General features: G+C 37.1%; 2 protein-coding genes across 9 annotated transcripts; one reads left to right on the top strand and one right to left on the bottom strand.

Moving 5' to 3' along the window:
* Positions 1-123,221: 123,221 nt before the first annotated feature.
* Positions 123,222-169,685, bottom strand: YTHDF3 (YTH N6-methyladenosine RNA binding protein F3). 4 transcript variants are annotated; one of them, XM_072604677.1, is made up of 6 exons: positions 169,351-169,685; positions 168,843-168,867; positions 166,795-166,882; positions 162,719-162,804; positions 156,519-158,120; positions 126,443-132,459 (listed from the first exon to the last, which is right to left on the bottom strand). In XM_072604677.1, the coding sequence occupies exons 5-6, from the start codon at positions 158,100-158,102 to the stop codon at positions 132,406-132,408; spliced, it is 1,638 nt and encodes a 545-aa protein (XP_072460778.1). In that variant the 5' UTR covers positions 158,103-158,120; positions 162,719-162,804; positions 166,795-166,882; positions 168,843-168,867; positions 169,351-169,685; the 3' UTR covers positions 126,443-132,405. The 4 variants fall into 4 exon arrangements, with proteins under 4 accessions (XP_072460777.1, XP_072460778.1, XP_072460779.1 ...); XM_072604676.1 differs by lacking the exons at positions 126,443-132,459; positions 166,795-166,882 and adding an exon at positions 123,222-126,428 and having other exon boundaries at positions 169,351-169,682; XM_072604675.1 differs by lacking the exon at positions 166,795-166,882 and having other exon boundaries at positions 126,444-132,459.
* Positions 169,686-169,837: 152 nt separating this feature from the next.
* On the top strand, positions 169,838-288,122 carry TTPA (alpha tocopherol transfer protein). 5 transcript variants are annotated; one of them, XM_072604680.1, is made up of 7 exons: positions 170,056-170,182; positions 201,812-202,053; positions 248,568-249,167; positions 269,226-269,379; positions 278,382-278,575; positions 279,964-280,074; positions 282,332-288,122. In XM_072604680.1, exons 3-7 carry the CDS (start codon positions 248,970-248,972, stop codon positions 282,503-282,505), a joined length of 831 nt encoding a protein of 276 aa, XP_072460781.1. In that variant the 5' UTR covers positions 170,056-170,182; positions 201,812-202,053; positions 248,568-248,969; the 3' UTR covers positions 282,506-288,122. The 5 variants fall into 5 exon arrangements, with proteins under 5 accessions (XP_072460783.1, XP_072460781.1, XP_072460782.1 ...); XM_072604681.1 differs by lacking the exon at positions 201,812-202,053 and having other exon boundaries at positions 170,110-170,182; XM_072604679.1 differs by lacking the exon at positions 170,056-170,182 and having other exon boundaries at positions 191,286-202,053.
* Positions 288,123-288,358: the final 236 nt, after the last annotated feature.

The following is a 288,358-nucleotide window of genomic DNA, read 5'->3' as shown; positions in this document are numbered from 1 at the left end:
AAACACATCCTAGGAAATGTAAATGGAATGAATTATAATTGGTAAGAGGTGTCTAAGGTCCTATTGCATGGATGTATATTTGGAAATATTTGGATTCTTGAAAAAGTACAGAAGCCATCTGGATGAAGGACTGGATTTTTCCACTTAGAGGTTCTGGCATCCTATAGAATAGACACAGATGAAGAGAGGAAGAGTTCCAGAAAATAAGGAAGGAGAAAGCGAAGGAAAGAGGAAGAAGGTACTTCCGTTGTTTCAGTGTGATATTCTAAAATATATTATTGTTTTAGGACAGTGCTAGACAAAATTTTTCATCTAAAAATTACTCAGAAGAGTCCAGGATGGGACAGCAGGGGAAAAGATTGTAATGAGTCAATGATAAACAAACTCTTCCTACAACAGTAGATCCAAAAATGGGATCTACCCACAACAAAGGGCTACTTTTGACATGAAGTTGACTGCTGTAGGATAAGGTTACTGGGGAGAAAATTTTTACCTCCATCAACTATATTCAATGGCAAAAAAATAATAGCTGTTTTGAACTTTTTGAAAGTGCTTTATGATTCCCCACCCCTTATCACTTAACCGCTGATAAATGGTTGCCCCAGAAAAATAACATGTAACAAAAGCAAATATATTAAGATGGTGATAGCAATGGAACTCTTTTGGCAAAATGACTATTTTCTCTCTAGGCCAGTCCCTCCCCTTTGTTTTGCTGAACAGACCTAAAGAGCTCAGGGGAGGAACTGTTCTCACTATGAGTAGTCAATGCTGATTTTCTTATTTTTAGAAAAGAAAAAAGCAGACAATGTAAGAGTGTCCTTCACTTCTCTGCCTAACTGAACTACATTAAGGAAGTAAGAAAAACTTGATATGTACCAAGGCTGACACTTGTCAACAATTTAGTCGTTGTTTTAAAAAAAAATAATCACTCCCAATCCCTGTGATATATTAAATACTCATTAAAATTAATGAAAATGGATTGATTCTCACCTGTGAAAATTCAAAAAAAAAAGTAAGAAGGCATTGTTTAGTAAGGGAAATTTTTAGTCTTGCAAGTGATCTGTAAGTGTTAAGAAGTCTGAGGGGACCAGATGAAAAAGTGAGAGTGTGTAGAGCTGTGAGAAAAGAATCACATTTCTGGGAGTATGGGAGGAAAGAGAAAATATCACGTCTCCTAGTCCTTCTATTTCACCCTCCATCTATTACTAGTGCTCACAGATGAAAACCTGTTCCTATAATCCAAATAAAATCAGTAACATTTCCTTCATGTCAAACGTATGAAAACAAATTTCCATTTTTAAAGTAGAGTTTCATGGCATTTTTTTTTTTACATGGGAGAAATACTTTTCAATACTTGAATTGGTTCACAACAGTACCCTTTGCCAAGTTCACAAGTAATGAGATTTCTTCTTTAAAATTATTGTTTCCCATAAAAATTCTCAACCTTTTCATCTTCTGTCCACAACTGTGATTTTTTTAAATGAAAAAATTTTTACCACTGAATTAACTGAGTCACTGCCAACAAAATAATAAAAATGTTTCAGGGCAAAGGGAAATTGGAAAGGGATGAATTCATTGCTAACCTCTGAAAGGGTTTCCATCTTCAGAAAGCAGATCTCCCAATCTATGACACTGCAACCTGATAGTGAATTCTTTTACTCTAAATGCCTCAAATATAGTTGAAGCCCTCTTGAAATCCTCTTCAAAGGTGCTTCACTACCATACCTGAACCTGGCAACATCTAATAAGATAGAAATTTCAAGGGTCACTCGAATAGCTTTCCCTTTGAAAGTAACAGCTCCTATATTTCCTTATATAGCTCTTTCAGAAAAAGAATACATCACCAGAGATAGATACCAATGTTCCAAAAGCCATGGTCAAAAGATACAAAATTCTGTATGGCTAGATGAGGAAAGAAGCTAGTCATGAGTATTTATTAAGAAATTATAGGAAAGATAGTAGTAATAAGAATAGCTAGTATGCAAATAGTACTTTAAGGTTTGCAAAGAGTTTTACAAATATTGTCTCATTTTATCCTCTAAATAACCCTAGGAGGTAGGTGCTATTATTATCTCCATTTTACTGATGATGAAGCACAGATTAAGTGACTTACCCAAATTACTAACTCACAGCTTAGAGTCTGAGGCTAGATTTGAACTGAGCTCTTCCTGACTCCAGGTCCAGCACTCCCTCCATTTTACTATCTATCTGCCTCAAATAGACTTAAAGGTCATAAAAGAATAAGGCAGGTCCACATTTTAAAAAGAGGAGTTGAGGAACACCATCAAAGAGGAGGTCCATTAGAAATGGACTTAAAACAAATTTTTTAATATTCCAATATGAATTTATTCATATAACAAATTTTTATCATGGAATAAAATGAAGTACGAGACGTGGTCCTCATCAGGTTTATTAACTAGTTGGAGAGACAAAACAGCATACCACTAATACTAGATTGCCTTAATTTCACCATTATAAAAACCCTTTCACACATATAAGGAAGGGGCTACACTGAGCATCTCAGTAAAATTACTCCCACTTCATTTAAAGTAATTCCTTTATAAGATGAATTATTGTTGCCATTCAGTAATTTTCTTTGTGACCCCATTTGGGGTTTTCTTGGCAAAGATATGGAATGGTTTGCCATTTCCTTTTCCAGGTCATTTTAGAAATGAGAAAACTAAGGCAAACAGGAATAAGTGACTTACCCAGGGTTACACAGCTAGTAAGTGTCTGAGGTCAGATTTGAACTGAGGAAAATAAGTCATCCTGACTCCAGGCCTAGCACTCTATCCACTGTACCACCTAGCTGCCCTACGTGACTGTCTCAATCCATCAGTTAAAGACTTTAGACTAAGTTTGAAAAGTCCTTTGATCAATGGGAGTGACTTTGCAAGAAGCATGTTTAGATTAATGGAAGAAATTTGGCCATGTCTTCAACGTCATCAATAAAATGCTAAGCAAGTTCAGGCCCAAGAATGGGAATGAGAATGGGCCATGATTGTTGTTTTTCATATTATGTTCTGGAAGAGGACCAATGACATCACAAGGCTGATGTCTTTCCTTGCTCATGAATGGATTTAAGTAAGACAGAGCTATGAAAAGTCATTAGCTAGACGATCAGCTAGTCTCTCTCCTCCAGAGTCATTGGAGTCTAGGGAGAAGAGATAAGACAAACAGTGATGATTCCAGAGGCTATGAGGCAGCAAGGTGCACTGAGTAGAGCATGGGGTGTGGAGTCTGGAAGACCTGAGTTCAAATATAGCCTCAAATAATAGCTGAGTGGCCCTGGGCAAGTCACTTAACCCTGTTTGTCTTAGTTTCCTTATCTTTAAATGAGTTGGAAAAGGAACTGGCAAACCATTCCAGTATCTTTGTCAAGAAAATCCAAAATGACAATAGGACTGAAATGACTGAACATGAACCAAGAGTATTCCAATAAAACCCCAGAGGAATTACTATGTGGTAGAGGAAGTTAAATGCCTCAGTTTGGGACTAGGCCTCCTCATCATCCTCATCTTGGTTGGAAAAAGATCTTTGAAAGCTCTTAAGAGCCCAGAGGATTTTAGACTTCTTGTCTTTCCATCAGCGTTCTGGCATGGTCCCTCAGGACAGCACTGGGTAATTGTAAGTATCTGCATCTAGAATTAGGAGCTGACTACTCCTTGTGGGTAGGCAAGTTCCCAGCTTCACAAGGGGTCCAGCAAAGAAGCTTTATTATGTCTAAGGGAATTTATTGAGTACCCTATGAGGCAAAGGAAGGGAATAACGATTTATAGTACCTACTTTGTGCCAAATATGTTTCACAAATATCATTTTACCTGATCCTCAGAAGAACCCTGAGAGGTAAAGTCCCATTTTATTGTTGAGGAAATTGAAGCAAACAGAGGTTAAATAGCTTGCTCAAGGTCACATAATGAGTAACTGTCTAAGGTCAAATTTGAACTCGTCTTCCTGGCTCCAGCCCCAGTGGTCTACCCACTGTGCACCAGCTATTTTCACTTTGTTAGAGGAAGAAAAAAAGAGGGCTCCCAGCACCAAAGGCTATGTTATTCCCTTGCTACTTATGCTCTCCAAGCTTGAACTTACCTTCTTTGTATAGGAAAGAGTATCAGAGACTTTTTTGGGAAGGAGAAATGTTTTTTATTGAGTGTTCTTTCTATGCCATCAAGTAAATAGCCTTGCCTAAAAGTTAATTAAGTCTGAATGCTTAATTGATAATCAACTGTCAAAAATGGCGGGAACTACACCAGTGGGGACTTAGGAGCTTTATTGTATTAAACCAGAGGTATCAAATATGAGGTACCCAGGCAATGAGGTAGGCAACTCTCCTGAATGCAGTGAATATAATATTATCCTCTTGTAAATAGTTCTTAATACTGTGTCTTATAAATACTTAGGGGCCAAAAAAAGCATTATAGGATTGGATTGTATTTGAAGTTAATCTCTTGAATCTCAATTTGATTGTCTATATAATGGGTAAAATTCAACGTGTACTATTTAAATTGCAGGGTTGTTGTGAGGGTTAAATGAGATAATGTGTGCGTAGCTCATGTTCTGGAGCTACCTTCCAACTCCATCCAAATCCATCTTATACTGATAAGTTGAGTCCTTGGAGTATGATTGATATGCTTTCTGGAGGCTGGGGGTTTATTTGTCTAGTGCAGTGGTATCAAGGGGACATTGAACTGCTTAAGGATTCCTGAAGCTGTATATTGTCTTAGAAAATCACATATTGACATTATCTACATTCTATTGTATTTTTGCTTATTTTCTTAATACTATCAAATAACATTTTAAAGGACATGTAATACTACAGCGTGTACCATAAGTCTTAGTGCCTTTTTTAAAAGCTAAGCATTAAAAAAAAATCACTAAGACTTTTGGGTTACTTGGCATAATACAAATATAGAATGTCCCCAAAAGCCTTGTTTCAATAAGTTTTAAAAGGCATTAAGACTTTTTGGGACACCCTGTATAACAGGGTATTTCATACTGCCAGTAGTGAGGACCATTGAGCTTGGGGCTAGGTGAGTGGGGAATAAGAAACTGTCCTCACCTAGAACTCAGTCTTTTTATATCTGGCTTTCTTCTAGTGTTCGTCAATGGTAAAATGCCACCCAATGGCTCAGCCTCTATTTGCCAGTCCCTCTCATTCCCTAAGTTTCTGATTAAATAGCAGTTCAATTACATTAGTAAAGACGTGGTAGAATCAAGGTCATATTAACCACTTGTATTATAAAGTGCAACATTCTGAATACTAGCTCCAAATACAAGGCAAATGTCATTCACTGGGTTGGAGTCTGTTGGCATTCTTTTCGGTCGTCCAAGCTGCGAAAGGCAGAGGTATCCAGGAAATTAACTTGTTTAATTAAACTCCCTTTTCACACACTGAAAGAGCAGGTGAGCATAACAAGTATGAGGCCATTTAACTCATGAATAAGTGCTATACCTTAGAATCTCCCTTTGCATTTACTGAACACAGTAGAATGTACTAGCCATCACAAACCATCCTTCTGAGTTCCTTTCCTCTCCTTTCACTCCTTCTAGACATGGTCTTTCCAGGACATCCACCTCTGTTGTTTGTTCTGATATCCAGCTCATGAGAGCACATCTCTGCAGGTCAGTGGAATGGAAAGCTCACAACCTGATGCCACAGGGTAAATGACCATGAAAACACACTGCACTCTCTCTTTATCTTTATTCTTCACTTTCAAGCTCTATGCACCTTGTGATGTATATATGACATTGCATCCACAAGCTAAGCCATTCAAGTCATGTTAGCAACAAAGCAAAATGAACATTGTCCCAGTCTCAGCAACCCTGTGGAAAAAGTAGTGCTTAGCACAGTGCTTAACAAGTAGTAGTTGCTTAGTAAAGGTTTGTTAATTGACTGACTAACTAATCCCCAATATTTCGCATATTTCCTATACAAAATAGAATATTATTACATGCATACAAAAGATCAGAGAGCAGAGTCAGAGATTTGAGGAGGGAAGGATTGTTCCACAACAGCTTATAAATATCAGAACTAAAATTTGAACTCCAGTCTTCTGATTCCAAGTCCAGGGCTCTTTTCCACATTCCCTCCTAGGCTTAAAATGTTAAATAGCAAACATTTCATTATAAAATAAGATGATAATTTAGGAGATAATATACTACATAATACAATTAAGTGTCATAAGACTTATAAATACGTACTTTCTGATGGGGGGAGGAGGGTGAAGAACACAATATGGTGGCAACATACCATCACACCTTGTTTCATTTTTTGGGGAAAATTGGGAATGTCATGAAAATGAAAATAACTTAAAATTGATAAATACCTTCTAGTTGGCAAATGAAAAGAAAGGGATATAAAATGGCAAGAAGATCTTAAAATCATAGATTTAAAGGTAGAAAGGAATTCAGATGCCATCTGGTCCAACATCCTCATTATATAGATTAGAAAACTGAAGTACAGAAAGGTTAACTGACTGGCAATATGTTATACAGGTAGTATGTGGCAGAGAGCCAAGAAAGATGTAGTGGCTAGGACATCAGGCTAAGGTCTGAGTTGAGTCATGGCTCTATGCTTTACTTTGTGACTGACCTAGTTACAATCTTTCCGAGCCTTGGTTTTCCCATGTCTAAAATGAAGAAGATAATACTTGAAACTACCTATCCCTCAAGATTATTTTGAGGATGGTAAATTCTAAAATTGTACATGAACACAAGCTACTATTATGTGTGTATAAACACACACACGCGCACACACACACACACACACACACATACACACATATTCATAGTGCTTTATAGAGAAGTTTAAAAAACAACCACTTTTTGCCCCACAAAACTGTCACTGGCTCTTCCCATGCTTTCCAGTACCACAGTGATGAGGCATCTGATGACAATGAACATCAAATAACTGCAGAAATGTAGCATTCATGTGAACAAATTACAGTTTCAGGTTTAATTAAATTTCTTCTTTTTCAAAAGTGTGAGGTTTTGTGTTGTATATACATATTCACATGCACTCGTGCACAGACACACACATACACACACACACCCTTCATTTTGTCACTATTTGTAAGATCCATGCTGTGAGACCACCTTATAGGTAAGACAAACTGATAATGAGGTCCTTTTGGTATTTTAATAACTAAATCTTCTTGGATGGAGTCCAAGATGAACCTATCTCATAAGGAATTCGGCTCCACTGTGAAATGTACCAGGTTAGCAGCAAGGTTCCAGTATATGCACACACACAAAAACACACACACGTAAGCATGTATTTCAAACAAAAATGATCTGAAGTAACAAATATTTTTCAATTTTGAAAGCCTAAGGAAATAACAGGCAAGCTACCCTAAACCAGATGGTTAACTAATGGATTCAGCAGTTGTCCTGTAAGGATATTAAATTCAAATATCAAAAGCTGTAATATCCTGAGCTCTGTGACTTGAATATAAATTTTTATCAAAAGAAAGAAAAAGAACCAAAGCTACTATAAATTCCAAACTAGATTGGAGTTTCACACAGGGAGAATGAAATAACCAAGTGGTACTCAGAAAATGACACAACCTCAAAGTTCTAGACATTTGAATTTTCCCCATCTATAGTAAATCAGGACCTCTACTCTGGACAGCTGCCTTCTATTACTGAAGATATGTACAAACACACTCTATCCCTAATGCTTTTTAAGGCAAAGAGCACCAAAACATTACTATCATTCACATCCACATTCTCTCCTACTTTTGAATTCTGACTAGGTTTGATATGAAAGATTATAGAGCTGGACAGGACCTCAAAGGACATGTAATCTAACCCTGTTGCTTTGCAGATGAGGAAACTGAAGCCCAGGGAGAATAAAAAATTGCTGAAGATCATGGGCAGTTGATGAGCATCAGAGGTACAATTTGAATTCAGGTCCTTGACTTCAGAGACACTGTTCCTGTCAGGGTACCAGGCTACCTCTCATTTGCAACTCCAGAGTGAAACTGTTAGAGCAGCAGGGAATTTCTTTTTCTCCACTACACTATTGAGTCTTTGAAGGATTTTCCTTCCTGTCAAAGACACCAATTATTAAGATCAGTTTGGTTTATTAATGTAAAAAAGACTAATGCTTGTTTTTTTACCACAAACTCCAGTTTATCGAGAATCTAAAGAAGTGGAAAACTAATGAAATTAGTATTTTTTGCCTTGTGCTCAATTACTATTTATGAGACAAATGGCAAACAAATAACTCCACATCAGAAATTTATTTTTTTAGCAGCAACTTCTAACCTATGTTATAGAATCCTAAAATTATAAGTTCCTTAGAGTCAAGGTCTATTTCATTTTAGGTTTTTGTGTTCCTAGTGCCATGGAAAACAATTAATACATAATAGATGCTTGATGACTTTACTTAAATAAGATAGTCCCTAACATTCTTTTCATCCATGGTACAACAAGATGAAAATTAAACCAAAATTACTAAGTGATCCTAAAGTTCCTTTTGAGTGACTAAAAAATTAAAGATTTAATTGTGTGCCATGCAGTTTTAGGCATGTATTTTATTATAATACAATTATTTGGATAACATGATTTTTGGGGAGAGGGAAGGGAATGGCAATGTCCTTTCCCACTAAAATCCAGGTCTGATATTTCATCATGATGTGAATGGAGGCATCTATATGAAGGGAGCTTCAAGCTCTAACAGATTCTACCAAGCTGGAAGAGCTTCACAGATAAGTCTAGTGATATGTCTTCTGATTGAGGACCACCCTGATTAAATTCAGAAAAGCTCACCTCCTACGTTGACAGCAGAAGGATAAATGTTTTTGTCCACAGCAACTTTCAAAGACCATCTAAGGTGGTTAAAGTTTTCAGTCTGCATTTATGAAGGAAGTACCCACCATGATGATGCACACTGAAGTATAGGAACTCCTACTTAACAAGGCTGTCCAGAACATCCCCCCCTCCACAACTCATTCAAAGAGCATGCAGCATTCAGGGAAGGTGGTGTGGGAAAGTGGTTAGACAGCTGGACTTGTAGTAATTTCAGATCCTATCTTTGATACTCACTACCTGTGTGATAATAGGCAAGTCATTTAACCATTCTATACCTCATCTGTAAAAGGAGCTTTGAAGTTTTCTTCCAGCTCAAAATTTATAATCCTAGGAAGTACTTTATACTGGTTTCTATCAGGTAGTATTTCTTCTTTTTCTTCTTCTTCTTCTCCTTCTTCTTCCCTGTGATTTCACTGGTGTAGAGAATTTCCAGTAAAGAAATGCTCCCTACCATTGCAGGAAAGCAATTGCTCTGCAACTTAGACTGAGAAATTTGCCAGAGGTAAATACATACATACATACATGCATGCATGCATGCATGTGTATATATCTATATATATGTGTATGTATACACATGTGTATGCATATGCATATGAAGAAATATGCTTGGGGCAAATACATTTAATATATAAATTATGTATATACATATATTTTTCAGAGGTAAGATATTTATTTGTTTGTCTATTTGTTTGTTTGTTTTGAAGGTAGGTCTTAAACCCAGGTCTTCTTGACCCCAAAGTCAATGACTCTCAATCAATTAACAAAACACTTGTGTGAGTGCCACTATGTTCCAGTCACCAAATTCAGTTCAGGGAATACAAAAACCAAATAGTCCCCGTCCTCAAGGGACTAACATGGGGGGCAGGTGGAGGGGAGAGCAGGATAAGAAAGGAGGGAAGAAAGAGTCAGAGCACATACGTACATGAATATGTAAGTAAATACAAAATAAATATACAAAGTAATTTGGGGGAATCCAAGGAGACTAGGAAAAGTCTCATATAGGAGGTAATACTGGAGTTGAGCTTTGAAGGAAACAAGGGATTTGAAGAGGTACGTAAGGGTGATGAAGAAGTGTATTCAAGGCACAAATCTATTTAAAAGCACAGAGAGGAGAAATAGAATCATTTGCACAGAAAACAGCAAGTAGGTCCTTGTGGCTGAATTGTAGAATACATAAGGGGAAGTAACATGCAGGAAGCCTGTATAGGTAAACCATAGCCAGGTTATGAAGGGTTTTAAATGTCGAATAAGGGACTATATCTTTTATCTAAAAAGCAATAGGGAGTTTTTTGAGTAAGGGAATGACACGCTCAAAACTGGGCTTTATTAATATGACTTCAGCAGCTGTGGTGGTTCTGGAGGAGAAAGTGAAACTGTTGACCTGCACAGTCCTCCCTCACTCAAATCAAAGTCAACTATAAGTCATGTCATCATCTTGATGTCATGGTCCTCTTTGAGAATGAAGGATAAACACAACCTATGAGTGAGTAGCCTCTCCTCTCCTGAGGTTCTCTACATGACCAAAAGCTGTCTTTTCTCCTTTGGGTTTACTGGCTACATTTCTTGCTCAAAGAAAAAGCCTTAGGCTCAACTGACTCTTGAGATAAATAGGAGAGGTGTGGAGATAGAAGCAATAAGACTCAGTGATTGGTTAGATACATAGGTGGAGAAAGAATTAGGAACCAAGGATGATTCCAATGTCGTAAATTTCTATGGATGATCTATTCTCAGCTTCCTTTTATATAGAAATAGAGGTAGTTTAGAACTAAGTATTTGAGCACTCCTAGCACAGTTAAATAGTGGAGGCTTAATATAAACCAACATTTACAGAGTTATATACATTAACCCAACAATTATATATTATATACAATTGCAATAATAATAATAATAATAATACAGCATTTTAGCATTTACACAATCAGTCATGCAACATTTGTGAATATTATTATTTACTGTCCAAGGCACTGGGGATGCAAAACCAAAAAAGAAATAGACCCTGACTCCAAGGAGTTTACATTCTAAGAATTCTATAGTATAATCTAGAAGCTGCAATTAAAAATAAATTTCTGTTATCCAGCTATGAACAAATACATCATGAAATTTTGAATATCTTGGTTATTTTGATTTCCTGTTTTCAGATGATCTATGCTAGGCATTGAAGTATTAACTGTAGTGAAGACTAATTAATTAGTCCAGTGATTTGGGACTATCGAGAAGTCCAGGTTAGATCATTCAGACCCCACAGTATACTTCCTCTTCTCTCCATTAATTAGCTAGGTCATCCTGACAATATTAAATTTCATGACTTATCTGAATGTGACTTCGGAGACAGGCTTGGCCAAAGATTGCAGCATCTTTAGATATTTTGCACACTGTTGATGAGCTCTGGGTACCTGGAGATGGGGGTGAAGAGTGAGGTGGAGAGAGCCCTTTCTCCAAGCTCAGCTGGCAGCTCAAACAACTCAGCTGCTGAGAGGCATTTCTACTTCTATTTCCATGGAAACAGCTGGAAAGATGGCTTAGTGAACTCAGGATCAGGTGTGAAGCATCTCAGTTTTCTATACAGCAAGTTCAATCTCTGATGGACAAAATGAGGGTCATGCAGTTACTTAAAAATGAATATCCTACATTCTGCTCAAGCTCCAATAGCAGGTTTTATAAGACTAAGTTATTGTGTAGGTGGCCTAAATCCTCTGGCTCCCTATGGGATCACAGTTGTCCAGATGGCTATTACTATCCACCCCAGAAGCAGCTGCTCCAGAATGAATAAACTGTACCCTGTGACTAAGAAACAAATGACAATTTTTGTTACTATGATTATAATATCTTAACTTAAATAATACCAGTCTTCCAAGGAAATCAATACCACTCCATTCCTGTTATTCAAGAATTTGCTGTCTGTAGCTGATAAAATTATTTACACTGGCATTCATTATTTTCCCTCCCCAACAGTCAATTTACATTAATATTTTTCACTTTAAAGTTCTTGGTGAATGATAATAAAAAAATTTCCCCAGTGTTCAAGCAAGTCCCAGGGATCAAGTGGAGAAACTATAGGGACTCCTTCAGGATGCAAGAGATTTAGTAACTGGTGTCTTCCACCGTCAACTAACTCACTTCTTCAAAGTCAGCTACATGTTAGGCGATGTGCTAGGGCTCATGGAGAAACACAAAGCAAACTGCACAATCCAGTGGAAGAAGTGAACTTAATACCACACATTGTCAGTAGGTGACACCAACCAATAGTCAAATCAGCAAACATTCATTAAGCACCTACTATGTGTCAAGCACTGAGAACACAAAGAAAAAAATTCTGCTCTCAAAGTGTTCATAGTTTAATGGGGTAGAAAACATGCGAACAACTAGGTACAAATCAGATCTCTATAGGATAAATTGCAGATAATCGTGGAGGGAAGGCACTAATATCAAGGGGGATTGCTGAAGGTGAGAGTTTAGCTAAGCTAATCATACCATGAGTTTCTGAGGCAACTTTTCTCCCCCTGGTTGGAGGACAGAGGGGTGAAATCTTCTTTGCCTACTCTTGACGGCAAGGTACGAGGGGAACGCCAAAGAGCAAGTCCCCAATAACCGACAGCCTCAGAGCACATGCAGCTTTCTCTTATAGACCACTTTTCTAATCTACCTGGCAATGTAAGTGTATTTCAATCCAGTAAGCACGTATTAAATACCTATTATAACCAGCATTTATATAATGCCGTAAGCTTTGCAAAGCACTTTACAAATATTCTCTTATTCTGTCTTCATAACAACCCTGGACTGCATGATACAATATGATAAACATCTATTAAGCATTTACTATGTTCTAGGCACTGTGCCAAGTGCTGGGGATACAAATAAGAAAAAGAAAAACAGTTCCTACCCTGCCTCGGAGAGCTTACAATCTAGTGCAAAAAGAAAATACAGAGAAAGAAGTGAAAAAGAGTGGGGGGGAGGGGAATAATGAAGATGATGTTAGAGCTGAAGCCAAGAAGAGCAGCTGATGGCAAAAGAAGAGATAGCTGGCATTTTGAACCTTTAATAAAGGGGAGCTGTGGGAGGAGTTTTTTGTTCTGCTCTCCAGTCAGAAAGACAGAAACAACCAAGGCTACTGACGAGGTATGAGTGGCAAAACTGAAGCAATCTCCATGACGATGAGTTTATTCTAGGTAGAGCATGATGAAGATGATCATGAAGTTGGAACTGTCCCTCTTTTACAGATGAGGAAACTGAGTCAGTTAAGAGAAATGATCAAGGTCACACAGTTATTATGCATGAGAAGCCAGATTTTAGGTTTTGTTGATTCAAAGTCCAGTGCTCCATTCATTGCCCCCACCTGGCTGCCTAATATGTGCATGGTACTTTCTAGGCACTGAGAATACAAAAACAAACAATACAGTCTCTGCCCTCAAGGAGGTTACATTTTATAGGTTGGATACAACATGTATACAGAACAGAATATACAAAGTATATACTGAATGAGTACAAAGGGAGAGGGAGGGAGATCACTAACCTATGGGAGGCCAAGAAAGGCTTTGGAAAGGAGGAGGAACATGACTTAGGCATTAAAAAGAGCTAAGGATTCTACAAGGTAGATGAAAGAAGGGAGAATATTCTAGGAATGACAGAAAACCTGTGTAAAGACACAAGGACATGGAAGGTAATATCATGAAAAGGGAATTTCAAGTACAATAGGCCACTTTATAAGGAATGTAGGATATAGGGGCAGAGAATTGGCACAACTGATAGAGCACTGGCCCTGGAATCAGGGACCTGAGTTCAAATCTAGCTTCAGACATGTTGTAGCTGTGTGACCCTGGGCAAGTCACTTAACCTTTATTGCCTCCAAAAAGAAAAGAAGAAGAATGTAGAGTATACAAGCGGAAGTAGTATAAAAGATGTCAGGAAATACAGTTTGGAACTAGATTACAAAACAAGTTTATTCAAATGCCAGAGGAGTCTGTATTCTATCCTAGTGGCAAATGTGAGTCAGTTAAGTTTATTTAATCAGGGTCAGATCTGTTTAGGAGTTTTACTTTCTCAGCTCTATGAAGGATGAATTGCAGAAGGGAGAGATATGAGTCAGGAAGTCGAATCAGGAGAATATTACAGTAGGTGACATGAACTTGAAGTTTGAGCAGAAAGAAGAGGACATATGGGAGAAGTAGAGTGGAGGTGGTATCAGAAAGATTTCACAATTCATTAGATGTGGGCAGCCAGAGAAAAAGAATCAAAGATGACTAAAAATTTGAACATAGGTGACTAAAAGGATAGTGATGCTCTTGGCAAGAATAGGAAAGTTCAAAGATGGGAAGGTTTTGGGGGAAAAATAATGAGTTCCATTTTGGCCATGTTGAATTTGAGGTGCCCATGAGGTACCAGACAGAGATGAAGAGGAAGTGGTTCTTTATGCAAGGAAGAGGGCTCAGGAGACACTTGGGCTGAATAATTAGATTTAGAAGTCATCTACAAGGAAGACAGCTAAACCCAAAGGATCACTGAAAGAGGATGCATACATACAAAAAGGCCAAGGAAAGAGACTTGGAGTACTTGTTCAGATAGTAAGACATAAAGAATGATCTGGTTGGTTGGTTGGTTGGTTGTTGTCCTTCCTTCTCGAAGAGGAATAAAACGGCACCACCATGATAAAGTGAAATTTCAGTGTTCTGACTGTGGCTGATCAAACCAATACAAGCTTGGAATGCTCTACCACAGGTTGGGGACAGATAGTCCATGTGAGGACAATATTTGGGGTGGAAACCACAAATTTGTGCATCCTGTGTTTACTTTGTGCTGTCTCAATTCTGCTTTGCTCATAGAGCACAGTACCCTTTCTGATGTGGGCATACCATGCTGAGTGATGCTGTGCCAGAGTCTCCCATGTTGCACAGTCAGATCCAAAGTTCTCAAGAGAGACCTTGAGAGTGTCCTTGTATTTCTTCTGACCACCATGTGATCGCCTGCTTCCTGTGAGTTCTCCATAAAATAGTCTTTTTGGCAAGCATACATTTTGCATTTAAACAACATAGCCAGCCCATCAGAGCTGCACTCTCTGAAGTATAGTTTGAATGCTTGGCAGTTCAGCTCGAGCAAGGACTTCAGTGTCTGGTACCTTATCCTGACAGGTGATCCTCAGAATCTTCCTAAAACAGTTCAAATGGAAGAGATTCTGTTTCCTGGCATGGCACTGGTAGACTGTCCATGTTTCACAGGCATACAACAATGAGGTCAGCAGAATGGCTCTATGGACCTTCAGTCTGGTAGTCAGTCTGATACCTCTTCTCTCTCAAATTTTTCTTCAGAGCCTCCCAAACACTGAGCTAGCTCTGGCAATACATGCATCAACAATGTCAGTGTGTACCTCCCTGGAAAGCACACTATCAAGGTAAGTGAACATATCCACAGCATTCAAAACTTCTCCATTTGTTGTAACTGATGGTTCCACATATGGATGGTGTGGTGGTGACTGATGGAGCACCTGTGTTTTCTTGGTGTTAATTATTAGGCTAAAATTAGCACAGGCAGCAGAGAATTGATCCATACTTTGTTGCATCTCTACTTCAGAGGCTGCATTGAGTGCACTATCATCTGCAAACAGAAAATCATGCACCAACACTCCCTCCACTTTGGTCTTGACTTGTAGCCTTTTCAAATTGAAGAATTTACCATCAGTATGGTAGCTGACCTTGATGCCATGTTCATCCTCATTGAAAGCATTTGACAACATGGCTGAAAACATCATGCTGAAAAGCATGGGAGCAAACACATAACCTTGTTTTACTCCACTGGTGACTGGGAAGCCATGAGAGCATTGTCCACTATTCAGAACCTGGGCAAATATACTATCATGAAATTGATGTACAATATTGATGAACTTCTCCAGACAACCAAATTTTGACACAATTTTCCATAAGCCCTCATGACTAACGGTGTCAAAGGTCTTGGTCAGATCTACAAACGTTGTATATAGACCTCTCTTCTGCTCCTGGCATTTCTCCTGGAGTTGTCAGGCAGTAAACACCATATTGACTGTTCCTTGGCCCTTTCTGAAACCACACTGGCTCTCAGGTATATGACCATCTTCCAGGTAAAGGATCAGCCAATTAAGGAGGACTCTAGCAAGAATTTTGCCAGCAATGACTAAGAGAGAGACCCCCCTGTAATTTTCGTGGACAATCTATTCCCTTTACCTTTATGATCTAGGAAATGATCTAGGATGATAAAGGAAAAAACTGAAAGAGCAGGCAGAGAGGTAGAACAATGATCAAAAGAGAACAGTGTCATGAAAACCCAGGATAAGAGAGTATCTAGTCCACAGTGAACAAAGCTGAAGAGAAGTCAAGAAGGATGAGGACTGCCTGGGAAAGGATCATTGTACTCATCAATGAAGGGATGACTGGTAATCTTGGAGAGAACTATTTCAGTTGATTGGTGTAGTCAGAAGATATAAGGAAGGGGTAGTGAAATGAGTGGGAGGTGAGTAAATGAATGTAATTGATGTAGATCTCTTCATTCTTTGAGTTTCATTACACAAGAAGAAAAGAGATGTAGAATAATAGTTTGATAGTATGGCAAGAATCATGAATGTAGAACTGAGACTTTAGAGATCTGGTATCCATATGACCATACTACTACTTTCTTTTCTGTTTATCTTTGTCTTAGATAAACTTGTTATTATTTTTAAATGTCACTTCTTAGATGCAGAAAATTCATCTCAGGAAATACCCCAAATCCAACTGTTTTGTGAGTCTTCTGGCATAATGGAGTCCCTCCTGGCAGGATGTAGGGCTCATTGATCCTTACTTTCTACAATTGGGCTCACAGTGCCATACTCCCCCATTTTTGGTGTGGCTGTCAATAGGTTAAAAGCCCTAGTCTGAGTATGCATTTTATTTCTAAGAAGAAAAACAAAAGGCCTAGGAGCTATCTGGGGACATCAAGGAAAACAATCCCTTAATGAGTTCTGGTACTGAGAATAACATATAAAACAAAGGGAATCAGTTCAATATAAAGCTTTATTGCAAGTAATGAGGAAGAGAGGAAAAGGGAGAGAGCAGAAAGGCTTACACTCAGGCTTACACACTAAAAGAGTATAATTCATGTAAGAGTGGTGCTGCACTGGGAAGCACAGAGACATGGTTCATTCAGCAGGAAAGGAGTGCTTCAGCAGGAAAGTGTGCTCCTGCTGAAGGGGAGGGTATGCTCCAAAGTGTCCTGATAGTAGAGATCTTATACTTTGATTTTGGGTGGCCCCCAAGGAGCTGAACAATTTGCATATCAGGACCCATGGCAAAATATTATTTTAGCAGGTTTTTTTTATCAGAAAGAAAAATAAGCTAGTGACAGCAAAATGTCATTTGGGAGATACAGTTATATTAACCTTAAAAAAAATCATTGTCAGTATTTTCCCATGAGAATGGCTATACGCTTACCACCTCCTTTAAGCCCAGACCATCTTATAGCAATGAGAGAGTGTATAAACTACAGCCCCTTTGAAGTGAAGACTGCCATATTGGTCTCAAGACCAACCAGCTCAATCTTATAACACCAATTTATATCCACCTCTGCTTAGCAATCCTACCATGAATAACTCATCAATATGTACCAAATTCTTTGTGACATTTACACAACAAGTCTACTCTTGCCTGACTCACCCAACTGAACCACTACTTACCCTACCCCTCAGTCTCAGCAGATAACCTACTTTAATGCCCCCTACTTTAAAGAGAACATAAATAGCATCTATCAGGAGTTCCTTCAACTCATATACTCATTTTCACTATGTTTAGTCTTATTTTTTTTAAAACCACAGTTTAAAAAAAAGAAAAATTAGAGGGAGGGAGAGGACAAAATTCCAGCCTCCATGTTATAGCCTCAATTTCTTTTCTGAAGCAACATGTGGATATTTCAGACTATACTGCTTTTTTCCATAGATCAGTTGTCATTCAGAATCCTCTATCACTATTTTTAAACTGTAGTATAATTCATGATACACTGCTATTTTATGTGACATCTCCCAGATAAACGTGATGAAAAAATAAGACATTTTCCACCAATTTTTGGAATTATTATTATTATTGTTATTAGAGAAGCATGAAGAGGAAATGTCACTTTTTCCACTTCATTTTCGTTCTCTATTGTGATTCTCTTAACGTGGCCATAGCCGCATTCAGAAAACTAGTTCAATTACCTAAGTACTTACCATTAAATTGGAAATGATGGCCTTTCCAAAGAAATCAGCTGTTTTGTGAGACTGAAGAGCATAGGCAAGTATAGAACAAACCTCTATGTTGATTCCTAAATTTCCTACTTTTTCAAAGCTATTGTAAACAATAGAGCCAAATGAATATATTTGATAACTAATAAATTTTAAAGGCAGCCAAAGCTATAGTAATAAATAACTAAATTTCTTCAGTCACAGAATCAAAGTGCTTCTGTGGAAGCAATTAAGTTTCATAAGTATGAATGTACATGTCCCAGTTGTAAAAACAAAAGACAACTCTAAGACTCACTGCAAGTGATGATAGAGACTCCCATCAATAATCTACCTAATTAGGATTTGTAGCCAAGGTCCTTGGAGGATGGGTAAGGATGAATGAAGGTGGAAATGGAAGCTGGTGTCCGTCAAGTGCCAGAAAAATCCTATGGGAACTATTCTTTGCTTGCAAGGGGGAACTCAGGAGAAACTGGGACATCTGAAATGTTTGAGAAAATTAGGAGATGACAGGTGGAGACCAATATAGAGAAAGGAGGAATCAGGGCAAAGTAGATAGTAAGCCAGAGTTCTATTAGGATTAGAGTCTAGATATCACAGCAAAAATCTAGAAATGAAATAGATGCCCATCATTTGAAGAAATGCTGAGCAAATTGTTGTATTTGAATGTGAAGGAATATTATTGTATCATGAGAAATGAAGATTTTGAGAAATTCAGAGAAACTTGAGAAAATTCATATCAACTGAGGAAGACAAGTTCCAAGAAAACAGAACCAGGAGAACGGTATATATAATTATTTATCAGCAATGTGCTGTAGTCTATATGTGACCATCATGTACCTAGTGATTGCCCCTTGACTGACCTAGAATTTTAATTTTTCAGAGACTATGATTTTCCATGACTCAAAACTGGAGAGCTTCACCAAAAAAAAAATATATATCAGCTTTAAAAAGATCAGCTTTTGTTTCAAGAGGAAGCTTGGGGGTCATTAAGAGCACCACAAGAGAAAATCCATTCAATCTGTTGGTTTCTCTGCCTCACTCTCTCTCCCTTCCAGTGCATCCTCCACACAGTTTCCAAATTTAATCACCTCTCTCTCTCTCTCTCTCTCTCTCTCTCTCTCTCTCTCTCTCTCTCTCTCTCTCTCTCTCTCTCTCTCTCTCTTCTCTCTCTCTCTCTCCCTCTCCCTCTCATTCTCTCAAAAGAAAAACCCTCTAATGGCTTTCATTTAACCCTATGAACAAATATTACACTCCTCTGTCATTTCAAGCCCTTCATAACCTGGCTCAAAATTACATTTCCAGCATTATTACACAGAACTCTCTTTTATGTGCATTATGGTTCAGCCAAACTAACCTTACTATTCCTGTTTCCTATGCACTGGTGCCTGGAATGCACTTTCTATTCACATCTAACTCTGTATTCCTCCAAATCTTCATTTCTTATGATGCAATAATATTCTTGCTCATTCAGATACAACAATTTTTTCAACCTTTATCCAAATTATATGCATCCATTTCATTTCTAGGTTTTTGCTACAATACTAAACTCTAATCCCAATAGGGTTCCAATATACTATTTACTTTCCCCAGTCCTTCCTCCACCTTTATTAGCCTCCACCTGTCATCTCCTAATTTGCCCAAACATTTTGGATGCCTCAGTTTCTTCTGAGTGCTTAGTTTTCTTAAAATGTCAGTTTAAGTCCTATCTTTTATATAAAGGGTTTCTTGTTTTCCCACCTGCTACTGCTTTCCTTCTAAATTATTTCATTTCTATTTTGTATACATTTATTACGTACACGGGCAGCTAGGTGGTATGGCCCATACAGTACTGGATCCAGAGTCAGGAAATCTCATCTTCCTAAGTTCAAATCTGACATTAGACACAAGTTCTGTGACCCTAGACAAGTCACTTAGCCCTGTTTGCTCAGTTTCCTCACCAGTAAAATGAGCTAGAAAAGGAAATAGCAAACTACTCCAGCGTCTTTGCCAAGAAAACCTTCAATGGAGTCATGAAGAGTCCAACACAATTGAAAGAAGACAGAACAGTAAATAATGTACACATTGTCTGCTCCTTTAGAACGTAAGGTCCTTGAGGACAGGAAATGCTTCAATTTTGTCTTTGTATGTGTTTAGCACAATGCCTAGCATATTGAACGTACTTGGCAAATGAGTGTTGGCTAACTAAAAAGTTAGAGCTGCCCAAAAAATGAAATAGAAGGAATCATGAGAGAACATATACCCAGCTACTAGAGAAATTCAAATGATGGCTAAACGTCCACTCACTAAGGATTTGTAAACAAAGATTCATTCAACTAACAGGTAGTTGAGCTAGATGAATTGACTGCTTGATCTCCCAACTCCCATCACCACTTTCCTATCCAGCTTCCACACATCTAACAAAATAATCTGCCTAAAGCTCCAATTGGGCTATGTCACTACCCTGCCCACAAACTTTCAGCAACTCACTATTACTCTATTACTGTTACTCCCCATTAGTGTTCAAATAAGTCTTCAGCCTGGCATTTAAAGCTTTGTGGCTGCCACCTATTTCATATCTGTGTGTGCATGCATATATACATATATATATGTACACACACATGCAGATATACAGACACATAGGTATATATGTGTTTTATATACACACACACACACACGCACTCACATACACATATCAATATTATTTGTCTCCCCTTCAGCAAATCTACATTCCAAGCAGAATGGATTACTAATTATTCCCTAAACTCAACATTACATCTCTCATGGCCATGCCTTCATACAAACTGTTCCTCTTTCCTGGAATGCACTCCCTTCTCACTTCCAACTCTTAGAAGCCTTCTCTTCTTTCAGGGTCATCGCTTCATGAAGCTTTCCTTGTTCAACTACATTCATTTATTGGCATATTAGTGTTTTCTACCTCTTCCAATTATCTTGCATGCTTTTTCTATGTTCATGTCTCTTACTCCTAGTAGAATGTAAGCTCTTTAAAGGCAGGGATTGTTGGTTTTGTTTTTTTTTTTTAATGTCCTTAGCAACTAGCACAATGATTCACACATAATAAATCTCTTAGCAAAGATTTATCTAATTTTAGGGCAACTCAAAGGCTGGGATAACGCATTTTTATGTAAAAGAAAGGAATTTAAAATAAAAGTTTTTTGACATGAAGACAATAGTTTTATTATGGTTCAACCAAATCATTATATTCTTGACTTCAGCCATTTTTTCATTTGCATAGCAGATCCAGAAAGGATCTTGGAGTAGAGGTCGGGATGAGGGAAATGATTTAGGAAAATGCCAGGTGATAATCAGGAATTGATTAGAATTGAAACAGACTTTCTAACCCTAAGTCAGATAGGCAGGGGTTGGTGAACTATGGCCCACTGCTTTTGTAAGCAGGAAAGATAATGATGTGGGGGGGAGGGGAGGTGTTACATTTTCTTAAATACAATAAACCTTCCTTTTAAAATGTAAAAAAAAAAACATTTTTGGCTTGCTGTCCATACAAAAACAGGGAATGGCCTTGGGCAGGCATTTGCTGACCCCTGAGATAGAGGACTGAAACAGAGACATCAGACAGCAAAAGGAAGAGTGTTCACAAAAAGACTAAATGTTTATAGATCTCCAAATTAGCTGACTGACGTATATATTCCAGAAGATTTTCATCAATGGAATCAAGATGCTGGGAAATGATAGATCTCTCTTTTCCCTTTTTAAGGAGAGATAGCAGCCCAATAACTATATATATGAGACACTGCCATTCTCATAAAAAATGCTGAAACTTAACTTCTGAGCTATAAGACAAAGAGACAGAAAGACAAACAGAACAAAAACAGTTCCTCCTCTTATGTATGGGGATAAAGCAGCATCTCATCACAAATCACATCTGAGTCCAAGTATGTAGAAAGCCCCATTGTAGAAAGAAGTGAGAGCAACAGAGACATGATGCCTAGCAAGAAGATGGTCCATTGAACCAACATGATGACATCACCAGAAGGCCTCAGGTGGCACTGTGGCATCACAGTATGTGTTGATCTTCATGGGCACATGTTTCCTACGTGTGTACCGGGAGCACCAGATTTGCAGACAGATGAGCTAGCATAGCGCCAATGTGATATTCACAGCACCTATGGTGGCCATGAATATCCTAGCACAACAGACTCTCCACGTGGAAGACAGAACCAAAACAATGATTCAGACACCAGAAAGCTGAATCCATAATAGTAACAAAAATCTACACACAATAACAATGCAGAGAACAACACCATCCCTAAGCCTTCCCCCTGCTAGGCTTCCCACAAACCAGCTCCGTTAAACAAATCACAAGCAGGATCCCTTAAAGAAAATCACAAACAAGCTCTTTCATTCACACTAGCCAGTTGCCTGCATCCTTCCTAGCTCTGACTAGACTCTGACCAATGTCCTCTCAGCTCTGCTCTAGCCCCACCCCTTCCTATTGCATTCATTCAGCAAACTCCTCCCACTCCAGACTCCCTGTGACTCAGACTTCCATGTGACCCAGGCAGGTCACATGGGTCTATTAATGAACAGGAAAGATCTTCCCATTTAAATTACCATTATACCCAAGCTCAACTTTTCTCTGCCACCTGCTACCAGTATGAACTTGAGGAAGTCTTTGGACCTTAATTCCCACATCTCAAAATAAAAGGGGGGAGAATTAATGTAAATGACAGCTGACATTCTTCCCAGGTCCATAGCTATCATCCTCAGATCCTATGCTGTCTGCCCCCTCACTTGTTATCTCGTGAGAACTGATTCTTCTCTTTCATGGTAAAACTGTGTGTTCGAGAGGATGCTCTAGGCTTAAGTGAGGAAAGTTCTATTGTTACTTTTCTTATTTTGCTATTACAGTAAATACCTTTGATTTAAACTTATTGTATCCTCTGGGGTCAACCAGAAAAATTAGATTAATCATTTGCAATTTACAAACCATGATTTTTAGTACCCACAGGGCACTCTAACCTGGAGATGGTAATGGGGTGGCTTTTCCAGGGGCTCACATTTAAGACAAAATGACCCAAGTGCTATGTAATTGCTGAATTATATCCTTTTCTAAGAGACATAATTCCTCCTCAAGGATTTTGTTTTATGACTCAGATTAAGTAGAGAAATGAAACTAGTGAAAACTAGTCAAATAAAATGGTATTTAAAATTGAGTGGCATAATACAATGCAGGCTGAGATACTGAGGAACCTAGACTATATTTAAATATAATTCAAAACCCTATAAAAAGAAATCTAGCAAATGACATGCAGAGTAAACCATCATTTGAATGCTGTTTTCTCCCAAAACAGGATCAGGGATTTTTATCACACATTGAGGTCAGTTTTTATGGCCTGAAAAAGAGAATTTTGCAGCCAATTTAAGTCAATTCTTCAGCTGTAATAATGTGACACTATCTGCAACCCATGGAATCTCCTGTTGGTTCCTGAAAACTAGGAGCCATGGCTTCTAAGGACATCTTGGCCATTCGCACAATTTGTGCAAAAATTGTCTGATTTATTTAACTCTGTTCACCATAGCTACTGAAAGAAGCATGTAGTGCATGTAAGTTCTACATATAAGAACAGTAAGGGATGGCAGAGAGTGAGAGTAGGGAGGAGGAAAAAAATACTTCCTAGTTAATTATGTGCAATATTCAGTCCAAAGAAGTAATGTCCATAAGATTCCTACTCTAACCACATTTCTTGACCTTGCATCTCCCACTTCCTCACTCTCAAGTGAACCTGCTCTTTATCCTCACCATATACTCCACTATCTTAACCTTCAATGTCCACTTCTGACTTGTCTTGCCTCCCTACCCAGCCTGGCCACCAAGACCAGTCATTGAGTGATTGTTCTTAACGGAGATTTTCTATGGGAAGTTACAAAACCATGTTGAATGGGTCCTCCACACATCTTAATAACTAAATTTAATGACTCATCACTGCTATTCTACAATCTTTTCATTCTCTTGTTGGCTTCCTGTTACATTCCCCACAAGGGTTCTTTCAAATCTTTTCCATTCTCTTCAAGCAAACTCAATCCCATCTCCTGCATACTTAGCATGTTTAATGCACTTGATATTATCAGTGTCATGGAAATTCAGCTCCTTCAACTATTCTTGTCTTCATATCAAAATTTCTCTGTAAATTTATCAGTCCTTTTCTCCTTTATCTTAAATGAAATGTTTCTGATTAAGCACTCTTGATCCTGTGAATTCTCAATTCCTTTGAGGCCTCAGACAATTACTATTTGTTATATCTGCAATTTTTCTGTTTCCACCAAATGATTCCTGTTTGCCTACAAAACCAGCATTTATTAAGCACTTACTATATGCCCAGCACTGTCCTTTTAGCTTGGGGATACAAAAACAAAGAATAAAACTATCCTTACCTTCAAAGAATTTGCACTCTGTCAATTCACATAGCCTTAATCTCTCTGGGTCTCAGTTTCCTCATCTGTAAAATAAGGATTTGGTGACCACTCAGACCCTTCCATAATCTATGATCCTGTGTGTAAGACAGATAAACACAACACACTTGAGGGCTGCTAGCACAGGTTCACTCTTGATTCGTCAGACAGGAAAGACACTAAGAAGGGGTTAATAATCTTACTTTATTCTGGTCTAGTTTTCTCAGAAGAGGATGATGATAATGGGAGTACAAACTCCTACAGCATTCCCTAATCACCCTTGTCACAGGGGCCGGTGAGAAGGTGGGGCAACTATCCCTACATCTCGATGGGGTGAATAGAGATAGGCAAAATCTGTGCTTCCCCGAAATCCCCTCAAACCTCAGTGGGGACCTGTTGAGGCAAACAGAGACTCCCCTAAGCCTTGATGAGGACCACTCAAAGCATACAAAGCCTTCCAGCTTGTGCATTCCACCCTAGGTTTCCCCGTTCACTGTCGAGTGACCACGTCTTTTACAGGTCAGCAGACACAAAAAGCATATTGCCAGCAATGGCCTCACAAGTTTATATCACCCCATCTCTGTATCTCACTGCGCAGCTGCAGTGGATGCTTATGTTATTTGCCATTTCATAACTATGTGCAAGCATGGTAGAGATGTTTTAAACCATAACTGTAGGAACTCATATCTAGTACTTAGGAACCAGAGATTGTTATGGCTATATGGATCCTGGGAAACTGAACTCTGAGTAATAATGACAAAAATTCACTTTACACACACTAAAATCTACCTTACTTACACAAAAATTCGCCTTACATACACTATGTATTAATAAAGGCTGAAAGTCTTCAATGTAAATTTGAAAGTTAAAAGACATGGGATCAAATCTACTTATGTAATCTCAAACAAATTACTTATCCTTTCTGGACCTCAGTTTTCTCATATGTTCAGCATAATGAGGCAGTTGAACTAAAAGAGTTCTATGGTTCCTTTCTGATCCTATTACAAAGATTTTCTTATGTTTACTTCTGTTTCTCCCCACCCCTACTCCCAGTGCTTTGGACATAGGTAGTGTATCAGCAGAGTACCTGGGCTTGAGACACACCCTTGAACTTACTAGCTTTGTGACCCTGGAAAAATCTCTTGACCTTTTTTCAAACTGTTTCCTTGTCTTGTGGGTAATGTTTAATAATCTTATCCCTGGAAAAGATAATTATACACATGACAGACCTTTAAATTGAATCTCCTTGTTAACTTTTTCTCCATCACTTCCTTAAGTCTAGACAATCAACAAAACAATAAATCCAAGTCCTGATTTATTAGCATTTGCCATGCTGAAAATTTAACATTGGCTCTCACAAATCAAATCCAGAGGACTCCACTGCATTCCAGGGGCAACAATAGCTGTGCTGCATACTCTACCAGATACTCTCAAAAAAAAAAATTTTTTTAATTACATTTAACTTAAGCATCATTATTAGTCACTAATCACTTCCTCCTTTCCTTCCTTCCTTTCTTCCTTTCTTTATTCCATCCTTTCTTTTCTTTTTTATTCCTTCTTTCCTTTCTTTCTTTTTCTTTTTTCTTTCTTTCTTTCTTTTTTCTTCCTTCCTTTCCTTTCTTTCTTCAGTAGGTATCACTGTGATAGGCAGTTATCTAGGTGCTTCTCATTTCCATTCCCAACAGGACTGGAATATGAACAGAATCTTCTTAAGCGGCGCCTATTTTCTTCCACTAGAGTCGGCTCAAAGCAAAGTTTTCATCTCTAGTTTTCGTCCTTACCTCTCCTTTCCCTCTCCTTTCTCCTGACTCAGTACTAGGGGCTGGGAGTGGGGCAAAGGGAGGTTCTACAAGCACTTTACTTAGTCACCTACAACTACAATCACAATGAAAGACCTGTTCACCTATTCAAACAGCAGGGAAAGAAGCCCAGCCTCCATTTTTATAGGTTTTGGTTCTGGGAGAATTTATCAGATCATTAATAAAAATATTTTAAAAATCAAGAGTTTGTTGCCCCTAAGCTGTACCTAGCCCCAAACTTGGAGGAAAAAAAGTACTTTCCAGTCAGTTACATGCTATGATTCAGACAGAAGCAATCTGGGCATCTTTCCTCTGAGACACTTTTACCATAATTGAAAACATACTCAGCACAATAAAAATCAGTCCTCTTCTTTTATCCAGAGAAACTAGGTTGAACAAAATTACCAGTTAATAGTAAAAATCAGAGTAAAGGGAACAAGAAACTTTGGGTTTAAATCTCTGTCTGAAAGAGCAGAGAAAAGGAAATAGGGGAGATAAAGGGAAGGAGAAAAAAGACTCTCCTACCTGTTTGGATTCATAAAGGAAAGAAGGGGAACAAGAGGAGGAGTCCACTACTAATTGGGTTTATCTTCCTCTCTGCCCTTGTTGGGCCACAACGGTGACCACTCTGAGGGAGCCCAGATGCTCTTGATCCAATCAGCACTCTTTCCCTTTTATTGCTTCCAACTACTGCTGTTGCCACTGATAAACTGAAATGTAGCAGCCTCTCTGATGCTTCCATTCTCTCTCCAGTTTTTCATCACCTAGCATTCTCCTCATTTCTTTGCTTATTGGGGAAGGATAGAAGGGTAGCAAATGAACTCCTATACATAAACTCCCAAAATAACATGATGCTCTTTCATTCTTTTTTCTGAGCCAGAAAAGGAACAATACTACAAGTCCCAGAATACCACTCTTAGACCAGAGCAGGGAAAATACATCTATTTGCCTACATAGTTACAGTTAAATGCACATACATATGTACATAATTGTATGTGTATTATATGTGTATATATGCATGCATATGTACATATATGCATATGTATACATATATACATACACATAAACATATGCACACATATACAGGTACATTTTATATATACTTAAAATAATTCAATGATAAATTGGTTAATGGATATATTCTCAACAGAATCCCCAATCTACAGTTAATATGGTTAACCCTCACCAAAAGAAGAGGCATTGACATGGATAAGAAAAAAAAAAAAAACATTAAAAATCTGCTTAGCAGGATCATAAATCTAGCCTGTTCTGGGCAGCAGAATTCCCTGCTGCCCGATAGCTTGTCCAAATTCTGGAGAGTAGCTTCTCCCTGACTGGACAGAAAATCCATAATAAGGATCATCAGGAATTCACAAAAAGCCTATATTCCTATGAGTCATGAAGATGTCATGAATGGATGCTAGTGTTGTGTTGTCAGAATAATTCCCTATGCTTGTCCTTTCTCAAAAAAAAAAAAAAGTCTTTCAATCACTAGTCCTATGAGACAGAATTTCCTTCTACCAAAGCAGCTGAAGAACAGACATCACTGATTTTTGGTACCAGATCAGACTCACCAGAAGAAATTGCAGGTTAGGATACACAGTTATTATATAAAATATACTTTAGGAACTCGGAACAGTGAAAAGAATGTCAGCTATGAAGTGAGTGGACCTGGTTCCAAATTTCAGCTTTGCCATCTGAGGGGCCTTGGGTGGAGACACTGACGGACTGGTGAAGTGTGTTGTTCCTCAGGACTGAGTCCTCACTGGTCTTGGTTGCTGAGGCTACTGCTATACTGAAGTTCACAGAGCCATGACCTAATCTGCTCTATCTTCAATATTCACTCAATTAAGATCAGGAATAATAATAACAAATAATAACTAGCATGTACATGGCACTTTAAAGTTTGTGAAGTATTTTATAAATATTACCTCATTTTATTCTTTATACAACTCTGAAAGATAAGTTGCTACTATTATCCCCCTTGTGAAGGTGAGGAAAATTAGGTAAGCAGAGATTAACTGTTTTCCCTAAGATCACACAACTTGTAAGTGTCTAAGGATGGATTTGAACTCAGGGCTTCCGGACTCCAAACCCAAAGCCAACATCATGTATTCACTGCCACTTGGCAACAAGATCTAGAAGCAGCTTGGCCGCCCAGAAGCTCATAGCAATTCTTGCCTTAGGGAAGAGAGATAATTTCATCCTTTCCAGTCTTTTGTATACACACTAAGTTCTGGCTCAGCAGCCAATTAAAAGACTTTTTATAACCACACAGTAGGCTAACAAGAAACAGAGAATACCAGTTCATGCTTTGAATCTGGAAGGAAGATTTCTAGAAACAAGCTCATGGAGCTTGTGAATTTGGCAGCAGGATATTTTATGAAAACTTCCAGCATTGGGCAGTCTCTTCATTATCTATGTATACAGTTATTTGCATTTTCTTTCCCGCATGACAACACGACTCATTGAGTGGAAGGGATCACATTTTTTGCCTTTCTTTGTCACCCCTTTTACTTAGATCAGGGTCTCGCACAAAGTAAGTATTTAATAAATATTTGTTGATTGACTGATATACAGGCTGTAGGAATGGAAAGATGTTTTAAATGGCACAATGAATGGAAATAAAGAGTTTAGACAAGGGGTCTAAATTAAGAGTTTAGAGCTCTAAGGTCCCTCCTACCTCTAAATTTAGTATGCCTGCGAAGAATCTTTTATTCTTCTTATGGGGGGAGGAAGGAGGAGAGACAGATGAACATGTACCCAAGATAGATTAAAAAGAAAAAACACATAATAAAGATCAGCCCATAATTCTTATTAGCAGGAGACCACTTCTAGATATCTGCCTCAAGGACTGTCAGACTTGTAAAACCTGTATCTCTACACCATCCTCTTCTGATTCATGAATTCTTCCCCTCCACTGGAGGAAATATCCCTGCCAGCCATGTTCACTCCATGCAGAAGGCCTTCCCTGTCCCCCCAGGGCAATCCCCCTGAGATTATCTTTCATTTACACCTCTTATAATTCTATCTTGTGTGTGAAGTTCAGTGTCTGGGTTCACTCTCCCAACTCACACTCACACTGGTGCGTTAGGTCCCCAGAACATACAATAAGCAGCCAAACCCAGCTCAGTTCTAGATTCACCAGACAACTTCTTAACCTTGCCCGCAAGCCAGCAACTCAACCTTCCCCTGCAACCCAGCTCTTTTCAACTCCCTATTATGTATTATCTTTTCCTACAAGAGTGTGGGGTCTGTCTTTCTTTTGGATTTTATTTGTACTCTCATTGCTTAGCACTATGCCTGCCAAGAAGTAAAAACATAAATTCTTTATGTAATCTAAAAAGTCAAAGGAGAGATCTGTATGAAAGTACTGGAGGAACATCTGCCTGCAAATTTAAATGTATCATTGAAGTAGAGCTGGAAGAAACCAGAGGGCACCATATCATTTTACAGATGAGGAAAGTGAGGCCCAGGGAGGTTAAATGACTACCTAAGGCCACAAGGAGAGTAAATATAAAAGGCAAAAATTGAATTTGGTTCTACAGGATAATGCTTTTTCCCACTGTAATGGAGTCTTGCGCAAATGACTAGCATAGAAACAATGGCTAAGGGTAAGCTTGACCATATGCTTCAGAATTTTCAGAATCCACCTGTTCTAAAGTCGTGCAATGAAAAGAGTACAGGGCCTGGAGTCAAGATGACCTGAGTTCAAATCCAGCCTCAGACACTTACTAGCTGAGTGACCCTGGGCATGTCACTTACCTCTGTTTTCCTCAGTTTCCTCATCTCAAAATTGGAATAATAATAGTACTCATCTCATAGGGTTATTGTGAGGACCAAATGAGATAATATTTGTAAAGTGCTTAGCATGGGACCTAATACATAGTGAGTTCTATATGAATGTGACTAGTTATTATTATAATTAGGATCTCCAGTCTGTCTGCCCGCTTTCATTGAGAAAAACATCGTTTTAACCAACAAATCAAAGCAGTGACAGGCTTGACATCAAGAAAACTCATCTTCCTGATTTTAAATCTGGCCTTAGACACTTCGTAGCTGTGTGATTCTGGGTGAGTCATTTCACCTTGTTTACCTCAATTCCTTGTCTGTAAAATGAGCTGGAAAAGGAAATGGCAAACAACTCTAGTACCTCTGCTAAGAAAATCCTAAATGAGATATTGAAGAATCAGACAGAACTGAAAAGACTGAACAACAACAATAATATATAGCCACCTGCCACGATCAGGGGAGTATGCAAAAACTCAATACCTGTATCCAACTTCAGAAAAAGAACTGAGAAATAGAAGTATAATAGTAATAATATATAAGCATATTACATGTTACACACACATGTATATACATACACACATATATATACACATACATACACATGTAAATAAATATACGTGTGTGTGTGTCTGAAATGGTGGCCTCTATTATGGCATGGAAAGGGAGGGCAGGAGACAGTTTAGAAATTAAAATATAACAAAAAATGAAATTAAATTGTAAAAATACCTATTCTACTTCTGACACTAAGTAAAGTAGATCAGCCCAGGTCCGATCAACCAAACTGTGAACATATGGAATTCCCAACTCCTTCACCCAACATCCAATAATTATAGGGAGTGATATTTCTTATCACAGCAGGAAGGGGAAAAAAATCTGATCTGAGATTCTTTCTGATTCTGCCCAGTCTGAAACAGCCTTTTAAAAACATTTCAATTTGGATAAGAATACCAAAGTCTGAGAGTTCCTCATAACCTCTGTAGTGATCACATTGTACCTGAGTGGTTTTTTTGCTTCAATTCACAGATGAAAGAAATTCTAGCAGTAGTAGTTCTTCATAATTGGGCCTGAGATTAGAACTAAGGGGGAAAAAATTCTTTTTAATAGGCTTCCAATAGTTTCTTGGTACAGTAGAAAGAGCCCTGGATTTGGAATAAGAGGACGGGAGTGTGAATCTGACTTCTGTCACTATATCATGAGATTTGAGGCATTTAATATTCCCAGGCCTCTGGTTCCTCATCTGTAAAATGAGAAGAATGGATTTGATCACTCTGTGATTATTTCTAGCTCTAAATCTATGACTAGATGATCCAAGTTGTTGAATTTAGAAGAAAAGTTGTAGATTTTTCATTATCTTTAAATTCCACTTCCCTGTCTTTAAGGTCTGCTCTGAGCCAATATCATTAGCCTAACCTGCCTATTCAAAGAGCTGAATTATCAGAATTCTGTACAAATGTAAGAAACAGCTATGAGGAATATGAGAAGCTTAGTAACCGAAGGAGAGGTGCTGGGGAAGAGGAAGAAAGGGGACTTCTGGTTGGAGCTGAGTCCCAGCAGTGGACCAGTTAATTATGGGCCTCTCTGTGGGAAATAACTGTTTTACATGGCTCTGAACCATCACTCTCAAACCTCAACTATTTTCAGATCAGTTATTTGGTGTATGAGTAGTCACTCACTTTTAGACTAATTCTTGCCAGTGAGCAGCTATTTCTCTAAGAAAATGACATGAGGTGGGGTTGGGGGGTCAACCCACAGCATTTGAGAGGTCCTGAATGTTCTATACTCTCTCAAATCTGTTTTAATCCAGGCCACTTGTGTAACTGATGAAATTTATGAAATCTTAGTCTCAGAGCTGGAACGGACCTTAGGTCCAAACATCACTTCAATCTACTAGTCAAATGAATTCTTTTTAAAAAGGAAATCATAAGATTACCATAATTACTGGAAAAACTCCCTCCCAAAGTGAATTACTGGCCTTACAGAGCCAACAGTATGTGGCAGAGAAGCTGGTACTTTGTGGCAAAACAGGAAGATCTAATAATGAAGATGATGCATGAGTAGGGACCCCTCTCAGAGACCAGACAGAGAGAATCAGAGCCAGGAAATGGATAAACTCTGGATCTCCAGAGTCTGTCTACTGAATAGATGCCCACTTTTATTGAGGAGAACACTGTTTTAACCAACAAATTAAGGCAGTGACAAACCTGAAGTCAAGAAGACTTATCTTCATGAGCTCAAATGTGGTCTTAGACATTTCCTAGCTGTTTGATCCTGGGCAAGTCACTTAACCCTGTTTACCTCAATTCCTCATCTGTAAAATGAGTTGGAGAAGGAAATGGCAAACCACTCCAGTGCCTCTGCTAAGCAAATCTTAAACAAGATACTGAAGAGTCCAACATGATTGAAATGATTAAACAACAATAGCATATAGTCATCTGCCACTATAGCAGTTGCTCGATTAACATTGCTTGAAGAAAGGTGACAAAACCCTATCCCTGGAAAGGAGAAGAAGATTAGAGTCTTTGGCTTTAATGGTAGAGAATGAAAGATATTGGAGCCCCAGTCGTGTCCCAACAGAATTTCTCATGCTGAGCTTTTCCATCGTGGGCTAATACTGCTCACTAGACCCCAATAAGAAGGGGTTGAGAAAGGAGTTCTAGGAACTCATTCCAAGTCTACCAGGACCTGAATGGAATCAGGAGTGAGTATATTTGTAAGACAAACTTGGAGATTCCCCATGGTTCTAAACCAGGCTTAGTACAGTTCAGTCCAGAGATGAAAGCTCAAGATTGAAACATAAGAAAACACTTGTGTACCATGTAAAACAGAAATTAATTAGCAATAAAAGATTTTAAAAATATGACTAATGTCAATATATGTCTCTTTCATTTGCCCCCATATTTACTACAATATCATCACTGAGTCAGAAAGATGATACAGACAACAAGAAAAATTCCACCAAACCAACTCCTCATTGACAGGGGTTTTTTGCCTCAAGCCACAAGGAAGACACACCAATAGTTCAAGTTTCAGTTGCTTGAAACAATCAAATTCTAAGAACAGCAGCCTTGCCTCCTTAAAATGAAAGCAGTTCAGCCTACATAAAAGAAGTGCAACTGCTACTTCACCCTTCCTGTGCTCTTGTACAGCTCAGGGTTTAATTCCCCATTTATTCACTTCCTTTAACCTCTGTCTTTATCCGGCCTTCCCCCAGAGGTCAGAGAGAAAGAGAAGTCACCCCTACATTTCTTCTCTCTCCCTCCACCTCTTGCTGAGAAACGTAATTAGCCCTTTCAGAAATGCTATCACTTCAAAAGGTACTATTTTAAGGGCGTAATTTTTGTTGGTTGATTGGTATTTCTGTGATACTATATTAGAAGCTAGATATCATTCAAATCCATCAGTTCTGCTTACTGGAATAAGACTTGTGAGACTATAAGGAAGGTGAACAAACTTGGTAGAAAAGGATATTTAAACAATCGAGATTTTATAAACCCAGTTTTGGATCTTTGAGTACAAACTGGCTAGAGGGTCAAACCACATATTTCACTAAAATTAGAGTATATTAGAGGGAGAAAGTGAATAATATTCCATGTCAGGTTCAGCTAAGATACAAGCCAGTAAAAAGATCAAGTTAAAGCAAAAGAGGTGAAGTAAGACAGGTAGTGGCTATTTTTGCCCCCTGGAAGACAGAAACAGGGTCCTACTGGGATTGAAAAGGAAACCACACTTACCCAGAAGAAGAAGGAGAACTGCTTGGAAATTGGAAGCCATTTCCTGAGAGGAATAAATTGGAAGAAAAGCCCAGCCCTGACTATGCATATTTGCTACAAGAATTTTGGTTTCTTGCGAGGTTTTTTGGAGGGGTGGGATGGGGTAGAGGACAAGAAGGTAAGGGAGAGAAAAAAATCAGTTGATCATTTTTAATGTAACTTTTTAAATGGAAGTTCCAGTCCCATTAAACGAAGAGGGGAAGGGCCTCTCCAGTCTAAACTCTGGGGTAACTGGCAACTTGGGCTGCTTTGCTCCCCAGCATCTCTTTCCTGGTTATGCAAATATAATTCCCCTTAGAAGGGGACTTGTCCCACACTTCTCACATGGATGTGTGTATACTCATTGTCTATCTGGGATGGCTTGCTCATTCCAGTCTATGCCCACATAGGCAGTCCTAGGCTCCCATAGAAACAACAGGCCTGCTAATTGGTTACACGCAGATTCTCTCAGGGCCACAGGAGTAATCCTGTTGAGGAACAGATTTCTCTTATTCCCATTTTTCCTCTTAAATCTCCATTTAAGCCCCTGCTTCCATTTATAAAATTCAGCCACTTGTAATAATAACACATGAATTTTTAACATAACCATTTTCTTAGTAATAAGACAAAAGAAATAACATCATAGGTATTCTTATATTAAAACAAATGCATAAATTATAAAATGCATCACAATCCACTTATAGCTCTGAGTCAATACTATCCCACTATTGCATTCAGTTTCTATGAAATAGTGTGGGTACACACTTGCAGAAACTTGCAAGGAAGAATCCAGTTGCTTAGGGTAACTCACAGCTATGGGCTGTAGGCTCTGCAGATATTATTCCATTCAGAAACATAAGCACCACACAAAACCTTTTTTCTTGTACATGCTTTTTCCCTCATTTTTACTACTCTTTCATTGATCAAATCCTTTTCTATTTTTAAATACAGTATGCATGAGTTCTTTCAATTGACAATTACCCTTAAAAAGATATTGGAAAAGTATAAAAGATTACGCTGGCTAACAGTTCCCTTCAATTCAAAATAATGGAACATTCATCAGACTAGGTCTCTCTGGGCCCTATAAATAATCCTAGAAATATGCTTACTCTCTAGGATGTCACAATGTACAGCAAGAACAAAACTCAGAGCAAACAGCATAATTTGACCCATTGGGGAAGACAAATCAGCCTAGACAGTTCTTCATGTACAGCAAAGCACCAATAAAACTTGTTCTTCCCCTTTTCTTCTTTTCTCTCCCAAAGAAAGTAACAAACAATAGGTACTTCTGAGAAGTTTCACCTTTCTCAATATATACATATTTTATATATATAGTCTGTATGCATACTTATGTGTACATTTATGTATGTAGATATAGAAGACAGAGCAACTGAATTATTCCATCCTTCAAGAACTAACAACAGAAGCTTTATTGTCAGTTGGCTGTTCCAACATCACATACATAGGTATATATGTGTATATGTACGTGTGTATATATAGATATGTATATACATATATGTATTTCTTTAAGATTTATAAAGCCTGAGTCACACGAATTTGAGTCACATGAAGCCTGTGGCAGGAGAAGCTTGCTGAATGGATGGAGCAGGAAGGGAGGAGCAGGAAGGGTAGAACAGGAAGCGGCAGAGCTGGAGCAGAGCTGAGAGGAAATTGGTCAGACTAGTCAGAGCTGGGAAAGACAGAGGAAGCAGGCAGCTGGCTGTGAGTGAGAGAAGGGCATTTTGCTTAGGGGAGCCTGATAATGTATGTAGACTTCTTGGTTACTAGGATGGATTTCTTTGTTGCTAGGATGGATTAGGCTTTCTGGTGTTGGGATTCAGTTTTCTGGTGTTTGAATAAATGTTTTGGTTCTGTTTTCCATATGGAAAGTCTTTTTTGCAATTTAGAACTGTGCTCACATATTCCTAGCTGCTGTAGATGCTGTGAATATTGCGTTGGCACTAAACTCACCTTTCACTTATGACATAACAACTTACCATATTTCCATATAAAATCAAAATCATTTAATCATACTTCAGTTTCCAAATAGTTATTAAAGACTATTGGATTTTTTTCTTTTTCTCCTAACCCTCTTAAGCCTTAAAACAGTTACATCTAAATGGGCAGAGGGATCATCATGCCCCACAATTCTCAGTTCTCAGAATGCTTCTCAACAATATTCTATGACCTTAAAATTGTGTTTCATGAAACTCATATATTATCAGCTTTTAATAAATACAGTTCATTTTTCTGGCCATTAAGCCACTGAACACACATACAAATGAGGCACTACCTTACAACCTTTATAAGGTGATTTAAGGCTTTATATTTATGCCAAAATCCATTTCTTTTGCCAAAAAATTCAAATCTTATCTAAAAATTATTTCTTTACACACTTATTTTAACAGTTTTTATTAGATCAAAGTTCATTTCCTATCTTTTCCAGACTCTGTGAAAAAGACAATACTTTCCATCTTTTCCCATTTGATTTATTTCTTTTTATTTATGAAAAACACTATTTCTGATTTTTTTCAGCACTAAACTATTTTATCTGAAATGACAGTACCTTAAAAAAATTATCTCACACAGTTAGGGTGTAGATTTAGAAGATGAAAGTTATGTCTTCTCTGTACAGAAAACGGAAGCCCATAAAGTGTATTATGGTACATTAGGCAGTATAGTAAACTCAAGATGCATGAAAAAGTATTAAGTGACTACTGTGTCCAGTACTGTACTAGTCTATCTTATAAGATCCATATCTAAAAGGACAAAATTAATACTGCTTCAAGTCAAGATGTTCACATAGAGGATCAAAGAAGGGGAAAAGGCTTTATATCCTATACATTTCATATATATTTCAATGGATCAGTGATCTTGCTGATATGGTCACCCCCTGGCAACCCAGTTATACCTTCTCATCTCCTAGGATTCTCCTCACATCCTACATAAATCATGTAAAGTAGATCTACTCAATATGCTAGAGGCCTTTGTCTAAGTCTTTCAACATTTTGTGTGCATCAGTGCAGCAGTTTAACTGGCTCTCTGGTATCTCTTGTTCCTTCTACTGATGATGTATTTCCCAAATGTTATCCTTTCACTTGAGAATTATTGTGGTTGAATGGATAGAAGGCCATCAGGAAAACCCAGGTTTAAGTCCTGTATCAGGCACATTTATTGTGTGAGTACGGGCAAGTCATTAATCCTCCAACGGATCAAGCAAGTCTTCAAAATTATAAAGTTACAGGTTAGTTGATTGACCCTCCAGTGGAGGGAGTTTCTATGTGGAGATTTCCTTATACCAGAGGTGTCAAACTGACCTGATGGTCAAGAGTGCAAGTCAAACTAGATTGAAATGTAACTGGGAAATATTTAACAAAATAAAAATACAATAAAACATAGATAAGGTTAATTTGTAGTTTTCTGAGTCAATATGCAGCTATAGTAAATACACACCACTTCTATATGAGTTTTGGCAGTTGAAATCATAGACCTAGACTAAAAATTTCATTAAATGTATACATATATATGTATGTATGTATCATATTTTTGGTCTAGACCTTTTAGAGATACATATATGCCATATCTTTTATACATACACACATATGATGTGTAATATAAATATGTCATGTACCATATGTATGACATGATATATATGTATGTATATTATGCCATTTCTCACACACAAGTTATCGTTGGCAATATACTACACTCTATTTAGGGTAGCTAGGTGGTGCAGTGGACAGAATGCCAGACCTGAAGTCAGGAAGACCTCAGTTCAAATCCAACTTCAGACACTAGCTGTGTGACCCTGGGCAAGTCACTTAGCCCTGTTTTCCTTAGTTCCTCATCTACAAAATGAGCTGAAGAAGGAAATGGCAAACCACTTCAGTAACTTTGCCAAGAAAACATCAAATGAAATCACAAAGAATTGGACATAACTGAAAAATAGTACATTTGTATGTACATATGATTTGTAGCTCCAGGGGCTCCCAGTTGCTTCTAGGACATACTATAAATGCCTCTATTTAGAATTCAAGGTTTTCCCTCTCTGACTCCAAGAAATGTGTCCAGACTTATTGCATTCTGTTCCCCACCATACTCTTCTTCCAGCCAAACTGGGCCTACTTGCCATTCGCCACACAAGTCACTCCATCTCAAGTCTCTGTGCCCTTGTCCAGACTGTTCATCATGACCATCTTCACTGCTACACTCTTAAAATCCTTAGCTTTCATCAAGACAGCTCAGACAGCACCTCCTACATGAGGCTTTTCTTGATTTTCCAACTGCTAAGCCTGTTGCTCCTCCCCTTGGAGCATCCTACCACTTTTGTGGCCAGCTGACCTTGGAATATTTCTCTACAAGAATCCACCCCAGAATTCCTCCTGGAGCTGTCCCTCATTAAAATGGAACCTCTTTGGGGTCAGGGACTACGTTTCTTTGTGCTTGTATTTTTGTCTCACTTAGGACATCACTAGGCACACAATAAGTGCTTAATAAATGCTTGTTTCTTTCCTTGGTCCCTCTCTCACTGTATCACATTACACTGACTTTATATGTATTTTGTTCTTGTCTACATGTATATCACTTCCCTTGAGTAAAATGTAAACTCCTGGTTTGAGGAAAGCGGGGTGGGGCAGACAGTGTAAAGGAATGGAGTAGGATTTAAATGCTAAGCATTTACAAACCACTTACTGTGAACCAGGCATTGTGCTAAGTGCTTTTCAAATATTATCTCATTTGATGTAGTATATGACCTAATATATGCTATTGAAAGAGGAGGAATTGTAAATTTTGGTTTTTGTCTTTATATCTCCAAAATTTGGCACAGTGATTGGCACATAATATGTGATTAATAAATGCTGTTGAAACAATAAATTGAAACATATATACACAGCAGAAGAATATTAGTGTTTAAAAAAGACAAGATTTCATGTCAAGAAACTGCTTCAGATCATTGAAAATACTGCTCAGTTTCTCAAATTCAATAGAGCTCACTGTTGAGCTCTTCAATGCTCCACTCAGTTCATTGTCCTTTTTATAGTTGTGCTCTAAGATATTTGGAGAAAAATCAACGTATTAAATAATGCCTATTGCAAATATTTGACTTTTTTCTTTAAGAATTAAGTTCATTTCTTTTGAGTAATCATGAATTTCATTGAGGAGCTTCTATAAGGGTTAAGTGTGATAATCATAAAATCCCCAAATGGGAACACCTGGAGGGATATCACTATATAAAACACCTCCTTACTAGCTGGACTGTTTAAAAAAAATTCTTCGTCACAGAGGCAAATACTTTTGGTGCCCACACATTATCTTTTCTTGTACTTTGGTACTGATACTGAAAAGAGTATTTGAACAGTTACCTCTGTGTTTGCATGTATCAAGCAGTTTTGTCTATGAGCTTCATAGATGTATCTGAGACTACATTTAATCCTTAAGATGAGTACAAGTTTTAATTTTGCATATAAACCTGAAAGAAATATCTAATTTTTTCAATTAACAAAAAATCTCTTTTATCTCCCATCCCCTTGTTCCATTTGAGGGGTGGAGTGGATCAAAACAAAACAAAATCCTGTGAGAGACATGCATAGTCAAGCAAAAAATATAATAAATAAATAATTATAATAAATATAATAAATTCCACATTTGCCAGTTGTGGAGGAAAAGAAAATCTCAATATGTACCCTAAGTCCATTACCTTTTAATGAGGAGGTGAACAGCATTATTAAGTCTTTCATAGTCAGTTGTTTTTACAGTGCTATTGTTATAGCATGTTGTTCTCCTGGTTCTACTCATTTCATTCTGCATCAGTTCATCCAAATTATCTAAGGTTTCCCTGAAACTATCTCCTACCTCATTTCTTATAGCATAATATTATTTAATTACATGCATAACCTAACTATTGTCCAGTCATTCCCCAGTTCATGAGTACTGGCCTTAGTTTTCAGTTCTTTGCCATCACAAAAAGGGTGACCCTAATACAGGGTTGATTTTTGTAAAAGTGTCATGCACAGCTGAGAAATAAGTATATTCTTTTCTATTTCCTTTGGCAGAAGTTTATCATATCTAACAAAACAGTCTGGGATTCAGGACAAAGTCTAATCCTTATCTTCCTGATTTGAGCTTTGCATGCTCCTGACCTGGGTTTGAGTCTGAGCAACATTAATTGTGGGCTTGGAGTTGCTTTAGGTTGGAGTCCAGTATGTGGCTGCTGGATCCAACAACAGTTAGCTAGTTGGAAGGCTCTGCAGCATCAGAGGGACAGAACTGTAGCTTGTCTTCTGTTCTTAAGTGTGTAACCCAGCTCTGGAGTTTGAGGAACAAAGCTGCCCATTGGCATCATCAGGTCCCTCCATGGTGGATCTGGGATATCTTTTTTGCCTTAGTGCACAACTCAATGGACCCCTCTTTTTCCAAGTGGCTCGCCTCTGACTAGACACTTTCTCTAATGTCCAAATATTTCTGTCTATTGCCATGTGCTGACCTGACCTAAACAAAAAAACAAAACAGATTTTTCTTTGTACTTCCAGTTTAGCATTCTAGGTCTTTGTGAAGTATTTGTGAAGGGGACCTGAGTTCTACTTCTTTGTCCTATTCTGACATCTTGACTGGTCTCCAGAAATGTTTGCTTTTAATTGCATGCATATTTCTATCTAAAACATTTCTATCTAAAAAAAAGGCTAACAAGACTTGGAGTATGGAAGACCTGGGTTCAGATCCTACCTCTCAAGGCTGTATGACCATGGGCAAGTCATTTAACCTCTCTAACATCAGATATATTTCTCAGATTAAATATAATCATAGATTGTTGATGTGTTAAGGTATTTTATGTCTAAAAAATAAAAACAGTTTCTCCCTACAATGTTAAAGGAAAGAAGTTAAAAAGCTTAAATCTCTATTAGATTATACCCTCCCCATCTATGACTGAGACCAGAAATGTTACATTGTTATCCCAAACCAATAATTAAGTATTTATTGACTGCACATTATGGTGTTAAATGTTATTTGTGGGTGGAGGACAAAATTAATTTTTTTTAAGATCTGATACCAGGAATAACATCTCTTTTATCTTAACAAAAGCTATTTTGCTCATTCTTTCCACAGTAAAGAAATTTTGTTATTTCTATTTTGCAGATAGACTGAGGCAAAGAAAAGAAAATTATGTGTTTACATTCATTAGAACCAGCTTCTGATGTCTAATCTAAGACTCCATCGATGCCAAGATCATGTGCTACTGTTTCAGAAACAATAAATTCTAACTCTAACACATTTGTGAACATGGGCAAGTGACATCATCCTTGTGTGACTTGGTTTCCTCATCTATAAGATGAGAATAGTAATGTGCAAGCTGTTTTACAGAGTTATTGTAAATGTAGCTACATGAATGTGTAGTATTAATAATTGCTATAAAAGTCACAATGAATTGCAGGCATTAATTATGCTAATGGGAAACAGCTCACTTATCATTGCTTGAGGGAAAGGACAGTCCCATTGTTTGAAATCCCCAGTACCTACTACTTAGTAAGTATCCAACAAATGCTTATTGACTGATTCTTTGGTCTGTGATATACTCATCTCACTTGTGAAAGGCCACCTTCAGTTAGCATACTCTCTGAAATACAAGCAGATGTGCAAAGAGATTACATTCTAATATGAGCTACTAACCAATCATCTCCATAAAAAACAATAACATGTTGTATTTAGGTAGGGAGCATGGTCCAGTAGAAAGGGAGTTGGATTTACAATCAGAGCACCTGAATTAGAATTCTGGATCTTCCACTTACTACTTATGCCACCTTTGGCTAATTTCTTGACCACTCAATCTCATTTTCCTCATCTATAAATTAAAAAAGAACATTGAACTACATGACCTCTCTGGTTTGTTCAAGTTTTAAATCTATGAACCTATAATACAGCTCTATGACAAACCAAGAAAATAATGTAAAAGAGGAAAAACTAAAATGAAATTTTATGTCTTGCTATGAAAACAGAAAAAAACCATTACCTGGATGGCAGTCAGAAGACATGACCTCCTTCTATCATTAGTTGTGACTTTAGTTACATAGTCACAACAGTAACATAGTTGATGTTTATATTATTAGGGGTAATATTATATCCATTTTATCTATGAGGAAATTGAGGTTCAGAGATAATTTGCCTATGATCACATAGCTAGTACATGTCAGAGGTAGGGTTTGAACCCCAAAATCTCCTGATTCTAAAACTGTTCTTTCCTCATCAGTAAAATGAGGGAATTGAACTCCATGGTCTCTAAAGTTCCTTCTAGTTCTAAATTCTACAAGAAGCAAATGAAATAATATAGATGAGTAAAAAATTGTAACATCCATAATTTGGGTATTGTAGAATGAAAGAATTGAGGTTGGGAAAGACTAACTCTTCCCATTATTTTGAGTCACTTTTACAATCACAAAGAGAGCAAGCAGTTCCTTGTAAGATGATGTGGCCAACATAATGAAGGCATGAGAACCAAATTTTAGGAAACATATATTTGAGATTAACATAAAACTAAAATGAGTGAGTCACACCTGATTCTCAGTTGCCTGCGTATTGTTTTGTGCCTGGACTCTAATAAAATTCTTTTGATAGACTCTGCTTCTTTAAATTTAAGAAAGAACATAAAAAACCCATCTAAAACTATCCTAAACCTTTAGCCCTCAAAGAGCTGAGAAGTTCAAACTCTCAGTTGATCTATTTATATTTTTGAGCTGTTATGTTCCCATAGGAGAGCGTGTTGTTTTTTTACAATTGTTAGATGGCTCGCAGACAACATGTCATACTGAAACCCAGGAACTGTTTTCTATCTTCTCTTAGCCCCTCGTTTCTTCCACCAGCTCTTATCAGTGGGAAGAGAATATAACTTGGGATGGAGATTCTGAATCTCCCAGGCTTTGCCAAATGACATTGTGGCTCATTATGTAATTTCTTTGGTTCTTACACAGCTCTAAAAATAAAAAGTACAAAAAATGTCCAGTTCAAGCTTCAGAAAACCCTCAGAACAGCAGAAACATTTGAATTTACTGGTTGAAACACAAGAGAAAGCAAGGAAGGAAAAAGAGATGGATAAAGATTTAAATTCAATTCTTTTCTTCCATTGTGCCGGAATGCAGCATCAACAACCAGCAATTGAGAGAAGAGATACATCATTATACTTATTTATAGCATTAACTACTTTACATTCATCTACACAAGTGAAACTGTAAAAAAAAAAAATTATAAAGGGAGTGTGTGGTTCTTTCATTAGCTTGTCTGTAATGCTAGATTGGTCCATAAATTAATGTGTATAAGAGGACAGGGGAAAAAAAGGATTCAAAGCTCTGCCATTGTAATTACAGCTCTTTAAATATCAAAAGACACAAAGAAGATTCCTTTTGAAAAGCCTACCAACTCTCTTGGCAAGACACTATTAATTACTTGCATAAATCTGCAGTTTGTACACCCAAAGTGTGGGTGACATTACTACAGTATCCAAGCCTTTCACAGTCTTTATCGGATTCTGTGTTTCCTTCCAGTTTTGTTCATCAGATCAGCCCTTTGAAAATTGTTGTGCCCTATTAGGAGGGCCAGAAGAGAACAATTAGGACAACAGGTAGCTACGAGTCCCTGCTCACCAGGGACGACCCTCCCAATTCAATTAAAGGAGCTGGATAAAGAAAATTATTAGATTAGGCTAGAGATTGCCATGAGGAGTAATAACATTGCCAGATGCAACCCAATTTAAAAACAAAAGCAACAGCTTCAATAAACATATTTCTCAGAAACAACTATTATTAAAGAATGGAAAACAAAGAGGATATCTCTGATCTGATTTCAGAGCTGAAACTCCAGAGGAAGGCCATCTACCAGTCATACTAGTATCTCAACAGTGAAAGATTATTGAAAACTCTCGGTTACCATCTCGCCCAAACTTTCCCTTATGAACTTACACTACCTAGGAAAGTTAATAGAATTAAAATCTGGCCAATAGTCTGATATTTTTGTGATAAATGCAGGCTCCAGGGCACATCCTCCAACTGTTTCAGAGGAGGGAGAAGAGAGAGAGAGAGAGAGAGAGAGAGAGAGAGAGAGAGAGAGAGAGAGAGAGAGAGAGAGAGAGAGAGAGAGAGAGAGAGAGAATGTTCTTCAGTAAAATGAAAGCCCAAATTCAAAGCAGTGAATGTGTCTCTCCTGCCAGGCCCAAGTGCTAATTGACAGCTCTAGCCATGTACAAGAACATTTCAAAAAAAAGTAAAAACAGATCAGGGACAAAGCTGCATTAATTCACATCATCTGTAGGGCGCCAACAGTAGGAGGAAAACATTCCATGGGTCAGCTTTGAAACTTGCCTAGAAAACCTGACCAGCAGGAGAGAGTAGTAGCTGTTATTTTTCCTGGCCTAGTCATTATAAAGTCAAAGTAATAGAACGCTAGGAGTCCCAGTGTCAGGACATATATAATGACTGTAAATAGTGATGATACAAGGACTGATCCGGTATGTAACCCCACACTCTCAGCCATTAAATCTGACTTGACACCACACAACTTGTGTGCATTCCTTCTAATTAACTAACAAGCCAATTAATTATAAGCTGCAATTGGTCTTGGTCCAAAGCCAAACTATTGGTGTCATTAAATTTGATTATGTAACACAATGCAGTGGTGCCCTGTTAGCCTTCCCAAAGTATTACATTTTCTGATCTCTTTGGATCAACTAATAAATAATTTGAAGTCTAAAGCTATGGGAGAAGCTAGTGGTATATATATCACTATTATGCCCATGTAGGTACACAGTGTGAAAATAAATGTTAAGTATAAGAAGTATGTGTAAGAAACCCATTTTATATGTTTTGAATAAAACAACTTAAACTGTAAAGCTAGAAGGTAACCTAGAAATCATTCCATCCAGTATCATTATTCTACAGATAAGAAAATTAAGACTTAGAGAGACTGAATGACTTGTCCAATGTAAAACAAACAAAACAAAACCAAAATGGTCAAGGCAGAACTGGGACAAGAGTTCAGGTCTTCAGTAACTTAGTCCACTATTCTTTCTCCACGTACCACATCCAATAATTAGATGTGACTGAAACCAAAGTCTTTCTATAATTATTGAATTGATTAAGTTTTTAAGGCTCTTAAATCTAGCACTGTCTTCTCCTAGGGTATCTATGATCTAATTAAAAGCAGAAAGGCAGAAATAAATGTGTGTGTGTGTGTGTGTGTGTGTGTGTACACACATATATAACTAATCTGAAAAAAAAATATGCTTATTCTAGGAAGGTATATGTACTTTGTATACATGTATATGTGTATGTATTTTTACACACACACAGGGCATCCTGGGCCATTATCAGTCACGTTGATCTTGGTCTTGCCAATGGACTCAGATTACTCTAGAGGAGAGAGTGAGGCTGATGATTTTTCTCAACTCTGCCTCACTTAATCCAGTTCATGCATAAGTCAAGACGTCATTTTCAGGATGTCATTGGTCTCTTTAAGAATGAAAGAACAACAACAACACACTTAAAAATTCTAGGGAGTACATAACTTTTCTATATAATATAAACATATATATAATATGCTATTTAATATATATATCATGGAAGAGCTAAGTACTCACTGGAATTTTTAAATCAAATAATGTTGTAGATGCAGTAGGGAAGCTCTTTGCTTCAAGACATCCTGTAGTGAATGCTTCTTAAAAAAGAAAAATATTCAGTTAAACAAATCTAACTTACCATTGGTATAAAAACAAATGATATCATTTGCTTCAAGCGCATTTGCTTTACCTCTGCTTGCCCTTGATGTCATGGCTACTCTTTGTGTTACTTTGAGATGAAGAATAAAAACTTTATATACACATATATGTGCATGTGTGTGTATTGTTGTTGTGCTTGTCCTTCATTCTCGAAGAGTTCCGTGATATCAAGATGATGACATGACTTGAAGTTGACTTTGATCTGAGTGAGTGAGGGTTGGGCAAGGTCACTAACCTCACTTTCTTCCCCTGAGCCATCTGGTTCCAGTGGCCAGATGTTCATCAGGACAGTTGGAGATGGCCCAAGAAACAATGGGAGACCCTAGTCCTTTCAGGTTAAGCTCTTATCACATTCTCACTTTGAGTGAGATAAGTATGACTATGCATAAGAAAGCAGCATTGGGCAGAAAGATGACAAGCCAGATCCATTGCTATTTAGGATTTTTTTCCTCTTTACAACTTGACCTTTACTTTACAAGTACATAAAAGCTCTTATGATACAGCATCTTTCTACAGGTGTACCAGTTTTTCATATCCTAAAAACAAATGACCTACTCTCTTCCCTTTGGTGCATAAAAGAGAGAAGAATTAAGGTAACATAAAACTCCACTGAAGTTCTAATCTAATACCTCATTGTGTTATCCAGGTAACCCTAGGTCCCCACAGAGATCAGAAAGGTCATCTTATAAGTGAATAGGAGTATTCACTACTATATCACCCCAAAGTGGTCACCTAGTCTCCACTTAAAGACCTTTATTAACTCCAGAAGTGGCCATTTCACTTTAGGACAGCTCTACTGTTACCTTACATCAAGTCAAAATTTTCCTCTCTACAAATTCCACCCATTTCACCTCCACCTCACCTGCTCTTGAGGGTTAAGCAGATCAAGTCAATTCCCTCTTCTATGTGATGGTACTTCAAACATCTATCAGGAATCTTGTTTCCAAAGCCATCTCTTCATCCCCTTTTCTTTCAAACAAACTTCATATCTCTTACCATTCTGGTCACCTTCTTCTGGATGGATGGATGTATATGCTCACATTTATGTAAATATGTATATTTATATATGTACATATATGTACATATGCTCATATATGTATACATACATAACATATACATGGGTGTTGAGGGAGGACTAGCACCTCTGGCTTAAAGGCTTTTTGACACCTTTTCAGAGCTGACCATTCACCTTTGTTATCTACCTAGTACTTAACTCTCACTTGCAACTCCAAGAAGCTATGCAGCAGGCATAGCTGCCACACCCTGGTAAACACATTTGGCAGATGGTCTGGATCAGTTGTGGGCAACTGATGGATTTGAAACCTTGGGTGTCTACCCCAAAGATGTGAAAACTTTCCCTGGTAGAATAGGCCAATGAGAACAATTTGTTCCAATGGTTGTGAAGGTGGCTGAAGCAGGGGCTGTGGAGCACTTAGAGCATGGTCAGACATCAAAGATACCAAGGTCATCTTGGAGCATCACCAGTGGCCTTGACTTTTGTCCTGCCACCGGACTTTGATGATTCAGAAAAATAGAGTGAGGCAGATGACTTGGTGAAACTGCCTCACTTAAATCCAACTTACCCACAAGTCAAGATATCATTCTCATGATGTTATTTGAAAACAAAAGGACAAAACAACAATAACATATACATAACAAACATGTGTGTGTATATATATATATGTACATATACATGCATATATATACATATATAAAGTGTGTGTATGTCCATCTTATTCACAAGAACTTTGAAAAATACTTATGCAGCTTGCTTTCATCTAAAACTTGAGTCATTTAGAATGCTTTGGATTAGCATCCACTCAAAGCTACAGCTGACAAGTCTTACTGTGGCTGAGGCTTTTTCCCACCAAATCAATCAGAGGATAACTCACTCAAATCAAAAGAAATATAATTAAACCATATAGCAAAATTAATTTCAAGGAAAATTCCCTTCATATAAAAAGGGTATACATTTTCTGACAGCTCTCCAAACCAAAAGTGAAAAAGGAAACACACACTCATGGAACAATTTTGAAAAAGAGGAAATGTGCAGATTAGCCAAAGAATTTCACACTCCTGGGCCTGTATCCCAAGTGGAACCTCTCAGTCTTCAAAGCTAATTTGCTACTCTTCAACAGAACTGTTGATGGCATTGCCTGGTTGGGTGATACCATTGAACTGCATACTAGTGTGCTACACTGATAGACTTCTCTTGCTCCCATCTTCAATGCTTACAAAGGCCAAAGAAGCAATCTGACACTCCTGTCTATAGAGGCAGCTAAGAGAAGCAATAGATAGACTGTTAGATTTAAAGTTAGGAAAACCTGAGCTTGAATACTGCTTCAAACTCTCACTACTTCTGTGTGTTCCTGGAGAAATCATTGAACCAAAATTAATCAGTTTCCTTATCTGTAAAATGGGCTAATAATAGCACCTGCTTCATTGAGTTGTTGTGATGATCCAGTGAGATAACGTATATAAATTGCTTTGTAAACCTTGAAAAGTTATATAAATTCTAGGTATAATTTTTAAGCTGCATTCCTCAACATCAATGTAAAGGGGTTGGGGGAGGGGGGGGTGTAAAAAGGGTTGACATGAGTTACAGCGACACCCATAGGAGAAAAAGTGACACGGAGGGAAATAAGTTTTTGTTAAACGAAAGTTCACAAGGAAGTAGAAAATATAAATGAGGTTTTCACCAAGGAGTATACAATCAACAATTGAGAACTTTATTGCACTGAACCAGTCTTTTGCCTCAATAGCCCATGAATAATTAGTGATGGAGAAAATGCATTATCAAGGGCTATGAGAAATGGTACAAGACAAAGAGAAAGGTGGTGACCACTGGGGACTCAAGCTTCATTCCACAGAAGACACATTAGTATTGAAACAATGGTAGAGGTATATAAAATAGTGATACACTGAACTGCAACTGATTCCACAAATGGTAAAATGAAGCAATTGATGTTGCCCATGCTATTTTATCCTGGGCTATGATGGCTTTGGACAATTGGATAAAGAGAGGACTCTTGAACTAGTAAGAAATAGATTACATTGGCCCACAATGGCAGCAGATGTCTATGAGAAGTGTGAAATGTATATGTATTCAAAGGAAAGTGCTAACAGCTCACGCTGTGTTCTTGAAGAGTATAAGTACCAGAAAACTGTTGGAACTTATGTGTGCAGATTTTATCTCAGAAAATAGAAGGAAAAATAAAAGCAACAGCATAGTGGTTACTGACCATTTCACCCAGTAAGGACAGTCATATCTAATCAGGAAATTGAAAGTTTCCACAATTGCAAAGGTCATTGGAACAGAATTTATCAATATACTTCTCCTGTAGAACCAATCCTGACCACTGCAGTGACTTTGAAAGTTCCATATAGTAGTTTGGAATATATGGAGTATCAGCAGAGATGGAGCAGCATGTGGACCACCACAGAGGATTTAGGAGGATTTTGTTCAGTCAAAGTGGGACTGATTTTCCAAGGGGATAAAACATAGAAGGGAATCTGTATTGGGGGGGTGGGGATGAAGGGGAGCAACAATATATATTGAATCCTAAGTCTGATAGGGAAAATCCAAAGTGCGTGAGTTTTAGAAATCAAATTCAGGGCAAGGGGGGAGAAGGTAATTGAAGCAAGTATCCAGAAGCCAAATATATATTCATTCTAAGCTGCCAGAAAACTAGCAAATAAGTTTATAAATTAGACATAGGGGTGTCACAGCAGGGTTTAGGATGAGGGTTCAGGCCAAGCTTTGTGGGTAATCTTCTTTTTGAGTAAGGGTTTCATCATCTTTAGCTGGGTTTTTTTTGCACAATTTAACCCTTCCATTCTTTCTCCCATCCCATTGACCACCTTCATAAGCCACAGAACCTGTTTGGGAAAAATATAGAATTGATTTTATACAACTTAATAAAAAAAAATCTCTGCAAATTCAATAAAATTGTTTCAGTTATAATTTCTCCAATACAGAAGATTTAAGAACAATGTTGTTTGTTTACTGTGCAGTTATTTGAAACTATATCATCCTGTGACAGAAAAGTTACTATTCAGAGGATAAGATAACAACCAGTTTTTAAAATTAGGTCCAACTATGGGAGAACAGGCTGAAACAATTCCATATGGGATTTAGCTCAGAAATAAGAAAAAACTTTTGAATAGCAAGAGTTAACAAATTCAAGAGTGGGTCATTGAGGTTGGGGAATCTTTTTTAGGCTACTGAGAAAATACTTGACCTACCTAGGCTTGATGCTTTCTTAGAAAGCTTTGTGAGGACTTTCTGTTCATCAGAAGTAGTACAGTACTCTCTTCACATAGCAGGTAATTAATAAATATTTTTAATTGAAATCTCTCAAGGCTCCTTCAAGTCTTAGTTCTATGTATACTTATAATTAGAATTCAAACCTGACATTTGCTCATTGCTAGTATTGGGGAGTGGGGCGGGGGTTGAGCCTAGCTAGGATAGTTATGTCCCCAGAGTTTCAAGATGCTCTGACATCTGTTGGGGTGAGATTAGAGAGTATGCATGAAGACTGGAGATGTCATGGTTCAGAAAGGCTTTCAGCTGGAGGGCTCCTCATAAGGAGCAATGCTTTCCTTGTTCCTAATTGAAATTTTATCATAGGAAGAGTTTGAATTCAAAGGATGATGACCTCTTTCTTCCTTCCTTTCTTTCTTCCTTTCTTTCTTTTTGTTCTTTCTTTCTTCTTTTTTCTTTCTTCCTTTCTTCCTTTCTTTTTGTTCTTTCTTTCTTCCTTTTTTTCTTATTTCTTTTTTCTTCCTTCTTGTTCTTTCTTTCTTCCTTCCTTCCTTCTTTTGGTTCTTTCCTTCTTTCTTCTTTTTTGTTTGCCAGTGCTGAGAGGGCTTTTTTAAATCTCTTTTTCCTTATTAGAACAGGAGGAGAGAATTAATGTAAATAATATCATGTGGGATTTGGTTTATACATAAGGAAGAACTTCTAGAAAGCAAAAAATAACAAATACAGTAGTGGATTATTGGAAGTTGACTACTACTAGTGGTAAAATATATTTATATAGCACTTTAAGGTCTGCAAAGTACTTGCCTCACAGCATCCTTAGCTGTTGGGTGTTGCAAGCAGTCTTATTTCCATTTTATAGATGAAGAAACTCTCAGAGAGATCAAGTGACTTGCCCAAGGTCACAAACTAGCAAGAGTCAAATCTGGGCTTTGATCTCAGGGCTCTGGCAATTCCTGATCTAGCTCTTTATACACAAATATGATATTCACAGAACCTATAGAGGTCGTAAATATCATGGCACAATTCTAAATTGCAAAATACAACAGAATCGCTACATGAAAGACAGAACCAAAACATTTATTCAGACACCAGAAAGTCAAATCCATCATAGTAACAAAAATCTATACACAATAATAATGCAGAGAACACCATCCCTAAGCCTTCCCCCTGCTAGGCTTTCCACAAACCAGCTCAATTAAACAAATCACAAGCAGGCTCCCTTAAACAAAATCACAAACAAGCTCTCTCAGTCATGCTAGCCAGCTGCCTGCTTGCCTGCATCTTTCCTAGTTTTGACTGCTCTCTGACCAAATTTCCTCTCAACTCTACTCTAGCTCTGCCTCTTCCTGTTCCACCTTACCTGCTCTACCCCTTCCTGTTGCAGCCATTCAGCAAACTCCTCCCACCACAGGCTCCATGTGACTCAGATTTCCATGTGACCCAGGCAGGTCACATGAGCCTATTAATGAATGGGAAAGATCTTCCCATTTAAATTACCATTACAGTCTCTTTACTCCTCAAAGTTCCCTCTGAACCAATTTACTCCTATTTTCAAATGATTCTAACACAGAAAAACTTCACTTAGAGAAACCCAAATATATTTGGATTAATTATTCAGGGCCTATTTATTATGAAAACATTTGTTCTTTACACATAGACTAATCCTTTCCCCTGGACCACACCAATTGCCTATTGAACATCTCAATTCAGTTGCCCCAGAGACATCACAAACTCAACATGTCCAAATCTGAACTCATGATCCTCCACTCCCTTCAAAAAAAAAAAAAAACCTTGCCTTCTCCCAAACTTCCCTATCTCTTCACAAAGTTTGGATTCAGTCAAAGGGCCACACTTGAAGACCTAGAGGGCCACATGTGGTCTCAAGGCTGCAAGTTCCCTACCCCTGGTTAAGATCATATTTATTGCTAAACCTTACTGTTTCTACTTTCACAACATTTCTAGCATCTGACATGCACATAGCTACCACCTTCCTCCTCATTAGCTCTCATTTAGAGTATCATAGAAAGCTCCTAATTAGTCTCCCCAGCTCAAGTCTCTTCTCTCTCCAATCCATCATACACAATGTTACCAAAGTGATTTTCCTTAAGTTGAGATCTATGTCACTCACCCTACATAACCAATTTCAGTGGTTCACTATTACCTCTGGGACCCAACTGAAAACTCTCAATTTAGGATCTATAGCCCTTCATAGCCTGGCTTCAGCCTTTTTTCCAGTCTTATTGAATTTGACTCCCCTTCCCACACTCTGCCATCCATCCAAACTGGACTTCTCTCTATTCACACGTTCCACACCATCTCCCACCTTCATTACCTTCCACTGCCTATCTCTCATACCTGGAATGAACTCCCTCACCTCCCTCTCCTAGAACCTTTCCCTTCCTTTAAGAAGCAACTCAAATACCATCTTACACATGAAGCCTTTCTATATTCCTGCTTACATTTGGCACTCTTCATATCAAACTATGACTTATTTAATCACTTTGTATTTATTTGTATTCTATTTATATTTGTGCTGCACATATTTACAGATATTAGAATGAATTACTACTATTAGAATGAATACATGTTAAGAGTAAGGATTCTTTCATTATCTATGTTTATAGCTCTGATGTCATGCCTGGGACCTTATAGGTGCTTAATGAATGTTTGTTGATCAATCAATTTGCATAATTTGAAAAATGTGCTGCCCTAGAGTTCTTTTTCTTGAATGAAGTGTTACTTATCTTTATAAAGTGATTTCAGCTTTTGAAAAATCATGTCAATCTGGGACAAAAACATTCCATCCACTTCTGGTTTGAGAAACTGGTCAAAGTGCAAGAGAAGAACGAATGTTTGGTAATTTCCTTTTGAATTATATGAAATGATGCTTGAATTATACATTTCATGAACATCCTTCCTTGATACTATAATGCAAATGGTAATAATATCTTTTGCATTTCTTAGACAGTTGCATCAAAATCTACACACAAAATATGCTGCTGTTGCTCAGTCTTTTCAGTCATAGCCAACTCTTTGTGACCCCATTTGAGATTTTCTTGGCAAAGACTGGAGTGGTTTGCCATTTCCTTTTGCAGCTCAGTTTACAGATGAGGAGACTAAAGCACACAGGATTAAGTGACTTTCCTAGAGTCACACAGCTAGTGTCTGAGGTCATATTTGAACTCCTGATTCCAGGTCCAGCCCTTTATCATGCTGTGTCACCTAGCTGCCCACACATAAAATGTATCTGCATGTTTTAACAGTCAAGTTAAAAGCAAAAAAAAAGTTAGGTACTAGGGAAAATAAGGCCAGGATAGAATATTCAACAGTAAAGTGAATAAGAGGAAGAGCAAACTTTTGTTGATATTTTAGGAAAGTTTAGATTTACAGGCTTTCATGGTACCAAAGATATAGCCAATGAAGAACTTGTTTCTTCCATCTGACTAATTTAGGAGCAGCTGAGAGATTCGTTCATTTTAACCATCTTAAAAAAATGATCCTATAATATTGCCATCTGTCGGCATATGACAGCTACAGCATTGCAACGTTCCAGATAACAGAGTAAAAAATACAGAAAATTAAAGGGACAGATGTGAAAAAATGCACACACTCATTTGGCTTAGCACTTCACATCTGTTCTCCCCAAAGCTTTCCTAGTAACACGAATCTAATTCCTGGCCCCAATACCTTGGAATGTTATGGCATACAGGAACCAACACTCCTGTCATGTACTGAAAGTTTCATTAATTCTAACACATCCTGTGTTTTCTCATCAATATTGGTGGTCTCCTATCCAAAAATCAGTTTCTGCTCCTGTGGGAGAATGCATGTAGGTATACATACATGCATTTTATACTACATTAATTTCTTCATGAATCTTTCAACTTGCTTCACTGGGATTTCATATAATCACAGACACACAGCATATTAGAGACAGAAAGAGCTTTAAAGATCACCTAGTTCAACAGTCTCTTTATGGAGATGAGGTAACTAAGGCTTACTGCTAACAAAAAGCCCAGTGGAAAGTATTAAAGTCCTAGCTACATAAATGGATTGGTTCTCTGTGACCACCTAAGAGTCAAAAATTTTGTTTTTGTTATTGTTGTTGAGGGATAAAAAGGAAAGAAATGTCTGAAATGATAAGTATTGCCAGGAAAAACAGACCCTGGCTGTGTCCAGCTTTGTGGACTCTGGTCCATTGGAGGACCACATGAGAATACTGGGATTGAAAGAGGGACAAAAGATAATAATGATAGTAGCCATCATAATAATAATAGCATCTTATAGCTTTAGGGTTTGAAAAGCACTTCACATATGTTATATTTGGTCCTTCCAACAATCCTGTAAAGTAGCTGCTGTTATTCTCTCCATTTTATAGATGAAGAAACCGAGGTTAAGAAAAGTTGAATGATTTGTTCAAGGCCAGACAGTGCGAAAGTATCTAAGGCAAGATCTGAAGGAAGGTCAGCCTGACTCCAAGTTCAGCTCAAAACTCACTTCAGATTTTGTCTAGCATCAGCCCTACTAAACAATTAATCTCTTCCCTCGGTCTCTTACCAAGTATTTTAGTTTGGGGGAGTTTTTTGTTTGTTTTTATTGGGAGGGGTTATGTGTGGGGGTTTTGGCTTGAACCTGTGGTTTCTTTAATATGCCTTTCCTAGGTATTCTTACCAGAATTGTTGGTAAGAAAACTCCCTCTACTAATGCAAAATGGTACATGTTCCACAATTTATATTCTTACGTTGGTGCCTGAGGCACTGATAAATTATGAGACTTCCAGGGTAACTAAACAAAATGTGTTAGAAACGAAATTTGAATCTATATAATCTTGACTCCAAGACCAGTGACGTTCCCCTCCTGGCTCTGTTCTTAACTTCTGGACTTTCAAACCATCTTGTCTCATCCTGGAACTTCTCTCAATAAAACATCCAGCCATCCCATAGCCTTCATAACATGAAATATGCCTATGTAAGATTATTTCTTGTCTACCGTGGGTGAGTTTTTCCTGAAGTTTCCATTTTGTGAAGGGGCCTAGGCTGGCTTTCATTCCCCTCCCACCCCATTCTGACCATCCTGAATCTATCTCCTTTCTCCTTATTCCCTACTGTCCCCTAGCTTTCAGTTCCCTTTTATATGTTGTCATACATTATTAGAATGTAAGCTTCTTGAGCAGAGGTTGTATGTGTATCACTAATGCTTAGTTTACAAGCTTGTTTCCTCATTCCTAGCCATTATGTCATGTTGCCTCTAGCCTGAAAACAATCAAATAATGATTTTGGCTTTATTAAATAATGACAACATGAAAAACCCAAGGACCAAGGTTAAATTTTTCAGGAAAGTCTTCACTGGATCAGTCGAGGCATATTGCTTTTATTCATAGGGTCCCCTAACAAGGCCATCAAAAGACTCTGGAAATTTTATTTCTTTCAAGTAAGGGACTAGAGAAAGCTAACTAAGGTTGGCACTGGAATGCAGGTCTCTTCCCTCCTATGACGAGAATTTTGAGTGTCTCTGCAGGGGAAAGAGAAAGATCCTGAGAAGGACTAGGTGGAGTCAGCCACCACATCTGCAGTTCCCTTCCTCAAATTCAGGCCTTCAAGGGAGACTCAGAGAAGTGAAAGCTAAAGGGACAGGTGGCAAGACCATATGCTTGAGCTCCAACCTCTGTTCCATGCTTTAAGGATAAACATTGCCATTTTCTTCTTCTCACTATGTCCTCTGTCTCCCTGTCCAGAGATCTTCAAAACCCTGTCTATAAGAGGGAGGGGAATAGGGATGTGGTAATAAATGAGGGGAAGGAGATGTATCCACAACAAGTTTTGAAGTTTAAACTGAATTATTAACACTTTCTCTATCACTTTTTTAAATTGAGACGATCAACACAAGTCAAGCTCTTATTTGTAGCATTTAGCTACTTCTGAGGTATAAATGGTCCCACTGAAAATTTAACAATCAACTCTCAAGAGCCAGTACAAACTGACTCTAGCACATGACCATCTGGGAACTGTATCTCCTCTCTCCCATTCCTGTTAGTTTACTCTCTCCCACTGTGGGAAGAAATACAGATTCTAGAGTCTTTAAAGATTCAGACCTCCTTGTAAGGTAGATTAGTCAATGTTTACCTGAAGGACAGTAACAGGTAGATCTCTTTATTACTGCGACAGTTAATTATCTTGCTACTTTATTATTTGAAGATGGATGATATTTGCCTGTGAGGGAACATGCTATATTTAAATCTGGTTTTTCTTTGGCTTAGTTAGGACCATCAGCACATCCTCTGCCCGTTCTTGTTCATCTGATGATGAGTATCTTCCCTGTTTGAAAGTCCAAAGTCTGTGATTTGCATGAGGTTTGAATCAGAACATCTTCTCACTCAGGCTTTATGCTACTGCATTCTACTCCTGTCATTTGGAAGCTCCACATCATAACTAGCTCCCACTTGGCACTCGTGGGTGAGGAAGCACATGATCCAGCAAGTAGGTGCCCCATTGCTCCAGGTTCAGCAGCCACTGTCACTACCTATCTGCCAAGTACTAATCAAACAAGCAAGTTTAGGAGAACTCAGTGACTCACATTTCTGAACTCACTTCTCACAGAATTGAGTGCTAGGATTCCGTATTCACCACACAAAAGGGAGAAGTAATTCTCTAGAAGACCAAATGTGATGATTCAGAGTCTGAGCCAATTTTTTCTCATCCCTTGTGAGTAAATGTGTTGCTCTTTATCAGAATATATAATAATTGTTCATGATATATGCCTTCAGATCACCTTATTGACACATACATGATAACATCAAGAAAAAAACTGTCTACTCTTGAGTAATGAAGAGGAAATAATGCCTTGAAATGGAATGATGATGGAACATCATTTGTTTAATGCCCTTCCTTTGGGATAGCTTACTGCAGACTAAATAGCACAGTGGATAGAGCACTGAGCTGGCAATCAGGAAGACTCATTGTCCTGAGTTCAAATCTATTCTTGGATACTTACTTTCTGGGTGATCCTGACCAAGACATTTTACCCTGTTTGCTTCAGTTTCCTCATCTGTAAAATGAACTGGAGAAGAAAATAGCAAACCACTCCAGTATTTTTAACAAGAAAACCCCAAACAGGGTCAGAAAGAGTTGGACATGACTGAAAACTACAGGATAGATAAAAAACACTGAGCATAACCATTCCTACAGAAAGCAAGGACTTAGGAAACTATTTGCTTTACTTTGAAAACTTGTAGCATAATACATAATCCTCAGATCTCTCAAGGAATACTTTTTGGGTCCTATGTTCACTTAATATTAAGAGGAGTAAAAAATGACCCTGATACAGCACAACGTAGTGAATCAGAGCCAGACTATGAACAGATGGACACACTGAGGTACAAGGTAGCATCCCTCATGCCTGCAATTCTCTCTCTCTCTTAATCTCTGTCTCCTGGCTTCTTGGCTTTCTTCAAGTTCCACCTAAATGCTACCTTCTACAGAAAGCCTTTCCTAGTCCCCTTTACTTCTAGTGCCTTCTCTTCATTGATTATCTCCAATTTGCCCTGCATCATTGTTGTTTGTCCTTCATTTTCAAAGAGGACCAATGGCATCTTGGGGTGGTACCTTGACTTGTGCATGAATTGGATTTAATGAGGCAGAGCTGCATAAATTCATTAGCCTCAATCTCTCTTCCAGAGTCTTTGAAATCCAGGAGCAAGACAAAAGTCAAGATGACTGTCAATGGCCCAAGATGCAGTGGATGACCTTGGCATCTTCAGTATCTGCTCAACCTACTTCAGCCACCTTCATGAGAACAAATTGTTCTCAGCCATCCATTCAGCTGGGGGTGGTCTTCACATGCTTGATGTAGACACCCACCGACTCTCCAAAGGATTAGAAGCCTGTTTGGTTACTCTCAACCTGGTTTAGGTCATCTGCTGAGATGTTTTTACCAAGTTGTGGCTGCTGCACATGATACATGCAGCTTCTTGGAGCCACCGGGGAGAGTTGAGTACCAGGTGATCTCCAAAGGTTGATAAGCATCCCTGAAAAGGGCTCAATAAATCCTCACACCAGCTCTCCCTAAACACCTTATACAGCCCAATTTGTCCTATACATAACTTATTTATACTTAGGTGATTTCATGCTATCTTCCCATTAGATTGTAATCTCCTTGAGAATGGAGACTTTTTTGTCTTTCATTGTATTTTCAGCACTTTATCACAGTACTTGGCACAAAGTAGACACATAACAAATGCTTATTGACAGACTGATTTTTTTTTCTTTTCAAGTATCTCTACAACTCTGATACAGATGGTTATAGATGAAGGCCATCCTGTTTATTTTGAGTGTTTTTCAATATTTCCTAGAGGCTATAGTGCATATTTAAAGGACCATCTACTCAAATGGAATGACAGAGAGAGAGAGAGAGAGAGAGAGAGAGAGAGAGAGAGAGAGAGAGAGAGAGAGAGAGAGATGGAAAACAAAGTTAAAAGTTAATTTCTTTGAAATAAAAAGGGGGTCATTTTAAGCTTTCCCAAAAGATTTAGTTTGATTATTGTTTAATTGGAGGTAGTTCTTTATCCTTTATGAGCAACATCTATACTTTTCACTACCAACATTGTCCTCTATGAACAGTCTTGTGCACATCCTTATAAAACTTCAAGAGATAGAGGTGATCTGACTCACTTAGCAGAATAGGATTTCAATTCCCACGGCCAACCCCTCACCCCACACATACCCTTCCAAAAAATATAAGGAAGATCAGAGTAAGAAAAAAAGAATAAATCTACATTATCCATCAGATGTTGGCATAGAAGGATGTGGGCAATTAACATTTAGTAATGATTTCCAAACTCCAGTGGCTTTAATACTGATGAAATGTTTTCCAAAACTGTTAATAATAATTTACATGTAAAATCAAAACCTGGAGAAGGCAGAGAAGTTAGATGGGGTAACTATTTGGTTTAAAGATGAAAATGGGTCAAAAATCAGAAAGAGGTTTAACAAAAATTCCTCTGAGACTGCTTGTCAGTACAATGGAGGGACTGCCCCAGCACTTTGATTGGAAAGTAAAATCAATTGTTAACAATAAAAATATATTTGTTTTGGGGATGATTTCAGCTGCCATCCCAAAGTTCTAAGAAATATTGCAGCAGCTACAGAGATATATAGACTGACCACTCTAAAGATGAATCTTAACAAAACAAAATGGGTATACATACATTGAGTACTGACAAGTGTGGTGATTATAGATGACTTGGAGATCATAAGGAACTTTTGGAGCTCTCTCTCCCCTAGTGCAAACTATGAAGGTATGCTCTAATTCAAGGTACTTTATGAGTCAGCATCTATTCAAATCCATAGTTCATGAGCCCCAACTGATGTTTCCTTTTTTCAAATCGAACCAGGTTATACATTAATTCAAAGCAAAAGGCATTTAATTGAAATAGAATAACAAGATAAAAAGCAAGGAAAATCCACCATTCATAAAGGGGAACATGCTGTGGTAGGTTCCTACATCACTAGTAGAACAGGTAACACACAATCTCAGGCAGCTCATTGTCCTAGCGATGCATACTGCTTGCTGATCTCCTGTAAAATGACTAATGTCATCTCCTGGTCTGTGGCTGTCATTGTCTGGGCTTCTTTAGCCATTGAGCCACGAAATTGAGTCTGCTGCTCTGCCATTGTCATCTTGTCTTTTTTATCCACTTCACTGCCATCTGCTGTTTCTCTTCTGAGGTACTAGTGCCATCTACTGCTGCTCTATCGAATTTCATTGACTAGTCAGCCCTTTCCTCACAGGGAAAGGGTGACAACTTCTTTGTGGAATAGTCCATAACCTCAGTGTACTATCAGCTCTCTTATGAGTCAAAATATTGGATACTGCCATATGCAACAAACAAAGCAGATATCCCTCAAGAGAAATGTGTCTTTTTGAATGACTTTGATTTGCCCTCAATGACCACTCTCCCACTCTGAGATCAGGGTAAAATAAAAATATTTTCGAGTTCTATTATTCCCCTGGCAGCTAGTGCTGGGCCATGCAGATTTCCATAAGAATTCACTTAGCAGCCTGAAGGTGATGAGTTAGAGTTGTCTTCACCTTTGTCCTTTAATTGCTGCTGTCCACGTAGTTGTAATATGTTTACCTCAGCCTCCAACTTCAACAGGATCACAGCAGGGATAGAGAAGAGAGCAAAAGAAGAAAAACAACCTGGATTCATTTCAACTCTATCTGTACAAGGCTGAATGGTGATGAGGTACTCAAGAACATCCAGGTACAGCAATGCCTTTCAGAACGTTGGGCTAGAACAAAGAGGAGGAAAGCAATACGTTGTAGTCAGCCAGCATCTAGTGGAAAGAACACACAAATTCTTCCTATGACCCCAGAGAAAAATAAAAGTACCATATAATGTTGAAAGATGTGGAAGTAGATTGTCATTCAAAAGGATATTGGGTGGGTCATACAGCAATGATAATAGCTATTAAGTCGAGTTAGAGTGGATTCCACAGGATTATAACTAAAAACTTGATGGTATGAGGTGTTGGTCTGACCAAACAAAAATGAAAGAATAATCTTGAGATCAACAATCTTGGTTGGATCTGGGTTCTTACTTGGATCTTACTTACTTATTTACTTGGATCTGTGTTCATGTCATGATAAATCAGTGAACTGGCATGAATTTCATTTCTTATCATATCCTATGCTTCTTCTTTGGAATGATTATTAGCAAACAAGGCTAGCACCCAATTAGACAGCTTTAGGAAGACAGAAGAAGAACAAAGGGAGAGAATAAGAAGAAGCATAGAAGAAGAGCCATAGAAGCAGCATAGACCTACATATATTAAAGGATTTCCTGCTGTTGAAAGAAAAAAAAGATAGAGGAGCATCTTAGGGAGAAAAAACTATAATTATACTCATCAACCACATTCTGTAGCTGCCATGTTCAAAGAACAATAGCGTTGACATCCTAGTTATAGTATCAAATAGTCATATCTGTAGTCTTTTCTCAGTCTTTGTCCTTCTTGAACTATCTATAGAGGGATGGGGAATCTGCAGCCTCAAGGCCAGATGGCCCTCTAGGTCCTCAAATATGGCCCTTTGACCAAATCCAAACTTGACAGAACAACTCCCCTTAATAAAAGGATTTGCCCTGCAAAACTTGGACTCAGTCAAAAGGCCATATATCCAAGGACCTAGAAGTCCACATGTGGCCTCAAAGCTGCAGGTTCCTCACCCCTGAACTACATCTGACATTGTGTGCCCCATCCTCCAACCCAACAGATACTCTTTTTTCCCTGGGTTTTTCTGACACCACTCTCTCCTTGCTGTCCTCCTACCTCTCTAAGTCATACTTTCTCAGTATCCTTTGCTGGTTCCACACCCTACCTGTGGGTATACAAAGTTCAGTCTGAGGTCCTCTTAACTTCTCTCCTTATACTCTCTTGGAAATTTTATCATTTACCATAGGTCTGACTATCATCTCCACGCTAATGACTTCCCAATCAATGCATTCAATCTCAGTCATATCTTTGAGCTTTAGTCCCAAATTAACTATTGACTATTGAACAATCCATATTCAATATGTTCAAAGTTGAACTCACTATCTTCCCCCCAAGAAAAGCTTCTCTTCCTCTAGACTTCCCTATTTTTGTTGAAGAAACCACCATTCTTCTAGTCTCCTAGGTCTGTCACCTCAGCATTATCTTTGATTTAGCATTCTTCATCAACCCACATAGCCAATCAACTGCCAAATCTTACCATTTCCACCTTAAGTATATCAGTTGTATCTGTCTACTTGTCATCACTCACACAGCTACCACCTTAGTTCAGGCCCTTATCATCTTTCATCTGTATTATTGCATCAGCTTCTTAATTGGTCTCTTTGACTCAGTTCTTTCCCCACTCTAGTCTACTCTATACTGCTGCCAAAAATGGATTTTCCTTAGATCTGACTATGTCATTTCAATAGTTCAAAGACAATAGCCTCTAGGGAGAAGAAAGGAAGGAAGGAAGGAAGGAAGGAAGGAAGGAAGGAAGGAAGGAAGGAAGGAAGGAAGGAACGAAGGAAGGAAGGAAGGATGGGAGGAAGGAAGGATGTATTGTGCCAAGTACTTTACAAAAGATATATCATTTAATATTCACAACCACCCTGGGAGTTAGGTACTGTTATTATCCTCATTTTACAGTTGCAGAAACTGAGGCAAACAAAATTTCAATGACTTGTCCAGGGTCATACAGCTAGTAAGTGTTAGAGACTAGACTCAAAATCAGATTTTCCTGACTCCAAGCACAGTGTTCTATCCATTACTCCACTTACCTGCCTGTATTAAACATAAACTTCTTTTGCATGGCTTTTGAAGTTCTTCATTATCTAGTCCTAAACTACATTTATAGCTTCGTTACATATCTCTACTCCTTTCCCTGCAACCTGAAATCCAGCCAAACTGACCTTCTCTCTGTTCCTGAAACATAACAGTCCATCTCCCAACTTCACACCTTTGGACTGACTGTGCCCCAGCCCTGGAAGGCGCTCCCTCCCCTCCTTTGCCACACAGAATCTCTTGCTTTAAGAAGCACCTTCTGCACGAAGCCTTTCTTAATTCCCATCCCCCCCCTAACTTCTAATGCCCCTCCTCCCAAATTACCTTATAGTTCATCACTTTGTATTTATTATCTTTATATTTACTCAAATTCAAAATTCTCTCTTTGGTGTTCAAAGTCCCTTATAACCTAACCCACCTCCCTATACACCCTTACCTTTCTAACCTTCTTACACCTTACTCCCCTCTATATAATCTTTGATGCATACTTCATGGCTCGGCTCTGGGCATTTTCTTTGTTCCCATGCCTGGTGTGCTCTCTCCCCTTGTCTCTACCTCCTGGCTTCCCTGGCTCCTTTCAAGTCCCAACTAAAACTCTGTCTTCTACAGGAAACCTTCCCCAACACCTCAATTCTAGTGACTTCCCTCTCTTAAATATTTCCATTTATGCTTCATATAGATTATTTGTACATATTTGGTTTTTGTCTCTCCCTTTAGACTATGAGCTCCTTGAGGGTATAGACTGTCTTTTGCCTCTTTTTTTCCATCTGAGGCTTAGTACAATATCTGACACATAGTAAGAGCTTATTGACCAACTGATGGACACTCTGTATAGACTAATGTATGGACTTGTCTTCCATGTTAGAATGTACACATCTTGAATGTAGGCATTGTTCAAATCATTACGTGTATGTCTCCAACACCTACCATAGTACCTGACATACAGTGCTATTCTTAGTTGTTTTCAGTCATGTCCCACTCTTTTTGACACCTTTTGGGGTTTTCTTGGCAAAGATACTGGAATGATTTGCCATTTCCTTCTCCAACTCATTTTGCAGATGAGGAACTGAGGCAAACACAGTTAAGTGATTTGCCCAAGGTCACACAGCTAGTAAGTATCTGGGGCCAGATTTGAACTCAGATCTTCCTGACTCCAGGCCAGCCAGTCTATCTACTCTGTCACCTAATACACAGTAAGTGTTTTTTTTAAAAATGCTTGCTGATTGATTATTTCTGGAATTCAGGTCTATTCTTTTCCTGACTATGAGATTTCCACCATTAATTAATATAATATTTTGCCCTTTTAATCTTAGGAGAACAATTGCCATATTCTCAATGTCTTCAGTAGCCACAGTCTTTTTTTTGGAAATGTTCCTATAAACATGGGACAAGACAATGACATCTGTCGTACCTTGCACTATCATAGCTCGGAGAGGCTTGGATTAGATTCATAGAAAGAAACTGAAAGAAAGAGACTCTTACTTCCTTCATATCCATGGTACCTTTTCTACCACAAAAGAGGACAAATAAAGGCTGCAGCGAGGTACAGTACTGACAATCACAAAAGTATTATTTTCTTTGTGTTTAGAATTTAGGTGCTAGTTATTCCAGAAGGAAACAGTCTCTTGGCAGTTGTTAAAAAGGCATCAGTCAGCCTTAGGAGATAGGCACTATGTAAATACAAACTTACTTTTATGAAATTCATTAACTTACCTTTTTTTTTTTTTTTTACCAAGTGCCATGCAAGTTAATCTCCCTGCCCATTAGGTATTTCTGCATCACTCTCAATTTAAGATCTCTTTCTTCTTTCTCTCCTTTTTTCCTTCCTTCCTTTTTTCCATTTCTTCCTTTTCTTTTTCTTTCTTTCCCTTCCTTTCTCTCTCTCTCCTCCCCCCCCTCTCTCTTTTCCTCTCTCTCTTGCATTCTTTCTTCCTTACCTTTCAAAGCTTTGGTAACTGCCACTGAGAACTGACATTAACATTAGCCCAGGGAGAAAAATTATGCTGCATCAAAAAATAAGCATTGTATATGTGTAACTCCTAGCTCTTCTTGCATGGTTGAAGAATCAGTGTAAGGGGTTTAGAGTCAACAAAAGTCAAAGAGAACAAAAGAACAGGAATTTTAATGAATTCTCAGATGTGTTGGAAACCTGTTAAGTCTTTAGGTTTGACACTGAAAGTGAAGTTAAGTGATTTTTAATTTTTTAAAGAAAGATTGTAATTTCTAAATTGAACATCATCGAGGAATATTCCTTGTCATTTTACAAAAACCTCATTAATGATTACACACTAGGGACAAGTTAACTCCTACTAGAGGGACTCCCCAAGGAATTAGTCTAGAAATCATGGGTTTTATACATCAAAGTGATTTTCCATGAACCCTTGCTTTTCTTTTTCATATATATGCTCAGAATCATATTGACCCTTAATTGTGTATGTTCCAGACAGGTTTCTTAGAAGAACTAAAGAATCTTAGAGCTGGAAGGGACCTTAGAGATCATTTAGTCTAACCCCATTATTTTTAAAAAGTAGGAAGTGAGGTTGAGTGATTTTCCCAAGGTTGCATGAATGGTAGCAGAACCATGACAACAACTCAGACCCCTTCATTTTCAGTCCAGGTTCTTTCTACCAAACTAGAACTTTTTGGACAAGGCAACAGAAAAAGTCATTTGAGGTACAGGGAAAATATTTACTTATTCATCACCCTGGGTTTTTTTCCAGACTTATAGAGTCTTATGAGTGTTTTATATAGAGAATATTTATTTGTCCTGAAAGTATATCCATAAAACCTCTTTAGTTCAGAGTGACTGAGGAAAGCTAAGCCTATATTGATGAAGAGGTATTACATAATAGGATATTATAGAATTTGGGAGCTTGTACTTCATTGGCCTTCAACAATCAGGATCCCACTTCGATGGCAAAATGAAGCATCAGAATAGAACTTTAGAAGAATTCTCATTAGCCTATAAACAAATAATATGCTAAATTTAAAATAGTTTCTTTCCTTAAGTAAACACATTCTCCCACAATCTTTTTCACACTGGTAAAGTTACTTACAAAACCTTTTCTTCATAAATATTTTCAAGCTAAGTTTCAACCTAGCACTGGCTGAATTATTTTAAACTCTGAATTAGTGGAGCATGAATTAATAAGGTTTCCATTGTACTTGTAAAGACATTTTCTTGTTCAAAAAGATGCCCAAAATCCTACATTGCTGCCATCTACTGGCTGAATATAGACACACAATAAAATGTTAGAGAACTGCTCTGTCTAGCTATTTTTTAAATGAACCTCAAATGTTATTATAAAATTATCCGAGATATGAGGAATTAATCCCAACGCATTCAGATTCTGCCACAGATTGAAGACATTGTCCTTAAACTAATTCATGAAACTTTTGAGACAACTGCCTACAAACAACTGCGACAACAAAAACTACATTTAGGACACAAATGAGCACAAATTTGGATGTGGTCAATAATTTATTTAAGTAAAATTAAGAAAGCGGTTTCTGCCATGTTATTAAAACCTCTGAAAAAATGCACCCCAGAGGATACATTTTCTGTCAAAGGAACTCTGGTCTAATAAAGTAGCATTAGAACAGGCAAGTGACCCGGGTTCTAAACCTGCCTGTGCCCCACACATCTGCTGCTTTAGAATTTCCCATCCTCTATCTCTTGTTCTGCCTTGCAGTGATAATCAGACCAAGTCTAATCCCTTAGAACTTTCAAATACCTACAGCTCCTACCCTTACCCCCAAGTCTTCTCTTCCCCAAGCTGACTATCCCCAATGAGTGACAGGACAAACATGCTTTTAAGTTGCCATGTGAATTATCCAGCAAGCATTTATCAAGCACTTACTGTGTGCCAGATACTGTGCTAGACACTGGGGATACAGAAAAACAAAAATACAACCTTACACTCCACTGGGCAGGGAAAGAGCAGGAAAACAAAAATGTATGCAATCACTTGAAAAAGCACAGTACAGAAAAAGTAAATACCAGCAGATGGAGAGATCAAGAAATATTTCATCTAGAAGGTGACACCTCAGCTAAATTCTAAAAAAAGCTAGAAATCTAATAGGCAGAAGTGAGCAGGGAGTTCCCTCCAGACATGGGAAACAACCTGTGTACATTAGATGAGATGTTTTGTATGAGGAACAAGTAGGCCAGTTTGACGAAAACATATCATAAGGTGTGTGAAAGAGAGTTATGTATAATCAATCTGGAAAGGTTGACTGGAGTCAAATTGTAGATGGATTTAAATATTGAAGAAAATGAGTTTAGAGTTTATCCTAAAGGCACTGGAGAGAAACACTAGAGTTTCTTGGGCATAAGAATCACGTGGTGAGATGAGTGCTTTAGGGTCATATCTGGGGCACGTTTGTGGAGATAAGTTAGAAAGGGGAGAGACTAGAGTTGAGACCAACCAGGAAATTGTGGTAATGATCTAGATAAGACATGTTGAAGACTAGAGCTAGGGCAGTGGTTCTGTGAGCAAAGAGAAAGGAATGAAAGTGAAATATACTGTGTAAGTAGAAGATTGGAGAATGAGTGAATACATGAAATGAATAAAATTGAGTAGTTGCACTTTAGAGATGGAAAATCTGAGGGACTAAAAGGGTTTTGGTACTTTTGATAGAAATAAGAAAGTGAGAAAGAAAGGTGTGTTTGAGGGGAAAGTTTATTTTTGGAACACGTTGAAATTGAGATGCCTATGGGAAGTGCAGTTGGAAATATCCAATTGGCAGGTAATCTTAAACTCAACATGTTTGAAATATAACTCATCATCTTTCTCCGCATCTCTCTCTACCTTCTTCCAATCTGTCTCTGTCAAAGACACTACCATACTTCCAGACTTCCAGGTGTACAGCAGCAGCATTATTCTGGACTCCTCACCCTCCCCCACTCCACATATCCAATGAGTTGTAAATCTTGAAGTTCATACCTCCACAAAATTGTTCAAGGTTGACCCTTTGTCTCTGCTTGCACAGCAACCATCTTAGCTCAGGCCCTCATCACCTCTCATAAATTATTGCTACAGCCTCCTAATTGGTCTCCTTGCCTCAAGTCATTCTCAATTGTAGTTCATCCAACCACTCCTGCCAAAGTGTTTTACTTAAGTGCAGGTATGACCATGTGACTTCTCTGTTCATCCACTCCCATAGCTTCCTATTGCCTCTAGGATATAATATAAACTCTCCCATTGAGCCTTTAATGCCCTAACCACCTGGATCCAACCTACCTTTCCACTCTCATTGGACATTGTTCTCCATCTCTGTAGTTTAGTTTAGTTTAGTTTAACTGACCTTCTCTCTGTTCTTCCAAAATCATATTCCATCTTCTGTCTCTGTGTCATTCCTCATGATTGGAATGCGCTCCCTCTCTATCTCCACTTTAGAGAATCCCTCTCATCCTTTAAGGTTTAGATCAAGTACCATCTGCATGAAACTTTTACTGATATTCCCAACCATTAGTGTCTTCCTTACCAAATTACCTTGTATTTAACTACTTTGAATGTATTTTCATTTACTAACTTTATATTTATGGTGGATGTATTTATATATACCCAGCAATTAGGTGATAACAGTAGAAAGAATACTAGACCTTGAATTCTCTGTCTGAAATTTTTTGAAATTCATAACATTTTCCCTTCTCCAGTTCTATATCTTTCCCACTCTATGATCTTTCAAAGATCCCTGACAGTAGATTTTAAAATCACATCCATCCATTTTTTATAGAATATTTAAAAGCCAGAAGAGAGAACATTCAGGAGTAGAAGAAGATAGTCAGTGTCAAATGCTATATGATGGTCAAGAAGGATGAATAAGGAGAAAAGACTTGAACTTGTAGCTTGAACTTGTCAAGAGCAGCAGGATGCTCTCTTATCATCTCCCAGCTTATCTTAGATATCGATTCCTTATTGGCTATTTTTGTTCTTTCTTTTGTAGGGCAAAGGTGATTTTTCTTGGCAAATAAAATAGAAAATGAATCGCCTTTCCTTCTCCTTCAGTTATCATCATTCCACCCACCACAAACAAGAATTTTACTTCTTCTTGAATCTACTTTTCTACAAAATAGCTTATTTTTTTACTTCTATTTAGATTTCTTACTAACCTCAGCTCATTCTGAATTTTAACACTCCTGCTATTCATAAAGGACCAAGCCATGTTTTTGTATTGATATTGGCACTCACCCCTGTCTCTCCTTTCCTCAGATGTCTTTTTAAAGTCTGATTTGATGAATTCCTGTGTATCCACATTGATTCTTTAAAAATTTTTCCTCTTCTTCAACAGGATTGCTTTTCTTCATGTCTTCATAAATTCATTCTTAAGAACTCCCTATTCTACCTTGGATAACTTTCCTTGTAGAATTTTAGGTCATAGGAGCCCATCTATTCCTTAAATGCACAAGGAAGGAAACAGTACATTATCTTTACGGCCTAGCTTTAGTGACACCTTCCTAATTCACCCAGTCTTTCACGCTTCACACACATATAATTACTTTGAATATATTTGATGATATATAAAACTTATAATGTAAATAAAGTAGTTACTTTATAATATATTGTTTCCATTATGTATTATTAATTGAAATACATTACTTTATAATTTATATCATGGTATATATTATATTGAATTGATTTTATTTACTTCTCTTTGTAGATGTCTCTTTCCACACAAAGAACATTTTTATTTTTTGTCTTTATATGAGTAGCACCTAGAACAGTGCTGGGGCACATTAAAAGGAACATAATAAATCCTTATTGAATTGAGTTTTTCCCAAAAGTTAAAATACATGTCAGACCACATCCAATTTTCATCATTTTTTCTCTATCACAAATTCTAAAATAAGGTGGTTTCTTCAGAACAATGTTCCCATCATCATTTCCATCGACTTTCTGGTGAAATGTGGCTTAGAAATTTCCCTCAAGAGTTTCTCTACTTTTAGATGGATGAAATTAACATTAAGACAAAGCAAGAAATTATAAGCTGCTTGTGGTTTGAAAAGAGAAAGCTCCATCTGGTGTCCACATAAGTGAAGACTCCAGAGAATACTGAATCATGCCTATGTCATGTATGCCTCTGACGTTCACTAGCTGTGTGATCTGGGATATGTCACTTAATTTGTCAGTGACTCAAGCTATTCCAAAGGTCTTATCTATTAAATCAAAAGAGAGATAGAGTTGTAATTTATATTTGTTGAGGAAGTTCCCATACCAGGATCTCCTTACACTGAGGAAATCACAGTTTTTTGAATATTCCTTTATTAATAATTCTCATTTGTTGTATATCAGTTCTGTCCTAGGGAACATGCAAATATAATTAGAAGTAGAGAGGAATCATTGTTACTGTTTGGAAATGTCAAAACCATTCTCTCAACAGGCAATAATAATGACTAGTGTTTTATAATCCAGTAGTAATGCTTAGAAGCTTCTGTGTTAAAGATCTTTATGAGGTAACTAACCACCAAAAAAGATATTTTTGGCTTATAGTAATGATCAAAGGAGTTTCCTTAAGACTGAAAGAACATTATGTGACAGATCATGGGAAAGGAAATTGATCACTACATGGTCATTGACCTACCTTGTATGTCAGGTATTTTTTTAAATCCTGAAATTCAATTTATGGACAACTAAGAAAGAGTAATGCATTGCCTTCTAGTCAACATGTGTGGATACAAAGCTCAAACCACATCATAATCCCTGCATCACCTAACTTCATAGAAGAATCAGAACCATAAGGGCAACCAGGTAATGATAATTTACCTAGATTTCAGCAAGACATTAAGCAAAGCATTGTGGGAAAAGCCATAAAGCACCTACAGATGCACTGCTAATATAGTTCAGTACAAGATGGTGGATAACTAATTGCCTCTAGGAAGCCTGAGACAACTAGCATTATCTTTTATTATTGTTGCTCTCCAAATAGCATCAGAGATATTTGTGCAATTAAATGAAAAATAAAGTTTGAAACTGAACAAAACCCCTGCAAACTCTGGAGTCAGGAGGAATACAAAGGATAATGGGAGGCAGGGGAGGAAGACAGAAGGGGAGTCCATGAAGACAATACGGAGAAGAGTAAAGAAGCTTCTGTTGGAAGAAAGGAAAGTCAAGGAAAAGATCAAAACCATTTTGAATTATCACTTTATTTCATTTGTCCTTCTCCATAGTGACATTAACTATTGAAAAATACTCTAAATTTGACCCTCCAAGCAATTGTTTAACCAGTAGATTTAAATTTTCCAATTGGTTGATTGAAATGGGAGCAAAATACGCAGTTGTATCATTCTTACAAGCCTTTTTTTAATCTAATCTATCATGGTTATTAGAAGAGGAGAGAAATTTGGAGATAAATTCTTCCAATTCTCTTTGTTTGTAAATGAGATTTAGGCTTAAAGAATCAAAGTGACCTGCCCAAGCTCACACAGAAGAGAAGATTCAGGGGAAATTTAAAGTTTTGTTTGTTTGTTTTTTATTTTAAATTCAGTGATTGCTCCTATTTCACCACAGTGTCTTTAGATTAGTCTGATAGTAGTTGTCTTTCAAAGAAATGTTTGTACCCTGGGCTCATCCAAGTGTGTCCATATTGATTATTGATCATTGATACCAGCTCTTTTCTAGACATAAAAGAAAAGCCAGTGGATCTATATTTTCAGAGCTTTTCTCCTCCCCACCCCTTTTTCTTTGCTAAAGGATCAGGATGACTTCATTCCTCCTTTCAAGCTTTTAAACAAATGCATGCACTAAGAATTCACTAGAGAAATACAGGATAAAATCTCTAACTTTGGGGTCCTGGAATGCATTTTTATTCAGATTGGAAACTGTGATCATGGAGAAATCAGTTTGGCTACTAGAGATCACAAAGAAAAGAGGTCTAGTCAAACCTCTAACTGCATAAAAAAGGCACAGTGGACAGGAAAGAGAAGTGAACTTGGAATCAAAGAGCCTGAGCTCAAGGTCAAGCTTTGTGAGCAAGCCTGTTAACTTCTCTGGATTTCCCTTTCCTCATCAGTAAAATGAGAGTAAGACATTTGTGCTATTCATATCACAGGGTGGTTGTGAGTTGTTTTGGTTTGGTTTGGTTTGGCTTTTGTTGTTTATGTTTTATGGACTATATAATCAATTTGAGAGACAATGTGGAATAGTAGGAAATGTGTTGGTTTTGAACTCAAAGGTCCTGATTTCAGTGTCATTAGCACATTTTATTATCAGAAAATAACTAATTGACCAGCCTAAACAGTGATGAGGGAACTGTAACGGATAAAAATATTTTACACTGGTGGTGTTTAAGTCAAATAGAAATGGGGCCACTGGATTATATATTAGGATCTCTGCAGACTGCATATTGACTTAGAAAACCATCTAATAGCATTATCTATGTTCCCCTGTATCTTTATTTATTTTGTTACATATTTCCCAATTAGATTTTAATCTAGTTAGGCCATACTCTAGAGCATGGACAGGGACCTCAGACACTTGCTACTGCTATGTCCTGAATAATTCTCTTCCATAGACTTAAATGTAGCTGTGTTACCGGGAATAGAACACTTAAACTGTCTGCCTCAATTTCCCCATAGATAAAATGGGCATAATAGTACCTACCTCTCAGGGTTGTTGCAAGGATCAATTGAAATAATGTTTGTAAAGCTTAAAGTACTATATTAATGCTAAACTAATTTTCCAAACCTCACATTGTTATATAATACTATTTTTATTAATATTGATCTGGGTTCAAGTATCCCCTGTGAGGAATACTGGCTGTGACAGGGCAAATCCCTGATCCTCACAGTGCTCTAAGCAACTCTCTAAGACTGTGACTTCCAGAGAAAACAGGGATCTGCACTATAAAGGGAGATTCTCACCCAAAACATTCTACCCTCAGAAAATCAAATGCTTGGGTTTGTCATTGTTGTTAAGTAGTTGGGGCAGCTAGGTGGCACAAAGGGTAAAGGCCTGACTTTGGAGACAGGAAGCCCTGTGTTCATATCCAGGCTCAGACGTAGCTGTGTGACCCTGGGCAAATCACTTAAGCCTGATTACCTCCACCATAAATAAATAATGGAAGTACATTCTTGCCATTTTGTTCCATATCAGGAACTTGCCCAACTTCAAACAAAGATGAGCCTTTGTTCAAGAAGCACAAAGCATTTCAGTTCCCAGCACTTAATGAGCACATGCTCTGTCTTACAGGAGGCAAACATGAAGAGTTGGGAGTTGTGCTAGACTTTCAGGAATGATGAAGCCCTCTATGATCAAAAGGGGGAATATATCTAAAATCATTTTCAGGCAAATACACAGGGCCTTCACTTTTCCTTTTTCATCACTTTAAAAAAAATTCTCATGATACAAAGAATTAGGCAAGAAAAATTTCTCAGGTAACAAAGAGTCAAACAAAAGACATTACTAGGTTCTTAAAAATCTCATCACTACAAGATCTCCCCAGTATAGAAGCAAACAATCTCATAGAGAGTTACTTGTTGCATTAAGAGATTAAATAATTTCCTTGTGGACACACAGTGAGTATATGTCTAAAACAAGATTTTAATCTAGTTCTTCTTGACTTTAAAGCCCAACACCATGCTGCCTCATATTAGATCACACCAACCACCCAAATAAGAATTTAACCCTACTATACCATCCCAAACCCTGCAAAGTTCAATGCATCACAGCAAGGGAGCTCTGCAAAAACAATAATAGACAACCTAAAACATACAGAAAAAGGAACTTGAGAGTGATCCTTCAGTGAGTAACCAATTTTGTTGGGGACCAATATCCCTATGAATGGGAACAGGATGAAAAAGCTACCTTGATGCCATACATGACAGCCAGAGAGTCCTAAAGTCACCAACAGATTGTCATCTCTTCTCTGGCCAGAAGGAAGGCATTCTGCATAAATCACCCCTCACTTTTTTGTTTGGTTGTCATACCAACAGCTGGGTAAGGACCTGGATTCATAATGGGGAATTGGTGGAGGAAAATGCTTTATAACCGAGATGCTGAATGCCCCCATCAATATGTGTCAATAGTCATCCATATTAATGAATAAATTATAGTTTGTAGAATTTGGATCTAGAGCTGGAAGGGACCTCAGAGGGCATGAAATCTAAATCCCTCTTTTTATAGATGAGAGAAGTGGTAGGTCGCTAAAAATTGTAAATATCAAAGGCAAAATCTGAACCCAGGACTTCTGATGCTGGCACCAAAGCTCCTCTCACCGTATAGGCTCTGCATGTACATGGAATCCACCTGAAACTTGGCTATAGGGGAATTCTTTTCGAATGTGGTGGTTTTCTTAGCATTTTTATAGAAACTGGCTAGTGAGAATTTGTATATAATGATTCATGTGGTAAATGACATTTTTTAGCTGCTCAATTCCAAGGAAAACTTGTTACAAAACAAAAACGAGTACATACTCAGGACCTCATAAGTCACATCAGGTTAAAGTCTGCCTTTTTAATAAGCAACAAATAATTTCTGCTTCAGCTTAATAATCTGAATAATTGTTACAAAACAATCCTTTCTAGCCAAATTGAAAGCAAAAAAGGATAGTAATTGGTCCAAAGATCAAGGTCAGTAGAGGCAGGTCCAGCTGTCATACAACACTATGTAATAAGATCAACCTCTTCACTATATATCTTCAGATAGGGAATTAGAAAGACTTTTGGTGAGTGCATCAGCATATTAACTCCTTCCTTGCTCTGATCCAATGGGTCTAGAAAACCTGACAACAGTACATTTTGTTTGTTTATAGCACCAATTAACATACATGCTGCTAGTTATTGTAAGCATAAACAAAAATTTTTGGTAGAATAATTGGAACTAGAATTCATGGAATCAATTATCAGCACATATAAATTTGAAAGAGGATTTGAGGCTCTGGGTGTGCATCTTTCTTATTATGTTAACCAAGGACCCATTAGCTAATACGAGTTTCAAAAGCGTGTACATTTATTACCATCTCTTCCACACCTACATACACTCTCTGATTAACCCCCTAATGTCCCTCTATTATTCCTACACACACACACACACACACACACACACACACACACACACACACACACACACACACACATCTGAGTTCCCTGGTCTCATTTTCACTGGCTAAGTTTGTAAAACAGTGACACTAGGTCAATGCCAGGCACATGCTAGCCACATCATAACTGCTTTTCCATTCATTCATTCATTCTCAATTTTCATGATAAGGATGCTGGTCATGCAATTTTAATAAATGCTTTTAAAATTCTTCAGATTTCTTTCTTGGTCAAGTTGAAGCTCATTTCATGTAGACTTAGATTATATCTTTAGGGCCTTTGGGTTGGAAGATTGCATACTTGCACATAATATAAACTATTCAATGGCTTCAATTCAGTTTACCTGTCTTTGCCCCAAATTATTTCTCTTCTTTGTAAACCCTGCCTTGAATTTCTTTTTCATTCCAGCTAAATTCAACTTGCTTTTTTAGACTTGAGGGCAAGGGGGCAGATGTTATCATCGTTATTCAGAATTTATATACCACTTCACATTTGCAAAGTGCTTTACAAATGTAAGATAGCAGATCTTTTCACTTAGGAGTCTGAGAAGGGCTGTCACAATGGAAAAATCAGTTATTTCACTGGCAACGATCTCCCCTTAGAGAAACTTGCTAATGACATTTCTAATGAGAGCAATCAAGAAAACCTTCCTTTATGTGTCTATGAGAAGTCATTCCAAACTTCCAAGTCAGAAAAAAAAACTTTGTCTGCTGAAAAAGCTAAATTTGTTTCTAATTTATGCCTCTCCCTAAAATGTGTGTTCCAAAGGCCATTCCAATAACACATTAATGATGTGTTTCCTGCTCTTCAGTTTTAGTGATAGCTAACCTGAAATCAAGCATCCACTTATTTTCCAGGTGCCTGAAATGATGGGAAAATCAGTTGGATGGACTGCAGTTTTAAACCTTAAATGGAGTGGACAATTTCTGTTTCTGCTACATTGTCTTTCATTAGCATCACTTCTAAGGTCAGAGCCTCAGTTTTTTTCCCATGCATCTAGTTTTGGAGAGTAGAAAAAATTTTAGCAGTGATTTTGTATCCTAAAAGTTTAACAGTCTGCTTAGGGTATAGAAATATCATTATTAACACAATTTTGTAATGATTTAGATTTAAAGAAATATCAACTATTTTGAAAGATGCTTATTATACGGAGCTTCTACTCTCCTGGTAGTTCCTCCCGCATTCTCAGCAGGAGTCTTTACCTCCTTCTTTATTGAGAAGGACCGTGCCAATTTTATCTCCACATCTCTCATCTTACCGATGTTCAACATCAGTAGAAGTAAGATGTTAAAAGAGTTATTATCATCTCCTTGTCACTGCACCATAGTGACCATGATACCTCTTCATTTGAGTTACAGCCTTCCTTATGAGTTATCTCCTCCATCAGAATATGAGTTCCTTAAGGGAAAAAAAGCAATTTTACTTTTCCACTTATTTCCCCAGTACTTAACAAAGCCCTTTGCACATAGTAAGTACTTAAGAAATGCTTTCATTCATTCATTCGTACATACATGCATTCTCTTTTCTCCAGTCACATAAGCTATCACCCAAGTTCAAAATCTCATCTCCTGTTACCTATTTATAGCTTCCTAATTTGTTTCCCTCTTTTAGGCCACTCCTCATTCAAATCTATCCTTGGTACCACTATTAAGTTGATTTTCCAAAAGTTCATGCCATATTTCTGCTAAATAAATAAATTTCAATGGCTCCCCATTACCTCTAGGATCAAATATAAATTTGTCTGTGTGGTCATAACCCACCTTTCCAATCTTATTACATATTACTCCCATTCATTAATTCTAGAAAACATTTGTTAAGCACCAACAATGAGCTCTATGTTAGGTGCTGGGGGAAGATACAAAACCAAATAAAATATAATCCCCCATCAAGTTTCCAATTTCATCTGGGGATAAGACTAAACAGAGATGAATGAACTTTGCTGGATTCTATGACAAATGCATTAAAGTGGTACAAAACTAAGGACTATATTGAGTCTAAAAGGAATAGTCTTTAGCATTGAAGGGGTCTAGGGAAGATTTCACAAGAAAGAGGTAACTTTTGAGTAGACTGGTAGGAATTCAACAGGATAAAAGATGAGGAGGCCTCTTACTAACCTAAGCAAATGCCTAGAGGCAAGAAACTAAATAATACATTCAGCCTGGAACATAAGTTGCATGGAGAAGGGCAATATGAAGAAGCTGGAAAGGTACATTTTGGAGGTCCCTGAATGCCAGTCAAAGGAGTTTTTAACTTTACTAAGGAGGCAATAGGAAAGAGTGATAGGACCAGACATATCCATGAGGAAGACTTCTTCAGCTGTGGTATGAAGAATAAATTGACTGAAGGGGGGAAAGGACAGAGGTAGGCTACCTGACAGGACTCTACTGTCATAGAAACTAGGATCTATAGTAGAGTGGTGGTAGTGAGAATAGAAAGGAAGGGACATATGTAAGAACTGTCAGAGATCAATAATAAATTACCTGTGAAAGAGAAGAGTCAAAGACAACAGACAAATCGTTCACTGACTCCTTCCCATCTCCCTACAAATAAATTCACAATCCCCATGACAAAAAATAAAAATAGCTTCCCCTGACTTTCTGTTGACTCCCTTTGAGTTTCTGTTTACTCTATCTTTCCTCCATTTCAAAGTCAACCTTGTCAAAAAGTTTCAGACTGCTTCTACTATCACATGATCCACTTCCTCTTCAATCTCTTGCAGTCAACTAAGGCCACTCCCTCCAAAGTCATCCATAACTTCCTCATGCAATTCAGCAGACTTTTCACAGTCCTGCTCCTTGACCATTTGGTAACTTCTAAAAGTGGGGACCCAGCATCTCTTTCTTGATATCTTTGACACCCAGTTAATAGACAAAATTACCTCCAAAATATTTCATGGCTTCTATCCCACAGAATCACTGACTTTTAGAGTTAGAAAGAACTTCAGAAGCTAACTGATCCAGTCTACTCCCCTCAAAGGATCCCCTCTACAACATACTTGACACGTAGTCCAACAGACTTGGCTTAAACACCTCAAATGAGGGGAAAACCCACTGCCTCCTGAAGCAGCCCATTCCCTTTGGGATAGCTCTAATTGTTAGGAAGCTTTTTCATTACAAGACAAAATGTGCCCCTTGGTAACTTATATGAGTGCAAAATGTACACTTGCCAAAAAGACTATTTTATGAAGAGCTCACACTGGGCAAGCACTAACATAGTGGTCAGAAGAAGCAATATAGGGACATTCTCAAGGTCTCTCTTAAGAACTTTAGATTTGATGGTGTGATATGGGAGACATTGGCACAGGATCACTCAGCACGCCCACATCAGAGAAGGTACCATGCTCTATGAGCAAAGCAGAATTGAAGCAGCTCAAAGGAAATGCAGGATGCACAGATTTAGAGAATCTACCCCAAATGTTCACATGGACTATTTGTACCTGACCTGTGGTAGGACATTCTGAGCTCATATTGGTCTGATCAGCCACAGTTGGACGAATTGAAACTTGACTCTAGCATAGTGATGTCATTTTGGTCCTCTGGGAATGAAGGACAAAACCAATCAACTCATTCATCCTAGACATTCTGCCCTCTGGGGTTCAGAGGAAAAAAGTATCATTGTTTTTCCAAGAGGCAACCTTTCCAGTGCTTAAAGACAGTCATCACATTCTTCCCTAAATCTTCTCCAGGCTCAAAAATACCATTTCCTTCAACCATGAACTTGAGACCTTTCACCATCCTGGATGCCCTCCTCAGAACATTCCAGAGCTTATCAATTACTTGCCCAGAGCTGAACAGAATATTCCTTCTGTGGTCTTACCAGGGCAGAATAAAGAGGGATCCTGCAGAACTGATCCTTATTCCTGGACCATGTGCCACTTGTAATGCAGCCTAAGATTGAATTAGATTGTTACTGGATAGACACAGGAAGGGGATGTTGGGAAAAGAGCAGAATTATTTTTTTTTTTCAAATTTCTCTCTGTCCTTAAAGAAGAAAGTTTAATTGTTGATTTCAACGAAGTCTTCTGTTCTGAGAAGCATGGAGAAGCCCATTGGCCTCCCTCAGTCTCTCTCTTCTCTCCCACAGTGCAGGAGTCAGGAGAATCTGAGTTCAAATTTCACCTCAGACACTAGACACTCACTAGCTGTGTGACCTTGGGCAAGTCACTTAACCCCATTTGCCTCATCCTGGGTCCTCTCCAGTCATCTTGTTGAATATCTGGTCATTGGATTCAGATGGCTCAGGAGGACAAGTGAGGCTGGTGACCTGCACAGCCCTCCTCACTCAAAACAAAGTCAAGGGCAAGTCATGTCATTGTTTCTCTGATGCCTTGGTCTCCTTTGGCAACAAAAGACAAACACACACATTCTCTCCCATGGCTCTGGCTTTCTTTCAGTTCTCTGCGGTTCTTCTTTTCAGTATTTTTTTTTCAGTTTCTGCCCTTGCTTTGCTAATTTAGCTTCTTAAATGCAGGCTGTGCCAAGGACGTTGCTCTATGCTCATTTTGGTTGTCAGATCACATCATTAGTTCACAAAGTTCCATCAACAGCACTTTTGCTGTCATTGCTCTCATTAGTATTAGGGTTACTTACGTATGTCTCATATGACTTAGAAGAGTATAGACCCCAAGAGTGGGAACTATAGCTTACCTTTTATCTCCCTCAAGGCCTCAAATAATACCTTGTGCATTGTAATTATTTATAATAATTTATTTGCATTAGTAATTCATTTAAATAATTTTAAAATATAAATTGAATAATTTATTTGTACTAATAATTTGTTTGCTCAGTAATTATTTAATTGAGGTATTGAAATGGCTGAATTATTGAAATATGACTTATTTTGAAATCATGGAGGCAATCAATCAGGAAGCAATCAAGAACCTACAGTTGTTTGTACTTTGCTTTTGAAAAGGACCATGACATCAGTGAGGTGATACTATGACATGCAAGTGAATTGGATTTAAGTGAGGGAGGGCTGTGCAAAGTCACCAGCCTCACTTTCTCCTCTGGAACCATCTGGGTCCAGTGGCAAGATACAGATCAGGACAACTGATATACTATATGCGAAGAACTGAGTTAAATGACAAATAAACAAAGACAAAAATAAATAATCCCTGCCCTCAAGGAGATGACATTCTATTGGGAAAAAATGAAAGGCACACTTATAATTATACTTCCTATATATCTCTATTATGGAGTTATTCAGTGGGTTCTATAAAACATAAAATAAAATAAAACAAAATAAAGCAACAACAACAAAAACCTCTTACTAACATAAGACACAATATGCATACTCTGTAATAACAATTAGGCTTTTTTTTGTTTTGTTTTAACCTAGGGAAAATACTATAGCCCTCAGTTCCACGTGATCAGCTCCTCTGATATTTAAAAAAGTTTAGAGAAGATGAAACACCAGTAATATAATCATAATAGCTCAGAGCCCCCAGTTAGGAAAATCCCCAATATTTAGATAGAAGTTTTGGCTCTGTGTCCTAATTTTTTTAGCTTTAGCTAATTCTTAGTCTCTCTATATTTGAAGCAAGGTTATGTACAGGATATATTTTAGCAGAAGAAGCAGGTAGAGTATATTGTATGGCCAGTTACTGGATAGGCACAGAGAGGGGAAATTGGGAAAGAATAGATTTTTTTCCCACATTTCCCTGAGTGCTTGAAGAAGAGAGTTGTTGACTTCAGTCAAGCCTTCTGTTGTGAGGTGGCCAGGTAAACAAAAGCCCTTTGACCTGCCTCAGTCTCTCTCTTCTCTCCCACAGCCCTGATGAAGTTTCAGTTTCTTCTGTAAATTGCTGTCACTGTACTGACATTACTTTATAGTTTAGCCTGCTATGTGTTTACTGGGCTGACGATACAGCACTCCTTCCTTTCAGGCAGTTCTTTCGAAGGCTGTGTGTTTGTTTCTTTTTAAAACTGTGAGGTACAACTCAAGCTCCCCTTCAAGCTCAAAGTTCACAATACTCCCAATGCCAAAAGGAAATGTCACTCTAAGTTACAAATCCCAGTTCTCAAACTCTTACTATACCTGATTGGAACAAGTTCACAACCATGTCTACATACCTGCTTACTCCTTTAGCTACCAGAACACTTCCATGTCTTCTGTATTTTAATAGGTTATGATATCAGTGAATCCACTGTCATTTACAATTGTTTTACAAGGTGGCCTCTTAAACAATTGCCAAATCACCCATGGAACCCATATCCCCAAAAGCAAATAAGAAAGAATATGCAACCAAGTCCCTGTCAAAATACATGTCTACTCCTAAAGTTCATTTGAGAAATTTTGCCGTAGAGAAAAATGCCTATTTTAAGTAATAAGTAACCTCTAGACATCCTTGCAGCTATTTGCTGTGGGGATTTCTGGGTTATCACAGCATCTAGAAATATAATGGGTCCTCATCTTGGTAACAGAAGCCAATGCAAGTACTGTCCAGACACAAGAAAACAAGTAGGGAAGCACAGTACAGTGGGAAACAAATTCTTAATTTAGAGTCACAGGACCTAGATTTGAAACCTGGCTCATCAGTTTTATTTTTTTTTAAGATTCAAATTTATTTATTTTTAGTTTTCAACATTCATTTCCACAAGTTTTTGAGTTCCAAATTTTATCCCAATCGTCCCCCTGTCCCATCACCCTGATATGGCATGAAATCTGATCCCTTTCCCCCAGTTTGTCCTCCCTTATATCCTGCCCTTTCTTATCCCCTTCCCTTTTACTTTCTTGAAGGACAAGATAGGTTTACCTCATATACAGACAATACCTCATTGTGTATATATCTTATTTCCAAGTTGCATGTAAAAACAATTTTTTAACATTTGTTTTTAAAACTTTGAGTTCCAAATTCTCTCCCTTCTTCCCTCCCTACCCACCTCCATTGAAAAGGCAAACAGTTCAATAAAGAAGGTTATACATGTGTAGTTATGCAAAACACTTTCATAATAGTGAAGTTGTGAAAGACTATATTTCCCTCCAATCTATCCCACCACTCAATTATTCTATTTTCTAGTTTGACGCTGTCCCTTTACTAAAATATTTCCTTCTGACTAACCCCTCCCTATCTGCCCTCCTTTCTCTCATTCCCCTCCCTTATCTCCTTCCCCTCCTACTTTCCTGTAGGGTAAGATACCCAATTGGGTATGTATGTTATTCCCTCCTTAAGTCAAATTCAATAAGAGTAAGGTTCACTCATTGCTTCCCCCTCTGTCCCTCCATTGTGAAATCTTATGTCAGATGATTTACCCCATTCTATCTCTCCCTTTCTTCTTTTCCCAATATATTCCTCTCTCACCCCTTAATTTTATTTTTTAGATATCATCCCTTCATATTCAACTTACCCTGTGCCTTCTTTCTATCTATCTATCTATCTATCTATCTATCTATCTATCTATCTATCTATCTATCTATCTATCTATCTCCTCCAACTCTTCTAATACTAAGAAAGGTCTCATGGGTTACAAATACCATTTTTCCATGTAGGAATGTAAACAGTTCAACTTTAATAAGTTCCTTATGATTTCTCTTTCCTGTTTACCTTTTCATGCTATTCTTGATTCTTGTGCTTGAAAAGCAAATTTTCTATTCAGATCTGGTCTTTGCATGAAGGATGATTACAATATTTTCTCCTTGACCTGAGATCTCTAGAATTTGGGTACAATATTCCTAGGAATTTTCCTTTTAGAATTTCTTTCCAGAGGCAATTGGTGGATTCCTTCAATTTCTATTTTACCCTCTGGTTCTAGAACATTAGGTCAGTTTTTCTTGATAATTTCTTAAAAGATGATGCCTAGGCTCTTTTTTTGATCATGGTTTTCAGGTAGTCCAATAATATTTAAATTATCTCTCCTACATCTATTTTCCAAGTCAGTGGTTTTTCCAATGAGATATTTCCCATTGTCTTTTTTTCTTAATTCTTTTTGTTCTGTTTTATAATTTCTTGATTTCTCATAAAGTCATTAGGCTCCATTTGCTCCATTCTAATTTTGAAGGAATTATTTCTTCAGTGAACTTTTGGACCTCCTTTTTCATTTGGCCAATTCTGCTCTTTAAGACATTCTTCTCCTCATTGCCTTTTTGAACCTCTTTTGCTATGTTGGTTAGTCTGTTTTTAAGATGCTATTTTCTTCATCATTTTGGGGATCTCCTTTAGCAACCTGTTGACTTGATTTTCACAATTTTTTTGATTTACTCTCATTTATCTTCACAATTTTTCCTCTACTTCTTTTACTTGATTTTCAAAATCCTTTTTGAACTCCTCTATGGCCTATGACCAATTCATGTTCCCCTTGAAGGCTTTTGATATAGGAACTTTGAATCTGCTGTCCTCCTCTGGTTGTATGCCTTGATCTTCCTTGTCACCAAAGTTAGATTCTATAGTCGAGTTCTTTTATGATGTTTACACATCTTCCCAGCCAAATATTTGACTTTCTAACTCTTTGTCAAGGTAGGACACTGTTTTCAGTGGCCATGGGAGTGGGGCTGGTGGTGGGGGGTAGTGTACTTTTCTAAGATTCAGGAATTTTGTATCAGTTGCTTGATCCCCCACCATTTCTAGGCTGAGAGCTCTGACAGGAGCCTCTGCTGCTGCTGTTGCTGCCTCCACTGCAGGATGGTGCCACCACCACTGGCTGCTACCACCCCCACTGCCTTGAGCCTGGGACAGGACCTGTCCAGACTGTGAGCTCCTACCTGGACAGACTGCATGCTTCCTCTTTCATCCAGGTCCCATAGAGCTTTCCCACTGACCTTTTTGGAGTTTATGGGTCGAGAAGTCTGAAAACTGCCGTAGCTACCAACGATTCAGTCCCCTGAGGCCTGCTCTGGCTGACTGAGCTCTGCTCCCTGCCCAGGTGCAAATGACCCTTCCTTTTGACTTTCCAGGTTGTCTTGGACTGAGGATTTGTTCACTCTGTCATTTTGTGGGTTCTGTAGCTCTAGAATTTGTTTAGAGTCATTTTTACAGGTATTTGGAGGACTTTGGGGGAGAGCTCAGGAAAGTCTCTGCTTTTACTCTGCCATCTTGTTTCTGCCCCCCAGCTCTTCTGCCCCACCTGTGCAATCTTAGACAAGTTGTAGTGTCTCTGGATCTTATCTGTAAAATGAGGGGTTTGAACTTGATGGCCTGCTTCCATGGTCCCTACTAGCTTTGAATTCATGATCTGTTGTCATTAGGACACAGCCTCCAACCAGAGCGTCCCCAAACAGTAAAATATCACAATGGCACAGGGTTCGCTTCCCTAAACAATTCTTGCTCACAATCTGTCTATGTATATCCTAGCAGCTGAATTATAGCATCTAAGGTTAAAAATAAAGTCAATCATATTATTTTCTCAGAGAGTTTTGATGTCCTATTTTCATCTCTGACAGATACAAATCAAACTATTCTATCATGTTCTCACAAACTCTAAAACTCTGACCCTTGTTGACCAAAATTCGGCAGGGACTCTCACTTACCTAGGCAAGAGGAAATGATTAGGTCTTTTTTAAAATGCTTGAATGACATTCCTGGAAAATCCATAATAAATGGGCATGAACCTTGTATTGTTTGAACCCACCTCTCCTTTCACTAGTTCTGTTCAGTTCCCAAATACACTCTCCTCAACATCTGTTCTTATTTAAACATGATTTGCCATCCTATATCGTCCTTGTCTCAGTGTCCCTGGGAACCCAAGACTCTTACCCTGAAATTTCCCACATATATCATTTTCTAGGGAAAAAGACCTGTGATCTCTTTCAATGACTTGAAACTCCCTTAGATATAGAGATTATTTTTTTCTGATGATCTTATCTGAAGGTGGTATTCCAATGGGAATAGGTGGCATAAAAACCCAGACTATGTCAAGGTGGCCAGGGAAGGTGGTTATTTCCATTAAATCCACACAATTAGTTTGTGAGAACTGATTATCTGGTCCATGGATTATCTCAGCATTTCTCCAGCTCCCAATCCTTTGGCAGTTCATCTTGCACAACCACAACTAAACTGATTGCAAGAATTTAGTTAGAATGTTTGTAAGGAATGATATTAATCATTATTCTTTCAAATGAGTTTCACATCTACTCTAAAAAACTTTCAAAAGTCTTACCTTTATAATTCTTCCCCACAGCTTTTCCTTTTCTCACATATACTTGCTAAGGGTGGAAACAATGAAATAGTCCCAATTATAATTGCATCAAAACCCCACTTGCATCCAATTGTAATTTACACTTAAATTCACCAAGACTATGCATAATCAAATTGTGCATGTAAAGAATTCCATTAAGTCAAACTAAAATGTAAAATATTCAAAAGTTTAGAAAGTATTTTGATTTTTGCCTTGCACATCATTTCCAATCATTAATCAGTATTTAGAAATACCTCATTCCCTTATATAAAGAGAAATCTTTCACCGAGACAGACTCATATCCTGATGCACAAATTTATCATGATTAATTTAAGAACTGAAACTTATCTTCTTTTGTTAGATAGGCAAAAGAAGATAATTCCAAGGAAACTTTATAATTTAGAAGCAAATTCTTTAATTACCAAATTTGGAGAACCAATAAATTTCCCATTCAAATGCATAATTACTATTTTTTCTACTATAACTCTCATGGAATTTCATGAAATCTTAAAAAAAATCTGATCATTGAAAGTCATCATTTTCTCACTCCCTCAAACACACATAAGTAATAGTATGATATGATTTCTAAATCACTTACTGCCTTCAAACATGCCCCAATCTTCCCCATTCTTAAAAAAATTTTTACTTGACCTTATTACTATAATTCTCCTTCCTTTCATAGACAGACTCTGAATAAACCCTGTCAAACTCCTAACAAAATGTGATTTTTCTCAACTTCCCAGTAAGATCAGAAGTGAAACAAGGATGCCTATTGTCACCAGTAGTATTCAATATACTAGTAGGAATGCTAGCAATAGCAATAAGAGAAGAAAAATAAATTAAAGGAATCAGAATTGGCAATAAGATAACAAAACTAGCTCTTTTTGCAGACGATATGATGATATACTTGGAAAATCCTAGAGATTCAGCAAACAATTGATATCTTAACAAAGTAGCAGAATGTAAAATAAACCCACACAAATCATCAACATTTCTATAAATCACCAACAAACCCTGCAAGAAGATATAGTAGGAAATACCCCATTTAAAATAACTCTAGATTGTATAAGATACCTGGAGTATACCTGCCAAGATAAACCCAAGAACTACATAAATATAAATATAAAACACTACTTATACAAATAAAGTCAGATTTAAGTAATTGGAGAAATATTAATTATTCATGGGTGGGCAGAGCCAATATAATAAAAATAACAATTCTACCTAATCTACTTATTCAATTCCATCAACATAATGATTCAAGCTTTTGGAATAAGAATTTACTACTTTGTTGGGAAAACTGGAAAGCAGTATGGGAGAAATTGGGCAAAGATCAATGTCTTTACAAGACAAAGTCAAAAAGGATACATGACCTAGGTATAAAAGGAAATATAAGAAAATTAGCAGAACATGGAACATATTGCCTGTCAGACTTCAGAATAGGAGAAGAATTATTGAATAAAAAAGAAATAACATTGTAAGACGGACAATTTAATTACATTAAATTAAAAGGTTTTATACAAATAAAACCATTATAGCCAAGATTAGAAGGAAGGCAGAAAAGGAGGGGAAATTTTTCTGACAGTTTCTCAGGTAAAGGTCTGATATCTCGAATATATAGAGTACGTTGTCAAATTTATAAAAATATGAGTCATTCCCCAATTGATAAATGGTCAAAGAACAGGAATAGGCAGTTTAGGATGATAAAATCAAAGCTATATAGTCATATAAATTGCTCTAAATAATTATTGATTAGAGAAATGCAAATTAAAACAACTTTAAGATGTCATCTCACAACTATCAGATTGATTAAAATGATAAAAGGGGAAAATGAGAAATGCTGGAGGGGATGTGGAAAAATTGGAACACTAATACACTGTTAGTAGAACTATTAACTAATCTAACCATTTTGGAGAGCAATCTGGAATTGTGCCCAAAGAGTTACAAAACAGTATATACATTTTGACCCAACAATATCACTTTTAGGTCAATTCCTCAATGTGATCAGGAAAAAGAAAATATATGTTCTAAAATATTTATGGCAGTATTCTTTGTGGTGGCAAAGAACCGGAAATTCAGGCAATGTCCATCAATTGGGGAATGGCTAAACACGTTGTAGTATATAATTGTGATGAAATACTACTGCACTATAAGAAATGGTGGTGTTCAAAAAAAAAAGAAGAGATGGAGTTGGTTGCTTTTAGAAAAACATGAAAAGGTTTCCATGAAATAAATGAAGAGGGAAATGAGCAGAAACAAGAGAACATTGTATAGAATAATACCAATATTGTTCAAAGAACAATTGTGAAGCAGCAAGTTATTCTGAGCATTATAAAAACTCAAATCAACCATAAAGGATCTGTGAAGGAAGATATTATCTGCCTCCAGAGAATGAACTGATACTAATATATATATATATATATATATATATATAGCATATATATATATTTATATATATAAAGCATAGTATACTTTGACATATAAAAAGATATCTATGTAAATTTAGATGTATCTATGCCTATATCTGTGTCAAATGATGGCCTTCTCCAGTGTGGGTTGGGGAGAGAAGCAGACAGTTTGGAACCTAAAATGGAACAAAAAAATTAAATTAATTTTTTTAAAAAGAAAAAGAAAGAAAAAAAGAAACTGCTCTCTGCAAGATCATTGATGTTGTCTTTAATACTAAAAGTATTTCTCAGTCTTCATCCTTAGTCTCCTTTGCAGATTCATTATCTCAGTTCTATCCTCTATATATAGGTATATTCTAGGGCTCTATTCTAGGTTCTTTCTTCTCTATTTTTCCTCAGCTCCTTATTCCACGACTTCTCTCTCCACCCCATCCCCAATATTATTTATTTATTATTCATGCCAGTCTGATGAAGGAATGGCCCTTCTCACCAAGGTTCTCTTCATGAATATTTGATCTCATCCTCAGAATATTAGACACTTCAGACTGGATGTCCCATAGGCATCTCAAACTCAGTGTCCTAAACAGAATTCATTATCCCCCTTTTCTTCTTCCTTATTTCTCTGTTACTATTGCGAGTACTATTATCTCTCTAGTTCACAACTTCCTTGCTATCTTCAGTTCCTCACTCTCACTTCTAATAATCAGTCAGTTGCCAAACCTTGCTGTTTCTTCCTCCAGAAAATCTCTCACCTGATCTCTTCCCTCCATTCATAGAACCGTTACCCTACTTCAAGCCCTCATCACCTCTCATCTGGACTATTTCAATAGGCTCCCATTTGAAATCCCAACTTCATATTCTCCTCTCTAATCTCTTCTCTATATAGTAGCTGCCAAAGAGTTTTTTGCAAAATTTAGACCTGTCCATGTTACTCCCCTATTCAATAAATTCCAGGTGCTCCTTCTTACCTCTGGGATCAAAGATAAAGTCCTCAATTTGTCATTTAAAGCCCTTCCCAAACTGGCTCCTTCCTACCCTTCCAGACAGTGCACTTTACTTCCTTGCCTATAATCAGTGGTCCAGCCAAACTGGCCTAATTTTTGATGCTCACACATGACACTCCATATCAAGTTCCTTTACCTTTGTACTGGTCTCCCTTTGGCTGGAATGCTCTCCTTTCACTTCTCCCACTCCTGGAATCCCTGGTTTCCTTCAGGGCTTATCTCAAATGTAACCTACTAGGGGCACCTTTCTTTATTCCCAAAAGTACAATGCTTTCCCCTTCCAAGGCTACATTGTATTTGATTTGTATATGTCTAGTTTGTACTTATGAATTTTGTTCAAAACAAGTTTCTGGCATTTTTAAAATTCCTCTTTTTTTGTTACAAAAATCAGCTCTGTAAATCACTCCATGTCCCTGACCTCTGAGTTTGCTAGCTTTGCAATTAAATCATAGATGGCTTGGTAACTTTATCCTCAGTTTCCTTTTTCTTACAGATAATTAATTTTAACATTTGCCTCTCCACAGTGTTCCCATTGTGTCTCCACTCATCCCACTAATACTATATTTGTATGAAGTGTATCCCAGACATACAGAAAAAAATGTTTTATTGCATTTTATTATGCTATTTCATTAATGGCTTTGATATGAATTAGTTATGTCCTGTAGCTGACTACTAAAGGTAAATACATCAAATGGGGCTCATACGCTAGGATTTTAATTAAATGAAGACTCAAAGTATACCTAGAAAATGAGATGGCTTTGTTGGGGTTGAGTTGAGAAGTAGCCTCATGTGCCAAAAATTTGAGATCTTGTAGTCCAGTTCCTAACTGAGGTCCTTGCTTCATGTGTTATTGGTAGAGTATGGTAGTATTGTATTCATACAGGTCTCTAGAATGTCTTTGGAGGGAAGGAGCTCCTACATACAAACAGTAGTCAATTAATACTGCACTCTACAGAGACATTGTATAATATTCTTAATTCTTCACATCAGCCATTGTTTCAGCATCCTCTTATTGCCTGTATGGTCACAGAACACAAAGACAAAGATGTATCTATCTATATTGGTAGGGATGCAAAGCTGAGGCTTACTACCCATTTGAAGAGCATTTAGAAGGGAAGTATGTGCAGAAATAATCCATTTTATTTCTTCAACAGGTCATTTCTTCCATTTCTCCAACATCCCTGGGGCTTCTCCAGAAGATTGCCACTGTTTCTATCTGCCAGCACCATGACTTTTATCTATCTATTTTCTTCACTGGCATTTCAATTTTATAAGCTCAGCAGGGGCAGTGGTTGTGAAAGCAGGAATTGGTTTTTGGTTGTTTTTTTTCTTCTTTTTCCCATTTGCCGGCTATATCTTTCCACCCCCTCCATTCCAATGAGTTGTCTTTTTTTAGGGTACTTGCACAAGGGGAGGTTAAGCCTCTTACAAGACCCCTCTCTAAAAAGACTGTGAATACTTACTTTGCCATTGTATTAAACTTGTCTGAAATCCATTGTAGGAAATATTTGCAACTGGGCATATAATTGGTTAGTATTGATTAGAAATATAAAGCCTTTCCATTTTCTCCACATATCCACTTTTCCATATCAAAAAAAGGGAAGACTAATGAAGTAGAGAAAAAGAATAAAGGAATTAGAAGCCAGAGACTAAGTAACCACAAAATGAACAAAAAATAGGAAAAACAGGATGAATAAAAAATGAGAGAATTCAGCCCTATGACAGCCTTCAATGACCATCATTCTCAGACTAGTTGTATTCTCCTGCCTTAATCACGAAAGACAAAATGTCCTTCCATGACTATGACTGTTCCTCCAATAAGAAGGGCTTCAGTGTTTCAGGTTTGCCAATCTTTTTTTCAGTTCTCATTCTTCCCATTCAATCCATTTCTTCCCAATCTCCTTTGTTGGTTCAACATCCAGATCATTCTTTCTAACTGTGGGTGTTCAACCAGGCCATGTTCTAGGTCCTCTTCTCTCTATACACTTCTGTCTCTGTGTCTATCTCTGTCTGTCTGTCTGTCTCCCTCTGTTTTTTTCTCTTTCTGTCTCTCTCTGTCTTTGTCTCTGTCTCTCTGTCTCTCTCTCTCCCCTCATCAACTCCCATGGGATTAATTATCTTCTCTACCTATCTCACTCATCTCTCCCTTGAGCTTCCAACTCACATGACCAACTACCAACTGGACATTTCAAACTGAATATTCCAGAGATATTTCAAATTCAACATGTCCAAAAGTGAACTCATTATCTCTTTCTCCAAACTCGCTCTACCAAACTTTTCTGTTTCTGTCAAGGGCACCATCATTTTTCCAGTTTACTAGATTCATAAACTTGGTATACCCTAAGTCCCCACTCTCCCTCACCCTACATTTCTAATGAAAAACCCCATCTTATCATTTCTGCCTCCACAATATCTCTCACATCTGATTCCTTATCTCTTTCCAAAAATGTCACAAGTCTTATAATTTGTCTCCCTGCTTCAAATCTTTTCCCACTTCAGTACCCTTTATACACTGCTGCCAAATAAATTTTCCCTAAGTTCAGATTTGACCATGCCATTACCCTATATTGACAAACTCCAATGGCTTTCCATATCCTCTAGAATCAAACAAAAACTCCTCTGTTTAGCTTTTAAAGCTATTCACCAGGCCCCAATCTATCTCTCCTACCTCCTTAGATTTTACTCCCTGTTCTCTACTCTGAAATCTAACAAAACTGGTTTTTCCTCTGTTCCTCAGATATAAAAATCCATTTCCCATCTCAATGCCTCTGCACCTGGTGTCCCATGCCTAAATAGTCATTATAAGCCCCAAGGATCTTTATTCCAATTCCTAACTCTTACATCAGGTCTATTAGGTTGCATCTCTTTTCTAATACTGTTGGCTTGAACTCCCATTCTCATGCGTTCTGCTTAATTGCCAGTAATTAGCACCCAAGTTTAATTTAACCTATTATCTTCAATTAACTTTTACAAGGAAATATTTATTGAGAAGATATAAGAAGAACAAAAGTTACAAAGCATTTCCCCTCTAATAGCAAAGGCATATCCTCCCTTATACCACTTTGATTCCTGGGGAGAATGGGCTCAAACTTAAAGTAATTTTTATAGAACATTTGCTCTTATAAGTTCACATCCAAATGCAACATAGCTCCCTTTTGTCTGCCTTTGATCTATGCTGGATCAAAAAGACTGCTTGTAACTTCTCTCCACCATCAGGCTTCTGGCATGGATTCTAATTCCTGGACTTCTGGCATACAATATTCAGATCATTTGAAACTTAGAAGGTGATAACAATTGTTAATACTTCTTCATCTAAAGGAAGAAAGAATAAAATAAAGAGGAAAACAATAGTCTTACACTAACTGGACACATCAGCCCCAGATAGTGATGAAGCAAGGTCTTTCCTATTCAGAACTTAACAGCACATATCTTTTCCTATACCATACAACCAGATAGAAAAGAGGATAGAGTCTTGCTTAGGCTGGTGAGCTGCTTTTGAATGAAATCTGGTTCTTCCTCAGCAGTCAATCAACAATCTGTGTTTTCACCACTTGGAGAGCAGATAGGAACTAGTTACAGAATGTCTACACTTGCTTCAAATAGCAGACCAATGCCCTGCCATTACAGATCATCATACCTTTCCAGAAGCAGACACTCCAAGCTTTTCTACATGGGCTGGCAGAAGAAAGAAAATATGCATACTTTGAGGATTGGCCTAGACCTTGTTGCACTCAGAAGGTACTCCCATCTCACCTCCAACTCATAGAAACTTAGTCTTCTTTTAAGTTTAGGTTCAGGTACCACTTTCTAGAGATAAAGTCTTTTTTGACACCTTTTGCTCTTTTTTTAAAATGTGTTTTATTTTATGGAATAAAACAAGCATTTCCATAGCTTAGTATAATAAAGAATATTGCACATGAAACTGCAAATCTACTATGCACAAGTTGCTATTCCTTTCAAATTTACAATGAAATGATTGTGTCAATTTCTTTATTTTTCCTTTCTTTCCCCTCACCCTAAACCTAGTACACTCCCTCTCAAAACATTTAACTATTATGTATTAATTCTATATAATACACCTAGATACATATATAAATATATATGTGTACATATATGCATGTATCCATATATATATATATATAAGCATACATATATATATGTATATGTATCAGGTGAAAGATGAAATGACTAAAGAAACGAAGATTCAAGCTTCTGAGAATACTGATTTATTAAGCAATGCATGCCAATTGCCCAACAAATCAGGACTAGTTACATTCCTTGGCTTCAGCGCTAGACCTCAAATAAAGTGAGAGGCAGATTTTTATAATTAAAAATGATTAATTAAATAAGACTAATTAACTAACAGGAAACAAGCAGGATACAAAATTAGGTAATCTGCTTTCTAACTGGAGGAAGGATTAGTGACTTCCAAGTTAGGAGGAGAGCAAACAGGTGCAATTCCCTGAAATCAGAAAAAGCAATGCCCCACTTCCCCATGCCCCCCCAACCAAAGCCTTTAAACAATCAAAGGAACATGGGAACAATAACTGATTGATAAGTATCGGGCTAGTTTTCAGATAAGACATATAGGTTTGGGGGATGTATAATTATGGGAAAACCCCTTGCATCAAGCTTCAGATCTGTCTCTAGGCTAAGAATTTCTGAAGCTGCTGCTGCTACTACTGCGGCCTCTATAGAAACCCCTCCAAGGCCCTTTGCTGGTGCTGATTCTCTCTGTGCTTCAGGTCAAGCCCCCACCCTGGAAAGGTCAAGGACCTCTCTTGCCAACCTCCTACAGGGTCTTGGGCTGGAAAAATGTCTCATTCTGACCTTTTGGTGACTCTGCGGCTCCAAAACTTGATTTGAGATGTTATTTTAAAGTTGTTTGGAGGGAAATGTTGATAGAGTTCAGCTGGGTCCTGGTCCATACTCTTGTCATGTTGCCTCTGTCCCCAGAATAATCAATCATCAATCGCCTATTTTATGCCTAGTACTGTGGTCAGTACTTTACAATTATTATCTCATTTGATTCTCACAACAACTCTGTGAAGCAAGATCTATAGTTATCCCCATTTTATAGTTGATGAAACAGAGGCAGGCAGGGATTAAATGACTTGCTCTTAGTCATACATCTTCTAAGTAAGAGCCTGGATTTGAATTCAATTCTTCCTGACTCCAGACCCACTGCTTAGAGAGCTGGCCTGGGAGCCAGAAAGACCTGGTTTTAAGTCCTGCCTCTAACATTTATTGGCTGCGTGACTCTGGTCAAGTCATCTGACTTGTCAATACTCTAAGCTACAATCTGAATTACAGAGGAGGTGCCATTCTGCAAGGAGAGAAATGGTTCCTTCTTGGAAGCTCTTTAAACTGATGAAATCACAAACTCAGTCCCTATTAGCCCCATCCTTTCATTTCCAAATCCCTCACCACTCCTATCCACATCAAGTGGAAATAACAAATACATAATTATATATATATATATATATATATATATATATATATATATATATATATATGTATATATGTGTGTATATGTAGACATATATTTACATGCAATATATATAATATATGTATAAATATATACAATATTTATAATAAATATTACCCCCGTTTTTAAGATAAAGAAACTAAGGCCAGGAGAAATTGAGTCATTTGCACAGGGTTAAGGTTAGTGCCTAAGATTAGTCCCTTGAAAGGATTCAAATGCAGCAGGTCAGGGCCTAGACTCAATCCACCCAATACTATCCATCTAAAACAATTAATCCAGGTGAAGAAATACGAAAAGGTTTATATGATGTGATGCAATATGGAGAAAGAAGACAATGCCTCAGTGTACACACCCAGATTGTTGGTTGTTTCAGTCATGTCTGACTCTTAGTGATGCCATTTGGGGTTTTCTTCAAAAAGATACTGGAATGGCTTGCCATTTCCTCCTCAAACTCATCAGGACGATCAGGGTTAAGTGACTTGCTCAGGGTCACACAGCTAGTAAATGTCTGAAGCTGGACTAAATTCAGGTCTTCCTGATTCCAGGCTTGAAGCTAGGCATCACCTAGATGCCCCATACCCTGATTTTAATTATTTCAATAATAATAATAACAATAACAAAATTCAGTGAGGTAGAAAGCACACAAAAGAAGAAATCAGAAGAGGACATGGTACGAAACAAGTTGCTTTGGTTACTATTTTTAATATCTTATTTTGTCCAGATCTATGATTTCATTGTTCTGTGGTACTCATGGTGTATAAACTCTCCATCAATACAGATCAACAACTTACCCTGAGTCACACAGCTAGTTTGTGTCAGACTTGCCCCAGATCTTCTGAATCTAAGTTGAACTCTTTTTCCACTTTGCCAAATTGTCTCACTTTTGTAAATAATCGCTTTTTAAAAATTATTTTGATCATTAAAAAATAAACTTATTTGTTAGCATTGGAGGGATTGCCTATGATAAAAATTAAAAGAAAGGAAAACTCCTTTTTTTATTTGAAAGGTAGAGGTCATTTTGCTACAGTGATAGGGGAGAATTATTCATAAATCCATGTAGCTATTGCTATTGTTAGCCATTTCACTCTTCCCAGGGAGATATAATTCCATCTTACTCACTGACTGTGAACAGTCCTAATCAGAAGATAAGAAAAATAATTCTATAGTTGGCTTTTCTCAGAAAAATGGGTTGTTTGAAGCAGAAATTAAGAACAGGAGACAAAACAACATTTTTACAGTTGTTGCTCAGAAGGAAGTGTCAGAAGGAACAGAAAAGCTAGAATTAAGTGCACTTTATGCTTTTTGCTAAAGGAACTAAGTAATAGTGGTGGCAGTGCATTTTTGTAGGCTTTATTTGTGACAGACGTGTTCCACTCACCTGGATGCATCCATCATATCATATGTTGCAATACTAAGCTTTTGGAACATCTTATAGACAGAAACTCAGAAGACATCAGGAGCTATTCTGTGTTTATAGAGGATTTACTTTTACTGGGTGATGCTCGCTTGCCATTTAAATATTCTTTTAAGCAGAAAAAGCAGCATTGCTTTATATCTCAGTTAAAATTACAACCAGACTAGCTTCAAAATATTTTCAAATGCAGAACAAGATTCATCCAAAAAATATTTTTAAGCATCCATGTTGCAATATGCTCAAGAGGAAAGAATAGAAAGTTGACCAAGACATGGGCCCTACCCTAATGATGCTTTTAAGCTGGCAGAGAAGATAAGAAAAATATGTCTTATTTTGATAGGAAAGATAAGACATGTACATGCAACTATGAGTGAAGCTATGTTCTAAGTGTCATAAGAGGTACAAGATGGTAAGAAGCAGTGTGTGGTAGACAGTGGGAAAATCACTTAATTTGGAGCCTGGCTCCTGAGTGATTCTGTACAAATCCTTTGTGCTCTTTGGGCCATGTTTTCCTGACCTATAAAATAAGGAATTATGACTAATTGATCTCCAAGATCCTTTCCAGCTCTATATCTGAGAACTAAAGCTCCATAAAAGTGCTACACAAAATCAAAGGAGGGAGAGATGACGTCAGGTTGGAGTGAATAAGGAAAGTTCCATGAGAAAATGACACCAAAATACATGACAATTAGTAGTCGTCCAGGATGGGAATTATACTAATTTTAGCTCAGAGTTAGTTGGATGAAGTCCCTCTAAAATCTTTAGATCTGAATCTACAACTCCAGCAGGATTTATTCTAACATATAGACAAAATGGTAAGTTACTTACTTGGTTTGATTCAATGAGTACCAAAGAACATTACCCCACCACCCACCACCAGATCACATAGTCTGCTCCTCACTGATAGTACCTTAAATTTTCAAAACATTCTTTTGAGTTAAGTCACTGAGAGATCTAGCCAAAATGCAAGCTGGTTATTGCATGAGAACGTCATCGTTTCCAGGCCAGCTCTAAACCATGTCACCTGTGCTCAGTCCCTACTTCCTATGGGTAAGAATAGACTCCTCTCCTGGATTCTGCTCTCTGATATATACAAGATTTCAACATCACTTGCTTGGAACTAGGCAACTGGAACCCATCACTTCCTGTCTAGTTCCAAACTATGCCTCTTTGACTTTCCCTGCCTCTTCCAACTCTTCTGTTCAGTTGTTTCTCAGTCATGTCCAACTCATCATGACCCTATTGGGGGTTTTCTTGGCAAATATATGGAGTCCTTTGCCATTCCCTCACAGGCCTCTTCTCAGCCAGCTCATTTAATGAACATATTCATAGTATAACATAATATTTTTAGCATTGTTCCAGATTTGGTCTAAGGTAAGACTAACTTGACTCCTTGTTTCTGGAAGCTTCAGCTTCCAGATATAACACAAGATTGTATTAGACTTTCTCTCCATCCATAACATTCTGTCAAAGTAGATTGAACTTTAAGTCCACTAAAACCTCCACATATTTTTCAGAAAACAAACTTTTGTTTAATTAATTCTTGGCTTCTTTATTTACTTGTGAAGTTGATTTCTTGAATCCAAGCATAAGACTTTACATAAAGCCTTACTAAATTTAATCTTAATATACTCAACATAAAGTTTAGTATGTTGAGATTTTTTAGATTTTATCATCCCTGCCATGTTACTTATCACTGCCAGTTCTGTGTCATTTTCCAATTGATAAATATGTCATTTACATTCATATTATATAGATATATTATCTATTTGTACCATCAACACTTACCACAACACAGTAAGTGCTTAATAACTACTTCAATCATTTATTATTCAAATCACTGAGAACATAAAAAACAGATCCAAACAGAGAATACTGAGAAGCTCCACTCTGGACTTCTTTCCAAGTTAATATCAAACTATTTGGTCATGTCATTCAACCAGTTCTGAGCCCATCTGTTCTACTATTATCTATCCCACATCTCTCCATCTTTTCCATAAGATTAGAGTGAGAGACTTTACCAAATATTTGTTAAGATCTAGGTCAACTATATCTATAACACTACCCTGAGCTACCGGTTTAGTAACTCTTATCAAAAAAGAAAATGAGGTTAGTCTGCAATGACCTGTTCTTAATAAAGTATTCTGGCTCTTTGTGAACATTACTTTCTTTTCTAGATGTTTGCTATTCATCTAAACATCTCATTTAATAAGACAATTGGTTTTTCATAAGTTTAGTACTGAAAAGGACTTGAGTCCAACAGCTCCATTTTACAGATGAGGAAAATGAAGCTAAGAAAAGCTAAGTGATTTGTATGTAATCGACCTAGTAATGAGTGGCCCAGTAAGAATCTGAGCCCAAGCTTTTTAACTTAAAAGCCATCACCTTTTTCATTGTATTATATGCTGCTTCCCCTTAATACTGTCTGACTTCAATGCAAATGTGAACATCAGAGAACAACACAAAAATTGAGGTGAAAAATATAGTTCAGGATCAAGAAATGAACAAGGTCAAAAGGTTGCAGATTACCCATATATGTCATTATTTTTGAGAAAAGTATATTGTTAAATTTAATAGTACTTATTAGAAACAAGCTATAAAAGAGATTTGCTGTTTCGTATACAATTCTTTTTTTCTTCTTTGCATGAGGAAATATTCATGCTTGTAAAGTTTTCTTTCAGGGGCAGCTAGGTGACAGAGTGAATAGAGTGGAGTCAGGAAGACCTGAGTTCAAATCTGGTCTCAGACATTTATTATTTAACTGCTTGGGCAAGTCACTTAACCCCAATCCCCCCTCCAAAAAGAAAGTTTTCTTTCAAAAAGATATACTAGAAGCACTAGAAAAGAACCAAATAAGATTACATAAAATGAAACTGTTGATGTCTTAACAGACAGGAAATCCAGTATGAGAATTATTTCTGAATCAACTTTCTGTGAATTGACCATCAACTCATTAAAGCAATAATATCAATAATAAATTATAAAATTAAAAAAGAGTTCACAATTAAAACCACACAATCTAGACTTTTCAACTAACTATTGGTGACAAAAAATGGGAAATGTATAGAACAGACATTGACAACCACAATCACAATTTCATTGAGATCAGGTAAATAGACCTGTGATTTTATTAGTAAAGGGAACTCGGGTGAAGAAACTTCCTCTGCCCATGAAGTTTAGTACCTTTTCTGGAGTCTGGTCTTAGAGATTAACTAATTTGTCCAGGGTCACATAACCAATATGTGTCAAAGGTGAGATTTGAACCCAGGTCTTCCAGACTTTGAGGCCAATTCTGTATGCATTACATTATAATGCTTCAGCACCATTTTATAAGGATCTTTCTGTGACAAATAAATCATCATGATGATTTAGGATCCTGGGTCATAATTTAGCTGAAGGAAGAGTTATGGTAGCCAAAGTCAACACCTTTTTTAAATATAAACTCATTTGTAAAATATGACAGAGGGGTATAGTATATGATTATGAGTAGTATGACTTAATAAAGCAACATAAAACCACAGATAAAAAATAATCAAGTTTGGCTAGAGACCCAATTAAAATAGATTATTCTTTTTTTAAAAATTTTTATTTAAGTACTTAATTTATTTATTTTCAGTTTTCAACATTCACTTCTATAAGTTTTAAATTTTCTCCCCCTTCTTCCCCAAGATGGCATGCAATCCCATATAGGTTCTATACATACATTACTAATAAGCACATTTTCACATTAGTCATGTTGCTTAGAAGAATTAAATGAATGGGAGAAACCATGAGAAAGAAGGAAGGAAGGAAGGAAGGAAGGAAGGAAGGAAGGAAGGAAGGAAGGAAGGAAGGAAGGAAGGAAGGAAGAAAGAAAGAAAGAAAGGAAGGAAGGAAGGAAGGAAGGAAGGAAGGAAGGAAGGAAGGAAGGAAGGAAGGAAGGAAGAAAGAAAGAAAGAAAGAAAAAGAAAGACAAAAGAGTCTGCTTCACTCTGCAATCCAAAGAGTTTCTTTCTCTGGAAAGGCATCTTGCCTTAAAAGACCACTGGGAATTATTTAGGTCCTTGAATTGCAACGAAGTTCAGAAAAAATCCTCACACACTGTGGTTGTTGCTATGTGCAAAGTTCTCCTGGTTCTGCCCCTTTCACTCAGCATCAGTTCATATAAATGCTTCCAGGCCTCTCTGAAGTCTTCCTGTTCATCATTTCTTATAGAACAATAGTATTCCATTACATTCATATGTCATAATTTATTTAGCCATTCCCCAATTGATGGGCATCCTTTTGATTTTCAGTTTTTGACCACCACAAAGTGCTGCTATAAATATTTTTGTACATGTGGAACCCTTTCCCATTTTTATGATGTCTTGGGGATACAGTCCTAGAAGCGGTATTGCTGGGTCAAAGGGTATGCACATTTTTGTAGCCCTTTGGGCATAGTTCCAAATTGCTCTCCAGAATGGTTGGATCAGCTCACAGCTCCACCAACAATGAATTAATGTTCCAACTATCCCACATCTTCTCCAACATTTATCATCTTCCTGTTCTGTCATATTAGCCAATCTGATAGGTGTGATTTGGTACCTCAGAGTTGTTTTGATTTGCATCTCTCTAATCAATAGTGATTTAGAGTATTTATTCATATGACACATGATAGGAGCTCAATAAAACCTTTAATGTCTTCCTCTGAAAATTGCCACTTCGTATCCTTTGACCATTTATCAATTGGGAATGACTTGTATTCTTGTACATTTGACTCAGTTCTCTATATATTTTAGAAATGAGGCTTTTATCACAGACACTAGCTGCAAAAATGCTTTCTCAGTTTTCTGCTTCCTTCCTAATCTTGGTTTCATTGGCTTTGTTTGTGCAAAAACTTTTCAATTTAATGTAATCAAAATTATCCGTTTGCATTTCATAATGTTCTCTGTCTCTTGTTTGGTCATAAATTCTTCCATTCTCCATAAATATGACAGATAATACAGACTATTCTGAGAGCATTTCAGGATGAAACTGGAAGGGAAATGATCAGACAAAAAAAAAATGAAAAAGATAGCTAATGATTTTTTGAACAAAATGTTTTCTTCCATAATGACAGTTGAGGCTCCAAATGTGGACTGCATTATTAAGGTCTGGTGAGCTACAAGAGGAAGTAACGATGGCACTAAAGAAAATAAAGATGAAAATGGCAGCCAGTTATAGTAGCTAAGATTTATATAACTCTTTAAAGGTATGCAAAGGGCTATCTCTACCTATATATGTGTGGGCGTGTGCATATATTCATATATATAATGTGTATGTGTGTTTATATGTACAGACATATACACACAATTCAATTTGAGCTTCATAACAACCCTGCTATTATCCCCATTTTACAGATGAGAAAACTTAGGCTGAGAGAGATGTTAAATGACATCCAGAGTCACATGACTAGTAATTTCAGAGGTATGATTCGAACCCTGATTAGCACCTTGATGGAGGTAACTTTTAAGGATGGTTAAAGATTAATTCCTAAAACATCTGAAAGAGGAGAGGCTACCAAATGTTTGGGGGGGGGGGGAATCACATATATCATTTTAATCTGAAAGCTGATACAAAAGAAATATTTCTATCTATTGACATATTGCTTAATTTCTCATCTCTGGGAAATCTTCCCAAGAATTCATGTACACATCAAAAAGTTGCACACATACAAAGGTATAAAAATAAAGAAAAGAGTTTAACCTTCACAAATAAACACATATCTACCATCACATGATTGTCTAAAAGGTGCAGAAAATACAAAGTTCTACTCTGCTTATTATTTCTTAGCTATAAAAAGGTATTTTATTCAGTATAACAAAATGACACCTCTTAAAGGTTCTCCTCCAATAAATTTGTTCCATGAATATGTTTAAAAATATGTAAAATTCCTTGAAAGATGAAACAATTTTTTCAATAAAATTTTGATGAAAAGTATGAAATGATGCATAAAACAGAAATGTATGCTTGCCAAAGGTGTTTGCCACAACCTGGAGATGTCCAGCAAAGAGGTGAAATAGAAGACATAATTCCCTAAATATTCTGGAATCATATACATGCACTTTACTTGCAAATTACATTAGATCTATAGCACCAAACTTCAACGCTGAAGTTCTCAACTTCATTATAGTTTTCATTCCCAAATAAGAACTATAATCACTCAAAAGAGTTTGACCTAATTATCCATACAGGAAAAATTAGAGTAATAGATGATAGCTATTGTCCAGACTATGGTATACAGTTGCATAAACAATGCCTGAAGTTAACCCACTAGTACAGACACTGCAGATGTTGAACTATGTCCAGAATTGAAAAGGAGGAACAGAGCAGCTTAGATTGCATGAGATATTGTAAAGTACTTTTTAATGACCCTAAGGTTCTCTCTCAAATAAAGACCAATCTTTTTAACAATAATATTCTGTTAGACACATGACAGGAGCTCAATAAAACCTTTAATAACCAAAATGACTTGAAATCAGGAAGAGTTAAGTTCAGATCCCACTTCCAACATATACTACCTGTGCAATGCTGGTGAAATTGCCTAAAATTCTAATGCCTTCAGGCTACTTTTTAAGACTATAAGTTGCAAAGAGAGTGCTGATCTTGGTAGAGGGAGGATATTCATCCAGGCACTCCCAATATCAAGAAAATTAAAGGACCACTCCCTCTGTACCTATTCCTCATTGATAAGGATAAAGGTAACAGCCACATGGAAGATCCACTGAAGTGTTAAATGATGCAGAGCACTGTGAGAAAAATAAAATTTACTTAAAATGGGATCTAAAAAATCCAGTAGTGAGATAAAAGCATCCCCAGAATGACTATTATAAACCAATTCTTCTTTCAGAACTCCTGCATTGTGCCTTCCCTATTCCATCTCCATAGAGGACCTCACTTCTTACTGTATCAAGAAAAGAGAAGCCATCAGCCATGGGCTTCTTCTTCTCTCCAAATCTACACCTTCTCATCCATCCTTTCCTTTGTTCTAGTGTGTGAAGAAAACAGAGATAACCGAATTTTTCATCATAAATTGCCCATCTAACGAAGACCAACCTTTCAGTCTGTACTCTTAATCCCATATCCTGTGGGAGCTTGACCCCAAAATTACCTCCTCCTTCCCTCTTATGTTAAATTTCTCCTCACTCCTCGGCTCCTTCTCTGCTGCCTAAAAATATGTCCAGTTCTCTTCGTCCTTTAAAAGTCTTCACATAGCACTACCATCAGCTTATATATCTTCCCCATTTCGCACCTAAGCTTCTGAAGAAAAGGCTGTCTATAGTATACATCACTTCCTGGTCTCTTATTCACTTCTCAACCCCTTGCCATCTGGCTTCAGATTCTACCATCTGACAAACTGATCCCTACAAGGTTAGTAATGATTTCTGAATTGCAAAATCCAATGGCCTTTTCCCAACCTCTATCTTTCCTTATCTCTCTACAGCTTTTAACATTGTCAGACTTATTCTTGATTACTCTCTCTTCCCTCAGCTTTCGTAACATTTTCCTCTTGGTTCTCCTCCTAGCAACCTGATCATTCTCCTGCAGTCACCATTTCTGGATTATAATATACCAGTCACTTAATAGTATGTGCTCTCTACACCTCTGTCTTCAGCCCTCTTCTTTTTTCTCCCTATATTTTGTTCCTTGGTAATCTGATCAGTTCCCTTGGATTCAAACATTTTTGTACAAATGACTACAGTATGTACACATATGCATACATGTGTCCAGCTCTAATCTCTCTCCAGATCTACAATTTCACATCACATCCTGACTGCTTGATATGTCCGTCTGGCTGTCCCATGAGTATCATAAATGCGACATTCACAAAACAGTACTCATATGCGCTCCCTTCTCTGCCCCCACCCCCAACCACCATTTCCAACTTCCCTACCTCTGTTGAGGGCTTTGCCATCCTTCCCATCTCTCAGCTTTGTATTCGATCATATTTGATAAACTGCAGTGATTCCTCATTGCATCCAGGATCAATTAGAAAATTCTCTGTTTCACTTTTAAAGTCCTTTGCAACCTGAACCCTTTCTACCTTTCTATTTTTTTACTTCACTCCTGACCATAAATTCAACAAATCAGTAGCACTGTCCTTGTTATTCATCATACACTACTCTCCATCTCCCCAAATCAGATGTCTTCATTTTGTCCCTTATGCCTGAAATTTTCTCTCTCTCCTCATTTCTATCTCCTGGGTTACCTGGCTTCCTGAAGATTTCAGTTAAATCCTCCCTTCTGCAAGTAGCCTTTCCTGACTTCTCTTAATTCTACCGCTTTCTCTCTGGAATGACCCCCAATTTATCCTATCTGTATTTTATTTGTATATAATTATCTGCATGTTGTCTTCCCCATTAGACTATGAGCTCCTTGAGAGCTGGGACTTCTCTCTTACTTTTGACAATGATGAGTGTCTGGAACACAGGCACTTTGTGAATATTGATTGATTGATGATGATAAAAATAAACATTTGCGCATCACTTTCTATGCACCAAGCACTGTGTTAAATGCCAAGCAAATATTACTTCATTTGTTCCTTACAACAGCCCTAGGAGTTAGGTGTTATTATTCCTATTTTAGAGTTGGAGAAATTGAGGCAAATAGAGGCTAATGATAGAGTCCAAGATCACCCAGTTAATATCAGAGGCTGGATTTGAATTCAGGTCTTCCCCTTTCCAGACCCAGAGCTATTCAGTGCAGGATTCCTAAGTCCTTTTAAAGTTCAGATGTGCTGTCATCAACTCTGTGACCCCTTTCTTGATCTCCACAATTGTTAATGTTCCCCCACCCCTCAAATTATTTTTCCCTGACCATGTATACTTTGTACTCACACATATGTGTATGTATTTTTGGCATGCCTCCCCACCCCCTACCCCCAAAAGAACAAACTTCTTGAGGTATAGGACTGCTCTTTTGTCATCACTACTTCCCCATGATCTACAAGTACTTTGCACATTGTAGGTACTTAATACTTCCTGAATCTAATGCCCAAGTACTACATACATTCATTTGAGAGTTATAAAATAAGATTCTATATGAAGTCTAAAAGAGATGATTGTTATTAATGGAAAAGGTGTGGGAGTTGGAGAGAGGAAGACTTCTTAGAGGAGATGTCATTTGAAGTAGGCTTTAAAAATGAGTGGGGATTCAAAAGGAGGCTGTAATGAAAGGGGGTATATCAGGTGTGGTGGGGAAACAAACCTTTACTATTACAGTTGGCAAAGGTATAATTAACATTTTCTTTTAGCCCTAGGACAGGTTGGGACCATACATCCCTGGGATACAGCTATTGGGGAGTAGAAAATAGGGAGGAGAGTTGCTGCTCCACTCTTACTCTCAGACCAACTTTCCCCTTTCCAATAGCGGTGGCCCAAGACTCTCTAGTCCCACCCTCCTCACTCCTTCAACTCTTGCTTGGAAGATAACAGTTCACTCTGACTGGGTGAGCAAGGAATCTTCAACTACAATCCTGGTTGGATGGAAGACCACTGGGCTTTACATCTGCCCTGCATGCATCAGAACTACTGACATTGCTTTTAGACTGGCCATTGAACCTAAGCATCCATGGGCCTTGCTGTCTGCCCTTTAACTGAGGTGCGCAATAGGGGCTGTCTCCCCCAATTGGAATATGAGCTCATAAAAAGCAGGAACTGTCCTATTTATATTCCCAGCACTTAGCAATGCCTAGCATTTACTAAGTGCTTAATAAATGCTTTTTTAAAACATCATTCAGACTTCAAGTTGTTACTCTAACCTTGCAAATTTTATTTTGGGAGGTTAAATATAATTTTATAATGCTGGCCACATGAAACAAATCCCTAAAAGCTGAAAATAAATCACATTTACATAGCGCTTTAAGGCTACAAAGTGCTTTCTTTGTGAAGTGGGTAGAAAAAACACTATCTTTTTTTATTAATTTCTTCATCTGTAAAATGAGAGAGATTAACAATATGAACTCCAAGATCCCTTCAGCTTTAAAACTGTTTCCTGAATATTGGGGGGTAGGGAAGATGGTGAACAGTACTAGGCTTGGAAACTTTCTGTCTCTTTTACTGGTGATTTAAAAACAAACAAACAAATTAGATAAATCTTCTACTGCACAACAGTAACCAAAATGAGCAAACCCCTGAGAATATTACAGTGTTCTTCTTAAAGCGCCAGCAGGTGAAATGCAATGGGGAATTTAATCAAATCAAATCTCAATAGCTCCCTCTGCTGTTATTTTGGCTACTTTTTAGTTTCTTTTATTTTATAATAAAAATGCACACTGAGCAAGAAAGTACAATATCATTGTTGAAAATCTTTAAATGCTATTGATAAATTGCAAAATTTCCCCTAGAACTAAACATTTTTCCTCCTGAACAGCAGAGACAATAGGGAAACAGGAGTAGGGTTAGTAAGGTTTGTAAGATTGAAGAGAAGGTATAGGTGTTGTTCAGTCATTTCAATTGTGTCTGACTCTGTGACCCCATTTGGGTTTTTCTTTGAGAAGATACTGGAGTGGTTTGCCATTTCCTTCTCCAGCGCATTTTATGGATAAGGAACTGAGGCAAGTAGGGCTAAATAACTTTCCCAGGATCACATAGATAGTAAGTGAAGCCACATTTGAACTCAGTAAGATTAGTCTTTCTGATTACAGGTCCAGGGCTCTATCCACTGCACCTAGCTGCCTAAAGAGACCATAAGATTATGTCATACTTTGACACTGAAGGAAAACCATTCTCTGAAAACAGAAATGTCCAACAGAAGCAAATGGAAAGATAAAACCTAGGAAAGCATTCAAGTGCATTCAGATTGTTTCAGTTTTGTTACAGAAGTCTCAAATTCCTATGAAATCCTTTATCGCAATAACATTATAAAGAAACGCTTTGAGTTATATATTTTTCAAAGTGGCTCTCATTGTACTGCCAAATTATACTATGAATTATCATTGTTGATATGCAGGCTATATCCCCTACTAAGCACTATGAGGGACAGAACTTTACCTTTACCTCCCTACAGTGTTTTGTACATAGTAGGCATATATATATATATATATATATATATATATATATATATATATATATATATATATATATATATATATATATATATATATATATATATATATATATATATATATATGTATGTGTGTGTATACATATATATATATATATACGCATGTGTGTGTAGGTATTTGTATATATTTTATTTGAAATCAAACATCTGCAGGTGGTTCACAGAAACAATGCTTTTATAATCTCTACCAAAGTGCAAATATTAAGAGTCATCTGCAAGGATGTTGCCCCTTTACAAAATATTGCTCAAATGCAGAAAAGGCTTTTTTTTTAAGATAGTTAATCGTTAAAACACATATTGATTTGAAAAATCTTAGTTTACAAACTAATTCATTATTATTTGAAAAGTGATTTTTAATTTATTTCATTCATTAAATTATATATCCAATGTTTTGTTTTGATTATTAATTTCATTGTTCTCAGAGGCCCCGTGAACAGGAGCATTTGGCTATGTTCCTAGTCACTCTCTTGTGTTCCAGTCATGCATTTTCAACTGCCTATTGAATTTTTTAAATTGAATGTCCTATAGGTATCTCAAATTCAATATGTCCAAAATAGACCTCAGTATATTTGCTCAAACACACCAAAAAGACAGGTTTTGTCATTTTTATTTATTTATTTTTTTACAAAAACAGCAAGAGAATCTAGTAGTCCAGTGAGCAGGACTTTGATTCTTTGGAAAATTCTAGAACAGATCATTAAAGAGATTGTTGGCAAATATCTCTATAAAGGACCAACCAGTGGCTTCCTCAAGAGCAGGTCATGCCAGACTTACCTTATTTTCTTTTTTGACTAGATTACTAAATTAGTTGGTAAAGGGAATGCTGTAGATATAGTTTGCCTAGATTTTAGCAAAGCTTTTGATGAATTACCTCATATTAGTCTTGTGGAAAAGATGGAGAGATACAGATTAGGTGACAATGCATTCAGATAGATTTAGAATTGGTTTGATGACTAGATTCAGAGAGAATTTATTAATGGTTCAATGTCAACTGTGGCGGGAAGTCTTTAGTGGAGTACCCCTAGGCATCTATGCCTACTGTTTAACATTTTTATCAGTGATTTTGATAAAGGTAGACATGGCAAGCTCATCAAATTTTCATATGACACCAAGCTGAAAGAGATAGCTAATGTACTGGATGACAGTCAACATCCCAAAGGATTTTGAAAGGGTCCTTTCAAGGACTGGGATGAATCAAATAAGATGAAATTTGATAGGGATAAATATGGAGTCTTGTGCTTGCACAAACACCAACTTCACAAGTATAGGGCAGGAAAGCATGATTACACAACAGTTGTTCTAAAAGAAAAGATTTAGGTATTTTAGTGAACTGAAAATTCAGTGAGTCAGTGATATGATGGGGGATCCAAAAAAGCTAGTGCAATCTTTAGTTAAATTATTAGGGGTATAACATCCAGGACTACAGAGGTATTAATTCCACTGCACTTTACCTTCCCCAGACATCAGGTGGAATACTGTATTTAGTCCTGAGTGCCAGTGCAAAAAGAACATCCATAAACTGGAGAATATCCAGAGGAAGGCAACCAAGAGGGCCAAGGGCTTTGAGCCTATGTCATATAAGGATTGGTTGAAGGGACTGGGGATATTTAACCTAAAGAAGTCTCAAGAGGAACACGATAGTTCTCTTTGAGCATATGAAAGGATGCCAGATGAGAAAGAGATGAGATTTGTTTGGCTAACCCTAGAGGATGGGAGGAACAATGTGTAAAATTTGCAAAGAGGCCAACTTGAAAAGCTTCCTAACAGAGCAGTTCAAGAGTGAAATGGACTGCCTTGAGAAACAATGGATCCCCTTCCCTGGCAGTCTTCAAGGACAGGCTACATAACTACCTGTCCTTTCAGGGATGGTTTGAACAAGATGGTGGCTAAGGTCCCTTCCAGGCTTCAGATTTTAAATTTCCCCACTTATTTTCAGGACCACCATCCCTCTAGTCTCCAACCAAGGTTCACAACTATGGTGTCCACCTTAATCCCTCACTCATTTACTCCACAGATCAATCAGTTGCCAAATTTTGCTTTTGCCTTCAAAACATCTCTCACAATCATTTCCTTCTCCTGACTCACACAATCACCACTATAATTCAAGATACTGTTACCCCTTGCTTAGATTACTCCAACACACTCCAAATTTGTTTCCTTGTATTGAGTTTCTCCCCACTCTGATCTGACCTTCATACAGTTGCCAAAGTGATCTTCCTAAAGCACATATCTGTCCATGTCACCAATCCCTACCCCCAAGTCAATCAATTCTAGTGACTCTCTCTTAGATCGGATATAAAACTCGTTTGGCCCTTCAAAACTTAGCCTATCCTACCTTTGCAATTTTATTATCCTTTATGTGATATGTGGTGACTGGGGCAGGGAAGGAAAGAGAGAAGCATTTATTAAGTTCCTACTATGTACCAGGCACTGTGCTAAACATTTTACAAATATTATCTCATTTAGTACTTAATGTTCCTCACACATGAAACCATATCTTTTCTCTTTGCCTTTACACTGTTTGGTTTCCCTGCCTGGAAGTGCCTTCCTGCCTCTACCTCTTAGAATATCTGACTGTACATATTTGTTGCAAGGATTCTTTTTTTCCTTTCAAACTGGGGTAGGGTGGATATAGAAAGAAAACATTTAATTTAAAAGTAAAGTAAAATAATAAAAAAAATCTACATCAGCTTAAGCCCTTCTCTTTGTGTGCAGTTTTTCCTGGTACCTCCGCCTACCAGTACTTTTCCCACAAACATAACCTTGTACCTGTTTTCTGTGTATATACATATATACATATACATACATACATACATACATCTATATACACACACAACATGCATATGTGCGTGTTGTCTGCCTGCAGGAGTATAAGCACCTGAGAGGAACTTTGAATGCTTTTTTTATACTCCCTGCCACTATGACTAGCTCATTGTAGATCATCAGCATTCCTGTATATCACAAAAAAAAATCTTCAAGAAAAGATAGCAAAAAATACTCCATTTAAATAACTCTAAACAGTATGAAACACCTGGGAGTACACCTGCCAAAGCAAAGCCAGGTACTATATAAAAAAATTTTAAAAACTTTTTATACAAATAAAATCAGAAATATTAATTGCTCATGGGTAATCATGTCCAAAAAAATAATAATGACCATTTTACCTAAACTTATTAATATATTCAATGCCATCCAAATTAAATTACCAAAAATATTTTACTGAATTAGAAAAAATAAAAACAAAATTCATTAGGAAGAACAAAAAGTCAAGAATGTTAAAAATGTAAAGGAGGTTTCACAGTACCAGACCTTAACCTATATTATAAGTAATTATTGAAATTATTTGGTACTGGCTAAGAAACAAAAAGAGAGATCAATGGAATAAAATAGATATACAATTTAAAGCAGCAAATAAACATAATAACCTATTTCACAAGAGTAAGATTTTGAGTTAAACATTCATTATTTGGTAAAAATTGTTGAGAAACCTGGAAAGCAGTATGCAAAAACTGGACATAGACCAATATCATACACCATTTTACCAAGATAAGGTCAAAAAGGATACATGATCTAGATATAAAGAGAGATATTACAGGAAAATTAGAAGAACATGGAACATATTAACTATTAGACTTACAGATAGGTGAATAATTTAGGAATAAACAAGAGATAAAGAGCAAAGTTAGAGGTAAAATGGATAGTTTACATTAAGTTAAAAAGTTTTTATACAAATAAAACCAATATAGCCAAGATCAAAAGGAAAGCAGAAAATTGGGGGGAAATTTTATAGATAATTTATCACATAAAGATCTCATATACAAAGAACTTTGTCTAATCTATAAGAATATGAGTTGATAAATGGTCAAAGGATATAAACAGGCAGTTTTCCAATGAAGAAATCAAAATAGTCAAATGAAAAAATGCTTTAAACCATTATTGATTAGAGAAATGCAAATTCATACAACCTTGAGCTATTATTTTACACTTACCAGAGTGGCTAAAATGATTGAAGGGGAAAGTGAAAAATGTTGAGGGGGATGTGAAAAATTTCATTGTTGATAGAACTGATCCAACCTTTTTAGAGAACAATCTGGAATTATGCCAAAAGAGCTGTTGAATTACCTATATCCTTTGACCCAATAATAACACTATTAGATCTATTTCCAAAGATAATTAGGGAAAAAGGAAAAGAACCTATATGTTCATATAAATAGACAGATATAAATAGATAAATGCACACACACATTATATATATGTTAGTAGTAGTAGTAGTAGTAGCAGTAGCAGTAGCAGTAGTAGTGGTAGTAGTAGTAGTAGTGGTAGTAGTGGTAGTAGTGGTAGTAGTAGTAGTAGTAGTAGCAGTAGTAGTACTAGTAGTGGTAGTAGTAGCAGTAGCAGCAGTAGCAGTAGCAGTAGTAGTAGTACTAGTAGTAGTAGCAGTAGCAGTAGTAGTAGTAGTAGTAGTAGCAGTACTAGTAGTGGTAGTAGTGGTAGTAGCGGTAGCAGTAGCAGTAGCAGTAGCAGTAGCAGTAGCAGTAGCAGTAGTAGCAGTAGCAGTAGCAGTGGTAGTTAGCTCTCTTTGTGGTGGCAAAGAACTGGAAATTGCAGGGATGTCCACCCATTGACTGGACAAGTTGTGGTGTATGATTGCTATGGAATACTACTGCACTATAAGAAAGGATGAGCTGAACGAACTTAGAAAAACATGGAAAGGTTTGTATAAAAATGAACAGCGAAATGAGCACAGTCACAAGAACACTGTATACAGTAACAGCCACATTGTTTTAAGAACGTCCCTCAGACGCTTGACACTAACTGTGTGACTCTGGGCAAGTCACTCGATCCCATTTGTCTCACAAAACACAACAAATGAACCAAAAACAGCTTTAAGTGATGAAGTCATTTTGAGTATTATAAACTCCCCAAATAACTATACAGGACAAATGGAGAAAGACACTATTTGCATCCAGAGAAAGAACTGATAAAATAGATGTGTAGAATAATTTTACATATGTATACTAATTTGCATCTAATGACAGCCACCTCTAGAGTAGGGAGAGAGGAAAGAAAAAAGGACAAAAAATGAAATTTACATGGTAACTTTGTTGTATATTTAAAAGGCATAGCAAGTTGTCACATAGATTTGCAGTTTTATGTGTAATCATTATTTTTATTATACTATGTTATTTGAGGCTAGGTAGCACAGCAGATGGAGCCCTGGACCTGGAGTCAGGAAGACCTGAGTTCAAATTCAGATTCAGACACTTACTAGTTATGAGACCCTGGGTAAATCACTTGACTCTATTTGTCTATGTCCTCGATTGTAAAACAGGAATAATAACAGCACCTACTTCACAGGGTTGTTCTGTGGATCAAACAAGTTAATGTTAGAAAAGTGAACACAGCACCTGTTATGCAGTCTGCATTATATGAATGTTTATACCTTCCCTCCCCCCAATCTGGAGGGGGTTGGGCACTGTTCAGGAAAGGCCAGGAATCTCAGGGCAACTAATTTTTTAAAATTAGGGAAGAAGAGGGCCTAGCAGTAACAGATCTCAAACTACATTATGAAGCAGTAATCATCAAAACTGCTAAAAAATGAGAAATTGATCAGCGAAATTGATTAAATAAGCAGAATCTGGAAACAATTGAATATACTAATTGTTGTATTGTGTTCGTCCTTCATTGCCGAAGAAGTCCATGCCATCAGAGAAATGATGACATGACTTGCACTTGACTTTGTTTTGAGTGAGGGAGGGCTGTGCAGGTCACCAGCCTCACTTCTCCTCCAGAGCCATCTGAATCCAGTGACCAGATAGATATTCATCAGGATGACTGGAGACGACCCAGGATGCACTGGGAGACCTTGGGCCCTTTAGGCCAAGGTCTTTGGAGGTACTCAGTTGGGGTGAGGTAACACCCATTCAGTGAATACTCTTTAAGGAGTAGTCAGGGGATGGCCCCTTTAATGAGTCAAAGAAAAATAGGTAAATCAGGCTGGGAGGGAAACAGCAAGAGTTACTACTGATAATCACTCTTAAGCAAGGAGGGTCCAGAAAACAGGTCCTACGTGGAGCTTGGGCAGAGGTCTAGTGTGATACAATCTATGGGCTTCAGAGAGGGGAGGGGAGGGGAAGGCAGGGGAGGGGAGGGGAGGGGAAGAGGAGCAGACATGGCTCTGGAATGCCTGGGATATCAGGTAATCAGGAGGTGTCTTTGTCACACAGAGAAGCAAAGAGATTAGGAAAGGTGGAAAGAGAGGACTGCTCCAGGATGTCATGTAGTCCATACAGATAAAAAAAGGAAACAGAAAAGGGGGAGGGAGAGAGTTGCTCTGGGTGTTAGGTAAAAGGTGCTATTGAAAGCACACAGGTAAGGGGGTGTGGGGCTTCAGTGAAGTCTTCTTTGATCATTTTTCTGACTGGTCACATTCAGCATCCTGCTTGCTCTATCTGCCTCCAGCACTCCTTTGTACCTCATCAGTTTTGACCCAACTGAGCTACAGAAGCCGCACACCAATTCACTACTGATGGAGCTGGGAATTGAAGTATTTTAAGATCTACCTTACAACTGTACCCCCAAAGTCACTAAACTGTGCAAAACCTTTGGTCAGGTATGTGTATACTCTAAAGAAATCAAAGACAGACCGAGAGGCACAAAAATATTTAGAGCAGAGCTTTTTGTTGTAGAAAAGAACTGGATACAAAGTGGGTATCTATCAATTTGTGAATGGCTGAAAAAACTAGGGTTAATGAATGCAATGATATATTATTGCACCATAAATGATGAATATGAAGGAATCATAGAAACCTGGAAAAACTTGTAGAAATAAAGTGCAAAATGAAGGAAAACGAGAAAACTTACATATTGACCACAATAATATATGGGGAAACACCTTTTAACATACCTCTGTGACCTTTTGATATTTTTGTTTTAGTATAATCAAGTGTCTGATTGAATCTTGCCTTTATCAATCAAGAGTTTTTACTAGGAATAAAGTACAGAAAATAGTTTCTTTAACTGGAAACAGTATATGTATTTGTATTGTTAATGTGATTAAAGATCTTCCCAACACATTAATGGGCCTGCCCATTAAGGGGAATTTGATTGGGGAAGATTTGTAAGAATACCCACAGTTTTTGTTAATGAGGCACTGGCTCTCAAGTGTTGGGATACCCTCTGGCTCTAAAAAAGGTATAAATACTCTGAAGGTGAGGTTTTACTTTAGGGGTTAGTTTTTGTAAGGTCTGAGAGCCAAATGAGGACTCTGGGAAACCTCTAAGGAGTCTCCCGGCTTTGAGAACCCAGATGTCATGTTTCCTTCTCTGGTACGGTCAGACAGTTGTATCTGTCAAATTATGGTCAGACAGAGGAGGCCATGTCTGTTGATTACTTTGGGGCTTACTAATTGGAAGTGTTTCTTTGGCCAGGTGAGGAGTCTGGGAAGCTACTAAGGAATCCCCCGGCTTTGAGAACCCAGATGTTGTGCTTCTCTCTCTGGTAACTATAGTCAGGAGGTTGGACCCCAAATGTCTATTGAATTCAGGCAGAGAAAGTCATGTCTCTTGACATTTAATTTCTCAGTATTTTCTTTGAAATTCAGGGTGCTGACTCCCTGAACTAACTGAATGATGTATGTACTTGGTTAAAGGAATGATACATGTGCTTGATTAAAGTGATTGATAACCCCTTGAAAGTTGCTTTTCATTTATGAATGCTGATCTAAGAACCTGTGGCAGCAAGCCCCCCTGTGTATGCTAGGGTGCTTACTGATACAACCTCAGAACTCAGATCAATGCAATGATCACTTTCCACTCATTTAACTCCTTGAGACCAGACTGTATCATGCCCTCCAGAAACCTCATCAAAAGGAAACTCAACATCCTTTGAGACTGCATCAGCCTTGGCACTCAGTCTCATCAACATTCTCTGCCCCTCTGACTGGTCATCTGAAGGTGGAGCAAAGAACTCCTCCAAAAGCCTGTACTTAAAGAGGGCTCCCAGGTCAGCCCTCTCTTCATTCCTACTCAGCAGCACTCCTTTGAACTGGGGGAAAGGAAGGAAATAATCATTTATGTAGCACCTCCTCTGTGCCAGGCACTGTGCCAAACACTCTTTACAAACATTTTCTCCTTTAATTCCCACAATAGTATGGTAAGGTAGGTGCAATTATTATGATCCTCATTTTATCATTAAGGCAATGAGGCAAACTGAAGTTGTTACATGCTCAAGATCACACAGCTAGTATCTGAGGCCAGATTTAATCTTCCTGACTCCAGGCCCAAAAGAAAACAAAGTAATGTTTGGCCTGGAAAAGAAAACATTTAGTGGAAACACAATGCTGTCAAATATTTAAATAGCTATCCAGTGGAAGAGGGGTTAGAAAACCTTTGTGAGATGAAAAGGAGGCAAAAAAAAAAAAAATCAGAGGATCTCAAACTAAGCTGCTTGCTTAGAATCTGCTTCTATACACCTGGGATCATGAGATTAGAGCTCATGGATGGATGGATGGATGGATGGATGTCAGAGTTCATTCAGTCCAGTGATTCCCATCATTTTTGAATATGTGGACCTATTTTAAATGTTAAAAATTCATAGACTCCCTTATGATTATTGTTGCATTATTAATGTCAATTGATCTATAAAATAAGAATGAAAACATCTACTATGAATAAGTAATTTATGTAATCCTTCAAGATTTGCAAGGCACTTTGCATATATCTTCTCATTTGATCCTCAGATCAACTCAGTGAAATGTGTGCTACTGTTATCCTTCTTTTATAGAAGCAGAAATAGAGACTGGGAAAGGTTTAGTGACCTGCCCAGCATTACACTGCTGGTAAGTTTCTGGGGCAGGATTTGAATGCTGAACTTCCTAATTCTCTTTCTACCACTCTATTATACTCTATTCTCTATATACTCTATAATCTACCACTCTAGTATATTATATTCAGTAATAGTTTCAAAAAAAAGTATATGCTGTTAAAGAAACAAAAGAAAACGTGTTAGGTCCCAGGGACAGAATCAAGAGCAATAGGTAGAAATTGAAAAGAGGCTTGCTTAGACTGGTGCCATAACAAACCTCTATTAATCAAAGGTTTATTTAGCACCTACTATTTGTTGGGCATTGTGCTAAGGGAATACAAATACAAGGAGCTTACAATGCAATTGAGGCAGACAATAACACAAAAGTTGAAAAGGAGAGGAGGCTTGTAGGGAGAGGTCAGAGAACGTATCTATTCCAGAACATGTGGGAAAATCAGAGAAGTCCCCGCATAGTGCAGCCAAGTAAGAAAGCAAGAGGTTTTCTCAACTGAGATCTCTTCTTAAATGACAAGTTTTGGGCTCACCAATCAGAGGGATGAGGTGGAGGAGCAAGACTGATGGGATTTTGCAAGATGTCAAGGTTTTCTCAATAATGACCTCTGAACAATCAGTGCTATCTAAAAGTATCATGGTATTTTTGAGAGGTGGTGGATTCCTGCTCCTTACAGTTTTTCAGGTAGAGGGTAGATCACCCATTGTCAGGTACGCAGGATTTCTTTCAGGTGCGGGTTGGATTAAGTGGCTACATAAATCTTTTACTGAAAAATTCCATGATTCAGAGAATAGGTGGATAAGACAGAACCTCACCAGTAACATTGGATGATCAGTTTTTCACCATGGGATTGGGAAGCTAGAAGCCTCCATTCTACCCAAGTTAACTTTATACTACACAGCCCTTATTATTTTCAATGTAAGAAATATTTCTTTTGGGGCCAACTTGTCTCATTTCAGTGTAGTTATCAGAAACCTAAATAAAAGTCACCTACTCACCTTTGAATTCTAAAACATATTAAATTGGGCTTCATGTAAAACAACAAATATTTGACCCATTTGGTGTTACATATGATACTACAAATTATTAGTACTACCAAGATGTACTATAATAGGATAAGAATGGAACAAATTGCTTTGAAAGCACAGGACTCTTTTATTGTAAGGTCAGTGCTGTCACATCTGGGCTGATGGTTTTGGGTCTTGGTCAGTCCTCATATCAAGAACTAAATAGTTATCTGAGACTTGAGTTAGGTTAATTTTTGGTTTTATCAGGATTCAAATGTAGATGTCACAAAAACCAGTGAATGGCATTGCAGGGATGCTTTGGACCTGAATTTTAAAAATTGTCCTTGAGATCAGGGTGATATCCAATTGGATCTTTTGAACATTCAAATATTTAATTTCACACATTTGTTGAAACAATTCACCCTGAACTTGTAGAAATTCCAGTTAGGGCAATCATAGTCAGTCAGTTGGGGGGCAGCTAGATGGCTCAGTGGATGGAGTGCTGGGATTGGACTGGAGTCAGGAAGATGAGATAAAATTCAGACACTTAATAGTTGTGTGACTCTGTTCTAGTCACTTAACCCTGTTTGCTTCAATTTCCTGTTCTGTAAAAATGAGCTGGAGAAGGAAACGGAAAATTATCTTTGCCAAGAAAACCTCAAATGGAGTCATGGAGAGGTGGACATGATAAAAAAAAATGATTTAACAAAATTCAGTCAATTCAGAAAACTGGTGGGTATTGGCAAATCAAGTGGTGGAGGTGGGGTGATGGAAGGAAAAAATACCAGGATGCAATTCCTCTCTCTGGACAAATTGAATATTCAAATGCTACAGCAACAGAGCAACATACATATGTACCTAGCATAATGAAAAACTTGTAGTGTTTGTTACCTATGCAATTGTCTTATGGTTCTCATAGTTAGTAAAAACAAACAAAAAAAGAACTATTAAGATAACTGCAATTTATGTACCAACATTGCAGATGAGAAGATAAAGAAATGTTAGAACTCAAAAATATCCTTCAAAATGTCATTATGTATGACTTATGTAAATCTCAGTGACTTCAATTTTTCCAGGGCAATAAACTGGCAGCTTGGGAGAATTAGGAAAAAAAACTTGATGTAAGATGTAGTGTCTGAGTTGAGTTTTGAAGGAAACAAGGGATTCCTAACATAGAACAAACACTGCAAATAATTGGAGAATAAAGTTAGGAGGTGCTCTACAAAGAACAGAAAGTTCAGTCTGGTGGGAATGCAGGGTGCAATAAAGGGAGTAATGTATAGACTGCAAAGGTTGATTGGGGTCAGATTGTGAAGGGCTTTAAATGTCAGTTTATATTTGATCCTAAAGGGAAAAGAAAATCACTTTAGTATAATTAGGAGGGGAACTACATCCTCAGACCTGTGTTTTAGGAAAATCATTTTAGAAGCTATTTAGAAGATGGTTTCAAGTGGGAAAAGATTTGCAATGACAGACCAATTGCAGATGGAGGTCTACAATAGAGACTACTGCAATAGTCCACATGACAGTTAAGGCACAAAGTGTCACATGGTCATGTTAAGTAGAAGGGAACAGATGGGAGAGGTGGAAGATTTAGCAACTGATTGCACACGTGGTGACTGAGATGAGTTGAGGATCAAATACAATGACTTAAGGTTGGTGGTCCCCTTAAAAGAAATAGGTAAAAATGGTACAGACATGGGAAAGATCATGAGTTCTGTTTTGGACATTTTGTGTTTGAAATGTCTATGGGATATAGATGGATAGGTTGATTAGGTAGTTGGAAATGTGTTATTCTAAGTCAACAGGGACACTAGGTCAATAGATAGAGATTTAGGAGTCATCTCTGCATATAGGGGACATTTTAAACTCACCGAAACTGATGGAGTCACCAAATGATAGTGTAGAAGAGATAAAAGGACTCGGAACGAACTCTTTTGGTACACTCAATAGTTTTGCGGTGACAGGGATGATGAACCACTGAAGGATAGTGAGAAGCAATCAAGGAAAAAAGAAAACTGAAAGAGCTACATCATGAAAATCTAGTAAGAGTATTGAGGAAAGGTGGTCAATAACATTAAATGCTGAAGAGGTCAAATAGAATTTAGAAAATGTCATAAGATTTCGCAATTGAGAAATTATTGGTAACTCTGGAGATGACAGATTCAGCTGAGTGAAGGAGTCATTTAATGATCACACTAGGGAAACAATAAGAGAAAAGATCTGCAATTTTGTTTTCCTGCAAACTTTTCAAGGACAGTGGAGCCACTGCACTTAGAACCCAGTATTAGTCCTGGATGTCCTTAATAAGGTAGAAGGGAAATAAAAGGGAACAGAGAGAAAAAGCAATTGGAATAAACCAAGTATAAAACTGCCCTGGAGGCAGAGGCACTGAATGTGATGAAGCATGGTCCAACAGAATGCTATATGAGTTTGAACCCCCATTTTGCCACCCACCAACTGTGTCACATTGGGTGAATCATTGAACTTCTCTTGGTATCAATCTGCTGAAATGTAGAGTTGGACTAGATGATCTCCAAGGTTCTTTTCAACTTAATATTTATGAACCTTTGAGGCATCAATTTTTACAATCTATGAGGGAAGGGAAGATATCAAATGAGCAGGAAAAGTTTCTAACATTACCAAAAAAGTGACCAAGAATATCCCTATAACATAAACACTTGCTTTCTGCTTTAAGAAAAAAAAAAACTTTTAAAGAAAATAAGCTTCTTGATTATCCTGGATGAGGGTAGTAGAAATAGAAAAGCTTTGACAAATGACATTCAATACTACGTTGTAAAAAAAAAAAAAAACTGAAAAATTAGACAACGCAAAATCCTGTTTTGTTTGTTGTTATTTAAACATCAGCACACACATTTGTTCAGTAGAATAAAATACTACCTTAGAGTCTCATCCAATGTCTTCCATGTAGGCAACAAAATTATTTAAGACTTCTTAAAAAACATAACATTAATCTTATTTGCTAATCAGGGAGGAACGAAACAGAGATTTTTCAAGGCGTTCATAGCATTACGGAGGATGTCCAGCACACATTCTAAGCTGAGAATTCTATCTGCATATGGTATTGTACTGATTATGTTATACCAGAGAACACTGCAAAATCCCCTAGATAAGATCCATAACCATGCTTGAGTTTGTGTTTATCTTAGACACTACTACCAGATAATGAGTTGGGCTTAGATTTAAATAGTAATGAGCAGGATGCTTTTTAGGGTAAATGTCTTCTCCCTAAACAAAGTCCATCCTTTAAATACTAATGTCCTACCAACGTGACTGTGCAGCTCAGTCCCTGATGAAGATGAATATCATCCAGAGGACATTAGAGAGGTGTATTGTGGGCATGAGTAAGCTAGGCACAGTACCAGACGAAAAGAAAAATGTAAAAAAAAAAGTATGAACAAAAAAAGATGGACTCATCATGTGACCTATCTTTGGCCGAGAGAAAGATGCAACACTTTACTATGTATATGCTGAATGACACGAATAAGACATACTAATAAAAAAAATAAAGAATACATTTAAAAAATTTATAAGGGTAGATATGCTCCATCTAATGATAAGCCTCTTCAAATTGGTTAAGTTAATGCTCAGATGAGACATACATTCCATCAGATCCACATTCAAAACCTTTCCGGCTTTATATGTGTGACCTGTCAGATATTATATACACTGGCACAAGCTCTGAGAACCCAGGGTTAGCCCTTTCCCCAAATGAAGCACTGGAGTAGGATAGTGATAATTATATCTAAGCACACATTTACTGTGCACAAATTGGTTCAATCCACCTGCAATCTGACAGTTGAGAACTCTCTTAATGAGGGAAAAAGAAACTCAAGAAAAGGAACATTATAGGGGGTGTCCCAAAAATGTTGTGCAGTTTTAAGCCTTATAACTTGGGATATGGAGACTTTTTTTTAAAACTCACATAAATATTATTTGGATGAGGGCAATTTTGTTTAAAAAAAAAGCCCAGCATTATCATGGTGGGTGGTAAAGAAGGAATGATATTTAACTGTATAATGCACCAAACACAAAATAAGAATCTAACCGCTTGCAGTTAAGCTTTAATAGTATAAAACTGCATAAAGGCTTCTGGGACACCACATAACTTAAAAATATCTGAAGGTAGGATGTTTGAGTTAATGACCTTACTTACTCCAATTTCCTCATTTTATAAAGGAAAAAATTAAGTCCTCAGAAGTGAGGGTGGTTTGCTAGTCACATAGCTAAAGAGCCTACACAGGAATCTGAATCCAGGTCTTGTGATAAAGGCTGCATGGTTAACACTTTTTAGCAACTTCAAAAATATCTATGTTGCTACATTGTGGGAGCACAAAGCGACTGTAGGTTATTAAGATGTTATGACAACAGTATACAACCTCTGCTGGGTCTCTGCTGCTGGAAAGGCTTCAAGTTGAGGCCCAGTATTAAAATGTTTCAATCCCCTAATTTCAACCCCAGAAATTTAATTAAATAATCAATTTTTCTAGCCATGGAAACTAATGAAGTAGGTAAAAATGCAAAATGGTCATCAGAACTGTGTGGCTACCTTTCCACTATGCTGCCATGGCAGCAGCAAAAAAAATCCCCCCCAAAACAACAAAAAACCAGGGCTAAGAATGGTATTATGCTGATTATTTATTAACAATGAATATAATCTGGAAAAGTCTATCCATTTAATGACAAGAGAAACATAACAATTCAAAATGACAACTTGGTTTTATTTACACATTATTTTCTTTTAATGGAGATGAAAAAGAGAATATTGAACTTAGTCAGAAGACAGGGGTTCAAATCCCAGCTTTGCCACTTGCCAGTGTGACTAGAAACAAACTCACTGTTCTGGCTTCAGTTTCCATGTCAATAAGGCTTGGACTAGAAAATCTCTAAGCTCATTTCCAGCTGTAAGTTGATGATATTCAGCATTGACTTCTCAACTTGAAATCTTTACAGGGTCCCTAAAATATCTGTATTATGTGCATATATGTGCACCTTTGTGTACATCACAGAATATTAGAAAAAGGATCTGCTCTCAAAGTTAGAAAGGACTGATTTGAAATTCTTTCTCACACAAACACAGACTGCAGGAGAGTCAACGGGCACATCACTTACCTCTCCATACCTCAAGGTTACTCCTAAGCCCAGAGAAGTAGCTGGGTGCATACGTACTGCACTGCACTGGTAGTGAATTCCCTATAGCAATGAATTCCCAGGTCAGTTCTCTCTTTTACACACACACACACACACACACACACACACACACACACACACACACACACACTCTCTCTCTCTCTCTCTCTCTCTCTCTCTCTCTCTCTCTCTCTCTCTCTCACTCTCTCTCTCTCTCTCTCTGTGGAATTGTTTTAATTTGTTCTTCACAGCAGACAAGTTTCATGGAGGGAGAGAAAAGACACAACTCCATACTGTACTATGACTCCATGCTGGGGAAAAAAAAACAGACTTTGAATATGGTTCTGTGTTTCAAACACATTTTAAGAGACATTTATTGAATATGTACAGGACAGACATGGGGGATGAAGGAAGAAATATGCAGCTATTTGTTCATCAATAATCCAATTAGAATAATACTGCTTATAAGGATTTCATTCCTGTTTCTGAAATAGAAACATGTTTTCTTATAAAGAAATGTGACATCTCCTGAGGTAGCTTTTCTACTTCACTAAAATTTTCCTTCTTCATACCTAACAAGTTTTCTAATAGTTCAAGTTTCTTCACTTTTTAATTTTTGATGATCTTCAAGTCATTCTTGACTGTTTTGCCTAAGCTAACAGACTTGAGGTCATCTAGGTAGCAACAAGGTTCCAAACTCCTAAAATATTCTAGGTGATGTTTATTTACCTTCCCATGATTCCAGAGGCTCAATTACCTTACATTGCCAAGTTTCATTGTGGAAATTTGCAGACTAGAGGTGTACTAAGGATAGCCACACAGAATTCATTAGCCAGGACAGTCTTTACTTAAATATCCAATAAAAGTAACAACTTAAATTTAACTAGAATTACTTGCAAATTTAGTTTTAAGAACATCTACCAGTATAGTAACCAAAGTGGTTGAGAAATAATGAGCTAACCTTGGGTAAACATGGGAGATTAGTTTTGGCAGTGAGGGGAGAGGTTGCTAGATTGTGACTGCTGTTATGGTGGGGGAAAAAAGACATGAAGAAAAGCAGTTCTAAGCTGAGTAATATTTGAGTAAATACTAATTTTTCTATCCCCCAAATAAATAAAACATGTTATGTGTCTCAGAAAGGGAGAACATCATTACTTATAAAAGCCAAAATAGCTTCAAAATGAAGGCATAATGAGCAGAAATGCGAAACAAACATTAAGGCCAAATCAGGGGGAAAAACTTGTTTTTAGTATTACATTAGAAAATAAGCCTTTATATTTTTATCTGCAAATTTAGCTTCTTAAGAGTGAGAGAAAAGTCACCTCAAGAAAACACCTGGAATGGGCCACAATTGTAATAAAACTTACCCTTTCAATTTTAACAAAAAGTTTTACCTTTTTGAAGCTGTAAAAAATTTGGAGAGGTTAAAATATATGACTAAAATTAACATGGTTATTAATAATGTTTATGTCCTCCAATTCATGTGTTTTCATTTTGGAATGATTCTAATTATAAATGAAAGCATTACAAATTGCTAACATATTAAAATAACATACATCATCTTGTTATATTTGTAGTAAAGAAGAAAATTAGCTTACAAGTACTGACTTTTATCTTGTATCTTTACTATTGCTTTATTCTTGTTTAGGCTAATTTCTATCATTTGCTCCCACATCATAAACAGACAAGGCATTTTACTGACCAACAGTAGAATTAGTCAGCATAAGTGAGAGAAAGAAAACCAAATGTGGCAAAATCATCAAAAATGAATCTTAATAGTGCCTTTTGGATAGTAACTGTTCTTGTTATCTGAATGTCCTGTAATTAATCATATAAATTATAAGTAATCAGCTTTAGTGACTACCCTTAATAATAAAGTTACAAGTTCCTCCCAATACAGAAATATTCCATATATATATATATATATATATATATATATATATATATATATATATATATATATATATATATATATATGAATAGATAGAAGGAGATCAGGTACAATTTATTTAAAAAGTACAAGTAGAATTAAAATAACTCCAATAAAAGAAAGGGATGTGTTAGATGGGAGAAGAGGCTTTGTGCCACCATCACCCCCATATCCCTATTTTATTAAAATATCTATCTAGCATAAAATAATTGCTATTTAGTTCTATACTCTATCAACATTATATCACGGTATAGGGATAAGTAAGACTGCGACATTCAACTTCGGAACTGGGTGAAGGAAGAGGAAAGAGGTTGGGATGATTTTTTAAAAAAGGAAGGAAATGTAAAAGGTATGAAAAAGAGGAGAAGGGCTGATTTAATTTGATCTCAAGTTTCCTTTTCTAGACATGGCTAAAAAGGAGGCAGCTATACAATGCTAAAGAACTGAGTTTCTACCTCCTATACAAATAATAAGAAAAATTATTCTAGTGAAATTCTGAAGTTAATACAAACTGAAAAGGCTGCTCTAAACTAAAGTTTGTACTAGACTGTGTTGTAGTCTATTTGCACTCAGAGGGGAAGGTGTCAATCAGGAAAGCCATAATTACGTGTGCAAAAAATACTGCAAGATTTATTCTTCACTGGGCAGTTATCTTATATGCTGACAAAAGAGAATAGAGAGAAAAAGGCAGGTGTGAGTGAACAGTTTTTATTGAAACCCTCAAAGAGTAAAGAGGACCAAATGGTGAGTTTTGGTACCATAACAGAAATCCTCACCCAACTGTACCATCATTCACATGAATGAACAAACCCAAACACGACAAAATTTAAATTCCCATGGTTTTCGCTACAAGAGAATGTAAATGAACTAATCATTTTATCATAACCTTTTCTTTAATCATAAGAAAAAGAGAAGGGAATTTACATGGCATAACAAAAGATATGCAAAACTTAATGAAAACACAAGTCTCTTAAATTTCTTAAACTTATTTTTAAAGGATGCAAAATTCATTTGAAAGTATTAAATTACTTAAGCTGATTCTTTTTTATTGCAAACCGTTTAACAGCAGCCCCACCCCCATGCATGGTATTCAAAAAGAACATAGTTCTTGAGTTAGAATGACCATTATAAGTTAAAAATGTGGAAACAAATACCAAAACTAAAAAAAGGCTGGGGCTTCTTTTGGAAAGAATCTGCAAGTACCAGTATGTATAGAGAAAGAATACTAATTTTGGTTAGTTATTTCTTTACTTTTAAATACACAAACTAGAACACCTTCCAAAATAAAATACCCACAGAAGGTAATTTTAATAAGAAACATTCAAACCAGAACTAGAAAAAACATTAAACAAGAAATTTACTGGGCCAATAGTTTTTCTGTATGCTCTATTACTTCAAATATTTGGTAAGTGCTCTCCCATCTCAGAACCCAGGTTCTCTCCCATTTGGTCCTACAGTTAAAGAACATTCAGTTGTGCTGCTGAGACAATCATCTATTAGCTTCACTGAAAGAAAATAAATCTTATAAGTACTAACTATGTTGATAGACCAAGAAGGAAGAGAAGACGGGTGCTTACAAGAAAATTTAATGAAGAAAAACAATTACCAATTGGGAGAAAAACCTTACATTATAAAATAGAAAATTCTTATTCTAAAGGACTATTGCACCTATTTCACTTAACATTAGCAATCCAGGTTGAAGGCACTGCAATGTATTTCTCACTGTGAATAAATCTATTTAATCACATATGACATTTGAGTCAGCTATTACAATCAGCTGGCTTGCTGAAAAGTGCTCCCATGCTGATTTATCTCATAGAAGTCTATGTAAATTAGACAAATTTGAACTAGATGTATTTTTAAAAAACAAAATTTGTATTAAAGTGCCAAAAAGAGAGGCCCTCTGGGGGTAGAGAAGGGCTCAGGCTCTCTCTTAAGCTCTAAAGGACCAATTCCTCAGACCATGCAGAATAGCCAACATCCTGATGATATGATATGCCCTATAATATTACTGATTAAAAAAAAAAGTTTGGTAACTATACCCAAATGCCAATTGCAATTATAAACAACTATAATAGACACATTATAAAAGGTTTCATGGCTTACTTTTTTAAACACTTAGAATGGGTAAAATAGGTGCAATTTCCCTTTAAGAAAAGTGTTTTTGTTATATGCTACTGAGATTTGAATGTTCTCAACACACTGAAATAACTAGACTGATTACTTAGTAGCTGTGAAATAGCTAGAGTTATTTGCAAGTACTGTATCATTTCACTTGGATACAGTATTTGCACAGGAAGGAGAACTGTGCAACCTAAAGATATTTAAATGAAAGCCTCAGAGAAACCAACGCTATATTTACCATTAAGTTTCGGAATTGAAGTGATCACTAGGACCACAGTAAAGGAAAACATTTCCAAACATGATGTAAACATATGTGGAGTAACGTGAAACATCAAGGTATTGGGATCTACTGTATTGCTATTATCAGCTTTAACATATTTTCTTTCTACACGGCTTTTTCCTTTGAGGACAGTAATCTCTGGTGCCAGTATATTATGTTCATCATCACCATCACCATCATCATCATCATCATCATCATCATGTTATGCAGTCAAATCAGTTAATACAGATGCTTGATACTTTAAATTGTTTAAATCAATTTCTTCCAAGATATAAAATTAATGTTGATATGTAGCTAAAATTAAAGAAAAGGTAAGATGTTTTTAAAAAGAAGACAACTACAAGAATACCCAAATACGCTATATTCCCACTTATATAGCTCTGATCAATAAAACATCAACACATTCACTTAGATACTGATTTAATCCATGGATCAAGGCCATATTTCAAAGTATTTTGAGGATTCTAGGACATTGCAAAAGCTGGAGGAAAAAAGGTGAGAAACAGTATATGCTTGCTAAACAAGAACTATGTTTATTTAGCTAGTGAATCATCTAGGAGTAAATTTTTACTTCATGATAGCAATCTGTCAGGCTCGCAAAGACCCAGAAATAAGAATTAAGGATTATTTTAAATGTAGTTAGAAAGGTCATAAAAAGTCTGATTAGACTGAGGTACATTTACTCAAAACTTTGAGATTCATCAAGTGGTAGGTAGCAAACAAAATAATTCCTCAGACAAATGCACATTTTTCAGTATACATATTATAACTTGGGGGGTGGGGAGGAAAATAGGGGAAAAGGAAGAAGAATGTGCATTAACTGGTGACATCCACCAAGCTGCATATCAATATTCTGTTACACCAAACAATTTGAGACAAGGGAAATATCATTCTAATATAATTTCAGATTATATTTTGTTTGGCTAAAATATAGGTTGCTTTGCCATATTGAAAGTTTACTACAATAATTTTCACATGAACATTTAGACTTGAGTTTTAATCCAGGACTAAATATGGCATGATTTTGCTTTTAATCTGTCAAACAGCTAAAAATTGACAATTAAAAAACTACGACAAAGAAAAAGTTGAAGCAGTGTGAATCTTACATCATTGAACCACTTCTAATGGTTGTTAGTATTTAACAAATTCAAAGAGTTAATGAATCCTTGCATTCATTCAGTCTCCTGTGCCTTAGCTAGGATGCATAATTACAAAAGACAGCAGATACTGGTAAAAGCTTCAGGACAGAAAGTGCTTGACGAAGTTACAGTTCTCAAGTGTTTGGTGAGAGAGTATAAGGGCAGATGCGCTGATGAGAACCAATACAAGAAGAGTCAATTGTGTGTTAAAGTGTTCAAAGATGTCACCTTAAGCAGAAAAAAAAAAGCTTTAATAATGTCTTCTTGGACATAGGAGGCATTTCCAGAGTCTACATCATTAGTGTTGTATTTCTAGCAGGGCATCTCCGCATAGTTATTGTTTGTTTCTATTTCTCTCCTGAAAAAAAAAATAAAACACAAAATCAAGTTGTAACAAATACTTTTCATTTCAACGTGTGTAGAAACTGTCACCTTTTCTGTCTAATACAGGGACATTCTGCATACTGCTGCCCAAACCAACATTTTCCAATGTGGTCGTTAACACGTTATAGCCAAATGCCCAAAACATAATTACTGTGCCACAGTAATAATGATTATATTTAAGGGCTATACAGTTATATAACTTCTGCTTCATTAGCATAGCTGCAAACATCAGTAAAAACTTATTTTAAAAAAATATGGGTTGAAGTCCAACCCTGACTTCAAATTTTGTGTGACCCTGTCACTTGTATGACCAAGTCACTTAAAGTATCAGAGTCTCAGGCAACTCTCTAAGACTATTTATTTACCCTCTAACCCAGCAATACACCACTACTAGGCCTATTTTCCAAAGATGATTAGGTAAAAAGGAAAAGAATCAATATGTTCTAAAATATTCACAGTAGCTTTCTTTGTGGCAGCAAAAAACTAGAAATTGCAGGGATGCCCATAAATTGGGGAATGGCTGAACAAAGTTATACTATCATGACGGAATACTGCTGCTGTAAGAAATGATAAGCTCACTGATTTTAGAAAAACATGGAAAGACTTGCACAAAATTAATGATGGGCAAAATGAGCAGAACCAATAGATACTGTACACAGTAAAAGCATTATTGTTTTAAAAATGACTGAGGGTTTTACCTATTATAAATACCCCAACTAACTATAAAGGACATATGAAGAAAGATTCTATCTGAATCCAGAGAAAGAACTGATAAATAGAAACATGTATACAATAATTTTACATATACATACACCTATCTGTACATAATGGTGGCTATCTCTAGGGTGGGGGGGTAGGGAAGAATAAAAGAAAAAAATTTACATGACAACTTTGTTGTATATTTAAAAGGAACAGGAAGTTATACATAGTAATTTGCAGTTTCATGTGCAATCATCTTTTTTTATTATGTTATGGTAATGTTTGCTTTATTCCATAAATAAGAAAGAAATAAAGAAAAAGGAAGGAAGGAAAGAAGGAAGGACTAAGTTGCAGAACAGGTACTGATATGCATTGGTAGAAGGAAGACTTTCTCAGCTGGGATCTTTCAATATTGCTGAAATCACAAATCACATCAAAACCAAAAACAAATCGACAAGGCCCTCGTTACATTTACAGTACAGTTCCTAAATAACTAAATGCTCATATAATATTTCTGTTAACATACTTTTAAGTACCAAATATACTTGGAGGGTAGGGTGAAGAGTCTCAAAACCTTCTCAGATGAGGATCTGTAAGAAGAACTAGGGATAATTAGGAGGCATGTAGATATAGCATATGAAGACAGGAAGAAATTATTTTTGTTTTACTTGTAAACTGGAGGACAGAACTAGGAATCCACAGATGAAAATTAAGGAGAGGAATATTTTGGCATGATAATAGGGTAAAGTCATTTTTAGTCTTCTAAAGTCAGTCTCTTTGTCATTTAAATCTGATCCTGGACACTTTCCTAGCTGTGTAACCTTGGGCAAATCACTTAACCTGTCTGCCTTAGTTTTCAATAACTGTAAAATGGGGTTTAATAATAGCACTTGCCAGTAGAACTGTTATGAGGATCAAGGGAGATGATATTTGTAAAAAATGTTTCAACAGTGCCTGACACATAGAAAATGCTTAACAAATGCTGACATCAAGCTGCTATCCCATATAATTTAAGATTCAGTTGCATTTTGGGGAGAAGGTAATCAATAAGGGCTTGAGTATTCACAAAAGAATTCATGAAGGTGAACCAACTCAAGCTAGTCCTTGAAAGATAGAAAATATCATCAATACCATTAACATTAGCAGTTAACACCTACAGAATGGCTTATAAAATGCTGTGTGTACATCATCTCACTGAGCCTTACAACAACCCCTTTGAGGAACACACACTACAGGTGTTAGAATTTAGACAGATAAAGGAGAAAATCAAAAAATTACTGTTACATCGAGCTAAGAATCATTGAAAAATAGTTGATAATGGTCTGAAGGGAGTACACTGGGAAGGAGTAGGAACTAAAGGACAGTCCTAGTACAGAAGAAGAGGATGCTGGAAAGCCCTGAAAGTGAGAATGAAGAATAGTTTTGCATTTTCATATTATGACCAAAATAAAAAAAAAACAGTATTTCTTCATTCAAACAACTTTATACAATTGAAACAATGCATCTTTAACTTATACCCATTCATTACATTAAATATTCTATTCTAATTCTTACAGACAACTAAAATTTTGTTATTGCAAATGCAACAGACTGAGAAGGCATCAATACTGAATTTCTCTGCCAAATCAATCTGACACTAGGACTTAAGCATTCTTCAATCAATTCAGATTTTCTGCCAAGGGACAGTGCAGTCTGTTTCACTTTGAAATTTATCATGAGCAATGATATTATTAAGCTTTGGGTAGTGTTTTTCTACTATGCATAGTGATTAATTAGCATCTGAATGAAAAGTACAGAAGAATTCAACAGCTGGTTAATGATAACTGCTAGCTATAAGCCACATGGCAAACAGATTTTTCTCTCATGCAAAAAGCATTTGTTACATATATTACCAAAATGGAATAGAAGAAAGCAATAAAAGAAAAATCATAACATCTACATATGTTCACAGAGAATTGAAAAACTTGTGTAGCATAAAAACACTAGGGAGTGTCCTGTTTCTCTTCTATGTGCATTCTAAATTCACAATTATTTACCTACTTCTTATAAGGATTTTACTAATCTGTTACACTTAAGAAATAAAAGAAAGGCAGTGTGGTACATTGGAAAGAGCATGAGATTTGGAGCAACCCCATGGATGTTCAAAATAAGTGTGACCTTGGGCAAGTCATTTTACCTCCCTGTCAGAATTTAATGCTGACTCAGATGCTTACTAGTTACACAACTCTTTTGGTTGTTCAGTTGTTTCAGTCATGTCTGACTCTCCATGACCCCATTTGGGGTTGGCAAAGATACCAGATGATTTGCCATTTCCTTCTATAGCTCACTTTATAGATGAAGAAACTTAGGCAAACAGGGTTAAGTGACTTTCCTAGGGTCACACAGTTAGCATGTGTCTGAGGCCACATTTGAACTCAGGGAGAAGAGTTTTCCAAACTCCAGGACCCAAACTCTTATCTACTGTGCCACCTAGCTGCCCTAAATTTGTTCTTTAGTCATTTTCAATTACGTCCAACTCTTTGTGACCCAATTTGAGGTTTTCTTGGCAAAGATGCTGGAGCGGTTTGCCATTTCCTTCTCCAGCTCATTTTACAGATGAGGAAACTGAGGCAGAGTTAAGTGACTTGTCTAGGGTCACACAGTTAGTAAATGTCTGAGGCCACATTTGAACTCAGGTCTTCCAGTTTCAGGCCTAGTACTCTAGCTGCTATGCCATCTAGCTGCGCCATCACATGGCAATAGACAAGTCTTTTATTTTGTCTCAAATTTTCTCATTTGTAAAATGATGGGATACCACCTACTTCACACAGTTGTAAGGATCAAAAATGGTGTAAGTAAAGTGCTCTGTAAACCTTAAAAAGTGCTATATAAATGTTAGCTATTATAATTTATCTATCTGGACTCCAATTTCCTTATCTGTAAAATAAGGAAATTTGAAAGAATAAGCCTATAAAGGTCCCATTTAGCTCTAAACCTATGGTCTTATGATCTATTTCCACTCTCAACCAAGGTCAATAATAAAAAAAGTTCATTAGAATCTATACCTCTGTTATTGATCAAATCAGAAGGAAACTGTTTCAAGGAAGACATAAGGTCAGTCAATAAAAATTTATGAAGTGCCTATTACGTGACAGGCATAAACTAAGCATTAGGGATACAAAAAGGCAAAAGACAGTCCCTATCCTCAAGGAGCTGTTAAGGAGGAAAGAATAAGGAAACAAACATGCATTAACAAGTTATACAGGATGAGTAAGAAATAAGTATGAAAGGAAAGCACTATAAAATTAAGAAGGGTTCTTACAGGAAATGGGATTTTAGTTGGAAAGTCAGGGGACATAGAGAAGCAGGGAGAACATTCCAGGTAAGGGGGTGGGGCAGCCAGAGAAAATGCTTGGAGCTAAGAGAGTATCTTCTACGTTGGAACAATTAGGAAACCAGTGTCACTGGTAGGTACATGGTGGAGAATAAGGATGTATAAAGACTGGAAAGGTAGGAGAAGGCTAGATTATGAGGGGCTTTGAATGCCAAACAGCATTTGTATTTGATCCTGGAAGTGACAGGGAGGCACTGAGTGGGAAGAGGATGGGGAAAGGGAACCTACATGGTTGGGCCAGCACTTTTAAGAAAATCACTTTGGCTGGTGGCTGGAAGATAAGACTGGATTTCAAGCATAAGGTAATGAAGGCCTACAGAGGAGTACTGGAAGTTGCCAGAAGAGAAAGGGGAATGTTTGAGTTAACAGCATGTGCTTCTACAACAAATTTTGATTACAGCAATATGGCTAAAAATCATAGAACAGTAATTTCTAGCCTTTTATTACACAGTATAGATAATATGCTCATGTAACTTTCTCAGAAAAGTTATATGAAAAATGTCTAAGGCCATTTACAACTCATTTTCTTACAAATAAAACTGTTTAGGCTAATCTTAACTAATGGAGAAGAGTTATTTAAACATGGAAATCTTTTTTTCCACGGTACCATCAACTACAACAAATTTCAGTTAAAACTAAATAGATATCTGTTACATAAATTTTAAACTACAGCACACCAAAGGGGAAGTACAATTAACCAACATGATTAAACATCAACTATGTTCAGTTACTTTGCACTTGGATTTATCCTTAATGAATAATTATTTTATAGCTGAAGTTCTTTCTGCATATGAAATATTATTTTTTTTATTTTGCACTGTAGTTCAATTAAGTTACATTAAATAAAATGCCCTGTTCCAGGCCCCAAAGACAGTAAAACAAACAAAAAGATAGTTCCAGTCATAAGTAGCTCTGGTTACATGCAATTCTAAATTCATTCCAAATGAAAAACTATTTGAGAACTGGAAAAACAGGAAGGTGCATCTTTCTTTTATTGCCTAAACAAAGATTAATTGGCTAATAATATTTTAAGTTTTTTGTGTTAACTGACAGTTGAAGGAATCTTATTTTTAAGATACCTTTTAATATGTTAAGATACTTTATAAGTGAGTTTAAATAATGCTCATTGCATTAAAGTATTTGTTGTTGAACAAAAATATTTAGAAACAAACTTATTTCTGAGTGTACTTAAGTTAAATCTAAAAGTATTTTGTTTTGGAATTACAACTGGACTTCTATTATGGTAAAAGAAAAAAAAAGAAAATACAAAGACTTCAGTTTTAGTAAACAAAATAAATCCTCACTACCTTATCTGTGTCCTGTAAAATTACTCTGCTCCAACAAAATCACCATGTGTGTCTGAGTGTAAATCTAAAAATAAACCTTATACTCACCATTTAAAAAAAAAATTCAATTTATACCAAAGCATCTATGCACTATGTGGTTTATGTATATGAGGGGATAGAGCAGAGAGTAGAGACATTTTTTCCTTCTTGGGGAAGAAGGCAGGTGATATGTAAACAAAAGAAAGCAATAAAAACCTATGTTTCAGAAGTTAATCTATTTAATTTTTCAGTAAAGCTACTGAAAGTTTTGATAATATAACTTAAAATTTGTGGCATGTTTTATAAGTGTGGCTATCATAAAGTTTGACTACAAAATTGTTTTCTAGGGAAAAATCGACATTTTATGATGGAAATCAATGGAAAAAACAAGATCTGATTCCAAAATTCATTTCAGTCAACTTGTTGAAAGAAACAATTGCACATAGTGAGTCATACCTTAAGAAATAAGGTGTGGTAGAGTAGCCTGGTATCTAAATTCTGTTTTCTCACACCTGAGACCATAATTTTGCTGGTGGGAAGGTAGTGATATATGCCTACAGAGGCTCTCTCTGTATTTCCCGTAGCAGTAGCTGGGAGTGCTGTGTCTTCTATAGATAGAATTGGCAGGCAAAAAAAAAAAGTTTTAGTACACACCTCAAAGAAAAGTATTACTTAGAAACTGTGTTATCACAGTAAATCTGAGTTCCTATGTATCAACTTCACCTCATAAATAAGTAAAAAATGCTAAAGATTCTAGAAGACAGTGTTCCATGTGTTACTAAAACACTGTAACATATTTTGGTAATGTGTAACTGAAGAGAATAGCAATTTAAAAAGGATAACCTTGAAAAAAAATGCTGGGTAGAAAGTGTACAAATCTGTAACTTTCACAGTAAAAATGTCATGTTTACTTTTAAGGACAAGAATCCTAATACTTTCTGAAGAGTCAGTATTTGTCAGGTTTTTACAAAATCACAAGCCAATGACATTTTAATTTTTTTGTTTCATGGCAATGAGTGTGCCTGATTTGGATGATGGGGCCTTGGAACACTGGTCACAGAAGCTGACTGTGTCTTACTGAAAGCCTTCATTGCATGTAGAATCTTCCAAAGGCCACTTCTACTGGCATACCCTTAGAAAAGGAGGGGTTATGTCAATGATACAACGAAGAATAGGAGATGAGCACTAACCATTTGTGTATATAATAAATAACTAGAAAAGTATAAACCCTGACACAATAACTTATAGCTATGCATCATTCACATTTATATTCTCAAAGGTATACAGAAATCAAAGGAAGAAATTTGAGACCTGAATCCAAGTTTTCTGACTTCCAGTTGAAGTTCTTTCTGCCACATCATGCTGCTTCCATGATAATGTGTGGTACAAATGATAAGGCTTAGCTAAGCTTGGAGTCAATCATATCTAGATTTCTGCACTGCTTCTGACATAACATGATCAAGTGACAACTTCTCAATGTCACAGGAAACTCTCTAAAAACTAAGTCACAGAGCTGTCAGCTTTAGTAAAGGGTATTTCCTTACCCTGATAACATCACAAATCTAAAACAAGGAAGTTCTTAGTAATAAGTTATTTTAAAAGTTTTTTTGTTTTTTTTTTTTAACTCGGAAGCTTAACTACAGTGATACAATTAACTGTCAGAAATGAAATTGGTTATGTTAGGGGGAAAGGGACAGAAGTTCATAAACATTAAAGAAGGATGGCACATATTTGTGGTTGTATTTTTAAAATATCTCCATTCAAAGATTCTATTTGCTTCCACTTAGTTGAGGGTAAATACCCCCAACCTTAGGTAAACTCATGCCTCCTTTCTCTACTTTTTCTTTCCTTTCATGCTACAAGTATCTCTTCCAAATTTAAAGCCCAAATAAATGCCTTCCTACTAATTTCACACCATAAAAACCAAGAAGTCTGATCTCAGATTAGCACTTGCACCTACCAAGTCTTACTTTTAATCTCAGTTTAGGGAGCTGCTGCTATGTAGATTAACTTGTATCATTCATCAATAACTTCTTCCAATCCTAGAATTTCTAATGACCCCAAGATTTTTTCTTTGACCTGATGCAAGGTCATTCATATCTCTGGGCCTTAGAGTCACATCTGCAAAATGAAGATGGGAGAAGTACTGGTCTAGCTGGCCTCTGAGATCCCTTTCTAATTCCCTATCAGACCAGTACAACTTGGCAGTAGATAGGAAACCAAAATTAAAATAGGAAACCAAAATTAAACTTCTTTGGGCTGTGGATAGGTTTTTAGTATCTCCCTTTCCAAATAAAGTAAATGACTAAACTATTTTGTAAATAAACAGTATTTTTAAAAAAAGGTGACATTTCAATAAACATCAATTAATTATACTTATTCCTTAAGATTTTTATCTTAAAACTGATCCTCTCAGACTACAGACAGACTGATAATGACTGGTTGCCATAGGTCATGTGACAAACAGATGAAAGTACAAATTGGCAACCCACCCACCAAGTTACATGACAGGCACAATAGTGACTACTGGAAGATGGGTTAAGTAGACTATGGACAAAGTACTTACTACATCTTTACCTTCTTTTACATCCTCAACATTTTCTGCTGGTTGCCTGAAACCCTTTGGCAGGCTCCATGTTGTGGGCTGCATGCTGTGCAGGTCTGTTCTATATCTAGAATCCTTCTCCTGTTCCCTTTGGCCATTCTCTAACATCTTCCTTAAAGTCTCTTCCAGAACTAAATCTATGATGAGTCCTATGAATCCTCTTCTATTTTAAATAAAATATCCAGGGAAAACCTTTTGCCTCATTCGGAGTATTTGCTATTAAGGTTCCTAAGCGTTCAATATAATTTCTACCTCTAAAAACAAAACTTCTGACAAAGAAATTATTTTAACACATCACATGGAATTAACATTATCACTATAATCAGACAATGAATCCTTTATTTGGAAATCTTCCATTCTATTAAAAAATAAATTTAAAAAAAACAGCCCCTTACTTTAGTTTGACATAGTTTTTAAATCACTGCAGAGGACCCTGTGTTCAATTTACAATGGTATTTATTTTTGTTCAATAATCAAAAGCTGATCTAGGATAAAAACAAATAAAAGCTATGCAAGACTTGGAAGTGAATAAGAAACCTCCGTCTAAACTCTTCATCTCCAGTTTATATTTCACAACTGCTTACTAAAAAAAAATACAAGAAATAACAACTCTTAAGTTCTAAAAAATATGGCCCTCATAGATATCATAGAATTTCCTTAAGTCATTCATAAAAGGAGAGGTGTAAAGAACTTTAGACTATTTTCTCTATTCCAACCTTTTACAACTACAGAAAAACTGGCAAAGAAATTTCAAATGATATGATCAAGGACAGAGTTTGTACTCCAATCCAAATGTCCTAATTTCCAGATCAGTGAATTTTCTACTATTTTAGCAAACTTAAGTTTAGTAACAGCTTAGTAAACTGTCATTATCTGTAGATGAGTTTGGCTAGCAAAGGGAATAGATAAAAAGCCAGCACTAGCAGTCAGACAGGCCTGGGTTCAAGTCTTATCTCTGACACATACTGTATAGCCATCAGCCCAGTTTAGGAAACTCTTTCTAAGCACCAGAATTGCAGAGTCCTAGAAGAAATTTAAAATTTGGATCCCAGGACCAGGTCTCAAATTTTTTAAAGTATTACCTGACCAATGGAGACACAAAAACACTGTATTTCAGCAAACTTTAAGCTTGTATGACATTTTTTAAAAAGATTAGTACTGTTGATTCATTTCATTTTTAAATCAGATATATCTAGTATTTCATTCTTTTTCAGGGAAATTGAAAGACATAAATGACAAATTTGTCACAAGGTACAAGTATTTACAGAAAAGCTTAGCATATAGCAAATGTTTAAAAATGTAAATGATAGACACTAAGAAATTTCCCCCCTTTATCATTTTCAAAATTACAAAGACTGATGGGGAAGAATAGGTGACAATGGAGTACGTGGGTATTTCTATATTTATATACATGTTATGGACTTATTTCAGGTACAGTGAAAAGAATACTACTGGACTGGAATTAAGAGGATCAGAGCTTTAGGAATATCCCAAGTTGTTTAATCTTTCTGGTCTTATATCTTCCTCATCTATAAAACAAGAGTATTATACTAGACCAGGATAGGGAACCTGGGGCCTTAAGGCCACAAATGGCCCTTTAGGTCCTCAAGTGTGGCCCTTTGAATGAATCTAAATTTCACAGCACAAATCCTCATGATAAAAGAATTTGTTCTGTAAAACTTGTACTCAGCCAAAAGGCCATACCTAAGGACCTAGAAGGCCACATTGAGGCCGCAAGTTTTCCACCCAGACACTAGACCAAGGATTCTTTATTTTGTGTCATGCACACCTTTGACAATACAGTGAGCAGATAGACCCCTTCTCAGAATAAGGGGAGAGGAGATAAGCATTTATATAGCACTTACTATGTGTCAGGCACTGTGTTAAGCACTCTACAAATATCTCATCTGATCCCCAAAACATACAGGATTACACTGGGGAAAAAAAATCACCAAGTTCTTTAAGAACCCATGATCTCCAAGGTCATCCTACCTACCAAAAGTCTACAATCCTAAATGCTGATTTGGAAATAGATAGCTATGCCCACACAGGAAAGGAATAGCTTTCCCCAAATTATGAGACTTTAGCATGTCAATTTGCAAGTGAAATTAATTTCGGGTATTTTCAGTCGTGTTTGTCCTTCTCTGCCAAAGAAGACCATGCCATCACACTTGACTTTTGTTTTGAGTGAGGGAGGGCTGTGCAGGTCACCAGTCTCACTTCTCCAGAGCCATCTGAATCTAGTGTCCTGATATTCCTCAGAATGACTGGAAATGACCCAGGATGCACCTTGGCTCTTCAGGCCAAGGTCTTTGCAGGTAGTCATTTAGGATGAAGCAACACCAGTTCATTGAATAGGCCTGTTTAAGAAGTGTCCAGGGCATGGCCCCTTTAATGAGGTCCAGAAAAACAAAGACTTTTATCAGGCTGGGTGGGAAACAGCAACAGTTACTGTTGATAATCACTGTAAAGGAGTCTGTGGCAGGGGCCCAATGGGGTCCCAGTTTCACAGTGCAGTAGGTTTAGGGTTTTGGGAGAGGGCAGGACAGTAGACAGGGCATGACAGGGGAAGGGAGGGAAGAGGAGGGGAGAAGAGCCAGTAAAACCCAAGTCAACTGGGCAACTTTTGGCCATCTAGTCATCCTGAGGAATATCAGATATTTTCAATAGGCATTCATTAAATACCTATTGTGGTAAACCTCTGCATTAGGCTAGTGATACAGAGATAAAACAAGATAGACACTGACCTCAGGGAGCTCAAACTTTAGGGAGTATAGTCTTGGAACACAAATAGTTTTATGTGATAAATGCAAAGATGGTATCATAAAGTCCTATGAGAAATCTAAGGAATGAGAGATTCATTTAAGCAAGGAGGTTAGAAAAAGCTTCCCTGAGGAGAATGGTTATGGGTCTTGAAGGAAAGGAGATTCAGTAAGAAATGCTTCAGGTTAGGGAGAATGAGGACTGAAAAAAGTACTATGAGGGGATAAGTAATTAGCCAAGAGGAGAAAAGTTGGCATCAAGTCAGACTGCAATGGATTGGGGAGTGAATGGGTGAAGAAGTAAAGGTGACATGAAGAAATTAGTTTGGCAAGAGAGAGAAAAATCACAGCTTGGGGGAGATGAAGAGTAAGGTCATGCATGTGAATGGTGCTTTTTTTTTCTTTAGGAGAGAGACCAAAGGATATCTATACCGTATATAAGATAACAGGGAAGGAGTCAATAAAAAGGAAGAATGAAGAATTGGTGGGAGAAATTAGCAGAAGATGGTGATCAAGAACACAGGAGCCACTTTTCCTCTGAGATCTGAGGAAAGGAGAGAGTAAAGAAAAAGACAGTAGGAGAGTTAATGGGGGCAAAAGAAGAATAAAACACAAAGATGATCTTAGATCTTGGCATTATGAACAGTATATTGGACTTGATTCACAGGACCAGGGCAAGTCACTAAATCTTTTGGAGCCATTTACTCATCTGTAAAATAGGAACAGGAAGTACCCGAAGTACTTACGATGATGAGAAGATGATAAGATGAGAAAAATGTGTTACAAAACTTTAAAAACCTGAGTTATTTCTATTATATACCACTAGGACAGAATTATTTTTTAAAGTTTACTTTCAAAAAGAACTAGAACTTGGAAGAAAAATGTGTATTTTTACTTCAGTGAAAAGAAGTCTGGGAGTACTTATTTTGGTAAACTGTCTTAATTTTTTTTTCCTCTAAGAAAGTTAGGAGGCTATGGGGAAAAAAGTTTTTTTAAAACTGTTTTTTTAAGAGGTTAACTGTAGTAAATCTCTCTTAAAATGGTAAATATGAAAAATTATCAAAGAGAATAAAACTATTAACATGCTAAAGTATATATAAACTCAGAATTTCCTGAGTGAAAACTAAATGCCAAATGTTTTTAAATTTTCATCTTAATTCTCAAAATGTCTTTCCAATCAAACCCTCAAAGCCACTTGCAGGAGTTTATCAGGATCTCATTATGTCCATCAACAAGTGTTCATTAAAGGTTTAATACATGCTATATAGATACTATGCTAAGTGGTAGATACTAATACAAAGAATGAAATAATCTCTATTATTAAGGAAATTACATTCTAATGGGGAAATAAGTACACATAAGAATATGAATAGCATTAATATAAAGTTAAGAAATGCAAACATACAAAGTAGTTTTGGTGGAGGTATAAAGTGTTTGGGTTAAATGTCAAAAGAAGAGAAGAGAACCCAAGGTAGAAAATAAGAAAGAAGTATGAATGTACAGCCACGTGGAACAGCCAGTCCAAAAACTATGTGTGAAGAACAAAAAAGAAAGCCAGGTTGTCTAAACTGGAGAATTATAGAAAAGAGGAGTAATGTACAACAAAAGTAGAGAGACAAACACAAATCAGGACATGAAGGACTTCAAAAGATAAAAAAGAGTTTATATTTTATCCTTGAAGAAAAAGGTAACTACTAGAATTGGTTGAGTATGGAAGTCACATGGTCAGACCTGCACTTCAGAAAAATTATTTTGGCAGAAGTGTATAGGATGAAGTGAAGTGATGAGTTAGATGATAACTATCTGAGTATAGAGAAGAGATTCTATGGAGTTAGAAACCACAGTATCTGCTCAATGACAGAATGTGCAGGGTGAGGTAGCGTGAAGAGTCCAAGATAATGCCAAGGTTATGGACCTGGGGGGTGGGGAGGGCGGGCCTGGAAGTGTGGTAGTACTTTCAAGAGAAATAGGAAGAGGAAGGTATAGAAGGTAAAGATAATGCATCCAATTTTAGACATGTTGAATTTAAGGTATCTCTGGAATATCTCATTTAAAATGTCCAAGAGTCAAGAGCTGACAAGGGACTAAAGCTCAAATGAGACAGTGGAACTTCACAGATCTGAAAAGAATCTACATAGAAATGATAGTTAAAATCTGGCCTCAGACACTTACTAGTTGTGTAACCTTGGGTAAGTCAGTTAACCTTTATCTGCCTCAGTTTCCTCATCTGCAAAATATGAATAATAACAGCATCAACCCCCTGGGGTTGCTGGGAAGATAAAACAAAATGTGTAAAGCACTTGGCAAACTTTAAAGGTCTATATCAATGTTAGCTATTTCTATTATAATTTTATTATTGAAACTGCTCACCCTGAGATTATTATTTCAACTGTTAGGCCTGATGTCTATCACTACCCATCGTTTCTTGACCTCTCTGCCACCTCTGACACCCCTCCCCAAATAATCTCTCCTCTCCAAGTTTTCTTTATGCTGATTTTCCCAGGCTTTTCTCCTACCTGCCTGGCTATGAAGTCTCCTTTGCTGGATCATCATACATGTCTTATGGCAGACCTGCACAACTTGTGGCCTACTGGCCACTTACAACCCATAGGCCTCTTGTAGCATGCCAAAGGATTTCCTCTGCGTACAAAGGATATTTTGCTCTACATTTTTCACTGGCCATCCAAAATCCTTTCGCAAGCTGCAAGGGGAGCAAGGGCCGTAAGAAGCTCACAGGCTGCAAGTTATACAAACCTGTCCTACAGCCTAACTGGGTGTACCCAGGGTTTTGTACTGGGTCCCTTTTTCTCTTTATATTCCCTTACTTTTGCATCTCATCAACAACTATATACAAATGACTCAGGTCTTCACAAATCAGTAAGAAAGATGAATTTTGGGGAAAAAGATAATTCTCTTTTCCATATGTAGAGTTTAAGATACTTAAAACATAAGAATTGTGTGAACCAAACTGACTTCGTCTTCCAAAACTGACTACAATTTGAGACTAGGGTTTCATTTTCCACTCTCCCCCTCCCATTTTCCTGTCTCACACCTGGTAAAGTTCCAAAATGTGCTCTCCCCCTACCAAATCATAAAGTCCCTAATCTTTTCTCCAATAAGAAATCAGATTACTTAATCTTACATCCTGATTTATGTCCTGTTTATTGTTTTCTTATAAACCTATAAAATTTGTGCAAAGTCCGTTTTCAGGGTCCAGTGTCTACAGAGGAGCCTGCTCCCAATTTGTTGTGCAACTACAGGCCTTGCCAATAAGTTCAAATCTGTTTCCTCAGTTACTGCTGATTTCACACTCCCATTTTTTGGTGAGCCAGCTAGGATTCCCCTGGGATAGCTTTTTGGAAGAACACTGCAGTGTGATGTGGTCAATTTTTCACTGAGGGATTTATTCAGGGAAGATGGCCCCAGAGTCACTTCTCCTCAATCTCAAATTCTTCTCAGCTATAATGAGAGGTAAAAATCTTCCCAGCCCATTGATTTCTTTCCCTCAGGCAGGGCTATTGAGAGACGCTGGTTTCCTACAAAGGCCCACACCTTTTGCTGATTGCCAGCACTGGGTCAGAAGGGGTTGTGCCCTCTGGCTCTGAAAAGAGTATATATACTCTGAGAGGAGGTTCTGCTTTGGGGCTTAGTTTTAGAAGAAAGTTTGTGAGCCAGATGAGACTCTGGGAAGCTGCTAAGCAGCCTTTGGCTTTGAAAACCCAAATGTTGGTTTTTCTTTCTTCTCTGGTAACTATGTGTATCTATTTTCTTTTCTTTCCTGAGAATAGACTACTGAACAGCCATCTTAAGAACATGCCCAACCTTAGAGACAATTTTTGGGAGTATGAGAGTTTGGTCAGAACTGCCTGGAGGAAGACCTTGTGAGCCTACCTGAGCATTCCACAAATAGGACATTACGTGTATATATATATATATTATATATATATATATATATACATATATATGTGTGTGTGTGTATATATATGTATATATATATGTATATGTATATGTAAAATGGACAAGACAAGTGGAAGCCTGTTGAATGTAATTAAAGTGTTTGTTGACTCCTCAAAAGTAGACTTTCCCTTCATAAATGCAGATCTAAGAACCTGTGATAGCAGGCCCCCTGTCTATGTCGGGGTGCTTACTGATAACATGAGCTAAGAGATAAGATCAGACATTGCTAGTGAAGGTAAGATGCCACATTATTGAGAAAGGTAAGCCCCCACATTGTTGGGGTAGAAGATAGCTCTGGGAAGTCCCTTTAAGGGCATAAGTTAAGCCTCTTCACAGTAGAAGTGTCCTTAGGAAAATAAGGGTAAACCTCTACATTGTTGGGGAACTTATGGGATCTAGTAGTAAGCGTACCCATGGGAATTCCACCAGATTTTTTTTTTTTGCCTTGGGACTAGAAGAATGTGCTATATAAAACTGTGTAAAATATAGTTTAAAACTGCAAGTGATTCAGATGATAATGTATTTTGGTCTCAGTTTGGCACTTCTGATTACTGTGCATTAAAGAAATTAAGATTGGTCTAAAATATGTAAAAAATCTCAACAGGTCCCAAATTCAACCTGAAGAAGAGACTTTCAATTACTTCAAATTAAAAGCTTTGAAATGGCTTTTAGTAAATTGCGTGTGCTGACTTTCTATGTGTCTCTTTTATTGTACTGTCTGAAATTACTGTATTGTCTTTGTGTCATATCTAGGGTTGTTTGTACTCTGTAAGATTTCAAAGAGGAAAAAGCAGCCAGCCATAAAGATTGATGTAAAAAAAAAAAAAATGCAGCCACAGTTTAGAATTCTGGGGAAGACTGATGAAGTTTCATATTTGAAATAATTCACCCAGCTTTCTGTAATCTGATGCTAAACTTTCAGTCCCAGTAAAATACTTTGTTATTTTAGTCCAGATCAGGTTAAAGTGACAGAGATAAAAAAATCATATAACCAAAAAAAAAAGAGGAAGTTTTTTCTGGTTTGTAGAAATTTATGGCATTATAAACTAATTAGAAACTAAATTTGTCTTTGACATAACATGTTTACTGTAAATTTCTAAATTACTAAATGATTTAGTAGATTTTGGAGGTTTGCAGTCAAGATTAAGGGCCTCTCCCCTTTTTAGAAGGAAGGACTCCTGAAAAAGTTGAGTTGTGAAAGAGATCTGAGAAGAGTTGATTCCACTGAGATAAGCAGATTTAAGGCAAGTGCTGAATAAGGAGCTCATATTCTTTTCTGTGCTATCTGATTAGGCACTTTGAAGAAGCTTAACAAATGCTGAAACATTTTAAGCGAGTTTTGGGGTACTACTTTGTAGAATTTGTGTCAAGGAAATATAAGAACATGTGTGTTGGTCCTTCGCTGCTGAAGAAGACCATACTATCAGAGAAATGATGACATGACTTGCACTTGACTTTGTTTTGAGTGAGGGAGGGCTGCGCAGGTCACCAGCCTCACTTCTCCTCCAGAGCCATCTGAATCCAGTGACCAGATATTCATCAAGATGACTGGAGATGACCCAGGATGAAGCAATTGGAGTGAAGTGACTTGCCCAAGGTCACACAGCTAGTGAGTGTCAAGTGTCTGAGGTGAGATTTGAAGTCAGGTCTAACCCTAAGAACATGACTGGAAAACAGAAGGAAAACCACACTTTGACCTCTTATTTCTTTCCCTTGAGAATGACAGATTTATTGTTTTTGTGCTAGGTAGGAAAGGTGATTTTACTGATCAGAGAAAGGGAACTGAAGTTAGTTTTAAAGTAGCTCCAAAGTATTAAAAAAAAAAAAAAAAGACTTTACAATTAGTAGTTTAAATTTATCTGGTACTTAAAAACTGCCTGTTATTAACTTTTCACCATGAAACGTATTGACCACAGAAAAGACAAAAGCTTAGTTAAATCAGAGAACAACTTAAGAACAAGCAAAACTGAATCAAGGAATGGGAAAGGATATTTAAAAAATAACAACAAAACAAAAATGAAGACGTGTCCTAGAGGAAGGTCCATTTACCAACCCCAACGCTCCCCACAGCCTGGGCCTTGACCATGATGGAGATAGATATTCACAATGACAGGAGGTGACTAGGAACTAAGAATGTCTTTTGGGAAGCCTGAAGTAGAAGTTTCAAAGCTTTATATAACAGAATTAATTACTTAGGTAAATTAGAAGCAAGGTCACCTAAGAAAATTAGAAAAGACCATGCACTTGTAAACTCTTACAAATCCAAAAAAGTAACAGTTTTGAAATTTCAAAGGGGAAATTCAATGGAGCAAAAGTTAATTCTTTTGTTAATCTGGGATATGATTGGGAAATACAGTACTCTACCCCAGAAAGACCATTCAAAGGATATATCATAATCTTTTGAAAAGTTCCAAAGCGGGGCGGGGGAGGAGAGGGAGGAAAGAAGGGGAATGAGAATTTGAAGTTGCCACTTGGAGCCTCTCCCCATCTTTCATCCAGAGTTAAAACTGAAAGCCTCAGGGAAAGGTGGGAGGGTGGGGCTAGGTTATGAATCTAAAAGCAATTAATTTAGCTTTTTGGGTAATTTAAAAGGAAATAAAGAAAAAGGTAAGTGGAGCTGAGAGTGCCACAGTAAATCTTTGAAAATGAGACAAAATTTTGTTCTGAAACTCAACTGTGGTAAATCAGAACCATATACAAATTACATTTGTATCTGGCTTGAGTTTTATTTCATGTTTTAAGTACATAGTATTGTGTATGTTATTATGATTTGTGAAATTTTTGAAAAAAATGTATTAACCATGGTCTGGATTAAAAAAGTAATTACTTTCCTGTATCTGTTAGAGAAGTGGCTTCTCTTTGATCTAGATTCTGTTGGATCATGAACTGAGCTATTAAAACATTTGATTAAAAAAACAGGTATTTGAAAACTGTTCAACATTTAATAGGATAAATTTTGTTTCAAATAGAGAATGATGATGAAGATGATGATATTGATGGTGATAATGACAGTTTTACTCTCTGGGGAAAAACCCGCATAAACCTTTTAAGATATTCTCATCTATGAAGTTCCTTGAAACTTAGATTCAGGCAGGATCATACAATTTTATCAGTCCTACTGACTGAATGTTGTAAAATACTTAATAACTGAAGTTACAGAAACTAAGACTGAAAAAATAGAATCCCTTCTCTCATTCCCTGTCAAAATAGGGGCATTTACAAGTTTACTATAATAAGTAAGTTTTCATCTGGAAATATTTGGCTATCACTTATGAAAATGTAGAGAGGATGGTTTAAAGATATAACTTCAATACCTTAATAGTATATGTTGAGGTTGCATCTTTGAACCAACTCAATAACAACAGACCTCATATTTAAAGATTTCTATCTTGCCTTAGAGTTGAATGAGCAAAACAGGCTGGAAACTTACAATAGCCATAATCTTCTGGGGTTTTTTTTAGTCCACTACCATGTATTCACTGTACATGTGTAACCCCAAAATGTGATTGCTCTTAATTTCTAAATGAAGGACTAGTAAAATGTCTTTATATTTTTGTTCCTTGTTCACTATTATTTGAACATCTGACTTAAAAATAACAATTTAGCCTGAAGCTACGATCAGTGAAATTCTGCTGAGGTAAAATCTGCCGAGACGGCAATTTAATATTGTTCTAAGTTTGATTTCAGATATGGTTGTCTATAACTGAGGAGATAAACTGTAGAAATTTGTTTGATTTATATAAATTTTGTGGTTATGGGACTAAATCTATTAATTAAATTAAAACTACACCAAAAACATTTGTGTTCAAATTATAATACAATGATGATATTCTCCTAATCAGAGAGTCAAAGAAAGTAATAAGACAAAGATATAATGCAAAAATTTTCTAATTGAACAGTGTGTGTGTGTGTGTGTGTGTGTGTGTGTGTGTGTGTGTGGTTTTAAAAGGTAACTAATGGGAAATTCAGTTGGAGTATGTTCCATTCTCAAACTTGGATACAGGATTTTACATATAAAATTACAATAATAATTGTAAAGAAAGTGAAATTGTTTTCCTACTTTGTAAAATCCTTTTTAAGAGACAGAAGGGCTCATTTTCCAAGTCAGGTCCTCATGCATTTTTTAAAATTTTTCCTTCAGTCTGTTGATAGCATAGTCATATTAAAGTAGTAGGGCTTTTCAATCAAGACAGAAACAGCAAGAGGTATATAAAAATTAAAATCCTCTTAAGTTTTAAGTGAATTGTGGGTTTTAATGTTCTCAAAATATACAAAGATTCGGTGTGAACCAAGACAATAATATTGACTTAAATCAGGAAATACCAGGAAGGTGAGTTTTGTCTCCAGGCTACTAGTTTAGGCAATAATATCTATTGAATAACTACAAACTAGGCATTCCAAGCCCCTCTCCACCCCAAAAGCTGCCCTATTATGTATGCTTCTAATCCTCATCTCTAGAACCTTGAATAGCCTAAGATAGGCAAGTGAAAAAATGATAGAATTTTATGACTTGAATAGGTATCACTTTATTCCAACCCCCACTTAATAAAAACGAATTCAGACCTAGAAAGGGTAAGTCACAGAGCTATTTAATGGAGGGGGTCACAACGAGAATTCAGGCTTTGATGAATTGGATGTCCTTGGACATTTCAAATTTAACATATCCAAAGCAGAATTAAATTATCTTTCCCCTCAAATTCCTTAATCCAGGACAATAGGAGTTGAATGACTGGCTCCTATTTCTGTTATTTCAATCTATAAGAAACACTTTCAAACAATTTTCATCTTACAGCATAAAGTGACTTCAAAAATCAATAACTAAAACAGATGCTATGCATTTAAAGTCAATATACTATTTTTTTCCAGCTGACATAATGAAATGTTATACTGATGTAACAAAAGGACTGAAAACTTTTTCTAGTGCCTACTAAAATAAACCCACTAATCATCATGTGAACAACACTAAATGCAAAAAGCGTATAATAGCCTTGGTGTCGTAGAAAGAAGAGTGAACCAATCCATATGTTTTCAGATTCAATCAATGCGTTGGCTAGAAAATAACATGTATACTGACTACAACAATGTAAATAAGAACAATGTAAACAAAAGAACTACCCATCCCCTCAAAAAATAGATGGGTAGATTATAAATAAATGAATATTGTAAAATTACAAAGAACAAGCATGACTTAGAAGAAAAGATGAGGGGGGTGGGGCCAAGACTGAGGAGAAAAAGCAGGAACTTGCTTAAGCTCTCCCAAATTCCCCTCCAAACAACTTTAAATAATTCCTCAAAACAAATTCAAGAGTGATAGAACCCACAAAAGGACAGGATCAAATGGTTTTCTAGCTAAGACAACTTAAAAGGTCAGCAGCAAAGGTCTGTCATATCAGGCTAAGAGTAGAGCTCAATCCAGCATAGCACAGGCCTGACCCCAGCAAACCAGCAGCTGGCCTTGGGGGCAATTGAATCAGTGGCAGCTTCCAAAGCTCTCAACCCACAGAGAGGAGGTCAAACTAGTCAGATGGAGATTAGAGGGGTCCCTCTGCTGATACTAGGTGGAGGACACTACTGCACTGCCCATACATGAATCCGGGTCACAATCCTAAGTCAAAGTCTGAGGGTAAGGAGAAGCAGTAGCCCACCAGAGCTTGTGGCTGGAGAGGAGCAGGAACTCTGGTCATAGTTCCAAGGTGGAAGAGAGTGTTTGTGGTCACTCATAGACCAGAGCACAGACAAGGAGAGCAGTGACCACACCTCCTTAAATCATACTACTTGGAAAAACCATAAACTCAGATCCCCAGAACTAGCACTAAAAGCTTAGGATGGTACCCCTTCCACTCTGTGAGCAGAGCTCCATTTTAACATGAAGTTAAAAAGCAAGAAATAAGCTAGAAAATGAGCAAGCAAACAAAAAAAAAAATAACCTGATCAAAGAAAGGTAATATGGTGAGAATTCTTGCAAGAGCTCAAAAAGGATTTTTAAAATCAAGTAAGAGTAGTAGATGAAAAAATGAGAAAAGAAATGAGAAAGAAAATCATGAAAAAAGTTAACATCTTGATAAAGAAGGCACAAAAAAAAATACCCAAGAAAACACCACCTTAAAAAACAGATTAAGCCAAATGGTAAAAGCAAAAAAAAAAAAAAAAAAAAAACCCCACCCCAAATCCCCCCCAAACCACTAAAGAGAAGAACTCCTCTTAAAAAGCAGAAATGGCCAAATGGAAAAAGACATACCAAAATTCACTGAAGACAACTCCTTACACAGTAGAACTCATCAAATGGAAAAAGGGGTACAAAAGCTCACATAAAATCATTCCTTAAAAACTAGAATTGGGCAGGTGGAAGCTAACAACTCCACGAGACATCAAGAAACAAAACAAAATCAAAAGAATGAAAAAATAGAAGATAATGTGAAATTATCTCACTAGAAAAATAGCTGACTTGGAAAACAGATTGAGGAGAGAGAATTTGAGAATGACTGGGCTACCTAAAAGTCAGGATCAAAAAGAACCTACATACCATCTTTCAAAAAAGTTATCAAGAAAAATTATGCTGATATTCTAGAACCAGAGGGTAAAATAGCAATGTTTAAAAAATAACACCACCAATCACCTCCCAAAAATCCCAGAATGAAAACTCCCAGGAATATTATAGCCAAATTCCAGAGCTCCCAGGTCAAGGAGCAAATATTGGAAGGTGCCAGAAAGAAAAAATTCAAACATTATGGAGCCACAGTCAGGATAACACAAGATTTAGCAGCTTCTGCAGGAAAGGATCTGAGGGCTTGGAATATGATCTATAATAGGGCAAAGGAGCTAAGATTACAATAAAAAATCACCTACTCAGTAAAACTGAATATAAATGGACATTCAATAGAGAACTTTCATGTATCTGAGATGAACAGAAAATCTGACTTTCAAATATAAGACTGAAGAGAAACATAAAAAGGTAAACAGAAAAGAGAAACCATAGGAGATTCAGTAAGATTAAACTGTTTACATTCCTATATAGGAAGATAATACTTGTAACTCCTAAAAACATTCTCATTATGAGAGCAATTAGGAGTATACCCTGACAGAGGACATAGGTATGACTTGAATATAATGGGACACCTAATCAAAATTAAGGGATGAAAAAGAGGAATGTACTGTGAGAAGGGGCAAGGGAAAAGTGGAAGAGGTACAAAAGAGCTTTTACAGTGGAGGGGAATATGGAGAGGTGTGTATGTCAGAAGTTGAACCTTACTCTCACTGGAATGGCTCAAAGAGGGAAAAACAGATTCAGTTGGGTACAGAAATCTATATTATCCTACAGAAAAGTAGGAAGGGAAGGGAACAAGAGAAGAGAGGGCAGGGGTATGGGGGAGGCTCATAGAAGGGAGGACAGATTGGGGAAGGCCATAGTCAGAAGCAAAATATTTTTGAAGATGGAGAGTGTGAAAGGAGAGAATAGGATAAATGGGGGGAGAGGGGGGGAGAAGATGGAGGAAAATACAAAGTAATTTTAATTGTAAAAAATTATTAAAACAAGTTTTTCTGATAAAGGCCTCATTTCTCAAATATATAGAGAACTGGGTCAAATTTATAAAAATAAGAGAACCACTCCTTAGTTGATAAATAGTCAAAGAATATGAAGAGGTCATTTTCAGAGGAAGTAATCAAAGCTATCTATAACCATATGAAAAAATGCTCTACATCATTATTGATTAGAGAAATGCAAATTAAAACAACTGTGAGGCACCACTCCTCATCTACCACATTGGGCACTATGACAAAAAAGGAAAATGACAAATGTTAGAAGGGATACAGGAAAACTGAGGTGCCAAAATGCATTGCTGGTGGAGTTCTCAACTGACTCAACCATTCTGGAGAGCAATTTGGAACTATGTCCAAAGAATTATTAAACCCTTTGACCTAGAAATATCACTACTAGGTCTGTACCCCAAAGACATAAAAAAGAAAAAGGAAAAAAGATCTATATGCAGACGTATATTTATAGAAGCTCTTTTAGTAGTGGCAAAGAATTGGAAATCAAGGGGATACCCATCAACTGGGGAAGGGTTGAACAAGTTTTTTTGCATATTTTGCATATGATTGCAATGGAATACTATTACATATTAAGAAATGACAAGTAGAATGCTTTCAGAAAGAACCTAGGAAGACTTACATGAACTGATAAAAGGGGAAATAACCAGAACCAGTAGAGCATTGTACACACTGTACACAGTAATAGCAATATTACATGATGATCAAATGTGAATGATCTAGCTATTCTTAGCAACATAATGATCTAAGACAATTTCCAAAGGACTTACGAAAAATGCTTTACAGACTGAAGCATACTTTTTAAACTTTATTTTTCTTGTTTGATTTTCTTTGGTCTGTTATCTTTCACGTGACCAATATGGAAATTTTACAGGACTGTACATGTATGACCTATATAAAAATGCTTGCCTTCTCAATGGGGAGGGGAGGGAAGAAGGGAGGGAAAGAATTTGGAACTCAAAATTTTTAAAAATGAATGTTAAAAACTGTTACATGTAATTGGAGAAAAAAAATTTTTTAATATAAGATTCCCCCATCCCATCCACTTTGCAGAGGAGGGAGTTCCATTAAGTGCTGTACATTGCACATATTTTCAGATTTTTCAATGTATTTTCACTTAGGCTGATTTATTTTGATTTTTAAAAATATTATTTGTTATATGGGACAGCTCTCTGGGAGGGAAAGGGATTTCAGGGAAATTACTGTGGTTTTAAAAAAAAAAGTCATTAATAATAACTTTTTAAAAAAATCAAACAATTGGGGCAGCTAGGCATGTAGTAGATAGAGCAACGATTCTGCAGTCTGGAGGTCCAAAGTTCAAATCCAGCCTCAGACACTTACTGGTTGTGTGACCCTGGGCAAGTCACAACCTCAATTACCTTTAAAAAAATCATTTTAGAAATATCCAATAGATATGCACAGAAGTAGCCTTTAAAAGAAAACTAAGCAAACAATAAAAACTAAGTAATTAAAATACTCACAAAACTCTAAAGTTATGAGTACATTTATTTAAGAGAAAGAATGAGATCATCACTTGACTAAAATGTGTTGAGATTATTGCATTGAAATATCAATGTCCACCTAATTAAAAAGTTTGGTTTTCCTCTTGAATTTTCCCCAGTTTATACGATTACCCCAGTCAGAATCAATACGCAAAGATAAATATGCTCTCTAACCCTCAAATTTAACCTTACACATTCTATTTAGCACTTTTGGAGGGAAGGTCACTGAAGTTATTCATTTACTTCTCCCTATGTGACTCTCAATTTCAACTCTCAACATCTAAAGTGTTTCTTAATTCAAATATAAACAAAAACTAAATAGTATATAAGGACTACTTCCCAACTTTCTCATATTTGGCTCAAACTATCAAGGTAATAATGAAATCATCTGGTATACATTAACCTTTCTCTTCTCTCCTCAAATGTAAGTGACTTCTCTGTGCACAAAGTAGAGGAGAAAAGGAATAGAAATGGCCAGGATTAATTTAGTATTGTTCTGATACTCATATTTCTTAAAAATCTCTTATATTCTGATAGACTTTTAAAGTGAATATCTAACCTAATTAAATTGGTTCAAAATTTTAATTTTTTTCCCTGTGGTTATACAACGAATCTCAAAAGCTATACAAAATAACAAGTGACTGACTTAAATGTAATCAAACTTTAAAGTAATGATTCACAAAAACTTTCATATTATATTATCTTTCCATGAATTCACTCCCCATCCTCTCAAAAAAAAATTTTTTTCAGGGGGGGAATGTTAGGAAAAAAAGTGGTGGATGGTAACAGGAGGAAAAGGATCATGGTTTCTTCATAATTCTGTAAAATAGGAAATCCAAGTATCACCTCTATTTTGCACATAAGGAATTTGAGTTAAGGTTTCATTAGCACCATACTCCAATCAACAGACCCAATCTATCAATGAACTATATGAACAAGAAAATAGTATTTAAAAATTGTAGCTAACTGGTGAAAGGCAATGACACAATAGAGAATCAGCCTTAGTCAAGTTCAAGTCTCTCTGTCAAACATATAGGTTGTTATGATGTTCCTATAACTACTCAGTCCCCTCAAACAACTCTAAGATTACAAGCAGAACAGCTGCTTATCTGCACTGGTAGAGGAAGTTTTCCATCTTAAGTTCTATAGCAATTAAACCTTAAATCTAGAGGAAAAATATATATAACTGATATAAGGTTATATGGACTTGGAGGGTTTTTAATATTTCAATAAGGAAGGTGGAGTTTAGTAGCTAATTTTCTGTATCAACCTGATATAACCCTGAGATACCTACTAATATTCAAGAGTTCATATTAAAGGAGGAGATTTCAATAACTTCAATGCCTCTTAGCCTATAAAGACAGCCCAGCTTATTAGAATATCATGTCTTCAATATATTTCTGGCAAACCGAGAAAATGCTAGGCCTATGTGTGTACATGCTTCTAGTCTCCAATGATGGTTTAAAAATTTCTTATGTTCTTATTAATTATTTTTCCATTATGATGGGATAAAAAAGTAAGAAGATACATATGAAAGCCCAATGAGAGAAAACCACCCTCTAGAAAGCTATTTCTGTATAAAGTCTTAGAGCAAGTGTCAACTATTAAAGAAGCATAGAAATAAAAAAGAAACTGAAGGGTAACACTGGTACTACTCAATATATGCAAAGTAGATGTACAATTGGAAAACTTAAGTAAAGTGAATTTTTATAGTTAATCTCATATCACTAACTTACATTACATGAATATTATAGGCATAGACTCAAGCATCAATATGCGACTGCAACAGGGATTGTCATAGATGATATGCAGAATCCAAATAGAAAAAGTCTTATTTATTGTAAACCATAAGAAATTTATAGATGTGAAAGCTATTAATATTTTATTCTTGGGGCACTGGGCCATTAAAATCTGTCCTTTATCAAGATATTCAATCTTTTCTCCTCTTGAACCAATATTCTTATATCTTTTTCCCCTCCCTCTCTACTTACTAATTACTACAGCCAAGGTCGTCAGAACTTTGTTTACAATAAAATTTTAGGTTTTACACACAGGAAAGAAAGAGAACATATGGTTATGAGCAAAGACTCAGAATAGGATTAAGGGAAGCCTTAATATTTTGAAAATGATTTTTCAGGTACAAGATTAATTTGTGCAATATCCATTTTGCAAGATGAAAAGTCTACCTATAAGGTTGGCATTTAATATGTCACCTAATTTTTCCCTTTTAACTCATGACTGAAATGTTGGGCTGGATGGCTGAACTATACTTTGGTACAACTTTGAAGACTACAGTGTAATAGCTTTGCATTGCATAACAAAATGATAAATATTAAAAGAGAAGGTAAAAGCTGAGGATATACAACAATGTCAAGTTTTCAATTCAATTTGGAAAAATGTGTGAAAAAAATGAATACAAAATTTATTGAAAATCTCTATTGGTAAGAATTTTATGAGAACATTAAATATTTCTGGGAAATGGAATATATAAAATGCATATAAGCAGCTTAATATTCTGGACGTCTACTTATTTTACTGTATTTTAAATTACTTGCTTAGAACTGCAAATATATTTCATTTCCTCCACCAAAACAGCATAACATGGTTAATATTGAATAGAAAATAAAAATAAATAATAGTGAATGGGTAGACTCAGATCTTTATTCAAAAAGGCCAAATAAACCCCCAAATGTTATTGAAACAGTATTATTAGTGGCCAACCAAACCCCTCCCTGCCTAGGATGCTATAGCTTCATTAAGCCTGGAGGACAAGTAAGCCCATAAATGGACCAATGCTGGGTGGAGCTGAGTACGAGAAGAAAAGGAAGAGGATGGTTCCTAGAAATCTGCGTGACAAGTTCAGAGTGATAACAGCCATGCAATTGTATAGGTTCTTTGAAAATCAAAACCAGAGAGTTATACAGCTGGAAAAGCACTGAGTTTGTGCTAAGACTTTAAATTCCAGCTTGGACACTATCTTTTGTACCTAGGATAAGTCATATAATGCCCCCAAACTTCAATTTCCTCATATGCAAAACAGGGATGATACTTAAAGTGCTTTGTAAACAATAAAGTGATATGTTGATATCAGCTATAAGAACTCTTGTAATTAATGCTACCACCAGTAGTGAAGTTTTGCCTTAAATTCTTCCATCCTCAATAATTTTTAGAGAAAGACATAACTTAGATAAAAAGTGGATCATTTTAAAGCTTATTCTTGTGGATTGTAAAAAAAAAATTTAAAGAAAGGCATAATACAAAAATATATATACTTAAAAAACTTACATGGGATAGTTTTTTATGACCATAATTATCAAAACCTCAACAGCTGAAATGAGGGTAATTTTAATATGCTTTAATACTACTAGAAAATTTAGGAAAAGGAAATTCGATTAAAAACAGTGGAAATTGTTTTGGTTTTCTACGTTTTCAGAGTATAAAGATAAGTATGCAACCTATCATAATTTCAGTAAATCACTTGTTACATAATTTGCTTCCACCTGATACTCTATAAATTTTTTTTGTTAACCTCTTATTGAATTAAATTCATTAAATAAAAATACGCCTTCATCGTACAAGAGATATAGTCAATAAGAAGCAAAAAAGTACAATGAAAAATATGTTATCTTTGGAATAAGAGGCTGTGAGTTCTAAATCTGATGTTTCTTTCTGCTATGAACGTGACCTCGGACAAGTCACTTCTCTGGGTCTCAGTTTCCTCATCATCAGAAAGAGGTTGGGATAAATGAACTAGATGAATCCTTTTCAGTTCTAAATCTATGACCTTTTGATTTAACAAGTGATACTATGTGAAGGCACTGTACAAAGAGCTGGAGAAAATGACAATTTAACATGACAGTCTTTGGCAATTTAACATGACAGTCTTTGGCCTCAAGGAGCAGGTCACATATACAAAGTATGATATGAGGATAAAATGCAATAAAAATAATGAAGCAACACAAAATGGTCTCAGAAAACTCACGATGGGAGAGGTCACATTTAGTTGTGAGGCAGATGAACTGGTATGGTGGAGGTGGTACCTAACATGAGCCCCAAAGACAAGGATTTCCAAGGAGACATGAACAGTATGTTACTATGTTCTACATGGGAGAACCTGAGTGGAATACATGTGGAAAGATCTAAAAAGGAACCAAGGGGAGAGACCTCAGCTTCAACTGCACAGAGCAAAGCCAAAGAAGTGAGCAAAAAATGTAGGGTTTCCTTCAGAACTCAGCTCAAATTTCAAAATGAGCCTTTTCCAATTTTGCCCACAGTTGCTAGTTGCTGTCTTCCCTCCAACCCCCCAAAACCTACTCTGTACACACTTGTATGTGTATTTACACATATCTATGTTTGTCTATATATGTCTTCCCAGACAGAATGTGAATTACCTAAAGGCAAAGGTTATTTCATTTTGTATCTCCAGAACTTAGCTCACTAATACATTGTGAACACACACGTAAAAGGGGCTCAAAACATGTTAACTGACTTAAAACCAAGGGAGGAGCAAAAGCAAGTACCTACTATTCTATAAAAGTTAACACTGGAGAATTAATCGAGTCCACAGAAAGATTTCAAGGAGTCCTCTGAACTTAGGCAGGAAAAAAAAATAGCATTTTCACTAATCTCTAATTGAAGTTTACCATTTCCTTTAATAATGAATGCATGCAATAACACTTAGTGGTTCACTGGATTCGCAAAACTGACAGAGATTCAGGACACGTACAAAATTAAGAAGCCTTAGTCTAAAGAGATAAGGGAAAAGTTTATTTTGTGTTTTTTAAGGATAGGAAGTTCTGAGTACATCTGTAGGATGGAGCTACTTGTGAGAGGCACAGTACATGCAAGCTCAAGGTTATGATCAAAATGAAGCATGTTCCTATGCATTAGAGGAGATCAGATCAAGGGCAAAACTGGAGTGATAGCAAGGAAATTTGAACAAAAGAAGAGAGAAGGATAAGGCCATAGTAAGGTCTTTTAAGTATGGATGCTAGAAGGAGTTGCTAATGATAATAGCTATCAACTTATATAATAAATCACTTTAAGATGAACAAAATCATTTATATTATCTCATTTGATACTCACAAAAACTTCTAAAGTGTGTATGAGAGGTAATTACAGATGAGGAAACTGAGACACAGTGAAATTATGTGATTTAAAACTAGGTCTCTCCTGACTCCCAACCCAGTTATATCATAAAGCCACAGTGGGCTTCAACCTTTTCAGTCAGATGTGGACTTTTTTTTTTTTGGTGGGGGGAAAGTGGGATGGAGACTGGGAGTCTGCAGAAATAATAGTGTGATTGACTCATGAGATAAATAAAAGAAAGGCTAAGAAGTAAAGCAAGGATCTCAAATGAAGTTAAGTAATATGAATTTGCAGTTATCCTAACCAGTAAGATTTTGAGATTTCTTTCAGTGGTACACAATAGCAGGAACAACAAATTATTTGGCAGGGTGTTCCACAGTTAAGAACCAAAAGGATGGTAAGAGGGGAAGGACAAAGGATTTAAGAGGAAAAATTTTTTTATTTTGATAGTTATGGGATGAAAAAAAGAAGGAAGTGAAGCCATGGAACAAGAGAATAGGGAAGATTAAGAGTTAAGCATGAAGAACAGAATCAGGAATGACATGGTAGGATGTTAGAAAGACAGGAGTTTATGCAGAGAAGAATTCCAGAGTTTAGGATTGTGCAGGTAGATAGTTTCAAACGATGGCAAAGTCTAACGTGAACACCCCTGTGTATGGCTGAGGCAAAGTGAAGTAAGAGGTCACAGGAGCTGAGGGTTGATCACACTGAGAGATCATGATTCAGAGGACAGATACTCATACTGCCAAGTATGATGGCCAAGAGTGAAGAAGAAAAGGAAGACTAGTCTCAGAACACTGTACATAAAACACACTGTTATCAACCAAATATTTTAAACACTGGCTAGTTATCAAGGAACCCTGAAATGATTTGTTGGTAAACCAAATAATTATTTGGTAAACATTAACCATTTTCACCCCTCCAATTGTCCTTTTAGAAAACCAGATTATCAAATGTTGGGTTTGCTCTGTCTCTAAGTGGCACACATATGTATGCTCATTTAAATCATCACATTTGAATACAGAGTTTTTATTTCATAAATTATCACAAACACCACAACTTAAAAACAAATATTTGTGAATTTGGGGGCATCAGTCACTCTGGCCATCAGTCACCAATAAATAACACTCAACTATCTTAACAGTAAGTCCTGAATTCTGTAAAAAAAACAATTATTTTAAACACAGCACTTATTCTCATCTTACCCTACGCATGGCTTCCTCCTCCTCTTGACGCTTTTCATAATGTGCAAAGTCATCAAAGATTGAGGTGGTATGCTTGAAAGTAGCAATTATTTTAAGCACTTGCTTAGCTTTTTCTAGGGGTACCTCTTGAGTGTCCCTTGAATTAGTAACTGGTTTGTTGTCATTATTTTCCAAACGAATGTGCCGCAACTGGTTATTGGGAACGTCTTTGACAAAGATCCACTTAACATCAAACTTGCCCTTCCATTTATCCTGAGACCAGACTCCAGCATATGCATTGTAGTCCACAACAGACTTCATCTCAGCCACTCCACAGAAGTGTCCACTACCATTCACACTGAAGAGTAAATAGAGTGGACCTTTGCCATTCAGAGAACGGTAAGCAGCATCCAAACGCTTATTACCATGTTCAGTACTACACCAGATAGAGTACTTAATGGAACGATGTATATCGTCCTCAGAATAGCTTTTGATTATAAACACACGTCCATTCTTCAGGTTCCAATCAAAGTCTTTGGGATTATAGTTATTTATGGCCTTTAGTTTTTCCAGCACTGGGTGTACCTCTACTCCAGATGGTGAAGAGCTGACAGGAACAACACCTAAACCAAAGTTTTCACTGCCTGCTCCATTGTTCTGGTTGAAACCTACTCCTCTGTTACGAGGGGCTACCCAACGGTTTTGCAGCTGCTGCGGTTGCTGCTGCTGCACTTGGTGAGGCTGGGCCTGGGGCTGAGGTCCTTGTTGCTGCTGTGGTTGTGGTGGCTGAGGCTGCTGTTGAGGCAGTTGGCTTTGCACCAATGGTGGTGGTTGAATTAATGGCTGAGGCTGCTGGATTATAGTCTGAGGAGGCAGAACTGGTTGGGTGGGTGGAGCTTTTACTACTGACCCTTTGTCATCCCAAGTTCCAATATTCATGTTATGCTTTATAGGAGGTGGTGGTACAGCAGGTCCCCCAATTCCCACATTGCCCTTAGGTTTAAGTTTCGGCTGAGGTTTGGCAGGCTTTCTGGCAATGGCAGCCCAAGAGGTTGGTTTTGGTGCTGAACTGCTAACTGGGGGTACACTATTTGCTGCAATGCTTGTCATACCTGTACTGCTCAAAGCGGAACCTACAGTTTTTGTCACAGCAGCTGTCATATCACCACCAATTTTCAGTCCAGTCATGCCTTGCTCAATACTACTAATGCCCGGCACCTTACTCAAAGTATCATTGCCAAATCCAGCCTGTCCATCAGTTATGGCTCTCCCAAGGGAGCTAGGTGGATAACCATAGCTGCTACTATAAGCAGAACTTTGTGTTGATTGTCCCTGAGATCCACTTGTCCCCCATGTAGAGAAATCTGCATTCCCAGGAAAAAAGTTAAATCCATGTTGACCAAGGAATGGGGGAGTATTTCCTAAAGCCCCAGGTTGACTAAACACACCATCAGGTATATAATGATGTTCACCATTGCTCATCTGTCCATAGGTTGTCAGATATGGCATGGGTGGGTCTCCAGCTGTGGACCATGCTGCTTCACCAAGAGAATACGGAAATCCAATGGATGGAGCATAGTAACTAGGCATATATGGATCTGACATTGGTGGATAGCTATTACTCTGAAAAAAAAAATCCACAAATCAGTAGTGAAATGTATACTTATTTACAGGCAAATAAATTTCAACAATCCAAGTTATTTCAAAAAATACATGTGAGGTAAGTTCTACTTTAACATACTCAGTACAGACAGTTCTTGCATGAGTGGACCCTTCTGCAGACTTCCCCCTCCCCTTGTGGAGCACCACATGGCATGGCCCCCTTGGCAGATCTACACCCTCTAGCCCAAGAGGCTTCAGTACCTAGAAGAGAAGACCCCTGGCTGGGGGATGTAGCAGTGTTCTGCTGGTGGCTTCCCCTGTCCCAGCAGCTACATGGGAAGTTACATTAGTACACTGTGAATTTGTGGAAAGCAAGAACTGTCTGTATATAAAAATAAAAACACATTCTTTTCCTAAGGTAGGGATAATTTACATTTAAATACTTCTTTACCAGAGTATTTCCTTTAAATAGTGAGATTTCCCAGGAAATTTAAAATGATTTGATTTACAAAATGCTAACTTACATGCACTCAAGATATATACAATGATACAGTACAAAAACACATTTGGTTAAGTGAAGAGACCAGTATTATAATCATGGCTCTGCTGTATGAGTTTGGATTAAGTCACTTAAAGTGTCTAAGTCTCAGGTTTTCTAATCTTTATAATCCTAAAATTAGGAAAATGGGAGGTAAGGCAGTCTGGTAGAGCAGAGGAAATAATTCTGGATTTGGACTCCAGAGGATCTAGGCTCAAATTCTGACTCTGCCACTTATTTGCAGCAACACTTGCTGGGCAAGTCATTTAAACTCTTTTAAGTTTTCATATCCACAATGGAAAAATGAAAGCACTGGATCAGATGACCTTGAAGGTATTTTCCATGTCCTATTACATAGTGTCACTTTAAGCTTTAAGTTTCAGACAGCTAAGAGTTAAAAAAGGAACTCAGAGATTGATCATCTAATTTAACACCCTCTTTTTTTAGAGATGAGGAAACTGAGACCTAGAAAGATTAAGTGGTTTGATTCAAAGTCTGAGAGAGAAAGAGACAGAGCAGGGATTCAAACTCAAATCTCAGGATTTTGGTCTAATACTCTATGAATAAGGGAAAGCACCCTAATATTTTTAAAAGCTGCTGAAGTCATTTTTAATTTAATTATGTTAATCATGAGATGTTTCAGATTTACTGTAATGACTCAAAAATGACTAGAAATTTATGAACTATAATTTCTTATTAATTAAGATAAAACAATGACTGACTTTCATTCAAAATGACTGAGGGAAAAAAAAATGGTAATGCGTTTGAGGAAAATCAGCACTTAAAGGAGGTCTAAGTTGCTTTAAATGAAAACTTAGAAGCAACATGGAAAATACCAGATTGTATAGATGCAGTCAGGTTCTAATTTATTGAGCTATTTCACTAAATTATAATTAGTTATTTGAAATCTTCAGACTATAAATAAAAATTTTGATATTTAAGTCATCTTTATCACATAATTATGTGATAAAGGCAAAATTGAATAAATTTGATAAAAAACTAATGAGCATAAAAAAGTTCATTAGCTAACAACCTTAGGGACAATCATCCCGAAAACAGGGATAAAGCTGAGGGTTGCTATTGTGATTTAGAGAATAAGACATATTGATGGCCCCAATATAGTATTATTATGCCAATATAATATTTCAGCAGTTCAAAACATAACAACGTATACATGAGATAACCAACAATCTTAGTCTGACCGTACCCTACACTTCCAAATCTTGAATCACTTCCTGAATCTGAAGGCCAGGGAATAAAACAGCTGTCACAGTAAACAAAATTAATAGCTGTAATAAGCAAATAAAAGATATGCTCATGACTTTATGGGGGGAAATCCCATTCAGTTTAGATTTCTAGAAGAATGGCAAAGTTAACTTTTTATTCTCATCAAGGGTATTCTGAAGAAAAAAGGGGAAGAAATCTCATTCTATAATACTTTAGATAAAGTAGTACAACAACATCTCCCATATTTGCAAACCCGAGGACTCCTGGTCAAAGTCAAAGCAGAGTCTACATAACCAGATGAGTATATTTTTAAATTCAGTGGGATTATTTAATAATTACTTTTAGAAACACTAAAATTAAGGAAGGAGGGAGAAATAACTTAAATTCTTAACTTCAAAAGTAAAGACATTCAGGGAAAAAACAAACTTCTACATTCATTTATTAACAGAATTTTCAGAAGAGCCTTAGAGATCGCCTGGTTTAAAAAAAAGAATTAGGATTAGAATCCAGGTCCCATCCAATTAGGAGACAAAATTTATACCCTATCAAGCTACTTACAAATAAACATGAATTGGAGACTGAGGAAATATACTTTAATACTAACGTGATATATACAAAATGTCCATTATAGATGGAAGAAAACAACATGAAACATGTTTGGTAGTCTTTTCATAAGGGTATTGTAAATGCTACAAAGAACTTGTATTAGTTTATCACTAATCATCGTGTTTACTTTAAAGTATTATGACATAACATAAGCCAGTGATTTTCTAACATTCAATGGCACTGTTGTTAGAATGACAATTAGTACAACTTAATTCCATGTATGAAATATTGACATAAAATTCATTGCATTTGAAAACTTTTTAAAGTTATTCAATAAAATAGACTGTATATACTCTTATTTCATAAATACCTAGCATCTTACATTTGTGCAGAAGTTCCAGCTGACAGTAAAAGCTTTCTAATCCAGTATTTTAACAATTAAAAACCAATTTGGAAATTGTTATATTTGAATATGTTGAATCCAAATGGTTGATGAAAAAAACATTTTCCTCTTCATGCTACAGAGGGCATTACACAGGCATAATGCTACACATACTGATAGACATGGCTGATGTCTGTTTTTGCTTGTTTCTCTTTCTTAAAAAAGGAAACGCTATGAGAGAACGGTAACTGAGAAATGACAGGGATATGATAAACAAAACAAACCTTAATAACATTTTAATATTACCAGATTTCAAAAATGACTACTCTGGGATACCACAATGCCTTCTGAACAAATAGAAGGTAGTTACTTTCAACATGGTGTTCAGTGTTACAATAATCATGCTGTGGCCAGAAAGCAAATAAGTCATTACCTTTTTAGACATATCTATATTTAGAAATTCTCTATTAACCTGGAGCACTTTATTACTTTATTGATGCTCTCAAGAATCCTGCTGTGAGTAATGTTATCTAGGAATATGGTAAGAAACGTGGACAAATTTACAGAAGGTGCAAAAAGCTGCTATCCCACCTTGTCCAGGATTTTCGTTCCATAAAATTATTCTACTGTATCAAGTGAAATCTGTCTGTTACAGTTAAATATAATTTCAACTTTCCAATCAACTTAATAAAATGGCATTTCAGCATAATTATGTTATACACAAAATGAAATTTTAAGATAAGGTAAGCTAAAGTTAAAATAAAGCATGTAAAGTGTTAATTATTAAACCCATTAAGTCCAAACTATTTTAGTCAACTTCAAAATAGATTCTTATTAAGTAAAATTTACTTAAATTATTTTCATCATAATTGAAATTATTAACCAAGTAGAATGCTAGTTTGCCTTTCTTTAATCAAGTGTATTTTTGTTGCCTAGTATAAACTATAATAAAGTTCATTTTTAAAAGACATTATATGAGTTAGAAATAATATACATACGTAAAATTAAAAGCCAATTCAAAATGAAAAGCTTTAAATACTGGTTTATTTGAGCAACTGACTTCACATTCACACCATCTTCCAAAATGTTTTTACTGTAGAAAGCTTTTTTATCTTAATAAATAAAAACATTAAAATATTCTATTAAAATAGACTAATATAAATTTCTAAATATTCTATAAACATATCAATTTTTGAGTAATGAGTAATAAACTCTACTTGACTAACAGAAATAGTTCAACTGGTAACAAAGCAAACTCATGACTCTCAAAAGTCACTACAATTACTTAAAGAAAAAGATACTTTTCTAAAACAAAATATGAAAGTACCACCATAATCAATAATAAAAACATGAGATATTTCAAAAATTTCTATATTGGGGTTGGATTTCTATGGTCAAAGCAAAATGACAAAATATGTTAATTGTTAGAAAAACCCTACAGGCAAGACTTTTTTTCACCTGAATTAATTAATTAACCTGTTTTAATTTTCTATTCTACCTTATTCTCAAGTGATGCCCAAGTGTATTAAAAAATATCAAATCTTGTACTTCAGCCTTCCCCTTCCTAAAAAAAAAAAAAAAAACAACCTAGCATGTAGATAGCCTATCTTTTACTTCTTTTCTCCAAAACATCTTAGAATCTGAGATTTGTCTACATAGTATATTTTCTAGAAGACAATAGTTCCTGAAGTAATCATCTTTACACAGAAGGTAAAATATCTAGTCCTATATTATCATAGCAACTCAAATTTTAAATTCACGCTACAGATATTTTAACTTATTTATCTGTTCTTGCCTGTGTTAATAAAAATTATTTCAAAAAGTTAACCCAATATTCCTTATACAGAAGTTTACATTCTATATAGCAAAGCAAAAATTATGTCAGAAGACTTTCAGATTATCATTTCAGGAATGAGTATAACTTACCTGATTTGTCTGGCTACTTAGGTATGGCTCAAAATCATCATCATTCACAGCATCTTTCTGATGAATCGAACCATTTTGTACTGAAACTAAAAAAGTAAGATTGATAAGCTACTGATGGCTTTCATGAAGCACTACTCAATGTCTTAAGATAGTCATACAACCAAATGTATTCAATCTTGTTCAATACAATTCAGAAAAAAAAAAAAAACTATGTTGCATTCATATTAATAATAGCCTTTGAAACACAGAAGCATTTAAGTGCCAAAAATCTATTTACTTCGTGACTAAACAACCAGAAAGTGGCTTATATTTTGAAATCTTCCCCCTGCCCCCCACAAAGATATCAATGTATACTTTACACATACATTAGATAGTCAAAGGAAATATCACCTGCCTTCCATATAAAAATATTACTAATAAAATATTCCAACCCCACTACTATATTATTACATTTGAACCTAAGTTATCCCTCAATATCTATTTTAAGTAAGTTCAGTTTGATTTTATTTGCAGGGGAAGCAGAAACGGGCTGAGTAAAATCACAAAGAATTTGAACTGAAACAAAATAAAACTTTCTAAAAGCAAAGTATTATATCACTGGTTATTACAAAATCATTGTTTGGCTAGACCCAAAGTAACAGGGAAAACCAATATTTAAAAAATAAAACTGGTTAAAGAAGAAATTTTTCCTGCATTTTAGAAAAAAAAAAAAATCTAAAAATCCCAAAGGTGTTTAGCATAGTTTGAAAAAGGATTTCACACTAAAATAGAAGTGAAGATAACAAAACTGCTATAATAATTGCTCCCATACCAAATGGTACTAAGCGAGTTACTTTTATACACTAGTGTCCCTATGATTTTAATGCCTGGCTTGTAAAGCCCAAAGTTTAAAAATCATAAAAAATTAGAATACTGCCAGTTCTTGGTTCAGCTAAGAGTCATTACTAGGTAAAAATAAGAACAGGTTATTCGCTGAGCATATCATGGTATAAACATGTCCTCTAAACTAAAAACTAGCAGGCTGCTACAATTTATCCAACACTATTGCCACATTAGTCCAACTGCTGACCAGCTTTTAGCCTGAATCTTGTTTATATAAAACTTGAGGGTGACATAATCAATTTCTCATGTAAGGGTTTCTCAGTGTCTAACAAGCAGCATGATAATACAGAAAGTTTGGGCTACTCTGAGTTCTGCAAAATAGGAATGCCTGGCAACACTGCCTGGCTTCATATTCTTGAGGCATCACAATAGGCAAGGATTTTGCATAGAAAGGTTGACATGATTCTGGCTCCACACCAAGGTAGTTCAACCAACTGTGCCTAGATTAGCAATAGAGCCTAAGCTATGCTTTATCTAGGGTTGTTCCAAACTGAAAACTATTCAGGAAACCAGGAATAAGTGGGATGGTTCCTTGAGATTTGTTCGTGGTGCCAGATCTTTACAAGCCTGGATCTCTTAAGTATATGAGTTTTGGTCCCTTTTTTTAATATTAAAATTTTAGTTACAGCTCCAGTTAATTACCTCTCAAAACAAACAGGTCCTTTATTCTACATATACCACATAGAGTGAAACAGAAAGCATTGTTTATTCTTCTACTACCAAGAAACAGTAACCACTGAAAAATCTAATAGTTTCAAGCAAACAATTATATATTCCTATAATTTTCATTGGTCAAGAAATAAATATTTCAACACTCTCCATAAACCTGTTTAGAATTTAAGCATTAAAGTACAGAAGGCTTTTCTCAAAATTAGCCTAAATGTTTTCTATCCCATTGTTTTGATCCATTTCTTCATCTTCCTCAGTAGGTTTTGAACATATTGCATATTCTACATACAATGACAATCTTCAAATCTGTAAAGTTATCCCCTTCAAATTTATCTGAACATAATCGGTGATCTTAAAACAATACATAAACACTTCTACAAATGCCTAAAAATACTATTTGAGGAGTGTCAGGAAAAGGTTTTATCAAAGGTAATTTACTCATACTGACAAGCAATTTACATAAAATTAGAATATGAATTATACTTTTTACTGAATCTCAGAGTCAATTCAGGTTAAATCAAAACCCTTAATATGAATACATCTTTTTCAAAATATATTTCTGGAACCATCTTTTGGTTTAGTTTTTGAATATGACTTAACTACAATATGATATTTTGAGACTCCAAGCTCCTGGAGACCATGAAATAGTTATGAAATCCAACACAGTCCCGTAATGCCTGGCGAAAATGTTCTTCAATGAAAAGAGAACAGATGACTGACATGAGCCTTTCTCTGATAAGATAGAAATCAAGATAGAACATGGGCCTTAGGAACCAGGTGATCTTTGTTCTGGTCCTGACTACACCAAGAAGTTAGGAAAGTTAACATCTCTGCATCAAGATTTCCCACCTACAAAAGCAGGGATAATACTATATACCTTCTATCTCCTCATAGGAATGTTCTGAGGATTAATAAAAATAATGACAGTAAAGTGCTTTGAATTTTTTTTTAAATTTTGGAGGGGGAGGGAGAACCATTCACATAGAAGTAAGATCCTCTGTGTGAATTCAAGTTAATTTTTTAAGGACAATTATACAAATGCATATGTACATATCTTGTTGGGGGAGGAGCACACTATACATATTTGTTTAATTATAGAACAGTAAAACCAATGGAAGAGTTGTAGCAGAATAAGGAAGTACGCTCTGAGACACTAAGAAGTAATTTAACATTAGATCCTTCCCTGCTTTTTGCATCACCCACACAGCCTTTAAAGGAAAGTGACAGCAGATTATTGCTCCATCATACAGTTTTGCTGTTTGTTACCAGATAAAAAGTTCAATGACAAAGAAGGTTCCAATTATTAGCAGACACTTGACATTTATTCTTGAATTTCAATTAAATACCTGTACTCTCCTCTTAGCGAGGATAATCAAGGGTAGGTACTAACTTATCTAATGCAAATATAAAATGTTTAAGAAAACACAAAATCAAAATATACAACAAATTATAGGTGATACATTGTATTATCTGAAAGACTTACAAAAGGAATTGCAGGGAATTCCTTTCAAATAGTTTCTGTAGTGCAAGTGTTTTCCTACAAATTATTCCTATGTTCTATTCAGATCATCACTTGACACAGCAATTAAGATAGAGAAACCCAAAGCCAAAAATATAAGGGGTCAATGACAACTAAGGATTAATCATAAATTAAAACAAAGTATCTCTGTCATGATCTGGGAAATGATTCTAATTTTGAAAATTCAATTTACACAAACTTGTCAGGAGTACATATATTAATTACACAGAACAGGATACATCAGTAATGAACACAGGAAATTTTCCATCAATTGTTATAATTTGTACCAATAATTACATTTTGAAAAAGAATTTGAAAATAGTTTCATTTTAATTCATAAAAGTATGTAAAATGAAATGGTTTAATAATTTTTTAAAATTAGGGTAGAGTGGCTTCTTGAATTTACACTCATTTAGGAATATCCAGTGGTGTTTTTTCCCCATCACCACTAACAATTATTTTGTTAATATGAGAAAAAATTCTAAAACTTTATTACCAGAGGAGCTCAAAGCACTTTACCAACATTATTTAATTACTGCATGTATACAACAAATGGCTGCTATTTTTTATGTATTAAACTAGGTTACAAGTTCCTTCCCTCTTATTCCTCCCTCTGAAGAAGCATAAAAAAGAGTGCTAGGAGCACATACACTACTTACATATTAATTTTAAAGCAGTTTTCAAAATTAATTTCCAATATTTTGCAGGTAATCCAATTTTTCCCTCTTTCAGTGTAGATCATTGTTGCAGTACAGATATAGACGAGGCGGTGAAGAGGAAATCAACAAAACAAAGAACTCTGTTTTCTTATAGATGACAGGAAACATTTTCTGACAGGCATGTTGTGCCTTCCAATTTATACAACAGTATCCAGAGATCATACTAAACTGCGGTAAATACAGTAATCCTCATAACATACCAGTGAGATTTATAGCTAGTATTACTATTTTCATTTTACAGGTGGAGGGAAAACTCTGACCAAAAGGTGAAATGTGTTCAAGCTCACTTGGCAAGTCAGTAGCAACAGTCAGTATTAGAACTCAGGTCTCCTGGGACTCCCAGTCCAACGTTCTATCCATGGATGAGAATATGAACTGAACAGTAAGGGGGAAAGAAAGAAAAATTCTTGGATAAAGAACTACCCAAGTAAGCTTTCTCTATGTTTTTAAAGATAATAGAACAAAGGTGTCGTTTAAGGATTAAAATCAAGTGCAATAAAAAATATTTACTCCAAGTGTCCAAAAATAGAAATTGCAGTTTAGAAGCATAAGAAATAATTTCAATCTAAGACACCAAAACTGCTATTATGACATCTTTTCCACCTAAATCAAAAATCAAATTCACTGCATGTAGTTGATATCCTTTTTAAAACTCCATGCTAGAAAAAAGCATATATACCTTTTCAAACTTGTTTACTTACCTTAAAGCAGGAAACACAAATATTTAAGCAACTCAAACACTTCCCCATTTAAGTCAAATTATCCCAGGTGAGTAGTTGAAAAAAATATACAAATTTCAAAGTCTTCCAGTAGGCAAGAAGACTGGTAAAGAACTGTTAATGGGTTAATGCCACTTCCTTTATTCTCTAAATATAAGTTCTCAAAAAAAAAAAAAAGTCCCCAATAAGATGGTTTGTTACATTAAACAGGCAATATGCACCTTACACTAAGGACCTTAAAAATGAATTGCAGCCAGATGAAATTTTAATCTGAAAAACCAATGTGTGTGAATGAGAGAGGGCAGGGAGAAAGGGAAAAGAGAGGGGAAAAAAAAAGAGGGGTGTGTGTATTGCATATACTCTCCAGGTAGCCATGGAAGTGCTAATCTTTTTACATAAAACAGACAAGTAAGTTATAATGTTAAACACAGATGACAATTTTATCATTCACAATACACTACACAATTTCAGATGAGTTTAGAATTCCATAAGTGAAAAGGGTGATATTAATATTAACACCAAGAAAAGTTTAGTTCAAAACTGTATGAAATGAAAAAAACATGACTAGAGAAAGGCAGGACCATGTTTCAGAAGTAACCAAGTTTCAAGTAGTGACACAAAAAATAGTATTTAAAGATGAATGTAAGAAACATTGAAGGTGAGAGAAAAATGAACTTATACGATAGTTAAATGGAATAAAAATTTTCTATTAAAATAGAAAATAAACAGGAAAAAACACTTTTAGTTTGAATAATTTCAAACCCTACAACAACACCAGGTCAGCAATAAGTCATGCTTTCACTTAGAAAAGAAAAATCACTTAAATGATCCTCTTCCCTTAAAAAGTGTTATTTTTCCATACTTATTCATGTCACATGATTGTCATGTTTGCAACAGCTGACTGCATAAGACCATGTTATAAGCAAAGAAAACATTCCTCTAAGAGGAAAAAATATATCCAGTAATATATATTGATTGTCAGACTTTCAAGGACGCCCTTCACTTTATACATGCCACCAATAACATAAGTTTATTAGGTCACAAATTATTCCTAAATTAGAATAAACCTTTCTCATGGGGACTGATTCACACACTAGACAAATTCCATTACATGGTGATACCACGCTACTTTAATTTTGATTTTTCATGTGTTGTTGACTCCTACAACTTGTGGGGAAGAGCATAACAATTTTCATTAACATGTCATGCTGAATATTAAGTGGGCTGCAACTTTGATCCAATTCATCTAGAGATGTCAAACATCGACTTTAAGAACAAACTTGTCTACATACAAAGTGCAGAAACTTTGTGGCCTAGTTACATAACACCATATGTATGACTGACCAACTGAGAATTATCACTATGACCATAAATATCGTTTTCTCTTAAAAAAAAAAGAATATGGATCGGAAATCTGTTCTGCAAAAAGTGAATGCAAGGCGGGAAAATGCTGAAAGCCTGGGTGGTATCTGAACTTTAGGAAAGGTGCCCTTAGTCTGATTAGTACATTTCTAAAGTACACGTTTAAATAAAAAAGGAAAAAATAAGCAACACTCCAGCCTCAAGATTCACCCAACAGGAAAACAATATTTAGGTAAAAAACAATTCACGCTCACCTTTATTTCCTTGCCCTTTAGGTCTCTGTGTAACAAGATGAAGAACGGTGGTAGTGAGGGAGAGAGGAAGGAGGGGGAAAAGCGTGTTAATCAAAGCAATCACCAAATCAAGTTCCTTTTAACTAATTGGCGTAGCCTGCATCCCCCCCGCCCTCCCCCACCCTTCCACCATCTTTAAGCCGTCTACCAACCACTCCGGACCAATCCCCTAGCTCTCGCCTAGTCTCCACACAGGGCCCCCCAGACTCAGTCCCACAGCCCAGCAGTTCTGTCCACTTCAGCACCGAACGCGCGAACTCCGCCTGTGGCTGCGGCCGGGACCCAGCGCCTCCACCCCGGCGGGCTCCGGCCCCGAGCAGCGGCTGCACGGCCGGCAGCTGCTGGAGCCCGGAGGGCGGGCAGCACCGTTACGGGGCCGGTAGCGGCGGGGCAGAGAAGCCGGGGTCTCCACGCGAACGTGGAGCCCTGAGTTTGGGGCCTCGCCGGGCGGAGGCCTCAGCTTCCTCACCTGATCCACGCTAGTGGCTGACATTCTTTACCGCAACCGGAGAGCCGCTGCCGCTGATGCCGCCGCCGCTGCCTGGGCCTCTCCCCTTGCTCTCCCCGCCGTCGGCCGCCGCCCTCCGCCGAGTGATTGTCCCTATCGCCGCCGCCGGCTGCGAGGCCAGGAAGAAAGGAGGCTTGCACAGGGGAGACGGAGGAGAGGGGCCCCTGCTTTCCGCTTGCTCGTTCCTCTTCTCTCTCTCGCACTCCGCTTCTTGGGTCCACAATGGCGGACAGACTCCCCGTCTCACTTCCGCTCCGAGCAGCCCTGACCTTCCGTTCCCTACTCTGACGTCCGCGCTGACCTCTCTTCTTCCCTCCACCCTCCCGCCACCAAGCTTTGCTCCTCCTCCCCACCTCCACATCACGTGAGAGAGGCTCCGCAAGGCCTTATTTCCGGAAGCGGAAGTAGAATCGCGTCCCATAAGGACGCACGCGCAGAAACCGATCTACCCTTCTGTGAGGCCGGGGCGGGGAGGGTGGACTTTGGTTTACTAACACGCTCCTCCTAGCCGGGAAAGAAGGAGAGCTGGAAGACTGAAGCCTGTGAGAGGCTTGTGGGCGAGGCACGTGGCGGCCTGGTGCGCACGCGCGGGCGGGGCAGCGTCTGTTGACTGTCTTCCCTGCGTGCAGTGCGAGGTCACCCGAGGGCTATGAGGCGAGGCGAGGCCCGCGCCGTCACTAGCTTAGGCCTGTTAGCGGGGCCTGGGCCTGGGGTCGTGGGTCCAGCCGCTGGAGCTACGTCAGGAGGAGCGGCTCGGGTTCCCTCCCCCATTCCCAGCCCCTCTGCTCCCCGGGTAAGTGGGTGTAGCCTGGGGGAGGGCATCCCTTTAAATTCTTTATTAGAGACTGAGAAAATCGCCCCCGGGACAGTGCTGAGGGACGCGGGCGCCGGGGCTGGTGGGGTGAATGCTCTGATGGTCCCTCAAATTCATGATAAAGTAATGGGTGCTTCCGGAGACCTTCTGTGTGCTCCAGCCCATTTCCCTGTCATTGGACCCCTGTGTTCATAACAAAACAAAGAAAGCCTTTCTGCATGGCGTAATTCTTAAAGAAAATGGGGTTACCCTCTTTAATCCTCCTGCTTCTTCCCCGTTAAGATTTGTGTTAATGATAACCACCACTTGTGTTGCACTCCCTGGCAGGTAAACGGATCTTCTTATCATTTCTCTTATTTGGCCTGTACTATAATCCTGTAAAATATTTCTAGTAGGCCTCGAGCCCTGGAGTGGTTTAATGGATTTGAAATCGTGATTATTAAAAATAGTACAATTGGTTCCTGCGCAAAGAAAATGCACCGTGTGAATTTGAATTGATACACTCTGAACCTCCCTCTGTGTGTATGTCTCAAGGATGCTCAATCTGTGTGTCCTCGGCCGTCTTATTAAGCCTTCTTACTCTGTTCTCTGTATGTTTTAGGCAGCCGGGGGTGCCGTAGATAAAGCGTTCAACTGGGAGGCAGGAAGCCTGGAATTCACATGTGCCCTCCGACACTTACTTGCTGTGTGATTTGAGACAAATCACTTAACTTCTCAGTCTCAATTTTCCTTTCTGTAAAAAGATGATAATGATGACACCTACTTCCTGAGGGTCCTATTGAGGATCAGCAGAGATGGTATTTGTAAAATCAATAATTAGTAAACCTCCTCTTGGGCCGGGGTCAGTGAAAATTTTGTTGTATTAATTGCTGTGCCATAAGGGTAAATATAAAGTTGAGGTAGTAAGTTTAGTGTGTGTCTGTGTGTCTGTGTGTGTGTGTCTGTCTGTCTGTCTGTGTGTTGTTTGTGGGAGTTGGGGGGAGTGCAGTTATGATGGTTAGTCCCTGAGTTATCATAAACTCCTGCTCTTCAAACTTTCAGTATATAATTTTCAGTCTGCCTGATTCTTGTGCAGCACACCTCCCCCTCTTCCATTTTTGGCAAAAGATTTTTTTAGTTATCCAGTATGAAAGGACTTTAGTCAGACTAGTAGGACTGAGCTACCTCTGTTTCATGCTTGGAATAGTAGTCCTTGGTAAGAAGAATAATGTGATACCCACACCTTCTAGTTGTGTGACCTAGTTTTTTAGAAAAAATGCCTCTAATCTATTTTGAAACCCCTCATTTCGTTGATGAAAGTCATTGGTTGGGATGAAGTGACTTGCCCAAGATTGTGTAAATATAGCTGAACTGGAACCCAACTCTTATTGACTGAAGACAATAGTGCTTTTTCCCTCTATCACAAAATAATGGAAATATCATGTCTCTAAAATATAAAAAGTTTTTGGCATAACTTTCCTGTTAAATAGTATGTGAAAATAAGTAAAACTACCAAAACCAGATTGTTGAGTAGCACAGAAGCATAGTTAAACAATTTTGCTCTGCTGTTCTTTGACATAATATAACAGACCCCAAAAAATTTAGATTGGGATCTTTTAGGTTATTTGGGTCTAGTCTTCCTACTCAGTAGAAAGATTCCACTCTGTTATTGTTGTATTTGTCCTTTGTTTTCAAAGAGGACCTGACATCAAGGAAATGATGACATGACTTGCAGTTGACTGATTTGAGTAAGGCAGAGTTGTTCAAGGTCACCAGCCTCATTTTCTCCTCCAGAACCATCTGGGTCCAGTGAGCAGATATTCAACAGGATGCCTGGAGATGGTCCAGGATGCAATGTGAGGCCTTGGCCATTTTAGGCAAGGCCTTTTTAATGCCCATTCATCTCTTTAAGAAGTGAGTCAAGGGATGGCCCCTTTAATTAGAAAAAAAAAAAAATCAAGCTGGGAGGGGAAGACCCTCTGGGTTGCTGTTCCAAAGAGAAACAGTTACCATTGACATTCTTTTAAGGTTGTGTGTATGTATGTATGTGAAACATTACATTTCTGTTCTCATCACCCAGCCTCAGACTGAATACTTCTTTGGGGAGTAAAATGAAGCGTTTCCCTCTTAGGAGCCATGCCATTGTTAGGCAGATCTTGTTTTTCTTCCTCTTCCTAATTAAATTCTACCTCTCTTGTAAAATTAATAGTTCTAATTAAGCTAAACTGTTGTAACACCTGTCTATTACAGCTTTTACTTTTAAATTTCACTGTAACTATTCTATCTCCCATTTTTTTTCAGGTTATACATTCTCAGTTTCTTTAATCATTCCATATAGGAGATGGTTTATAGTTACTTCACTATCTTCTAATAATGATCACCTTCCTTGATTCTATATAATTCAGTTTCAGCAAACATTTAATGTTGACTTAATCAGCAAGTATTCACTGTGTTAGGCACTGAGGATACCAGTAAAAAAAATGAAGCAACTTTTACTCTTATTGAGCTTCCATTCTAATGGAGAAAAATAGTTCAATCAATCAGACATTTATTAAGGGCCTACTATGTTCCAGGTATTATGCTGAGCTCTGGGGATACAAAAAGGAGCAGAAGATTGACCTTGTCCTAAAGGAGCTTACAGTCTAATGGGGATAACAAAATGCAAAACAGCATATCCAAAGCAAAATTTGTGTGGGATGAATAGGAAATAGTTGAGAGGGAATGCCCTACAATTAAGAGGGGTTGGGGAAGGCTTCCAGTTAAAGATGGGATTATAGTTGGGTCGTGATACCTGGAGAGGTAAGTAGGCTGAATGGAGTAGGGAGAGCATTCCAGATATTGGGAAGCCAGAGAAAATCTCTTGTTCATAGACCAATGTCACTGGATAGAAGAGTACTGAGTGGGAAATAAGGTCTAAGAAGACTGAAAATGTAGGAGGGGCCTAGGTTATGATGGCCTTTGCATTCTAAATAGAGGATTTTGTATTTCATCCAGAAGGTGATGGGAGTCACTGGAACTTATTGAGTAAGACAGTGACATGGTTGGACATACACCTTAAGAAACCACTTTCTTGGCTGAATGGAGGATGGGTTAGAGTGAGGGACAAGAGGCAAGCCACCAGCAGGCTGCAGTAGTCTAGGCCTGAACCAGGGTGATGATAGTATCAGAGGAGAGGTGAAACCCACAGGCTTCAGCAAGTGCTTGGTTAAGGAGAGTAAGAGATAGCGAGTAGTCAAGTAACTCCTAGATGGTGAGCCTGAGGGATGGGAGGATAGTGTTGCTCTTTACCACAATAGAGAAGGTAGAAAGTGGGGAGGGCTTAGAGGGAAAGATAATGAATTCTGTTTTGGACGTTTTGGATTAAGATCTACAGGACTTAGAGTTTGAGATATCTGAAAGGCAGTTGGCAATGTGAGATTGGAGGTCAGCAAGAGAGGTTGGGGCAAGATAGGTAGATTTAAGAATCATTAGTGTAGAGATGGTAATTAAATCCATGGTAACTGATGAAATCACTAATTGAAGTAATATAAAAGAAGAGGAGAGGGCTTGGGACCAAACCTATGGGAAACTTCCAGTTAAAGAGCATGATGTGGATGAAGATTGAGCAAAGATGCCTAAGAAGGATCAGTCAGATAGGAAGAGAACCAGGAGAAAGTGGTGTCCCAAAAACTCAGTGTGTCATCAGCAATGTCAAAATAAAAATACAAAACTGAACAGTTTATTTTTTTTAATTTACATTTTATTCTCAAGGCAGTAGGAAACCTCTGGAATTAGTTGATTAGGGGAGTTATAGTGAGATCTGCTCTTAAGGAAAATTACTTTGGCAGTTGTGTATAGAATAAATTGTAGTGGTGAGAGACTGGAGGTAGGGAGACCAATTAGGAAGCTGTTGTAATCTCAGCCAGAGGTGTTGAGACCCTGTAATAGCCGAGTGAATAGAGAAAAGAGGGTCAGGTATGAAAGATGTCATACTAGCATCTTTCATTCAAGAAATGGCAAGTTTTGCTAATTAGTTGGATATGTGAGAAGAGAGACAAGGAGAAAGAAGGCCAGTATAACTCTAAGGATTGGGAACCTAAGACACTGGAAGGGGAATGGTACCTTTAAAAAAAAAAAGGAAAGTTTGGAAGAAGGGAGGATTAGGTGAAAGGTATTTAGTTTAGTTTTAGGCATGTTGCGTTTAAGATGTCTGAGGGAAATCCAGGTTGAAATATTCAATAGGCAATTGGTGGTACAGGACTGAAGCTTAGGGACATAGCACATAGAGATTAAACAGTTAAACCTCTGGAAACTTTTGAGGTTACCAGAGAGAAAGAGTATAGAGGAAGAAAAGAATCCAGAGCAGAAACTTAGGGAACACCCACTGTTAGGTGGCATAACACAGGGAATGTGGTAGCAAAGTAGACTGTGTTTAGAAAGGCGGGAGGTGAACCAGAAGGCAGAAGTATAATGAAAACTCAGATTGGAAGAGTATCTAGGAGAAGAGGGTTATTACTAGTATCAAATGCAACAAATAGGTTAGAGCTGTGTTATAGAGAAAAGATGATCAGATTTGTTAGTTGAGAGTATTGCTAATGATGGAGAAAGTTGTTTGGGTTGAGTGAAGAGGTTGAAAGCCAAATTAAAAAGGGTTGAAGAGTGAGTGAAAGGAAGTGGAGGCACTGAATAAACATAACTTTTTCAAGGGAAGAGAGATATATAGGATGACAGACTTAGTGAAGTTTTTTTAAGATCCAGTGCAGGGTTGGTTTGTTTTTGTAAGGGTAAGGGCGACTTGGACATATTTGAAGGCAATAGAAAAGGAACCAGTTGAGAGAGAAAGATTGAAGATTCTGGAGAGGAATGGAGGACCCATTGAAGTTTTAGGAGGTATGGTTAAGTAGGGGAATGTCCGAGTTTATACTGAGGGAAGTGAATCATTTGTGGGTTATGGCACTTAGAGTTGCTTACTCATGTAAGGTTAAAGGGCCCCTGAAATAAAGCTTGTGAGCAACTAGTTGCAAGCTACAAATCTTTTAGCATAAACTGTTCGTGCCAGTTGTTCCTAATCCTGTATCTGTATATATGATGTTTTGTTTTTTAACCTTAAGGTAGTGCTTGACATTTATTCCTCTTAAATTGAATTTATTGGATTCCTACTCTGATACCATAGGCGACACTAGGTTCCCAAAGGTTATATTAATAAAGTCTAAGTTCTGTCAGGGCCTGTCATCCTGAAGAACTTCTGTTATGGACCTAGTAATGAACTGTATGTCTATACCCAAGAGCTCATCATCCAAGCTGACTGCAGGGTGAAGAATTTTTTAGCCCACATCATCACTTGAAGACTCAAGTTGTGGAGGGTTATAAACTGTACCAAGTGGAGGAAGTACTCAAGATAGTAAAATTATGGATCCTTGAAATAATGAAGTAAATTTTGTCATTTCAACATAGTGGTCCAACCTATTGAAATCTTTCTAAGTCCTGATTATGTCATTTTTTGCTTTAGTTTTCCTTTCTCAAATCAGTTGACTTGCTTTCTCCATTATCAACCAATCATTTAAAGAAATAGACTTGATATATAGGTTATCCCAAAAGTCTTAGTGCAGTTTTATGCTTCAGTAGCATACTTAGACTTTTGGGGCATCTTATACTACTTTGAAGTTAATACCACACTCTTAATAAAAAAAAAAAATCCACCTAATCCCATAGGCATTTCAAATTTATATCCACTTACAGCAACGTAGAAATGATAGCTACATTTTGTATAGGAAATGAAGTTTTGCAAAAGCAAATTACATAAATTATTTCATTTGATTAGAACACTATGTTTTTCTGGTATTTTCTTGTTCAGTAGTCCCCATTGTGGTCCCATTGCTCATCTTTCCAGAGTTTCTGAATTGCTATGAACATAGTCCCTCCCTGGTGGATTTCTTCACTGTTGGCATTGGTGGAGGAAGGGTAGTATCTTGTAATCTAAGGTAATGAAACTGAGTTTCTTGTGTGTTTGGAAAACTAGCTCCAAAAGGGAATTTCTTTTAATAACAAAAAAAAAAAAACAACAAACTATTAAGTAAAGTCACCTTTTAATTTAAAAAAACCTCAATTATATGTGTGTGTGTGTGTGTGTACAGATACATGCACATATCAACATGTTGTAGTCTTTTTTAAAATGACTGACAAAAGAAAAAAGCAGGATTCTAGTGAGGGTTGCAAGCCCTTAATATTAAAGCAGTACATGTAGAGTCACAGGTGAGAGGTAAAAAGCTTTTGATTTTCTGGTTTCAGATTGAAATTCAGCCATGACATTGAGATTTTTTGATACTGTAAGGTACCATCTAGTGATGGATGAAGTAATTTAAAATGTAGTGATAGGCTTGAGTCATAAGTTTTAAAATGAGATATGGGCTTGTGCTGTCAAGGTGTTAAGTAAAGTTGCAAGTGCTGGTAAAATAGCAACTGAAGGACTAGCACAGAAAGATCAAGAACTTGATTTCTGAGGCATCTGATTATTACACGAAAATTCAAAAAAGTGAAATAATCCATTTCTCAAAAAACCATTCAGTGGCCCTATGTCTTCCCAAAATTGTCTACCAAAATTTGCCCATAGAAATCTCTATATAACCCTTGTGGTATTCCTTTACTTCCTAATGTAGTCAAAATCGTATGTAAAATTTAGGACTATTTATTTCGGTAATCTTAGGTAAATCTCAGATTATCTTTTGTTTTCCCATCTCTAAACTCCTTATTTTCCTCATCTCTAAAATGATGTGATTGTTCAGAACAGGCTCTCAGACCCTTATAGCTCTAAACCTTTTTAACTTATTAAATGATCTTATACAGTAGATCAGAATTACATAATTAGAAAAATTTAATTGTTATTGATCTGTTTCCTTGTTGGGCATTTTATACATAATATATAATTTATAATTCACTAAGTGGTATCTGTAATGTTTTCAGTAAAGATTTAGAAAATATCTTATTCAGATGCTTCCGAAGTTAAATCTGATTTAATCTACAGCATCATTTCCAGGAATATAACATATCTGTGACTTAAATGAGATTCAGGCCTTCTGGATTTCTACAAATGTTTTCAATAAAAATATACATCTATTGTAATATTAAAAAATTTTAAATCTGGAATTCTTTGCCTCAGTGTATGACAAGACTTTTTAATAGCTATCATGGAAAAAAATGGATGTAGATTACATAAGGAAATTGATGCAAGTAGCACAAATGAAATGGGGTTTTTTTTTAAGTTTTGTCATTCAAAAATAATTTCCACAAGTTGAAAAAAAGGGTATGGTTTCTCAGAATGTTGAATATTAGAACTAAATTGTATTACTTGTTGGAATTGAGTATAGAAAATGCCTGAAAAAATTACCCAGAAAACTGTTCCTTGTAAAAAACTTTATTCTTCCGATAAATTAATCATCTCTTACTGTTAAATATTAGTGAAGTGTGCATATTGAATATCATCCACATTTTCTACACTTTTTGAGAATCTTTAAAGGAAACAAAAGATTTATCACATTATGGAAAAGAAGGACAAATAAAACTATTCCTTTAGACTTTTTTACATATTACTCTATTAATTTCTACATACACTGGTTTATTGCTCTTGCTTATAACACTATTCCCCCTGCCGAGAGTGTTCCCTCTCCCCACCTCTGCCTCTTGGAATCCCTAGCTCTCTTCATACCTCAGTTTAAGTACTGTTTCCTATATACTGCCTTCCCCAATTCTCTCATTTGCCTTGAGCTCCCATCCGTTCCACCAAATTACTTTCTCTTTACTTATTTGTACTCATTATTTCCCCAATAGGATGTGAGCTTCTTAAGGACAAAGGCTTTTATTTTTATCTCTGTATCCCCAGCACCTCACACAGTTCTTGATTAAATAAGAGTCGCTCTCCTCCCCCCTTTCCCTTTGCCCTTCTGCCCCTCTCCTCCTCATCCCTTTCTATCTCCTTCCTCCTCCCTCCCCTTTCCCCACTGCAGCCCCACCCCCATAAAGACATATATGCAATTCTGTGTGTGTGTATGTCTGATCATTATCAACAAGTTTCAACATGCCAGGCTTTGTGCTAGGTATACAAAGATTAAAACAGTCCTTATTTGGAATAAACGTATACTCTGATAGAGGAGAATATATAAAAAAGTATATGGCATAAATATGAAGTTAATAAATATTCCTCCTCCCTCTCAGAGAGTCATCCCTTATAACAATTCTATTTAAAAACAAGGAAGAGGGAAAAAATTGAGCAAAATCAATCACATTAAAAAATAATTGCCAGTATATGCAGGCCCTGTTTGATATCTTGCTAATTGCCCCACCTCTTCCCCCCCAAACTATTTCTTACCTCATTTGTATTCTCATTTGCTATATTTGAAATAGTTAAATACAAGGTAGCAGTTGGGGTGAATAGAGAAAATTTCATGCAGAAAATAGTGCTTGAGGTCTTTTCCAATTCTAAAATTCTGTGCACTCATGACTATCTTAGATGATATAGTAGCAGGACATAATTCTTAAATTAAAATATAATTCAATAAACTAGCACTAAGCAAAGAATAAATCCATACAGTGGATAATTAAGCATTTACTCATGTGGTACATCCTATATTTTAGCTGAAGTTAGAGGAGGGGGAAGATCACTTAGAGTAGTGAAATGTAGGTGCAGCTAAGTGGTACAGTGGAGACTCATCTTACTGAGTTCAAATCTGGCTTCAGACCCTAGTTGTGAGTCCCTGGACAAGTTACTTATCCCTATTTTTCTCATCTGTAAAGTGAGTTGATGAAGGAAATGACAAACCTCTCTAGTGTCATTGCCAAGGAAATCCCAAGTGGGGTCACAAAGAATCTGACATGACTGGACAATAAATCAGTGAAGGAGTCTTTGAAGAGGTAGATTTTGAATTGAATCTCAAAAGATGGCTAGAATTTGATTTTGTCCCAACCCATTCCTTCTTTTTTTAAAAAGTAATTTCCATGTGTGTGGTGGTATTGTAGGGTCAGATGGGGGATATGTAAAAAAGTGCCCTCCAAGGGTATAATTCAATTACATATATTTGATCTATCTGTAATATAAAAGACATCATATAGAAGGTTGTACTTAAATTGAGTCTTAAAGGAAATGGATTCTAACTTCTAGGGGAGGACTGGATACATACCAGGCATAAGGAACAGCTTTGTGCAAAAGCTTGGAGACAGGAAATGGAATATTCTATATGAATAAAAAGACCAGGTGGTTAGTACCATAAATTGCATGACAGTGAGTTACAATAAAGCTAGAAATACAGATCAAGCTAGACTGGGATGGGTTAGAAGTGGCAAACATGGGACTTTATATTTGATTCCAGAGGCCACTGGGAATTAAATAGGGGAGTAACAATATAGGATCTTTACTTAAGGGGGAAAAAATCCTTATTAAGCAGTGGTGTGTATTGGAGAGGGAAAGAACTGAGACCGAAAGACCACCGGAGGTTATTTCACTACTATTAATAAGAGGTGATGAGGACCACAGCTAGAGAGATATGGAGGAAGCAACAAAAAGACCTGCCAATGGAAGAGATACTTGGAGTTAAAGAAGGTTAAGAGTTGAGGTTTACACCAAGATTGTAAATGTCAGTAACTAGAGGACAGTGGTGATCTGAGGCAAAATAAGAAAATCCCCAGGTGTTGGGGAAAAGATAATGCTGTTTAATACAAGCTGAGTGTGAAATGTTTCTGGAATACCTAATTTGAAGTGTGCAGTAGGTAATTGATGATGAGTAATGAGGCCTGATTATGAATATTTGAGAGGCTTCTGCATTTGAACCAATGAGAATTGATTCGCTTCCTGAGTGAATATGTTAGAGAGAGAAGAGGTAGCGCTCCGTGTAGAGCCTGGGAGTACATTGTTAAGGAGTGTGATGTGATAATAAATAAGCAAAAGAGCTTTAGAAAAGAGGTTAGACGAAGAGGAGTGCCCAGAGAGCAGAAGGTATCCATAAAGAGAATATGGTCAGTACTGTCAAATGCTCCTGAATAGTAAATGACAATAGCCTGTCCTTCAAAGCTCAGACTAGAGGAGGAGAAAATCAGGGATTATATTGAGGGATTTGAAATGTAGCAAAGGAAAGAAGAAGGCACTCAGTAAATGGTCTGTTTTCTTAGTAAAGTATAAAGTGAACACTTCAGCTGTGAGAGCTGGGAGTGATGTGAGATTGGAACAGCTGCTGTGGAGAGTAGGACAGAGAGAATCAATTAGAGAGAGTATAAGAATTGTGTTGTTGCTATGAGGATTCAGTTAACTTTAGATAACCTAAATTTGTCTTGGCTTCTGTTGTCATCATTGTGATTTCTTCTCACACCATTCAACAGCATATTTGATGTTGTTTGTTCTTGAAGAGGACTATGACATCAGGAAGGTGATGCCAAGACTTGCAAAAGTGAATTGGATTTAAGTGAGCCTCAGGGCTGTGCAAAGTAACCAGCCTCCCCTTCTCCTCTGGAGTCATCTGGCTCCAGTGGCAAGATAAAAGATTATGTAGTGGGAGACCTTGGCCTTTTTTAAGCTAAGGTCTTTAACAAGATTCAGTTTGACTAAATACATGCCCGTCCAGTGATTAAGGCTAGGTAAGAAATGAGGTATGGAATAGCTTCTTTTACCTACTCAAAAAAAAAAAATCTGGGAGGGGGAGACCCATTGCTATTTTCATTCACTCTGAGCCATCAGGAACCAAACATAACTCAGTCATATGTACGTATATGTAGACTCAGTATATAGAGGAGACAAAATAGTTCATGGTATCATAGGCAGCATATGCATAAGAGAGGAGGAGGAAACAGTGGGAATAATTCAAGGTATTGGTTTAGCAAGACATGAGCAGTGATGGAGCAAGGGAGCAGGGGCGTTCCAAAATTGAACTGCTTACCTGGAAGTTCAAGCTCAAGAAAGGAAGAAAGCAAAGCCAGAACAGGGATGTTAGTCTGGGAATGAACTGAGCAGGGTGGAAGGATTGAAGGTCATAGAGAGCATTAAGAATAGATATAGGAAGAACAAGGTATGAGAGAGACCTGAAGTAAGAGGCATGATTATAATTTAGTAATCTGTTCCAAGTTCTTGGTCACAGAAGTTGAACCCTTGTAGGAAATGTTAAGATCAGAGATGCAAACATCCTGGTGTGTGACTGAGGTGACATGGAGGTCCATCGACATTATAGGAGTTGAGGAACTAAGAGGCCAAAATGTTTGAGGGAGTATCAGCATATGTGTTGAATCACACTGGTAGAAGGGCTGTAGTTGAGATGGAGCAGAAATGCTCAGCCTGGTAATGAACTCTTGTGAAGACGGGGAGAAAGACCTGAGAGTTGGCAGGTAACTACCACAAGGTCTGTGTTGTATGATAAATTTGGGTAGACTGAACCTGAAGAAGAAACTGATGAGTAATGGCAGTATAAAGATAATCTGAATATTACAGTAGCAGTTGGAGGATGAGAAAACTTGCAACTGTTACTGCAAGAGATGGCCAGGAGATGTGTCGTGGAGGTGGGAGGGAGGAGCCAGATTTCTTTAAGTACCAGAAGACAGAAGAAGGACAAGAGGAAAAGGTTTAAAATGAAGGGAACTGGGTTAATTATGGAACCAGAATTTAAGACAGAATATTGGAAGACTAGGGTGGAACTTAGGCAGGTGGGCATGAAAGAACTCTTGGGTAACTAGAGACTGAACATTACAAAGATGTGGGAGAATAAGAGGCAACAGGTGTTCAGTATCAGTAGCGGTGAGATTTGACAGAGTGGAAGTGTATCCCAGCAACTCCTTTGAAGATGGTAGGTAAATAGAATGAATGCTCCCTGATTTGACTCCATTTTAGGTGACAGCTCGGCCTTGCCTTCCGTGTTTTTTTGGAGAGGAGGACTCACAGACTGCTTTCTATGCTAATAATTCTCAAAAGAATTCCTCTAAGTTACTTAAAAATCACACTATCCATTCTCTGACTCTCAGAAATGGCACTTAATTCCTATTTAACTGCTTGGCAGATCTCCAGTCACTACCCTGTTTGGCTGTTCTAATAGCTTTATAGGCTCGTGCGAAGAGACTGGCTATGTGTACCTATGCCCAATTTCCTTTTCAGCACTTCCTGTTCTTAGAATCTTTGGCTTCCTTCAAAGCTTATCCTAAGTGACATCTCCTACACGAGTTTTTTCCTGATCCTCTACCTCCATTGCTAGTGCCTTCCTCACTGTCCTTCAAAAAAAAATTACTTTGTATTTTTGTATATGTTTTATATTCTGAGTACATGTTTTTCTTTGAATAAAATATATCTCGAGAGCAGACATTTTCATTATTGCCTCTCTATCCCCAGGGCCTATAGCAAAAGTATTTAATAAATCTTTATTAATAAATAGAGAATAAAGACCTTTATAAACCTTGAAGGGCTATATATTGTTATTGTTATTTCTCTGCTCTATCCCTTAACTCTGGACACTTTCTCTGGCTGTCCCTCATGCCTAGAATGTTTTTCCTTGTCCAACTACTGACTTTCTTGGCTTCCTTTAAATCCCAGCCAAAATCTCATCTTCTACAGAAAGCCTTCTCCAACCCCTCACTTCCAGTGCCTTCCTTCTGTTAATTATTGTCTAATTATCTTGTATATAGCTTGCTTTATATTATATTTGTTTGCATCTTGTCTCCTCCATTCCATTGTAACCTTCTTGAGGCCAGGGAGCATCTTTTACCTCTTTGTATCCCCAGCACATGGCATAGTGCTTGGCACAAAGTAAGTGCTTAATAAATGTTTATTGATTGGTTTATGTTCCTGGTCCTGTTTCTACCCATTGAAATCAGTCAACAGGCATTTATTAAAGTGCCTACTACTCTGTCACTTATGGCACTAAGTGCCAGGCAAAAAAAAATGTAGCAGTCTCTACTCTGAAGTACATATATATATATATATATACACATAGATATATATAATATATATATGCATATGTAGAGAATAAAAGCAAAATAAATACAATGACCAGAGAGAGAAAACAGTTAGGATTAAGAAAGACTTCATGTAGAAAAAGGTGCTTCAGCACCATCTTGAAAAAAGTGAGGTATTCTGAGGAAGAATTACCTTCTAGATATAGGGAATGAGTGACAGCTAGTATAAAGAAAGGCACAGAGACACGAGATAGTTATCATATGAGCAACCATAAGAAGGTCAGTTTGGTCGGATCATAAAATATATATTTTTAATGAGGAAAGATAAGTTGGGACTAGCTTTGTGAAGGGCTTCAAAAAACAGAGGAGTTTATATATATCCCTAGAGGCAGCAGGATGCCCCTGAAGAATTTTGAGTAGAGAGTGATGTGGTCAGAAATGTGATTAAGTTAAATCACTTAGGCATATGAGTGGAAGATAGACTGGAATGAGGAGAATTGAGGCAGGGAGACCAGTTAGGAAGCTGATAAAATAGCTTAAGATAATAAGAAAGGTGAGAGGTAATGAGGCCCAGAATTTAGGTTGTGCCTATATGTGAAGAAAGGGATGGATGCAAACTGTTATAGAGGTAGAAGCAGAATGATTTGGCAATGGATTAGACTCTTGAGATGAAGGAGAGTGAGGAGTCACGGATTATAAACCTGAATGACTTGAAGAATGGTGGTGCCTTTGATAGAAATAGGAAAGTTTGGAAGTGAAATCTAAGGAAACATGAGTTCTGTTTATCATGTGTTGAGTTTGAAATTTCTCTAGGATACACAGTTTGAAATGTCCAGTAGGCAATATTATACAGAATTGATACTCAGGGAAGAGATAAAGCCTTGAAATACAAATCTGTAAGTCATCTGCATAGAGTTTATAAATCTATGGGAAGTGTTGAGGTCACCAGGAGATAGAGTGTAGAGAAGAAGGACAGAACCTTGGGGAACACCAACATTTGGGGCATGATATAGGTGATAAGCCAGCAAAGGAGGCCACGAATAAAGAGCTAGCTAGATTTCTTTCAAAACCCATACCAAATGCCACCTCCATTGAAGACTTCCATGATTCTCCTCTCCTTTCAATTCCATTCCCATTGAAAATTAATTTCAATCCACAGAATTGTAGTAGTACTCTGTACCTCTTTCACGCATTTACTTTGTTCTGTTTTCTTGTCATATTTATGTATTATGATCTTTACTTATTGAACTGTAAGCTTCTTAAGGGCCGTCACATCACATCTGTTATTTTTCCATCTCCCTCAGCAACTATATTAATGTTTTGTATGCAGGAGGCCCTTAACCAGCATTTCTTGGATTGAGTCAGATTGGCTGACTCATTGTCTCACCGTTGCTTTTCAAAGTCTCAATCTGCATTTGATCTTCAAAACTTAAAACTAGAATCATTTTTTTGTTCTCTTCTTCCTCCTACTTTTAGGATTTAAGGTAGGGGGAGGGCTGGGCAAAGTCTGACTTGATTGGGAGGTGGTTAGAGCAATAGTGAGAGGTAACTATTTACCTGTTAAAACTCATGGCCGTACTTCTTTTTCATAATTGATATATAATTAAATTAGATGAAATAGCGAAGAGAGCGCTGGGCCTTGAGGTCAGGAAGACCTGAGTTCAAATCTTGTCTTAAATTTAACTAGCTGTGTGATCCTGGCCACATCATTAACTTCATTCAGCTTCAGATTTCTAATCTATAAAATGAGAATATTAGCACCTACCTCAGTACTGTGAGAATTAAATGAGATAAAGGTCTTTGCAAACCTTAATGAACTGTATAAATGCTAGCCATTATTGTTGTTGTTATTGTTAACTTTGTCCTCAGTCTCTCATTTTTGCTTACTGTTCACTAATGATTTTATGAAAGCTAACTTTTACACAGCTCTTTGAACCCTATCAGATGCTATTATTGTCCTAACTTTCCACATCAGTTTAAAAATGCAAAACTATTTTTTACATAAATTGTATCCTGCTATTCACTTTCCTGTCTGTACTCTCACCAGTTAAATAAAAGGGACTTTTGCTTATAGACTGAATTTATATTCAAAAAGTACCATTAGTGTTAATATTATTCAAATTAACTCATATGCTCACTGACCATGTGGATGTCCTCATTGATAAGTTTTTTTCCCCACAAAAAATTGCAAAAGTGTTATAAATGTTCATTTAATATATATTAGGTGCCTACTATATAAAAATTCATGTGTAAGCTATTGAATTACTTGTTTTGTTTTTATATTATAAGCAACATTGTCAAACAAGCTCCCTGTACTTCCTTATCAGAGCTGGGCACTTGCAGTTCAACTAGTTCAACAGGAGCATCAGTTTTTGAAAGATATTGCCTATTGATCCCAGATCTATGAAGTTCCAAAATCTTAACACACCACTCCCGAGAATGGGAACCAAAGCTGGGAAGGCAGCTGCTTCTGGTTGCCAAGTGGCGTGGAACAGTGGAAGCAATAAGAGCTAACTAGAGCTTCAGGGCAGCTTTTTGGCTCCATGTCTGTTTTGTTTTCTGCTTCCTTCCTTGAATCTTCCCACATCCCCTCTTTTGGATGAGAGTTCACATCTAACTTCTCACCAGGGGTCCCAATGTTCAAACTAAGTCCTCCCTGGAAAGTAGACCTACTGTTTGTGCTTCTGGTGGGCTTGTGAAGAGGTTTCCAAGAACATCCTTTGCATTCTTAATGTATTAAAGTGCTTTATTAAAAGTTGTGAGTATAACATTATTTTGTTGGAGAATTCTAAGAATAGATTCCTAAATTCTTTGTAACACTGGTAATTGTGAGGCATGTTTTTAAAAAGATTTCAGATGAACTTTTCTGTAAGAGAACTATGCTAACTTGGTTCTTCAGTCTAACTGAAGTTTATTCAAAACAAACTTAAAACTAACTAAATTTAAACAGGTTTGTTACTTTACGTATTCAAATAACTTTTAACTTTTTCCCCCTTAACATCTTGCAACACATACAAGCTATCATACTGTCTTTGCTAGGCTAAGTACAAATATACTTCTCCAAACGGAACAATGGTGAGCTAGGATACTTAGCCCTCCTTATGAAGTGTATAAATCCAGCTCTTTTCAATTACAACCCTGGGAAGCTTTTGAAAGCTATGCAAGACCTGAATTTGACTCCACTGATAATTTAAGATTGTTACATCGTTCTGGGAAAATCTAAGTACATTGCTACGTTGTTGGGGTAACTAATACAATAATTAGTTATTAAATATAAGAGTATACACTTCTCACATGCCTAAGCACTTGCCTTAACAGTTCCATCTGAATGGGAGAGACTATTGGTTGATAGAAAATTGGTTAGAGAATGTTCAAATATGGGGATAATATAGCATATCTATTGTTTGTTATACAAAAAATTTATTTGCCTATTAATTCAAAGGATTCCAACTGTGAATCAAGTTCCAAATTAGTTTTCTATGACTAATACTTGAAAAATAAAAAATTAGTAATCTTCTCACATTGTTTCTATTTGCTGATTTTAAGGATTTCAAGATTTTCATGATTATGTCACTATAGTTTACAATATTTTATAGGTATAAAAAAAGTTACATTTTGAAGACCCACCTCCATTGAGATTATATTTCTATTTTTCTATATTCTATAGAATACATAGAAATAATTGTTTCTATTTTTTTTTTGCTGGTAAATAAGAATTATTTATTTGCCAGTAAAAACAAATTTAACTATAACATAGAGAAAATATTTGTATCTCTCCTTTTCACATTACTCTGGGAACTTTGTCATCCTGCTTTTCCTCACTTTTTAGAATTTCAGGTTGTGGGTTAAACAGAGTCAGTTGGGGACTTTCACCACCATTTTTTAAATGTTTCTGTGGGGAAATGTAATACATTATGTAGGAGGAACAGAATATTGTTGCAACAAAGCACGAGAAAGAAAACAGATTTGGTAAATGCCAATCTCCCTGGCTGTCCACCTAGGCACAAGAATGGAAAATGGTCACAATCAGAATCTCATTTTTGTAACCAATTCCATAGCTACTGCTTACCTGCCATTTGGTAAAAAGAGAACGCTCTGATTTAGAGGAAAGGGTAGAGAGGAGAAAGAGGAGAATACATAGATATAATCTCTATATCTGAGAGTCATTCATGACACAAAAGAAGGATCTGGATGTACTTCACTGTGTTTGCTGTATCACTCTGTTGGCTTATTAGTTCATTTACTGGAAACCTGAGAAAACCTATGCGTGGTACCCCAGTGTAATAATAATATCTAAAATTTACATAGCACTTAACAGTTTTGCAAAGCTGTGTACATATTTCATTTTATCCTCATTACAGTTCTGAGATAGGTGCTATTGTTACATTGTTATTCCCTTTTTTTCTAATAAGGAAACAGACTCATTGACTTAACCAGTATTACACAGTTAGTAAATGTGAAGAGTCTTTGAGACTCCAAGTCTAGCGTTCTATCCACTAAACACTTAGATGCCTACTAATGATTAACTGCTAATTTGCAGGTAGAATGAGCATGTCCATAGAATTTCATTTATCATATTGCTTAAGGTGAAGAGAGAGAACACTCTGCAAGAAAGTCTCTGGGCTACTTATATTAGAAAGCTATATATCTGAATTAGGATCATACAGGGCCTTGAAGGGATTTCAGAAGGCATCTAATCTAACTTCATTTTACAGATTAGGAAACTGAGAGCCAGAATGATTAAATGACTTGCCCAAAGTCATTTAAATATTAGGTGTTGGAAGTAGGATTTGAATTCAGATCCTTTGATCCCCAAACTATATCATTATGGTGCCTGATGACATCAGGTGAGGGCTCTGGGTCATAGGAAGGGTTCAAGCACTGCCAGGGGCCTATAGCAACCTCTCTTCTGCAGATGGCTCCCTAGGGGTTGATCTTAAAAGGAGTAAAAAAAATGCTATTTTCATGATGATTTCTTTGTAGTAATTTGACCAGATGTTGCTTTCATGAATCCAAGAAGCCACATTTTATCAGGAATAAGGGAAAAAATTATTTTAATGGAAAGAACATTAGATGGAGTCAGAATCAGAGTTGAAAGGAACTTCAAAATATATCTAGTTGTCCAATCCATACCTTTATAACATATCTGACAAATCATCATACAATACTTTGGTTTTTGTTTGTTTGTTTAGACCTCTGATGATAGTAAATCAACTAGCTCCTTAGGCAGTCCATTTCACTCTACCAGTGAAACTTACCTTTACATCAGCTAAATTGCCTGCTGTTGCAGCTTTGACCCAGTGGCCTTTTGCCTTCTGAAGCCAATTAGAACAATTCTCATCCCACTTACACTTGAAAGCCTTTCAGATCCTTGAAGACAATTCTTCTCTTGTCCAGGCTGAACATCCCCATTTCAGCCAATCATTTCTCAGCTGATATGACCTCAGGAATATTCACCACCCTGGTTGGTCTCCTGATTCTAGCTTATCATTATACTTCACTTGAATCAAAGCTCTGCTACTTACTTACTATCTTTAGTACCTTAGACAAAACATTTAAACTCTCTGGGTCTCAATTTCCTCAACTATGAAGTGTGGAAATTGAACTTAGACTCATTCCAAGGACTAGGGTTAGATGCTTCCTTTACCCACAAACTTCTTGGCCGTCATCTGTGCAATCAGCTCCATTACTGCATTCTGTCAGTCACCATGTGCTGTCTGCTATTAGCAATGAAGAGAATGCCTTTTAACCTTTCATCATCAGAGATGCAGTGAGGACAGCCACTACTGGGGATCAAGAAGGCATTCACCACCACTAAAGTTTTGGCTCCAACTCCCTCTGGGAATTTTTGGAGAATTAGTGTGAAATCAAGTGACTAAAATTACCTGCGAACAAAAACCTCCATCACACAGCCCTCCAGTCTGTTATTGTCAGCGTTACCCTTCCTGATACCAGTGTCTCAGGAATGGTAATAGGCACGGGAGGACAGAAATCAAGTCAACAAGCATTTATTAAGCACTTATATACCAAGCACTATGTTAACTATTGGGAACATAAATACAAGTAGAAAGACAGTCCTTGAACCAGGGCTAGGTATAGATGATCCAGAAGTCCTGAGTAAAGCCTGGGACACAGTTAACCTGGTCACCCTCCGTAAATGGGAGTTCTAGGAAGAATTGTCAGACTGTAAGGATAGGCTTAGGAGTACAGGGTACAACCCTGGAATGTGATGCTATTATTATCCTCATTTTGCGGTTGAGGAAACTGAGGAAAACAGGGTAGGCAACTTTGTCCAGTGTCACACAGTTATTGTTTGAGGCTAGATTTGAACTTAGGTCTTGCTGAATCCAGGCCCAGCACTCTGTCCACTCAACCACCTCGCTGCTTTTCACCTCATCATCTGTGGCATGTTAAAGCATTTCTGAAGAGATAGCTCAGAGGTCTAGAATCCATTACAAAGAGGAGATTCTGATTGTGACCATTTTCCATTCTTGCCGCCAGGTGGACAGACAGGGAGATTGGCATGTACCAAATCTGTTTCTTTCTCGTGCTTTGTTGAAACAATATTCTGCTCTTCCTATGTACTATATTACATTTCCCCACAGAAACATTTTTAAAATGGTGGTGAAAATCCCCAACTGACCCACAGCCTGAAATTCTAAAAAGTAAGGAAAAGCAGGATAACAAAGCTCCCAGAGTGATGTGAAAAGGAGAGATACAAGTACATTTGTCTATATTTTGGTTACATTTGTTTTTACTGGCATATAAATAATTCTGGAATTAGGAAACAGTCCATCTACTCTGCCATTTGTCTTTAATCCAATATTCTCTGTTGTAATTACTGACACAAGGGAAAGGGAATGCTTCAGTCAGGACACTTCAGGTATAGAGCAAACAGTTTGACTTGAGGGCAGCCTCCCTTTTTCCTCAGTGACTTTTCTCAGTAATAATAATATCCCAGTCTCTTCTTTGCTGCTTCTGCAGCTATAAAGAGTCAGAATTGGGGGAACTTCTTAAGACCTCTCAACCAGGGAGATACAATTGTAGGATACGCTTTACCTGGATGTATGATGAGCAAACAACCCCCAGGGAGGCATAAGAACTTATACAATAGAATCAGAATCCAAGACTGCCCCAAACACTTGTCAACTGCATACTGATTTAGAGACCATTCTCCCAACACTATGTGGATTAATCTGGCCTAGTCTGCCTCCACAGATTGAAGGATCCTCCACTACTACCCAGCTAGTAGTATCTTTTACCAGATTTCAAACTTCAGTTTCCATAGTTCTTTATTAAATGCCTGCTCTGAGCAGAGTACTGTAGCAGGCATTGGGAGAAAAAGCTGAGATTAGAAATGGTTCTCCAGCCTTAAGGGAGTTTATAGTAACAGGATTAGATACATCATATAGATAACTATATAACTATACGTAGCATAACATGATAAGTTTGTTAGAAAGGAGCAAAATAGAATGCTGTGTCAGGTCTGAGGTCAGAAAGAAATTACTGACAGGGAATTAGAACAGAATTCATGAAGTAGCTTTACATGATAAATGTAAATTTAAAGGTAAATAGGTGAAGGAGCTACATTCAGGGTCCAATAAACAAGGGAATGCAGATGGAAAGAGAATGTGGAGCCAATAGAGACAGAAATAGCAATTGCAGTGGTTAAAAGTAGAACCAGTAAATAATGTTGCTGAAACCTGAAAAGGAGAGATTGTTGTGTTCATCCTTCGTTGCCGAAGAAGACCATGCCATCAGAGAAATGGTGACATGACTTGCACTTGACTTTTAGGGAGGGAGGTCTGTGCAAGGTCACCAGCCTCACTTCTCCTCCAGAGCTATCTGGATCCAGTGACCAGATTTTCATCAAGATGATTGGAGATGACCCAGGATGCACTGGGAGACCTTGGGCGCTTTACGCCAAGGTCTGTGCAGGTACTCACTTAGGGTGAGGTAACGCCCGTATCATTGAATAGGCCTGTTTAAGAAGGGGATGGACCCTTTAATGAGGCAAAGAAAAGAAAGACCCCGACTGGGAGGGAAATAGCAACAGTTACTCTTGATAATCACTCTGAAACCCAGAGGGTCTAGAAAAGAGTCTTTAGGCAGGGGGCAGGGGCCCCATGGTGTTTGAGCTTCACAGTGCAGCAGGCTCAAGGTTCAGGAAAGGGAAGGGGAGGGGAGGGAAGGAGAAGGGAGGGGAGGAGAGAGAGACTAGCCAGCAAAAGCCAGGTCAACCTGGCATCTTTTGGCCATCCAAATTTACGTTCCTTTGGAGAGAAGGAAGGGGAGGGTGAGACAGACAGGAGAGGAGGAGCTGAGTCTACTCATAGGGTTGTGTTTTTATAGGAGAGAATATCTAACGAAGGAATTGTTGAAATTGTCAGACACTACATTAGTATAGGAATTAGGAAAACACTTGGATTTGATGACTTGAAAGAAGGTAGGCACGACTTGATAATTTGCTTCGAAAATAGTTTGGGGAGAGAAGTGTGGATAAATTAAGTGGAGATAAATGACAGAGCATGATTATTGAAGCAGAGTTCTGAAGAGTTTAAGAGTAAAGTGGAGCTAGAGGATAGGATAGGTATCGTTTTATACATTTCTTTTCCCATCACCTATGATACTGTCTTGTATATAGGAGACATTGAAATGAATGATAGTACTGTGCTATATATAAATGCTATGAGTAGTTACTGCCCCACTCTGGATTTTTGCGTACTTTCAAATTTTTCGGTACTCACTACTCCCTAAACTATCCTAGGCTTTGTCTTAATATCTCTAGATGTGAAGTGGCTAACAGAGTAAGGTTATTTCATCCTGTATCTACAGGTTCACTCCAGCCCCTGGTGATCTGCCTCTAATTTGAGGAAATAGGAGAAGCTCTAGATTAATAACTTTTCAAGTAAAAAATGACCATGCTATTAGTCCTACCCTTCCCACTCATCCTGAATTCAGGTAACAGCATTCTTTTTTTTTTTTTTAAATTTATTTTTAACACAGTTTATAACAGACAAAGCAATTCCAACTTTTGGACAGGTGATACTTCTTTTTGAAGCATTTACAATATGGATCACAAAATAAATTTTTTTTTAAAACATTAACCAACTGAGACAAATAATATTTACGTTGCTAACTTCATAAGCTTTTGACGTAATTGTCTCCACAGTATTACTAAGAATTAAAGGACCCTAACTTATTGTTGTTGGTCTAAAGTCCTGTGCCTAATAGCTTAATTTTAGACAGCCTCAGATGTTCCCCTACCCATAATCTATAATTGAGTAGATCTGGTATTAAGCTTAAAAACCTTTTGACTATAGGAATTTGCCACCAATAAAATAGTAAGGACCTTGCAAGGGTACAATATCACCCCAACTTCATGTCAGTTCCAGGCAGGATTAGATTATCCACTTGGATTCAGTCAGGCTTAAAGTCTGCCAGGTGTCAGTGGGGAAATTGAGTCAGGGGAATCCCACCTCAGCCCATTCTGAACAGCCAGACTCCCACCCTTCCCTTGAGATCACCTTATGCAGCTCATACCAGCATCTCATCAGCTTCCTGGCATCATGGATTGGAGGCTCAGATCGCCATTCTTGCTACCCATACCTGGAGTTAGACTCAGAAGAACAGTCACTTAATAGTCCCATAGCATCTAAAAATGGCAAGTTCCAATAACCAGGTTTCAAATATGATTATAGTTTCACTTTGGCTACGGAATATCTTTTGAGGCAGGTCTTAAGTGGCTTACATGCCTTTCTATACATGTTCTAGTTCTGATTAAATGGCAATCATAAAATCAAATTTACCATTAAAACCTTGACTTTTCCATCAATGCCAAATTTTACCCGAGGTTACCTTCGTGTAGGAAATTTAGACTGAAATTCTTTTCTCCAAACTAAAGATGTCATTGATTTATTCTCAGTAATTAATTCAGTCTATTGTTTTAATACTAATTGCTTTCACCTCACTTCATAACATGTCCAATTTTTCTCCCCATCACTCCCCTCCCCCTGCTTCCTAATACCTTGCATTCTGATTACTCCTTCCCTCAATGTACCCTCCCCTCCATCACACCCCACCCCTGTCCTATCCCTATCTTCTCTCTTTTCTTGCAGGGCAAGATAAATTTACATACCCCTATCCCTGTAGTTCCTATTTCCTGATTATATGCAATAAAAATTCTCAACATTCATTTCTAATACTTTGAATTACAACTTCTCTCCCTCCTCTCCTCCCTTTCCAGCCCTACTGAAAAGGGAAGCAATTCAATACGGACTAAAATATGTTTTGCGAAAGACTTCCGTAGTAATCATGTTGTATAATATTAATTATAGTGCCCTCTGACCTACCCTATCCCCACTTATTTTACCCCCCTACAATTGACCTTGTCCCTCCTCGAAAGTGTTTATTTCTGGTGATTCCCTTCTCCCATTTGCCCTCCCTTCTAACATTCCCCTCGCCTCCACTTGTTGCCTCCTCTCCTACTTTTCTGTGGTGTATATAAATTTTCCTATCAAATTTAGTGAACATGTTATTCCCTCCTTCAGCCACATGTGGGGAGAGTAGCTTTATTTTTCCCCCCTTCTCCCCTTCTCCCTTATCTCCTCCATTGAATAAGATTTTTCTTATCTCTTTTATGAGTTATAGCCTGCCCCATTCCATTACTCCCTTTCTCTTCACGGAATTTTCCTCCTTCACCCCTTAATTTTTATTTTATTTTATTTTAGTGTGTGTGTGTGTGTGTGTGTGTGTGTGTGTGTATCATCTCTTCTGATATAACACACCCTGTACTCTCCATCTATGTGTATGTGTGTGTGTATGTACAATCTCTCCAACTACCCAAATACTGAGAAAAGATTCAAGAGTTAAAAATATTTTCTTTCCATGTAATAATGTAAACAGTTCAGCTTTAGAGAGTCTTTTATGATTTTTCTTTTCTGTTTACCTTTTCATGCTTCTCTTGATTCTTGTCTTGGGAAGTCAAATTTTTAAATGCAGATCTGGTCTTTTCCTCAACATGAAATCTTGAAATTCCACTATATCACTGAATGACCATTTTTTCCTAGAAGTATTATATTCAAATTTTCTGGGTAGGTGATTCTTGGCTTCAATCCCAGTTCCTTTGACTTCTGAAATATCTCACTCCAAGCTCTTCAATCCCTTAATGTTGAAGCTGCCAGATCCTGTGTTATACCAATAGTATTTCCACAGTACTCAAATTGTTTCTTTCTAGCTGCTTGCAGTATTTTGTCCTTGATCTGGGAACTCTGAAATCTGGCCACAATATTCCTAGGAGTTTCTCTGTTCAGGTTTCTTTCAGGAGGTGATCGATGAATTCTTTCAATATCTATTTTGCCCTCTGATTCTAGAATATCAGGGCAGTTTTCCTTGATAATTTCATGGAAGATAATGTCTAGGTTCTTTTTTTTGATCATGGCTTTGAGGTAGTCCAATAATTTTTACATTATTTCTCCTGGATCTATTTTTCAGGTCAATTGTTTTTCCAATGAGTTGTTTTACCTTATCTTCTATTTTTTTAAATTTTTGGTTTTGTTTACTAACTTCTTGGTTTAACTCATAGTCATTTGTTTCCCTAAACTCAAGTCTCTCTTTCAACGAATTGTTTTGTTCAGTGAGCTTTTGAACCTTCTCCTCCATTTGGCTAATTCTGCTTTTTAAAACCTCCTCCTCCTTGTTGGCTTTTTGGACCTCTTTTTCCAATTGAGTTAGCCTCTTTTTAAAGCTGTTATTTTCCTCAGCATTTTTTTGGTTCTCCTTTAGTAAGCTGCTAACTTGTTTTTTGAGGTCTTCTATTGCCTGAGCCCATTTTAAGTGCCCTTTGGGGCAGAGGCTTTGACTTCCTCTGACAGTATACCTTGTTCTTCCTCACCCGAAAGGATGGGGGTAGACCCCTGTTCCCCAAGAAAGTAACCTTCTATGGTCTTATTTTTTTTCCCTCTTTTGGGCATTTTCTCAGCCAGTTACTTGACTTCTGAGTTTCCTCTCCACAACCATCTCACCTCCAGTTCCACCCAGCCAGCGCTTGGGGGCTGATTCAAATGCGCTGCTCCCAAGCTTTAGGGGTTTCAAGCAAGAGCAGGGCTGCTGTTCAGTGTGAGATTAAGTTCAGCTGCTCAGGTTGGGGTAGGGCCACCACACCAGGTTCAGTTCCCTCAGCGGGTTTACGAGGAGACCTTCAACAATGGGCCACTGCCTGCTTTGGGAGCCAGGTCCGACACTGCTCCCTCTGCTGCTGTCTCCTGAGGGGGCTTGAGTTATGGGGCACCCTGCAGCCAAAAAGACCCTCTCACTGACCTTTGGCGCCTGTGGGTTGAGGGACCTGCGCTGCCACTGGAGATTCTGTCCCTGAAGCCTGCTGAAATCTGCCCCTTTTGGTGCCATGTGGCCAAGGCAGGGCTGGGCTCTGCTCCAGTGTGCACCAGACCTTTGCCGTCAGTTTTTCAGGTCTCTCTGGAACAGAAATCTTCTCCATTACATTGTTCTGTGGATTCTGCTGCTCTAGAATTTGTTGAGAATCGTTCTTTACAGGTATTTTATGGGATGTGGGGTAAGAGCTAAGTGTATGTGTATCTTTCTACTCTGCCCTCTTGGCTCCTCCCTGGTAACAGCATTCTTGCAATAAAATAAGAGCATAATAGATGTGGAACTGCATGTTGTGCCTCTAAAAGTACGGGCCAATGGAAGAAGAGGTAAAGCTGCTCACTGTTAAAGGAAGAAGGACTATGTTGGTAGGACTGAACTGGTTGAAAAGAAACTTATACCAGCAGGAACATCAAACTTCCCTAGCCACCCAAAGGTCAACAGGATGTTTTTTTCTTAATCAGACCTTTGGATTCCTAGGTGATTGCTTTCTCCTTCAGTTTCTTGAGCGTTGCTGTTTTCTATATGAGTAAGCCTGTGAAGCAGAATAAAGAAGTGGTGAATTTTCATTTTTCATGTTGACATCGTATACCTATAATAAATTCATTACTCCATGTTCTTGTTATTTTAAAATGTATTTACTTAATCTTTCTTGCCATATAAGATCAAAATTTAAAATTCAGATTTCAAAAATAATTTAAGTGCTCACATTCAGTTTTATATGAAGGGAGAGATTTTTCAGTATGCCAATTATAATTAAAAAACATCAGCAGTATGGCATTAGTTTAATGAGCAACATTATATAGTACCATGCACAGTGTCATACATACAAACACGTATGTATAACTAAATATTTGGTGAATTAACTGGTATAATGTGTAGTCCACTAGACATGGAATCAGGAAGATATGGATTTGAATCCTTTCTTAGACCCTCACTATCTATAAAACTGTTCTAGATGTAATCTGTTTAAAATATGTGTCTGCAGTCCTGGTCTGCCTCAGAATCCCCTTAACTCAGACTAACCCCTATGATACAATCAATCTATATTACTCAAAGGTTAAATGAGATAAGTTATAGCAAGCAATTTGCAAACATTAAATTACATTGTTAATGTAATTTATAATTATTTTTAATGAATGAAATGAGGTATTTTTTTTTTTGTGGCAAGTGGGGTTGTGACTTACCCAGAGTCACACAGCAAGTAAGTTATCTGAGGTGGGATTTGAACTTAGGTCCTCCTGACTCAAGGGCTGGGGCACCATCCACTTCACCACCTAACTACGCCAAATTATTTTTTCTTTTCAAGCTATATGCCATGACTAGATATATAACTTTAGGCAAGCTTGGGAGTCACCTCTAAGATTCCTTACATATCTAAAATTCTACAATTACGTTCCCATAGAGCATCTTTAACCTTTGACAAACACCAGGTACTTGACTAACACTGTGTAATTCTTCATTTCTGAGACACTTCTTTTAGCTTTTCTTTTTTGTCTTATAAATGTTTCCTTCCTTTTCATGATATTTTCCACTTTGAAAATTGCAACTGTTTGATAATCTTTTAATGATACCAATTCCAGTTTTTTGTAGTCCTTTTAAAGTTTACAAAACTCTTATTCTCTAGCTCTACCCATTCTTAATTTTTCTGCCCTTATGTCATTTTTAGCAGATTTGCAGATGACACAGAACTAGGAGGGATAGATAACAACTGAATGAAGAACAGAGTTGGGATTCAAAAATATCTGAATAGGATGGATGGAATGTAATAAATAACAGTTTAATAAGAGGAAAATGTAAAGTTTTATATTTGGGGTTCAAAAAGTTGACTTCATAAATATAAAATTGGGTGAGTTCATCTGGATTTAGCAGTTCATCTGAAAAAATAATCTGAAAGTTTAGTAGACTTCCAGTTTAATAGAAGGCAACAGATAGAAGCTTGAAGTATTGGATTGTTGTTGGTTGTTATAATGTTTGTCCTTTGTTCTCAAAGAGGTGCATGGCATCAAGATGATGACTTGACTCGCAGGTGACTTTGATTTGAGTGAGGGAGGACGGTGCAAGGTCACCAACCTCACTTTCTTCTCCTGAGCCATCTGGATCCAGTGGCCTGATATTCATTAGGAAGACTAGAGATGGCCCAAGATGCAAAGTGAGACCCTGGCTCTTTCAGGCTAAGGTCTTATCACATTCTCACTTTGAATGAGATACACCCATTCATTGAATAGTAGTTACTCAAAGGATGGCCCCTTTAATAAAAATAAATAAATAAATAAATCTGGGAGGGGAAGACCTTCCAGGTTCCCAGGTAAAAGAGAAAAGAGTTACTATTTAGTAATTACAATCACTCTGTGCTAACTGGGTGAGGACTTATTCCCCTGTCGATGAGCTCCGGGATGACTTGGGTTTAAGGCTTAATCTTTGAGCAAGAAATGTAGCCAGTAAACCCAGAGGAAAAAAGGCAGCTTTTGACCATGGAGTGTACCTTCCCCTGGGTAGAGCACCAAAAGAGAGGAGAGGAGGAGGAGGGGGAAGAGGTGTTAGATACATCAACAGGAACATAGTACATTACAGAAGAAACTTTTATTTTAAGAAGGAGGAAAACCACAGCAGAGTAATCATTGAATAAGCAACTCTGGCTACTCAGTCTTGAAAATAAAGGGTCCTTTAACAGTGCCCCTTTCCAAAATTTGTTCTTGGTCCTCTGCTGGAGGAAGGGGATAAAGGCTCACTCTCTTTTTCTCTCCATATTTTTTCAGTCATACTTCATGCCTGGAGACACCCAGTCTTACTAGCAAAAAAAGAATTTTCTTAGGGTTCTTCAGTCTTATTATGTGAGCAAAAACTCCAGAGTCCTTTTCCTCTCTCCTTAGATATTATTATTCTCTGACTCTCTTTCTTTCTCTTTTTCTCCACTCTCTACCAGTTACCAGCTGTATTGTCATTTATTTTACTTCCTCATGCAAAAGGGAGAGGAAAGAAGATGGGGAAGAGATTTCAACACTTTTCTAGAGTTCTTGAAGGCCCATCTTAACACTTTAAAAACACTTCTGTGTGGCTTTTATTATACGTTTAACACATATATGTATGTATGTGTGTGTGTATGTATCTTTTTAGATATAGATATGGGGCAGCTAGGTGGCCCAGTGGATAGAGTGCTGCTAGACCTAGAGTTGGGAAGACCTGAATTCAGATGTGGCTCTTATTAGCTGTGTGACTCTGGGTAAATCACTTAGCCCTGTTTGCGTCAGTTCCTCATCTGTAAAATGAAATGAAGAAAATGGCAAACCATTTACTCCAGTATCTTTCCAACAAATAAAACAAAACAACAAACCAAAATGGGGTCACAGAGAGTCAAACATGACTGAAATGACTCAATAACGAAATACATAGATGCACACACAATTCTACCCTCTCTATTTTAGCTGTCTTCTAACAATCCACAAACATCCCTATCAGAAAGGATTTTTAAAAATTATTTCTTTTTAAAAAGTACTTTCCCAGAAAGATTGGAGGTAGGGAGACCAACCAGGAATTTTAGCAGTGATCCAGTTCTAGATGATGAGAGTGGGCAGCCAAGGTGGTTCGGTGGATAAAGTGCTGGGCCTGAAGTTGGGAAGGTTTATCTTCCTGAGTTCAGATCTGGTCTCAGATACTTATTAACTGTGTGACCCTGGGCCAGTCACTTAACCCTGTTTGCCTCAGTTTCCTCATCTGTAAAATGAGCTGGAGAAGAAAATGTCAAACCACTCCAGTATTTTTGCCTAGAAAACCCCAACAGGGTCACAGAGAGTTAGACATAACTGAAACAACTGAACAAGTATGATGAGAAGAGTAGCAGTTTGGAAATAGTGGTTAGAAAAATGTTTTTAAGGAAGCTATGACAGGACTTGTTGATAATTTGGACATGTGGGGATAAAAAAGAGGGAGGAGTCAAAGATAAATCCGTGATTTTATTATAACGTACCTCTGGCAGCAATGGGATCGTATAGAAAGGAAATGGTTGGGAATAGGGAATGGTTCAATTTTGAAGCTATTGAGTTTGAGGTGATAGAATAGTACATTCAGATGGTTTGAAGATGTTGGAGGTGCTTTTGATGTTAACATTCTCTTAGGTTTGATGTTGGGACAAAATGAGGTACTCACAAGTCATTGAACATAACAAAAGGAGGTTTATTTTGTATAATATAGGAAGATATGTACCAAAGATACAGGGGCACTTAGCTTCTCTGGCCATGGACCCTCTCATCTTATGGAAACTCATCTAATTTTGAGGATAGGTTATGGTGAGAGGTATGATGACTTATGGTGTTCATATACCAATTCCAAGTAGCGTAGACTCCTGTAGCTTGGACTTTTATGCCTTTGGTGGCTAAGAAGCTGCTCAGAGAACAATGGTTCACTCAGGTCCCGAGGGGAAGTTTTGTCTCTTTTTAGAGAACACTACTTCTTTGAAAGTGGGAAAGAGCCTACCCCAAGTTGAAGGGGAAAAGAGGAGAGGAACTGTATCAGGAAAAGTCTAGAAAATAATAATCTTCTTACTGGAAATAAGGGCTAAAGATATAGATTTAAGACCTATTTACATCAAGCTTATAGTTGACACTATTTTATTCTTTGTGTGTTTGAAAATATTTGTCATATTTATCTTTTGATTTCAGGAGGTTCTGTGAACTTGGAAGAAAGGACATTAAGTGTTTATCAATTATACAGTTCAAATTCTCGTTTTATCATAATATTTCAAGACTTGCAAAGTACTTTCTTCAGAGTAAGACTGAGATGACTAGTACAAGTATCATATTCATTTTTCAGATGAGAAAACTGAGAGATATAGGATTAAATGACTTGCCAGTAACTTGTTAGTGCCTAAGGCAGAATTTGTCCTGTATCTCTAGACTCTAAAACTAATGTTCCCTGTACAATTACAGTTCCTTATCTAAAAAGTATTTCCTAAAGGGACAGAGAAATGAAATAATAGTAGCTTATGCTTAAATAACGCTTTACATATTTCAAAGTGGAAACATATTTGGAACTGTTCTCTCTCAAACTAGATTGGCAATGGCAGACTGGGCCCCCAAGGGTTCTAGGAGAATCTAAGAGGCCAGAGGCGCGCCCCCATCCCCCACCCCCACAGTGTGCTTCTCCCATTGACTATTAGTCCTATTTAATTAGCTTTTAGAAACAGGGTATTTATTAAAGTAGTAGAGTAACAACAGTTGGTATAAAAATACCCACCTAAAAGTTAGTGTCACACTCTCCTTTCAGTACATATGAAGTCAAGGAAAATGTGGGCTCAAGCTTAGAGTAAATGTGATAGAGGGAATAATTCGAAGCATCTACAAGTCCTCTTGTTAAAGCCCTTGGGATAATCTCCTTTGGTATGATATAGCATTTTGCTAGTTCCCTTATAGAGTCCTGAAGCTGTCTTCCCTTGGTTTAGTTTCCTTAGTTTGTCCTTGACCCCCTGTGCAAACATTGCTGCCAGTCCTATACTTGGAACAGTGCTGAAAGACTGGAAGTCAAATCTTCTGACTCTCTCCAGTTTCCAAGGGCACCTCTAGTCCAGGTATGAGGGAAGAGACAGAGCATCTGCTCCTCCTTCAAGTAATTCACTTGTCAGGAACTGTTCTTTTCTCCATACTGACACTCAAACGTCTAGGTTCAGAACTGGTTGGATTGTTTTGTTTTGCTTTGTTTTTTGGTAGACTCACAGGACTTCAGCAAGTAATCCCCTCAACTAATATCAGTGCATTTCCTATTCTACCTATTTGAATCATCTTCAGTCAATTCTGTGAAGCTGTATGGCCTTGTTTACAGTTATTTCCTACCTCTGATTGATTCAGTTGAGCTGTTTGTTCTACATTAGTGGGGTAGACTCAGCCCTCACCCATATTAAAGTACTTCAGTACTTTTATTTTCATCTTCACAACTTAGAATGGGGTGACCAGAATAGTGAAGGAACTGAACACCATGACTACAGCTGATAATTCATTTGTTTCCAGCAACATTAACATAGTAGAATTTTATTTTTCATTCATTTATAATTGCTTAAGCACTCACAGAATGCTTACCATGTGTTTTGGGTTCTGAGGGATAAAATAAAATTTCTGATCTGAAGGAGCTTGAAGGTGAGAGATCAGGAGCAACATGTACACAGATAAATAAACACAAAATATACGCAAAGTAATCCAGAAATGAGAAGGATGATACATGGAGAGAGTATTACAGGCCCTATCAAAGGGAGCATATGTTGTTATTGTGGTGGTGGTTCCTCTTTTGCTTTCTGAAAAGGACCTTGACTTGTTCATGAATTGTATTTAAATGAGACAGAGTTATCAGCCTCACTCTCTTTTCCAGGGTCATCTAAGTCCAGAGGCAAGAAAACAGTCAAGGTGACTGGTGATGACCCGGGATGCAGTGGATGACCTTGGCATCTTTGATGTCTAACCAAGCTCTGAGGGCTCCAGCATCCTTGTTTCAGCTAGCTTCGTGGCCATGGAACAAATTGTTCTCATCTACCCATTCCACTGGGGAAAGTCTTTGTATGCTTGGGGTGGACACATGAGCTGACCCTTGAAGGAAGCTAGAGTTTGTAAGAGGTAGGAGAGAAAAGGAAACATATTTCAATTCCAGGCATGAAGAGGAGGGTGGAGGAATAATGTGTCAAAGTATGGGAGATGAAATGCTGAATACAAGAAACAGCAGGATATATGATAATGAAGGATATATGATAAAAGAATTTGGACACCTACTTAAAGTTTTTATTAATGTAAATCTGGGACTTGAGTATCACCAAAGTTTCTGAGCTGTAATTAGGAAAATATGGTATTCACTGATGTCAGTTTTATCACCAGCATTTAGCACTGTTCCTAACACATAATAAGTACACAATCAATACTTTTTCATTCTGTAACAGCTAAGTAATAAAATGGATAGAACTTTGGACTTAGAGTGAAGAAGACTTGAGTTCAAATTCTGCCTCAGAAACTTGCTAGCTCTGTAACACTGGGCAAATCATTTAGCCTTTCAGCCTCAGTTTCCTCGTCTTTAATTTGGAGATAATCATAACCCCTATTCCACAAGGTAGATATGGGAATTATGTGAGGTAATATGCATGAAGTGCAATCATTAGAGCACCAGATAAATGCTTTCTATTAATATTTATTCACCTTTAGAAGTAAAGCTGAATCTAAATGAATATTTTGTTCACAATATGCCATTTTTCTGGGTTCTTCAGTAGGTTTTGGGTTACTTATACAATTATTGGAAAAACAAGCTAGTTTTCATTCTGTGTAACCACTAGGTGGTGCTACAGTGCAATTATTGTTTATTGTTATTTACATATGAAATCTTTCTCAAACCTTTTTATTTCCTGGCCTCTTCTGTGGGGCAGAAGGTTAAATCCGTCCAGTTTTGCTCACCCTCTCCCACTTAACAGAAACATAAGAAAGCAGAGGCACCTTATTGAAAGACTGGTGTTACTTCTGATAAAACTTGGATGATATATGTTTCTATATTTACTTTCATAAGTTATGAATTGATTCAAAAGGCTGAAATCATCATCATGCAATAGACATTAATACTACAGGAGCACAATATATGAGAATTTGAAGATTCTGGGACTATGCTTTGAGAACCTTTTGTGAATCTCTATCACTTGAATCAGTTTAGATCAGTGAACTTTTCAATCATAGGCAGTCTTTCACTGGAAGTAATTCAAGCTATCTCAGATGCAGAGCTGGAAAGATTCTCTCTCCACTTCAGTCTTACTTCAACTCAGCTGTCAAATTGATCTTCCTAAAGCAAAAGTCTTAACACATCACTCTCCTACTCAATAAACTCCAGTAGTTCCCTATCATCTCCATATTCAGATATAAAGTCTTCTGTTAGAACTTTAAAGCCCTTCATATCCTGCTTCTGTCCTACCTTTCCAACCTTCTTACACCTTTTCCAGCTTTGGCAACTACTTCATGAATACAAAAGGTATTGAGTTTGGTTGCTAGCACCCACCTAGTGATTTCTGTTACGGAAACTCTGAGCAGAAGGCAGCCAAAGACCGAGGGTCATCTAGCCAAGCACGTTTTTCTGATGCAATGTGTTTATAGCTACTATTGCTGCTGGGAACAGGAACAGAAATTCCCTCCCCCATTTGCTAGAAATCCAAGAGAGAAAGCATGCTCAGAGAAGAGGTGTTTGCACAGCTTTTTTAGCCAGACTAGAGTCCATCACTTTGACATTAGCCAAGCATCTGTTATGCAACCTTATCATTGCCCCTTATCAGGGTCCAATCAGGAGTGTTTGTTATCCTGGTGGCATTTAATTCCTCAGCATGTATATAGGTCCATTGGGAGGTGCTCCAAGCTAACAGATCAGTGCTTGCCAAATAAATATTTACTGTCCCTAATAAACGGTGCATGTAACATATTTGTCCCTATTCACAATATTGAATGGTTCTCTGGGAAGTTGGGAAGATGAAAGCCATTTAGTGCTTCCCCCCCAACACACACACGCACACACACTCCCTCCCTCTCTCTCTCTCTCTCTCTCTCTCTCTCTCTCTCTCTCTCTCGCTCTCTCTCTCGCTCTCTCTCTCGCTCTCTGTCTCTCTCTCTCTCTCCCTCTTCCTCTCTCCCTCAAGTGCCTTACACTAAAGATTCATATCCAAAACATCCATGTGGCTTACTTTTGAATGACCTCCTGAGGCCATGCACCAAGAATCCCACCAAAAAATCCATTTCACGCTATGTTTATTCAGTCTCTAATTTACTAGGGTTTTCTGTTTTACGTTTTTGTTTGTTTTCATTTTTCTTTTTTGTGAAGGGATATACACCTATAAAAGTTCTAGGCCTAGAGATTACATCCACTCCCAAATATGTGTATGTAAATTCAATAAGAAAAAATGTTTTATAAATTCTCACAAGTTACTTACCTTACCTTGGTACATGCCAGGCCCAAACCCAAACTAAAAAAATTAGAAATTAATAAAATTAAAATAAAGCAAATTGATGTGATGAAAGAAAATTGCCTTTTCTTCAGAATGACGGTTAGTCCCAAATTACTTCCCAGAGCACATAGGGCTCTTCCAAATTTTGGGGGACCTAGGATGACCTAGAAATCACTACTTCTCCACACAAGTGAGAACCAAACTGTCCTAGACGGAAATTTCTCCAAATAGTCCCTTTAGCACAGCAGAAATTACTCATATATTCCTCCATTTTTCTCAAGCTGTTCTATGAGGAACCCTGAAACATCCCAAGTTTACATTTTTTAATGGACCCTATGTTTGTTAATAGTCATTATAGTTATAATTATAATTATAAATATAATAGTCACAACTTTAGAGGATTTTACTACAAAATTTTGTTTGATTTGTGAATTTATCACTATGGAAAACTTTGAGATCCTCTGTTCTAAAGGATTCTAATTACCTAAGGCAATTTAGGTTAAAGTTCATGAGGCTCTCCAGATTTCTCAAATATCTTAAATACAAGAAGGCTAAGAGAAGTTGTTAAAGCAAATTTCTTCCTCTTTTCAGTCTGAGTATGGTTACACTGTAAACATATTTGTTATATGATTATTAGAATATATTTTACATTAAAAACCTAGAAAACAATAACAATAATGGTAAATGACTTAGTATTGTGGGAAAAGTATGGTGAAGTCCTCTTAGGACATCTTTGTGAAGTTCCTTGGGATGAGCCCTGCTCACAGGGTTATTGTGAAACTCGGCAACACTGCCATTTGAGGAACTAGGACCTCTCCTACCCAAAGTGGAGAAATGAACATTTTAGATGGTAAGTGGATTTCATTTGGGATCATTTGGAAACTCATGTAATTATATCTTTCTATGCTATTCTTTTGAACCAACTATTCACCGTGTGTACAAGGCTTACACAGATCTCTTGGGTCTAGGTAACTGAGTTAGAAGTCTTCCCAGAATTTCTATCACCAACTATACTTTTTTGGTTCACAAGCAAAGGTCATTGTGGCAAACAGGAGATAATAGATTTAATCAAGTAAAGGTGATTTACTCCAGGTACCATACCAGTGGCAGTGGGCATAGCAACCACGTGTCCAGCTTGTGCAGCTTTTAATCAGTTTGCATTTCAAGTCACATTGGTCTTCTGCTAGCTTGCAGCCCTTTTTGAGTACTTGCAGAAAAAGATTATTATTGTGCTCAGGTCAGTCCTTAACCAAGTGTGAACTGATCCCTATTTCTGAAGCCATAGTCTTCTCTGATATCATCTCTTTCACCAAGGAAAATTGTGCTTGGCTATGACCCACTTGCCTACATGGACTTTGATGGGGGTCTCATCTCATATTCTAGAAATGTTCTGTTCTCCTTTTGCCTTTATCTACAGACCCAGGAGAAGGGGAGAGAATGATAGTTGTAAATAGATGGAATTTATGAATAGATGAAATTTTGAAGCTGATACATTAAAAAAAATTAGTGAAATTTTGATGCTTGAGGACTTTAATTTGCTGTAGTTCTCTGAGTCTTGAATTCAGGTATAAATAAGTATCTAATACTACATAAGCCTGCTGATTCATCATTCAGTGGAAATGCCATGTGCCTCTGCAGTCTGAGGACTGCCACAAGTGGATGTATGGCCCTGGAAGTGTCAAGAGAATGACCTTGAAAAGGTGAAAGTAGGATTCTCTTGACCTATCCCCATCTTGGTAAATAAGACATTTTCCCACCTGGCCGATTCTGAGCCTGACTATGACATTCTATTATACAATTGGCGGCCTATGACTCATACCTGCAGAGAAATAGAAATAATGTTGTTATGCCTCTGCCTTTCTCCTCACATAGCAAACTCCACTGATAAGGGCAAGTGTAAAAGAAGATGAACCTTATTGGTGATTTTTGATTATATCATACATGCTAGTATAGTGAGGGATCATTTTGAATAGTCATTTGAACCAAAAATAATAGAAACCATGAAGCCTTACAGTTGGTGGATAATTTAGTTTATGAGATCAGCCTATAACATTCTTTCATTATGATAATATGATTAGTGGGAGATATCACTTAGGGAAATTGTGACACAATTTTCAAAATTGGATCAAGAGTTTTACATGCAAAAATTGTTTAAAATATCAATCTAATAATATTAAGAGGAACATAGACTCATTTTCTAATTCAATAACTCCTGGTACAACAATTGAAATTCTCTGAAGTTTGAGGTGAATTATATGCTCTTAGTATTCTTAATTCTTTTTTTAATGTATATTTATTTATTTTTAATTTTGTACATTCATTTCCACAAAATTTTGAGTTCCAGTTTTTCTCCCCATCCCTCCCCTACCCCCACCCCATAACGCCTTGCATTCTGATTATCCCTTCCCTCAATGTGCCCTCCCTTCTTTCACACCCCACCCTTCTCTTATCCCCATCTTCTCTCTTTTCTTGTAGGGCAAGATAGATTTCTATACCCCATTACCTATATTTCTTATTTCCCAGTTGTATGCAAAAACAATTCTCAACATTCCTTTCTAATACTTTGAATTCCAACTTCTATCCCTTCTTCCCTCCCCACCCTTCCACACTGAGAAGACATGCAATTGAGTATAGGCTGTATATGTGTAGTTTTGCAAAAGACTTCTGTAATAGTCATGTTGTAGCAGCACTCTTTGTAGTTGCCAAAAACTGGAAGTCAAGGGGATGCCTATCAGTTGGGGAATGCCATAAATTATGGCATATGAATGTAATGGAGTACTGTTGCACCATAAGAAATGATGAACAAGACTTCAGAGAGGCCTGGAAGGACTTACATGATCGGATGCTGAGTGAAAGGAGCAGAACCAGGAGAACTTTGTGCACAGCAGTAACCACAGTGTGCGAGAGTTTTTTCTGGTAGACTTGGAGCTTCGTAATAACACAAGAACTTAAAAAAAAAAAATTCCCAGTCGTTTTCTAAAGCAAAATGCCTTCCATACTCAGAGAAAGAACTATGGAATTCATTTGCAGAATGTAGCAGATCATGTTTGTGTATGTGTATTATGTTTTGATTTGTTATATGATTTCTTCCATTATTTTAGTTCAACTACACAGCATGACTATAGTGAAAACGTATTCAATAGGAAAGTATATGTAGAGCCTATATAGAATTGTATGCCGTCTTGGGGGGGGGGGGGGTAGGTGGGGGGTAAAAATCTAAGTTTTATGGTAGTGATTGTAGAACATTAAAAAAAATAAATAAAATAATAGAAAAAGTAGAAACATGTCATGTTGTGAAAGACTAACTATATTTCCTTTCATCCTATCCTGCCCCCAATTCTATTCTCTCATTTGACCTTGTCCCTCCCCAAAAGTGTTTATTTCTAATTACCCCCCTCCTCCCATTTGCCCTCCCTTCTATCATCCCCCTCACCCCACTTGTCCGCTTCTCCCCTGCTTTCCTGTAGTGTAAGATAGATTTTCATACCAAATTGAGTGTGCATGTTCTTCCCTCCTTAGGTCAAATGTGATGGGAGTAAGCTTCACTTTTTCCCTCTCACCTTTTCCCTTTTCTCCTCCATTGAAAAAATTTTTTCTTGCCTCTTTTATGAGTAATAATTTGCCCCATTCCATTTCTCTCTTTCTCCTCCCAATATATTCCTCTCTTATCCCTTAATTTTATTTTTTTAGATATCATCCCTTCTTATTCAACTCAATCTGTGCTCTATGTGTGTGTGTGTGTGTGTGTGTGTGTGTGTGTGTGTGTGTGTGTATGTGTGTGTATAATTCCTCCAACTACCCAAATACTGAGAAAAGTCTCAAGAGTTACAAACATTATCTTTCCATATAGGAATGTAAACAGTTCAACTTTAGAAAGTCCTTTATGATTTCTCTTTCCTACTTACGTTTTCATGCTTCTCTTGATTCTTCTGTTTGAAAGTCAAATTTTCTATTCAGTTCTGGTCTTTTCATCAAGAATACTTGAAAGTCCTCTATATCATTGAATGACCATTTTTTCCCCTGAAGTGTTATACTCAGTTTTGCTGGTACTTAATTTTTCTTATAGCTCTATTTTATATGGTTCTGGCATGCTCTTACAACCTGGGAAGTGAATCTAAAAGGAATAAGCCCCTTCAGAGCCGACCTAAGAACGTGACTTGTTTTAGAAATATAAAATTATAGACATTGACCTTTGTTTATCTGCATCAAGAATATATGACCCTTACCAACTGAATCCACGTGAAGCTGTGAATTACTGGAACTTGCTATTATACCACATGCGACTATAATTGATATTAATTTCAGTCTAATTCCAAGTATGATTATCAAGGAATTCTATTAGACCAGTGATTAGATCTATTATCCCATTAGGCCATGATGCCAGTAACCCTGTGGGGTTGACATGAATTACAAGTAGAATTCTCATGGGGAAGAATGGGAGAATGACTTTTGGCATGGGCTAGGATGGGGTTTTCTTATTTCCCCTTGAATGAAAAATGACCCCACACTTGAAGCCTTTCCCGATACATTTGGCTATCTATATGACTCTAGCCTAGAATTGACATGATGTTAGAGAAGCATTTTTCCCTTATTGTATAATGTCCCTATTTTCTTTCCATTGCAAGTTTTATAATCATGGCAGGTTACCAGGTAAATACAGATTTACATCTTTATTTCATACTGGAGCACATCTGAGCCATTATAATAAGAAATAGGTATAAGATTTGAGCTATGTAGCTTAACATTTTAGTCCTTACTAAAATTAATGTGAGGATAATTGGGTATTAATGGACCTAAGTGGGAAAACTCAATTTTATTTAGGTTTATTATTAGCACTTGGATGTTGAGCATATCTTGAAAGGCAAACATGTTTTATTATAAATACCTTATTTGATCTACACTGCCTTGAAATTGAATATTTAATGTATTTATACATTGAGAATTTTGTGTTACAATTGCAGTTATTCTGGCAACTTTTAAATGAATTCATTTGTATATCAGAGGTCATCATCTTATTAAAAAAAAATGTTCCGATACTAGTTCCATTGCTGAATCTCATCCTCTTAAGGGGATGAGCCGCTAAGAGAAAATACTTAGAGTGAAGCATTTTCAGTTGGTTTTAATAAATAATTGTAACAAGATTAGGTAATTATATAAGCCAAATATAAAATTTGGGTTCAGTTTTTTTTTTAATTTTTCAGTTGTTATTTGAATTTGCCAACCTGAAAATGTTAATTTTCTGGTCTAGTGATGTTCATGTTAGTGTTATTAAGATTTGAGCTAGCTCTCATTACCTGACTTGGTTATTGTAATAGCAAACTAGATCTGTATTAAGATCTATTTTGTGAGAGATTTTTAACAGAGAAGGGGATCTTGTCAAGTGAACTGAACTGGAGAGGCCAGTTCACTAGAAGCTGCTCTGAAGCCCCACTCTTTTCAGTATTCCTAAGAGAAGAGATCTCCAGAGGATCACAGGATTGCATCACAGGATATTTCAGAGACTAGCAACTGTAGGAGATGGGACAAGGCAAGCTGTTCCTATAACTCTTGTTACTTGCCTCAGTTGTGCTACATGTCACCTGAAAAAGAATTACCTTGCAGAGAGTCATGAAATCTTCATAAGAGGTATTGAATCTAATTTTCTATCATCAGCACCCTCTCCCACTCCATCTTCTGTTCCAGAAAGCCTGGCACCTTCATCATCATCATATCCTCCACAAATTGTTCCTCATCCACCTGTTCCCAAGCCTTCAGTGACTAGAACCTTAAATCTTCCTTTTCAGTCACTTACTTTGACCTTTGCTGTACCACTGATAGCCATAGCTGATAATTCCTTTGTTCATGAACCTCATTCAACCTATTCCTTATTTTGTTCCACCCCCTGTGCTTCAGTCATCTAGATCTGTTTGTGTTGTCTGCAGAGATGTTGCTTCTCATCACCATAATGGAGTGGCTCTTTATCAAAATTGCTTGAATCGTTTTCATAAATTCAAGATTTCTAGAACTTGCGTGTAGGGCAAACAATGCTTATGCTGCTGTGCTTGAACAAATGCTCTGTGGTCCCTGGATTTTCATAGCTTGTAGGGCATGTTTTACTAGAAGGTACCCATCCCTCATAGTTCTTGGTCAGTGAGAGAGTTACCTCAGACATTTCTTGTATATTTGATATATGATGGATTAATGTTTAATCAAATGGAACATGTTTAAGTTGTGCCCATTTCCCACTTCGCTGATATCATCTTTGAGCCTCAGTAAGGGGACTGCCCCCTTCTGGTTTTGCGTCGCCCATGGAAAACTGACTTCTGTGCATTTAAATTGTAACAGTCCAAAGAAAGACTGGCATCTTTCTGCGGATCAAAAGGGAGGAATGTGAGAAATAATTCATTTGGAGCCCTACTCTATTCCAATCAGTATTAATCAATTTGATATGATTACATAGGGGTAGTAATTGTAAATTCTGTATATTAGACCCTACCGCTGGAGCTACAGATTGTAAGTTTACTTGCCTAATCATAGAAGACTAACTAGAGCCCCTCTACCCTTGTTTTTCCTCGTCATGGGACCAAACCCCATGTGACCGAAGTGACTCAATCACATGGAAAGTCCTCCAACTTATTTTTTTTTTACTTCCATACCTCTCTTTCTTGGCCAACATGAGCAAATGACCATCTTATGATCCTTTAGTCAGTGAAAATGCTCCATGCTTTGCCCATCCTATGACCCCCTGCTGATGTGTCATTTTTGGCCCTCAAGAACAGCCAATGAGATATGCAGCTTTTGCATATTTAGATATCAAAGCTTATAGAAACAAGGTCCTAGAAGAAGGGAGCATCTCAGATCATAAGGAAAATCTGAGATCCACCTCATTAGAGGGGACCATGGACCTTTTAATTAGATGCTGTTGGCTCAGAGCTCTGCCTCAGTGGCTTTTCTTATAGGTTGGTCTATTTTAGTCCCCACAGTTGACAGCAGGACATCCAGGTAGATTTAGCCATTTAGCAGTGGAGTTTAGGAAAGAGATCAATACTAGATGGATACATGGACTTGGTAATCATTTGCATAGAGATGATAATGGAATCAGTAGGAGTGATGAAATCATTAAGGAAGAAAGGTCTCAAAACAAAGTCTTGAGGGAAACCTATACTTAAGGAGTGAATGGTGGATTGTGATCTAGCAAAGGATCCTGAGAAGGACCAGTTGGACAGAACAAGAAACAGAAAACGTCAGTGTTATGTAAGTCAAGGGAGTCTTAAGAGAACATCCAAGAAGAGATTGACAGTTATGTCAGAAGATCCAAAGAAATAAGGGAAGGTGAATACTGAGGAAACTGGAGAGCAACTTTGGAGAGAGCAATTTCAGGAAAATGGGGCATGGTAGATTGCAAAGGATTGAGAAATTATTGGGTGTTGAAAACTTGGGAACAAGCGTAAACAACAATTTCTAGGAATCTGACAAAAATTTAATAATAATAGCTATTATTTACCTGGAACTTTAAGGTTAACAAAGTGCTGTACAAATATTGTATTTTCATAAGCAACTTTTTAAGGAAGATGCTATCATGATCCTCATTTTACAGATGAGGAAGCTGAGGCTGGCAAAAGTTAAGTGACTTGCCCAGGGTCACAAAGCCACATCTTTATTTTCACTAATCTTTTTTTTTTTTTTTGTAATTCCACAAATCATATTTTATGCATCTAAAAGTGTAATTCTAAGAAGAGGTCCATAGGCTTCACCAGATTATCAAATAGGTCCATGACACCCAAAATTTGAGGCTAGATTTGACTTAGGTGTTCCTGAGTATAGGTCCAACAGTCTGTCTCTTGAGCCATTTAGCTGCCTCTCAGAAGGAGAGGAAAAACAGAACTATGTGGAAGTGAAGGTAAGTGTGATGAATGAAATTTTACAAAATACATAATTTCTGGGTAATTAGCAACTGTTTTATTAAGTAAAGCTAGCAAATAAGTAATAAAATGTGGTCAGTGGTTTTCTCTTGTAAACCAGAGACACTCCCTACAGGACATTCTGTGCCTAAAAAGCATTTGGAAAAGGTGTACTTGCGGGTGGAAGTCACTTGTGATTGGTTGACAATCACTGAGGAGGTGGACATATTAATGAGGAGGTCAAAAAGTCTTCACCTCCTTCTGCTGGGAATGTGCCCTGATCATGACACTCAGCCACCTCTAGCAGTCTGAACAAAAGAACGCATCTCTACCTAGACCTCTCTGGTTGGTTTTTCCCTTCGTAGGCTGAGTCAGCCTGAATTCTAATGGAAGGTCTCAAGGACAGGGGCTTATTTCCTAAGGGGAAGATCTTGCCCAGACTGGATTCTGTTTGTAAGGTTTTCTAGTTAGGTTGGGTCTCACCTAAGATCGAAAAGCACATACCTCAAGGACTTGGACAGTCTCATCTCTCAGCTGTGTCCTTCGGAGGCTGACTGAATAACCTATAAGAAAATAGGATGGGAAAACCTTAATTATAATTAACAATTGGTTATTGACATATGAGAGAAATTATTATTTCTCTCAAAAAGTAAGTGAGATTGTTTTTTGTTTTGTCTTGTTTTAAGATAGGGAAGTCCTGTGTATGTTTGCAGATACTAGAGATTCAAGATTTGAGAGATAAGGAATTATCTGTGGCCCAAACACCTAGAATATACAGTAGGGAGTTTGATGAAGGGCACAAGTGGAGAGATTAGCTTTAACTAAAGAGCCACTTTATCCTCAGATAGTGAAGAAAACCAGAAGAGAAGAGCTAAAGATACAGAGGGATTCTGGAGTGTGAATTAGGAAAGAGGTATGTCATTGCCGGTGGTCCCTGCTTTTCAGTCAAGTTAGAGGGGTCATCTAGATGTCTTTATTGGGGCATTGTTAAGGGCTTAAGGAAATAGGAAAAAACTCAAATCAGCTGCTGTAGACAATATGCTAATCAAGGAAAAATTTTAAAAATTGTTCTGTGAAATGAAAGTACAACTGAGATTAGATAACATAAAGTTGTGATAACAAGTTGGTGTGGTTTCCTGACTTCCTACAGAAGAGAGTGGAAGACAAGGTAGATGGATGGAGATGGTATTAGGTCATAGGGCATTGGATTCAAAGGTGGATAACAATGTATCCTTTAGGAAATGATAAATATTGAAGAAGACATGGAAAAGTCAAGACAGTAATGCATTGTTGATGGAATTGTGAACTGATTCAACCATTCAGGAGAGCGGTTTGGAACTATGCCAAAAGGGTAGTCAAGCTGTGCATACCCTTTGATATACAGCAATATCTAGGTCTGTATCCCAAAGAGATCATTAAAAAAGAGTCTTTACTTTTACATATACAAAAATATTTATAGGAGCTCTTTCTGTGGTGGCAAAGAATTAGAAATTAAGGGAATGGCTAAATTGGGGAATGGCTAGATAAGTTGTGGTAAATGTAATGGAATACAACTTTGCTATAAGAAATGATGAATAGGCAGATTTCAGAAAAACCTGGAAAGACTGATGAACTGATGCTGAGTGAAGTGGACAAAACCAGGGGAACATTGTACATGGTAATAGCAACATTATGTGATGATCAGCTATGAGTGACTTAGCTCTCCTCACTAATACAAAGATCCAGGACAATTCCAAAAGACTTTTGGTAGAAAATACTATCCGTATCCAGAGAAAGAACTATGAGTCTGAATGCAGATTGAAGCTTACTGTTTTTACTTTTTTTTTTTTTTTTGTGCCTTTTCCCTTTTGTTCTTTTTCTTCTTTCACAACATGACTAATGTGGAAATACATTTACATATGTAACCTATATCACATTGCTTGCTTGTCTCAGGAAGGAGGGAGAAAAAAATTGAAACTCAAAATCTTATTTTAAAAAAATGAATGTTTAAAACTCTCTTTACATGTAATTAGAGAACATAAAACATTATTTACCAAAATAAACAAATATTTGCTGAATTAAAAAAAAACTGTCCTTTAATTGCTCAACTATGAAGGAGGAACATCAAGTCGTTATAAGGGTACATGAAGAAATAGAGATATAAGTTTCTGTGATGATGAAGGATGGGTGTAGGAGGAGGGATGGGCACAGGAAAAGAGTGGGAAGCACAGAGTGCAAAGGTTTGGATGTGATATAATTTTAGTGAGAGCTAAGGTGGACAGCTAGTTGGTACGGTAGATAGTAGCAGCGGTGCTGATTCATCTTCCTGAGTTCAAAAATGGTCTCAAAAACTTACTGTTTGACCTGGGCATGTCACTTAACTCTGTTTGCCTCAGTTTCCTCATCAGTAAAATGAGCTGGAGAGGAAATGGCAAACTATTTCAGTATCTTTGCCACAAAAACCTCAAATGGGATCATGGAGAGTAGGACACAGCTGAACACAACAAAAGGTATCATCTCTCCTCTGAGTGGAATAAATACTTGTTGCAAGAACTGAGGCCACTGATGAAACAGGGCAGAGTGTTCAAGGGGGTGTTAACATGTATCGATGTAGAAGGGCAAGAATTGAGATGGAGGGAAGACTGTGAACCATATATTGAACTTGAAAAAAAGAAAACAAGTGACCTAGAGACCTAGATCACAGTAACAAGGCTTGATACAGATTGATGAAATGATTAGAGCAGAGGAGGCTATTAAATGTTGGTAGCAGAAGTATGATCCAGAAGTGGTAGTAAAAAGAAAGGAGTATGTCAATTCTTCCTCCTGGATCAATGTGTTTGAGTGAGAGAGACATGGGATAAACAGCAACCAGCACTGGGCAGGGTAGCCAAGATAAAATATTTTAAGGAGAAAGCTAGCTCTAATGAGATAGATGGCTTTGTATTCAGTGAATTAGGAGAGGCCACCTGCTAAAAATAGTGGGGAGCTGGGAGCAGAGTAATGAGGATTTAAGAAACATGGGGAAAGTTTGGATTTGGAGAATGAAAGTACTATGTGGCAATTATGGGTCCTTCTGAGTTTATTTTTTATTATCTCCCTGAAATTGTTTGAGAAGATGTAGTCACTATATTAACAAGCACTGTGTCCAGAATATGATCAGAAGATGAGAGAACTGGAGACTATGTCATTCATTCACCATTGAAACAAATGAGGATGTTTAACGTAGAAAACAGAATCCTGGAAGGGAAGCAACAACACATGAGATAACAAGTGACTATCTCGCTTGTCTTATATACTTTCTCTGCAAAATGATGACTTGTTTTGTTGTTTTTTCAGTCCTGTCTTACTCTTTGTGACCCCCTTTGGGATTTTCTTGTCAAAAATACTGGAGTGGTTTAACATTTTTGTCTTCAGCTCATTTTATAGATGAGGAAACTGAGGCAAATAGGGTAGATAATGCATTTCTTTCCCTTAATTGGGAGATGGGAAGGCAGAAGTTAATGATTGGTAAGAATTTAATTTCAAAGACTCAGATTGCTAAATGTGACAACCAGAGAATAGCTTATTGAATTCAAGAATGTCTACTGAAGTGAATTGTTGAACTATTAGCTCCACGTGCACCTGTTCTGTTCTGTCTTCTGAGAAGACAGGGAATTGGGAAACTGGGATAGCAAAGTAGTTAACCCAAATAGCCTAGCAGACTTAATGGCAGGTGGTCCATCCATAAGAGCTGTGAATTTGTGCTAGAGTGTGTCACAGGTTATAAGAGGAAGCAGAATTAATATTTTGCAGCTCAGTACACAAAGCAAGGCTTTAGAGAATAAAGAGGCTTATATAACAATAGAAAGAGAAATCCCTGGCCCCAAGGCCTGCATTATTCTGGACCAGGCCTTTAAGGAATCATCCCTGGGGAATATGGAGTTCTTGTTTGGCCTGTGGTCTAGTGCAATTTCTCCTATGGGCCATATAATTTTTTTAGATAAAAATAAAAATTCCTTAATTTGACTTGATGCAAAAATATAAATTAATAGAAAATGCATAATAGAATCTTTTAAAAAAGAAATTATAATATTAATAAGAAGTGAGATTATAACATTCTAATTGCTTTAATAAATCTAGTATATAGAAATTATTTATAATTAGCATCTTAACTGTTTGGAAGTTTGAATCTTTCATTTCACTTTCTGAATACAAGTGATGACCACTAAGATCTGCTGCTGGCAATAAAATATCTTCTTTGAAAGTAAACTAACATTCCTCTTCTTTATTTCCTTGGCAACTCTTCTCTATTTCACCTATTCCCTTTTTTCTCCACGGATATGAATAAAATCTCATTAAAAACATTCTTGTATAAAATACACCTTTTTCCCTGAAGATGATCCTTTCTTGTTCTGAATATAACCCATCTGATATAGGTACTAATTTTCTAAAATAAATGCTTTGTTTGACTTCTGTGTAGTAGCAGTCACTTTCTGAAATGAATAAGCCTGTGAGAGACAGACAACTGAGTTGAACTTTAACCTCACAGTTCTTTGCTTTGCAGTTAATCACAGTCATAATTTCAGAGTTGGAAGGACCCAACTTACATTTGAAAATAATTTCCTTTATAGTATACCGCATAAGAGGACATCCATTTTGCTTGAAAACCTCCACTGAGGGGGAACTCAGTACCTCCCAAAACATTGGGAACTTGTTCTACCACAGACCTACACAGCTTATAAACTTCTTCAGGGTGCACATAGGTTAGACTTGGCACAGATTGACAATGGTTGTTGCCACAGGTCACATCACAAATAGGAAAGTGTACAGTGGCAACCTTACATTTTTTTGTGGGCTACCCGAAATCCTTTGGTGGGCCACAAGCAGCCTGTAGGCTGTATGTTGCATAGGCCTGTTGTACCACATGACAGGCCTTCAGATATTTGAAGACAATCCTCTGTTCCTCTAAAGTTCCCAACATAAACACCCTCTGTTTTCTTTATCCTCAAGTAACTTGAGCTTGAGGCCCTTTGCCATCTTAATTGCTCTAGAAACTCTCCAGATTATCAATTATCAATGCCCCAAACATAGTACTCCAAATGTAGCCAGGAATAGGACTATCAACTGTTCTCTCTTAATAAAAGTTATATCTCTCTTAATACAACCTAAAATCCCATTAGCATTTTTGGGTGCCATGTCACATTGATGATAAATTGAGTACACTGAGTACATTGGAATCTATCTAGCCAGGCTTCCTCCATATCATTTTTGTGAAGCTGCTTTTTTTTAAACCCCCAAATAAGACTTTACAGTTATCCCTGTTATATTTTATTAAATGTTGAAATACTTTTCTGTTCCTAATGATTTCATCTAGTTTATTAACTATCCCTCCCAGCATTATGTCATCTGAACATATAATGAGCATGTCCTCTATGTCTTTATCAAAGTCATTGGTAAAATGTACTAAACAACGTAGGGCAAAACACAAATTCTCCAGGGACAGTTATAACTTTGGATTCAGTCCTTTATTGAGTTGCAAATTTATATAACCACATAGTCATCTAGATCATGCTAGACCATTTAGGTAACAAAAATAGCAATAAAAGACTTCATTGAATGCTTTACTGAAATTATTGTTTACAGCTATTCCAATCATCCAGTCCTGAAAACTTAGAATATAATCACAAAATGTTAAGAATGTGTTAAACTAGCTGTAAAGATGTCTTTGCACCCAATCCCTTTATGATGTATGTATACCATTTTCTCATGGTATTTGATAAAATCATAGCCCTAGAAGTAGGAATGACATCATGAGAAAAACCAAAAATTCAACACACTTTTAAACCCCTAGAGGTACCATTTCATTGGAAATCTGAGGAAATCCATGCTTGAGTTGTTGTGTTCATCCTTCATTGCCAAAGAAGACCATACCATCAGAGAAACAATGACATGACTTGCACTTGACTTTGAGGGAGGTCTGTGCAAGGTTGCCAGCCTCACTTCTCCTCCAGAGTCATCTGAATCCAGTGACCAGATATTCATCAGGATGACTAGAGATGACCCAGGATGCACTGGGAGACCTTGGGCCCTTTAGGCCAAGGTCTATGCCGGTACTCACTTAGGGTGAGGTAATGCCCATTCATTGAATAGACCTGTTTAAGAGAAGTGAGGCTGGTGACTTTGCACAGCCCTCACTCACTCAAAACAAAGTCAAGTGCAAGTCATGTCATTGTTTCTCTGATGGCATAGTCTTCTTTGGCATTGAAGGATGAATACAACCTTGTGAGTAGACTCAGCTCTTCCTCTCCTGTATGTCTTCCCCTCCCCTCCCTTCCCTTCCCTATCCTCTTCCCTTCCAATCCCCTTCCCCTTCCCCTCCCCCTCCCCTCCCCTCCCCTTCCCTTCTGTTCCCTGAACCTTGAGCCTACTGCACTCTGAAGCTCAGACACCATGGGGCCCTTGCCCCCTGCCTAAAAGCTCTCTTCTGGACCCTCCTGGCTTCAAAGTGATTATCAATAATAACTGTTGCTGTTTCCCTCCCAGCCTGATGTCTTTCTTCTCTTTGCCTCATTAAAGAGGCCATGCCATGCTTGGGACCTCCATGTGAAAGATACTTCTGCTGGGGGAGATTAAGATTTTTCTTTTTTCTTATAACGAGCGTTAGTGCCTAGCTGTAGAATAGACGACGTACCCAGCAGTTCTAGAGATCATCAAATGAAAGGAAGGAAACAAGCATTTATTAAGTGCTTACTGTGTGCTAGGCACTGTGCTAAGTGATTTACAAATATTGCACACAAGAACATTGTCAGGTTAGGTGTCATTATAATCCCCAGATACTGAGGCAGACAGTTTGCATGAGTTGCCCAGTCACTCAGCTAGTATCTGTGGCTGTATTTGAACTCAGTCTTCCCTGCTTCTAGACCCAACACTTTGACTACTGTAGCACCTAGCCTGAACCACAGTTGAGTGAAGTCAGACGCACTCTCCAGTCAGAGATATAGAAATTCAGTCACTCAAGGGATAAAGCAACTTCAAGGAACAGGACCTTTGGCAGTGGAGAAGAGAGCCAGGTATGGATTCAAGAGAGCTAGTCCTAACAAAGGTATGTGAGCTGTGGAAGGGAGCAAAGCCTGGAAATAAAGCTGAGCAACTTGCTCAAGAAAAAGTGCTGAACCCAAGGGATGCTGCATGAGTACTGTTTGTAAAGAAAAGAAATTTCCAAGTCCTGAAATACTTGGAATTCTGAGTTGCCTTTGCCACATATTTACCATGCATGTATGCCTCCCTACCATTCTTTTAAAATTTGAAGTGATTCCACTATATATGTTGGGTATATATGTGGTAGAGTATTCTCCACGTTTGTGTGTGTGAGGGGGGATTGTTTAGAAGCTCTTGTTTGTATTTTGCTGTCTTCATCTTTGTGACGCTTAGCCTTTGCTAAGAGCTAATTGTATACTGGTTGACTGTTAAAGGAAAACAAGCCAAAGGGGAACTGGTTATCTATAATGTTAGGAATAAGTACCCACAGACTAATTTAGAACTCAGAGAAAGTGCTACCCCTCTATCTGAGGTCTAGTAAAGCCAGTCAGATAAGGAAATGAGGTTGTTCTGGCATTATCAGTTCTTAATGAAGTCATTCTAGCAAGGAGGCTGTTTAGTGGCACAATGCTAGGCTGAGAGTCAAGAAGACAGGAGTTCGAATCCAGCCTCAAACATTTACTAGTTATGTGACTATTAATGTCTTTTTGTCTCTATTTTCTCAACTGTATAAAGGGAAAAATAACAGTACCTACCTTACAGAATTGTTGTAAGGATCTAATGAAATAATAAAGTGTTTAACACAATGCTTGGCACCTAGTAGATACTATATACATGCTTATTTCCTTCTTCTGTCTCACACTCTTCCAATTCTTAGTGATAATAGGTTCCCATATATTCACAAAGTTTGTGTTTGGTGACACATTTTAGAATTTTATCAGGAATCAAAATCATGTTTACTGACCTATCGTTTACATACTACATTCTGTTTCCATTTTGAAAATTGAAATGATATTTGCTCTTCTCCAGGCCTGTTAGATGTCTCCTGTTCTTTAAAATCCTATTCTCCAAAATCCTTTGAAGGTCCCTGATTGTGGATCAGAAACTACATATATTAATTCTTTCAGTATTTTGTAGTTCATTTGACTTGCTGACCTGAGATCATTAAGGGTCAATAACTATTCTGTTATTATCTCTTACCTATCTTGAATTTCAGCTTATTTGTCATTGTTATTCTGCCCTCTTCTGTCCCAAAGTTATTCGCCTTGGCAGAGAAAAAAAATCAAATTAAATCTGAATGATTCTTATTTCTTTCTATTATCATCCCAATGGATAGAACTCCTGGAGTCAGAAAGACCTGAGTTCAAATCCAGCCTCAGACACTAGCTCTGTGCTCATGGTCAAGTCATTTAATCTCAGTTTGCCTCAGTTTTCTCATTTGTAAAATGGGAACAATAATAGCATGTACTTCCCAGAGCTGCTGTGAGAGTGAGGTAGTAATTATATAGCACTTAGCACAGTGCTTGACACAGAGTAGGCACAATATGATTGTTAGCCATTATCCCTTCTCAGCAGCACTCCACAACCACAACAGATAATCCTTGTGTTGTTACTATTCCTTAACCAGCTTCAGTTTAGTTTGGGTTTGGGGTTTTTAGAATTCCATTCTTCATTGCTTGCTAATGTTCAGTACCTGATTTCTCCCAGAGATTTTTTTTATATTGTTATGAGTTTGATAGATACCAGTAACTCGAATGTTTCCCTAAACAAAGAAGAGCAGAAAAAGAGAACTGCATATAAAACCATGAATTTCCACCGTATTCAGTTTCAGGGGTTTTTTTGTGCAGAATATTTCAAATTTAACATAGTACTTTCATCATTGCCCTGTGTTGTTTCCCTATGTGAACTGCCTTCTGCTCTTGTCTCTTTATTTCTTTAATGTTTCATTGACACACTTTCCTTCCTTTTTAAAATATCACTGTCACTACTCTTACACTTTCTCAGAATTCACCAAATATAAGTCCTCCCTTGTAACAAAGAAACAAAGAAAAATAGTAAAATAAGAAATTCATATATGTTGTGTCTGACAATAAGTACCGGTTAGTATGTCCCCTCTCTGCCAAGAAGCAAGAAGCATCACCAACTTGATCATTCATTATATTGATCAAAGTACTTAATTCCTTCACAGATGTTTTCCTTTATAACATTGCAGTCCTTGTATAAGTTGTACTCTAGGTTCTTCTCAGTTTATTCTTCGTTAGTTCATATGAGTGTTTATGAGTTCTCTGAATCCATTCCTTTCATCATTGCTTTATGGCACAGAGTATGTGTTAGAGGAGTAAGCAAGTTTTGGGGAGCAGCTAGGATTTCAAGGGGAAAGATCCTAGACTATGGTATGGATAGAATTTCAAAGCAGAAACCCCTGGCCAGCAGAACATATAATATTACAAGCCCCTGGGAATTGAGGAATGCTGATGAACAATAGTTCCCTGCCAGGTAGGCAGCTAAAGCATAAAGGTTTCTTTGTTTCCTGAATAATGGAAGGCTTTGAATTGGTGTAGTGATATCTGGTAATTCCCTTTTCACCTACCCACCCCTGCCCCACCCCCATGTACAAGCACCTGTCATAGAGTGCCTCCTCAGACCAGATGGTTCACCCCTACCTACACTGACTGTATATATTTCTCTCTCTACATATATTTCTCTTGCCCCTCAGTTTTTCCCACCTTTGCACTGATGTCTCCAAGAAAAAGGGTAGATATTGATTTAAATTGTAGAACTTTATCAGTTTCTTTGTACAATTTATCTACCACTTAATCTTTGAATATTGGTGCATCAGAGGCAGTTATTTTCATATTGGTTAGGTGACCTGGTGGATAGAGCACTGGACTTGGATTCAAGAAGACCTGAGTTCAAAACCTCCCTCAGATTGGGGGAGGAGCCAAGATGGGGAGTAGAAAAACACACATATGCTAGCTCTGAACCCACAGCCCATAAAATATCTGTAAAGAAGAACTCCCAACAAATTCTGGAGCAGCAGAAGCCACAGAACAATGGAGTGGACGAGATTTCTGTTCCAGAGAGACCTGAAAACCTGACGCAAAAGTCTCTCACCTACTGGACCCAGAGCAGAGCCCAGCCCTGCCTTGGCCAAGCTGACACCGAGAGGAGCAGATCTGAGCGGCCTTCAGGGACAGAATCTCCAGCAGCTGCGCAGGTCCCTCCACCCACAGGTGACAAGGGTCGGTGAGAAGGTCTCTTTGGCTGGTCGAGAGGGGAGTGGGGTGTCCCCGTAACTCAGGCCCCCTCGGGAGGCAGCAGCGGGGGCAGCAGCGGACAGGGGCTCCCAGAGCTGGCAGGAGCTCGGATGCATTGGTGAAGGTCTCTGCATAAACCCCCTCAGGGAACTGAGCCCGAGAGGTGGCCCTGCCCCCACCTGAGCACCTGAACTTAATCTCACGCTGAATAGCACCGCCGCCCCCACCCAAAGCCTTGAGGCTGGGAAGCAGCATTTGAATCTCAGAACCCAAGCACTGGCTGGGCAGATCTGGAGGCATGGTGGGTGTGGAAAGAAAACTCAGAAGTCAAGTCACTGGCTGGGAAAATGCCCAGAAAAGGGAAAAAAAATAAGACTATAGAAGGTTACTTTCTTGGTGAACAGATAATTCCTCCCTTTCTGATGAGGAAGAACAATGCTTACTATCAGGGAAAGACACGGAAGTCAAGGCTTCTGTATCCCACACATCCAAAATAAATATACCATGGGCTCAGGCCATGGAAGAGCTCAAAAAGGATTTTGAAAATCAAGTAAGAGAGGTGGAGGAAAAACTGGGAAGAGAAATGAGAGAGATGAAAGAAAAGCATGAAAAGCAGGTCAACACCTTGCTAAAGGAGACCCCAAAAAATGCTGAAGAAAAAACACCTTGAAAAATAGTCTAACTCAATTGGCAAAAGAGGTTCAAAAAGCCAATGAGGAGAAGAATGCTTTCAAAAGCAGAATTAACCAAATGGAAAAGGAGGTTCAAAAGCTCACTGAAGAAAATAGTTCCTTCAAAATTAGAATGGAACAGATGGAGGCTAATGACTTTATGAGAAACCAAGAAATCACAAAACAAAACCAAAAGAATGAAAAAATGGAAGATCATGTTGAAATATCTCATTGGAAAAACAACTGACGTGGAAAATAGATCCAGGAGAGACAATTTAAAAATTATGGGACTACCTGAAAGCCATGATCAAAAAAAGAGCTTAGACATCATCTTTCATGAAATTATCAAGGAAAACTGCCCTGATATTCTAGAACCAGAGGGCAAAATAAATATTCAAGGAATCCACTGATCACTGGCTGAAAGAGATCCAAAAAGAGAAACTCCTAGGAACATTGTGACCAAATTCCAGAGTTCCCTGGTACAAGCAGATAGAAAGAAACAATTCAAGTATTTGTGGAAATACAATCAGGATAACACAAGATCTAGCAGCTTCTACATTAAGGGATCGAAGGGCATGGAATAGGATATTCCAGAGGTCAAAGGAACTGAGACTAAAACCAAGAATCACCTACCCAGAAAAACTGAATATAATACTTCAGGGGAAAAAAATGGTCTTTCAATGAAATTGGGGACTTTCAAGCATTCTTGATGAAAAGACCAGAGCTGAAAAGAAAATTTGACTTTCAAACACAAGAATGAAGAGAAGCATGAAAAGGTAAACAGCAAAGAGAAGTCATAAGGGACTTACTAAAGTTGAACTGTTTACATTCCTACATGGAAAGACAATATTTGTAACTCTTGAAACTTTTCAGTATCTGGGTAGTGGGTGGGATTACACACACACACACACACACACACACACACACACACACAGCACAAAGTGAATTGAATAGGATGGGATCATATCTTAAAAAATGAAATTAAGTGGTGAGAGAGAAATGTATTGGGAGGAGAAAGGGAGAAATGGAATGGGGCAAATTATCTCATAAAAGAGGCAAGCAAAAGACATTTTAGTGGAGGGAAAAAGAAGGGAGGTGAGAGAAAAACATGAAGTTTACTCTCATCACATTCGACTAAAGGAAGGAATAAAATGCACACTCATTTTGGTATGAAAACCTATCTTGCAATACAGGAAAGTGGGGGAGAAGGGGATAAGCAGGGTAGAGGGAGGATGGAAGGGAGGGCAATGGGAGGAGGGAGCAATTTGAAGTCAACACTCTTGGGTAGGGACAGGATCAAAAGAGAATAGAAGTAATGGGGGACAGGATAGGATGGAGGGAAATATAGTTAGTCCTATACAACACAACTATTATGGAAGTCATTTGCAAAACTACACAGATTTGGCCTATATTGAATTGCTTGCCTTCCCAAAGGGAATGGGTGGGGAGGGAGGGATGAAGAGAAGTTGGAACTCAAAGTTTTAGGAACAACTGTTGAGTACTGTTCTTGCTACTAGGAAATAAGAAATACAGGTAAAGGGGTATAGAAAGTTATCTTGCCCTACAGGACAATAGAGAAGATGGGGACAAGAGAAGGGAGGGATGTTAGAAGAGAGGGCAGATTGATGATGGGGCAATTAGAATGCTCAGCGTTTTGGGGTGGGGGGAGGGGAGAAATGGGGAGAAAATTTGGAACCCAAAATTTTGTGAAAATGAATGTTAAAAGTTAAATAAATTAATTAAAAAAAAAAAAACCTGCCTCAGAATCTAACTATGTAGCTCTGGGCAAATCATTTAATCTCTTTCACCTATGGTTTTCTCATCTGTAAAATGAGGATAATAACAGTATCTACTTCATAGGGTTGTTGTGTGGATCAAATGAGAAAAAGACTGGTAAGACATTTTCCAAGCCTGAAAGTACTAAATAAATGTTAGCTATTATTTTAGTTATCATTATAATCAGTTTTCCAAATCAAAAGTGGGAAAAAGAAAAATCACACTGTGGTTGACTATAATAACTTTATCCAGAAGCTTAACTTATATAAATTAATTGAGTTTTTGCAAATAATTATCATTAACACTGGAATATTTGTGATGACCATGAAAGAAACTTTCTGCTATCTTTGGGCACAGAATAAAATATTGTGTTTTCAAAAAAAAAAATCTGTAAGAAATGTCTGTTAGCAATTCTTTCACTTAGCTCTAATTTCTTACTTCCTTTTGACTTAGACTAAGGCTAGCAGGATTGATATGATCCAGTTGTGACAGGAATATGTCCATTATTTGGTCATTGGACAATGATCTCACATTTAGAATCCAATAGTTAAATAAGTTTATTGACAATCTGAAAACTGTGCGATTCTTAGCATTCTTCAACCCCATTTCTTGATATTCTGCTATTATCACCCTAAAAGCAGAAGGGAGCTTGTATAAGAGGGAGAACCATTTTAGTTCTTCATTTTATGGCTTGTTGTGGACACAAAAAAGTGACTTCAGTAGGTGCTATGTGCTTCTGCATATCCCACCATGATCCTTGCATAACAGACTTGTTCTGTTGGCCAGATTATAGAAAAAGTCTTTCCAGGATAACTACCAAAACTCATACTTTGCTGGTGTAGCTTTAAGAACTCAAGGTAACCTCCATACCATGATGAGGCATCACAGTATTACTTTGTTGAATGATATATATTTACATACTTAACATATATGCACACATACATGTATGTATGTGTACATGCTTATATATATATATGTATGCATGTATCTCGGAATTGGAAGGGCCTCAGGTGTCAGTGTGTTGAACTACCATGGCCAATATAAAACATGAATCACCTCTCTAATATCCTGACCAGAGTTCATACAGCCTCTGCACAGCAGCTTCCAATGCCGGGATCTCAAAGGGCAAGGCTAAGTAAACTGATGTACTAGCTGAAACTTTGGATAACTGCAGCCCTGTTGTTAAAGTCCACTGTTGAGCAAACAGGGTACAGTTGACTAGTTAAGAAATGCAAGGAACCATTTTACAAAAACCTCATCTATATATTGAGGTTCTAGGTCAAAATTTCTTTCTTAATAAAAAAGAATCTGGACCTCCAGAGTAAGCGACAGTAGTTGAAAGGTAAACATGTAAGGAACTTTTACATTTATAAGTGTCGTGAAATATTTTCAGCATAAATGGATATGGCTGCATCAAGCTTAATATATAAAATTGTATACATTGTATTTCTTCTATTAAAAAATCTGGAATTGAATTCATAATTACAAATGAGAAACTGCCTAAAGTCAGGTATTTAATTAAAGCAGTAATTTAATGAAGAAATTAAAATTTCTTCGTCATCATTTGGCACTTCCTTCACCTAGCTGAAAAAGTAACTGTGTTTTTCTTAGCAATATATGAAGTTGTGGTATAATGATGCTGGTAGCTGATATTTTATGAACATTTTGTTTGACATTTACCCTGAAAACTCTTTAAGTACAAAGATTTTAATTTTCTAAAACATGTAACATTCTTTATATAAAAATAGAAGAGAAACTACTTACATAGAATCTATGAGATTTTTACAGTTACTGTGAGAATCAAATGGGATAATATGTGTAAAGTATCTTACAAACCTAAAAGGGCTTTATAGATGCTAGCTATTTATTATTATCATCATTAATTGTTGTTACTGTTATTAAGTCCAACTGTCTTATTTTGCAAATGGGAAAAACTGAGGTCTGGAAAAGTTAGACAACTTACCCCAGCATTATTTTTTCTGGAAATAATTTGCTAAAAATTGATGCTTAATTGTCCACTTAGAGTCATAGAATCATACCATTTTAGAACCAGAAGGGACCTTAAAAATGATCTAAGCTGACTACCATCCTTTCCCTTTCCCCACCCCAATTCTTTGCAAAGAGGAAAATTGAAGACAAGAAGTGTTCATTGATTTTCCTAAGGTTACAAATCTAGTCTGTGGCAGGGCTGGATATTCTTTCAAATCAATAAACATTGGTTAATAGTCTAATATGTGCAAGGTATGTTGTAATGTTTTCTGTGATCTGCAGTTCCCATCTGCAATACTCCTTTGTTTTCTCTGCCAAAGACTAATAATAATGTCAAATTCTGATGAGTTTCTGATGCCCATGCTCTTTACTGTTATTCTACATTGAGCTCAACAGCTATGTTGCTATAACTTCTGCTTCGTTGGAACAAAATTGGATGATACTAAGAACCTCCATTGGTCAATGAGCAACTCAAGGGTCAGCCAATCTATCATTTGATATTTACTGTAGCTTGTAGCTGACACTCCTAGTGCTGTTAGGAGATGAGGATATAGTGTATTAAAATCAGAACTTAGATCTGGTGGTCCTGGAGGCAGCATAGAGCCTTTAGAATTAATTGTGACTTTAATGTGAAGAAAGAAGATGCAGAGTTCCTTTGTATGTCATTTCTCTGAAAGAGTTTTGGGGAATAATCATCCTAGGAACCAGCAGAATTCACTTACGTGTCTGATGACTCGTCACTGAGGCCAAGCCTCGCGTTGTCAGTATATGAATTCATTGTACCTAACAACAGGGAAACAACCTGGGACTTCCAGATGCATCTGTTCAGTGGGAAATAAACCAGCACATGGGCTGTGAGTCTGGCTTATGTCACCATAAGGAGTCTAAAAGAAAGCAAGCAAGATGTCTAGGCATGTGGCAGAGAGAAAACAGCTACATACCTGGGGCACCTGAATTTGAGTCCTTAGTAGCAGCTGTCCCTACTTGAGTTTTTGATCCTGGATTGTTGTTCTTGTTAAGTTGTGTCCAACTCTCAGTCACCCCATTTTGGTTTTCTTGGCAAAGATAATTTGAGTGGTTTGACATTTCCTTCTCCAACTCATTTTACAGATGAGGGAACTGGTGGAGACAGGGTTGAGTGACTTGGCCAGAGTCACATAAGTAATAAGTGTCTGAGACTGGATTTGAACTCAGATCTCTCTGGACTCCAGGCCCAGTTCTCTATCCAGTGCACCACTGTGTGGTAGCAATACCACAAATATCTGCTTCTTTTAGTTGTGCTGATGTTATTATACAAATATTATAATATTGAATGTAAAAATTGTCTCCTTTTCTTTCCAAATACAAATTATATCAAAGTAAAAAGAGCAACCCATAAACAATAAGTTTTTGTATCTAAACTACATTTACTTCAAAGTAGAAGCTAAAGAAAATTAGTGAAAAAAAAACAAAACCATTTATAACATACATACATATATATATGTATCTATATATATATTTATTCAGGAAATTTATTTTCTTAAAGCTCAAATGACTTCTTAATATCATATTAATCTACTTCTACATTCCTATGAATTAGGTAGAGTAGATGTTAGTTCAGTTTTTAAGTTATATAAACTAATGCTCAGGGAGTTGTAGTAGCTAATCTATGCTCAGTGTTTCGCTAGGATCAGAGCTGACGCTAAGAACTCAAGTCTTTGGACTGTTGCTTAATCTGCTTTGCCAGTGTATTATCTCTTTTTTTGAATAACAAAGTCAGCTATTTTCTTCTTAAATAATATGGAAGAATAATATAAAACTAAATTCACCAATACTGAGAAAGGGAGAGAGAAATCCAATCTTTTTTCTTTTTGTAAATTTTTTTATTCATTTTAAACTTAAATACAAAATGAGAAAAGAAAAAAAGATTTTCATGGACACAATAAGGGAGGATTCAATATAAAATAGTACATTTCCATTTCAAGGAAACCTGTATAATAAATCCTACCCACTGTTTTCAAGACTACCCAGTTTTTCTTTACTTCCCTGTAGTTTTTCTTTTGTTCTCGTTGTGCGCATTTGTACATTATTTTTTCCCTGCTCCCTATTTTGTCCCTGCCCTAAAGAAGTCTGTAGTTAAATGCAGATATGTATACACACCCAAACATACACACACATAGATATCTATAAACATGCACATAAACACTCATACACATATATGTAAGATCATATCATGCATATTTCTACTTGTCATCTCATTTTCTAGAGGTAGATAGTATCTTTCTTTATATGTCCAAGTCTTCTGATGTTTTTCTAAATCAACCAGCTCATTATTTCCTATACCACAGCAGTGTCCCTGAGAGATTATCTATGCAAGTTTTTCCCCAATTTTCTGCATTCCTTCTACGCTTGGCTATATTGGTTTTGTTTATACAACAAATTTTTAATTTAAAATAATCCAAACTATCCATTTTATACTTAAAAAATGCTCTCACCTTATAAATAATTTAAGATTTTAGACTGCTGGATCTCTTTCCTTTACATCTTTTTCCCCTCATTTCTTTAAAATTCACGACCTTTTGTTCTTCCAAATGAACTGTATTATTATCTTTCTAACTCAGTAAATTTTTTTTTAGTAATTTAATTAGGATGGCATTGAATAGATTAGTTAGTTAAAATTATCATTTTAAAAGTTATATTGACTTGACCTACCCATGGACAATAAATATTACTTAAATTATTTAAATCTGATTTTATTGGTATTAAAAATGTTTTATATTTATGTTCTTGTAGTTCCTGTGTCTATTTTGGCAGGTATACTTACAGACGTTTTATAATGTCTAGTTATTTTAAGTGATCTAAAACAATATTGAATAATGATGAAATAGTACAATTTCCCTATTTTTCTCATTTGATTAAATCTATTTTAGCTTAAACTTTGGGATCATGATTACTTTACTTCCTGCTTTTTTAATATAATAAATTATACTCTAGGCCTTTATTTTATCTTTGTGTGTATCTCTCATTTTTATTGTTTCCTGAAAGCAACATATTGTTGAATTCAAATTTTTAATCTGCTCTCATTTTATGGGTAAATTCATCTCATTCACATTCTTAGCTATAATTGCTTGTGTGTTTCCTCCTTCCTATTTTTCCTTACTCTCCTCATCCTATTTAATCCCTCCTTCTTCCTCTAATTTGCTTCTACCTGCTACCTTGCACTTCTATTCCTTAACCTACCCACTCCCCTAAGAGTCCCTCCCTTATCCTCTCCTCCCACTGTATCCCCTTGCCTTCTAATTTCTTTCTGAATTTAGAAGACTTAGATGTTGTTCCTTTTTTAAACCATTCGCTATGAGAATAAGGTTCTAGCACTACCTACTCCACTTGCTTCTTCTGTATTAATTCTTCCTTTCATGCTTCATTTGTATTTCATGGTCCTTTTTATCTCTCCCTGCACAGTTTATTTTGTTTATAGAATCATCTCATCACCTAGCTCAGCCCAAGCCTTTCTTTCAAACTACTCAAATAACAGGGAAAGTCATAAGAGTTCTGATAACATTTTTACATATAAGAAGCAAACAATTTGACTTATATAGTCCCTTATAATTTATCATTAATGTTTATGTTTATTTCTTCTGGATCTTATATGTCAAATTTTTCATTAAATTCTGCTTTTTTTGTTGTTGTTGTTACAAATACCTAAGTCTTTCAGGTGATTAAATATCCTTTTTTATTCATTCAGTATTATACTTTACTGGGTAAGTTACCTTTGCTCTACAAAATATAGTATTCCAAGGCCTATAATCCTTCAATTTAATTGATGCTATGTCTTGCTTAATCCTTATTGTAGCTCCAGGATATTTAAATTATGTTTTTCTTGTTCTTTGCAATATTTTATCTTTAACCTGGGAGCTTTGAAACTTGGCTATGACATTCCTTGTAAGTTTTCCTTCTGGGATCTCTTTTCAGGTGGGGATCAGTGGAAGTTTTCTATTTCTTCTTTGCCTTCCTGTTCTAGAACTTCAGGGCAATTCTCCTTGAGTATTTCATATAATATTGTATCAAGATTTTTTTTTTGTATTTTAGACTCAAAACACAAACACTGAATAGAGAAAAGAAACAAAAACATGCCATGAACTTAAATATTGGAACTTAAATACAAAAAAAGAAAAAAAAGCATGTCATGTGCATAGCAGAACATAAGAGAAGATTCAAAATATGTAACAATAAATTTTCATTTCAAGAAAGCCTGTATGATAAATAGTACTTGTTGCGTTGAGAACTGTCCATCTTTTCTTTGTTTCCTTATAAGTTTTCTTTGGTTCTCTGCTGTGTACTTTTTTTACTTTGTTCTTTTTTTCCCTCCCTGCGCCTCCCCAGAAGGCTACAATTAAGTGTAGATATGTTTTTCTATAGCTATAGATATATACGTACACATAAACATATATAGACATATACTTTCCCAAACAAATTTTACTCCTGATCTTTGTTTTTATGTTTGTGCATGTCTCTTATTTCCTATCCCTCCTGCCTCCTCTACTTTACTTCTACCCTCTATCTTGCCCTCCTATTACTTTCCTACCCCCTTCCAAGGATTCCTCTCCTATCCTACCATTCCCATAAATTTCAGCACCCTTCTATATCCCCCTTGTACTTATTTCCTCACCCTCCCCTCTAAGATCCCTCCCTTGTCCTCTCCCCCCTCCCTATGTCCCTATGTGTTTTATTTCTTCTGAATTTAGGGGACTTGTATACTCTTCTAAATATATGAATTGTTCCCTCTTAAACCCATTCCCAATGAAAATAGTTTACCAGAACCACCAGCCCTCCTCCCTCACCTAATTCCTCTGTATTGATTCTTCCTCTTGCACCTTATTTGTAAAAAATAATTACACTTTTTAGCTGTTCCTAAATGGTTTTGCTTTTTAAATTCATATCATACTCAGGTTTACCCCAATTCTTTTATGAGTTATCTAATTATTAATAAGAATCTTAGACATGTTTTGCATTTTACATATATAAAAACTAAATGGTGTGTACTTATTGAATCCATTATATTCAGTCTTTGATATATACCTTATATTTCTTTTAACTCTTGTATGTCAAATATTCTATTAAGTTCTTTTTTTTTTTTTTTTAACAAAGTCTTGAAAGTCTGAGTTGATCAGATATCCATTTCTTTTTTCATTCAAGATTATGCTGAACTTGGCTGGGTATGATATTTTTGACCAGAGCCCAAGTTCTTTTGCTTTTCCGTATATATTGTTCCAGGACCTGCAATTGAGTGAAATAAAGACATTGTGAAGACTTCTCATAATCAAATATGGGGAATGTCACATTTTCTAAATAAAATTTCTTTTCCATAAGGCCTCTCTTTTTGGATACCTGATTTCCAGGAATCCAGAGCTTGTGGGCAGTTGACCTCACCCCTTCTCTCTCTCTGTGAAAGTGTTGTGGACTGTAGCCGAAACTTGGAAGTTACTCAGATCTCCCCTTTGTTTGTTATACTGTTGCTACACTACAAGCTCCTTCTCCCATCCCCCTCATCCTCCCCTGCCCCCCTCCTATTTACTTGAGTTATAAAATAGCCACATCAGCAGTTAGGTAGGTATTAGATAAGGAAGTGTGTTAGGATAGGTGAATATATCCAGGGTTTATCTAGTTCTTCGAGCTTAGATTGTAAGCCTGCCTCTCAGCCAATGGAGAGATGGGATTCTCTACCTTAGGGTACATGTTGGTGTTTTATCCTTTGTAAGTTGCCTCCTTCCATCGGCCGCTTCCTGGTGGAGGGACACCCCTTTCTCGTGAGAATCGAATAAATCACTTTCGGTTCTTACCTCAAGAAGCCTCTTATTTTATTTAAAATTTTGGGTAAGGGTCTTTTAACCCACACACAGTCCTTTAACGTCTCCACTACTAGGTTTTGTGTGATTCTAATTGTGGCATCATCATATTTAAACTGTTTTATTCTTGTTGCTTTTAATATTTTATTCTCAAACTAGAGGGTTTGGAATTTAACTATGATATTCCCATGAGTTTTCCTCATAGGATCTCTTTTAAGTGGTGATCAATGAATATTTTTTCTATTTCCACTTCCCCCGACCTCCTGCTAATGCTTCAGGACAATTTTCTTTAATTATTGTATCAAGATTCTCTTTTTTATCATAAATTCCAGTTACCTCAATTATTTTTGTTTTCTTGATTTATTCTCCAAATCTGTTGTTTTTCTTATAAAATGTTTCGCTTTTTCTTCTATTTTCATTATTCGTATTTTGTTTAATTATTTCTTGATCTCTTATAATTTTGCTGGCTTTGCCTTGCCCAGTTCTAATTTTCAAGGTGACATTTTCTTTAAGACTCTGGATCTCCTTTTCTTATTGGTTGACTTTCCTTTCATTATCTTATTTTTCTTGGACTATTCTTTTTTTTCTCTATCTCTGTCATTTTGTTTTTAAAGGCTTTTTTAAGATCTTCTATGAACTTTTTTTGGGCAGGTGACCATTTGACATTACTCTTTGGGAGTTTCTTTACTTCAGTACTCTCCTCTGAAGAGGAACCCCTGTCTTCTCTATTCCCATAATAGCTTTCTATGGTTGGATTCTTTTTCCTTTACCTGTGCATTTTTTGTGGTAATAGCTTAATTGTTGTAATCACCCTTGGGGTATGGGGGATGGTGCCTCTTACCACAGATCTTCAGTTCTCCCCTCCAGCCTGGAAGTCCAATCCCCAACCTCCTGTAAGTGCCCACAGCCAGGCCCTTTCTGTCCCACTGCTTCTGCACTCACTGGGGGTGTGCTGGTTCCTTCTCACCCCCACTTCTCTTCCCAGCACAGCTGGGTCTGGCGTTCCTTGTTAGCAGAGGTTCCCTCATTCTTCCTTGGCTCAGGTGCCCAACTCCTCTCACTATCCTGGGGGGTAAAAGTTTCTGTGGCTGGGTCTGAGGCCGCCTTTCAAACCAGCTAACTCCAGGGCTTGCCTCTTGTTGTTAAAGTGGACCCTAGCCTGGAGGTGTTTACTCTTCACTGGTGTTCTGGGATTTTTCTTCCAATATTCTCAGATTGTCTCAGGAAGACTTCTGTTGTACCCCTATTCGTGTTTATTTTTACCTGGACTTTGTTCACCCTAAGGTGCTATTTTATCTCTTTTGTGGGTGAAAATCATGAGAGCTTGGAGTTTTCTGACATATTCCACCATCTTCCCAGGATCCTTTCCAAGATTCTTTTTTTAATCATAATTTTCAAGTAGCCTTACTATTCTTATATTTCTGCTACATGTGTTCTCCAGGTTGGTTGTTTTTCTGATGAGAAGATTCATATTCTCTTCCATTTTTTTCATTCTTTTGATTTTGTTTTATTATTTCTTGATGTCTTAAAACATTAGCTTCCCCTTGCCCAATTCTAATTTTAAGGAATTATTTCCTTAAGTTTTTGATTCTCTATTTCAAGTTGACTTTCATAATTTTCTTGATTTTCTTGGATTGCTCTTCTGTTTTTCTAATTTTTCCTTGGTATCTCTCAATTGATTTTTTAAAGTCCTTCTTCAGTTCTTCCAAAAACTGTTTTTGTGCTTGGGATCATTTCATGTTTCTCATTGAAAAAGAAGCGACTGTTTTAGCTCCACTATCTTTCTCTGAATAGGAATCCAGATTTTCTTTATCTCCATAATAGCTGCCTATGATTGGTTTCTTTCCCCTTTGCTTAGTCATTTTTATTTTATTTTGTTTTTAGCAGCGATTAATATAATCAAGTTCTAGTCCTGAGGTATGGAGAATGATGCCCCATGCTTCAGATCCTTCTTACTGGTTTTTTTTTTTTCTTTCTGAGGTCCTTTTCAGAGTCCTACCTTGCTGGGACCTCCAGTCACACTGTCACACAAATTCTCTTGCTCCCAGGAGTCCCTCCAGTGGCTGCAAGCTACAGCTGTCTTTTCTGCCCTGAAACTGAGGGACTTTGCTCTCCTATAGGTACTCACAGCCATCAGGGTCCCCTCAACTACTGCATTTATCAAACATGTGCTAGCTCCTTCTCCCCTGCAACCACAGCCTGAGATGTGTCTGGTCACTAGAGCTGTCTTTGATATCCCTTGACCATGGAAGGTCCTTCAATATTCTACTCAGCCTTCCGACCCCCACAATATCCATGAGGTGAAAGTTCCTGAGGCTGAGGCTGCCTCCCAACCCAACTGCCTCCAGGGCTTGTTGTTTGTTGATTCTTATGAGTAGGCCCAGAGGTATTTGAACTTCACACAGACCAGACCTCTGCCCCAGAAGGTCAGGTCTTTCCTGGGGTCTTCTTGAGTTGCCTTTTGGAGGACATCTGCTTTTCCCTGGCGCTTGTTTATTTCTGCAGTCACTGAGGCAATCTGCCTTTTTTTGCGGAGGAAATTTGGAGAGCCAAAAGTATTCTTACCTACTTCGTCATCTTTCCAGATTCCTCTTGGCAGTCAATAATCCAACTTTTAAAACCTCTTTAAAGGCCATTTTTATTTGTAATCAAGAAATCAGAAGTGTAAAATAAAGGCTCAGTTAACACTGTTATTTATCCTTTTGAATTTAATAGAATTTTACTTTACCTTTTCCTTTGGGTCTAATTCATGCAATCTTAGATTTTGAAAAGACCTTCAAAAATTTCTGTTACAGCCCCATCTCAACCAAAATTCAATTTTGCAAATACTTAATGAGCAACCACTCTGTACCAGGCACAGGGTGAAATGCTACAGATAAGATAAAAAAGCAATATGACCCCTGCCTTTGGAAAGCTTATATTCTAGTGAAGGTGATGTGATATGTACACAAATATGTAAATTACAAAATTACAAATTTACAAATAAACTGTGTTAAAGGCAAAAGAGAGATTCAGAAAAAGAACTGTAGAAAAATGTGAAAGATAACATTTATTAGCTATGGTGATTAAGGTTTTATGGAGAAAGTGCCACTTTTTCTGAGTCTTGAAGGAAAAGAAAAATTTTAATAGAAATTTTAATTTGCCTGGACTAGGAATGAAAAATGGCTTATAAAATTCAAGAAGATGAGAAACAGTAGAATGATAGCAAGCCATATCTAGTTTCCTGATTTGACTAGAATGTAGAATATGTAAGTTTGAGTTTGTTTTCTCCACAAAGGAAAACATTCTTTACGCTGTGACAGAACAAGTCATGCCTGACTAACTTTTTTGATAGGATTTCTAAATTAGTAGATGAGGGGAATGCTGCAAATATAGTTTTTTGCAAATGTTTTGATAAACTATCTCATACTACTTTTGTGGAGAAGAGAGAAATGAATTAAACAGTAATACAATCTGATGGGTTCAGATCTGACTCCCAAAAGAGCACCCCAGAGATCTGTCCTTGCCTTGCACTGCTGAAAACTTTTTATCAATGACTGGGAATAAAGACATAGATTGCATGTTCATCACATTTTGCAGATAACACAAATCTGGGAATACATTGAAATGACGGGATCCAGAAAAATTTTGTTATTGTTCGGTCATTCAGTTGTTTCCGATTCTTCATGATCCCACAGACAATAGCATGCCGAACCTTTCTATCCTTCACTCTCTCGAAGTCTGCCCTAGCTCATTTTTGTTGCTTCCATGATGTCATCTGTCCATCTCCTCCTCTGCCATCCTCTTCCCCTTCTGGTTTTGATCTCTCCCAATATCAGAGGCTTTTCCAATGAGTCCAGCCTTCTCATTATGTGGCCAAAGTATTTGAAATTCAGCTTTGTATTTGCCCTTACAATGGTTAGAGTTAATTTCTTTAAGTGTTGATTGATTTGAGTTCCTTGCTGTCCAAGGAGCTCTCTAACATCTTTTTCAGCAACACAGTTCAAAAGAGCTGATTCCATGGGGAGTGCTCAGCTTCCCTTTTAGTTCAATGATCACAGCATACATTACTGCTCAAAAACCATAGCTTTGACTGTATGGACCTTTGTTGACAAGATGTTGTCTCCTTTTTAGTATGCTGTCCAGATTTTCAATAATTCTCCTTCCAACAAGCAAGAGTTTTTTATTTCATTGCTTCAGTTACTGAATGCAGTGATGTGTGAGTCCAAGACTATAGCTGCTTCCCATTTTTCTCCCTCTATCAGGAAGTAATGAAACCTGATGCCATGATCTTAAGTTTTTAGTTGTTTTTTTTTTTTTTAATGTTAAGCTTCAAGCCTGCTTTTCTAGTCTCCTCTTTCATCCTCATCCAAAAGCTTCTTACTTCTTCTTCACTTTCTGACATCAGAGTAATATCATCTGCATATCTGAGATTGTTGATATTTCTCTTTAATTCTGGCTTCTGACTATTCCAGCCTAGCATTTCACATGATGTACTCTGCAAATAAGTTAAATAAATAAGGTGATAATATACAGCCGTGTCATTCTCTGTTCTTAATCTTTAACAAATCAGTTATTCCATGATTGGTTCTAATGGAAGAATTTTACAATTTAGGAAATTAAGGGCTGTCACTTTGTCTTCATGATGCCTTGTAATGTTAATTAGAGTTAAAGATCTTCCCCATCCATTGATGGGCCTGCCCATTAAGGGAAACTTGATTAGGGGAGGCCCATACTTTTTGTTAATTTCTAATGTACTGTTTCTAAAGGGTTGTGATGCCCTCTGGCTCTGAAAAGTGTATAAATACTCTGAAGTGAGGTTTTACTTTGGGGCTTAGTTTTTGGAAGATTCGTGTGCCAGATGAGACTCTGGGAAGCTGCTGAGGAACCCCCTGGCTTTGAAAACCCAGATGGTGGTGCTTCTTTCTCTGGTAAGTATGTATGTATGTATGTATGTATGATCAGACAGTTGGAAGCCCTGTCTTTATTTCTTTGTATTTTCTCTGAAGATCAGAGTGCTGACTTTTTCCCCTGAACTAAATGAATGATATATGTGCTTAATTAAAGTGATTGTTGACCCCTCCGAAGTTGCCTTTCCCTTTAGAAAAGCAGATCTAAGAACCTGTACAGCAGGCTCTCCTGTGTATGTCAGGGTACTTGCTGTTATGTGCCCAGAGGCTATGTATCTAAAGACTTGTCACCAGTAGAATTTTGATTTTTAATTTAGGCAGTTTCTGTTCCCTAAAATTGACATTTTCCACTATGAAATTACTGATTACCCGTTACCTTTCTATCAGAGACCCCATATTTATACACAGAAAACTTAGTGAGATGAACAGTATTATAAGATCGCACCAAGTTCCTTGTATATTGATTTTGAGAAAGCATTTGTGACTTAAGAGAACCAAATACTGCCTTGCAATCTCTCCCCAAATAAGATATGTCTCATGAGTGTGTTAAAATCAGTAGGACTTTATGGCAGTGTTTGTTCAATGAGCTATCAAACAAGTAAGAGATATATGTTCATCTAAGACACTTCCCAATGTTATAAAAGATAGCTACATGAAATCGAAACAAAAATAGGTTTGTTTTTTTTCATGGCACAGGTCTTTAAATGCTCTTACTTAACAAATAACATTATTCTGATTGCTGCAAAGGTAACCACAAAGCCCCCCTCGATGAAATCCATAACAATGAAAAAGACATTGGTCAGAACATCCATATTGGGAAAAACAAAGTACATGAAAAGTGCATGTTGCCTAGATCTTGACATGAAGGTCAAACCAATCAATTTTTATATCTTCTACAGGAGTTGGATTTAGTCACCCAGAATAGAAATGAAGAAGAGATTATCTTTGATCACATTTCGGAAATTGAGCAGTCCTTTCAGTACCTCCATACTGTTTTTTTGTCATAAAAGCCTGATTTTTTTTAATATTGATAATCTCCCAGTCATGCCATATGGTTGCAAATAATTGAATATGTCAATATTTAATATTTCATCCTTGGAAGAATTAAAATTATAAATAGCCCAAAGAATAATCCAATGATGGTTTCGGGCATATAGGCCTGTTGCCAGTGATTATTTGTTCATGAAAAGTGATATAAAGAAGACATTAAAGTTTGTATAAATGGAATTTTCACTCAAGTCCTATTCAGATGTTTTATCATAATGTAGAGGTGACCTCAGTTTCTTGAAGGATATGTCAGTGGATTCCGGATTCTGGCTGGTCTTATCAAGGTGGAAAGGCTTCAAATACATACTTGATAACAGAATGTATGTTTTCTTTTTTTGTGTGTGCATCTATCCAGCTCATCACTAGAAAATTTGCCATCAGCGAATCAGTTTTGGTTTTATTTTGCCATAGCAGCTCTTAATAGCATAGCAACTCTCATGTCCTGAGACATAAATCTACAAATAAAGTCACCATTCCTGAAGTATTTTAAGTAATATGATTCTAAAAGGAGATGAGACAAGAATTTATAGCAATGCATACAAGAGATTTCACATTTATGGGAAAAGCAGGATGAGTTGGGTACAGAGTAATAACTCTAGTGGAATCACAGTTATATCAAAGTATCAAAACTAATGTAAGATGTTAGTTTGGACAAGAGCAAGTGACCTGGCTGGGTCTTGGCTCAGAGAATCCTAGGTTCCAAGAGTATTAGCCAAAGCTTGCTTACCAAGCTTCATACTTGAGGCTCAGCAGTCAAACATCTGACTCATTGACATTCACATTATTTGACTGGTTTCAATAAAACAGACTTCAGGCCTTAAAAGTTTAAGTCATAAGGAGGTGTCCAGGAATAAATTCTTTAACTGTCACTTTTTCTAGATTTGGGTATATTCAGAAATTTCTATATTGCCTCATTTATAATGAATTTTTACAAGATATTATCCTGCTTATTCTGTTTTGTTAATATCTCAATAGTTTTGAGTTCGTATGTAATGTATACATAAACATGACTTGATTAACAATTATTTATACTATCTTTTTGCACCTTCAATTTTCTTTCACATAGAAGATGTTTTTGAAGAAGTATAATCATTTCATTCTTGGTCTCTTGAAAGCATTGAAAATGATGAAGGAATGGGAAAGGAAAGGGAATTTGGAATAATGATTAAATCTAAACCAGGAAATAGAAAGAACTCAACAGATAGGACATTTAATAAGACTATCTCCTAAAAATGATACCAAGTCACTTTCTTAAAATGTTATTTATTTAACAAATCTTTAGTATGTATCAATTTCTGGTGTTGCCTTGATGAACAGTCTGATGTCCATTAGATAAGTTTAATTGCTATTAGATCATGAAATGGACTGCTGAATACTGGCCTTGCATAAAAGTTACCATAATATGGTATTTTTGAGGTTTAATCTATTCATATCCATATATAGCATTGATTTTGATGGTAATATATGAGTATATTATACATATGTGTGCATATATGGATGGCATATGGATACATAGATGTATATTTAGTTTACTGTAATTTTCTGGCAGAAAAACTGGAGAAACACTTCAGATAATAAACTTGTTACCCAAAGCTTTTATTTATCATTGTCAGAACACTGGTTCGTGAACAAAACCTGATGTTCTCTTGGCTTGCATAAAATTTCAAGGATATCTTGTAACATGTCCAGTTCTCCCTATCCTTACCTGAAAAAACCTTGACTTTATCCCATCATCCTTCCATGCTATCACCTAATATGTCATATCTTTCACAACCAAACACCCAGAAGAATGTTTTTTTCATTGCTTTACCTCCCACTTACTTTTCAGTCTGGCTTCTGCCTGGTGCATTACTTGACTTACTCTTTCCAATATTTCCAGTGATCTTTTAACTGTTAAATCCAGTGGCCCCTTTGAGCTCTCTGCAATTTTTGACACTGTTGACCAAACACCTTTCCCAGATACTTTTCCTCTCTTGACTTCTGAGGCACTATTTTGTCTTGGTTCTCCTCTTATCCATCTTACCATTCCTTTCCAATCTTCTTTGCTGGATCATTTCAATCCTCCACACATCAGGTCTTGTTGATTCTCTATCCACAATTACATCCACCCCTATTCCTCTGTGCACAGAGCAACTACCCTGATTTAAATCTGCATCATCTCTTACTTATCCTATTTCAGTAGTATCCTTTGACTGAGCAATTTTTTTTAGGGTGTGATTGATGAGTTGCTACAGACATGACACAGCTTACTCCATTCTCATTTGCACTTATCAGGGGGTATATTTGCTAAATATAAACATTTATTCCCATTTTGTACAGTGTTGGAAAGTATAATATCACTAAAAATCTGTGCAGTTTCCAATTCTCTTTGCATGTGGATTGCTCACTTTTTTTGTATTGTGATAGTTTTGTTCCAGAAAAGACTTCTAATCATAATAATGTATTGATTCTATTAATCCAAACTTCTAGGCAAGCTTCTCCTGTGCTTAGGAATACCAACAGTTTAATATTAACATAGCAATAGAAATGTAAACCATGTAAATTAACATGGCAATAAATATGTAAATATGTAATTCAAAAATATCTCTGTTCCAAATATATTTTTTGCATAATCTGTCACTGTGCTACATTAGCATAGTTGATCAAATACATTGCATCATTCATAAATACAAAAGTGTTAGAGGAGGCATCATGCTTTACTCCTATTTTTATTAGTAAAATCGGACTTTGCAGTCAATAAAATGAAGACAAATTATATCATAGAAAATGATGTCAATTATATGTTGTGAAGAGTGAGAATCTATTTAAAAAGAATGCATCAAAAAATTAGATTTGAATATCAATATGAGAGTTTCAGACACAAATATGACAAGCTCTTGGGACACAGTTGCAATACACTGCACTGGGACCTGGAATAGGCATGTCTTATCAAGAGAGCTTTAAAATGAAAATGAAGGGGAATGGAGAAAACTACCTATATACACATACACATGTATACATACATATGTTGAGGTCAGAGTTGGAAGAGCTGGTTCAGATGTGAAAGCATTTACTTAGAACTTCTCTGTAGCCATTGGGAGCTTTATTTTTATTTTTATTTTTTTTTATTATTTTTTAATGTTTAACAATCACTGCCATACAATTGAGATTTTATCCCCCCCACACCTACCCCCCACTACCCCCCTACCTCCCCACGACTGCATACAATTCTGTATAGGTTCTACATATACTTTCCTATTGAGTATATTTTCACTATAGTCATGCTGTGTAGTCAGACTAAAATAAATGAAAGAAATCCTATAACAAATCAAAACATGATACACAAACACATACACATACACAAACATGATCTGCTACATTTTGTGAATAACTTCCATATTTCTTTCTCTGAGTGTGGAAGGCATTTTGCCTTGAGAACCATCTTTGGGATTTTTTTTTTTTTATAAGAAGTTTTTGCATTATTACAAAATTCCAAGTCTACCATTGGGAGCTTTATTGACGCAAAAGCAGTGGGCCTGAGATTTAGCAAGGAGCTAAACAAAGGCACTGATATAGGAAAAGAATCAGGCTGATATCGACAGAAAGCTATACAGCCTGTAGGATGATGATGTAATTTTTAGGGTTTCTAATGGGGGTTAGAGATTTAGGGACAGGATAAGTACAAACAAGGTGAGCAAGGTGGTTGCTTGCAAGATAAGGAAAAGTTTCTCATGACACAGGATGAGGAAGATGAATGACAGGATAGGGAACACAGGATAAGGGGGAGAAAAGCAATTCTTTTGGTACAAGTTGCATGGTTCAAGATAAGGGGGAAAGGGCATTAGGACACCCTCAAGTTACAGGGTGGGATTAAACCCCCTCAGAGAGCCTGGGAAGGTGACCCTTACTGACCCTTAGGGCACCATTTATATCCATATCACATAAAGATGGTAAACCAGGTGCCACACAATAGAAGGTATTTCTTTTTTTCTGTGTGGGACAGCTAGGTGGTACACTGGATAGACTGTCAGTCCTGAAGTCATGTAGACTTATCTTTGTGAATTCAAATGTAGTCTCAGATGCTTAGTAACTGTGTAATCCTGGGCAAGTCATTTGGCCGTGTTTGCCAAAGTTTCCTTATCTGTAAAATAAATGAGCGGGAGAAAGAAATGAGAAACTCTTCCAGTATCTTTGCCATGAAAATCCCAAATGGGGTCACGGAGAGTCAGACGCACTTCAACAATAACAGATCTTTTTCTATGTATATGCATATATTGTTTCACTAGAACAAAAGCTCCAGGAGGGCAAGTACTATTCTGTTTTGGGCTTTGTGGTGCTAGCACTTAGTACAGTACAGTGTCTGACATATAATGGGTACTTAGTACATGGTCATTGTTGTTATTGGTTTTGTGGAACAGTAGCAAAGATGACCTAGGAAAAATAGCAGTAAATCATTCACTGGAGAAAATGTCTAAGAATTATGGTAGTAATAGGGGCAGAAGCACAGAATTGCAGAGTAGTAAGAGGACTCAGACTATTTAGTCCAACCCATATCTGGCCACACATTCCCTCTGCGTCAGAGATTATTAACCTGTGGTCTGTGAACTCTTAGAAAAATGGCTTGATAACTATATTTCAATATAATTTGATTTCCTTTTAATCTTATGTATATTACTTTATATATTAAAAAAATATTCGAAGAAGTGACCCATCTTCACTAGACTGCCAAAGGGTCCATGACAAAAAAGTTAAACAATTTTCCCATCCCACCCCCCACCTCCCTTAACTTTGTCATCTCCATACCTCTTAAAGGCCTTTAGTGAGGAAGAAACTGCTGTCAGCAGAGTTATTATTAGCTCATTCCGTTTTGGGATAGAACTAATTGTCAAATAGTTAGATATTTCTTTAAATTTTAGTTTAGTGTTTTTTTGTTTTTTAAATCAAGCCTAGATCTACCTTTCTATCATTACTTCTAATTCTATCTTTTGGTACAAGTTTAATCTTTGTCATCTTGGAAGCCTTTCCATTCTATCAAGGGAGACAATATGTACACATGTATGTATGTATATGTGTGTGTGTGTATATATAGACATGTGCACATATATATTTACATTATACACATACACATACATGTACCTGTATGCATGGCAGAGTTGGGTGTGTATAGAAAAATTATAAGATAGGAACTGGACCTGTGATCTCATTGGTATAGGAAAATCCTGAGTAAGGAAACTGCCTATACCAAAGCAGGATTCTCCACACCTTCTCTTGGAGAGCTTCCTAGAACACTGAGAATTTAAGTGAGGACCACACAGCCAATGTGTCAGAGGTGGGATTTAAAGTCTTCCTGGCATAGAGGCCTGTTCTCTATCCTTTATGCCATCTTGCCCCTCTTTAGAATAAATAAGAGTAAGTGCAAAATAAATATAAAATAGTTAAAAATAAGGCAGCAAGGGAAGTCATTAACATTTGAGGGAGTTAGCTAACATGTCATGTAGAAAGTAGCATTAAAACTGTTTGTTGAAGGAAGATAGGGATTCGGTGAGGCAAAGAGGGGGCATGCACAGAGACGATATGGCCAGTGCAAAGCAGAAAAGAGATGGAGTATTGAATGTGAGGAAGGTGAGAAATCCATTTTGACTAGGTGATAGAGGAAGAATAAATGTAATATAAGAAAAATTAATGAGTTTGGAAAGATAGGTTAGGGTCAAGTTTTGAAGAATTTAAAAAGCTAAACAAAAGAGTCTGTATTTTACTCTAGAAAGTAACTATAATTAGTTGAGTAGACAAGGAACATAGTGAGAATTTTGTTTAAGGGAAGTCACTTTGACAGCCATGTGGAATGTTGTTTGGAATGGGGAGAGACTTGAGCCAAGAAGACCAATTATGAGGCAATCCAGATGAGATTCTGAGCTACGATAGTGGCTGGGTGAGTAGAAAGAAGGATTCAGATATGAGATGATGTGGAGGTGAAATCACCAGGACTTGGCAACCATGGACATTGAGAGAGACAGAAGCAGTGAGGATAATGTTGAGGTTACAATCCTGGGAACCTCGAAGAGGGATGGTGTCCTGACAAAATTAGAAAAGTTTAGTAAAGGGGAGGGTTTGTGGGAAAAGATAATGATTTCTGTTTTTGATATATTAAGTTAGAGATGTCACTGAGACATTCAGTTTTAAATGTGAGCATTTGATGAACACAGAAAAGGTACTTAGGCTAGATACCGTCGATTTGTAAGTAATCTGCATATAGGTGACAGTTAAAACTGTGGTAGCTGATGCTGTTAGCAAATGTAAGAGTAGAGAGAGGCGGACCCAGCACTAAGATTTAGGCTGCACTTACAATTAGGAGTCAGTGAGAAAAGGTGACCAGGAAAGTGACTGGAGAACTAAGAGACAAGTGTCATGACAATCTGAAACATAGAGAATACATTGATAGGACAGAGTTCTTAACCTTTTGATGAAGTCTAAAGAAGCCTACAGAACCCTTCTCAGCGTAATAGTTTTAAACTAAAAAAGAAAATACATGTGATTACAAAGGAAACCAAGTGGATAGAAATATAGTCACCAATATATATTTTTTTAAGTTAATGGATCCCTGATCTAGGCAAAGAAGATGGTCAGCAGTGTAAAGTATAGCAAAGAGACTGAAAAGATTGAGGTCTAAGAAAAGGCCATCAGATTTGGCAATTACGAGATCATTGGTAACTTTGGAGAGAGCAGTTTCAGTTCTGTGATGAGGTCAGAAGACAGATTTCAAAGGATAAAGGTGTGAGAAATAAAGTGGACACAATGAGTGGTAGACTGCTTTTTCTAGGAATTTGGCTGAGAAAGTATAAACTATATATGGATGATACTTAAGGAGAAGACAGGGTGTAGTTAAGATTTTTTTAAGGATGAAGACAACGTACAGGGTTGTAGACAGCAGGAAATGAACTAGTAGAACTGATTTGTTTCCCAGTCTTCCTGTCAAAGGTAGAGATATTCTAGTTTGCAAGAATAAACAGGAAATGGAAGTCTCCAGCATGAAAGTTTTCTTACAGTCTTCAGGAAAGGGATGGGGTATCAGGAAGAAGGAAAATATTTGCAACAGAGACAAGTGGTAACAGGAGAGACTACATCTGAAAATTCAAGGTTTTGTTGGTGGGGTGTGGGGTTCCCACCATTGTTAACACCATGACAGGAAATAATAAAATATTGACCAGAATGACTTCCTCAAGAAAAGGTTGTACCAGACTAACCTTATTTCCCTTTTTGACAGTTACTAAACTTATGTTGAAATATCATGACCTATTGATAAAGTTCTGGGCTTGGAGTCTGGAAAATGTAGGTTCAAATACATCTGTGACATTTATTAGCTATATCATCCAGGGTAAATCACTTAAGCTCTCTGTACTTTAACCGTTTCCTAGTCTTAATCTATTAAGTTATATAGATGGCTTATTATCTTCATTGGTGAAAGGAGTTAGTACACTGACAGTTTCCAGTTTTGAAGATAGCAGAGCCATCTTTATGTCTTAAACTGGTAGCTCAAGATAATTTAATAAATAGAGCCTACCTAGATGGTAGGTTGATGGTTTAATTTCATCTGGGAAGGAGGTCTCTAGTACAGTACCCCAGAGTATGGTTAAAAGCATAGATTTTAGATTTATCATCGGATTTGTAGGCAACACAAATTTAGGAGGAATAGTTAACATGTTGAATAATAATCATGATTCAGAAAACTCTTGACAGGGATGAACATATAATTTAATACAATTAAATTTTATAGTTAAATTAAAATTTTTCATTGGTTGAACCACATGAGAATGGTTAGTCTGGCAAAGAGAGACATAGGGACATGATAGCTGTCTTCAAATATTTGAAGGTTGCCATTGGAAGAGGGATTAGAAGTGTGTGTGTGTGTGTGTGTGTGTGTTTGTGTGTGTGTGTGTGTATGTGTAGTCCTGAATAGCAGAACTAGAAGCAGTGAGGCAGAAGTTATAGAGTGTTAGAATTTCATTTTCTAAAAGTATAAGGAAAAAACGATGAGGAGTTCAAAGTAGTATGAATGGATTGTTGCCTTGATAAATATTGAGTTTCCCATTACGGAAAGGTCTTCTAGTGTAGACTGGGTGAACCCTTGTGGGGAAGAGAGGTGTTCTAAAGAGCATTCTTGGCAACCACAGATAGAATAGGTGACCTTCTAATTCTGAGATTTTAAGATTCTGTGTAATGTTCTGCATCAAATTAACCTATACTTTAAAGTAAAATTTATGCTCCATCACTGTGGAATTTCTCTTTAACAATGCAGATTATAAACCACCAATAACTGCTCATCTTGGGCAGCGCTTGTCCACGTACTTCCATAAATTCGCCACAAGAAGTACATTCAACATGTTGGAGGGAACTTCAGAGAGTATAATATGACTTGTGGTCTTATAACAACACTGATAAAATATTGATATTATAAAGATGGACTTTTGTTTCTGGAGAAAGTTTGAGAGCATAAAAAGAGCATTTTGTTGTCTTTTTTTTTTGAAAGTGATTTCCAATCTCCTTTCCTCCTGTTCAGGCCTGAGCTCACCCTGTCCATTTTATGCTGGCTATCCAAGATGCATATACTGATGGATGAGCTCTTTAGGTTGTTCATGTAATTACATCATAATATGGACAATTGGCATTGTTATACATAAAATGTTAATGCCTTTTCTTAGGAAGGTGCTTAGGAGATTGTACTGTCTTATTTGATAATTAGCTTTTGAATTTAGAGCAAATTTAGAGCAAAAGAAACTTCTTTTACTAAACTACCAAAGAGAGAAATGGTGTGTGAGTATTTTTCTGGTTAAGCTGAATTTGGAAAACCTTAGATATGGTAAAGTGATGATCACTGTTCCATGGTAATCTAATAACTACAGTTAAATTATTGTTGAAGTTTAAGATGCAAAGGAGGTCTAAAAGCAAATTGACTATTTACTTTTTCTTCCGTTTGTAATCTTATTTCCTAGTCCCACCAGTCGTAGAAATGCTGTGTTAGATTTTTATTATGGGTTCTGAGGTCAAGTCTTCACCTCATCCTTCCACCCTGATTCCCCACCAAGTTCCATCTCCTTTAAGGTTGCTTCCTGTCTACTATGTATTTATCTGGTGTCACAGTGGATAAAGTGCTGGGCCTGCAGTCAAGAAAACTCATCTTCCTGAGTTCAAATTTGGCTTCAGACACTAGCTGTTTGACCCTGTTTGCCAGTTTCCTCATCTGTAAAATGAGCTGGAGAAAGAAAAGCCTCCAGTATCTTTGCTAAGGAAACTTCAAATGAGGACACTCGAACAGTTCACAAAGATAGCAAATTTGAGAAAAATACATAAACAGACATTGCATAAGAAACTCTGGAATTTAAACTTTGTTTTGGCACAAATTTTTCAGTAAATAAGTTTACAAACCCAAAGTAAAATTGATTGGCATTTAAAAACAGATCCTTAAAATAATCTCCAGGAAACAGCCTGCATTTTTTATTTCATTTTCAAAAGGCAAAAAGAGGGGAGTCAGAATCCATTTTAGAGTAATCTGAGAACAGTTTCTAGCCCTCGCTCTGCCCCCTTATTGACTGTGTGACCTTGGACAAGTCCCGTTCTCCTTTCTTAGTCTCAGTTCCCTGATTTGTGTAATGAAAAGATTGGAACAATTATCTCCAGTGTTTCTTTGGATTCTAAATCCTCTAATCTCGGTAGACTTACTACTGATATTTTAAAATTACTTATTTCCTCCTATGGGAGCCAAAACCAGTAAGGCTTATTAAAACTTTTTAACCATTTTCTTTTGGATTAGTGGAGGAGTACCTCTCTCAATGAACTTATACTCCGAATCCTTGCAATTTCTCTAGCAAAAACCAGACATTGAAGAGAAAGGTCCCATTGAAGTCGTTTCTCTGTGAATGCGGCGCACCAACCTGCCAACGATTTCCAGTGGGAGTCTGGGCAAAGACCCTTGATCTAGGGCACTCCCCGTCTGGCACCGGGAGGGCAAAGACAATCCAAGCGCCATCCAAGAGACCCAGTTATGCAAGGGCAGCGTGGGCCCTGTCAGAACCTCTGAGGGTGGGTTGTCCCGATTGGCAGTGGCTGCTGAAGGAGGAGCAGGTGATGGGTTGGCCGCAGAGGCAGCGGCACCCGCCGCCCTTCTCGTCCCTAAATTTGCAGCCCCAGCTCCCAGTGGAAGGGCAGTCAGTCTCAGCTCAGTGACCGGCAGCTGTGAGCCAGGAGCAGCCGCTGCAGGCGCCAGCAGCATGGCTCTGGAGCAGGGGCTCAGCGGCAAGCTCCTGAACGACCTACCCGATACCTCTCCACTGCTGCAGCCCGGCATCAGCGAGCTCCGGCAGCGAGCAGAAGCAGACCGCGGCCAGGACTGGCCCATGCCACTCACGGACGCTTTCCTGCTGAGGTTTCTGCGCGCCAGGGACTTTGATTTGGACCTGGCTTGGAAGGTAAGACTCGAGGCAGCCGGGCCGGGACTAGCTAAAGGAAATGGTCCGGTTCCCCCAGACGCTCGATGCCCTGAAGGCGGGTTCTGCATCCTTTGAATGCCTTAGCTGGTGGAGCAGGATAAATCTTGGGAGAAGCGAAAATTCTCGGAGGGCATTCGTGGGGAAGGAGAACTTCTGATCTCTCATCTCTCTTGCTGTCCTAGATAGGATTCTTAAGTGACACTTACCTTTTGTGTGTGTGTGTGTGTGTGTGTGTGTGTGTGTGTGTGTGTGTGTGTGTGTGTGTGTGTGTGACAGATCCTTTGGCAATCCAGTGTGAAGTCAACGGACCCCTTCTCAGAATAATGTCTTTGAAGGAAATACTAAATTTCATTTAGAGACTTTTTAATATAAAGCCATTTTTTCTTGCTCAAATACGCCCTTGAAATTCACCCACGGATCCCTCCATGAACGCCTGCTTAAGAGATATGACTCTTACATTTACAGGTGGTTCCAGATAATGCTCACCTGAGAATTTTCTTTTTAATTTAATTATTTACCCAGCAGCAATAACATTGACTCTTGAAACCTGGCTCGGGTTTCTTAGAAAGAGGTGTGTCTATGAGGAAGTTTGGGAAAAAGTTTTTCCTCATGACAGGAGAGAGAAAATGAGTACTTGAATTTTATCCTAGGTGGTTATAGCAAAACATTAAATTCTCAATTAAAAAGTCTGTGGGAGTCAGTAACATTAAAATTAAGGGAGAGCAGAGTTCCCAAAATGCTCATTACTTTGTACTATACTCTCATTTTTTGTGTGTGTGTGTGTGAATGGCTAACAATATGAAAAGTGGAGTCAAGAGTTGGAGAGTTGAAAGTTATAGATAGGTTGTGTAAGAAGGAATATTACATCACTGGAAATGATGGAGCTGAGTTTTCTTAATGTGAGTCCTCATTAGTCAGATTAGATATACTTGTACCACATCTGGAAGGTGAGTAATTTTCTCTTTTTTCTCTAGTATATTCTCTACAAATATTTTCAGAAATTTACACTCAGTTATGGTAAAGAAAAAATAGCCTTGCAAATGTATTTGTAAGATGGTAGAATAATTGCATAGAATCTAGACATACTTTTATTTTCAGGTAGTGTCACCTATCCTCTGACAATATTTGTGTTAAACTTAGATTATCATTTCTCTTATGGAATAATAATTTTATTTTTCTCTTTTCTGTTTCTTCTTATTTCATTTTCACTCTGCTGGTTAATTCTTGGTCCAAATTCATTAAGCGTCCATCACAGAGATATGTAATGCTATAGGAGGTTCCCTACAGAGGAGAGGGGTCAACCCACATGTGGCAGCAAAATTCCCCAGAACTTTAGGAACCAAATGAAAAATATAATTAGGAAATGTTGGACAAAATAAATAAAAGTACAGTACAACACAGGTAATGCTAGTTTGTGGTTTTCTAAGCCAACACATGGCCCCCCCCAGGAGTCCATTTTTATTTTTAGTTGAAAACCACTGGTAGGGCAGTTGGATTACAGAATATTAAAATACGGTTTCTAATGAGCCACATTCCCTCTGTGTCTTCCAAGACATGGTGGCAAGGGGATATAAAAGAATATAAGGAAAAGGAGAAGAAGGGATTTTCAGATTGACTGAAAGAAATGACCTATTAGGAAGTGATTAATTTCAAAGCTTCAAAGGGAGAAAGCCTTCGGCATGGCTTAAAAAGCACTAGATTGAGAGTTGAAAGACCAAGATTCTGGTTCTGCCTCCACTCTAAATCAGTAGCTTTGTTACCTCATGCAAGTCCCTTGATCTCTCTGAACCTGTTTTCTTAACTAGAAAACTGAGGATAGCTAAGATGATGTTGAAGATCTCTTGATCTCAGATCATATGATTCTAAATCTGTTATAGATAGTTAGGCATCCTGTCTCCTAGGGAATTATTTAGGTCAATTCCTTGCTGACCAGCCCAGAAAAAAAAAAGATGAGTTTAGGCTCCCATTTCTCACAGCGTTTGGTTCATTAGACACCCCATTTCTCTCACTGGTAGCTTAGAGACAAACATAGCTTAGGTTATGGCTCATGTCTAGGATTTCCTCATTAAAGGGAAAGGAAGAAAAGGTAGTCAGCGTAATTGACAGCCTGGTGAAACTTATGGACTTCTTCTCAGAATAATGTTTTTTAAATGAATAAAATAAAATACATAGGACTACAAAGGAAACCAATTTATTGACACAGTTATTAATTTTTTTTAAAGTTCATGGGCTGTTCATAGTTGTTAGAACTCTCTCTTCTCAAAATATCTTGTATTTACTTTTTGTGTAATATTATACCCCACTTCACATCAACCCCCAGGGATGAATGTAAACTTTTTGAGGCCAGGGACTACTTAATCTTTGGGTATGTAACACCTAGCTCCTAGTGCCTAACCTAGCGTGTAGTGTAGGCATTTAATAAATGATGCTTTGATTGAATTAGGTGGGTGCTGGTGCCACTGAAGGAAATAGAGAAGTCAGAAGAAAAAGCAGATTTCTGGGAAATACTAATAAGTTTGGAATTTGAATTTGAACATGTTGAATTTGAGATACCTGTCAGACATCCAGGTTGAGTTGCCCTAAAAATAGTTGTAACTGTGAGTTTGTACCTCTAGAAAGGGTCACATTTATGTGTGTGTGTTTGTATGCATGAATAACAGAGTAATCCAAGGAACTCCCAATTTGCTGATAGGCGCCAGGTCAAAGGACTTAGATTGTCATAGAAGACAGTTTGAAAAGAAAGAGAGCAGAGGGCTAGTAACAAATCTTGCCAACAGGTAGTGTACATTGTAGTGAAAAGGACAGGAGCTAAAGCAGAAAACAGTTTAGAAAGGAAGAAGAACCAGAAGATAGTTTCTCTGAAACCATGGGAGAAAAAGAGTATGCATGAGGAAATAGTTGTTAAGGGAAGGGAATAAGCATTTGTATAGCATCTACTATGGCACCGTACCATATGTGCACTGTTTTTCAAATATCTCATATTATCCTCACATTAACCTTGCAAGGTAGATATGTTATTCTCATCCACCCCTTTACAATTTAGGAAATTGAAGCAGACAGAGGTTAAGTGATTTTCCCAGGATCACACACAGCGAATAAATGTCTGAGTAGAGATGTGAACTCAGATTTTTTGACTCCAGGGCCAATACTCTCTCCATTACTGCACCACCAGCTGCCACTGATTTTGTCAACAATATTAAGTGTTGTAGAGAACGCAAAGAGAATGAGTAGTGGGGAGGAAGGGTGATAAGAGTGTTATAGCTGCTCACTATTGACTTTTGAGAAAGCAAATCTATTAGAATGGTAGGGTCTTAAGCCAGGTTGAATAAGGATAAGTAGAATATAGATTGTGACAAAATTGAAGGACGTAATACAGGCAACTTTATTAATAAGTTGGTGAAGAGAAAGAGAGAGATGAAATAGTAATTAGATGAGGCAGAAGAGTCAACAGAAGGCTTTAAAAATTTGAATTGGGGATTCCTGAGAGAGGAAGGAGCCAATAGAGAGAAATTGATTAAAGATGTATGATAGAGAAAGGATGGCTCTTGGAATGACATATCAATAAGAAGGTGGGATCCAGGTGTGGACAGATCATCTGATCATAGACTTTGAACTGAGAGGGACCTCAAAGGTCTTCTAAACAAATGCCTTATTTTAGAAATGAAGAAAGTGGGGCCCAGAGAGGATAAATAACTTGTTCAAGAAAATATAGGTAGTAAATGGCAGTATCAGGATTTAAATTTATGAGATCATGCCATGCCCTTTCAGCATACATTTAAAGATATATTTCCAGTGCATTGATCCACATTTCCAGGTGGTCATAAAGAAAAGTGATGAGGAAAGGAAATGGTAACTGAAGGAAGATTTTCCTTACATGCAACTTTAGCAAGAAATAAGGGTTCAATTGTGTCAATTGTTTTCATTCAGCTACAGGGTGGGGAATAGATTTAAAGGACACCTAGTTGATGTCTTCCCCTTTAGCCCCTCTTCATTTTTACAAAGAAAGAAAAGCAAAGCAAGGTCCCGTATAAGTGAATTGCCCAAGATTATATTGGTAGCACATACTGGACCTGAGATTTTTAATCCAGGTCATCTGACTCCAAATAAATAGCATCTATGATAGCGTTTAAGAGTAGCTACATGGTGCAGTGGACAGAGCACTGCGAGCCTGGAGTCAAGAAGACTCATCTTTATGAGTTCAAATCTGACCTCAGATGCTGTAATGACTCTGGGCAAATCACTTGCCCTGGTTTGCCTCAGTTTCCTCATCTGTTAAATGAGCTGGAGAAAGGAATGGCAAACCATTGCAGTATCCTTGCCAAGAAAACCCTAAATGGGGTTGCAAAAAGTCTGACACAACTAAAATGACCTAACAGCAACAAAAAAATCTCCACGTCAAATTTTCTGCATGATTTAATTAATCCAAAAATATGGCTAAAAATGTGACATGAGAATACATTTGCTACGGTATCATTCCTTCTGGGAAGCAGTTGGTTAATTTGAAGCAAGTACTGTGTTGCAAATCAACTGGAAATGAATCAAGGACTTTGAATGGTTCTCTTTGCTTTTCTGTGAAGGAGAGGAAAAGGGAAAAGGTGAAAGTTTGAGAACAGCTTTGTTTTTCTTTTCTTTCGATGTCTCCTTATGCCTCTTACTACAAGTTGATTGCTTGAAGATTTTTTTACGTATTAGAGTTAAATTAAAATATCAAGGAATCACAATTCTTGATCATGAATTCTATTGAACTAATAAGGTGTTGGTATAATTAAGTGTTCTTCACAACAATTTGAAACAAATTTTATAGTCTTCAGGATATGTGGGAAGCATTTGCTGACCATTATTTGCATAGCCCCTCCCATGCTTGATAATTAAGTCATTCCTCTGCCCTGCTTTTTCCAGCATAAACAGCTAGTTTCCTCTACATTTTCCCACAGAACCCAATTTTCAATCCTCTTTTTTTCCATACATCCTTTCCAAATGTTACATATTTTGCTTACCTAAACTGCCCTCACTTTCGTGTATTCCTCCTTAACTAGAAATCTTCCATTTAAATAAATTAGACTTTCTGTTATATTGGCTGTTATATCTGTTATATTCACAGAGTAGTATGGGAATATCCTCATTTACAAAGGTTAAATAACTAAAACAAAGTGATAGTTTAAGTGATTGTTTACTTATTTTTCATCATAGCAAAGAGACTTCACAATAAAGGACATTCATGCAATGCCAGTATTTTTCTCCCTTTGTGCCTGTTCACTGATTTGAAAGTTACTCAATAGTGGTTAATATTTTATGTGCTTGAACGAGAACTTTCTGTCTAGCAATTAATTAGAAAAGAAAATATTCCAGACTAGGCTTTATCATTTGTAGAAGGAAGGTATCAGCAATGGCATGCTCTGTGCACTCAATAGTTTGAATAAAGTCAGCATGGCTGGTGGAGGTACCCCATGGCATTGTTTCTTTTTCTGTACTAGATCTTATGCTGTTGGTCACTGTTTTGTCCAGTCTCCACTCTTCACTTTGAAAAATGAAAAGACGTTAATGGGTTACCTTGTAGCAAAGCAAACTGAATTCCCCTAGAAACAACTGTTATAATTGGAGATTACATACTTTATAAAGAATTTTATTTCAGGTAAGCCGTAGAGCCAGTTGAGAAGATGAAGGGCATTTGACAAGAACCCTTTTACTTTCCCTCCTCCATTCATCTCAACTTCATCTCCCTCTCTGTTGAAACTATGAAAGGGAAAACAGATGATGTTGATCCAGCTTGGCTGTATGTGGTTGTTTAATCTTCATTTTCAAAGAGGAGCAATGGTGTCTTGACTTGTGCTTGAATTAAGTGAGGCAAAATTGCACAGTCATCAGCCTCACTCTCTCTTCCATAGTCATCAAAGTCCAGTGGCAATACAAAAGTCAAGACAACTGGCGATGGCGCAGGATGCAGTGGATGACCTTGGCATCTTCAACGTATGACTAAGCTCTAAGCAGTCCATTGTACCTGTTTTAGCTGCCTTTATGACTCTTGGAACAAGTTGTTTTCATCTGCCCATTCCTCTGAGAGAAGTCTTCACATGCTTGGAGTAGATGTTCCCCTATCTCATTAATAAGCATGAGGCCCATCTGTTTCCCTCAACCTGGTTTAGCCTGTTTGCTGAGAAAGTTTATCAGGGTGTGGCCACTGAGTGTGCTACAGCTTCTTGGAGCCATAGATGAAGGCAGAGTGCCAAGTAAACACCAAAGATTGGTAAACAGCCCTGAAAAGGACTTGGAAACCCTCACACGAGAGGTGCTAGTCCTCGCTGAACACCCCATACATCCTGGCTGTATCTTACATCTCCAAAAAAAAGATTGGTAACCTATTTTATTTCTGTGCCATAAGAACAACTAGGTGGTGCAGTGCATAGCACTTAGGGCCTGGAGTCAAGAAGACTCATCTTCCTACGCAGCCTTGGACAAATTACTTTAACCTCTGTAACGGTTCCTCATCTGTAAAATGAGCTAGAGAAGGAAATGGCAAATCACTCCAGTATCTTTGCCAAGAAACCTCAAATGGGGTCACAGAGTTGTACACAACTGAACACCATAAGAAATATATATAAATAGAGAGCTCGATAGATTTACATTTGTGCTAAGTAAGGGAATATCTCTTTATACAAGGCACCCTCATGGTATGGTGGCCCAGCAGAAGCTACCAGACACATAATGCCCTGAAAGAAGTCTGTATTTCCCCTCATTGCTCAGTTTCACAACATCGTTATAGTATATATTAGCTCATTTCGCTTGCATAATTTGGAAGTGAGAGTAATTCTCATTAAATGGAATACTGTGATTGATAAACTCTTTTTTTAACCTGAAGGTAGTGTCTGTTTTATTTTCATCTTTTTTGGCTCAAATATTGTGCCTGGCACATAGTAGATACTTAATAAATGCTTGTTAATTGATTGGTATTCATTTCATTTTCCTCTGATAATAGCTGGAGTTATTTTGATGCATCATGCTATGGGATCACAGATTTAGAACTAGAAGTAACTTTACGGGTCATTGATTTTATCTACTGTTATATCCTCCTACCCCAGAACAGGCCTTGTAGCCATTTCTCCACGCCAGTTTACCACCTGTCTTGCTACTTCTACCTTGAACCAATACCAGGAACCAAATTTCTAGAAACTATAACCTCACTCCCTGGAAGTTAATCTACTTGTCTCTGGACCTTCCACTAGGGGCTGAGTTATCTTGATTGACTGAATGCAAATTTATCTAGCTGGCCTGAGGACCATCTTCCCTAAATCATGTCTAGACTCGCCTCTCATCTTTTACACTTCATGTCTCGATACAGTAATCAAATCATTACTATTATTGCTTCTGGAAAAAATTGTGCCAGTTGACTTCCCTATTGCTCTGTTTGACTCCCTGTCCCTTTGACTCCCTAGATTAAAACTTTTTTTTCCCTTAGCCATCATTCTCCATCAAATATTACTTAAGAACTTAATTAGTGCTAGACGTTGTGCTAAACATTAAGGATTTGGAACTGGAAGAATTCTTGGACACTATATAGTTCTGTTGCATTTTTTGACTGATGAAGAAGCTGAAGCTTTGAGAAATAAAATAACTTATCCAAGGTCTAACAGGTAGTGAGAGGAAGAACCAGGATTTAGTTCTGAGTCCAGATACAGCACTCCTTACATTGATGGAAGAATAATCAGTAGCAAGTGGGGATGGGTGGATGGAATAAGCTTTTATGAAACACCTACAGTGGATAGAGCTCAGGGTCTGCAAACAGGAAGACCTGAGTTCAAGTCCAGAGTCAGACACCTCCCAGCTGTGTGACCCTAGGCAAGTCACTTAACCCTGCTTGCCTCAGTTTCCTCATCTGCCAAACCACTCTAGAGTCACAAAGTCAATGTGATTTAAACAATTGAACAACAGAAGGAGAAGAGATGGGGTAAAGCAGCCCACACTTGAATCTCACATCTGAACTGGTCAAAGGAAGAACACACACACACAATTGAGTACAGGGATACATTTCACTCAGAAAGGGTTGGGAAGAAGCAGGGAAGAGAAATTAGAAGGAAAGTAAATTAAGGGAGAGATCAGGCCTACGCAATAAGGATGTACAAAAATAATTACAGTTCTTTTTGAGATGGCAAAAAAAATAAGAATCTAAAAGGGTGTCCATAATTGGAGAAGGGATAAATAAATTATGGTATGTAGATGTGATGGAATACTATTATGCTGAACTGTTATTGGTACAAAGGCCAGCCTTTGTTGCAGAGGACAAGTGATGAAGCATGATGCTTCTCCTGAGAGAGAGGTAGGAGATTAAATGCAGAATGAGACAAAGATTGGGGGGGGCATGACCAATGTGGAAATTTGTTCTGATTGACTATACATGTTTGCCGTGAGTTTTGTTTTTTCTTGTGTTTTCAGTTGGAGAAAAGATTCCCCTGGGAGGGCAAGAAGGTGAGGTTGGGCTGATAAAAACAATTTTTTTTAATTAAAGAAAGAATATTTTCTCCTAACCATAGCTATGTATGATAGGGTTCTCCTTCCATTCTCCTCTAATATTTTAAAGTAAATTTTATTGATACTTTGTTTCTTATGTCATTATAGCATCCCATGTATCCCTCCTTCCTTCCCTCCCCCTTCCCCCAGAGAGCCATCCCATATGATAAATAGTATATTTTGGAAAGGAAAAACTAAAACTAAGCATTAAAAAGGTCTGAAAAGATGTGCAATGTGTAATCTCTGTGGACTTCCCACCTCCACAAAGAGGTGGGTTGGGGATACCTTCTCATATCTCTATATTCTAAGTCCTGTTTGATCTTTATAATTTTGGTGCATTTACTTTTCATTTAGAGAATTTTTTTCATTTCTATTGTTGTAGTTACTGTGTGTATTACTTTCTCGGCTCTGATTACTTCACTCTGTCTCAATTCATATACATCGATCTTTCCAAGCTTCTCTGTACTTATCACACACATCATTTCTTTCAGCACAGTAATATTCTATTACATTTATGTACCAGTTTTTTTAGCTATTTCTCAAATGATGGGCATATACTTTTTTTTTCCAATTTTTAGCTATCACAAAAAGTGCTGCTACAAATATTTTGGAATATATGGCATTTCCTCTAATTTTTTTATGATATAACCTTTTACATTTAGGTCATGCATTTACTTAGAGCTTATTGTGAAATACAGTATCAGATGTGAATCTAAACCTAATTTCTATCATACTTCTTTACTATTTCCCAAATTTTGTTTGAATGGGGAATCTCTATCTAATAAGTAATTTTTGTCCTTAGGTTTATAAAAAAAAGTATTCTTTTATGTTTCTTTGCTTCTGGATCTTGGATTCTCTTGTTCTGGCAGTTTAGTAGGGGCAGTGAGGTGGTGTGGGTGATAGGGTACTTGGCCTGGAGTCTGGAAGAATCATCTTCCTGAGTTCAAATGTGACCTCAGATACTTACTAGCTGTATGACCCTGGGCAAGTCACTTAACCCTGTTTGCCTCAGTTTTCTCAATTGTAAAATGAGCTGGAGAAGGAAATGGCAAACCACTCTAGTATCTTTGCCAAGAAAATCCCAAATGGAGTCATGAAGAGTCAGACCCAACTGAAAAACAGCTTAACAGTAACAGGGCAATTTAGTAACCTTGCCAAAAAAAAATGTAGTCTAGTCTGATAGTTCCTTTTTTTGGATGAAACCACTAACTTTGTGATCACTGCTTCCTTTTCTAGATGTCCACTATGTTTAATAATATTATCATCTGGAATTTTGCCAAAAGTCAGTCAGGTTCACTAATCTATGTAGTTTTAAGTTTTATTCTCTCCTCTTTTGAAAATAAACTATTCTATTTTGCATGTTTATCAGTGACATGGATAAATGAATAGATATCATGCTTATCAAAGTTACAGATTACACAAAGCTGTAATACATAACTAACATGCTGAACATTCAGAAATACGTTGACAGGCTAGAACATCAAAACTGAATCTAATTAGATAAAATTTTTTGAGGTAAAAAAATCAAAATGGGGTAGGCATGTGGAGACAGGATTTCATCTGTAAAATATTTCAGAGTTTCAGTAGACTTTAAAATTTCTGTGAGTCAGCAGTATGGCATGGCACCCAAGAAAGAACTGTTAGATCATGTTAAAAGAACATAGCATCTGGAAATAAAGAGGTGATATTATCACTATTCTCTGTCCTGATCTTGAAAACTTTATGTAGGCTATTGTGTTTATTTCTAGGTGCCAATTTTTTACTTTTTATTTTTTTTAAAGTAAATATTTTTGATGCCTTTTATATTTACATATACTTACATATTATACATTGAATACTTTCTGGATATTTCCTACTCTGTTCCTCCCACCTTTAAACCCTCTCTCCCATTAGGCCCTCCCATAACAAAGAAAACTAGTTAAGCCATGACAACTGATTACAGTGACCACATTTGCCAGTGCAACATTCTGTTCCCTTAGTCCCTTGCATTTCTACAAAAATTAGAAACTGGCCGCAGTTTTTGACATCTTTGTTAATATTCTGGGGGTGAGGTGAAGCTTTAGGGCTCTTTTAATTTGCATTTTTCTTATGAATTTAGAACTTAATTTCATATAATACTTTTGAGTGGAGAGAAGAACAAAACAAAACTGATTTACAGTAATTGAACTTGGGTTCAAATCCTGGCTCTACTTGTAATTTTCTAGAAGACCTTGGGCAAGTTGTTTTAAAAACCCCTTTGCTCTATAGGTGACTGTTCTTAGCTGTTATCTACAGCCTCAATTCATTTCAAGCTTTACACCAGTAAAGTGCCATGCCACTATGTATTATCTTGTTTGCTTTCCTTGGTTCCATCTTCTACGTATATTTTAAACATTTGAGTTGATTGATTTCCTGTCAACTAATACAAATAGACCTTTTTAGGCATTTTTCCATTTCTTCCTCATTAATTGTTTCTCTCTGTGTCTTCAGACTTTCATTGTTGGGAGGAGCTGTTTTTGTTGTTGTTCAGTTGTTTCAGTTGTGTCTGACTCTTTCTGACCCCATTTTGGGTTTTCTTGGCAAAGATACTGGTTTGTCATTTTTTTTCTCTAGCTCATTTTACAAATGAGGAAACTGAGGCAAACAGGGTTAAATGACTTGCCCAGAGCCACATGACTAGTAAGTGTCTGAGGCCAGATTTGAGCTCAAAAGGATGAGGCTTCCTGGATCCAGGCCTGGCACTCTGTCCACTGAAAAGCTGGATTTGAAGTCAGAGAATATGGCTTCAAATTCCTGCGCTAACAATCAGCTACTTGTATAATCTTGGGCCAGCCACTTAATCTCATACAGCCGTAATTTCCTCATCTGTAAAATGGGAGGATTGGATTAGATTACCTCAAGGATCCCTTCCAACTCTCAAGCTATCAGCCTGTAGGAGCTCCCTATTTCATCCTTGACTTCTGACTTTGTCTCAAAACTCCAACAATCTTTCAGACATCTCAATCTGATCGTCCAGAAGACATCTTAAATGAAACATGTCCCTGACAGAACTTGTCTTTCCCCCTAAACCCACCTTCCTTTCAGACTTCCCTATTGCTGTCCAGGGCACTACCATCCATCCAGCCAGTCCCCTAGGTTCACAGTCTAGATGTTATCTTTAACTTTTCACTACTTCTTACCAACACTCCTTCCCCCAATACCCAATCTGTGGCCAAGGCCTGTTGATGTAACCTTTGCAACATCTCTCAGATATGCCACTTTTTCTCCTCTGTCACTGCCACTACTCTGGTTCAGGACTTCATCACCTCACACATGGATGGTCTTCCTGCCTCAGGTCTCTCCCCATTCCAATCCATCTTCCATTTAACCACTAAAGTGATTGTCCCAAAGCACAGGTCTGATCATGTTATTCTCCCTTGTCCTCCAGTAAACTTTAGTGCATCTCTATTGCCTCCAGAATTAAATGTAAAATTCTCTTTTTGGCATCCAGAGCCCTTCATAACCTAACGTCTCTTACCTTTCCAGTCTTCTTATACGTTACTTCCCAACACATACTCTTCCATACAGTAACACTGGCTTCCATTCTATTCCATGAGCAAGACACTTGGCTCTGGATATTTTCCCGGGCTCTCCCCAATGGCTGGCATGGCATGTTCTCCCTCCGCGTCGCTGCCTTTTGGCTTCCTTGACTTCCTCCAAGTCCTGACTAAAATCCTACCTTCCACAGGAAGCTTTTCCCAACCTCTCGATTCTAGTCTTTTCCCTCTGTTAATTATTTCTTAATGTCTTACTTATACGTATTTGTTTGTTATCTCTCTCAAGGGCAGGAACTGCCTTTTCCTTTTCTTTTGTATCTGTAATACTTAGCATAGTGTGTGGTGTATAGTAAGCACTTAATATATGCTTATTAATTGATGGACATTTTTTATAGAATTTGTTTTCAAGTGACTTATGCTTTATTTTTTTAAATAAAATTTTATTTTTCCCCAATTATGTTTAAAAATAGTTTTTATGTTTTTTTTTTAAAGTTTTGGGTTCCAAATTCTATCTCTTCCTCCCTTTCTTCCTTGCTCCTTGAAATGGTAAGCAATCTGATACAGGTTATACATGTACAGTCGTGGAAAACATTTCCATATTAGTCATTATATGCAAGAAAACTAGAGAAAGGAAAAAAGTAGGGAAAGGAAGAAATGGATGGTATGCATCAGTATATATTCAGACAACATCAGTTCTTTCTTTGGAGGCAGATTACATTTTTCATCATGGGTCTTTTGGGATTGTCTTGAATCATTATATTGTTGAGAATAGCTAAGTCATTCACGGTTCTTCATGACACAATATTGCTATTACTGTGTACAATGTTCTGGTTCTGTTAACTTTGCATGACTGATACGCTTTTTAAAAAGTTTTATTAGTATTGTTTTCTTTTGCAGAAGTTATTGTCACCACTTCCCTCTTTTTCCCCTGTAACAAATAAATACAACTGAGCAAAATAAATCAGCATATTGTCCATGTCTGAAAATGTATTCTTTATTCCATGCCTGTTGCCCACTCTAACTGTTTTCTTACCTGACTTTTTCTTTAGTCAATGGAATCCTGTCTATACTTTTTTAAGCACTCTGAAATCTGCTTTTCAAAAAATCTAGATTGTATATCAGACTGTTCTCAGCTTTTCTCTGCTCCTCTGCCACGAAGTCTAGACTAGAACGGTCACTTCCCTCCAAGATTCCCATTATTTTTGCTAGTTTCTCCTTGTTGGTAAGAATCAAAATGAGAAAAGAATTTTCCCTTGTGAATTTCTACCCATTTAAAAAGATACATTCATCTCCTTTTACCCCATCTAATAAATTTTGCTAATTTCACTTCTTTAATATGTTTATTCATTTTTATTTCATCTTGAGAAATTCTAGTTTTTATTTCAGGTACTTTTGTTGGTGGTATTTGAAAGCTCTGAAAGATATTCAGATTAAATTAAACATAGTTCCTGCCCTATTAGAACTCTACTGGAGTGTCGTTGGGAGCAGGGTAGAGTGGTATGTCCTGCACAAATAACTGTAATACTAATGGTACTTGTTAAGGACATAAGTGATATGCAAGGAAAGGAGAGGGAAAGAATCATTAGACTCAGGATCAAAGTTTTTAATAGAAAAGATGACATTTGAACTGATTCTTAATGGATGTGTAAGATATCAGTCAATCAGCAGGCATTTATTAAGTGCTTACTATTTACCACATGGCATAGAGACATGATAAAGAAGTCTCTAGAGGATTGTGGCTTGGTAGGAAATGAAGAGATGACAGGCCTGGGCATCCTCCTTCAGTGGAGGTTCTTCCACTTTCCCATCAGGGAGGGACAGCAGGGGCAAAGTTAGTGACAAGGTCTGAGTGCAACAGTTGATGTCATGTTGCAGGATAAGGAGTATGATGAACCATGGATTCATGTCAAAGAAAAACTACTAATCATGTACTTTCTACTTCAGGCACACATCTGCCAGAAACAAAGAGAAAAATCCAGAGCACAACCTGGTAGAAAATAAATTTTCAAAAGGCAAAGATTTGCAACTTTGCAATTTGTATTCTACTCTTAAAGAATATTGTGAACATAGGCATGTGTGTGTAGTAGTGCATTTTAGCTGTAGTGTACAATTTGTGCAAGGGAATAGAGTGAGATCACGTTGGAAAGGTAATGTAGTGTCAGATTTGTGGATAGCCTTGATTGCTAAATTAAGGAGTGTGTCTTTTAATTCAAGAAACAAAGATGTTAAGTAGTGAATCAAATCTGCCCATGAGGCAATCATGGAGTAGTACTGAGGTAAGAAATTAATTTATGGGACTATTGCAACAAGGAATAGAAAGGAGGAGGTAGAGGCAAAAAATGCCGTGTAGGTGGAATGGAGATGGAGTCCATAACCTATTAACTGATAGGAGAGGAAAAGCAGCGTGAAGAGTCAAAGATAGCCCCAGGGTTGTGAACCTGAGAAGCAAAATGAAAGGTAACACTGACAGAAATAGGGAAATCTGAAAGGGAGAGCAGGCATGGAGGGAAATACAATAATTATTCTCATAATTTAACTCCTATCTGTCTGTTGTACCTTCTACCCGTACTAGCTCCTAAACAAGTCTTTCTTTAACTGTCTTACTGTTTATCTGTTAATTTATTATTTATTCCTACTGTCTTTCATGTTATAACGTTAGCTGGTTCAGTTATCTTCATTCTCCAAAAGACAAAGAAATATGTGAGCTGCATGAGAAGTGCGATACTCAGATAAATAGCAAATGGCAATGCTTATTAGGTTAGCACATAAGTTAGAAATCATGTGAATGTTCAATGACCACAGCAATGTAACTATAAAGAACAACCATCACAGAACAAATCAGAATTAAGTGCTGTAAATGACCAAGAACAAGCTTGGCTCCAAAGAAAAAGAGAGAAGGCACTTCTTCCCATTCCTGTGCGGAAGTGGGGAGTCCACAAATGTACATCATTGCATATCATCTGATTTATTTTTGTGTGTTTTCCTAATTTTTTTTTAATTTTTATTCCTTCTTTTAAAAAATTCTCTATAGTATGGGATACCAAGACAAAAATAAATTCTTTCTTGACCTCAAGGAGCTATTTTCTGTGAAGGAGATAAAATGTATACATGTAAGAATATATAAGCTCTGTATATATAAAATAAATACAAATGTAGCGTTTTGGGGGATACCAGCACCTGGAAAGATCAAGGAGGACCTCATGTTGGAGGTGACATTTGAACTGAATTGCTGAGCTTTGAAGAAAGCTAGGGTTTCTAAGAGGTAGAGGTGAGGAGTCTGTACATTCCAAGCATGGGCAACAGGCTGTGCAAAGAAAATAGGAGTGCCTCACTAGGGGTTGGTTACATCTAATTTTAACATAGGTTCATGTCAAAGAAAAACTATTAATAATGCATTTGTGCTTTGGGCACAAGTCTACCAGACACCATCCTATTTAATTTAGCATCTTCTACATTTAAGTATTTTCTTTCTTGGAGAGGAAAGACCAATTATGTTCTTTTTCCCTTCTCCCTTCCCCCTCCCCACCCCTGTGCCCTTTTATATATCCCTCTAAATCCTAAGACAAAATGAAAGTAATATTTCTAAGAATCTTGAACAAGGAAAAGGTACAGTTTAGATTATTTCAGAACCATAGTCACTACTCATTTCCTTCCCAAACTCTGGGAGATTTCAAGTGTTTCTTTCCAGCGTTTGTTATTGATCAATATCAGTCAGTATGGTAAACTTTTCTGAATGCAAAAGGGTAAGTCATAGTTTCTTGCCTTTAGGAGATGGGGAAAGAGAAGACATCTTTTAGGTGGAGCAAAAGCCTAGTCATGTCAGTAGGTGGAGGCTTTGATCTTAACCAAATTGGAGTTAAGTTTATCACCCTTAATTTAGGTAACCTTCTTTAGGTTGTGGCAGGGAGGGGGGAGAAATAAAAGTGCACACCAGAGAACAAAAGAAAACTTGGAAGCACAGAAAAGCAGGTAGCTTTGAAAATGATGCACAGTATTTATTACATATTTCAAAACAAACAGTGTAAAATAGAAATTCATGCTTTTATATTGAATCCTTCTTATGCTGTGCTCTGTACATGCAAATGTTCTTTTTCTATCTTTATTATTTAAGTTCAAAATTAATTTAAAAAAGAACAGAACAGTAAAAAAATCAAATTTAAAGTTACTTCATAGGTTTGTCTCTTCAAATAAGGAACTCTCAAATTGTGAATTAACTCTGAGTTATTGTTATTTTCTGTTCTTGTTTTCATGCTTTCAGCTGCCTCTTTCACAAAGCTTGCATTTAAAGAAAAGTGACTTGGGTTAATAAGTGCAGTAATGTCATTTGTAGCCCTGTTTAAAATTATAGTTACATTTTTAAAGCCTAAAAATCTCAGCTTTTGTTCTACCTCCAAAAGTCGGAAAAGTCTGGAAAGGGCTTTAGGATGGAGAAAATATTACATCTTTTCAGTTCAACTGAAAAGAAGGTTTTTATTATGCTTCCACAGAGGAAACACCTTGCTTAGACCTTTATTTTGCTGTATTGAATCAAACCTTTTTTCATAGTAAACAAGTAGTAAACACAGTTGAGATCTTATATTCTCTATATCTTTCAGTCAATTGTATGATGCTAAAGAATGAGACTTTACATGGAATATGGTTTAAATCTGGTAATTCCCCTTTGATATCCTCATTATGGATACTCTCTATGTTCATGTAGATTATTCTGATAAAATTTTATATAGATAATGTGACGCACTTGTTCAGGAATCTATTGATGAGGTACTGCTGCCAATGACCAATCTGTATCAAAAGTCAGTTAACATTTATAAAGTCTCTACTATCTGCCAGTCACTGAGCTAAATGGAGATAAGAGACAAGAGACTGTCCCTACCCTCAAGGAGTTCACAATGTAATGAAAAATAGGAGAAAATTGCACTCTGTCACATTCACAGTGCATTGAACATTTACCTATCAGTCAGTGAGCTCCAAGCATCAGTTTTAAGCTACGTTTTGTATTACATAAGCAGGATGGATGAGCACAGTGGAATTTCATAGTCATAGGGGAAGATAATGATTTCCACATCAAAGAACAAATGGTTGAAGGGGAAGACCAATATCATGTAAAATAGGAAAGAAGTTGGTTAATTCTGGAGCTGTTTGGTTTGGTTCTTGCCCTTCCTTTTCCAAGAGGACCAAAATGATATCACCATGATAAAGTGAAGTTTCAGTGTGTACAACTGTGGCTGATCAGACTAATACGAGCTCGGAATGTTCTACCACAGATTGGGCACAGATAGTCTGTGTGACCATTTGGGGTGGTTACTCCAAATCTGTGTATGCTACGTTTCCTTTGTGCTGTTTCAATTCTGCTTTGCTCATAGAGCACAGCACTCTCTGATATGCGCACACCATGCTGAGCAGTCTTGTGCCAGTGTCTCCCTTGTCGCACAATCAAATCCAAAGTTCTTGAGAGAGACCTTGAGAGTGTCCTTGTATCTTCTTCTAGCTACCATGTGATCACCTGCCCCATGTGAGTTCTCCATAAAATAGCCTTTTTGGCAAGTGTACATGTGGCCAGCCCATCAGAGTTATACTCTCTGAACCCTAGTTTGAATGCTTGACAGTTTAGCTCAAGTAAGGACCTCATTGTCTGGTACTTATCCTGCCAGGTGATCTTCAGAATCTTCCTAAGACAGTTCAAATGGAAGAGATTCAGTTTCCTGGCATGGCGCTGTTAGACTGTCGATGTTTTGCAGGCATACAACGATGAGGTCAGCACAATGGTTCTGTAGACCTTCAGTTTGGTAGTCAGTCTAACCTCTTCTCTCCCAAACTTTTCTTTGGAGTCTCCCAAATACTGAGCTAGCTCTGGCAATGCATGTGTCAACCTCATTGTCAATGTGTACATCCCTGGAAAGTACATTATCAAGGTGAGTGAACTTATTCATAGCATTCAAAACTTCATTTGTTGTAACTGATGGTTCCACATTTGGATGGTGTGGTGGTGGCTGATGGCGCACCTGTGTTTTCTCGGTGTTAATTATTAGGCCAAAATTAGCACAGGCAGCAGAGAATTGATCCATAGTTCATTACATGTCAGCTTCAGAGGCTGCATTGAGTGCACAATCATCTGCAAACAGAAAATCATGCACCATCACTCCGTCTACTTTGGTCTTGACTTGTAACCTTTTCAAATTGAAGAACTTACCATCAGTACGGTAGTTGACCTTGATACTGTGTTCATCCTCATTGAAAGCACTTGACAATATGGCTGAAAACATCATGCTAAAAACACTGGAGATGTAGGTGACATCTCAAGCTTGCTTTTACAGGCTTTAGCATGTTACATGACGTGATGGTCCCTAAGTAAATGGCAGTAAGAAAATAAAGTCAAATTTTCTTGTCACAGAGAAGGTAGTCATTCTTGTTTTCTTGGTTGCCTTTCAGAGGAAATAATGAGGTTATTCTTACTTGGTTTAGTCCAACTGTTTTTTTCTGGTTTTCTCTAATTCCATTTCTGCTTCTTCAAGAAGCAAATTTGGAACTGTGATGTTAAAGTTCACTTAACCAACTCCACCAACTCTGACAGTGAAAAGAGTTCATGGTAAAAATTCTTATACTTTAGATATTTTCTATCTTCTTCATGGTACATTTTATAGTTATCACATCATCAGGATGTCTTTCTTTGCTTGACCGGGTCTCTTGTCCAGGTGTGTCTGAACTTTATTTTTTCCCTGCTGCCAAACATCATAGTTCCATGTTTACTCATGTATTGTTCCCTATCACATTTTAAGGAGGAAATAAAAGATTTTTTTTCTCCACATAATTACATTTTTGGTTGACTTTCATTATCAGTAGCAGTTTTGAATCCCTTGAGGTTTATTAAGACTTCATTTATTAAGTTTATTATTGCAAGCTTAGGTAAGAGGTTTAGCCCTTTGCACAGAAAATTCTACTCATCTTTACCCATTTGGATTAACTAGAGGTTATTTACCATTCTTTTGAATTCGAGGCTGGTGGGAATGAAGGGTAATGAGGGAAGAAAGTTAGATACCTGCTGCAGAAATATTTTTCTGAACTTTAATTTGTATTAGTCACCATGGGAGGAGATTGTATTTAAGGTTTTTCATGGGATTTAGTTTGACTGGGTGGGGGAAGGGAAGAAAAAAGGCATTATCAAATTTGGGCTTTGGGGGTTTGGCTTTGGCTTTTTTGTTTTTTGTTTCATATTTCTGAGACCGGAATTGAGAAAATTGTGCATATGTTTGGAGGAGATAGCAAAGATGGGGAATGGGGCTGTCTTTAGTGTTCTTATTACTACTTGGATCGTTAACTTTTTCTTTAAGAATGAAAATAAAATCTAAAGCTCTTATGGCCCTCAGATAAGTTTGGGTTAGTTACTAGGAGGTTATATACCTAGGGGATTAAATCAAATACCTAACCCATAGCAGTTTAAGGTATAGGACCTTTGTTCCTCAGCAACAAAATCTTACTATATACACATTTTAATTTACTCAATAAAGTATATTATTAGCAAGATAAACTTTTAATAGATGTGTTTATCACAGTATCCTTTCAGCAGTCCTTATAAAACTTTTGAAGGCTTTTTATATTTTATTTTGCTTTTGTTTCTTGTAGTCTGCCAAGGAGAAAATAGTCTTGGAACAAGACTTTATTACTATTGCAAAAGGTGTGTAATTTCATGAGTGTGTATATGCCCTCTCCCACTGCATTTACCAATACCTTCATAACTTAGCAAACTGATTCTTTTCACTTTCAGGTGATGTTTCTATTCAAACAACAGGCAATGAAAGGTCTGTCTCAGGGCTTGTATGCAGCACTTTTCCAACATGGCAGAACCTGTTGAAGCTTGCCCTCTGCTGGCATAATTTTCAAAAAAATGACACAAGAGATACTTGATTCAAAGTCCTGTGTGCTAACTATTGCACAAGAGAAACAGATACCTTATCATTGCATAATTCTTACCTTTTTCTAAATTTCCTATTTTCTAAATCAGTAAGGTACACTTTCTTTTCAGTTAATGAAAAACTATCACAAATGGAGAGAGGAATGTCCAGAAATAACTGCAGATCTCCGTCCTAAAACTATCCTTGGCCTTTTGGATTCTGGTTACCATGGGGTTCTGAGATCCAGGGACCCAACTGGAAGCAGGGTTCTTATTTATAGAATTGGTAAGTAATAAAACAGCACATCTTTTGGCCTTGTTATTATTCTTCTACACTAACTTTTTGTCGAGGGCATAAAAGAGCTACTAGCTTTTAGTCTTAAGATATAAGCAGGGTTCCAGAAACTCAGTGTGATTCTGGAAATTGGGAATACAACACCTAGATATATGAAGGTTGCTTTCATCATTCTGACAGTAGGTCAAGAACCTGTGATGTTAACTTTCAATATTACCCACCATCAATAGTGTCAACTTTAAGAAATATAGCTAGAGGGGCAGCTAGGTCCTGCAGTGAGTAGAGTACCAGCCCTGGAGTCAGGGGACCTGAGTTCAGATGTAACCTAAGACACTTGACACACTAGCTGTGTGATCTGGGCAAATCACTTAACCCCAACTGTCTTGCCTTCCCCCCTCCATAAAAACAAAGAAATATAGATAGGTAGAGAAAAGGAAAAAAAAAAAGTGAAAGGGGAAGAAGGAGATTTAAAATATCTAAAGGGAGAAGAGGAAAAAAATAGGTAAAAGCAGACATCTAGAAGTTTGCAAGTAGTCAGTAATAGAGTACTTAGAACATGGTTTCTAGAGACAAAGCAGAAAGCAGAGGACAGCTCTGGGAAGTGCATAGCTCATGGGTACAGGATGCAGCCCATGTGAGTTAAACTCACAACATTTATTAAGTGGCACTCTTGTAGTCCTCACAATATATACCTTGGCTAAATCCCACAAATTGTTTGAACTTCATTTTCCTCATCTGTAGTGGGAAAAGTGCTGCATTTGGAGTCAGAGGACCTAGGTTCAGATCCTTGCAGTACCACTTACCACATCCTTGACTTTAGGCAACGTGTTTCACTCTCTGGGCCTCAGTTTCCTCATCTGTAAAATGAAGGGTTGGAACAGACAGCTTTTGTAATTTCTGCCAGCTCTAAACCTATGATCTTATGCTCTTTATATTTACTTCTGCTTTTTCCTTTTCTCTATTTCACTTTTTTCTTACTTCTTGTCTTTGCTATCTCTGTCTTTGTGTTTCTTTCTCTCTCTCCTTCTCTTCCCTTTCTCCTTTTTCTTCCTAGTCCCTAATCCCCTCTTCCTTCTTTTTTCTCTTTTCTTTCTCCCCTTCTCCTCCTTTATCATCCACCCCCTCTTTCCTACTGACAATTCAAAAACTAAAATAAGTTTATGGGAAAAACCCTTTTTGCTCCTGTGATGTTTCCAGTATGAGTTGATATTCTACAACTGTCTTTCCCTTTCCTAATAGTTTTGCGAAGCTGAAACCAAACTGAGAAGACATAGAACTTACCTTCACTCTGCTTGAGACTCCATTTGAGGACCCAACTCAGAGAATCCTATAATTGGAAGGGAGTTTACCAGTCACCTTCATAGTCCATATTTTACTCTAGTGCATAAAAGACTTTCAACAGCAGTCCTGAAAAGTAATCATCCAGCTTCTACTTCAGCACCACAAGGAACTTAACCATTTTGTGAAATACTGCATCCCATTTTCAATGATAGTTGTTAAGAAATTCTTTCTTATATTGAACTAAAACATTCATTGTTGCAACTTCTACTCATTAGGCCTAGTTTTCCCTATGGAATCACTCAGAAACAACCCATTTCCTTTTTTTTTTTATTTTAAATTTCTAGTAAAAGCACTTCAAATACTTGAAGGGAGCTATCATGTGCCTCTGAGTATTTTCTTTTTTGGCATAAATGCCCTTAATTTGTTTAACCCATTGTCAAATGACAAAGCTTCAAGTTGCCTCACCATCATGGCCACAATCTTCTAAAGCATTGCGGCTTATTGATTTCTTTCTTGCTGGCGTCCGGAACTGAGCAGAATATTTAAGGTGTCTAATCCTCATGGGGTACAGTGGGACTGTTAATGTAGCCTAAGATTTCATCAACTTTTTATATAATCACATTATGTGGTAAACTCACATGAGCTGACAATTAAAGACCATCCCCACATGCAATGCTGTACAGCCATTTCAGCCTCATTCTATATCTGTACCCCATCTACTTTCTTCTAAGAAGTGACTCAAGGAATTTCTTGGATCTAGGAGTGCCTTTACACCTTCCAAATAATCAGTAAAAGTTAAAAGTTTCTTTGAAAAAAAATACACCTGAAAAATGGGACTTTGTTATGAAAAGAAATAAGTAAAGGTAGCAAGAGAGGCAGGGAATTCTAACCTGCCACAGAATGGAAGAGGAAGAATGGAAAAATAAATTTGAAGAAGGAAAAAAAGCACACAATTTGAGTCTGTTCTTAAAGAGGAGGAAACTGGTAAGGTAAATTCACACATATTACTAGGTGAGAGATTTTCCAGTAAGGGTTAGAGGAAGAAGAGATTAGTGATAGTTGATGAACTTTGCTTATGTCTATCAAGAAAGTCATATGTCAAAATAATAATAAAAGTATAATCATAGCTATAATAATTATTACTAGTGTTATAGCTAGCATTTATATAGCATCTACAATATGCCGAGCACTGTGCATTACAGTGTTTTTACAAATATTTTTCTTGTTTCTGCAATTTTTATTTAAAAAATATTAAATCATTTCATTCTGATAACAACCCTGAGAGGCTATTATCCCCATTTGACAGTAGAGAAAACTTTCTGTTTTCACTGTCTTCCTGGAGTATGTATCCAAGATGTGACAGAGACCCTCCCAGGATTTGCAAAAACGAACGACTACCAACCACTTTTTAGTATTCATATGGGCATAATTGAGCCAGTCAAAAGGAACGGGAATGACTTCCTAAAGATTATAAATTCTTAAGCAAGAAACTGAAGATGATAAGAACATGTTTTCCTCACTATTACCTATTAAAGACAAATGATGTAGAAAAGAAAAGCAAATTTTGGAAGTGAACAGCTGGCTTAAGAAGATGGTATCTGGGAATGGATTTGGATTTCAGGACCGAGGCTTAAAATTTGTAATAACAGACTGCTAGCTAAAGATGAAGTCATGTTACAAAGGCTAGTGAGAATGGTATCTTGTAAATCTAATCAAAGGGGCTTTAAGCTACAAGGGAGCTGGGAAAGGACTAAATGGCCTCTGTATCTCTACCAAGCTAGATACCAAAGAGTAGATACAAGGAAGGAAGAAAAGATGTTGAAATACCCAGAAGTTTCTAAGAGGGAAAAAAACACCAAGAACTAGTGAGTATTAAACTTCATGGCCTTAAATGTCTACACATAAATGAACCAAATATAAGTAACAAATAAGGTAACCTTGAGGTCTGAACACAGGCAATTGTATTTGACTTAATAAATATCTGTGAGTCTTGGTGAGATGAGACCCATGACTACAGTCTGGCACTTGATGGATATATCTTATTTAAAGTAAATAGGATAGGTTAAAAAAAAAAAAGGGAGGGGATGAGATAGCACTGTATATTAATAAATATTCATGTGAGGAAATTTGGAATCAGAAATCATAAGGATGGTGAAGAATCTTTGGATGAAGAGCAGTGGAACTATTTCAATTTGGTCTTGAGTATATCATAGAACATTTGGAAAGACAGGAAATTCAAGGGTGGAGAACCTGCAACCTGAAGGCCACACATGGCCCTCTAGGTCCTCAAGTGCAGCCCTTTGACTGAATCCAAACTATGTTCTGTGAAGTTTATATTCAGTCGAAGGACTGCATTTGAGGACCTAGAGGGCCATGTGTGGCCTTGAGACCACAGGTTCCCCACCCCTGGGTTAGGCATTTATGAAACTGACCACAAATAAACTTGTTATTCAAGTATGAGGCAATAGTGATTTAATTTACCCAGCGTCTGTGTTGGAGCTCTGCTTCTTCCTACCAAAAGCCAAGCAGCTTCTTGACTTGCCTTAATGATCATTTCATCTTTCACAAGATGTTGTTCAGTGGTGTCTGACTCTACATGACTCTAAGGACTTTTGTCCATGGGGTTTTCTTGGTAAAAATACTGGAGTGCTTTACCATTTCCTTCCCCAGTATGTCCCCATTTTACAGATGAGGAACTGAGGCAAATAGGGGTTGAGGGACTTTCAGTGTCACACAACTAGTAAATTTCTAAGGTCTTCAACTCAAATCTTCCCAACTCCAAGCCTGAGGTACTGTCCACTGTACCATCTAGCTTTCCTTTCAGATGATGTAGGAACCAACAAAGGGAAATTCTATTCTGGATCTAAGTCTTATCGAGAAAGATTGAGTTACTAGAGTGAAAGTGATAAGGGGCAGAACAACAGTGGGAAGGAAAGGGACTGCTACATCTGAGAATTTGTGATAAAGGAGAGGAGAACTGGGCATAATCTGCCTTGCAGCTGAGATTTGGGGAGGATAGATTTCCAAGGATTCAAAGGAAGGAGGAGTAGAATGTAATGGACAAAAATTCTAGAGAGCAATTAGGAAAAATTCTGAGAATGGAATTTCAAAGACAGAAAGAGAAACACTTCTGTTATCTAAAGAACCTAGTATGTATGCATAGCAATTTTCTTAACCTGCTTAGATTATCAAAGGACATGTATAGAAGATGGGAGCAAGGATAAGATGAATACATAAGTAAGATTGCAAGAATAATGTAAGGAGTGCTAAAATTTAGAATGAGCTGAGGCAGGGAGGATAAAACAGCTTCAAAAAATAGAAATCACTAGAAAATATCAATAACTTAGCATTTGTTGTGCTGTGGGTCCACATTTCCTACAGAAATTGTTTTTATTCACGGGAGAGTGAGCCTCAGGTTTATAAAAGGAATGATTTCTTGCTACTTTTCTCACCAGGACATCTTATTAAATTTTTTCCTTGAACTAAGTATGTCTTATGACTCTTAGGGGTAAACACATTAATGTGGGCTCCTAAGCAAAATTTTATGGGATGCAGATGCACAGAGTACCTCAAAACTAAGATAATCATTGCCTAGTGAACCTACCCCATGAGTTTGGGGGAGGGGGAATTCCTCAGTGATGTTAAAGATACATTGGAGAAAAGGAGTTTCAAAGAAAGGATTGGACTACTCCCTGGGGTAGATGAGATATGATCATTGACAACCAAGAAGAGGCAAAACTGCCCAGTTCTCATATTGCTTCTGTTTTCTCTGCCAAGGAGAAGGACCTTTGGACTAGAAAGGACAGAAAAAAGCAGTTTGGGGGCTAATAGGGAGTTGATGTCCAAGATGAATAAGGAGATCATAAGAGAGCACCTACTTGACCTTGATGAGTTCAGATCACCTGGCCCAGATGAACTACATCTTCAGGTACTGAAAGAAATGGTGACTGTGATTGCTGAGCTATCCTCAGTGATAATTTAAAGATAATGGAAAATAGAGAGGCACTTGAAGGACTGGAATGTTCAAATATTGTCTCAATGACTTTTCTTTTTTTTTTAAGGCAAAATAGTGGAAACTAAAAATTATAAGCCAGGGTGTTTGATTTTGATTCTTGGCAAAATTCTAGAATATGTTTATTTGGAAATGGTTAATTAATGTCTAGAAAGTTAAATAGTAACAATAAAGAAGCAGCATGGCCTCATCAAGAACAAATCATGCCAAGTTCACTTATTTCCTTTTTTGGGCGGAGCTGACATTAATGGGATACCACATATAGATTTTAGCAAAATATTTTATGAAGTCTCTGTGCTATTTTTATAGAAAGATTTAGGGATGTGAACTAAATGATAGTACAATCAGCAGATTTGTTCAGTGGTGTCTGGCTCTTCATGACCCCATGGACAAGCACACTAATAGTGTCCATGGGATTTTCTTGGCAAAGTGGTTTGCCATTATCTTCTCCAGTAAATTAAGGCAAAGAGGTTTAGTGACTTCTCAAGGTCACATAGCGAGTAAAAGTGTCTGAGGCCAGATTTGAACATAGGTCTTTCTGAATCCATGCCCATCTCATTACCCACAGAGAGCCATCTAGCTGCCTCACAAGCAGCAGATTGCCAGATCCCAAAGAAGAGTCATCATGCTTTTATGTTGACTTGGCAAGAGCTCTCCAATGGAATGTCGAGGGAACTATGCTTTTAAACATTTTTTTCAGTGTCCTACATAAAGACATAGATATTATGTTTATTAAATGTGAAAGTAACAGAAATGTGAAAAGGATTGCTAATATTGGATGACAGAATTAAGGTCTGAAAAGATTTTAAGAAGCTAGAATGTTGGCCTGAATCTCAAGGCAGCATGGAACAGTGGAAAAGGCACTGACTGGAATCAGATCCTGGATTCAGTCATTACTGTGACTACACCATACATAAGCAAAGCACTCAGCCTCTCTGGACCTCAGTTTCCTCATCTGTAAAATGAGGAAGTTTGATTAGATGGCTTCTCAGAACCCTTCCAGACCTCAGTCTATGTTGCTCTGCTCTAAAATGGAAATTAATTGGCATAAATATAAATTTTTATACTTGGGTTTGACAAATTAGCTTTAGATTTTCAATGAGGAGAAGATATAGCTAAGTATCAATTCACCTGGAGATATTAGGAGATGGTATGCTTTATAGGAATTAACAGTGTGATATGTATAATCTTGGGATCCATTGAGAAGTATGTTGGTATTGTCCAGTTGTTTCAGTTGACTCTTTATGACCCTATTTGGGGTTTTCTTGGCAAAGATACTGGAGTGGTTTGCCATTTCCTTCTTTAGTTCATTTTACAGATGAGGAAACTGAGGCAAACAGGGCTAAATGATTTACCCAAGGTCACATAGCTAGTCGTTGTCTGGGGCCAGATTTGAACACAGGAAAGTGAGTCTTCCTGACTTCGGACCCGGCACTCTTTCCACCATGCCATCTAAAGAGGTATGACTTCCAAGAATAAGGAGCAGATACTGGACCCACTATACTCTGCCTCAGTCAGAAGCACATCTGGTGTTTGAGGTTTAATTCTGGATATCAAATTTGAGGAAGGACATTGACAAGCTGGAATATTGAAGGGTTCCAAGTCCATGTCATATGAAAATTGGTCAGGGAGCTGGAAGTTAATTATCCTGGGGAAGAAAAGGGTGGGGGAAGCAGGATACCTCTTTATGAGTATTTGAAAGGCTATCCTGTGGAAGGATTATATTTGTTTTGTTTGGCACTGCAGGGCAGAACTAGGATCAGTGAATGAAAGTGGTAAAGAGACAAACTAAAGTTTGATTATAAAAAGAAAAATTCCTAAAATTAGAGCTATCCAGAAGTGGCAGGGGCTGCCTCAGGGAAGAATGAGTTCCCTGAAGGTCTTCATTGACCTCATTGAAGGTCTGCCAGCACAGGTGGAGATGTTACAGTGGGGATGACCTGCATGATGAGGCATGAGTTTCTCCTTCACACGTGCACCTTACTATGCATGTTACCACATATATACTCTTCTCATAGATGCAGCAGCATCTTTTATTCATGGGAGAGTAAACATATTTATTTGCCTTCTGAGGATGCTTACAAATATGAAATTCTGTAGATAAAATATATGCCTAGAAAGTTACACTTCATCACAGTATAGATGTAAACCTGTGTTCTTGAAGGATCTGTCCATGGAAGACAGATAAGTTCTACCCTGCTGAAAATGTTTCAGGGACAGATCTGGTAAGAGGCTGTGGTTAAATGTGCTCATCACCACTTTGGCCGCTCCAGCCTTTGAAGACCATCTACCAACTTTTGTGGGTTTTCTCAAAAAAGTTACTGATTCTTGAAATGTTGAAGCAAATTTATTAGACGATTGAGTGAAAAAAATTCCTTTGTCTTATGCCATCAGGGACATAGAAAACAATTGGGGAACGGTATCTTTCACAAAAAAAGCATATTTGATTATAGGAAGAACCAGAAGAGGAATCAACCAAAATACATTAATTATTTACTATGAGTCAAGTATTGTGCTAAGTGCTGGGAGTACAAAGAAAGAGGGAAATAGCCACTTCCTTCAGGGGGCTCACATTCTCTTGGGAAAGAAACACGTACATGTATGTGTACATATGAGATACATACAGAGTAGATGGGAGATAATCTCTAGGTGAAGGCATAACTAGGAACTATGTTTCAGAACATTTTAATAGGCCAAATGTGAAGGGATAATTTAAAAATGATGTGCCAAATTCTCCTACAGACTATCTATTGAACCTATACTTGGAGTCCACAGGGTTTCCTGAAGTCACCAGGGAATCTGGTAGGCAGTGAGGTTCAGATCATGGATCTCATCTAAAACATCACCCAAACACAATATTCTAACTTCTTTTAGCCTCGTCCTCTTCACATTTGCCATTGTTGCAGCAAATATGTACCTAGCAGTCTGAAGAATATTGTTAATATTAGAAGGTAGATTGGATTTTCCATTTATTTTTGAAATTCTTAATTACCAATAGCTTAGTTTTCATTTAAATGCGAGGGCCCACAGGCCAGAGCTAACATTTTTTAAATGTCCTCAGGATTGAAATGAAGATAGTATCCCAGTGAACTAACTGAGTCTACTGTCTATGCTATACGTTCTGCTCCTCTATGGAACTGTAGTCGTGGATCATTCTGTCAGTAAGCATTTATTAAGTACCTACTATGTGCCAGAAATTGTGCTAAGTTCTGAGGATACAAAGAAAGACAAAAGACAGTCTCTATTCTCAAGAAGCTCACGGTCTAACTGGGAAAGACAGCTTGAAAACAGCTATGTGCAAACAAGATATGTATAGAATAAATTGGAGAGAATCATCAGTGAAAAGGCACTAACTTATTTCTAGGAGGATCAGGAAACACTTATCTTAGCAGTTGGGATTTTAGCTAGCACTTGAAGGAAGCTGGGAGTCAGAAAAGGAGGAGAGAACACTCCAGGCATGAGGCCTGGTTGGGGGAAATGCCTAGAGTTGGGAGATGAGGTGTTTTGTTTGTGGAATGAAAAAGAGGCCAGTGTCACCAATATAAAATGCCATGCATACATTTATCATCATTGAGCTTATTTTATTTTATCCTTCTTGCCTGTGTCTTTTCTTGATAGTTGTTCTTACAAAACATGTTTAATCCTTTTGGCATGTGATTTAAACTCTCCATAATTCTATAATACAGTGTTTTATTTTCAGAACATTGGGACCCAAAGATTTTCACAGCTTATGATGTATTCCGTGTAAGTCTTATCACATCAGAGCTCATTGTTAAGGAGGTAGACACACAACGGAATGGAATCAAAGCTATCTTTGATCTGGAAGGATGGCAGTTTTCTCACGCCTTTCAAATCAGTCCGTCTGTTTCCAAGAAGATTGCTGCTGTGCTAACAGTAAGTTTAATCCAAAAATCTTAATTCTAAATATCAGATTTAATATTTGCAAGCAGTGCTCACATATGGTGACATTTGTGATTAACTCTAGGTTGAATTTAGTAGAAGGCAAGTATAAAAATGACCTCTTTCCAAGAAAAACAAATGAATACTTTAGTTACTATTATCTCTATTTTTCAGATAGGAAAACTGAGACTTAAGGAAGTCAAGGTCACTCTAGTCACTGGGCTATGTGAGATCAAACTTAGATAAGGAATGGCCTCTTTTTTCCAACTTGTTTACTACTTCCACTGATCACTTCATGTAGCATGAAGTGAAGTAAAGTAAATTGGAAAGCTGTGACCTGCGGTGCAGTGTGATGAATCAAGTCACTTGGGCTTGGCCTCACATGAAGCTTAGATGTAACACAAAAGCCCAGACTCTGAGCTTTTACCCTACTAGATCTTTAAAATGTTTTTCTATTCACTTCATTAAGCCTTGTAAATTTTGTAACATATAAATGAGTCCCCAGAAAACAATAGATTCTCTGTAAATCAAAAGGAACCAACACATGCAAAGATACACAAATGTCATATGTCAAACGTCATAACTTTTAGAAAAACTGTATAGTATTGGCTGTGGACCGGAACATTTCATTTTGGGAACCTAGCACAATGCTTTTCACACAGTAGGAATTTAATGTTTGATGAATTAGTAGGTCAGAAGCTGATTTGAGGGACATATATAATGAAGTCTATGCATACATATATCAGATTTGAAAATCTGGTGCTAATGGCTTATTTTATTATTGTTTCTCAGTCATTCACTTGTGTCCAACTCTACGTGAACCCCTGGACTTCTGTCCATGGGGTTTTCTTTGCAAAGATACTGGAGTGGTTTACCATTTCCTTTTCCAGTGGATTAAGGAAAACAAAGGTTAAGTGATTTGCTCAGGATCACACAGCTAGTAAATGTCTGAGGTCAGATTTGAACTCAAGTCTTCTGACTCCAGTCCCCAGGCTCTGTCTATTGCACCACTCAGCTGCCCCTTTTATAGCTTATGCCAGTATCCAAAATGAGTAATAAAACCTTTGTCCAAACTAATAATAAAATATGTATATAATGGGGGGAATAGGGATTTCTATTACTTATCCATGTGAATTTTGTGATTTTTTTCCCCTAGGTTGATCTATATGATCTAAACTCCTTGTCTATTTACTTGTTTACTTTTGTCTTTAAATAAGACAAGCTTTTATAATGAATGAATTTTTTTTAAATCATAATTCTGATTTGGCTTTGGGTGTAATGAATACACTAAAGAAATACTTCACTTGCATCTGGTTATAATGAAATTGTGTTAATATTTCTTTATGCTTTTTTGCTGACACACTTAAATTTTATTTTTAAAGGACTCTTTTCCCTTAAAAGTTCGTGGTATCCATTTGATAAATGAGCCTATAATCTTCCATACTGTCTTTTCTTTGATTAAACCTTTTCTGACTGAAAAAATTAAGCAACGGGTGAGTAATATTCTAAAATCTTTTGTTCTATGGTGATATGCAAGCTACGTTTTTTCATGGCCTCTGTTTGGACCTTAGGCATGTCGATTATGCAGTGTTCTAATTGAAGTCAAAAAGACCTGAATTTGAATCCTGTCTTAGACTACCTGTGTGACTCAAGTCATTTATCCTCTCCCAGGTTTGGTGTCCTCATCTATAGAATGAGGGTACCAACAACACCTGCCTCTCAGGTTTATTGTAAGAATCAAATGAGATAATATATAGAAAGTGCTTTGTAAACATTGAAGTTCTATAGATATACATATATATATATATATACATATAAATGTTAGATATTACTTTTAATCATTAATATTTTGAAATCAGCTAATATTGATTTTTCATAAAAATTAGAAGGCAATAGTAAGATATTTATCTCAGGTGCAGAAAAAGAGAAAAATCTTAGCAGTTCAACAAATAGAAGTCACAGATGATAAAAAGAATTAAATAGACTGATTATAGAAAATTAAAAGAAAAAAATTGAGAAAAATCTTTGTTATACACTTAAAAAAAAAAGTCAGTGATCTGGTTTAGAAATGCTTAGAAAGTGATACAGAGGACTAGTTCCAGGAAAGATAAGGTAAAAGTTTACCTTATCTGAGCCTATGGTTTTAGGGGCAGAATTCAAGGGTAAGGAGGAGAAGGAAGAAGGCCAAAATACAGTCAAAATGATCAGTGATAGGAAATCCTGGATTCCTGCATGATTAGGCAGTTCAACATCCAAAAAAATTCCTGATGGTGACAATATCTCTGCTTTTTTAAAAACCTCTAAATTTGGAGATTTTACAACTGCCTTTTCAATCATAGGATCATTGATTTAGAGCTGAAAGCTAGAGATCATGTAGTACCATCCCCTCCTTTTACTGCTGAGGAAATAAGGCCCAGGGTGATTAAGTAATTTGCTGCTAGTCTGGCCAAGTGATAGCAAAACTTAATTCTAATCCAGGTCCTCTGACTTCAGATCTCTTCTTTCCACTCCACCAGAGGGATGTATAGTATTATAATTTGATGATATAATGTCCTGTGTTCCATTGTTAAGGTGAAATAAACTTCTGTAATACTGCAAGAAAATGTCAATAGAGTTCTCAGCATCTCACTGTTTAAAAATATTCAGTGCAACTTAGCCTAAAGTTCTTCTTTCTGAAGATGATGCATTTTTTATGTTTTATGGGACTGGGAAGTAGCTATTTGCCATGATATTTGTAATTTTTTGTATTCCTGAAGATCATTTTGTAGTCTGATCGATCTAAGAAGTGCACAGAATGAAAGCCCAGGAAGTAAAAAGAGTTGATTAATCAAGGAAAATATTCCAGTAGATAAAAACTGCTATGAAAGACTCAGAACAGGAAGGAAAAAAATTTCATCCAGTTTTCTCAACAGTACCCCCTTTAGTTTTCTTTTTAGACTTCCCTGAGCCAGCCACCAATTGATCTTATTTTTAATATTTGAGATCCCATCAAGAACCCAGAGCACTGGTCAGTATGTTTGAGATTTGAGGAGATTACTCTTGAAACAGAATGAACTTGGCACTGGATTTTTAATTCTTTCATTATAGTATTTTTAATACTCAATGTGATGAATTTTGAAGATTTATAAAACTGAGCAATTTCAGATGTTTAAATAGTGATAATTTTCTCATTTATAATTGACCCTAAGAAATAAAGGTACAAAGACATTGTTCTTAATATAATATACCTAAGATGTTTGCATAACATTTGCATGAGCTTTCATGATTACAAATATTTATTGAACATCCTTCAACAGAGTGGTTACTTTGCTGAGAATCAGTTATACATCAGAAAGTAAAATTCAGAAAATGTTGACTTTGAGTATATACTTTTTTTCTTTCAGAAGGGAAAAGATTCCTTTTCAACCTACCTATCTTCCTTTCTCTATAACTATAAACATGAAAATGGTTTTAGGGATTCCAGGAAGTCAGTATAAATAATGAGTGTTAGCTTCCGTAGAAATTCATGTCAGTCAAACTAGGTTCAAAATAGAGAGTGTTGTAGCCCTCTGTACTGGTACTGATATCAAAAACTAGGAAAGATGCATTCTTTAATATAATATAGCATCCAGACTCAATCTCATATCTTTCAAATTGTTGGAGCATCCCTGTTCTATGTTGTAGACTTTCAGATGGAAATGGGTTTTCATGTGTTTTTTGTATGTTGAAAAAGGAGGGGAAGATATTTTCTAAAACTATTGTTTCTTTCAGATTCATATGCATGGAAGCAATTTTAAACAAAGCTTATCCCAGCATTTTCCAGACATTCTACCCCTAGAGTATGGTGGTGAAACATGTTCCATGGAGGACCTTTGCCAAGAGTGGAAAGATTTTATAATGAACTCTGAAGATTATCTTCATAGCATTTCTCAGGATGTCCAGTAACATTTTATTATGAGATTAACCATAAGATAGGCTTTATTAATTCAAATTATGGGGAAATATTTCTCCAAGGTAATTACCTCTACCAAATGCAATCTTCAAAAATGTGAACTTGGGAATGTGAAAGTACTTTATTGAGGACAAATATGGATATTGTCCATTTTTAAATTCAATTTTCCACTAATTTTTAGGACATTACGTAGGTGTTAGACCTCAAAAAATATTAAGGGAAATTTGCGTCTTGATCTTGAATAAGTTATGTCAGAGTCAGATATGTAAGATTGACCTCCATTGCAGGTAATTGCGTGTCTTTGGAATATACTTCAAAGAAATATTCCTGTAGTTCCTGAAACTACATGACATCAATTCCCAATTCAATGGAATCTATAGAGAGGTTCATCAAAATAAAGAATAGCACAAACTCACCTGTGACAAGTGTAATCCAAACAGTTTGGTTATGGAAACAGCTGAGTTTGGAATCTGATTTGTGATATATGAAGTTACTTTCTCAGGCTAGAAAGACAGGGAAAGAAAAGGAGGAATTCATCTCAGGGAAATGGCATTTCAGCTGCTTTGAACAATGAAATATTTAGCTGAAGCTAAATGACAGAATATCGTGTACTCATGTGCATCATACATTAACCTGTGTGAAACTAATTACTTACATCACCACTGACAAAGAAAAGAATGTGGAAAATGTTTCTTGTTTAGTTAATAGTTTTCCAATCCTGATGGATGTGAGTGTGTGTGTGCGCGTGTGCGTGTGTGTGTGTGTGTGCGTGTGTGTGTTTCACTAGCTACATAATAATCAGGCTTTTAATTTTGATTTATGGATGAGCTGAAATTTTAGTTACCACATAGGCACAAAAATTTGGAAATAGTGTCCATTTATCTTATATAACCTAGTTTTAGCAGAAGCACAATATTAGTTCAGTAATAAGAAAATATAAAATTAAAGCACAGTGGAAATGTTCATATTATTTTAATATAACTGGGGAATAGTTTGGCATTGTGAAAAAAAACATTGCCTTTGGAATCAAAACATCTAAGTTCAAATCTGGACTCTCACTTACTGTGTGACTCTGGCCATTTTCCTCATTTGTAAAATTAGCAGTTTAGACCACAATCCTAAAGCCTTTTTTAAGGTTTACTGTAAATCCTATGATCTTAGAAATGTCATTTAACTAGAATTTTCAGTGTTGTTGGGGTTTTTTTTTTTAGTAGTAGCAGTTGTGTAATTAGATTAGGAAGCCTTAGAAATGTTAATCAAGCTTCTGAAAAATAATGCCAGGTAATTAAAATGTGCTATTTCTACTATTCCTAATGTGCAATAACACCTCAAAAGAAGAGAACAGTTCAGCCTTCATATTTAATATAGATTTCAATTTATAATATAAGGTTCTATATTTGCTATTTTGCCACATTTTACTTATATCTTTAATTTGTAAGAAAAAAAGGATTTTGGAGCTGCCCTTTCATATAAATAGAGTACTCATGATGTAATGTGATCCTTGTTGAATGGATATGTGAAGAGTTTTTTTCCCCCAATATAAGAAAAAAAATCTAATTAAGTGACACTGATATTATTAATGCCATATAATTAGTTTTTTCTTTGATCTTTATACATTGTTCTTATCTTTTTCAAGTATACAGATCTCTTCTTAACATTAAAAAAAAGGATCATGGTATTCATTGATTAAGAAAACTGTCAGGAATTCAATTTATGGGATATCATCATTCGCCATGGGAAACTCCCCGTATGAGAACTCCCTCTACTCTAGTGTATTTCACAGTTTGTGTTCATTAATCACAGCAGTACATACATACATGTTTTTCAAAATTATGTGCAAAGATTGATTTAATCCATATAAGGCATATTGAATTTATAGATTTACTTGTGGATTCACAGACCCCTTGCAAAATCACTGGTTCAGGGCCTCACAGATTGGAAACCATCGTTCTGTTGTTGCTTTCAGTCATTCATTCATGTCTGACTCTTTGTGAGCCCATGGACCATAGCACAACAAGCCCTTCTAACCTCCACTATCTCACCACCTCCAAGCTCATGGTCCGTGCTTCCATGATTTTATCCATCTCATTCTGTGTTGTCCCCTATGTCCTTCAGTCTTTCCCAACATCAGATTCCAGCCTTCTCATCATGTGGCCAAAGTTTTTAAGTTTCAGTTTCTGCATTTGTCCTTCTAATGAATAGTCTGAATTAACTTCTTGAAGTATTGACTGATTTGATCTCCTTACTGTCCAAGGGACTCTCAAAAGTCCTTTCTAGCTCCACAATTGAAAAGCTTCAATTCTGCAGCCCTCAGTTTTCCTTATGGTCTAACTTTCACAGTTAGACATTGCTACTGGAAAAACTATATCATTGACTATAGAGACCTTTGTCAGCAAAGTGATGTTTCTACTTTTTAGTATGCTGAACAGATTTGCCATAGCTTTCCTTCCAAGGAGCAAGCATCTTTCAATTTCATGGCAGCAATCATTGTCTGCAGTGATCTCTGAGTCCAAGAATATAAAGTCTCACACTATTTCCATTTCTTCTCTATTTGCCAAAAAGCGATGGGACCAGTTGCCATAATCTTAGTGGTTTTGTTTTTTTTTTTAACACTAAGCTTTGAAGCAGTTTTGACACTCTCCTCTTTTACCCTCATCAAGAGGCTTCTTAATTCTTCTGTCATCAGAGTAGTATTGTCTGCATATCTGAGATTATTGGTATTTCTCCTTTTGATTCTCAGGCTTTTGACTCATCCAGGCTAGTATTTTGCATGATATACTCTGCATATAAGTTAAATAAGGCATACAGCCTTGCTGTTCCCAATCTTAAACCAGTCAGTTGTTCTGTGTTCAGTTGCTTCTTGACCTGCATACAGGTTCCTCAAAAGACAAGTAAGATGATGATATCCCATCTTTTTGAGGACTTGCCACATTTTGTGGTGATCCACAGAGTCAAAGACTTTACTGTGGTTAGTGAAGCAGAAGTAGATGTTATTTCTGGAATCCCCCTGCTTTCTCCATCATCCAGATGGAGATGTTGGCAATTTGGTCTCTAATTCTTCTACCTCTTTGAGAACCAGCCTGTACTTCTGGTAATTCTTGGTTAACAATTTGCTGAAGTCTAAAGTAGAATCTTAAGCATAACATTTCTGGCATGTGAAATGAGAGCAGTTGTTCAGTAATCTTCTTCGTCATTGCCCTTCTTTGAGATTGGGACATAATCTGATCTTTTCCAAATTTTGAGTTTTTCAGTTTTTCTGGCATATTAAATGCAGCACTTTAACAGCATCATCTTTTAGGATTTTAAATAGTTCATCTGGAAATCTATCACCTCCACTAGCCTTATTGTTAACAATGCTTCCTGAGGCCCATTTGACTTCATTGTCCAGGGATGGCTCTAGATCAGTAACTGCATCATTTTGGATATCAGTGATGTTAAGGCCTTTCTTGTATAGTTCTTTTGTATATTCTTGCCACCTTTTAATAATTTTTTCTACTTCTGTTAAGTCCCTACCATTTTTGTCTTTTATCATGCCCATTTTTGCATGAAACATTCCTTGCTGTCTCTAAGTTTGTTGAAAAGATCTCGTCTTTCCCATTCCATGATTTCCTTAAATTTCTGTGCATTACTCTTTTGAGAAAACCTTCTTATCTCTCCTTGCTATTCTCTGAAATTCTGCTTTGAGTTGGATATATCTTTCCCTTTCTCCTTTCCCTTTTGTTTTCCTTCTTTCCTCAGCTTTTGTAAAGCTTCATCCATCAGCCATTTTTACTTTTCTTGTTCCTGGGATGTTTTTTGTTGTCACCTCCTATGTAATATTGTGAACCTCTGTCTGTAGTTCTTTAGGCACTTTATTTACCAGAGCTAATCCCTTAAATCTATTTATCACCTCCACTTCATATTTATAAGGGATGTTATTTAGGTCATACCTATACAGTCTGATGTTTTTCCTGTTTCCTCTTGTTTTAACTGACTGTGGACCTTCTCCACCTTTGGCTACAAAGTATAGTCATATTGATTAATTATTGACCATCTGATGATGTCCATGTGTAGAGTCACCTTTCGGGATGTTGCAAAAGAGTGTTTCCTAGCACCATGGAGTTATCTTGACAAAATTCTATTAGTCTCTGCCCTGCTTCATTGTGTACTCCAAGACCAAACTTACCTGTTATTTCAATTATTTTTTGATTTCCTACTTTAGAATTCCATTCCATTATGAGGAATGTGACATCTTTTTTTCGTTTTATTTCTAGAAGATGGTATAGGCCTTTATAGAATTGAGCAACTTTGTCCTCTTTGGCACCAGTGGTTGGAATTATAGGCTTGTATTATTGTGATGTTGAATGACTTGCCTTGGATTTCAACAGATATCATTCCATCATTTTTGAGATTGTGCCCCAGTACTGTTTTTCATATCCTTTTATTGACTTTGAGGGCTACTCCATTTCTTCTAAGGAATTCTTGCCCACATTATTATATGGAATGATGATCTGAATTAAATTCACCCATTCCCATCCATTCAAGTTCACTGACATCTAGGATATTGATGTTTAATCTTTTTATCTTCTGTCTGACCACATCCAGTTCACCTTGATTCATAGAGTGTACCTTCCTGGTTCCTCTGCAACGTTAATCTTTGTAGCATCAGACTTTCTTTTTGTCACTAGACACAACCACAGCTGAGCTTCCTTTTGGCTTTGGCCCAGCTGCTTCATTCTTTTTAGACTGTTTTTAGTTATCCTCCATTCTTCCACAGTAACATGTTGGACACCTTCTGACCTGAGAGACTCATCTCCCGATGTCATATCTTTTATCATTTTAATATTGTCCATCTTCTTGGTAAAGGGGCTAGCGTGGTTTGCCATTTCCTTTTCCAGTCCATCACCTTTTGTCTGAACTCTCCACTATGACTTGTCTGTCTTGGGTAACCCTGGAATAGTTCATAGTTTCATTGAGCTAAGTAAACCGCTCCACCCAGGCAATAAAGCAGGAAGTCCTGTTGTTTAGAAGGAATGTAATTGATCCCTTATTAAAAAATGGATTTAACCTTGGTTTAGCATTAAGAATTGCTCTCTGATTATTCCATTTCTTCTGCTTCCATTCCTAGGAGGGAAATTACATCACAAAATTTTCTTCTTAGCATCCAAGGAACATACAAGGTGTTTTCTTACAGTCATTTGATGGAAAGTTTAGAATTAATGAACAGTATTTGTTTCTGTATGACTGAAACATTTTAATCCAGTTCTTCAATAATATGCTGAAATAATGATTCTTCAGTGAGTATTTCTTCAGATTAAAGTACATCTTTGTGAAGGGCTTTCTTTATGATGGAAAATTGGCTCTAAAATTATTTTTCTAAAGTATGACAGTACATTGAAGAATACCATAAAGACCACTTTGAAATGAACAGAAAATTTTTAAGATGGGTAGACAGGCTGCAATAGAAACACTGTCTGCTTCTCTGTTATTTTTCTATGATTGTGCCAGGAGTGCCTTTAAAAAGATAACCATGTTAAGTACTGAATCTGTTATTGAACTTTACAAAAGTTAATTTTTTATTTGTTTTAATGATATTGTTCATGAGTAAATAAATAAATATATTTCATATAAGCTTTGGTATACTGGATTTTTTTTCTTTAAATATACATGCAAGGCATCTTTTCCAAGAAATATTTTTTGCCAGCACAATCAAGAAGGATGACTAGGCAAAAATGTATTATTCACAGCAAAATTTTAGGTCAAGGTAATCAATTTCCTCCTGATGCTTAGCAAAATTCCAACCACTTTTCCCCTTGTCAGTGTGTGTGTATTTAGGGATTACAAGGTATTTCTTCATATAAGACTAA

This window comes from Notamacropus eugenii, chromosome 4 (genome assembly GCF_028372415.1).
Source record: "Notamacropus eugenii isolate mMacEug1 chromosome 4, mMacEug1.pri_v2, whole genome shotgun sequence".
Taxonomy (NCBI): Eukaryota; Metazoa; Chordata; class Mammalia; order Diprotodontia; family Macropodidae; genus Notamacropus; species Notamacropus eugenii.
This window is presented reverse-complemented; position numbering and strand designations above follow the sequence as displayed.

Coding starts and splice junctions, on each gene's coding strand:
- YTHDF3 (XM_072604675.1), bottom strand. CDS start 169,374: ATGTCAGCCACTAGCGTGGATCAG. Junction 168,868..169,350: donor CAGCCACTAGCGTGGATCAG/GTGAGGAAGCTG, acceptor CTTGTTACACAG/AGACCTAAAGGGCAAGGAAA. Junction 132,460..156,518: donor AGGAGGAAGCCATGCGTAGG/GTAAGATGAGAA, acceptor TTCTATCTATAG/AAGACACAGCACTCCCAGCT.
- TTPA (XM_072604680.1), top strand. CDS start 248,970: ATGGCTCTGGAGCAGGGGCTCAGCGGCAAGCTCCTGAACGACCTACCC. Junction 269,380..278,381: donor GGTTCTTATTTATAGAATTG/GTAAGTAATAAA, acceptor TTTTATTTTCAG/AACATTGGGACCCAAAGATT. Junction 280,075..282,331: donor CTGAAAAAATTAAGCAACGG/GTGAGTAATATT, acceptor TGTTTCTTTCAG/ATTCATATGCATGGAAGCAA.